At 37.2% G+C, this 270,943-nt stretch overlaps 32 protein-coding genes, 1 long non-coding RNA gene, 1 other non-coding gene and 2 pseudogenes across 40 annotated transcripts; 12 read left to right on the top strand and 24 right to left on the bottom strand.

Moving 5' to 3' along the window:
* Nucleotides 1-6,127: 6,127 nt before the first annotated feature.
* LOC125473193 (protein HYPER-SENSITIVITY-RELATED 4-like) lies at nucleotides 6,128-10,467 on the bottom strand. The gene is made up of 3 exons (XM_048575675.1): nucleotides 9,882-10,467; nucleotides 8,876-9,509; nucleotides 6,128-6,900 (listed from the first exon to the last, which is right to left on the bottom strand). The coding sequence occupies exons 1-3, from the start codon at nucleotides 10,280-10,282 to the stop codon at nucleotides 6,406-6,408; spliced, it is 1,530 nt and encodes a 509-aa protein (XP_048431632.1). The 5' UTR covers nucleotides 10,283-10,467; the 3' UTR covers nucleotides 6,128-6,405.
* Nucleotides 10,468-19,691: 9,224 nt separating this feature from the next.
* Nucleotides 19,692-21,962, bottom strand: LOC103932790 (cytochrome P450 711A1-like). Its single transcript, XM_009342433.3, is given in 6 exon segments — nucleotides 19,692-20,018; nucleotides 20,093-20,188; nucleotides 20,297-20,842; nucleotides 20,844-21,051; nucleotides 21,403-21,555; nucleotides 21,862-21,962. Coding segments are annotated over 5 exon segments (1,323 nt in total). The 5' UTR covers nucleotides 21,549-21,555; nucleotides 21,862-21,962.
* Nucleotides 21,963-27,719: 5,757 nt separating this feature from the next.
* LOC103932828 lies at nucleotides 27,720-31,226 on the bottom strand (annotated as a pseudogene).
* A 1,205-nt stretch (nucleotides 31,227-32,431) lies between these two features.
* Nucleotides 32,432-33,644, bottom strand: LOC103932830 (heavy metal-associated isoprenylated plant protein 12-like). Its single transcript, XM_009342481.2, has 2 exons — nucleotides 33,386-33,644; nucleotides 32,432-33,019 (listed from the first exon to the last, which is right to left on the bottom strand). Exons 1-2 carry the CDS (start codon nucleotides 33,468-33,470, stop codon nucleotides 32,730-32,732), a joined length of 375 nt encoding a protein of 124 aa, XP_009340756.1. The 5' UTR covers nucleotides 33,471-33,644; the 3' UTR covers nucleotides 32,432-32,729.
* A 7,738-nt stretch (nucleotides 33,645-41,382) lies between these two features.
* On the bottom strand, nucleotides 41,383-43,771 carry LOC103932792 (cytochrome P450 711A1-like). Its single transcript, XM_009342434.3, has 5 exons — nucleotides 43,542-43,771; nucleotides 43,083-43,235; nucleotides 41,988-42,780; nucleotides 41,784-41,879; nucleotides 41,383-41,709 (listed from the first exon to the last, which is right to left on the bottom strand). The coding sequence occupies exons 1-5, from the start codon at nucleotides 43,769-43,771 to the stop codon at nucleotides 41,383-41,385; spliced, it is 1,599 nt and encodes a 532-aa protein (XP_009340709.2).
* Nucleotides 43,772-47,321: 3,550 nt separating this feature from the next.
* Nucleotides 47,322-56,721, bottom strand: LOC103932793 (toMV susceptible protein tm-1(GCR26)). Its single transcript, XM_048575437.1, is given in 14 exon segments — nucleotides 47,322-47,595; nucleotides 52,110-52,194; nucleotides 52,515-52,638; nucleotides 52,641-52,739; nucleotides 52,834-52,874; nucleotides 52,877-53,048; nucleotides 53,138-53,169; nucleotides 53,172-53,343; nucleotides 53,809-54,071; nucleotides 54,074-54,187; nucleotides 54,190-54,466; nucleotides 54,539-54,715; nucleotides 55,965-56,233; nucleotides 56,598-56,721. Coding segments are annotated over 14 exon segments (2,004 nt in total). The 5' UTR covers nucleotides 56,683-56,721; the 3' UTR covers nucleotides 47,322-47,501.
* Nucleotides 56,722-58,927: 2,206 nt separating this feature from the next.
* LOC103932794 (probable methyltransferase TCM_000336) lies at nucleotides 58,928-61,389 on the top strand. The gene is made up of 4 exons (XM_009342436.3): nucleotides 58,928-59,131; nucleotides 59,412-59,819; nucleotides 60,064-60,336; nucleotides 60,963-61,389. Exons 1-4 carry the CDS (start codon nucleotides 59,057-59,059, stop codon nucleotides 61,296-61,298), a joined length of 1,092 nt encoding a protein of 363 aa, XP_009340711.2. The 5' UTR covers nucleotides 58,928-59,056; the 3' UTR covers nucleotides 61,299-61,389.
* Nucleotides 61,390-75,373: 13,984 nt separating this feature from the next.
* LOC103932831 lies at nucleotides 75,374-76,573 on the bottom strand. Its single transcript, XM_009342482.3, has one exon. The coding sequence runs from the start codon at nucleotides 76,246-76,248 to the stop codon at nucleotides 75,502-75,504; it is 747 nt and encodes a 248-aa protein (XP_009340757.2). The 5' UTR covers nucleotides 76,249-76,573; the 3' UTR covers nucleotides 75,374-75,501.
* Nucleotides 76,574-80,856: 4,283 nt separating this feature from the next.
* On the top strand, nucleotides 80,857-83,543 carry LOC125473223. Its single transcript, XR_007255088.1, has 2 exons — nucleotides 80,857-81,076; nucleotides 81,183-83,543. It is a non-coding gene; the product is annotated as an uncharacterized LOC125473223 (long non-coding RNA).
* Nucleotides 83,544-90,666: 7,123 nt separating this feature from the next.
* On the top strand, nucleotides 90,667-92,947 carry LOC103932798 (lipid phosphate phosphatase epsilon 2, chloroplastic). Its single transcript, XM_009342440.3, has 4 exons — nucleotides 90,667-91,225; nucleotides 91,605-91,830; nucleotides 92,238-92,311; nucleotides 92,652-92,947. The coding sequence occupies exons 1-4, from the start codon at nucleotides 90,878-90,880 to the stop codon at nucleotides 92,871-92,873; spliced, it is 870 nt and encodes a 289-aa protein (XP_009340715.2). The 5' UTR covers nucleotides 90,667-90,877; the 3' UTR covers nucleotides 92,874-92,947.
* Nucleotides 92,907-95,756, bottom strand: LOC103932797 (putative pentatricopeptide repeat-containing protein At3g47840). Its single transcript, XM_009342439.3, has one exon. It carries the CDS (start codon nucleotides 95,594-95,596, stop codon nucleotides 93,464-93,466), a length of 2,133 nt encoding a protein of 710 aa, XP_009340714.2. The 5' UTR covers nucleotides 95,597-95,756; the 3' UTR covers nucleotides 92,907-93,463.
* A 289-nt stretch (nucleotides 95,757-96,045) lies between these two features.
* LOC103932796 (mannan endo-1,4-beta-mannosidase 7) lies at nucleotides 96,046-98,903 on the bottom strand. The gene is made up of 5 exons (XM_009342438.3): nucleotides 98,440-98,903; nucleotides 97,762-97,956; nucleotides 97,408-97,530; nucleotides 96,888-97,090; nucleotides 96,046-96,823 (listed from the first exon to the last, which is right to left on the bottom strand). Exons 1-5 carry the CDS (start codon nucleotides 98,770-98,772, stop codon nucleotides 96,367-96,369), a joined length of 1,311 nt encoding a protein of 436 aa, XP_009340713.2. The 5' UTR covers nucleotides 98,773-98,903; the 3' UTR covers nucleotides 96,046-96,366.
* Nucleotides 98,904-99,434: 531 nt separating this feature from the next.
* LOC103932832 (GTPase ERA-like, chloroplastic) lies at nucleotides 99,435-102,872 on the bottom strand. The gene is given in 13 exon segments (XM_048575228.1): nucleotides 99,435-100,199; nucleotides 100,376-100,444; nucleotides 100,608-100,709; nucleotides 100,815-100,913; nucleotides 101,284-101,356; nucleotides 101,358-101,398; nucleotides 101,498-101,614; nucleotides 101,688-101,828; nucleotides 102,041-102,195; nucleotides 102,293-102,566; nucleotides 102,568-102,612; nucleotides 102,614-102,756; nucleotides 102,863-102,872. Coding segments are annotated over 13 exon segments (1,356 nt in total). The 3' UTR covers nucleotides 99,435-100,112.
* Nucleotides 102,873-103,412: 540 nt separating this feature from the next.
* LOC103932799 lies at nucleotides 103,413-107,254 on the bottom strand. Its single transcript, XM_009342442.3, has 4 exons — nucleotides 106,911-107,254; nucleotides 105,520-106,376; nucleotides 104,052-104,492; nucleotides 103,413-103,805 (listed from the first exon to the last, which is right to left on the bottom strand). Exons 2-4 carry the CDS (start codon nucleotides 106,370-106,372, stop codon nucleotides 103,630-103,632), a joined length of 1,470 nt encoding a protein of 489 aa, XP_009340717.2. The 5' UTR covers nucleotides 106,373-106,376; nucleotides 106,911-107,254; the 3' UTR covers nucleotides 103,413-103,629.
* A 6,176-nt stretch (nucleotides 107,255-113,430) lies between these two features.
* Nucleotides 113,431-115,531, top strand: LOC103932800 (probable aquaporin SIP2-1). The gene is made up of 3 exons (XM_009342445.3): nucleotides 113,431-113,882; nucleotides 114,847-115,107; nucleotides 115,187-115,531. The coding sequence occupies exons 1-3, from the start codon at nucleotides 113,598-113,600 to the stop codon at nucleotides 115,349-115,351; spliced, it is 711 nt and encodes a 236-aa protein (XP_009340720.2). The 5' UTR covers nucleotides 113,431-113,597; the 3' UTR covers nucleotides 115,352-115,531.
* A 139-nt stretch (nucleotides 115,532-115,670) lies between these two features.
* LOC103932833 (pentatricopeptide repeat-containing protein At5g66500, mitochondrial) lies at nucleotides 115,671-117,088 on the bottom strand (the record flags this gene model as incomplete). Its single annotated transcript, XM_009342485.3, is given in 4 exon segments — nucleotides 115,671-115,840; nucleotides 115,843-115,876; nucleotides 115,879-115,999; nucleotides 116,001-117,088. Coding segments are annotated over 4 exon segments (1,392 nt in total), but the record flags the coding sequence as incomplete, so codon positions are not given.
* Nucleotides 117,089-117,489: 401 nt separating this feature from the next.
* LOC103932801 (gamma carbonic anhydrase 1, mitochondrial) lies at nucleotides 117,490-119,285 on the bottom strand. Its single transcript, XM_009342446.3, has 5 exons — nucleotides 119,148-119,285; nucleotides 118,840-118,983; nucleotides 118,517-118,642; nucleotides 118,276-118,427; nucleotides 117,490-118,050 (listed from the first exon to the last, which is right to left on the bottom strand). Exons 1-5 carry the CDS (start codon nucleotides 119,260-119,262, stop codon nucleotides 117,781-117,783), a joined length of 807 nt encoding a protein of 268 aa, XP_009340721.2. The 5' UTR covers nucleotides 119,263-119,285; the 3' UTR covers nucleotides 117,490-117,780.
* A 2,166-nt stretch (nucleotides 119,286-121,451) lies between these two features.
* On the bottom strand, nucleotides 121,452-124,706 carry LOC103932802 (soluble inorganic pyrophosphatase 4). Its single transcript, XM_009342447.2, has 9 exons — nucleotides 124,559-124,706; nucleotides 123,736-123,884; nucleotides 123,352-123,380; nucleotides 123,008-123,073; nucleotides 122,687-122,794; nucleotides 122,534-122,599; nucleotides 122,123-122,243; nucleotides 121,871-121,952; nucleotides 121,452-121,763 (listed from the first exon to the last, which is right to left on the bottom strand). Exons 2-9 carry the CDS (start codon nucleotides 123,863-123,865, stop codon nucleotides 121,721-121,723), a joined length of 645 nt encoding a protein of 214 aa, XP_009340722.2. The 5' UTR covers nucleotides 123,866-123,884; nucleotides 124,559-124,706; the 3' UTR covers nucleotides 121,452-121,720.
* Nucleotides 124,707-126,073: 1,367 nt separating this feature from the next.
* On the top strand, nucleotides 126,074-128,276 carry LOC103932803 (protein RER1B). Its single transcript, XM_009342449.3, has 4 exons — nucleotides 126,074-126,222; nucleotides 126,498-126,859; nucleotides 127,555-127,735; nucleotides 127,859-128,276. Exons 2-4 carry the CDS (start codon nucleotides 126,510-126,512, stop codon nucleotides 127,877-127,879), a joined length of 552 nt encoding a protein of 183 aa, XP_009340724.1. The 5' UTR covers nucleotides 126,074-126,222; nucleotides 126,498-126,509; the 3' UTR covers nucleotides 127,880-128,276.
* Nucleotides 128,277-128,421: 145 nt separating this feature from the next.
* On the bottom strand, nucleotides 128,422-132,355 carry LOC103932804. Its single transcript, XM_048575393.1, has 10 exons — nucleotides 131,009-132,355; nucleotides 130,802-130,912; nucleotides 130,267-130,444; nucleotides 129,984-130,162; nucleotides 129,462-129,598; nucleotides 129,283-129,378; nucleotides 129,057-129,126; nucleotides 128,893-128,967; nucleotides 128,775-128,820; nucleotides 128,422-128,660 (listed from the first exon to the last, which is right to left on the bottom strand). The coding sequence occupies exons 1-10, from the start codon at nucleotides 132,308-132,310 to the stop codon at nucleotides 128,599-128,601; spliced, it is 2,256 nt and encodes a 751-aa protein (XP_048431350.1). The 5' UTR covers nucleotides 132,311-132,355; the 3' UTR covers nucleotides 128,422-128,598.
* Nucleotides 132,356-133,175: 820 nt separating this feature from the next.
* On the bottom strand, nucleotides 133,176-135,763 carry LOC108865985. The gene is made up of 5 exons (XM_048575392.1): nucleotides 135,632-135,763; nucleotides 135,271-135,372; nucleotides 134,621-134,788; nucleotides 134,198-134,355; nucleotides 133,176-133,333 (listed from the first exon to the last, which is right to left on the bottom strand). Exons 1-5 carry the CDS (start codon nucleotides 135,661-135,663, stop codon nucleotides 133,176-133,178), a joined length of 618 nt encoding a protein of 205 aa, XP_048431349.1. The 5' UTR covers nucleotides 135,664-135,763.
* Nucleotides 135,764-135,919: 156 nt separating this feature from the next.
* LOC103932805 (transmembrane protein 53) lies at nucleotides 135,920-138,172 on the top strand. Its single transcript, XM_009342451.3, has 4 exons — nucleotides 135,920-136,536; nucleotides 136,640-136,742; nucleotides 137,311-137,528; nucleotides 137,687-138,172. The coding sequence occupies exons 1-4, from the start codon at nucleotides 135,920-135,922 to the stop codon at nucleotides 137,949-137,951; spliced, it is 1,203 nt and encodes a 400-aa protein (XP_009340726.2). The 3' UTR covers nucleotides 137,952-138,172.
* A 541-nt stretch (nucleotides 138,173-138,713) lies between these two features.
* LOC103932808 (syntaxin-112) lies at nucleotides 138,714-143,513 on the top strand. Its single transcript, XM_018643874.2, is given in 8 exon segments — nucleotides 138,714-139,030; nucleotides 139,111-139,182; nucleotides 139,380-139,439; nucleotides 139,997-140,091; nucleotides 140,441-140,510; nucleotides 140,633-140,761; nucleotides 140,983-141,019; nucleotides 142,585-143,513. Coding segments are annotated over 8 exon segments (1,497 nt in total). The 5' UTR covers nucleotides 138,714-138,910; the 3' UTR covers nucleotides 143,499-143,513.
* Nucleotides 143,514-143,769: 256 nt separating this feature from the next.
* LOC103932809 (putative glucose-6-phosphate 1-epimerase) lies at nucleotides 143,770-146,961 on the bottom strand. Its single transcript, XM_048575826.1, has 10 exons — nucleotides 146,800-146,961; nucleotides 146,575-146,721; nucleotides 146,340-146,453; nucleotides 145,984-146,035; nucleotides 145,473-145,610; nucleotides 145,104-145,202; nucleotides 144,764-144,861; nucleotides 144,446-144,553; nucleotides 144,274-144,355; nucleotides 143,770-144,006 (listed from the first exon to the last, which is right to left on the bottom strand). The coding sequence occupies exons 1-10, from the start codon at nucleotides 146,871-146,873 to the stop codon at nucleotides 143,941-143,943; spliced, it is 978 nt and encodes a 325-aa protein (XP_048431783.1). The 5' UTR covers nucleotides 146,874-146,961; the 3' UTR covers nucleotides 143,770-143,940.
* Nucleotides 146,962-147,354: 393 nt separating this feature from the next.
* LOC103932810 (laccase-11) lies at nucleotides 147,355-150,133 on the bottom strand. Its single transcript, XM_048575825.1, has 5 exons — nucleotides 149,950-150,133; nucleotides 149,684-149,835; nucleotides 149,158-149,531; nucleotides 147,762-148,685; nucleotides 147,355-147,665 (listed from the first exon to the last, which is right to left on the bottom strand). The coding sequence occupies exons 1-5, from the start codon at nucleotides 150,064-150,066 to the stop codon at nucleotides 147,535-147,537; spliced, it is 1,698 nt and encodes a 565-aa protein (XP_048431782.1). The 5' UTR covers nucleotides 150,067-150,133; the 3' UTR covers nucleotides 147,355-147,534.
* Nucleotides 150,134-167,045: 16,912 nt separating this feature from the next.
* LOC103932811 (tubby-like F-box protein 5) lies at nucleotides 167,046-169,482 on the top strand. The gene is made up of 5 exons (XM_009342458.3): nucleotides 167,046-167,324; nucleotides 167,808-168,164; nucleotides 168,259-168,346; nucleotides 168,462-168,591; nucleotides 168,683-169,482. Exons 2-5 carry the CDS (start codon nucleotides 167,808-167,810, stop codon nucleotides 169,350-169,352), a joined length of 1,245 nt encoding a protein of 414 aa, XP_009340733.2. The 5' UTR covers nucleotides 167,046-167,324; the 3' UTR covers nucleotides 169,353-169,482.
* A 1,484-nt stretch (nucleotides 169,483-170,966) lies between these two features.
* Nucleotides 170,967-172,867, bottom strand: LOC103932812 (anaphase-promoting complex subunit 10). Its single transcript, XM_009342459.3, has 6 exons — nucleotides 172,687-172,867; nucleotides 172,534-172,594; nucleotides 172,345-172,437; nucleotides 172,009-172,079; nucleotides 171,344-171,448; nucleotides 170,967-171,249 (listed from the first exon to the last, which is right to left on the bottom strand). Exons 1-6 carry the CDS (start codon nucleotides 172,863-172,865, stop codon nucleotides 171,180-171,182), a joined length of 579 nt encoding a protein of 192 aa, XP_009340734.1. The 5' UTR covers nucleotides 172,866-172,867; the 3' UTR covers nucleotides 170,967-171,179.
* A 286-nt stretch (nucleotides 172,868-173,153) lies between these two features.
* TRNAN-GUU lies at nucleotides 173,154-173,227 on the bottom strand. The gene has a single exon. It is a non-coding gene; the product is annotated as a tRNA-Asn (tRNA).
* Nucleotides 173,228-174,349: 1,122 nt separating this feature from the next.
* On the bottom strand, nucleotides 174,350-179,893 carry LOC103932813 (U-box domain-containing protein 5). 3 transcript variants are annotated; one of them, XM_009342462.3, is made up of 7 exons: nucleotides 179,739-179,893; nucleotides 179,333-179,589; nucleotides 178,593-178,667; nucleotides 177,633-177,818; nucleotides 177,116-177,223; nucleotides 175,559-176,718; nucleotides 174,350-175,442 (listed from the first exon to the last, which is right to left on the bottom strand). In XM_009342462.3, the coding sequence occupies exons 3-7, from the start codon at nucleotides 178,644-178,646 to the stop codon at nucleotides 174,686-174,688; spliced, it is 2,265 nt and encodes a 754-aa protein (XP_009340737.2). In that variant the 5' UTR covers nucleotides 178,647-178,667; nucleotides 179,333-179,589; nucleotides 179,739-179,893; the 3' UTR covers nucleotides 174,350-174,685. The 3 variants fall into 3 exon arrangements, with proteins under 3 accessions (XP_009340737.2, XP_009340736.2, XP_009340738.2); XM_009342461.3 differs by lacking the exon at nucleotides 179,739-179,893 and having other exon boundaries at nucleotides 179,307-179,718; XM_009342463.3 differs by lacking the exon at nucleotides 179,739-179,893 and having other exon boundaries at nucleotides 179,450-179,718.
* An 11,352-nt stretch (nucleotides 179,894-191,245) lies between these two features.
* On the top strand, nucleotides 191,246-192,926 carry LOC103932815 (protein RADIALIS-like 3). Of its 2 annotated transcripts, none has more exons than XM_048575372.1 (2): nucleotides 191,246-192,027; nucleotides 192,229-192,677. In XM_048575372.1, exon 1 carries the CDS (start codon nucleotides 191,759-191,761, stop codon nucleotides 191,987-191,989), a length of 231 nt encoding a protein of 76 aa, XP_048431329.1. In that variant the 5' UTR covers nucleotides 191,246-191,758; the 3' UTR covers nucleotides 191,990-192,027; nucleotides 192,229-192,677. The 2 variants fall into 2 exon arrangements, with proteins under 2 accessions (XP_048431329.1, XP_009340740.1); XM_009342465.3 differs by lacking the exon at nucleotides 192,229-192,677 and adding an exon at nucleotides 192,774-192,926 and having other exon boundaries at nucleotides 191,264-192,027.
* Nucleotides 192,927-197,006: 4,080 nt separating this feature from the next.
* Nucleotides 197,007-202,050, top strand: LOC103939213 (ATPase family AAA domain-containing protein 3). Its single transcript, XM_048575615.1, has 8 exons — nucleotides 197,007-197,384; nucleotides 197,844-197,939; nucleotides 198,377-198,487; nucleotides 198,731-199,040; nucleotides 199,474-199,564; nucleotides 200,155-200,482; nucleotides 200,989-201,137; nucleotides 201,370-202,050. The coding sequence occupies exons 1-8, from the start codon at nucleotides 197,097-197,099 to the stop codon at nucleotides 201,875-201,877; spliced, it is 1,881 nt and encodes a 626-aa protein (XP_048431572.1). The 5' UTR covers nucleotides 197,007-197,096; the 3' UTR covers nucleotides 201,878-202,050.
* Nucleotides 202,051-212,737: 10,687 nt separating this feature from the next.
* LOC125473098 lies at nucleotides 212,738-215,902 on the top strand. The gene is made up of 2 exons (XM_048575419.1): nucleotides 212,738-213,167; nucleotides 213,989-215,902. Exon 2 carries the CDS (start codon nucleotides 214,196-214,198, stop codon nucleotides 215,897-215,899), a length of 1,704 nt encoding a protein of 567 aa, XP_048431376.1. The 5' UTR covers nucleotides 212,738-213,167; nucleotides 213,989-214,195; the 3' UTR covers nucleotides 215,900-215,902.
* Nucleotides 215,903-222,728: 6,826 nt separating this feature from the next.
* On the top strand, nucleotides 222,729-242,557 carry LOC103939211 (late embryogenesis abundant protein 76). Of its 4 annotated transcripts, none has more exons than XM_048575816.1 (4): nucleotides 222,729-223,464; nucleotides 223,603-223,710; nucleotides 240,774-240,889; nucleotides 241,051-242,557. In XM_048575816.1, exons 3-4 carry the CDS (start codon nucleotides 240,823-240,825, stop codon nucleotides 242,328-242,330), a joined length of 1,347 nt encoding a protein of 448 aa, XP_048431773.1. In that variant the 5' UTR covers nucleotides 222,729-223,464; nucleotides 223,603-223,710; nucleotides 240,774-240,822; the 3' UTR covers nucleotides 242,331-242,557. The 4 variants fall into 4 exon arrangements, with proteins under 4 accessions (XP_048431773.1, XP_048431774.1, XP_048431772.1 ...); XM_048575817.1 differs by having other exon boundaries at nucleotides 222,729-223,490; XM_048575815.1 differs by lacking the exons at nucleotides 222,729-223,464; nucleotides 223,603-223,710 and adding an exon at nucleotides 238,189-238,866 and having other exon boundaries at nucleotides 241,060-242,557.
* Nucleotides 242,558-243,771: 1,214 nt separating this feature from the next.
* On the bottom strand, nucleotides 243,772-245,788 carry LOC103932816 (zinc-finger homeodomain protein 6). The gene has a single exon (XM_009342466.3). It carries the CDS (start codon nucleotides 245,001-245,003, stop codon nucleotides 244,044-244,046), a length of 960 nt encoding a protein of 319 aa, XP_009340741.2. The 5' UTR covers nucleotides 245,004-245,788; the 3' UTR covers nucleotides 243,772-244,043.
* A 16,767-nt stretch (nucleotides 245,789-262,555) lies between these two features.
* On the bottom strand, nucleotides 262,556-263,808 carry LOC103932817 (DNA-3-methyladenine glycosylase 1). Its single transcript, XM_009342468.3, has one exon. The coding sequence runs from the start codon at nucleotides 263,688-263,690 to the stop codon at nucleotides 262,899-262,901; it is 792 nt and encodes a 263-aa protein (XP_009340743.2). The 5' UTR covers nucleotides 263,691-263,808; the 3' UTR covers nucleotides 262,556-262,898.
* Nucleotides 263,809-264,083: 275 nt separating this feature from the next.
* Nucleotides 264,084-269,236, bottom strand: LOC103932838 (annotated as a pseudogene).
* Between the last annotated feature and the right edge of the window lie 1,707 nt (nucleotides 269,237-270,943).

Below are 270,943 nucleotides of genomic sequence, written 5' to 3'. Positions count from 1 at the left end.
CTACTCACCTGGGGTTCGCGCTACAACTCCCCAGCACGAATATCGAGGTATCTCGAACGATCTGCACCTAGAACAATTATCAAATCACAACTCAGAATTCTTATCAACTGAACGTGTAATTTACGTAAAACACATCCCCCAAGACGTTGTAGAATGATTTGAAACCCATTGACTAAAAGTCAACCGTCGGTCAAAGGTCAGCGGTAGAGTCTACAACCTTACGTAATTCGATCCGGAAGATCTGTACCTCGGATTTCCTATCCCTAACTTCCAAAGATCCATATTATACTTCTAGAACAACATCCTAAAGTTTCAAAACGATCCAACGGTCGGATCTCCGTCAATTGCTACAATTAAGTAGCAGCCGACATTTTATTTTACGAACTTACCAATATAATTTGAAAAGATTCATACTTCGGATTCCTGATCCGTAAATTCCTAAGGTCCTCAAATATAATGAACTATAAAGTATTAAGGGTTGGTGACGATCCAACGGTCGGATCGTCAATTCATGCAAAGATCCTGTGGCGGCCAACTAGATGGTCAACCACGAAACTACATTAAAACATTGTAATTTCACTAAACAGATGTCAAATATGGAATCAGAGCTTCAAAATTAGCCTAGGATGACCAAGTGGGATATTGGCCCACGTGCCGCCGCGCATGGTGGCCTGCCACCACGGTTTGTCGGAAAATTCTACTGTTTCTAAAAATTCTCAAATTTCACATAAATGAAGATCTCAATAAGAGGAACAACTTTCTTACCTATGGCCAAGGCCAATTTGGCCAGAAAAAATCCCAAATCACCATGAACCCGCCGGAAACCCTAGAATGGGTATGCTTCGATTTTCCTTCCTCGGTGCTCCAACGCCCCTACAATTAGTTGGGTCTTATTCCTATGTCCAAGAGGAGTTGATTAAGGGTGGTGGTGGGTGGTGCAACTCGCCGAATTGGAGAAATCACCATCGAGCACCTATAGTGCTCTTATGAGATTCTACACGGTTTTGGACCTAAAAACCCTCGAATTTGGGTGGAGATGGTAGATGGGAGGTTGTGGAAGAGATTGCAGGTGTTGGATGATGGTGGTTCAACAGGAAGAATGGCGAAAATCGCCGGAAATGGAGTCAAGTTGGTGCACGAATGCACGGGCGACGGGAAGGCTGGGAGCTTCCCTTTTTTTTTTTTCCTTTTTCTGATTAGTTGCTCCCTCTTCTTCTAACAAATCTAATTGGTCCCTATTTTCTTTCCTTGACACTGATTGGGCTTCTTTCCTACAAGATGGGAGTTTAATTAATTTATAACCAAACTTTAAACAACCAATTTCAAACGTTTGTAATTATACCGTTATAATCCGGACTCGCAAACGACTTTCGCCTATGCGTTCGTACCAACGAGTACTACACAATAACTTAAAAGAATAAGTCATACGTTCCTCTAGACGATGGTCAACGGAAGTCAAAGTTCTTGCCTCTAGGGGCATTTTCGCAAATTCACGCTTTTAAAATTTATAAAAACTTAAAATTATGGACGGGTTGTCACAAACTTTTTCTTCTAAATTATTTTTAATTTTGCTAAATGTACCCATGCTAATTATATGTATTCATTTTATGTTTTAAAATATATCAGTGGTTATTTTTTAAAATATGTTAATAATTATATGGGTACATTATTTTCTTGCTATAATTTTGTGAAGAACAATATTACTCTAATATTTATTTTTAAGTGTTTATTATATTTTAAAATATTATTTGAATTTGTTTAAATTTCATAATTTGTGGGACATTAAATGCATAAATGCATGAGTTAAAATCTTTAAATGATGTTAAGGACCTTGATCAAAATATTTAAACAAACAAAGTTTCAGTCTAACAATTAGGTTGATTAAGGACCAGAACCGAATGGAAAAACCAGTATCCGGTCCCTAGTTCCTAATGTTTATTGACTGAGACCTTATTAGTTTTCAAATTTTGATTAAAGTCCCTAGCATTAATGTGATAATGAATTTACATGATTATTACCAAGGTTCTAAAAACGCTAGGCGCTAGTCGGGTGGCAGGCTAGCACCTAGCGCCTAGGCAGCTAGGCGGCGCTTAGGCGGGCTAGGCGAATTTAGGTAAATTTCTTGTATATCTTGTAAATAAGTGCATATTGACACTTACAAAAAAATATACTTGTATGAAATTCATGAATAACATAATAAAAGAATGATAAAATGCAAAAAGAGTATCTAACAAGTCCAAAATTTAAAAACACATTAAGCATATATGCCATATAACCATAGTGAGGAGTATTGTAGGATGACACATGTGCAACAAGTTCACAATTTAAAACAACATAAAATGGAAAATAGGAGGAAAATAAGGAAATTTAGTAATGTAATATACTTATCTTTAGGATCCCGGAATTTAAGTTGATACACAACACACCTATTCTATAAAATTCTATAAATTAACAAAATTTCAAGGTATAATTAGAACTTAGACTTTAAACAAATTTCAAAAATAAAAAATAAAAAAATAAAAAACCACCCAACTGTCTAGGGTAGCGTAGAGCCACCCCGATATTTCCAGCCATTTTGCACAAAATTGCCTCAGTTCCAAGGCGCCGCCTAGGGTGTTTTTTACAACAGTGTTTATTACATAACTTTTTAATATAAAAATTAGTAATTAATTTAGGGTTTAATACTCACACCTCTATTAAACTCCTAATTAATTTTCAATTCAAACATTTCCAAAATAATAAAAATAAATAAAATTAGATAAAGTTTGTACCTATTAGGTTTATATATATAAAGATTCTCAATTTTTTAATCTTAAATGTACCCATTCATATAATTTTTCAATTTTTTTAATCTTAAATGTACCCATTCTTAAATATATTTGTTATATGTAAAATGTACCATTTTTTAAATATATTCATTTTTTTTAATTCATTTTTAAACTTCTATGGGTACATTCTTTTTTGTTGATTTGAGAATGTATCTATGTCAAGTTTCATCGAAGAAATTTACTAATGTTATTAAGCCTGATATCTTATTTTCTTTGATTTTGAAGAATGTACCCATGTTTTGGTACAATAACTTTTTTTTGTTAATTTTGATGAATGTACCCATATATATATATATATGTATGTATGTATGTATGTATGTATATATACACACAATATAATAGAGAGTATAATTTATATTTTATTATTTTTAATCCCACAAATTATGGGGTTTTATTTAAAATCTCATTAATATAAACAATTACAAATTTCATTTTTTAATTTTTAATTTAAAAAATATAGTAACTTACATTATTACATTAAAATCAGGAACTTCGATAAAAAACTAAAAACTAACAAGGTTTCAGTCAAAGAATATTGATAGCTAGGGACCGCATCCAAAGTGTCCCTTAATTAATCATCTACTTTCTTATTAATATCTTCATCATTATATGCTTTCTTGCCCTTCATCTCACTCTTAGCTTCCTGAGAAACCTTACTTTCCTTTTCCTTAGCCTCTAGTTCTTGTTTCGTCTTAGCCTCAGTAGCTTCCTCATTTTCCCTTTTCTTCGCCTTGAAAAATTCAATTAGGCCTTGCAGTGCAACGCCAGGCTCGTCGCTATTGATCAGCTGCTCAGCCACTTCTGTCGGAGTTACTTGAACGGCTTCAATTTGTTCCTCAATCTCACTAAACAAAATGTGCTCCTTAATTCCAAGGTAATTGGAAGCTAGAAGCCTAAAACCACCTGGGGTACAATAGGACATGTGAACATGAACGTCCATGCAACTAGGGCGCACCAGTGTAGGGTCGAACTTGTTATTGTGATTGGTTGTGAACGCACACGATAATTCTCTCGTCCCCACAACTAGACCAAAGGCCATCGATGAAATTGAGCAATCCTGACAGTGTCACCTAGTGCATACATGACTAAAATTAGCTTGGAAAAGAATATGAATCTATGACAAACATGACAATGTTTTATCACGTTTTTTATAGAGCTGAAAGTTGCTCGCGTTAATTGGCTCTAGCTACTTTGCCAAAGATGTGATCAACAACGTCAATAAAAATGAGACGCAATTATGATGTTTTTGTTTATACTTATTTAGTTTGGTCTTCCTTAACTTATTGCGTCACAAAATATCAACATTGAACTCAACTTTATTGTTTATAGTGCAATATAAATCAATTATGTGGGGATCTTAGAGATCTTCACATCTCAGTCATTTATCATGTATCATGCGGTCATAAATCATTTGACTTTTATTATTTAAAATTAAAAATAAATAGTACCTAACGAAAACTGATCGCACGATACACGATGTGGAAATCCTTAGCATATGGATCCGAATAACCATTTCCCTAGATCTTAACGTAAAATATGAATGGTAAATTCCATTTATGATTAAAGTATTATGTGTGAGATGAGAAATTTTTCATTATGACAGGAACATAAGTAGTATATCACATATTTTTATATAAATGGTGAGAAATTGTATTTTTTAAGTTATTAACTTTAACACACGTATTTTACTATTGATATAATAATACATGGTATATCACTTTATCTTTTAGTGCTATTGAAAAATCTCTTGGATGAGACAATCAGTATATAGTGGACCATCACATCAAATGAAACTCAACTTGGAGGAAACGCAATGGCTTTTAATGCACCGAAAGGAACTTCATTGGAAGCTGCCGTAATGTCTTTGTCTTTGGGTCTTTTAAAGGAACTGTCTCGGAAGCTGCCGAAAAGTCTCTGTCTTTGGATTTTTTTTACATTGGTCTACAAATCCAATCTAATTAGATGCTGTGTGCAAGTATACAGGGCATATGACAAAAAAAAGCCTAATTCTTGTTTTTCATCATTCCATTCATACTTGAGCCATGACAAATATCAAGCTCAAACATTTTCCTCATAATTCATATATATTAGTACTAGTTTTCATGTACGCGCTCACACGCATGCATGTTTTTTTCTGTTTTCTGGTTTGTGTCTGTAAATTTTGGGCTTGTTTTGAGTGTTTTTGGGTCCATGTTTTTTTTAAGGCTCCTTTGTGTATACTGATCAAATTACTTTTTAATATTAAAAAAATAAAAAATGAATGATAACGAATATGTTTTTTTTAGTACATTGATATTTTTATATTAAAAAGAGGGGGAATTCGGCTAAACTACATAATAAGTAATCTAATTTGGTATCAAATTCACCATCCACGAGATTCGAACCTAAGACCTCTTATTTTTAAATGAAAATGAATACCGTTTGACCGTAGTATTGAGTAACAGTAAAAAAAGACTTGTGCCAAAAGAAGGATAACGAATATGTTAGGTTTCTGTTTTCTTTGGTCAAAAGAAGGACTTCTGCCAGTCAAAGAATTTGGCCATTTTGTAATATATATGCACTCTACAGGAGGAAGAGGATCCGCTCCGGACTTTAGTGTTCGGAGTTTCCTCATTAAACAATCTAGGGTCCATCACATACAACCGATAGTCCTGATTTGATTTGCACACTAATCAACAGTCCATATTGCTTAATGAGGAGGTTCCGGACACTAAAATCCAGAGTGGATCATTTTCCTATACATGACACACAGTATCTAATTAAATTGGATTTCTTGTCCGAAGTAGAAAAGATCCAAAGACAGACTTTCCAGCAGCTTCAGCTTAAGTTCCTTTCGATGTAAAAGCCATTGAGCTTCCTCCAAATTGAGTTTCATTTGATGAGATGGTCCACTGTATATACTGAATGACAAAGCATAAATGGAATATATAGAGGTTTATATCACATGATTTGAGCCCAATCCCTTCATAGCAATCGACCAATTTATCGCCTTTCTCGAGTGGGATTGTCGAGTTCTTCCTTGGGGCTCCTGCTAACTTTGGTCCTCTTAGTATTGGAGCTGATTTTCATGCACAAATAAATCTCCGCAGCTTCGTTGATTTGGTTGCAATATACGTGTGTATACCCGATCGTATAATAAAAGCTCGTCAGTTCATGATATATACAAGGTTTTTATTATAAAAAAGTGAGTAATTTATGTATACACTATACAATCTCTATTAATGTTGTCCCTCAATTTTGCTTTTATTTGTTCAGTCCAAAAACTAGATTAAAAAATATAAAAGTAGATATCAACCCAATTCACAAATAAAATTACGAACTCCAACAAAGTTTATGATCACAGATAAAGACAGAACACATATAACATGGTTACCTCATCCAATCATGGTTACATATAATTCTTAATTATTGGCCCCCTATACGACAATACAAACTTAAACTAAAATAAAGCATCACAGGGGCTCATATATAGTTTACAAGAACTCAACAGTGTTTTGGAAGTGACAACCACAAAGAAATTAGTTAAGGGTTTGATTTCCAACTACTACAATTAAATAAATCTAACGTTCATCATTAATTAATTATCTACTTTCTCGTTAATATCTTCATCATTATCTGCTTTCTTGCTCTTCATCTCACTCTTAGCTTCCTGAGAAACCCTGCTTTCCTTTTCCTTAGCCTCTAGTTCTTGTTTCCTGTTAGCCTCATCAGCTTCCTCATTTTCCTTTTTCTTCACCTTGAAAAATTCAATCAGGCCTTGCAGTGCAACATCAGGCTCGTCGCTCTTGATCAGCTGCTCAGCCACTTCCGCCGGAGTTACTTGAACGGCTTCAATTTGTTCTTCAATCTCACTAAACAAAATGTGCTCCTTAATTCCAAGGTAATTAGAAGCTAGAAGCCTAAAACCAGATGGGGTACAATAGGACATGTGAACATGAACGTCCATGCGACCAGGGCGCACCAGTGCAGGGTCGAGCTTGTTCTTGTGATTAGTTGTGAACACGATAATTCTCTCATCGCCACAACTCGACCAAAGGCCATCGATGAAATTGAGCAATCCTGATAGTGTCACCTATTGCTTATATGACTTAAATTAGCTTAAAGAATAATATGAATTTATGACAATGTCGATAATGTTTTATCATGTTTTGTATAGAGCTGATATTTACTCTCGTGTTAATGGGCTCTAGCTACATTGCCAAAGATGTGATCAACATCGTCAATAAAAATGTGACGCAATTATGATATATATTTTTTATACATATTTATTTTAAGCATCTACTCGACAAACTACTTAAACAAAAAAAAAAAAAAAACTATTATTTATAGTGCAATAACAATCCGTCAAAACAAATCAAAATGAGTCTTTAAGTCCGAGCATAAAATTGAATTTTAAGCATCTACTCGTGTAAAACATGAATGGTAAATTCCATTTATGATTAAAGTATCATCTGTCAGACAATCAGTATATGATGGAACACCACGTCAAATGAAACTCAACTTGGAGGAGACGCTGTGGCTTTTATGCATCGAAGGAAACTTTCTTTAAGCTGCAGGAAAGTCTTTGTCTGTGGATGTTGCTTTGGCCTTTATCTAGTGCATATGACAAAAAGGCCTCGTTTTCCACAAGAATATGGTATGTGCTGTCTTTGACTTATCTTCACGTTATTCTAATTAATTAGTTCTGTGAATTTTTTCGGGTTCTCTTAAATTTAATTTTATGCACTCGTGTAAAAACACATTATATATTACATCTTTAGTGTAAGGGCTAGTTTGTTATTACTGTGCTTTGAAAAAAAACTGATTCTGCTGTGCTGTGAGAATAAACAGCTGTGAAATAAAGCAGCAGAGTGTTTCGTAAACTTTTTTGTAAAAGTGATTTTGAAAAGAAAAAAAGCAGTATTATAGTGTTTGGTAAACTTTTATGTAAAACAGATGTGAAAAAAAAACCTATTTTTCAAAGCTGGGTTTTGCAGCTTCTTGTTTTTGGCTTTTTTTCACCCAAAACTGTGAAAAAAGCTGAAGCTGGATGTTTACCAAACACAAAAACAGCTCACAGCTTTTTTTTATACTAGCTTTTTTCAAAATCACCTCAGTACCAAACCAAGCCTAAATTATCCCACAAATACAAATGAAATCAATATTATTAAAATTATCTCACGCATACAAATAAGATCAAATACTATTAAAAAATGGTCAATGAAGTAATCAACAAAAGTTGTACAAATCCCCACCTTCTCTCCTCTTCTCCTTTTTTTTCTTCGCTAACTAATTTTTTTTTTTTTTTAAATCTCATTTTTTTGTAAATCCTAAAATTCAAAATTATGGCATCACAAAACACAAAAGCACCGATTCAATCATTTCTACAGATCAACGAAAGTAAGAATTTTTCTCAAACATTGAACCTGGTCTGGTTTTACAAGGGAAAACAATTTAATTTTTATTATTGAATATTGTTTGACTTTTTCTTATTTAAAGATGGTCAGTAAATTTTTTATTTTCTGAACGACAAGTACCTTTCTAATGCACTTTATTTTTTTAATTTAAAGCGAAGAACATTAGTCTTAGTAAGAGGAGAAAGGGTTAGAGAAATAATATTATTTTTATTCAAATTATGCCATCGCAAAACACAAACTCATTTGTAGTAATTCATCAAAGACATTCTGACACGTATTCATAAACAACTAATAAAAACACACAAAAAATTGATTTTGGCACATGTATAATTGCAAGTGGTATGAGAGGAGGAATAACTATTGGCACAAAAAAAAAAAAAAAAAAATATTCAAATTATGGCATCACAAAACACAAACTCATTTATAGTAATGTCAAATACACTCTGGCACGTATTCAAAAACGGAGCAAAGTATGTTTTTCTATTTTTCCAACTCAAGTCCAATGAAAGACACTTTCCACATTTTAAAATTAAAGCAAATAAAACAATATATCAAGGAGAAAATAGTGAACACCAAATTAAACACCTAGAACCAAAAAAAAAAAAAATTAAGGAAGGCATGCAGTACAAGAAGAAAAGACTTACTACTAACCTGTTTCTCATGGGACCCATATGGGTCTGAAGCTGTATTGAGTCTATCCTCAGCCTTTCGATCTTGCAACTCAATGGTACAATCAATATCCTCCACCACCAATATCGACCTATTAGCCATTGCAATCAGCAACCTCCTAAGCTCCGAGTTGGACCTCAACGCAGTGAGCTCCAAGTCATAGATATCGAAGTTCAAGTAATTAGCCATTGCAGCAATCAAGCTAGATTTCCCGGTCCCCGGTGGACCATACAACAAGTAACCTCTCTTCCAAGCCTTCCCAACTTTTCTGTAATAATCCTTCCTCCTTGTGAACCGTTCAAGATCTTGAAGAATGAAGTTCTTGATCTCTGAGTCCAATGCCAGCGTGTCAAAGGTTGCCGGGTGATCGAGATTTGTGGAAGTCCATGCGTCGCCTAGGTTGTAGCAGTACATGTGCTCAGATTGAAGTGTAAAGATTTTTAGGGTTTTCGTTTCTTGCTTCATGGACTTTGATTCTTTGACAATGTGTGGGAGGTAAGAGTTTAGCACCAAGTCTCTTTGTTTCTTGTGGAAGCTCAGCTCAAAGGATCTCACTTCTGACCTCAAAGTTGAGTTGAGGTCTCTAGGGTTGTGGAAGTTCTGGGATTCAACTTGCCTGTAACACAAGGTATTAAATACCGATGTTTATTTTTCAGGGAAATATCGACAAACATATTAACAGAAAATTATCTACACATTGGAAGAATGGTTTATATGAAAATTTGTCTAACAATATTCTTTTGCCAAACTTATGTTAGTCAGACAAATATATTCAGGCAAAATTAACTTGATCCATCATTGATCTAGATTGGTACAGTCAAACTTAAAATCTTATGTTATAAAACGCATATGTAGTGTTGTCAAACTGTAGATCACGCACATTCACACAAGACTCAATTTGATCAAATTAATATTTCTCAGACAATATAAACAGTCTTATGTCATATTAGAGAAATTATGAGAAGATAATGGGAATTTTAGAACATGCCTGGATACCAATACCCAAGTGAATTTAACTCCGCCAAAGACGTCCACAATATCTTGATTGCTTTCCATGGCGACGGTGAAGTTGTTTTCTTTCTCGGGCTTGCTGACTTTGAGTCTTCTTGTCGACGGGGAGACTTTGCCACCCAAGTAGATTTCTGCTGCCTCATATATCTGGTTGTTGACAAGGCCATCGAACTCTTCTATGACCATGGTGAGTTGTGACGAAAATCGACTAAAGAAGCTTCGGATGCCAGAGAAGAAGTAGTGTTGGATTTCAGGGGGGAGAAAATCTTGAGCGATTGACCTTACTAACATTGCCGTGGCAGCCAGAGAGGCTGCCGTTGATAGAATTGTCTTGGCTGTTGCCAGTTTGGTTTCAGCTGAAGAGGAAGACGAAGCCATTTCTAGAATGTGAACTGAGAGTTTGGTTTTTGGTTAATTATACGTGATTTGTTTAGTATATCAATCTGCAATGCGGCTCTCTCTATATATAGAAATGTTCATGTGAGAAATAGTGTGAATTGACCTAATGAGGTAGGCTGACTTCTTCTCAAAATTATGAAGAGAACCATCGTAGCTTCTTCCTTGAGTGGGAGTGGGTTTTACTTCAAAATTAAGACTTGGAATCTGGATACAAGGTGAAAGGAGTCAAAGCATTGAAATTAATTTTTAATTTTTTTCAATACAATGACGTAATGACGTTAAAGGCACGTCACACAATAAATATGTTATAATAATTTAACACGGATCCCGTCCGGATCCATTATGTGGGGATCTTGAGGATTCTTAGGATCCTCACATCTTAACCGTACATTGTGAATCGTTCAGTTATAAATTATTTTATTTTTATTATTTTAAATTAAACACAAATAGTATCATCATGAAAAATAATCGTACAGTATACGACGAATGGTTAAGATGTGAGGATCCCTAGGATCCTCACATAATAGATCCAGAGGGGATCTGTGTTCATAATAATTTGATATGAAATTTGTCGTATGAGTGAGAGACGAACTTTTCCTTGGTCAAAGTCTACAACAATTTCTTGGTGGGAAAATGGGGTTAAAGTTGTTGAATCCCACATCGTTCATACTTAAAGATAAGTAATAGTTTAAATATCATAACTCCACTCTAACTAACATTAAGACCTTTTGTGATAAAATCTCACATCTGATGGATTGTGCAGGTAGTAATTACCAAGTTGGGGACAATATCGATGTTGTTGGAAGTGGGCCGTATGACCCGTCTCTCTAATATTTCTACATGGTATCAGAGTCAAAGAGTGGACCCGTACTATACTGCCACGTGATGGATGGGTCCCTTTGGCCCCGCGCGATGATGGCGAGTCCCTTGGCCCTGCGTGTAGGGTGAGTCCCCTTGGCTCCACGTGCAACCGCAGAGGCAGTAACAAAGCTAGGGTGGGCTATAGCAACCTAACAAGTAAAAGTTTGACTACTTTTAGAAAAAGTAAGAGTTAATAAATATTAAATAAATGATTTACTTTAATCAATATCAAAATTTATTATTATTATATTTCAAATTGTACACACACTGACACACACGTCCCAATAAGTCTATTTATTTGATTAGTTTATAAGGAGTAGTCTCTAGTGATTAGTTTAGGTTTCCTAGGAGTAGTCATCCGGTTTTAAAAAGTAGATTTAATATTTTATTGTTTTAGGTTTCCTAGGAGTAGTTTATTTTTTTTTTTCTTTGACTTTTGGGGTACAACAGTGACCCTATTTTACTTTTCAGTTCAGAAAGCCTTCGTCCTGTCTCATCCGCAGTTCACAGAAACCAAGCATACAAGTGAGAAAGTTTATTGATTTTTCTCATCAATAGGTAAGTTTTGGACCACTTTATTCTTATATCTTGATGATTTTATTTGTTTATTACTTTAATTTTAAGAGTTCGTATAATCGTACTTTAAAAATTCAATTTCAAGTTTAATATATTTTTTTTCTGATAGTGTGATAGATTTCTTAGAAATATAATTTATTATATAAACTTGTATTATTAAAACAAGACTTCACAACAAGATGGAGAGTGAATTTCCAGCAGATCCAATGGTTGTGTACATTGAAAAAAATTTGCCGAAAAGATTGATTCAGAAGAAATAACAAAGGATTTCAATTCCATTAAGGATCGAATGGTGCAACTTGAATAGGTACTTTTTCTTTTATTTGTTAAGTTGTTAAAACAAGATTGATGATGTATGTTTCTTTTTACTATAAGTTGCAACTTCAAATGTTTTCTTTGTTAAATCTAGTTAAAACTTGCTTTATTCATAGTTAAATTTCTTACTTTAAATTATTACTTTCAAGCTTTTTATTGTGTAACTTTATGTAAGTAACAAAAAAATTTAACCATTTGATCTCCTCGTAATAATTTTAGTTTAGCCCACCCACCAAATAATTCCTGGCTCCGTTATTGTCCACGTGGTTGTCGATATGTGGATCTCCTACGTGTGACCCACTAATTAGGTCCACTGTGAGGGGGCGTGTTGAATCTCACGTCGTCCATACTTAAAGATAAGTAATAGTTTAAATATTACAACTCCACTCTAACTAATACCGATGCCTTTTGTGATAAAACTCCACACTTGACGGATTGTGCAGGTAGTAATTACCAAGTTAGGAACAATATCGGTGTTGTTGGAAGTGGACCGTATGGCCCGTCTCTCTGATATTTCTACAAAAGTTTATAACAGTTGACTTGCTACTTCCAGAGACGACTTAATTCATTGCAAAAGAATGTTTGAGCTTGAGCTCAACCAGAAAGAAATGCCTTGCAAAAGAAATGTATGAGAAGAAAACAGAAGGGTAGCAGATTTACCTTGAGCATTGTCGTTTTCTAAGTTGATTATTGCAACTCCAGCATCTCTTTCCTTCTCCCTCCCCTTGCACTTGCAGGCAGACGACCCATCCCTCTCTCCTTACCTTGTTCACCTTTAATTTGATTAATCGTTAAAGTAAGATCATCCAACACTTGATGTATTTGATACTTGCTCTATAATAAATTGACCATAAAGGATATAGATGATTTTTTTTTTTCTTTCTTTTTTCATACAAGCAATGGTGTAGAAAGGAGATTCGAACGCGAGACTTCGCATGCAAGAACCCTTAACCAACTAAATTACAAACACATTCTAAAATGACGCACCTGAATTAAAATAAAGAAACTTACATTTTTTTTTTTTTGGTAAACTGAATGTTTATTTCCAAGGCAAAGCCAAAATACAAGAAAAGCCCAACAAAGGACAAACAAAGATACAAAAATAGGGATACAACAAAGGAGTGTAAGAAGGATAAACTAGTTGACACTGAAACAACTTCGCAGCGTCACCCTAAACACTCCTACAAACTAAACTTGATGTGGGCAAGGCAGTCCATCTTCTTTCAAAATATACACAATTAAAGATGGAGGTTTATTGACCCAAGTAACTTCGCTCATCTTCGAGTTCTTAAAAGATGTTATCCAATCAGCCACCATGTTTGTTGATCTAGGGACCCAAGACCATCGGCAAGGCCGGAAAGTATCCTTCATCTGCATAATTTTCCATAATACTAGGAAAGCCTCCCATCTACCATTATATATGGTGTAATACCCTGAAAATTTTAAATATATGAATATGTGGAGAAAAATCGAAAATAAATCGATTTATGGTTATGAAGAATTTAATTGAGAAATTTTAAAGTTTTGTTTCCGGAAATTATTATAATTACCTATTTGTATTATTGAGATTTTATATGATTTTTCAAGAATTTATAATAATTTATTTGAGTTTAGTTTTAAATTAAACTAGTTACGAAGTTTGGAAATTAATTATTTAAAATCCATAAACCTTTCGAAGTCACAATTTATATTTCTGAGTAAAGCTTGATCTCACGAACGTGTAGGCGCAAACTGTTCGTGAAACGGAGTTATAACAAAGAAGTTATTAATGTTTAAAGTCAGGGATATTTTGGTAATTTTATTTCATTTTAAAAGGCTCTGGAAAATCTGGATGAGTTGTGCCACGTGTGTGGCTGCGATGAAGGGAAATGAGAGATCGGATTTTCCAGCCAGAATTTCTGTAAAATTTGAAAATTTTTAGAAATAGTGGAATTTTCCAGCGAGTCGGGATGGCCGACTGCCACCCGCGACAGCTCGTGGCCAGTGAGCCGACGCCGTATTTTTAAGCTAATTTTGATGTTCTGAAACCAAATTTGATAAGTTGGTGTGATTCACTTGTTTGAAGCTAGATGGTGATTGTTAGTCACTTGGATGAATTTCGGAATTTAATTGAATTTGAATTGGCAAACTACGAATGGTTTGATCCCTGTTTAGGGTACATAGGTAGTCTAATGAGAAATTAGATGCAGCTATAAAATAATCGAGGTCAATTAATCGAAGTTACATCTCTAGTTGAAATTTTGATCTAAGAGAAGGAATTAATAATAAAACAAAAATATAATAGTATGTGTTGAAAAGTGAATTATGGCTATAGATTATGTGTGGAATTTAGAAATTTAATTAAAGAATTGTGGATGTTGGTAGCGAGCTAAATAAGAGTTTAGTTTGGGTCTATCATCGATAATATTTTCCGAAATGAGGATTTTGGGGGTGGGGTGTTACATATGGAGTTTTTTAAGCACAAAATAGTCTCCATTGAGTCTAATTCTACAATAATTTTATCTAATCCGAATTGTTTAGCCAAAGTACAACCCTCCAATATTGCCAATGATTCAGCCACCTGTAACCTTGAAGCCTTGATGAATGATTTCCTAGCTGCAACAAACTTGCGATCTGAATCTCTGATCACCACTCCAACATTTTCTGATTTAGTGGTTGTGTTCCAACTTGCATCCACATTTATTTTGAAAAAAGAAATCTCAGGTGGAAACCAAGTAGTACCAAGTTGAGGATTACCAATTAGGTTTCCCCTGTTGCGTGAATTTGTCTGCATTTGAGTTGCAACCTTTTGATTTCTTCTAGCAGACTCCGTAAGCGCAATTAATCTTATGAATAACTTGCAAAGGTGACACAATTTTTTGATTGAAAATAGCATTGCATCTTTCTTTCCAAATGTTCCAACAAGTAAATACAACTTGTGACATCAGTACAGTTTTTTCTTGCTTGCTCCCCATATTGGTTTCAACTAAATTATTTAACCAATTACTAAAAGTAGTAATTTCATTTTTATTCACCTTGTAATTGAGTTGACTTCCAAACCAAACTGGTTCAACCCACGGGCATAGCAAGAGCATATGTTCCACAGATTCCTCCTGCTCTTTACAAATAAGGCATATTGGTGAGGCAGCAACATGTCTCTTAAATAAATCCAGCCTCGTGGCAAAAGCTCTGTGAAGTATTCTCCACATGAAAGTCCGAATTTTTGGAGGGGCTTCTAACTTCCAGACACTTTTCCACACTTGATTACTAATTGGTAACAGTAAGGAGGCCCTCTGAAGTCTATTAGGATGCTCTTTGCTATGAATCCAATGGTAGCTTGATTTCACAGTTAAAGTGCCCTTTTTTCCATAGGCCAGATTAGTATATCATTGCAACTAGGGTCCCCTATTTGTACTTATTTTATTTCATTGATCTCCCTCTGCGATACAATAGACCTAATAGGCTGAAGATCCTATTTCTTAGAAGAAAACCGGATTATGGAAGCAACACTTTGATTCCTGTTTATAATAGTAGCTTCACATGGATTAAGATGCCCATCCGGGAGCGATGGAACCCATCTATCAACCCAAAGCCTTACATTATTCCCACTCATTACCTGCCATTGTGCACCTTTCAAAAGAACCTCCCTTCCTTCCTATAAGCTTGCCCATGCCCACGAAGCTCTACTTCCTTTTTTAGCATCTAGAAATGAGGAATTTGGGAAATATCTTGCTTTCATAAATCCGACCCATAACGAATCCGGTTCATTCACCATTCTCCAGCATTATTTAGCCAGCAAAGCAACATTAAATTCTTGAAAATTTCTGAACTCTAATCCTCCATCTTGTTTTGGCAGGCCTAACACTTCCCAGCTGACCCAACGAATCTTTTTTCCTTCATTATTCTGACCCTACCAGAATCCTGCTAAAAGAGAATCAAATTCTTTACAAATACTTGTAGGAAATTTAAAGATATTCATTGGGTAAACTGGTACAACTTGAGCTACAGCTTTGATAAGCACTTCTTTCCTCGCCTATGATAGTAGCTTTTGTTTCCAACCTTGAATTTTCCTCATCAAATGTTCTTTAACATAGCCCAAGGCTTGCCGTTTTGACTTACCCCAGATTGTTGGGAGACCGAGGTAAGTTCCAGGATTCTCCACTACTAGCATTCCCAAAATTTCACCCAATTCCTCCTTTACATTTCTTGGGGTATTATTGTTGAAATAGACACTTGATTTATAGAGGCTAACCTGCTAGCCGGACTCTGCACAATATGCATTTAAAATCTGAACAATATTCTTGCAATTTTGTTCTGTGGCCTGGATGAAAATTAAAGTGTCATCCGCAAAGAACATATGTGAAATGTTTGGGCTATTTGAGCTCATTTTTACTCCTTCAATATAATTCAAATCCACAACTTTTTGAATGAGTAAAGAGAGAACATCACTTACAAACATAAATAGATAGGGTGAGAAAGGATCCCCTTGTTGAAGCCCGTGGGAAGGGAGAAACTTCTGACCTAGCTTGCCATTGATTATGATGGAAAAATTAATCGAGACCACACATTCCATGATTAAATCAATCCACCTCATATCGAATCCCATTTTGATCATGACCTCTTTCAGGAAGGCCCATTCCACTCAATCATAAGCCTTATTCATATCCAATTTTACTCCTAACTCAAACTTCTTTTTCGTATATCTCATGGGCTATCATGATATTATCCTGAATTTGCTGACCAGCAACAAAAGCATTCTGCATTGGAGAAATTAATTTCGGTAAGAGGTGTTTAAGATGATTAACAAGGATTTTAGAAAATACATTATAAGAGAAATTGCACGAGTTTCTACCTCTGAATTGAGCTACGGTCTCCGGATTTGGGCCCTTGGGGATTAGAATAATCTGCGTGGAGTTTAATTTTTACGGCTAGCCTCCACATTCATGAAATCGTTGGCGATTCCTTTCACCTCCTGGGAAATTACATCCCAATAGCATTGATAGAAAATTCCTTTAAATCCATCAGGACCTGGCGCCTTCAAGCCCCCCATTTGAAACACCACTTCTTCAATCTCATCACCTCTTAACGAGCAAGTGAGAGTAAGGTTCATCTCCGCGGTTACCTTCAGCTCAATACATTCCACAATTGTGCCTCAATCTCTTGGCCCGTCAGAAGCAAATAAAGTCTTGTAGTGATCCTCTACAACTCTTCTTATCTGTTTAGGATTTTCAACCCATTGTCCGTTACCATCTTTGAGCTTCATAATCTTGTTTTGCCTTCTCCTTTACACCGTGAATGGATGGAAAAAAGAAGTATTAGCATCTCCGTCTTGCAACCATTTAATTCTTGAGCGCTGCTGCCAATAACTCTTTTCTTGCCCCCATAAACTATCAAGCTGCATAAAAATGGAATGAATTTGATCAACATTTTCTTTCCAATTGTTCTGAAGATTACCCAAATGCTGTATTAATTCTTCAATTTGTATGTTTCTCTGTCTAAACTTTCTTTTGCTCCATTCCTTTAACCTACTTCGACATTGATTGAGTTTCTTTTGCCATTTCACCAACCAGTCACCTTCAAACTCCTCATCCCAGCTTTTTTAATAATCTCTCTGCATTCTTCTTCTTTAGTCCAATAGGCTTCAAACCTACAAGGACATTTACCTTTAACAATCTGGTTCACAATTAACAATAAGCAGACAGTGATCCGAACCCATCACAAAACCATGTGTAACTGTTGTATTCAGCCACCATTCCTGCCACTTCCCATTAATTAGACATCTATCTAATCTTTCCTCCACAAGTTGTCCTCCCCTTGTTCCTCTCCAGGAAAATGTAGATCAGTTGAAACCCAGGTCCAACAATTCAGTCTTGTTCATAAAATTCTGTAGGTATCTTTAAATCTCACTTTTCTTCCACCAGATTTTTCATCATCCCAAAGAATTTCATTAAAGTCTCTTCCACACATATGTCGACAAATGCAACAAAATGTGCTCAGACGGCCGTTCAGTGGAGACTAAACATCAAATTAAAAGTTCAATTGACTAGGGCTGAACATGTGGGTAATAAACCACGTAGTGCTACAATATTTGTTTGCAGGCTCCACATGCATACATGTCACATCAGCATTATAATATAAAATTAATAAAAAAAACTAATAAAAATGACTTCATTTAACAACTTTATTTAATAATAAGAACTAAAGAAAGAAAAGGAAAAAAAAAAAACCAATCAAAAGCACGTTCAAGGTCTACCTTCAGTTTCAGAAATAGTTAGTTTAAAAAATAGCATCATACCCGTATTCAGTTCCATAAATAATTAATTAAAAAAGTAGTCAGTATTCATTTTAAGAAATAGTGATAGCACCAGTGTTCAGTTTAAGGAATAGTGGTAGTACCCGCATTCAGTTTCAAAAATAGCCAATTTAAAATTTAGTCGATGTTCATTTTAAGAAATAGTAAGGGAAGGGGACAGAGTGTGCGAGTCATTTTTTTTAATTAATTTTTTATTATATTAAATTTTATTTTTTATTAAAATTAAAGGGTTTTTTTTTTTTTTTTATGTTACAAAGGGGCCCAAAGCCCAAGCAAAAACGCTAAACAAAGAAGAACATCAGCCCAAAAGGCTTACACAAATAACTCAAGTCCTAGCTACCGTAGAAATATCATCTAGAAGTAAGCCAATGATTGAAGGAGGAGGGTCATCCAACATAACATAGCCCAAGTCCAAAGAAAAACTCAACTTTGTCAACCATCAATCACCATATTAATTTCCCTATAAATATGACTTAAATCACGGGAACTTTAATGAAAAGCTCCCGGTACTGTACACTTTAACGAAAAACCACATTTTTACACTAAAAAGCCAATCATGGTACTATTCACTTTACCCTTTATTTTGTCCTTATCGTTAAAACTCAAAGTTTTCAAGCCATTTTCATTAGTTTTCCATTAAATCACATTGATCAAATTGAGTAATCAAGTCATTATAGATATAACAAATAAGCCAAGGGATGCAACTCATGCCTGGTTACACTAAAACAGTAGAGTCAATTTCCACAAGTATTCTCCTAGTACCCTTATCCAAAGCTATTTTCAAACCTAAAAAGAGACCCCACAGTTCAACTTCAAGGACTTCTCCTACTCCCATATTAGCTGAAAAACTCACAATCCAAGAGACCCCAATCCAAGAGCCTTGATGATCTCTGAATACTCCTCAAAATTTAAGCTATTTTCATTAAATAAAGTTATTAGATAATTTTTCGTACTAAAAAGTTTGAAGATGTCCTTTTTATTAAAACTCCCTAAAATTTAATGGAAGTTGATAGAAGGATGAAGTTGATGTTCAACCATACTCCACCCACTTCCACGTTCATTGACACACTGATACAAATTTTGAAGAATGAAAGACGAAAACGTCGTCTTGCGACATCTAAATAGAGTAATGGCATATCTTCCAAGATTTGCTAGTGACTACGTTTTGAGAAATTTTGGTTTCGCGAAATGTTCGGCAAACCAGAACCGATTCCCAGCACAAACGTTTGGCATGGTCTCGACTCTCAACCGTACACAACTGAACCCGTTCGGCAGCCAGCCAGGGCTAAGTAAAACAAAGGATAAAAGATTGATGAGGCATGTTGATTACTAATCAGTGCATGATCATCGCTTTACGACTCTAACCTTGACACCATTCTTGAAATTAAGAACGATGCCGTACTCAAGCGCCAGAGGCTTTTCCATGTTGGGAGAGTGTCGGAATACATACTTCCGGTATAAATGAATCAGCGAGAGTTTTAATTCTTGTAGTGAAAAATTCTGGCCAATGCATGCTCGAGGCCCGATTCCAAACGGTACAAAAGCATAAGGATGCCTTTGTTTCTCTTCGTTGCAATCTAGATCAAATCTCTCTGGCCTGAACGTGTCTGGTTCCGGAAAGTTGTTTGGATCTTTCGCTAAAACTCCGAGTGCTAGCCACACCCAAGTCCCCTGCTCCTCGAAAAAAATTAGTCCCATAAAGTTTGCACTCATTTCCACTTCACATAGGAAAAGTAGAACAATACCTTTGGTAGAAGATAGCCTCCTATTTCGACTTCTCTAGATGTTTCTCTTGCAACCAATGGTGAAACCAGGTAAAACCTCATTGCCTCTTTAATAAGCTGCATTTGAAAAATCACTAGGAAGGCATGATTATCAAGTAAATAAAGCCCTTGGAATTTCAAAGATTTTACGAAAGTCTAAATTTATATGAAATTCGGAAGACATGCCTGTTCAATGTAAGGAAATTTGTGTTGAAGATCATGAGCAGTTGGCATCTGATCAGGAGGTCCAAATCCATCAATTTCTGCCAGCAACTTCCTTTCGACTTCTGGGTGTCCGGCTACCAAGTAGACAATTGAAGACAATGTGAATGGTGTAGTGGCTGATCCAGCTAGGAGATGCTCATAAGTAACCGCACTAATGTAGTCTTGAGTGAAGACATTCTTTGCAACAGTTTCCGATTCCCTTGCATTCATTATGAGTGACAAGAAGTCCTTTGAACCGCGTCCACTGTCTTTCATTCTTTTCACCACAATCTCATCAAGCCGGCCACTCAACTTCCGGTTTGTACGCTCAACTTTCCAGTCCTTTGTCCCAGGAATTCTTTTCAAGACCTGCCTAAATGGCTCCTGGAGAATAGGGGCAAGTAATCCCAGTATGATTGAGAAGGAACCGGTTAAGTCCATCTTAAGCTGAGTAGTGGAATAGATGTGTTGGTTAATAAAATCTGAGACTTGGTCATCATCGTTGTTGGCTTTGCTGTCAATCTTGTTGATTGACTCCAAATGCAGCCTGTCCTATTACATCAGTGGCCAACCTGAGGGAGAGGTTAGAAAACGTAATATCTTCTGCTTTTTTGGAGGAGTCGAGCTTTTGAGTTGCAGACTCGATGAATGACTGCATTGTGGGCACAAGGCTGGCCAGGTGTGATGGCTGATACAACGATAATATAGTGTTTCGCATCGTTGACCATCTTGCATCCCTGCAGGATATACGCTTGAATTCCATCAGATCATTCAATAAATTTGATGACTACTGTAACTGATAGATATTCTAAACTATATTTCACTTTGCTCCTTTCAATACAATTTTTAAATTCTATGGTCATATCTAATTGCATCATGTATCGCACTTTAGCCCACCTGTCAGTTTTTCTCGTATGTTTTGGGATCATATAACGCAATTTAATTGACCATAGAATCTATGAACTGAATGGAAGGATCAAAGTTAAATAGGAGTATAAGTTTCATAACCACTGTCGTTGAACAAATACCTGAATCTATGAACTGACCATAGAATCTATGAACTGAATGGTAGCCCGTACAACAAATACCTGGTGAAGAAGAGACCCTTCTGATGGAGTGGGGAAGCTGCGATGGGAGACGGAATGCTTCTGTTGTTGATATCTTTGAATTTTTTTATTCCTACTTCTCTACAAAGCTCTGCATCTGCTACAATTATTAGTGGCTGTCTACCCATATGAAACCTGCCAAGATGTGTAGAATCAAAAACTTAATAGCTATGCTATGGCCATACGCATGCGCGACCAGTTTTAACAAATTCAGAACTAAAGTGACATGACTAAAATATACCATTTATTACGAGGTCATATGTTTACCAACCATTATCCAGTCGCCCCATACATTTCTATCATATAACGTATACAATTTTATGAAATTTCTTTGGGAAAAAATTGTAGAAAAGAATACGTAATTTTTTGTCGCAAAGGAGATTACAAATGCAAATCTGCTACATATATATGAAATTTACATACACATGTATACATACTAACCTGAAAATAGGGCCATATTGTTTGGCAAGAACTGAGAATACATCAGGACCATACTTTGCCAGCAAGGGAAGGTGTCCTAGCAAGGGGATAACTGGAGGGCCAGGTACCCTTCTCACCCTCCAGTATGGCCCATACAAGTAACTCAAAACTCCTGCAAACATTGCCAACGCCGTGAAAAGGGTCGATGGTGATACCAGAAAACCATTGGTGAACAATAACTGCAGTTCCATGCTTGTTGCTGCCTATCAGTTTCTAAATCCTGATTACTCAAAGCGCTATGGTTGCTTAGTATTTGCTACTCTTCAAAAGATTCTTTGATGAACTCTTATAGAAGTATATGGTCCTTGTCGCTACAGATTGAAGATGCTATAACATTTAAGAAAATATTCTACTTGGCATAAGTACAAGTTTGGACTTATTCCACATAACCCCAATGTTTAATTTATTGCACAAACATTTGGTCTTTTGTGGTTAATGTTTCCTTCCTCGTTTTGTATTTTATTTCATTAGTCTTTTTGTAGATGTGAATCTCTTAGTTTAGGATGCCACAAGAAATGTTGGAATTCTATCTAAATTTGTCTTCACAAATCAAGTGAAAATTACCAATCATTCGTATATGATATATGTGCATGATAAACATGGGCGTATGTACATAGAGATTAAGGTGGCCCCAGGATCATCTGGAATCCGAAAATATACATGTGAAGGTCTTCTATGGACCTTCCGAATGTTTGGTATGAAGGTCTTTGTGCCCACCAAATGTTTAAAGTAATGTGTGCTAGGCATATCTTAACAGGTTGCGTCCACAACATTCGACAAATTCTCTCAATATCACACATGAAATTGCTTGACATATGTCGATATTTGTTGCATGCGTGCAACATGGTTTGGCTAATGAAAACAAACCCACTAAGTGTTTGACGAAATACCTCAGCAAATAAATTGAAATTATTTTGCACACTTTGCATTATGTTTATGTCTAAAAAAACTTGTACTTTCACACTAAAACTCTCAAGATTCAAATTCTATACCCACCACTGATGATAGATTTATGTACTACAACTTTCTTCAATAAAATATACATAAAAAAATTGAAAGGTTACACCATTTTCAACCTAACTAAATATGCCTTACTTAATATTTATCCATTCATTCATTTTTACGTATGAGTGTTGAACCTAACCATGTATACATTAACTTAATACTGTCTTTTTACTACCAATGTGATCTAAACAAATACTATATAAAAGCCTACAATCATTAGTGGCTGTCTACCCATATGCAACCTGCCAAGATGCGTAGAATCAGTAACTTAATAATGGCCATACGCATGACCAAAACCATGAAAAGGGTCGATGGTGATTACTCAAAGAGCTATGCTTGCTTAATATTTGCTTAATATTTCCACTAGAATTGATATGAATAGCTTTATTTAAAATCTATTCTTATTTAACTATTTAACACAAAATTTAGAAAAGATTTGAAATTGTGAATTTGAGTAATAAAACAAAAAATAAGAGTAACTGACAATGATTGAAATTGGCAGCAAGAAAAGCAAATAGTTTTGGAAATTCAATTGTAAAAAGGCACTAGGGTTTAGCATCACCATAAACAATCCTAAATAGTACTATCAATTACTTATGAGTTGATACACATACATGCTTTGAAGTTAAGTTTTTCTAATGCATATTTTACTTATGATATTCAAGTTATAATATATATCTAACATGGAACTTGTCCATGATATTCAGATAAAAAATATGAACGTGCAAGACTCATTAAGTTTTGTGAAAACTTTTTTAAAAACCATGCAACCTTTAAAAGCATGATATTCATCTTAAGTGAAATTAAATTATCAATCACAAGAAACCCTACTCAATTTCAACGTGATATTCTAACATAAATTGCATTAAATTACTTATCTATATATCCTAATGGTGACCAATCATCAAGACATATAAATAGTTTAAATAGTTATTAACAATTCAAAGAAAGCATGCATAACATCATAAGCAATTGAAAAGAAACTACATATTCACGCTAAGGTTTGTGAACTCAGTCAAACAAACGAAATTATTTATGCATATTCATAATTAATATATATATATATATATTGTTAAAACCAAAGTAAAGAAAAACACCCTCGCAGATTAACTTGCAAATTCGTCCAAAAATAGGGATGGCAACAGATCGGTTTGGGGACAGAAATGTTATATCCATCCCGATAACCACGAAAATTAACCATATCCATAACTGAAAATTAACCATTGGGTATTATCTATAATCATACCCACCGGATAATGGATTTCCCATCGGTTAACGGTTATATCCATCTTCGTTAATACAAAAAATATATTCGCCCAATTGACGCATGATAATTTAGTACATATTAATTTCGTCATTAAATATTTGATGTATAAAATGATTTAATTAATGGATCTTGTGGAACATAAAAATTAAAGCTAAACATTGATAATGTTGGTTGATCTTTGATATCTCGCATAAATACTATTAAATTCTCATAGATTTTGATTCATATCAAAACTTTTGAACTTTGCCACAAAATGCAACTAACACAATGCAATTTTTATTCAAGGTAATGGATTCGATGAATAATGAAGATACATATATATATATACATATAATAATATTATATATTATTTGGTTTGGATTCGAGTATGGATATGGATTGGGGATCCCTATAACCATATTCAAAACCATAACCGAATAATATTCACGGTTTTTCCCCATACCCAAAATATATCCAAATTTTTATACTCAAATTCAATCCATTCGGATAATTATTTATAATTATCAAGTTTAACGGTTAGAATTGTCATCTCCATCCAAAACCGAGCTCCCCACCAAAAGTTGCGTTCTCCAATATATCACGTGAGAACCTAGAAAAGACTCTGCTAAAATATAAATAGTGCAGAAATTAAATTCTTTAACTAATTTAGGTGTCCGAACAAATCTAGAAAACTAATTAATAAATAAAAGTTTCCTAGCCAAACTAACTTGGACCGCAAAGTAAAATCATCCTTTGACCGATCAAACCATTCGTTTTAAACTCTTTTTTTACACGGAATTCTATATCTTTGTTTGGACCCGATTTTCAACCATCGGTCCGTTGCATTGAAGCCGTTGGATGACTCCGAAACTGAGGAGATTTTTCTTGATATTACTTTTAGTTTTAATCGGAGTAATTATCTTGAGAAATATCTTTTGAGTTTAGGGAGATCGCGATGGACTAAATGGGATTAACATGCTGCTAGAGTTGTGAAAGTCTACAAAGTCATTCTAGTTTGCTTGGATAAGGAATTGAACTAATCATATCTGATTTGAGAAGCATGCAGCCCGTGATGATTGGATGGATTTACATTCGAATTGGGTTGGTTTGTGATTTTCCATTTGAATTGATGAAGATTGCATGGAGATAGGTATGCATGCAACATTTGAGGCAGAGACAAGCCCACGTGGCTCCTTGTTATCAACCTAGAGGCCCATTCAAGAAAGGAATACGCCTCACCAAGCACGCGGCCTCGTCATGAAATATTATGTGGCTTCGTGCATGCATAGGATAAAGATGTATGCATTGGTTGAAAAGGAGATGAGCAACCAGATAATAGGTGGAGATGACAACGGTTTAGTTTTGTGACAGAAATATTTTATTCATCTTTATAACCACAAAAAATTAATTATATTTATAACTATAAATTAACCGTCTGGTATTATCCATAACTATACCCACCGAGTAACGAATTCTCTATTGGTTAACGGTTATATCCATCTTCGTCAATACAAAAAATATATTCATTTAGTTGACGCATTATAAGTTAGTAAATATTAATTTCGTTATTAAATATTTGATGTCTAGCAATGAATGGATCTTGTGGATTATATGTTGACTAATCTTTAACGTCTCCTATAAGTACCATTGGATTCTCATTGATTTTGATTTAAAACTTTTGAAGTTCCCGGAAAATGTAACTCACACAATACAACTTGTGTATTTTCAAGATAATGAATTCGGTAAATAATGAATATATATATATATATATATTAATAATATTATATATTATTTAGTTCGAATTCGGAGATGGATACAGATTGGAGACCCCTATAACCATATCCAAAACCATAACCGAATAATATTCACGATTTTTCCCCATATTCAAAATATACCCGAATTTTCATACCCAAATCCAATTCATTCGGGCAGTTATTCACGGTTATCAGGTTTAAGAGTTAGAATTGTTTAGGGATAGGATGGGGGAAGAATTGTAATTGAAATTCAATTCTTTTGCATGGATGCATCTGTGCATACAACTCGGGGAATGGAGTTTTGGTTGGAAAACAGATCGTCATCCAAGGAGTTTACATTTGAAAATAGTCAGTGTGGCTTAACAGGAATACAGCCACTATAAATACAGAGCCGCTGGCAACATTTTAGGTCCTCTCCAAAATCAACACACACTTGTCCTGCGCAAACTCTCACTTTACAATAAATAGAACTGTAAGGGCAACTGGCAACATCTTCAGTTTGGATAAATAGCACTAGCAGTTTGGATAAACAGCACTACTTCGAGACCGACTGGTTATTTATCCAAGTCTCGGTCAACAAGTATTTCTGAGTCCTTGTTGGAAGAGGTCATCTTATTAGCCTACTCGGTGAAATGGGGTGTTATCAGGTTACTACATTTGGCACATTGAAAGCCGAATTTCATATTGAACTTCGCAGAATTAGTAGCCTTGTCTCTAGAACCCGAAGACCGAGACATGTTCCTTCCTCGGCCGCAATTGCGAGATCAAGAAGTCAGCAGCACACCCAACGCCACATCAACATTCATTTTACTCCCTAGCTCGGCTGACGAGTTGGCACACCCTGCATTCAATCGAATGACATAGTTAGCTCATTAATTACTAGGCATGCATGCCACATAGACTAGGTAGTTTTCAGGGTCAACAACCCCTCAAATCTACAGAGAGGGATTTAAACATGGTTGTAACGGGGCAAGATCGCCTTCACCGCCAACTAGCCTAACCCATACCCACGAACACTTCATTCTTCATTACTATCAAGGTATTGACACTGACTGATGCACTACAGATCGTTTGTGTCAGTTTTCTCCGGGAAATGCCAAAGCCATATAGCTATTTACCATTTGGGTCAGGACCAAGGTCATGCTTAGGAATCAATATGGCCCAGGCGACAATCACGATCTGTTTACACCCTGTAGTAATTAGATACAGATGAGTGAGAGTTTGCAGTGCCTATCATTTGATTCTTTTTATCTTGTAAGAGCTATGTTATGGCTAATCATCCACGCGTGTATGTGCAATTTATTGCCGTTTGTTTTGGGACTCACATTTGAGCAAACGTAAAATTTGCCTACGCATTGTGGAGTGTGGGTATCTTATATTGATGAACTCTTTCCCCTGATTGTGTAGCTGGACAATTCATGATTGGGATCCTAGCCTGGAAAAGATGTCACATTCCAAGGTTAAGAAGTGGTTTGCCCATTACCTTGAAGGCCTTGTAAGAGAGTAGAACCTGGTATGCCTGAAAAGTTACGGTTCAATAATCCGGCATCTTGCCAATTGTGTGGATAGTGATTACCCCATGGTTAGCGCCGGCAGCGGAGGCTGCTCCTGTATGCAAGAAAATATTATGCTTATGTCTTAGGGCTAAGATTTCTGTTTTACTGGGGCATTATGTTTGGGTCTCATTTGTGATGGTCCTGTGTTTTGTAGCACCTACTGTTGCTATTTTGTGGGTTTAGTCTCGCACTACTGCGGCTTGTTCCGCTAGTTTCCTCTGTTAATGAAGCATTTCTTTTTCTGTGACAAATAATATAAAAAAAAAAAAGACGTCGGTAAGCATGTCATTTGGCAAAATAAGTACGAAATCTTGCCACATCAATGTTACTATTGATCAGATCATATAATATTACAAATGGTACTAAGAAACGGAATTGGATCATCTCCAAGGCAAACCCTCGGGATCCTGCTGAGCAACAAACACGGGCAGTTGAATTTCGATCCAACGGCTACAATTATTATAACTTTAAAAGGGACTCCCCTGTTTGTAGCCGTTGGATCGAAAGGAACCCCCCTGTTTCTTAGGGACCTGAACTTTAAAAGCTTCATCTTGATTGAAAGCATATGGGGTTGTGAAGAGCCCCATCTTATGTGCTTTTCCAATCATCTCAACCTCCAATCTGATCAGTACATTAAGAAAATTTCATATGCGCAGAATGCATAATGATAATATTAATCATTTAAAAATCTCGGTTTAAAACCTACCGGTATCCCATTCCAGTTTCTTCAAGATTTTGTCTAAAATTATCATCATACAGTCCAACTGTTGGAAAATTTTGGACACCAGAGAATCCAATCGACCCCACCTGCCTTAGGAAGAAATCCATACGGCCAAAAGGATCGGTGCCACATACCCCAGCAAGAACAGTTACCTTCTTCACCACCTATCATCATCATCAGCTCCACATCAGCAAAGAGTGATTTTGAAAGAGACATAGGAATGGCCCGAACGGGTAAGGTATTGCATTACTAAATTGACTTGTCACACCTTCAGTATTACATTTTAGTTTCACTGCCTAACTAAGAATTTGAATACTTGACTATTTCGGATTATACTAAAACGATCTTCCAGCATACGGATTACGAAAGGGTTGAAACTTACTGGCAAAACTTCATTGGCCACGTCAAGTACTACAGCATTTGCATCAGCAAAAGGTAATAAGCCTGCCAATGAACCTCTTCCTGCCATGCAAAAGCGCCCTGAATTGTAAACCACCATCAGATCAACACCACCAGCTTCTTCAAACTTTGCAGACATGCTTGTCCCTGCACCTGCCCCTATAATTGGAATTCCTCTGTTTATTTGATCTTTGAGTTGCTGCAATACCACTCTAGTTCCTTGCAAAGTTTCTGTCACAGAAGTAACAGGTTACTGGTTAGATCCAACTCCAATGATGACATAAAACAAAATCTGCAGCTCTAATCTATTCATCGAGCAAAGTTGCTGTAATTTTCAATCACTACATACTATCATCCCTTCCCTAAACCATCCAACGTAATTGCATTTCTGTTGTGGAATCAACATAATAGGGATTTAGTATGTCTATGTACCTGAAACCATATAATACAACACATACACTCTGGGGGATATCAATACGTTTCTGAATTTACTTAAACATCCCAATGATATGTAATGTCACAAAGAAAATGAATGCAGTTCAAACTATAACCTGGTCTTGCATTGGGAAGTCGCTCAGGTTACGTGGAACAGTCTCAGAGCTTGACAAGTATATCTTGGAAACAGAACTTTCATGAACTTGTTGATTCGATTCAGGAGTAGAAACTTTCGGAGCACACTGAATATAACTCTTTGTACTAATCTTTAAAAACGAGTCCACCAATGCATTTACAAACTCAGGGTCATTTTTATGACGAGGGAACACCATTACCTATTAAAAATGCACTATTTTCAATAGTAATGTTGGTCCGCACATGAAACCAAAGAAACTAAAAAAGGCACCATTCAATGGGAAATAATTGTACCTTCCGATCTTCATTTGTTTGGATCAGCCTCTGTAGTTCGTAGTTAGAGAAGCAGTGGCCTCTGGATCATCAAAAGGCAGCCCTGGTACATCCAAAGCAGAGATACCCTTTTGTGGTAGGCAAACAACAACCTTTGATGATGATTTGTTCAACTTATCTGCTATAAAGCCAGCAAATTTCTTTTTCTCGACTACAGTGGTTCTCATGAGTGAAACCTGAAAAATGATGAGTATTTTTCCGAGTTATCCGCACACAGACAATCCTTTTAGAGTTATATTATGTTTAGAGACTAATCAGAGATTACCTACTTGTTAAGTTCATGAATCTTTCTGTGTTGAAATTGGATGGTATGGTATCCTTAGCTCCAAAGTTTACCATATCCAAAGCTCCAACCCTTAGTACTAAAGGAATCCTTTTCTCTATGATGGCATCAAAGTGGGAAGCATCGCAAGCCATGACACCCCAAACCACATTGTCTCCAACCTCTGTTGTTGTGATATCCAAAACACCCTAAGTAAAACAACAAGGAAACGTTCCGAAGAAACAAAAATTACGCAAAAAGACCAACTCAATACTAAAGTTAAATGAAATGAAATTACATAAGGGTTTGAATTTGGCACACAGCAAACTGCGACGGGAACCAAACAATGCATGTACCTGTCGACAGTTAAATGAAATGAAATTATATATATTAATAAGTAAGAGTGGGCTAGGCTTCGCAATGAGTTCTAAAATACCTACATCTTTTCAAGAATTTACATTAAAACTAAGCGAAACAAGGCATATCTCGAGCTTCAACAATCAAAAAATCAAAACTTCCCTCGTTCTGTAAACTGTTCTCTTTAACAAAAGCTTTACTAAGTTCACATTTTTATATGTCCATTCCAGTAATTCTACTCAAACAAATTTTCAAATTTTCAAATTTAACATACCAAAACATACAAATGAATATATTTCCAACAAAAAGACCTTACCTTTATGAACCCATCTCTAACCAGAGACTCCATGTCTCTCCCTCCAACCCCAGTGGCATGAAAAACCAATGTTCCATACCCTTCTTTCTCCAATCTCTCTTTCACCCCATTCACACACCGAGTCGTCACCCCGAACATGGTCAGCCCCACCGTTGATTTCTCCACCCCGCCACAGCCACCATCCCACAAAACGCAGCAGCAGCATTGCTCAATAGGGCCCTGCTCAGCTATTAATGCCGCACACATCAACTATCGATGGGTAAAACACCAGGTCCGAAGCCCCTACATAGTGATCCGTCCGCCCGCTTGCGACGGTCAATACGATCAGTTTCGGCACTCCGATTGGAGAGATCTTAGGGCGGAGGATATCAGTGCCGTGCCTTCGCTGCCTCCGAGACCAACAGCTCCGCCTAAAACGCCGTCCTTTTGGTCTTTGGTTAGGAAGTTCTCGAGCGCTTTGCTCATTACAGCTACGGCTTCGCCTCTGTCCACCGGAAGCTGATCGGCTGCTGCTTCAGAATAGTGACAGAGAATCTCCTTTATCGAAACGAATTCGAAATCGGTTGGATTTGTATCGGTCTCGGTCCGACTCGCCGATACGTCCACACCGAGACTTTGACCTGTAGTTTCGGTATCGACATTGCGAATCCGAATCGGATTATCAAAAACTAGAAAGAAAGAGAAGGATATACCTTGAGTGAGGAAGCTGCGGAGAAAGAATCGAGATGGGATCGGACCGACTCGGCGAGGAATCGGAGCTCGTCGAGCTTCGTATCGGCGGTTCCGAAACAGAAAACCCGGGGGATTTTATTGGCCGGCATTTCGAAGTGTCCGAGTTATGGAACTGGGTTGAGGATGACCGAGTGGGAACTCAGTCTTACTTGATCGGAGCTCACAGACACGGTTTCTGGAAGAAACGACTGAGCCAAAATGTCGCGCGTTCCGCGGTGGTTGGTACATCTGGAATTTCAGATGAAGTTTGGATTTAGGAGCCACGTCACCAACCTGAAATTATTATGTTTTTTTTACAAATCGGGTAATACCACGGAGATTAAATTTGTTATTATGTTTTTATGAATTGGGTAATGTTAAGAAGACTAAATTTGTAATAAAACTTTTGAAGTTCCTGTTGAGATTGTATAGTATGACTACCTTGTTACGGCTTCATATTCTAATTACTAGTTCTGCTTTCAACAACACTAACAGAAAACATAGAACATATTTATTTAGGATTGTGATTTTCACACACTCTTAACTACTTTTCCCACATCCCTCTCTATTTTCCAATACTTAATTGGTATCCTACTATTTAATCTTCCATATATACCATTCCTACTACTTTTTTATGGTAATTAATGAAAGATTAAATAAGAAGGGGTATATATGAAAGATTAAATAGTAAGATACCAATTAAGCATTAAAAAATATAAAGGGATGTGGGAAAAGTAGTTAAGAATGTGTGAAAATTACAATCCTTTATTTAAAGGAATCATCAAACAAAATAAAAGGCTAGAAGTAAGCAAATTTTATGTAACAAGATTCGTTACATCGGACACAAAGCCAGCATCATGCTTAATTTCCATTCTTACTCTTAGAAATTCCAATCACACCACAGCAAAAACCTCATCGCCACCAAAATCTCTTGCAAACCATCTTCTAAACTCAAGCCTAACCAACACCAACGAAAGTATATGCACTCTTATTTGCTAAACATGCACCTCAAGCTCTCAGTGTCGATTCTTTCATTCCAACATCATCTTCAATCATTTCCATGGCTATTGGCAGCACTCCCAAGAGAAAATCAAAGCAATACGAGCGGTTGAAAGAACAACGAAATTTTAACCTAGGACCCGCATTTTCTTTTAGATGTTTGAGGTCTAGTTCTTGCTTATTTACAAACGTCTATGTGAAGGTATTATGCAACAATCAACAAGTCCATCCAAGCATTCCAACAAAATAGAATCAACGAGAGATAAAAAAAAAAGGTGTGCGTGTGAAGAAGAAAAATGGCATCAACATAATCACTCTAATTTTTACAAGCTTCAATTTTATTCTTGTCTGCGAATTGAAATCACATGACTTTTAGAGTATGATTAGGTCAGTCATCATGAAAAATGATAATGTTTAACATAGATGCATGTAAATCATATTAAAAACCACATGCATCAACAATTAAAAATCTACAGCCAATCAACACTCGAATGAGAGCTTAACAAACCCTAATCCAAACTAACAAATTGATCATACAACCACCACGATACAAAATTATTGAACTTGACAAATTGACCATGGGTTGACTATTTGACTTTTTCACATGATAGAGCAGGAAGGGTTGTGGTCATAACAGGGATCCACCCTCACAATGCCCCACCTTTGACATGGCTCAGGGCAATAATAGGGCATGGGACAGGGCTTCCGGTCTTTCTCTTTAGGTTTCGTCTGTTCGGGCTTCTTTTCTGGAGGTTTAGGAGGAGGCCCGATACTCACTACTTCGGCATATTTGCATGCTTTTCTAGTTCGAACAATTATTTCATAGGGATCACAGTCGCCTGTTACCGTCAAAGTTCCCTTGGCTGCATCAACTTCAAGTTTATCCACACCTGAAATGATCAGAGATGATTAATATGACAAATAGTACTGTACACTTTTGGTTTTGAGGTTTAAATGCTTAATGATCTACTCTAGAGTTCTAGTTCAGTCTAGTCGTCCACACATGCATGAGAGATTTTTAATTATTGATTGATATGAGGATAAGTTGTGGGAAGCCTTTATCAATCAATGATTAGCAGTTGCTTATGCACCCATGGATTGCTGACAATATCATATATCATATACTTACATACGTTCATACTATACATCGTGATTAATCTTCTTTTGAATGACTAACAAGTGATAAACAAGCATAACTAATCTATGCCAAGGAAATTTAAGGAAACAAGTTTCAAGAGGGGACATGATGATGTTACCTTCTAGGACAGACACCGCCTTGAGAAGCTTCCTCTGGCATTTTTGGCAATGTATATCAACCTTGAGGACAGTCCTTTGTACCATTGAAGAGCTAGAGCTCTCTCTCTCTCTCTCTCTCTCTCTGTGAACTAGCTATAAAGACGGTGTCATATATGGAGCTTTGGGTTGTTCACCTCCCTAGCTAGATAAGCTCATCTTAGCTGGTCGATTGCTTGTCCAATTGGCCTTAATTTATATAAAAACCGTACTTAGCCAACATATGCTTTGTATCACCAACTTGATCAAAATTAAGCCCGTTAAATTGTAGGAGATGAAGAATTTGTTTGGATGTGATTTTAAAATAATTGAAAGTGTTTTTAGTGAAAATATTTTTAGAATCAATCTTTAGTAAAGATGCAAGTAAATCTTGAAAAAGTACTTAAAGTGCTTCCTGAAAGAAGCACATAACTTGTATTTCTTGCAGAAAGCACTTTAAGTGCTTTTGGAATCCAAAAATATTTTCTCTAAAAGCGTTTTCAGTTATTGTAAAAGCATATCCAAACGAACCTGCAACCTATATGTTTCATTGACTTGTTTTTATTTGACACAATTAGATTCCCCCATGCTATCAACCAACAACCAACATATATAACTTATATTAGATACACCAATTTGTGTGAGGAAAATTAAAACACAAGCTAAATAGAAAAATATATATGAGAGAACAAAACAAAGTATATGTTGACAAATAAGATATCCAAATCAAAGGACAGGGACTATTTTGATTATATGTTATGATCTATATATAATCCTTGTCCTCACTTTATATGTCCAAAATGGCTTTAAATATAAGAAAAACTAATGAAAATGGTTTGAAAATTTTGAGTTTTAACGATAAGGACAAAATAAAGGGTAAAGTGAATAGTACTATGATTGACTTTTTAGTGTAAAAATATGGGTTTTCGTTAAAATGAACAATACCGAAAGTTTTTTGTTAAAATTCCCTTAAAAATATTATGAAATCACCAAGATGCCTTGTTATTCAATGAAGTAGAGAGACCAAACAATGCGTTTTTATTAAGGTTTGGTTCACTTGTACATACAAGTCAACTAATTCATGTCAAAAGTGTATTGTATTGGCACTCTAAAATAATTATTTTACATTTCAAATTTTCTACGTTTAAAAATGAAAATACACTTAGAGTATCAATAACATCTTCCTAAAATTATACAAATAATTCAAACAAATATAAAACTTTAATTTGTACAAAAGCCAAGTATTTTGCGAAATGATATATAGCTCAAACAAGGAAAATAATTATGCATATTTATATCACCGTTTAATTTTTGTCAATGTTAAGAATTCACAATGGTCAATTCTGAGTCCTAACCCATCACAGTTGACAACTCATAATCGAGTTGTTGCGTTTTTTTTTTTTCCAATTACCGTGCGTGTCATTGTGTAATACTATTCGCTAACGTCCAAATAGAATGACTGTGGCAAGTCGTTGCGTATATCTAAATCTTTCCTGCAGTTGTTCCCTATGGTATCGTTTGGTATGATGACGGGACGGGACGGAACGGAATGGGACGGGACGGGACAGAACGGAACGGAACGGAGCGGGAGCAAAGATGCCCTCGGATGGAAACAAGGAGGAAGAAGAAGGAGACGGAGAGGTTATAATTTTGTGTTCCACGGATGTGGAACGAGTCGTTCCAGGGGGTTGAGGTGGAATGAAAATTCAACCAAAACTCGTCCCGTGGAACAGCTCATTCCACCTGTTTTAAGAACACCAAACGTGGGACGGAACGCCTTGTCCCACTCTGTTCCGTCCCGTCCCACGTACCAAACGGTACCTATCATACAATTTTTATTTTTGTAGTGTTGGGCCTGTTGGCGAATAAATTAATTACCTATGTTTGGGGAGAAGTTGTTGTCCCGATTACTAACTAAATTTGAAGGCTAACGTGAACTTTTACTTATAAGTCATTTTTTATTAACAATTATGTACGATTCAGATGATTCCAAAGAATTATGTATTTATCAAGTGTTCTTTTACGTAACCAAAGAAGAGAAATGAACTCTGTGTTTGTCTGGACATATATTGTCATGGGAGAAATGTTAAGGGGATTATTTCAAAAGTGGGATTTGGACACTCTGCAACCTCATGTTTTAGCACAATTTTTTATAATATTAACACAAAAATTGACGTTAAATTATAAGATAATAGAATCTCCATAGAGAATCACACTTTTAAGAGTTCCCTTAACATTTCTATTATCATGGATACAAAAGTCTCCAAAGTATCAAGCAGCCACCAACGAAAGAAATTGTTTGCGAGTGGTGCTGTATGATTCTTTGATTAATAAATAAATAAATATATATATATATATATAGATAGATAGCTATGCACAAACCAACAAGAACAAACTATTTAATTAGCTGGTGGAGATAGACCACCTAATTATCGTTGTAAACAAAGATATGTCGTTTTAACTGTAATTAATTATTCAAGGGTTCTATGACTTTGTCACTTAGTACTATATTTTTAGTTATATTCTTCTATACTTAAGTAATAGTTTTAAGGTTTGATTCTCATCAAAGGCTAATTCGAACTAAATTATTATGGTTAGCTCATTGTAAGATTTAAAGAGATTTTTCCTTATGCCCGAAACATGGGCACATGTGCCATATGTCATTATATAGAGGAACACTTGAAAAGAAAAACTTCCATCCACTTGTAAAATAACATATGGGGTATCATTCCTTATTCTAGACACATTGAAAAATCTCTTGTTGAACCCACTCCCCCACCCCTAAATAATATCATATGTATTAAAAGATAAGGTAGACATTTTTTTTCTCATAGATAACTAAGGATTATTTGATAACAATTTCATTTTCAGTTTTCAATCCATGCAATTATAATTTATAACACTCAACAATTGGTGTACTTCTGAAACTTCTTGACAAAGTAGGATTGAAATTCATATAGACAATGGTATACTTTAGAGACAATTCATGATGCTATACATCTTTAAGGGTTTCTAATGAAATAATGCAAAATTAATAAAAGTCAGATATGAATAAAAATACTTCCGATCAATACGAGTGAAGCATGACACACGCTGGTGCAAAGTTTCTGACAGAAAAAAAATGAAACAATGACATGTTGTGGATTTGTTTTGTTTAACTCAAGTCAAGATAGAAGAAAACGAGAGTCAAACTCTTGTCGTGAATACAAATTAAGTGTCCTGCCACCCTAAATGTTAAGTCACACGGATACTCTAGTTAACTAAAACTTCTCACATGTAGCATTCTCAGCTTATTGTTACTTTATTTATATGGAAATCGGGAATGATTCCGCGCATTAGAAATGTACTCTCCAGAAGGTATAGGTACTTGAGACCCACGAAGGCAAGAAAAGCTAGCACTGTTTGCTAACACGCATTATATTGGAGAATAAGAGGCCCCAAACAAACGAAGAATCATTGGCCTTTTCTTTCCTCTGTGACTAAGTGGTTCACATGCCAGTAATTATTTTTTTAAACGGACATATAAACACAAAAGCAACGTCAATAAGCACACTTTCACCACTTCACAGGTAATTATGTACCATATATACTAAGATTTTAGTAAACTTGATAGTGTGAGTGTTGTAAGTGGGAAGAAAAAAAAAAGTGATTCAATTTCAGGCATTTTTCTGCCACATTTTCAAGTATAATAATATGGAGTTAATCACACTAGGGGGGAAAAAGGGTTTGCAAATGAGATATTTTTATTGATGGATCGAAGATTTTGTTGTTTTGGTTTATAGCTTTAAACCCTACAGTCATGTTTGGGGTGAGAAATTTCGAAAATTCAGGGGGTTGAATTTACAAATCCTTTTTATGTCTTTGCAAATGATCGTGAAAGACATTTCTTAATCTTTGATATCTAACATTTTGTAGTCTATTTCTTTCTAGCTTGACTTAATTTCTTGGAACTTGAAAATTTCACATCCAAACATAGCCTATAGGGCGATATAAAACTCAATTTATAAGCCTGAAAGTTCTTTTTGGCTGACTTAAACTAAAATAAATCATCACAGGGGCTCATATCTTGCTTTCATAAATCTGACCCATAACGAATCCGGTTCATTCACCATTCTCCAGCACTATTTAGCCAGAAAAGCAACATTAAATTCTTGAAAATTTCTGAACTCTAATCCTCCATCTTGTTTCGGCAAGCCTAACACTTGCCAGCTGACCCAACGGATCTTTTTTCCTTCATTATTCTGACCCTACCAGAATCCTGCTAAAAGAGAATCAAATTCTTTACAAATACTTGCAGGAAATTTAAAGATATTCATTGGGTAAACTGGAACAACTTGAGCTACAGCTTTGATAAGCACTTCTTTCCCCGCCTGTGATAGTAGCTTTTGTTTCCAACCTTGAATTTTCCTCATCAAATATTCTTTAACATAGCCCAAAGCTTGCCGTTTTGACTTACCCCAGATTGTTGGGAGACCGAGGTAAGTTCCAGGATTCTCCACTACTGGCATTCCCAAAATTTCACCCAATTCCTCCTTTACATTTCTTGGGGTATTATTGTTGAAATAGACACTTGATTTATTGAGGCCAACCTGCTAGCCGGACTCTGCACAATATGCGTTTAAAATCTGAACAATATTCTTGCAATTTTGTTCTATGGTCTGGATGAAAATTAAAGTGTCATCCGCAAAGAACATATGTGAAATGTTTGGGCTATTTGAGCTCATTTTTACTCCTTCAATATAATTCAAATCCACAACTTTTTGAATGAGCAAAGAGAGAACATCACTTACAAACATAAATAGATAGGGTGAAAGAGGATCCCCTTGTCGAAGCCCGTGGGAAGGGAGAAACTTCTGACCTGGCTTGCCATTGATTATGATGGAAAAATCAACCGAGACCACACATTCCATGATTAAATCAATCCACCTCATATCGAATCCCATTTTGATCATGACCTCCTTCAGGAAGGTCCATTCCACTCAATCATAAGCCTTATTCATATCCAATTTTATTCCTAACTCAAACTTCTTTTTCGGATATCTCATGGGCTATCATGATATTATCCTGAATTTCCCGACCAGAAACAAAAGCATTCTGCATTGGAGAAATTAATTTCAGTAAGAGGTGTTTAAGACGATTAACAAGAATTTTAGAAAATACATTAGAAGAGAAATTGCACAAGCTTATACGTCTGAATTGAGCTACGGTCTCCGGATTTGGGCCTTTGGGGATTAGAACAATCTGCGTGGAGTTTAATTTTTACGGCTAGCCTCCACATTCATGAAATCGTTGGCAATTCCTTTCACCTCCTGGGAAATTACATCCCAATAGCATTGATAGAAGATTCCTTTAAATCCATCAGGACCTGGCGCCTTCAAGCCCCCCATTTGAAACACCACTTCTTCAATCTCATCACCTCTTAACGAGCAAGTGAGAGTAAGGTTCATCTCCGCGGTTACCTTCGGCTCAGTACATTCCACAATTGTGCCCCAATCTCTTGGCCCGTCAGAAGCAAATAAAGTCTTGTAGTGATCCTCTACAACTCTTCTTATCTGTTTAAAATTTTCAACCCATTGCCCGTTACCATCTTTGAGCTTCATAATCTTGTTTTGCCTTCTCCTTTACACCGTGAATGGATGGAAAAAAGAAGTATTAGCATCTCCGTCTTGCAACCATTTAATTCTTGAGCGCTGCTGCCAATAACTCTTTTCTTGCCCCCATAAACTATCAAGCTGCATAGAAATGGAATGAATTTGATCAACATTTTCCTTCCAATTGAATAGAAGATTACCCAAATGCTGTATTAATTCTTCAATTTGTATGTTTCTCTGTCTAAACCTTCTTTTGCTCCATTCCTTTAACCTACTTCGACATAGATTGAGTTTCTTTTGCCATTTCACCAACCAGTCACCTTCAAACTCCTCATCCCAGCTTTTTTTAATAATCTCTCTGCATTCTTCTTCTTTAGTCCAATAGGCTTCAAACCTGCAAGGACATTTACCTTTAACAATCTCTGGTTCACAATTAACAATAAGCAGACAGTAATCCGGACCCATCACAAAACCATGTGTAACAGTTGTATTCAACCACCATTCCTGCCACTTCCCATTAATTAGACTTCTATCTAATATTTCCTCTCCAAGAAAATTTAGATCAGTTGAAACCCAGGTCCAACAATTCAGTCTTGTTCATAAAATTCTGTAGGTATCTGGGACGATTAAATCTCACTTTTCTTCCACCAGATTTTTCATCATCCCAAAGAATTTCATTAAAGTCTCTTCCACACATATGTCGACATATGCAACAAAATGTCCTCAGACGGCCGTTCAGTGGAGACTAAACTTCAAATTAAAAGTTCAATTGACTAGGGCTGAACATGTGGGTAATAAACCACGTAGTGCTACAATATTTGTTTGTAGGCTCCACATGCATGCATGTCACGCCAGCATTATAATATAAAATTAATAAAAAAAACTAATAAAAATGACTTCATTTAATAACTTTATTTAATAATAAGGACTAAAGAAAGAAAAGGAAAAAAAAAAACCAACCAAAGCACGTTCAAGGTGCATGACTATTTGTCTTTAGTTTCAGAAATAGTTAGTTTAAGAAATAATATCATATCCGTATTCAGTTCTATAAATAATTAATTGAAAAAGTAGTCAGTATTCATTTTAAGAAATAGTGATAGCACCAGTGTTCAGTTTAAGGAATAGTGGTAGTACCCGTGTTCAGTTTCAAAAATAGCCAATTTAAAAATTAGTCGATGTTCATTTTAAGAAATAGTAAGGGAGGGAGAGACAGTGTGCAAGTCATTTTTTTTAATTAATTTTTTATTATATTAAATTTTTTTCTTTTTTATTAAAATTAAAGTTTTTTTTTATGTTACGAAGGGGCCCAAAGCCCAAGCAAAAACGCTAAAGAAGGAAGAACATCAGCCCAAAAGGCTTACACAAATAACCCAAGTCCTAGCAACCCTAGAAATATTATCTAGAAGTAAGCTAATGATTGAAGGAGGAGGGTCATCCAACATAACATAGCCCAAGTCCAAAGAAAAACTCAACTTTGCCAACTATCAACCACCATATCCCTTTCCCCATAAATATGACTTAAATCACGAGAACTTTAACGAAAAGCTTCCAATACTGTACACTTTAACGCAAAACCACATTTTTACACTAAAAAGTCAATCTTAGTACTATTCACTTTATCCTTTATTTTGTCCTTATCGTTAAAACTCAAAGTTTTCAAGCCCTTTTCATTAGTTTTTCATTAAATCACATTAATCAAATTGAGTAATTAAGTGATTATAGCCATATAACAAAGAAGCCAAGGGATGCAACTCATGCCTGGTTACACTAAAACAGCAGAGTCAATTTCCACAAGTATTCTCCTAGTACCCTTGTCCAAAGCCATTTTCAAACCTAAAAAGAGACCCCACAGTTCAGCTTCAAGGACTTCTCCTACTCCATATTAGCTGAAAAACTCACAATCCAAGAGCCCCCAATCCAAGAGCCCTGATGATCTCTGAGTACTCCTCAAAATTTAAGCTATTTTCATTAAATAAAATTATTAGATAATTTTTTGTACTAAAAAGTTTGAAGATGTCCTTTTTATTAAAACTCCCTAAAATTTAATGGAAGTTGATAGAAGGATGAAGTTGATGTTCAACCATACTCCATCCTCTTCCACGTTCATTGACACATTGATACAAATTTTGAAGAATGAAAGACGAAAACGTCGTCTTGGGACATCTAAATAGAGTAATGGCATTTCTTCCAAGATTTGCTAGTGACTACGTTTTGAGAAATTTTGGTTTCGCGAAATGTTCGGCAAACCAGAACCGATTCCCAGCACAAACGTTTGGCATGGTCTCGACTCTCAACCGTACACAACTGAACCCGTTCGGCAGCCAGCCAGGGCTAAGTAAAACAAAGGATAAAAGATTGATGAGGCATGTTGATTACTAATCAGTGCATGTTCATCGCTTTACGACTCTAACCTTGACACCATTCTTGAAATTAAGAACAATGCCGTACTCAAGCGCCAGAGGCTTTTCCATGTTGGGAGAGTGTCGGAATACATACTTCCGGTATAAATGAATCAGCGAGAGTTTTAATTCTTGTAGTGAAAAATTCTGGCCAATGCATGCTCGAGGCCCGATTCCGAACGGTATAAAAGCATAAGGATGCCTTTGTTTCTCTTCGTTGCAATCTGGATCAAATCTCTCTGGCCTGAACGTGTCTGGTTCCGGAAAGTTGTTTGGATCTTTCGCTAAAACTCCGAGTGCTAGCCACACCCAAGTCCCCTGCTCCTCGAAAAAAATTAGTCCCATAAAGTTTGCGCTCATATCCACTTCACATGGGAAAAGTAGAACAATACCTTTGGTAGAAGATAGCCTCCTATTTCGACTTCTCTAGATGTTTCTCTTGCAACCAATGGTGAAACCAGGTAAAACCTCATTGCCTCTTTAATAACCTGCATTCGAAAAATCACTAGGAAGTCATGATTATCAAGTAAATAAAGCCCTTGGAATTTCAAAGATTTTACGAAAGTCTAAATTTATATGAAATTCGGAAGACATGCCTGTTCAATGTAAGGAAATTTGTGTTGAAGATCATGAGCAGTTGGCATCTGATCAGGAGGTCCAAATCCATCAATTTCCGCCAGCAACTTCCTTTCGACTTCTGGGTGTCCGGCTACCAAGTAGACAATTGAAGACAATGTGAATGATGTAGTAGCTGATCCAGCTAGGAGATGCTCATAAGTAACCGCACTAATGTAGTCTTGAGTGAAGACATTCTTTGCAACAGTTTCCGATTCCCTTGCATTCATTATGAGTGACAAGAAGTCCCTTGAACCGCGTCCACTGTCTTTCATTCTTTTCACCACAATCTCATCAAGCCGGCCACTCAACTTCCGGTTTGTACGCTCAACTTTCCAGTCCATTGTCCCAGGAATTCTTTTCAAGACCTGCCTAAATGGCTCCTGGAGAATAGGGGCAAGTAATCCCAGTATGATTGAGAAGGAACCGGATAAGTCCATCTTAAGCTGAGTAGTGGAATAGATGTGTTGGTTAATAAAATCTGAGACTTGGTCATCATCGTTGTTGTCTTTGCTGTCAATCTTGTCAATTGATTCGTTGATGGATTCCGGTTTAGAGAGGCCAAAGTTGACTCCAAATGCAGCTTGTCCTATTACATCAGTGGCCAACCTGAGGGAGAGGTTGGAAAAGGTAATATCTTCTGCTTTTTTGGAGGAGTCGAGCTTTTGAGTTGCAGACTCGATGAATGACTGCATTGTGGGCACAAGGCTGGCCAGGTGTGATGGCTGATACAACGATAATATAGTGTTTCGCATCATTGACCATCTTGCATCCCTGCAGGATATACGCTTGAATTCCATCAGATCATTCAATAAATTTGATGACTACTGTAACTGATAAATATTCTACACTATATTTCACTTTGCTCCTTTCAATACAATTTTTAAATTCTATGGTCATATCTAATTGCATCATGTATCGCACTTTAGCCCACCTGCCAGTTTTTGTCGTATGTTTTGGGACCATATAACGCAATTTAATTGACCATAGAATCTATGAACTGAATGGAAGGATCAAAGTTAAATAGGAGTATAAGTTTCATAACCACTGTCGTATATAGCCCGTACAACAAATACCTGGTGAAGAAGAGACCCTTCTGATGGAGTGGGGAAGCTGCGATGGGAGACGGAATGCTTCTGTTGTTGATATCTTTGAATTTTTTTACTCCTACTTCTCTACAAAGCTCTGCATCTGCTACAATTATTAGTGGCTGTCTACCCATATGAAACCTGCCAAGATGTGTAGAATCAAAAACTTAATAGCTATGCTATGGCCATACGCATGCGCGACCAATTTTAACAAATTCAGAACTAAAGTGACATGACTAAAATATACCATTCATTACGAGGTCATATGTTTACCAACCATTATCCAGTCGCCCCATACATTTCAATCATATAACGTATAAGATTTTATGAAATTTCTTTGGGAAAAAATTGTAGAACAGAATACGTAATTTTTTGTCGCAAAGGAGATTACAAATGCAAATCTGCTACATATATATGAAATTTACATACACATGTATACATACTAACCTGAAAATAGGGCCATATTGTTTGGCAAGAACTGAGAATACATCAGGACCATACTTTGCCAGCAAGGGAAGGTGTCCTAGCAAGGGGATAACTGGAGGGCCAGGTACCCTTCTCACCCTCCAGTACGGCCCATACAAGTAACTCAAAACTCCTGCAAACATTGCCAACGCCGTGAAAAGGGTCGATGTTGATACCAGAAAACCATTGGTGAACAATAACTGCAGTTCCATGCTTGTTGCTGCCTATCAGTTTCTAAATCCTGATTACTCAAAGCGCTATGGTTGCTTAGTATTTGCTACTCTTCAAAAGATTCTTTGATGAACTCTTATAGAAGTATATGGTCCTTGTCGCTACAGATTGAAGATGCTATAACATTTAAGAAAATATTCTACTTGGCATAAGTACAAGTTTGGACTTATTCCGCATAACCCCAATGTTTAATTTATTGCACAAACATTTGGTCTTTTGTGGTTAATGTTTCCTTCCTCGTTTTGTATTTTAATTCATTTGTCTTTTTGTGGATGTGAATCTCTTATTTTAGGATGCCACAATAAATGTTGGAATTCTATCTAAATTTGTCTTCACAAATCAAGTGAAAATTTCCAATCATTCGTATATGATATATGTGCATGATAAACATGGGCGTATGTACATAGAGATTAAGGTGGCCCCAGGATCATTTGGAATCCGAAAATATACATGTGAAGGTCTTCTAAGGACCTTCCGAATGTTTGGTACGAAGGTCTTTGTGCCCACCAAATGTTTAATGTAATGTCTGCTAGGCATATCTCAACAAGTTGCGTCTACAATATTCGACAAATTATCTCAATATCACACATCAAATTGCTTGACATATGTCGATATTTGTTGCATGCACGCAACAAGGTTTGGCTGATGAAAACAAACTCATTAAGTGTTTGACAAAATGCCTCAGTAAATAAATTGAAATTATTTTGCGCACTTCGCATTATGTTTCTGTCTAAAAAAAACTTGTACTTTCACACTAAAACCCTCAAGATTCAAATTCTATACCCACCACTGATGATAGATTTATGTACTAGAACTTTCTTTAATAAAATATACATAAAAAAATTGAAAGGTTACACCATTTTCAACCTAATTAAATATGTCTCAACTTAATACTTATCCATTCATTCATTTTTACTATGAGTGTTGAACCTAACCATGTATACATTAACTTAATACTGTCTTTTTACTACCAATGTGATTCTAAACAAATAATATATAAAAGCCTACAATCATTAGTGGCTGTCTACCCATCCTGCCAAGATGCGTAGAATCGGTAACTTAATAATGACCATACGCATGACCAACACCATGAAAAGAGTCGATGGTGATTACTCAAAGAGCTGTGCTTGCTTAATATTTGCTGCTCTTCAAAAGTATCTTCGATGAACTCTTACATAAGTATATGGTCCTTCTCGCCATAGATTGGAGATGCTATAACATTAAAAAAATATATATTCTACCTAGCATAAGTGGAGGTTAGGAGATGCCCAAGGTTTAATTCTAATTGGTAATTAGCGAGCTACACATGAAGATATTAAAAACATGCCCTACTGCGCGAAGGTTAGCATCACATGCATCCTAGCTAATTTCGATTGTTATATTCGACATAGAAAAGAGATCTCTGATAATGCAACCTTCCACCAATATTAAACTGATAGTGGCGCTTTCTTGCGTACAAACGCGTTGACATTTTTACTGCTCCATTTGTTTTTTTCTCCAGGTTATGAAAGAGACATTGAGGTTGGCAAATGTTATTTTGTGGGTTCCTCGGGTCGCAACCAGTGACTGCTCTACAGAAGGCAATTTATAATGAACATAACTTAAAAAAAAGTTACATATAACCGGCGCATACAAATATTTTATCTATTTATAGATGTCCGAAGCCATGAATTACCACAGCTAGCACTGCAGCGGAAGTGTTTCCCGTCTCATAGAGAAGCTCGGAGAGGATAGATAGATTTTTCTTTCAATATTTCTCTTAATAAAAGCTTGTTTGATCTTAATTTATCACAATGCAATTGCAGGCTTTGAAATAAAGAAAGGGTGGGGGGTGAATGCTGACGTGACTCGCATACACATGAATCCAGATCTGTTTGCACACCCGACGAAGTTCAACCCATGTAGATTTGATGTACGTACCCATCTCTCTATCGGAACACGTTATTTTTCTTTGTGATAGATTTCTACCGCATACGAAAATAGGATTAAAAACATTTATAAAACATTTTTATAAAAACAAAGTAATTGTAGTAGATATATTTCAAGTAAGTTCGCTCTCCACTAGAATTGATATGAATAGCTTTATCTATTCTTATTTAACTATTTAACACAAAATTTAGAAAAGATTTGAAATTGTGAAGTTGAGTAATAAAACAGAAAATAAGAGTAATTGACAATGATTGAAATTGGCAGCAAGAAAAGCAAATAGTTTTGGAAATTCAATTGTAAAAAGGCACTAGGGTTTAGCATCACCATAAACAATCCTAAATAGTTATATCAATTACTTATGAGTTAATACACATACATGCTTTGAAGTTAAGTTTTTCTAATGCATATTCTACTTATGATATTCAAGCTATAATATATATCTAACATGGAACTTGTCCATGATATTCAAATAAAAAAATATGAACGTGCAAAACTCATTAAGTTTTGTGAAAACTTTTTTAAAAACCATGTAACCTTTAAAAGCATGATATTCGTCTTAAGTGAAATTATAATTATCAATCACAAGAAGCCCTACTCAATTTCAATGTGATATTCTAACATAAATTGCATTAAATTACATGTCTATATATCCTAATGGTGGCCAATTATCAAGACATATAGATAGTTTAAATAGTTATTAACAATTCAAAGAAAGCATGCATAACATCATAAGCAATTGAATAGAAACTACATATTCACGCTAAGGTTTGTGATCTCAGTCAAACAAACGAATCGGTTTAGGGACGGAAATGTTATATTCATCCTCATAATCACAAAAATTAACCATATCCATAACCGAAAATTAACCATCGGGTATTATCCATAACCATACCCACCGGATAATAGATTTCTCATCGGTTAATGATTATATCCATCTTCATTAATAGAAAAAATATATTCGCCCAATTGACGCATGATAATTTAGTAATATTAATTTCGTCATTAAATATTTGATGTATAAAATGATTTAATTAATGGATCTTGTGAAACATAAAAATTAAAGCTAAACATTGATAACATTGGTTGATCTTTGATATCTCACATAAATACTATTAAATTCTCGCAGATTTTGATTCATATCAAAACTTTTGAACTTTGCCACAAAATGCAACTCACACAATGCAATTTTTATTCAAGGTAATGGATTCGATAAATAATGAAGATACATATATACATATAATTATATTATATATTATTCGGTTTGGATTCAGGTACAAATATAGATTAGAAATCCCTATAACCATAATCAAAACTATAACCGAATAATATTCACATTTTTTCCCCAAATATACCCAAATTTTCATACTCAAATTCAATCCATTCAGATAATTATCTACAGTTATCGGATTTAACGGTTAGAATTGTCACTCCTATCCAAAACCGAGCTCCCCAGCCAAAAGTTAATCTACATCTACACATTGATTCTTTTTTTTTTTTTTCGTTATTTTTGTTGAACCGTATGCATCAAAAGATGCATGTACGGTTTCTAAGGGCGTTCTCCAATATATCACGTGAGAACCTAGAAAAGAGTCTGCTAAAATATAAATAGTGCAGAAATTAAATTCTTTAACTAATTTAGGTGTCCGAACAAATCTAGAAAACTAATTAATAAATAAAAGTTTCCTAGCCAAACTAACTTGGACCTCAAAGTAAAATCATCCTTTGACCGATCAAACCATTCGTTTTAAACTCTTGTTTTACACGGAATTCTATATCTTTGTTTTAAACTCTTCCTGCCATGCAAAAGCGCCCTGAATTGTAAACCACCATCAGATCAACACCACCAGCTTCTTCAAACTTTGCAGATATGCCTGTCCTTTAGGCCTGGCAAACGGGTCGTGTCTATCGTGTTCGTGTCGTTTTCGTGTAACACCTGTTATCTTAACGGGTCGTGTCGTGTCACACCCGTTATCTTAACGGGTCCTTAACAGGTCGTGTCACTTTACCCAACGGGTAAAGTGACCCGATCCGTTATGACCCATTATGACCCGTTAAGAACAAAATATATTTTTTTTAAATTTGCACATACCACACATTGCCACATAAATATTACTTCAAAACATTAAAACATTTCTCGTTCAAGTACTATATCTACACTCGAAAATAAAAGCCTAATAAAAAAAAAAATACATACACTACTAATATATTACAAATATTCAATGTGCAAAGAGTTTTTGTTTTTAAGATTGTAAGTCTTTCTCAAAAGTTTACACCTCCATTTACAAAATCTTCAATTTACATCGATCATCATGAAATTGTATTCAATTTACACCTACATCTATATAATTATTATAGTTTTTACTTTGTAGGGATATAAAATTATTAAATTAATGTATATAATTATTAATATTATAGTTGATTCATACTTTTATTAAGTATATAAATTATAACATAAGATTTTGTGATATCGACATCCACTAGTGTAAATATTTTAAATTGAAGATCAAATTCATTCTTTGTATTCATATAGGGTCAAGGAGTGTAGCTGTAAAAATTCATCAAAATCAGAGTTAAAATAACCGTTAAATCTTGATTTTTCGTTTATAACCGTCGAAAAGCTTTGTCCCGTTACTTGATCTCTGAATGTTTTTTTTTTTGTGATTTTTTGCTGATGTGATCTCCAAGCATATACAAACAATTTTGACGGTTTGAATCGTTGAAATTAGTTTTCGAGAATTCGTAAAACGATAGATTGACTAACACTTAGAGTTTATTTATACTTTCATTAAGTATAACATAAGATTTGTGGTATCCACTTGTGTAAATATTTTAAATTGAAGATCGAATTCATTCATTGTATTCATATAGGGTCAAGGAGTGTAGTTATAAAAAATCATCAAAATCGGAGTTAAAATAACCGTTAAATCGTGATTTTTCGTTTATAACCGTTGAAAAGCTTTGTCCCGTTACTTGATCTCTGAATGTTTTTTTTTTTTTTGTGATTTTTTGCTGATGTGATCTCCAAGCATATACAAACAATTTTGACGGTTTGGATCGTTGAAATTAGTTTTGGAGAATTCGTAAAACGATAGATTGACTAACACTTAGAGTTTATTTATACTTTTATTAAGTATAACATAAGATTTTGTGATATCCACTTGTGTAAATATTTTAAATTGAAGATCGAATTCATTCATTGTATTCATATAGGGTCAAGGAGTGTAGTTATAAAAAATCATCAAAATCGGAGTTAAAATAACCGTTAAATCGTGATTTTTCGTTTATAACCGTTGAAAAGCTTTGTCCCGTTACTTGATCTCTGAATGTTTTTTTTTTGTGATTTTTTGCTGATGTGATCTCCAAGCATATACAAACAATTTTGACGGTTTGGATCGTTGAAATTAGTGTTGGAGAATTCGTAAAACGATAGATTGACTAACACTTAGAGTTTATTTATACTTTCATTAAGTATAACATAAGATTTGTGGTATCCACTTGTGTAAATATTTTAAATTGAAGATCGAATTCATTCATTGTATTCATATAGGGTCAAGGAGTGTAGTTATAAAAAATCATCAAAATCGGAGTTAAAATAACCGTTAAATCGTGATTTTTCGTTTATAACCGTTGAAAAGCTTTGTCCCGTTACTTGATCTCTGAATGTTTTTTTTTTTGTGATTTTTTGCTGATGTGATCTCCAAGCATATACAAACAATTTTGACGGTTTGGATCGTTGAAATTAGTTTTCGAGAATTCGTAAAACGATAGATTGACTAACACTTAGAGTTTATTTATACTTTCATTAAGTATAACATAAGATTTTGTGGTATCCACTTGTGTAAATATTTTAAATTGAAGATCGAATTCATTCATTGTATTCATATAGGGTCAAGGAGTGTAATTATAAAAAATCATCAAAATCGGAGTTAAAATAACCGTTAAATCGTGATTTTTCGTTTATAACCGTTGAAAAGCTTTGTCCCGTTACTTGATCTCTGAATGTTTTTTTTTTGTGATTTTTTGCTGATGTGATCTCCAAGCATATACAAACAATTTTGACGGTTTGGATCGTTGAAATTAGTTTTCAAGAATTCGTAAAACGATAGATTGACTAATACTTAGAGTTTATTTATTCTTTTATTAAGTATAACATAAGATTTTGTGGTATCCACTTGTGTAAATATTTTAAATTGAAGATCGAATTCATTCATTGTATTCATATAGGGTCAAGGAGTGTAGTTATAAAAAATCATCAAAATCGGAGTTAAAATAACCGTTAAATCGTGATTTATCGTTTATAACCGTTGAAAAGCTTTGTCCCGTTACTTGATCTCTGAATGTTTTTTTTTGTGATTTTTTGCTGATGTGATCTCCAAGCATATACAAACAATTTTGACGGTTTGGATCGTTGAAATTAGTTTTGGAGAATTCGTAAAACGATAGATTGACTAACACTTAGAGTTTATTTATACTTTCATTAAGTATAACATAAGATTTTGTGGTATCCACTTGTGTAAATATTTTAAATTGAAGATCGAATTCATTCATTGTATTCATATAGGGTCAAGGAGTGTAATTATAAAAAATCATCAAAATCGGAGTTAAAATAACCGTTAAATCGTGATTTTTCGTTTATAACCGTTGAAAAGCTTTGTCCCGTTACTTGATCTCTGAATGTTTTTTTTTTTGTGATTTTTTGCTGATGTGATCTCCAAGCATATACAAACAATTTTGACGGTTTGAATCGTTGAAATTAGTTTTCGAGAATTCGTAAAACGATAGATTGACTAATACTTAGAGTTTATTTATTCTTTTATTAAGTATAACATAAGATTTTGTGGTATCCACTTGTGTAAATATTTTAAATTGAAAATCGAATTCATTCATTGTATTCATATAGGGTCAAGGAGTGTAGTTATAAAAAATCATCAAAATCGGAGTTAAAATAACCGTTAAATCGTGATTTTTCGTTTATAACCGTTGAAAAGCTTTGTCCCGTTACTTGATCTCTGAATGTTTTTTTTTGTGATTTTTTGCTGATGTGATCTCCAAGCATATACAAACAATTTTGACGGTTTGGATCGTTGAAATTAGTTTTGGAGAATTCGTAAAACGATAGATTGACTAACACTTAGAGTTTATTTATACTTTTATTAAGTATAACATAAGATTTTGTGGTATCCACTTGTGTAAATATTTTAAATTGAAGATCGAATTCATTCATTGTATTCATATAGGGTCAAGGAGTGTAGTTATAAAAAATCATCAAAATCGGAGTTAAAATAACCGTTAAATCGTGATTTTTCGTTTATAACCGTTGAAAAGTTTTGTCCCGTTACTTGATCTCTGAATGTTTTTTTTTGTGATTTTTTGCTAATGTGATCTCCAAGCATATACAAACAATTTTGACGGTTTGGATCGTTGAAATTAGTTTTGGAGAATTCGTATGCCATCAATCAAGTTCCGTGTGTGTGTGTGTGTGTGTGTATATTTATTAAGTAGATTTAAATCTATTTATTTTGTACGTATAAATTATAATTGACTGGTACACGGAATAGTACATACATCATGTGTCACGTGTGTCATTATAAAAATAGTGAGATATGTCATGACAGTCATGTGTGTGATAAAAAGTTAATAACTTAAAAAAAAAAAAAAAAAAAAAAAAATTCTCACCACTTCTATTAATTTTCATTTTTCCATCTCTTTTTTGTTTCCTTTTCAACTTTTTCTTATCATTTTCACTTTTCCCTCCAACATCTTTCCCTAATTCCCCCACTTTTTTGTTTCATTTTCAACTTTTCTTAACATTTTCATTTTCCCTCCATTTTTTTTTTCAAAAAGGGCGGCAAGTTGGCAACGGCAAGAAATTGATTATTGAAATTTGAATGGAAAGAAATCATATCAAATTTCAATGGATGCAAAATCATGCAATGCATCATGCATATTAAATTATTAATTAATAATTATTATAGTTTTTATAAAATTTAATATATATATATAATTATTATAGATAGACTTAATATTTTGGGGGTATAATTATTATAGTATATATAATTATTATAATTATTATAAATTTTATAGTTAATTTAATATATATATATATATATTTATTATAATTTTTAGGGGTATAAAATTGTAAAATTAATGTATATAATTATTATAGTATTTTTTTAGGGTTATAAAATTATAAAAATAATATTCTGCTTATCGTGTATCGTGTTACCCACGTGTATACCCGAACTAACCCGTTATCTTAACAGGTGCTTATCGGGTTACCCGATAACGACCCGATTCGTTATCGTGTCGACCCAAACACCTGTTAATTTCGTGTCGTGTCGTGTCGTGTCGGGTTATCGGGTCGTGTCAGAAATTGCCAGGCCTACTGTCCCTGCACCTGCCCCTATAATTGGAATTCCTCTGTTTACTTGATCTTTGAGTTGCTGCAATACCACTCTAGTTCCTTGCCAAGTTTCTGTCACAAAAGTAACAGGTTACTGGTTAGATCCGACTCCAATGATGACATAAAACAAAATCTGCAGCTCTAATCTATTCATTGAGCAAAGTTGCTGTAATTTTCAATCATTACATACTATCATCCCTTTCCTAAACCATCCAACGTAATTGCATTTCTGTTGTGGAATCAACATAATAGGGATTTAGTATGTCTATGTACCTGACACAATATAATACAACACATGCACTCTGGGGGATATCAATACGTTTCTGAATTTACTTAAACATCCCAATGATATGTAATGTCACAAAGAAAATGAATACAGTTCAAACTATAACCTGGTCATGCATCTGGGAAGTCACTCAGGTTACGTGGAACAGTCTCAGAGCTTGACAAGTATATCTTGGAAACAGAACTTTCATGAACTTGTTGATTCGATTCAGGAGTAGAAACTTTCGGAGTACACTGAATATAATATAACTCTTTGTACTAATCTCTAAAAACGAGTCCACCAATGCATTTACAAACTCAGGGTCATTTTTATGACGAGGGAACACCATTACCTATTAACAATGCACTATTTTCAATAGTAATGTTGGTCCGCACATGAAACCAAAGAAACTAAAAAAGGCACCATTCAATGGGAAATAATTGTACCTTCCGATCTTCATTTGTTTGGATCAGCCTCTGTAGTTCGTAGTTAGAGAAGCAGTGGCCTCTGGATCATCAAAAGGCTGCCCTGGTACATCCAAAGCAGAGATACCCTTTTGTGGTAGGCAAACAACAACCTTTGATGATGATTTGTTCAACTTATCTGCTATAAAGCCAGCAAATTTCTTGTTCTCGACCACAGTGGTTCTCATGAGTGAAACCTGAAAAATGATGAGTATTTTTCCGAGTTATCCACACACAGACAATCCTTTTAGAGTTATATTATGTTTAGAGACTTATCAGTTATTACCTGCTTATTATGTTCATGAATCTTTCTGTGTTGAAATTGGATGGTATGGTATCCTTAGCTCCAAAGTTTACCATATCCAAAGCTCCAACACTTAGTACTAAAGGAATCCTTTTCTCTATGATGGCATCAAAGTGGGAAGCATCGCAAGCCATGACACCCCAAACCACATTGTCTCCAACCTCTGTTGTTGTGATATCCAAAACACCCTAAGTAAAACAACAAGGAAACCTTCCCAATAAACAAAAATTAAGCAAAAAGACCAACTCAATACTAAAAGTTAAATGAAATGAAATTACATATGGGTTTGAATTTGGCACATAGCAAACTGAGACGGGAACCAAACAATGCATGTACCTGTCGACAGTTAAATGAAATGAAATTATATATACTAATAAGTAAGAGTAGGCTAGGCTTCGCAATGAGTTCTAAAATACCTACATCTTTTCAAGAATTTACATTAAAACTAAGCTAAACAAGGCATATCTCGAGCTTCAACAATCAAACAATCAAAACTTCCCTCGTTCTGTAAACTGTTCTCTTTAACAAAAGCTTTACTAAGTTCACATTTTTATATGTCCATTCCAGTAATTCTACTCAAACAAATTTTCAAATTTTCAAATTTAACATACCAAAACATACAAATGAATATATTTCCAACAAAAAGACCTTACCTTTATGAACCCATCTCTAACCAGAGACTCCATGTCTCTCCCTCCAACCCCAGTGGCATGAAAAACCAATGTTCCATACCCTTCTTTCTCCAATCTCTCTTTCACCCCATTCACACACCGAGTCGTCACCCCGAACATGGTCAGCCCCACCGTTGATTTCTCCACCCCGCCACAGCCACCATCCGAACCTCCGCCCCTCCCAACTCTCCCAACCACCATCCCACAAAACGCAGCAGCAGCATTGCTCAATACGGCCCTGCTCAGCTATTAATGCCGCACACATCAACTATCGATGGGTACAACACCAGGTCCGAAGTCCCTACATAGTGATCCGTCCGCCCGCTTGCGACGGTCAATACGATCAGCTTCGGCACTCCGATTGGAGAGATCTTAGGGCGGAGGATATCAGTGCCGTGCCTTCGCTGCCTCCGAGACCAACGGCTCCGCCTAAAACGCCGTCCTTTTGGTCTTTGGTAAGGAAGTTCTCGAGCGCTTTGCTCATTACAGCTACGGCTTCGCCTCTGTCCACCGGAAGCTGATCGGCTGCTGCTTCAGAATAGTGACAGAGAATCTCCTTTATCGAAACGAATTCGAAATCGGTTGGATTTGTATCGGTCTCGGTCCGACTCGCCGATACGTCCACCACCGTGACTTTGACCTGTAGTTTCGGTATCGACATTGCGAATCCGAATCGGATTATCAAAAACTAGAAAGAAAGAGAAGGATATACCTTGAGCGAGGAAGCTGCGGAGAAAGAATCGAGATGGGATCCGACCGACTCGGCGAGGAATCGGAGCTCGTCGAGCTTCGTATCGGCGGTTCCGAAACAGAAAACCCGGGGGATTTTATTGGCCGGCATTTCGAAGTGTCCGAGTTATGGACCTGGTTGAGGATGACCGAGTGAGAACTCAGTCTGACTTGATCGGAGCTCACAGACACGGCTTCTGGAAGAAACGACTGAGCCAAAATGTCCCGCGTTCCGCGGTGGTTGGTACATCTGCAATTTCAGATGAAGTTTGGATTTAGGAGCCACGTCACCAACCTGAAATTATTATGTTTTTTACAAATCGGGTACCACCACACAGAGATTAAATTTGTTATTATGTTGTTATGAATTAGGTAATGTTAATGTGACTAAATTTGTAAAAAAAAATTTGAAGTTCCTGTCAAGATTGTATAGTATGACTACCTTGTTACAGCTTCATATTCTAATTACTAGTTCTGCTTTCGACAACACTAACAGAAGACATAGAACATATTTATTTAAAGGAATCATCAAAAAAAAGAAAAGGCTAGAAGTAATTAAATTTTATGTAAAATTTAATCGTTACGAGATTCGTTAGATCGGACACAAAGCCAGCATCATGCTTAATTTCCACTCTTACGCTTAGAAATTCCAATCACACCACAGCAAAAACCTCATCCGCCACCAAAATTTCTTGCAAACCATCTTCTAAAACTCAAGCCTAACCAACACCAACGAAAGTACATGCACTCTTATTTGCTAAACATGCACCTCAAGCCCTCAGTGTCGATTCTTTCATTCCAACAACATCTTTAATCATTTCCATGGCTATTGGCAGCACTCCCAAGAGAAAATCAAAGCAATACGAGCAGTTGAAAGAACAACGAAATTTTAACCTAGGACCCGCATTTTCTTTTAGATGTTTGAGGTCTAGTTCTTGCTTATTTACAAACATCAATGTGAAGGCATTATGCAACAATCAACAAGTCCATCCAAGCATTCCAACAAAATAGAATCAACGAGAGATAAATGATAAGGTGTGCGTGTGAAGAAGTTGAATGGCATCAACATAATCACTTTAATTTTTACAACCTTCAATTTTATTCTTGTCTACGAATCGAAATCACATGATTTTTAGAGTATAATTAGGTTAATCATCATGAAAAATGACGATGTTTAACATAGATGCATGTAAATCATATTAAAAAACCACATGCATCAACAATTAAAAATCTATAGCCAATCAGCACTCGAATGAGAGCTTAACAAACCCTAATCCAAACTAACAAATTGATCATACAACCACCGCACAAAATTATTGAACTTGACAAATTGACCATAGGTTGACTATTTGACTTTTTCACATGATAGAGCAGGAAGGGTTGTGGTCATAACAGGGATCCACCCTCACAATGCCCCACCTTTGACATGGCCCAGGGCAATAACAGGGCATGTGACAGGGCTCGACCTTCTGGTCTTTTTCGTCAGTTTTCTTCTGGTCTTTTTCTTCAGTTTTCTTCGGTTCGGGCTTATTTTCTGGAGGTTTAGGAGGAGGCCCAACACTCACTACTTCGGCATATTTGCATGCTTTTCTTGTCCGAACAATTATTTCATAGGGATCACAGTCGCCTGTAACCGTCAAAGTTCCCTTGGCTGCATCAACTTCAAGTTTATCCACGCCTGAAATGATCAGAGATGATTAATATGACAAATAGTACTGTACATTTTTGGTTTTGAAGTTTAAATGCCTAATGATCAACTCTAGAGTTCTAGTTCGGTATAGTTGTCCACACGTGTATGAGAGATTTTTAATTATTGATTGATGTGAGGATAAGTTGTAGGAGGCCTTTATCAATCAATGATTAGCAATTGCTTATGCATCTATGGATTGTTGACAATATCACATATTGTATACTTACGTACGTTCATACTATAAATCTTGATTAATCTTATTTTGAATGACTAACAAGTGATGCAATAATAACTAATCTATGCCAAGGGAAATTATGGAAACAAGTTTCAAGAGGGGGCATGATTCTGTTACCTTCGAGGACAGACACTGCCTTGAGAAGCTTCCTCTGGCGTTTTTGGCAATCTATATCAACCTTGAGGACAGTCCTTTGTACCATTGAAGAGCTAGAGCTTACTCTCTCTTTCTCTCTCTCTCTCTGAACGAGCTATAAAGACGGTGTAATATATGGAGCTTTGGGTTGTTCACCTCCCTAGCTAGATAAGCTCATGTTAGCTGGTCGATTGCTTGTCCAATTGGCCTTAATTTATATAAAAACCGTACTTAGCCAACATGTGCTTTGTATCACCAACTTGATCAAAATTAAGCCTGTTAAATTGTAGGAGACGAAGAGTTCGTTTGGATGTGTTTTTAAAATGATTGAAATCGTTTTTAGTGAAAATATTTTTAGAACCAATCTTTAGTAAAGAAACAAGCAAATCATGGAAAAACACATTAAGTGCTTCCTGAAAGAAGCACATAACTTGTGTTTCTTGCAGAAAACACTTTAAGTGCTTTTGAAATCCAAAAATATTTTCTCTAAAAGCCCTTTCAATCATTGTAAAAGCACATCCAAATGAGCTCACGACCTATATGTTTCATTGCCTTGTTTTTATTTGACACAATTAGATTCCCCCATGCTATCAACCAACAACCAACATATATAACTTATATTAGATACACCAATTTGTGTGAGGAAAATTAAAACACAAGCTAAATAGAAAAATATGTACGAGAGAACAAAACAGAAGTATATGTTGACAAATAAGTTATCCAAATCAAAGGACGGGCTATTTTGATTATATGTTATGCTCTATATATAATCCTTGTCCTCACTTTATGCATCCAAAATGGCTTTAATATAAGGAAAACTAATGAAAATGATTTGAAATTTTTGAATTTTAATGATAAAGATAAAATAAAGAGTAAAATGAATAATACTAGGATTGATTTTTTAATGTAAAAATATGATCAGGAGAGAATCCTTTTCTTATGATTCACTATATGGTTACTGAATCTGCTGCAGCAACTGAAATACCCATTTCATGAGCACCAGTTACTGCCCCCTCAGTCGACAGGTGTCCCGGCAAAGCGTGCTATTTGTGACAAGATATGGACAACAAATATCTCAAAACCATGCATGCTATGCAGTGTAGTGATTTTCTCAGTCTCAAAAAAGTTGCTTCAGCCCAGACAACTTGCGGATGTTTGGGACCAAAGCCAACTATAGCGCAGCACACCAACCACAACCCTATGAGAGAGCCTTATCTTCCTGCACTTACGGTACGAACCATTAATGACTTCATTGTTCACGAAAACAATCAGCCATTGGCCAACAAAACAGCTTTTCATATCAGCAGCTTAACTGAAAAGCGAAAGTGAAAAATATGAGTCAAATCAGAATTATGAGACAAGTACTATCTTAATTAAGCATAGTTAGTGTCTGTTTAGCACGGGTGTCATGCTTAGGCAACTAGGGTAGGAATCTTCTCTAATGTTCAAACTAAGCACTGCAATGATTGTCCATGTTTAAGATGGTTTAGCACTGAAAGATTCTACTCTATCTCCAAGGATATGTTTTTATGTGCATGTCTAACTGACCACGTTTTTCTTTTAACATCAGTCATTGTAAAGTCACAACAGTATCTAAAATCGTAATGATTTAAATCATGATGTGTAGATATATTTTAAACAGGTGGATTCAGATATCATATCCTACTACCAAAGATATATCTTTATGTAAGTGCCTCAGTCATTATACTTCTCGTAGCACTAGCTATTGTCATAATTGTACTCAAAATCATGGCACTTGATATATTTTAAAATGGATTTAGTACGGAAAGTTATTGTAAAGTCACAACAGTATCTAAAATCATGATGATTAAAATCATGACGTGTAGATATATTTCAAACAGGTGGATTCAGATATCATATCCTACTACCAAAGATATATTTCTATGTAAGTGCCTCAGTCATTATACTTCTCATAGCTATTGTCATAATTGTACTCAAAATCATGGCACTTGATATATTTTAAAATGGATTTAGCACGGAAATAATCTATCCTACCACCAAGGATATATATTTCCATGTGAGTGTCTCGATCTTTATAATTTACTTAAGCACGAGCTATTGTCAAACCATAACTGTAACCATAATCATATACATTAAAATGAATTTAGCACCTAAATAATCTACCCCCACTGAGGATAATGCCTCCGTCATCACTTCTCATAAGCACCAGATATTGTCAAACCGTAACTGTAACCATAATCATGACGCTTGAATTATTTGTATGTTTATGCCATATGAACTACCAGGACAAAGAATATATATATATATATATATATATATATATATATATGTGTGTGTGTATACATAGTTGCGCCAAAAGTGGAAAGATGTGATCATGTGAATTTGCCTTTAAAATACCAATAAAGAAGCAAACTCCACCAAATTCGAAGGCAGCGGAGAGCCAACTTCAACAAGCTAGCATGGATGTAGAGAATGTCTTCCACATGACTGGAGGAGTTGGCCTTACTAGCTATGCCAGAAATTCTTCACTCCAGGTTCTCTCTCTCTCTCTCTCTCTCTCTCTCTCTCTATATATATGGATGTCATTCACACATCCTTTTTCACTTTTCATACATCCCTTGTTAATTCTGTCTTTTGATCTTCTTCAATTCATCCGATCCAACGACCAAAAATTAGAAGAATGTATGAAAAGTAAAAAAGGGTGTGTGGATATCACACCCCTATATATATATATATGTGTGTGTGTGTGTGTGTGTGTGTTCACGATGTTTTTTTCCTAATTATATGTTTTTTCTTTCTAATTCTGATCAACAGAAGAAGGCATCTGATATGGTAAAGAACATAACTTTAGAGGCAATACAAGAACTTTACCTCACCACAACTCCAAAGAGCTTAGGCATAGCTGATTTGGGCTGTTCATCTGGACCCAACACCTTATCAATCATCAAAGAAATCATTGAAGCAGTTGAAGGTGTTTGTAGAAGAACATTCCAACCATCACAAGAGTTCAGAGTTTACCTCAATGACCTTCCCTCCAATGACTTCAATTCAATCTTCAAGGCTTTGCCAGACTTCTCCAAAGACCTCAACAAAGAAAGAAACAATGGGAAATCTCCCTCTGTTTATATAGGAGCCTATCCCGGCTCATTTTATGGCAGACTTTTCCCCAACAATTCCTTGCACTTTGTCTACTCATCCTACAGTTTGCACTGGCTATCCAGGGTAAGATCTGTTACTCTTAGATTCATTTCTTATTTCAAAAATTCAAATCTATTTTGCCTTTTTTACTTTAGAACATCGGGAAGTGATTTTCACTCTTTTTTCTCCTCCGGCACTCCCCTCTTTCTTTTATAGCCTATAAAAGAGACAGAAACAAGAGGATGAGTGCAGAAAGAGAAAATGGGAGTGTGAAAATAACTGCTCTAGAACAGATTGGTCAAGTCTGTTTGACCATAACGCCATGCAGGTTCCTCCGGAGCTTTACTGCAAAGAGGGGAAGTCTATAAACAAAGGAAGTGTTTACATTTCTGAATCAAGCCCTGTTGGAGTTTCTCAAGCTTACCTGAAGCAATTTCAAGAGGACTTCACTTTGTTCCTTAAGTCAAGGTCCGAGGAGCTGGCTGCACTAGGAAGAATGGTGCTTATCTTGTTGGGAAGGAGTGGCCCAGATCATGTCGACAGAGGCAACTGTTTCTTCTGGCAGCTTCTTTATCAGTCCATTGCCATTTTGGTTTCCAAGGTACTAATTTATAATGCACACCAAGAAGGAGTTGGCTTCTCAATGCTTCCACTTCTCAAACATTTCTATTTCCTTCTATTTTGTGCAATTACGGTTAAATTATATTAATTTTTTTATAAATATAATAAGATAAAAAATAAAAGTAATATAAAATATTAACGTAATTTAACCGTGATCGCACAAACAAAAAAGAATATAAATGTATTGAAAGTGGAGGGCAGACAAGCCCGCTCCCATCAAGAAACTCCAAAATATAAAGAAATCTGTCTTCATAACCAAGACAGAATCATAGTGCCACCACTATTCACATAGTACATGCCATCTGTCTAAAGATGGAAAAAGTGATAAAAATAAAAATAAACCAATATCAGAATGGCACGAGGCGGTCATTAAAATGAAAATTAAGTTAGGTATTAGAGGTAACTATGGTGTGGTCATGCCACTAGGATGTTGTCTTGGTTGATTTTGTTTAAATTAAGACACTTCATATGATGGAGCTTTAATTTTTTTTTTTTAAATATATAATTGGTATTAGGGGAGGGAGAATCCAACATATATAAGCACATGTTTAGAGTTACATGAATGTGTTTAACCAGTTGAGAATAATTTTGTTTTGTTTTTGTTAGGGAGATGTTGAAGAGGAAAGGCTTGACTCATATGATGTGCATTTCTATGCTCCATCCAGAGAAGAAATAGAAGATGAAGTGAGGAAGGAAGGTTCTTTTGAATTGGAGAGGTTTGAGATGTTTGGGCTGGATCAAAGGCATGGCAAGAACAATGAGAGCTATGGAACAAGAGTTGCGATGACTGTGAGGGCTATTCAAGAATCCATGATAGGGCAGCATTTTGGAGAAGGAATCTTGGACAGTTTGTTTGAAAATTTTGGGAGATTGGTGGATGAGGAAACTGCTAAAGAAGACATTAAGCCCATCACTTTTGGGGTTGTACTTAAGAAATTTTGATTGCCCAAGTAATTAATCTGATCCCACTGAGATTGTGGTTTTTAATTCTGATTTGGAATGATGAAGCAATGCAAATTCTACTTCTTGCATATATGAAAATCATAGTAGGCATAACAGACGAACGAACAGGTGGTTTACAAAATGAATAGATTACTCAGTTAATTAAACGGAAGAGAATACTATTAAAGTATAAATTGACGAGACGGCTACATAACTCAAATAGACTACATTGTGAGTGACTTATTCTAACTAAATAACAAAACACTCTAATTAGACAAACTCCAACTCTTGAACCCAAACCCAAATATTTGGATTTAAACAAAAAAAAATATCGCCAAAGCTTAGACCCAAACCTACAAAATTTGGATTTGGACCCAATCAAAACCCAAATTTGGGTGACCTAATCTTGAGGGGGCCCCACATTTTTTTTTTAACAAATATGGCTGACTATAAGAGTTACTAGTCGACAACTGGGCCCGCATGGTAGGGACCCAATAGTAACTATGGCCCTGGGCGTTCAAGACAATTGGTTATCAATAGTCCAGATCAAACTCTGTTTTTTGGGCTGTTCTTTGAAATCGATCTAACGGTTCATATTTGTTTTTGTCAAATCCAACGGTAAAAAGAAAGATCCAAGATCCAACAGCTGAAAATTGGTTGGTTGGTCTGTGTATTGAAGTTTGGTTGGTATGATTTGTTCGATTTTATAATTTTTGTTGAAATTTAAATTTTTTTAGGTTAAAACATTCATAAAATTAAATTAAGGTAACATAACTCAAGGGTACAAAAAAAATCCTTACCAAAAAAGCACAACTTAGAGTTAAAACCATTATGCAACAATTAATACATTTTGGGTCTTGAAATTTAGATTTGGAGGGTTGGGTGACATTCACTGTTTTTTTTTTTTTTTTTAAACAAACGATAGTATATATATTAAAGGGGTGGGGGAGTGGGCTAAGCTTGCCATAATAATGTGTTTCAACCATGCCTCTGGTGAGAATCGAACCTGAAACCTCTCACTTACAAATGAAAAGGAATATCACTAGACAGTAGTACAAAATGACGGATGACATTCACTATTCACATAGTTAAATTCTATCTTATAATGGAGCTAAATATTTGGGTATAAATCTAATAATTGGAGTTGGTACTATAGAGAAGAAAAAACCTGAATCCCAAATAAACAAACAAAGATATAATAAAGTCACAGAAAACCAAACAATCAAATAAACCTAAAATACTAAAATTTCCCAACAGTTACTGTTTCATAATTTCATTTCAAACTATCAAAGACACAAACTTCACTTGCAACAGATAAAAGCCTAATAATGTTGCACCACTCATTGACCGTACACTCTATTTTATGGTTTTTTTTAAGCTTTATGACTTTAAGTCCGAAATGAATACGCGTGTCGCACTTGTCATTTTTTTATTCATTTTTTTGTTTGAAAAAAAATATATAACCCAAAGAAGCCAAACAATAAATAATATATTTTTAAAAGGACAATTTTGTGGAGAGAATGATATTTTGGAATTATGAAAGCATCACCACTTTTGCCTTCTCTTTTATATATATATATATATATATTTTTTTTTTTTTTTTTTTTTTGGGGTCAATGTCTTAATGAGGAGTGATCGATTTAATGATATCTCCTCTTCTTACATTTAAATGCAAATTTTAAAATGTAGTTTTAGATACATGAACAAATATTCTTAATTATTTAAGCTATGAACTTTTCTGCTACGATATAATAAAAATATATGTTGGGCTTTAGGTTGGGAACCCCAATTCCTTTCTTTGGAGCCGTTTCTTTTCTCCGAAATGTTTCAAAGAAGGGTTATCCTGACATAAGTCTGTTTCTAACACCTTTTCTAGTCGAAATAGATTTCTCTTTGAAAATAAAATACATAAGATTCATTAAGGTAAAACGAAGGAGATGATGGATGGTTGGGAACTCCTACTTTGACTATTTTTGCGATCTCTAAGCGATATTTTGGTTTTCTATCCCTTTCTTTTCTAGTGTAACCGAAGAGCAACAGTCCAGTTCCTCTAGCTTTCTCCCTTCTCACCAATGGAGGGATGCTTGGTTACAATTTAGAACCCGTTATTACATGTTTGTTCTAGTTTTTGTTGTTTGATATTTGAAAGAGCAAGAATATCTGGCTGCAAAAGATGAAGACAATTATTGAAAAAGAGAAGCAAAGAGTCTGGTATAGGTCCTCCATAAAGCACAGACCAGACCACCCTTACAAGTGACAAGTTTTGTCAATTACAGAAGCCACCCAAGCTATGATCCAACCAACTTTTCTTTAGGAAAAGTCCCCTCAACCACCTATATGTTATACTTTTATGCATCAATTATGTCAAAGTATTAAATATTAATGTCGTAGACGAAATTTAAACCAAACAATACAAAATTCATACCAAACAATCTCAAAAGACACACAAGAGATTAATGTAAGCCTACGTACATGGGTGAAGCACGGCGAGAAATTTCACTAAACAAACAGAGATTACAAAAGAGTGTTTAACTGCCCTAATTAAACCAAACGAGTAGAGATCTTGAACAAACGGAGTAGTCTCTCCCAAATTGCTCTCTCTCACAAATTGACTTTCACCAAATTGGCGAAAAAATGAACCATGAATTTGCTACACACTCATGGCTCCAAACGGTGACCCCACCCAAAACCCAATGAGGGAAAACTCTAAACTAATGGTGAGGCACACAAAATAAACTAATCATAAGGTACTATTTATAGCATAGGACTTAGGTTGCAATGAGAATCCTAATCCCAATTGGAAGTACATCCAAATCCTAATCAAATAGGTAATTAGCAAAACACTCTCCACCAAGCAAAGAATTCAACCAAGAAGTCAAACTCAAACCCAAATAGGTATCAAACAAAATAAGTAACACAAATCTAATTTCCGCATCATCCTGGCGAAGCATACATATGTCTCATTGGTATTTTCCCAATAATAAACATGCCCCATTTCTAATAAAAATATCATTATTTCACATCAGACTTGCACCAAATTTGGTTGCTTGGAGTGAAGCTATGCACTGCCATTCCCACTTAATTAGATAACAACTTATATGATATTAGTACATTACAAATATGATGTCTCTGATCAATAATGTAATTTATGTAGACAATAACTTACATTTTCATATCATTGATATAAAATATCGGATTTGGACCCTCAGTAGAGCTAATGGAGAGGATCCTCTTGACCAATCATCGTGGGCCGTTGGATTTTTATCCAACGGTTACAATCATTATAACTTTAAAGGGACCCCCTGTTTGTAGTCGTTGGATAAAAATCTAACGGCCCACGATCATTGGTCAAGAGGATCCTCTTCATTAGCTCAGAAGAGGATCCAAATCCTAAAATATCATGATAACAGACTAACTAACAACGTACGGTATGTGAGCCATTCTCACAAAATCAACTTGCACACTATATATCTATCTATAAATCTAGATTGCCTTCACTTTCTTTTAGTCTCTTGTGTCACAGTTCTTGACATCTTGTCCCTGGGGTCCCCTTATGTTAAATTGAGTGTACACGGATTTGGATCCTCTCCTGAGCAAATGGAGAGGATCCTCCTGACCAACCATTGTAGGCCGTTGGATTTTTATCCAACGGTTACAAACAGAGGATTCCTTTAAAGTTATAATAATTATAGTCGTTGGATGAAAATCCAACGGTCCACGATGATTGATCAGGATGATGCTCTTCATTGGCTCAAAAGAGGATCCCAATCTAGTGTCGATGGTTAAATTGAGTTCCTGCTGGACACGTAGCATTGTAGAATAGCCACCACTTCTTATTGGGTATTTCTCTTTTTAAAAATAAGATCAACTGATTGCTTCGTCATGATAATCCATTATTTTGGAGATCAAAATGACTCACAGAGCATTTCAGTCTCCCATTACTACGTCTTTTTGCGTATTAATTTGTCGAAAGACGGATTTTGACAGTTTAATTTAGCGGTTAATACTGATGCATCTCTTTTTTGGTTCTATATGTTGGGATAAACGCTGATTGAGTACATTTATTGTACGTATCATCAATTATTTATAATTTTGTCTTTATTTTTTTAATTAAGTTAAAAAACAGGCACATAATTGTATGTAAGGATGACACAAAAAAATCTCTCGAATGGTTGATATCTACCTTGTCAACTCATCACAGAGTTGCATTGGGAAATGCGAGGGAGACATGCAAGCTTTCAACAGGAAGATAATCTGCGAGTCTGTGATGGTGCTATGGGATTTTTGGCTCTCACTCACCAAGCTAGTAGGTGGCTGATATTTTCCCATATATAATTGGTGCCTTTGGGTGGCTGGAGTAAGGTGTAAAGTTATAAACGACAAAGCGAAAGGGTGAATTAGTTTGGGGGTGATATTTACTGTGGTGAAAGTTAAACAAATTGAGAATGATTTAAACTTTAGATTTGGGAAAGTGTATGTGGGTATTGTTCTCATTAGGCTATCAATCATGTGGTGGTATTGTTAATATGCTGGAATCTGATTCAATGAAAAATATATTAATATTATGATTAAGCAATGCAGCAGTTTTAATCTAGACCAACAGAAGCCAGTAGTTTCATTAGCAAAATTGAAGATGTATATTGTGCCAGAATAATTAGTGGTGATAGTGTTGTCTCATGACTTAAGGGAATTGATGCCTTCTCTTCATGGTTGGTATTATCATGAAAATTACTGACTAAAATGTAAATCAACTTCTTTTTATGGTTGGTATTGTCATGAAAAACTTACTAAAATGCAAATTAGTATTGTCACGTATAAGAAAATAATAATATGTTTGATAACCACTTCGGTTTTAATTTTTTTGGTTTTGCATTAGAGATAGATGGAGTGAAGAAAGTAGAGATAGGATCAGGGAGTAGGTGAAGAAGATATGTATAAAGAAAGAGGTAGACAAAATGGAAATTAAAAACTAAAAACTAAAATTCTTTTACACTATATTTGGATGAAGTAAATAAACTTAGAATTTGGGTAAAAATCAGAATTTATAAATTGACATACACCAATTCTCTTGTTTGAATTCATAAACATAGAAATCTAGAATTTCCGCATGGGAAAAAAACTTAGAATTTGGGACCTCTAATTCCCAAGTTTAAATTCCATGTAAATAGGTATCATTTCCCAATTTCTATGATTGAAGGTTTAAAATCTAACAAAATCCGTATTCAATTTCATTGTTTTTTAGGTTAACAAAATAAGAAAATTCATAAATTCTAAAAAATAAAATTCCATCATTTCAATTTTTGTAGTTTTAAAATTCCTAAATAATTTTAAATTTCTTCATCCAAACATAGTATTTATGTTTTTCATTTAAAGATTTCATTTTTTTTGTTCCTTGCCTCCTTTCCACCACCTTTCTTTGTCCGTCATTATTCTCTATGTCTTCCTCATATCTTAAGCATAAAAAAATAATTATTAAACCAAGTTTAAGTAAATATTAATTAGATCTTTTCGTAGACAAAGTATTTAAAGTTTACATTTATATAATACCACTTTATATCTAAATAAACATTTTATGAGAGAAGTGGTTTGGAGAATATACGTATGAGGTTAAATTACTTACCCCTAGTGAGTGGGGCTGGGACCTAAATACAGGCAAAGGCATATTAGCAGTAAAGTGGGGGATAACTTGATGAAATACTAATTTGATTCTTAAAGGAGCACCCTAATTATGAATTTATTACATGCCAACAAAGAAATTATTCTAATTGTCATCAGCAACTAATTGATATACCACCTTGATACTAATTACTTAATTTGAAGATAGTGTTAAAGATGCATATGCATCATCAGTAATAAGCACAAAATCATAAGCATTACAGAAGCACGCACCAACATACTTTTAAGGGGGTGTTGTGTATTAAAATTTGGAAAATTCTAGGGAGATCATGTATCTAGATGATATTTTGTAGACTACATGATATGACGGTTGATAGTTGAATTCTTTCATTAAATCATAAATAAAGATCCAATTATTAACTATCACATCATATAGTCTACAAAATATTATTTGAGTAGATGGTCTATCTACCACCATTTGGACTTTTGTTAAGTTTTTAAAGTGATAGACTTTTGTTGGATTTACTAAACTCTATAAAATTCCACAGTACTTTAATGATATACTTTTGTGGGAGAAAAATGAGTTAAAAATGATAGAACTTTGCATAATTATAGAGAGTTACTAGAATTTTATAGAACTCTTTGGATATTTGTCAGACTTTTTATTGACCAATTTATTAATAAGCGTTATTATTTTTAAGTTTTACTGTTGAAATGATGATGATGAAAGTGTCACATGGTGATTGTTAACAAGATGGCGATAGTAAAATTGGTGTCTTTAGTGGCGGCAATTGTTGGAATTTGAATTATTATTATTATTAAAATTAGTTGTCTTGCGGGCCAAGGATAATCACTTGCCCGTTAAGTTTTAAATTACTCTCTTGTTTTAGTCTAGGGTTTGCTTTAGTCTTTCGCTATATAAAGAACTCTTTGTATTTGGTATTTTTATCTATCAAAAAACAATGCTTTACCACTATACTATTCAACTTGGTATCAAGAGCAGGTCAGTTGGACCTGTCACCACTGCTTCGTCAGCCTGACTGCTATTGGTGTGAAATTAGATGGAAATAATTATGTTTATTGGGCGTATGTGATGAAGAATTTTTTGATTGGAAAATGATTGTGGGGCTATGTTTCTAGAATGCCTTCCATTCCGAATAACCCCAAAGATGAAAAACATGTTGAATTGTTTGCTGCATGGGAGATGAATAATTCAAAGATTATTACTTGGATTAATAATTCTGTTGATTTGACTATTGGAATGCAACTTGCTAAGTTCTCAACGTCTAGGGAAGTTTGGGATCACTTAGCAAAGTTGTACACCAAGGCCAATTTTGCTAAGAGGTATCAATTAGAAATGGAGATTCGTGCAATCCAGCAGGGTGATAAGAGTATTCAAGTTTTTTTTATAACGAAATGATCAATCTTTGGGATCAACCTGCATTGACTGAACCTAAAGGACTTGGCACTGTCGAGCTCTATTGTCAATATAGAGAAGAACAACGTCTTGTTCAGTTTCTGATGACTCTTCGAGATGAGTTCGAGACTCTCCGTAGCTCCATCCTACATCGAACTCCTTTTCCATCAATTGATTATGTTCTTAATAAGTTAGAAGCCGAAGAAGTCCGTGTGCAGTCGCATAGGCTCTCTTCATCTTTGTCAAACACTTCAGCATTGGCTGCGGCAATTAGGCCGAGACCTCGTATTAAAACTAGTGTTGCTATGGAGGAGTGTTCTTATTGTAAAGGGAAAGGGCATTGGAAATCTCAATGTCCTGAGTTATCTCAAAAACATGGATTCCCACAGAGACCACCTCTTGCAGCAGCAGTTGTACTTTCTGTTTTGCATATTACAACTGATTCAGAATCTGAATCTAGAAAAGATGATTGGGCATGGTAGCTTGAACTTCCATTGGAAGTTTACACTAGTACTCGCATTGGCATTGGGGCATTGGAATCTTGCATTGGCACTGGCACTAGAATTTGGAGTCTTGCACTTGCATCGATGGAATTGCATATTGGAATTGGCATCGGAAGATAGCATAACGAAGCTTGCATCCACATCTACTTTGACAAACCCATGTCGTGCACCGTCATGAGTTTGACTGAGAGGGGTGTTGGAATTTGGATTATTATTATTAAAATTAGTTGTCTTGCGGGCCAAGGATTAATCACTTGCCCGTTAAGTTTTAAATTACTCTCTTGTTTTAGTCTAGGGTTTGCTGTAGTCTTTCACTATATAAAGAACTCTTTGTATTTGGTATTTTTATCTATCAAAAAACAATGCTTAAGCGGTATACTATTCAACTACAATAACAGTAGGGGTGGTTATTGCGGTGGCCCGGAGTTGGGGTGGTGAAGTAGAATGGTTGGGGCGGTGGTGGTGAAGTAGTATGGTTAGGGTGGTGATGATGGTGGTAAAGGTGGCAGTCATGGATATTGTGGTCATGGTTGGGCTGGTGAGGATGCTCATGGCAGTGGTGATGGCAGTGATGTTGACAGTGATGGATGTGGGGGTGGATGAATGGTTATGATGAGGCGATGGTTGAAACATAGTGGTGGAAGTGGTAATAATAATAGTCATTGCATGATGGTGGGTGGTGGAGTTTATCATTGAAGAATTGAGAAACAATGAAATTCACCAAAATCTTAGGGGAAGAGGTTGGATTTGATATGACAAAAAAACTTACCACAAAAGCACTAAAAGTCCATCAAAGTCCATGACTTTTTTTTTTTTTTTTGAACAAACGATATTATCTACACTAAGGGGTGTAGGAGTAGGCTAAGTCTCACAATAGGCTAGCAATAATGTAGTGTAAATTTGCCTTCGGCAAGAATCAAACCTAAGACCTCTCACTTAGAAGTGAAGAGGAATACTACTAGACCGTTGTACTAACTAGCAAATCCATGACTTTTTAAAAAAAACCTTTAAAATCAATGAAATTTTGAATATACTTGAATTTTTGTAGACTCATAATACCACAATTGACACACCCCGATCCGGAATGTCCACTTGGACTCCGAATCGAGCTGTGTTGGCCAACACCAGGAAGGTGACGAAGCCATAAAGTGTAGTGATGTGGAAATGTGAATAAATTTAAACCTAAAAGTACCTAAATATAAGAGTGCGCTTGTGAGCGGGAATGAACCCGTTTCACATGTGATGTCAAAGTATAAGTAAAGTACAGTGAAGTAGGATGAGAATTATACCATTGCAGGTGAATGGGCCTAAAAATAAAGTTTTATAAAAACCTTTTCAAAAACATAGTAACCCCTCGCTGTAAAACAAGTATAGTTTCCAAAATGTACATACTACGTATAGTATGAAAAATACTTACCGTAGCCTACAATATCTCAAGACTTCAATACGTCACGAACTCGTAAATAAGCATATAACTTCTAGTAATCACAATATCTCGTAGAAATAAATATATTACATCGAGTGCTCATCGACACATGCTGACACACGAGTTCATGTAGAGGTATTCTGACATGAACATGACTGGGTGTAATAATGATTTACGCTCTAGTACTACAATCACGTGAAGATTGGTGCTATGCGCATCACATATGAGTCCTGATTGCCTATAGCAATCTAGGATAGGACTGGCACCTATAATGGATCCAAAATGAGGGTACGATGCAATATGAACATGCACGTGAAAGATTGGCCCTGACCCGGGCGAGTACTAATACTAGTGCAGCAAATGATGAGCAAATAACATAAATATAGTCATGCCACAGTGATTCGATAATTCTAGTCAACATAATATTATCCATAGCCGTAAATCTAATTAAGGCATCCCGTAGGATTTATAATAATTTTCTAATTCTCATCGTTAAGTCATTTCCTATAAATGTTAACTTAATTATGGCAGTCACATAGAAAATTCATGACTAGATGTATATATGGAAACTAAATAAATATATGTATATATCAAAGAAAAGACTCACTCACAGTTACTTACGATGTCACATCCGTTCAAGCTAGGAAGTCAGAGTCTTCGATAGCAATTGCACCTAAGCATAATATTGGAACCCATTAGTAAAAATCAACTAAAACGATTAAATTTGGGAAAACAGAGTGCGAATTTGGAATTAGAGCGTCAAAATACATTAAGTCCTGGGCAATTTTAGTAAAAGGTCAACGAAAAGTCAATGATCAACCCTAAAAAAATCAACTTAGACGCTCCGGCGGTCAACTACATTAAAACCTTGTAATTTCACTAAATGGATGCTAAAAACAGACTCAGGACGTCGAAATTAGCCTAAAAGGGTTTTTGAGAAAATTTTGAAAAAGTCCAACAAAAGTCAACTAACGGTCAACAGTTAACTTTAACGAAATATTCCATTCTCGGATGGAATATTCTGTTAAAATTAACTGAAAGGTTAAACAAAATATTCCAAGGGAATATTCTCTCCAAATCCGAAATGGATTTGGGTCGTATCCGGGTTTGGGTTGGGTCGGATCTGGCCCACAAATCTGGGTTGGCCCTTTTTTTATTTTTTTATTTTTATTATTGACTTGATGGACTTGCGGGTTGCACCCGCCGGACCCAGTGAAGGAGAACATCGGAATTTTGGCCGGGAAATTTCCCCAGCTCTGATTAGCCTGATTTCACAACTATTTTCAACACAAAATTTATGGATTTGAAGCTCAGAGAGGGAATGAGGATTATATACCAAAATCATGTCGAGCCATGGTCGGGATCGCTCGGAAAAAGGCCTGCAAAACTCAAATGGTTTGTCGGAAAGCTGGGGAATATTTCCCAGAGGTATTTCTGCACCAAAACATGTTCAATTTTCACATGGTAATTCATAAATCAAGCCATCTCATCGAGAGGAAGAGAAAGGACGGACCTCGAAGTTTACCTAGCCTGTGAACGGCGGAGATTTCACCGGAAAATCTTTGAGTTCGTTACAGAGTTTGGTGACGAAGCCAGCACAGCTCGATTCGGAGTCCAGATGGACATTCCGAATCAGGGTGTGTCAATAATATTTCCATAAACCTTTAAGAAGTCATAAAAAGTCTTTATTCAATATAGAGTGACTTCAACAAATTAGCAAATTAGCCGGTGCATATAGACTGAAGACTTCAATATAATTCAATTTACGTTATTTTTCGGAAGGTTATTGTTTGGAGTTGTTTCAACAAATTAGCCAGTGCATTTAGACTGAAGACTCTAATATAAAGGTGTTTTCTTGTTCATTGAGCGTTTGAATTATCCTTATTAATTATTAGTTCTTGATTTTTCACATGTATAGGGAATGAAAATATATAATTTTTACACTTCACATGAGTTCTTGAACGTTATTGTTGGACAATAACTTTATATAAAGGTGTTTTCTTGTTCATTGAGCGTTCGAATTATCCTTATTAATTTTTAGTTCTTGATCTTTCACATGTATAGGCAATGAAAATATATAATTTTTATATTTCACAGGAGTTCTTGAAAGTCATTGTTGGACAATAACTTTACACACACACACATACACACACACACACACACACACACACACACATATACATATATATATATATATATATATATCATAACACACACACACACACATATACATATATATATATATATATCATAACACACACACACACATATACATACATACATATATATATATATATATCATAAGTGGTTGTGTGGTGTAGTGGCACAAAATTTTACTCTTCACCATGAGGTTTGGTTCAAAACCCATAGAAGACATTTTTTAGAATAAAGTGACTGGTCGCAAGAAAATGTCATCGGCCGGTAGCTAGGCACGGAAAAATGTCGTCGGTAGGTTACCTTTGTCGAAAAATCTCGTATGTCGGTCATCGCCATCAAAAAATCTAGCCGGCCGTTGGCCCAAAGAAAGTAAGGTTAAGTAGCAATTGTGTAATTATATTAAATTGTAATTTTTTTAAACTAGTTTTGTTGACTTTTCAATTTTACCTAAATTGAAAATGTGTTGGTTTTTCTTAAATTTTCTTTAGAAAAAGTATTTGAACTAAAATGACCATTCGAAATTTCAGTGGATATCAAGTCCTTTCTTCATCAACTTCTGGGAAACTTTTTAAGCTACACTATTCTAATTAATCCCCAAATATATATATAAGAAAAAAATATTGAATTTTCATTCCTAGTTCGCACCTACTACTTACAATTTCCCATTCTACATGATCACTTAAATATTAAACCAAAATAATTGGACATGTCTTCTTTTTGAGAATTCTAATAGAAGCATAAGTTGTGATAATTAAGACATGAAAATCAAGAGATCCAATACTATTTTTAGCAAAAATGCAATGAAACTATTTGTACCATTTTTTTCACCATCTTATAGAAATTACTGTAAATGTGGATTCTACGTCAACAAATAAGATACACATAGTATAAAACAAAATTATATATATATATATATAATTAAAATAAGAGTGGTGCTACCCATACACCTTATTTTACCTTTTCAACACCCCTATCAATTTTCGACTGTCGAATAATCAAATAACAAAACATGAGCGTGTGAAAGATAAAAAGATGTGTATGGATTCCACCCTAAAACAAAGTTTGGTTGAAATAAAAAGATCACTTCACTAAGAATCAAATCTCCTGTTAGAAGAAAAGGTGTAAGTAACTTTCGGTATGAAGATTCAAGGGATTGTTTAGAGTACACTTTAGTTTGGAAGATCATTGCCATATAATTTTATGATGATTGGTGCTGTTTTATCCACTAAAGAATTGTGTTAACTTAACAGTAAAAATATTGTCCCTGCGTTCGGCAATGGTTGATGGAATTATTGTTATTATCGAGAAAGCTTGGTGCAATTGATCATTACATGATCAATAATGAATCATACCTACTAGAAGCAACTGTGGAACTTTTCAGAAAATTGAGCATTTCTTGTCAAGGATCAAGTTTGTTATTTATTGATTGCGGATTGAAAAAGGCCACTTTGGTGGTAATAAAAAGAGGATCTTGTAATTCTGAATAGGTGGGTTTAAGTTTATAGGCACCATAATTTCTAAAAAATTTCAGCTTCCGCCCTATTTAGAGTATTTTCAATAGAATTGTCAAAACTGTCGCATAGACATACAATAATAATAAATGACAACAAATCTCTCTTCAACCCAGTCTTCAATTTCTTAAGTGGAGCTGGGTCAATTAAAGGCAAAGTCGTTTGAGCCTTCGGCGTCAAATTTGACCGTTGTTATCAAATAGATTTGATGATTTTTTAATGTTTAATGCAATTTATAATAAACGTTGTTGTGTGTTCTAAGTATTTGATTGGTTATTTCAATAATTGGACTCCAATAAAGAGAGTTAAAATATTTTAATTTGAACCACATTATTGTTAGCCCATTGTGAGGCTAAGTCCAACCCCTCCCCTTAGTATAAATAATAGGGATGTGATATCCACACACTCCATTTTACTTCTCACACACCTTTTTAATTTTCGACTGTCGGATCGGATAAATTGAAGAAGATCAACGAACTAAAATTATCAAGGGGGTGTGAGAAGTAAAATATGATATGTAGATAGCACATCCCTAAATAATATCGCTTTGTTAAAAAAAAATGTTTTTATTTAACACATCCAGTGCAGCAAAAAATTGTACAAATGTCAAACTGCCGCATAAAGTCCTCAAATATCAATTTTTTATGTTTTACATTTGATATCTCATTCAGAGATGCTCTTATTCAATTAGGAGACCAATAGCCTTAAAATAGTTCCTATCAAATGACGTTTTTAATATGACGTTTATACCTATATATTATTGTTAACTCAAGTGTTATAATATGAGCACGATATGACGCTATATATATATATGAACCTAAGTTATAATACACTTGTCATGACATGTGTGTATTAATATCGCTGCATGGCCTTTTCACCATTAAAATTACTGAATTTTCTCAAAGTGTATGTATAAATCAAGGAGTATGATTCTCTCCCCTTTGTTTTTTTTTTTCCTCCCCTTCCCTTCCCTCCTATTTGAACAATCACGATTAAGCCACGTCAACATCTTATATTAATTTTTTATAGAAAGAGAAAAACGAAATTAAGAATGTGTGAGGATAATATAGAAGATGATGAAAAGATGAGGGGAGAGAATCATATTCCATAAATCAAAGGTAATAAAGCATATTCATATGTATATATCACTCGTTTCATGGAACTTTTGGAATTCGATTCGATTCCTCAATCCTCAGCAAATCCTCCACCATTTTATTAAATAAACCAATAAAATTACCAAATAATGCATGTAGCATATATTCCTTCAAATTCCTGCTCTTTCCTAACTATGTATTTCCAATAATATCCACAAGCAAGAAGCATAATGTTCATATTTTCAACAATATTCCCGCGCTTACGATCAGAATAAAATTCCTTGCACCGTCGGATCCATCTCAATCAAATCCAATCCGACGCTCAGATTAAAATAAAACACAAAAAGGAGATTGTAGTAAATGATTTTTATAATTTCCCCATTTTTTTCTACCAGAAATTACTGTACATAACAGTAGGTAGCCGTGGCTTACATCCAATTAACTCAACTTTAATTTTTTTTATTTTTTTTATTTTATTATTAGCTCTGGTTCTTCAGAACAACGGCCAGAGACTCCTGGTGACGAAACTTCAGCTGCTTCTCTATGAAAGCTTCAATGGCGCGCTGAAACTCCTCGTTGCTCAAATCGTCCTCCTCCTCTGTATCTTCGGCCGCACATTCCTCTCTGGACCTCACCGTTTTCCGGCAAAGCTCCGTCTCCGATCTCCGCAGCTTTGCCGGTGCAGGCTTTTTCTCGAACTTCTCCGATTTCGTCCTCCGAATGATGTTCGTGAACTCCGAGTCAGAGTCCGAGTTCGACTCAGTTTCCGGTTTAGGATCCGCCGAGTTCACCTCCGAAACGATCTGCTTGTCCTGGTACACAACCTCTTCTGCCTCGCGCGGAACGACGTTGTCTTGTAGCTGAGACTTACTATCGGCTCCTCCGGCGCTGCCTTCGACGAATTCCGCGTAGAGTTCGGCCTCCACGCCGTCGTTATTACGATCGGTCGAGCTGACGTGGCGCGACTTGAGGACTAAAGAGGCGATGATGACGTGACAGAGGAGGAAGACGAAGAGAGGGCTCGAAACGACGCCGGAGAGGAGAAGGAAGTAGTCGCGGGAGATGGTGAGGGCGAAGGGGATGCGGGCGAAGGTCCAGGAGAGGAAGAGGATGCCCGCGCCAATTTCAGCGAAACGAAAGAGCTTCGCGGCAGTGCGGAGGCGGTTGTACCTCCGCATGGCGCTGGTTTTCTCTGCCTTCACGGTGTCAAAATCCCACGACCCCATCTTCGGTAAGACACAAACAGGGAAAACCGGTTGGAGGTGGAAATTGATTACAGAAGGTGTGACTACTTGTGAGATGGTTTATTGTGACATTGGAGGGTGATTTTCCGGGAAAGTTTTGATTTCTCGGAAAATGTTTGGAGTTGGAAGTGAAATTGTATGGACAGTACGGTACGTGAGAGGAGCAGAGGGGGCGAGGGTTTGTGAGTTCGTGGGGGTTGGACGAAGTGAGAAGCCCCTTGTGTCAGTTCTCACCATGCTTTTGCGTTTTATAGAGACTCTGCACTCTGCAGGAAATCTTGTTGCTTTACTTATTGGTTTATTTTTATTTAATTAGCTTAAACATAGAAAATCATGATTTAATAAGGAAAGAGTTCCTCCAACAAAACTTTGTGATCTTCTTTTTTGGCTCAACAACAGGAGGAGAGATGGAATTTGCCATAGTGACTAGCAACTTAATATTGATTTCATAATATATTTTACAAGCACACTATAAGTTTTAAATTTTGTGGAGAGAGAAGAAACATAAATTAAAGGATTCTTAACAACTTAATATAAGAAGCATGATGAAAGAATATAGAGCTCCTATGTAGACAAGTAATTTTTCAATGTACTTAGAATATCATTACACCAAAACATGACGATATTAGTTATTATAATTTTACTTAAACTATGGTACTTGTTTATATTTTTTTAATTAATATACCATTTCAGTGGGACATATATAAATCATATCGTCCACTTATATTATAATGACGGTGTTGCAATGCACAAAAAAAAAAAATCTTATAGATATTATGATGTGAAGAGTCCGCTTTGATATATTGTGTTAGAATGCAAGGATCAAATCTAAACAAAGGTGTTATGTTCACCTTTTCAAAATTCTTTTTAACCATGTTTGGCTTACACTAGCTCGAGGTGTTAAAACGGCTGCCTTCTTTTAGGTGAATAATGCCATATCTAGATCTACTCATTAACGATCGTATTTATCGTATATATTGTACTGCATTGAATCCTGTTTGAATTTGTGAATATAATAAACTCGACAGTTGAACCATCTCATACTTTGTATTATGTTTAAGTGGGTGACTAGTGCCAAAAAACATCTTAAGCATAATCAGTTGCTGCATATATAATCATTTGTATACGACCAATAATTAATAAAAAAATTTAGACACATAACTAATATATTTTTCTTAAAATGGGTGATTATGGATGTTAGGAGAGAGCCTGGCCGGAGTTAGATCATAATATATATTTAGGGTTTGGAAGTGAAACACTGTTTTTATTTATTTATTTTTTTTTTTCAGTTAATGTGTTTGAAACTTGTGATAGGTAGGAGTAGGATGACAAGATGTGACTTTTTCACGTGAGGTGCTCTGCAGTTGCCTGTTGAAGTAAGAAAGGATCAATGATCAGTAGAGTACACAGTGGTACTGCTCCAGCGAGCCTCGTGTGTTCTGGCTATTTTGGTTCCAAGTCGAAACGAACATATTCCTCATGTGGTGTGTACCAATTCAACACCCCCTGTACAATAATGCCCCCCTTCCCTTCCTTCCCTATCCCTTCATGATTTGCTTGGTCTATGTCCTTTTTTTTCACTCTCTTTCTTTTTTTCTTTTACTTCCTTCTAGTTTTAGACTCGGTCCAAACATTCCTCAGCTTCTTTTCCTCTTTCTATTTTTATCTCTCCCCACCCTTCGCCCCCTCCTTTTTTTTTGTTGGTTCTTATTTTCCTATTTCCAAATTTTAAGAATACTTGAGAATTGGTCAATGATACAATAGAAGATTAGGGTTATGTGTTGATCAACTCTCCCTCGCATGTCAAAACCCTAGGGTTATATATATATCGATCTGTATTACTATAATTTGAAAGAAGTCTTTTGTCAATTATTTTTGTGCAAATCGTGTCTTTGCTTGCTTTGCATTAATAAAAAAGGATAATGTTAATATATAATAAATAACAAAAACAAATGAATTTTCTCATGTTATTTCCTTCTACTTTCTCTTCTTCTTTTATATATTCTTCAAGAATAATTGCCCCTCAATAGCACATGCATAGAATATGTGAAATTTTTCAGTATAATTGATTATTTGGAAATTGAGACTGACTTTACCACGTACTGTCAAAAACCTTAATGAAGATGATGGGAGATAACAAAAATAAATGTGTTTTGAACGAAGAACGCATTTCAAAATATTTACATATATAATCCACTTCAAAGAGAATGAGCTCTGATGCAAATTACTTAATTAGTATTATTGATGCACAGAACTAGATCGATCTTGGCTCAACTTAGATCTGACCATAAATCGCACAAACACACAAGAACACAAAGATATACCGTGATTCACTCCGAATTGGGGCTACATCTAGGTAATTAGAGGAGTTTTCATTAATAATGCAATGTTTACATAATACAATGCTTTAAGCTTAAGTTTGGATTAGGGGTCCTATCCTAAGATCCAAGAGCCCTTAATTGTGGGAGATGAGTCTCCTTTTATAGGTGAGGAGAGTCTCCCATTCTTGTTTGGGATCGATCTGGAACTCTAGAAACGTTGTTATAGTGTTGTCATGTGTCCTTAAGCAAGTGGGCTCAAAGTTGAAGGAATGGAGAGCTCATTTGTTTAAGATTGGTACGTGTGCTTCGGAAAGGGTGGGTTACCAAGACATCATGATGGCTACTCGATGATTTCGACGTATAATATGGTAGAAACAAGTATATTACTTGCGTCCTTCCTTTCTTTCTTTTTCCTATATGAACAGATCCTTCATAATTCCATAGAATCGATATGAATAACCAAAGTGGGCTATATATATTTAACTCAAACATGGAAATCAAAAACAAAATTAGTTGAAATGATCATTTTCCAATCTTATTTAAAAAAATGATTAGTATATCGTCAATATATTATCACAATATTTATAATTTTGATTATTCTATTGTTAATATTTAATCGATGTATCATTAATATTTGAATAATTGAGATTTGATTTCATTATTCTAACCAATTTTTCAAATTAAAAGTGCACTCTTAATAAAAATATCATTAGCATTTTGAACAATTAATGATCGTCTATCCACGGTTTCCACACAATCACTTTAATGAGGTCTGTACCTAAACCCTAATCTATATGTAGGGATAGGAGACAAATCCATTTATATGCACAAACTACGGTGCATTTACATCAATGAATCACGTCCGTACACAGTGCATGGCAGCACTATGCGTGCATGAAAATGTTATCACCTGAAACTCATAGTACGGCCAGTTAATTTTTGACTAGTGTTAAATACCCATGTTTTTCGGGTAAGTAATCTAAAGAATATATAGAAAATTTTCTTCTTCTTCTTCTTCCCTTTCTTTTACTGTTAATTATTTTATAATTTTTTAAAGAAGCTTTGTCAGGAAACTGACCTTCTTCTGCAGAGTGCAGAGGGTGCTTGACGGACACGCGACCCAACCTTTTTCCCAATACTAATTCAGAAAAATAACCAATGAAATGAGAGGATGGTCGTTGGTCAAGGTGGTAGTCAACGATGTATGATGAATGTCCAGATGAATAATATTGAACACTCCTCACAGGTCACAAGAGGATTTGGTTGTCTCTTCTGTTTAGTCTTCAATTTTTCAAGTGAAATATATATGCAACTAGATTAATTTCGGTGTATAAACAGCAGCAAATTGAGAGCTGGAATACAAGAACTGGTTGTTTGACTGGGTGAAGTTTCTTCTTTCTTGCCTTAATGACTTTCGATTTGCATGTATATCCATCACGTAATACAACCAATTACTACTAATGTTATCGTCAATTTATATTATAACGTGTAAGCTATTACACCATGTACGTAACCTTGTCGCCCGTACACTTCAAAATTTCTTCCGAAATGGGACCCAATCGGTGTTAACTAACGGGTGAATTGATCAATTATTGTAGGGTAGGGAAACCTAGAAAAACCTAGGAGTGTAGGGTTTTTCAGTGAATGAGTCTGTCTGGTGTTCAAGAGTCCAGTCCAGTCGTACAGGTGTCTTCTCTTTCGTATTTGTATTTTCTTAATCCTGCAGATAGCAAAAGAAGCAACGAGTTTATAATTGACAGACTGAGTGATGGATGCCTGGGATGCCCCCAGGCCCTCCACCGTCTCTTTCTCCTGATGCGACACCAGTACCTTTTCTTTTATTTTCTTATCAACTTCCTTACACGCATGGCATTGTTTCAGTGTGTTTTTGAACACAAGTATACATACATACATACATACATACATACATATATATATATATATATATGTCATTATACAAATGAAAACACATAAAATAAAACTCTCCTCCCTAGTACTGGGCTGGAAAAAAATCCCAAAAATCCCAAACCAAACAAAAAAAATCCCGATCCCAAACCAAAATTCCTGAAATTTTCGATACGAGATCCGGTTTTGCATCTCCATATTTTCGGTATTCACATACCGAACCGAAAATAAATATTATATATATTATTTTTTAATTATAAGAAAATTATTTCAATCGTTTATTGTTTTGGATTTAATCTGTGCCGTTCATTTGTTTTTAGGTCAAATCCCATTTCACTTCCGTATTTCCGTTCCATTGATTGATTCCATCCATCGAACTCGAAGCGTAGCCCCTGAGCCTCCCTCACCGAGCCCTCATCTCATATGTCTGTGTCGAATTCCAGCCAGCCACCGGCCCACCACCACACCATACTATCATCTCTGACTCTCCAACCTTCCTTCACCACACAGCCACCGCTCTCTCTCGGGCGATTTTTTCTCACGGATAGAACTCGCGATCTCTCTCAACACCACACCGATTTCGAGTCTCACTCTCACCCCAAATTAGCTAATTAATTTAGTGTTTTGAAACCTAATTTTTGTCTGTCTTTTGAAATTTAATTTAGGGTTTGGAATTCATTTTGTTTACAGAGTTCACTTTTCACAACAATCTTGAATCTTCCCTTACTGGTTTTAGAAGAGCGAAAGGCTATTCAATTTTGGGATCGTCTGCGGAAGACACACTAACTTAAGGTGAGACGCCATATCTCTATCTTCTCCTTCAATTTTTTATTTGTTGTTATTTCTCTGTTTTAGGGTTTCTAGTGTGTGTGTGTGTGTGTGTGTGTGTGTGTGTGTTTTGCGTTCTCAAGGGATGATGAATATATTAATCTAGCTGAAATGATAGGGATGTGAAATAGAAGGAGAAACTTATGTGAGATGAGTGAGTTGTGATGAATTTTGTCATGATATCATGGATTAGTAAACAGATAGTTAGTTGTAGCGTCCTTTTTTTGGTTGTTAGATTCTGCTTTGAAGTTTTCAAATGGTTTTAAGTTTTAACTGCTAACGATATTGTTAGTTCAGTCAAAATGTTTTAGATGATCAGCTTTCTTGATTCCAGTATAGCCTGCTATGTAGAGTAATAGAACCCTGTTTAAACCTTGACACTGAAAGAGAACCAGGATCACATTTAAGAACTCTCGCATATCATTCACTTAACTCAACTATATATAGCAGGTTGCAAGTTCAGCTAAAGACCCATGAATTAACTAATTGCTAATCACATAATTAACTGTTAGTTAGCTAATTGACTAATAAGATGCTTACTCATCAAGATGACTAAACTAATTGACATTGCATCCTATCTTTGAGACATGACATTACAAAGTCTGTAGGTTTGCCAGCCCCTAACTATTTAAGTTTTTATGATTCAATTTCAAATACTGACGCTTTTGGTTCAAACCAGTTGATGACATGAATATTTAGTCTATGATCATGCACATTTAAATGCAAATTAATCCTTTTTCCTGGTTCCACTCCTTAACCAATGCCAAGTATGAGAGCTCCACTATTTACTAATAAGTGAGAAGAATAATTGAATAAATGTGTTGTGGTGCACTTGATTAAGCCGCGGTTTGGGCAAGGAGAGTAGAAGAGAGTAGAAGAGAGTAAGATCATGACTTTTTTCATTCTGTAAACTGAAACAAAAAAATAAATAAAGCTACAAAGGGAGAAGAAAACAAAACCCAAGACAGAACCATGACATTCGATCTTTCACTACTCTTGATTTGTGGTTGTCACATAACCTGCCTATATGTCAAATTTTCAATATAGAAGGTTGAATTTTAGCCCAAAAGCATAATATGTCAAATTTTAGTCCAAAAGCCCAAAACCATTTCGGGATTCCCGATTTGTCCCAAAATCTCGAAACTATTTCGGAATTCCCGAAAATTTGGTTTGGGATCAGTATTGAAATTGGGATTCCCGAAAATTTCGGTTTGAGAATCAGGACAAGGGTTTCAGTATGGGATCCCATACCGAACCACCCCTAATTGTGGGAACTGGGGTACCACACTCCCCAGTACCCCAGTCCCCACAATAATAAATTTATGCTCGATAACTTTTGACACTCGCGAGTTTTGACGCATTCATCCTAATTTTACAAGTCCATTCATATTATAACAATTATTAAGTATAACGACGTTTATATCTCGTCCAACAGTCGAAACTATTCACTCGCGTTTGAGCAACATATATTTGATAAAATCCATTAGTTTTTGTGTAATTGGATGAATTCATGACATCACAAAATGTTTTGTTATACTTGACTTGAAAGTTTATTCCAGTATTCTTTCTTTCTTTCCTTTTTCTTTCTTAACTTATATTTATGATATAGAATTTAATAACATTTCGAAGAAGATGATGAAAGAATCTGCAAATTATTCATCACCCACTTAGCAAACAAGTTGGATTATATATATTGATCTCCAGTACCTCATCAATTTCAAACGAGATATATATTATATGGCTCCATTTGTTCCATAAATTCTGCAGATAATTTGGCTTTATTCTTCGTACTATCATTTTGATTTGAGGCTAAGATACCTCTAGTCCTTGGAGGCATATTATTTCAATTATCAAAGGCATGAGCAGTGAGCCAGCTGATCAATATCTTTATATTATCCACAAAGCATAAGCCATTAGCTAGGGGTTTGATTAAACAAGGACAGATAAAGGAGCTTTAGTGGTGGAAAATTGCTTCTTCGGACTCTGCGCATGCAGTAAGTGAAAGTTCCATTGTTCGCATAGTTCGCAACATAATTTTGATTTTGATTTTTGAAAGTGATTTAGTTGATTCAAGGTAGAAGCTTTTTGTGGAACATAATGGAACTTTCTTGGCTGTAAAGACTCGAAGAATACATGTAAAGGCTGCTGCATATAGCACTTTATCTTTGAGTTAAACACTCATATCTTATATATTCGATTTTAGTATGGTTTTAGTGGTGGGGATTTTGTGGTCTTACTAAGCTCCACACAAACATGACATCAATATGTTTGACCCTTTGTTTCTTCCATCTTTCTTGTTTAAAGATGAGTATTACTAGAACGACTAAAGCATGCAGCATATAACAATCTTCGTCTCATTTCTTTTTCTAATTTTTGCAAAAAGATTTTGCAAGTGTCTTGTTCATGTAAACCCTATTATAAATCAAATGGTTCGTTACAAAAGAGCTCTTAGTCGAGTTGTATTTTTCTATCTTCTGTTATAGGAGACATTCAACGCTCTATGTGAAAAAAGTTGAGATTTCACCATAAAGCAAATTGACTACATAAGCACTATAGTCCCACTTCTTGTAAGGATATGCAAGGTTTTTATTTTGAAATAATAGGGACATGCAAGGTTGGTAAACATTCAATGTGGAGCATTTTTTCACAGGCCTGTGTGAGGTAAAATTTCAAGTTTGACATGTAGACAATACAAATTAAGTGACATGGAATGCGTCTAGTCATTGAGCTTCACACGTTTACACTACAAAAAATATGGGCACTGCACACAATAAATTATATGTGCCCTTTGAGGCCAAAGAGCACGAAGACATGTGCCCATAGACCAATAGCAACAGTGCAGCTACTAAGTTTTTATCTGTGCCCTCTATGGGCGTCACCATTGCTAAAAGGGCACAATACACTGTTTGGTGCTCAAAGATGCAGGCACAAATGGACCATTATTTGTGCCTGTTTCTGACAACTTTATCAGAAGACCTTTTCCAGCCATATTGACACTTATATTATAATTGTGCCAACAAGAATTAAATATTAAAAAAAAAATCAAAATTGAAAAAACTGTAATTATTATTATTTTTTTAAATTTTCATAAAATGTAGAAAGCCTACAACACATTCTCAATCTCAGAAACATATATTGTAATGTTACATATTTCATCTCTAATGCAAAAAGAACTTGAAAGCAGACATTTTTGGACAAATGCATCTTCCCCAGCAAGCCTTGCACCTCATCAGAAGCCAAAACAAATATAGTCGACTTCAAAACAAAATAAGTCCAAAATTACACCTAAAAAGGAGTTGGTTAAAATCAATACGTAAGAGTTCCAGATCTGCCATATCAAAGATTTACCTCTTTTTCCAACTTGGTGGATGGTGCAATCACATCCTCCTGAAATCCAAATGAAAGTGAAAATGAAATTAAAAAAATAAAAAAAGAAAGGACCTATTTCCAGTCATGTTCAAGGACCAAAACTTTCAATCGGCATTAAGAACTCAATAGCAGTGATGCATTGCTACTTTGTTATACCAAATTACAGTGAACAAAATATGCAACTAAATTAAGCAGCAAAACCATCATTACCAGCAAACAAGATGTACAAAACAATAGAAGTTTGGACAATCATTGTTATGACATTAATTTCTAAGAAAGATAGAAACTGCTAAGAACCTTATAGGCTCTACAACGCACAAGCTAATAAATAAGTATTTTCAAATCTAATTTTTAGCTTTACTGAAGTCTTCCATGTTTCCATACGGAAAGATAAGATTCATGGAGCTGTTTAGTTTCTTAAGACTGCACGTTTCCTCACTGTTCAGTCTCTCCTAAGAGCAACCTAAACACTTAACTACAACTAAAAACTTGCAACAAAGCCCTCAAGTGGGTACTTGTAGGCTGTACCAATGTAATATATAGTCCATCCCTCTAAAATCCTTCCCCACTATTAGTTGTGTATAAACAGTTAAGAAGCTACAACATGACAATAGCATATGTTCATTTCTAACAATAAAATCATCCAGTAAGAAACGTACTCCTTATTAGACATCGTAGTGTTTTAGGGAGTGAAAACTCAAATCCGATCTTCACCTTTTATTATCAACATAATGTGATCATCAAGAAGTTAAATGAAGATAACAAATTAAATTTATGTTCATTTGCTAATAATGAAACAAGTAACAAACATACTTCATAAGTGACGTTTAATTGCCCCAATTGTCAAAACCACAGCTCTCCTGCAAGGCATCAAACAAGAAACCTCTTTTCCTTGAAAGTGAAAACAGTTAGGAATAAAAAGGAAAAATTGACGGGCATGGTAACAATACAAGAAATCAATACAATGCAATGAGACAAATCCGACAAAATTCACACCGAATGCCACATGAATTTTAGTTATGGAGATTTTGAGAAAGACTGAAAATTCATCATAATGAAAATCTGCTTATCAATGAGAGTGCACAACATTGTAACATTAGATTCAGAAAATGGTTTTAATTGGTTTTGATAGGAAGCATTGTAAGTTAATCCCAAACATTTAATTCATGCTTCCAAAATTAACAAATTCTACAATTGCAAGAGAAACCCTACTTAAATATCTTAAATGCCAAAACCAAAAAACTGCCCTTATCTGCTGGAAGATAAGATCCTACCATCTTCTCTATATTCTCCACCACAGTTACATTCTCGTATCTGCATTACCAAACACATAAAAACAGGGCAATCAACTCTCCATCCAAGAAAACAATACAACATTGTTATGACATTATCTTTCCATTTGCTCCACAGACGAACTAATCTGGATGATATATGCAGCATTTGGACCTCTCATTGCCAAAGTCAATGACTAGTATTAAAAAATTAAAACCATCGATCTAATTCATTAAATTTAATCAACAAACAGAACACACAAATGTAGAACTACAAAAATTGATAGAACAAGAGAGACAAGGAGGTACATGAAAATTGTGTACGATAGGAGCGAGTCTCCAAGTGAGTAAACTGTGACGTGCATACAGAAAATAAACAATAATAAATAACTCATATCTGAAAATATATAAACTCAAGCCGCCAAAAGAACACTAATTCAGATCTGGTGCGGCTTGAAAAAACCCAGATCTGGTACACATACAATCTCTTCTAACCAATTCCTCCATACAATTGTACCTACTTAAATTCCAGGCAAAAAGTTCAGATTTTCATATATAAAATCACCACCCTTCAAATAATTCACATAAAAACACACAAAAAACAAGCCAATCTCTTAGAAATCGAAAGAAGGCTACGTTTAGGGTTAGGGTTTCTCGGGTTCTTACCTAAATCCAAGAATTTGAACCACTTTCTTATAGTTCAGCTTGAATTCAATCTCCCAAACAAAACCACTAACCAAATCTTCAACATGCCAAGTTAAAACCGAATTAGTCCTAAATCTCAATAATTTTTCACATCTAAAAGTTAAAATTGAAGAAACCCACTTACATAGATAGGAAGCTCACTATGAGAGGATCAGTTTTCTCTATTGGGTCGAGACCCAGTTTTGGTCGAAACTTGGCCGGCGAGTCCGGCTTGGTCGTTTTAGAGAGAACAGAGAGGGAAGAGCCAGAACTAAAAATAAGGAAATATGAAAGAGATAAATATGAAGGATGTGTGTGGGTTAAGGGGAGAGGAAGAGAGAGAGAGAGAGAGAGAGAGAGAGAGAGAGACGGATGGATGTGGGTGGGTTGAGGGGAGTATGATCTACGAAGGGTGTCGTGGGTTAGGGGAAGAGAGAGATAGAGTTGGATGGTTGAGGGCGGGCTAAGGGGGAGTGATAGTGGGTGGGGATAATTAGGAAGGGTGTCAGTGGGTTAAGGGGGGAGAGAGAGAGTTGGATAGAAGTGGGTGAGTTAAGTGGAAAAGAGAGTGTTGGATGGATGTGGACCATAAGTTTTTGAAAAAAAATAATAAAGAACAAAGAATTGTGTCTTTAGAAGTAAACTATGGGCACAAATAATATATTAGAGCCATTTTTTTAAATAAAGCTGTCAGATAATGTATTTGTGCCTATTTTTTTTTACAATAGGCACAATCAATGATGCCTTTTATGAAATGGGAACTGTTTCAGTCTTTTGATGGTCAAACACACACAAAATTCTCAATTGTGTCCTTTATTTTGTACCCATAGCTCATTTTTCTTGTAGTGTTACCAATATGCTATGATACAATGATTCAACGAAGGAAGTTACATGCACGATTTAATAACCTTAAGCAAGTGGGGTCTTTTTTCATTGTGAGATGTTTCTTCACGTCCTCAAACTTAGAACCATGCGGAGACCTTTCCAACATCATGGCTCACCGAATTCATTTTTTACGAGATTCTAAATTCGATTCTCCCATTACTCGTTGATTTAGACGTCAGCCTAAAATAGTTTGTTATGATATGTGGTTGGACCAAAAACAAGGGTTTCTTCCTCGTCAAGTCCTTAAAGGGCTTTTTCCCTTCACACTATTGGATTTGGATTTCAATCATCTGTTCAAGGGCCTCATTGCTCTTGTCCTTCCTCGTTTTTTTATCACTCACACAATCCTCTAAAAACCCAAAACATATCACACACAATCCTCTCACTCACACAATCCTCTAAAAACCCAAAACACCATCCCAAACCACCACCAAAAAAAAAAGAAACCCACCCCCCAATCCAACTTTCTCTAAAAGTCAGCCCACTTCACTTAATTCTCAATTTTTTATAGTATACGTTCCCTTCCGTTGAGGGATCTCTCAAAAAGTTTTATTTGATGGACACTTTGTGATGCTCATTCCGTAATTTTTTTCAACATTTTAAACTGTCTATATTTTAGTGTATCATTTCTAAATCATCAATGCAAAAATTAGATAAATCCAAAATCATTAACGTCCAATTATAGGGTTACAAATGGACGCATACAATTTTCTAAGAAACACTATTATGACTACTATTTAATCTAATAGTTAAATAATTCCAAATTTGGGTGGTTTTTGATAGATATGATATTTAAGAGAATGTATAAAAGATAGACAATTATTGTCGAAATATAGTGTGAAGTGGACACAACAAAAGATCTTTCAATGGAAAGAGACATATATATATATATATATATTACACACACACACATACCCAAATACAACACATTTAGAAATTAAAATAATAAAGTGGTTGCAACCTCTTCATTTCTGAGATTCGAACTTTAAATCACTAGACTGTAATAAACTCTACGTAGCTTAGGAACTCTTGTTTTGGTTTTTGAAGGTTGTCGTATAATTGGTTAATGAACCGACAAGGGACAAAAATACAAATTGATATAATGAATTTTCAGAGACCGACTCAAAAGAATATTGCAAAACCCTAGCTGTCAATTATTCTCTTCCATTTTCTAACAATAGTAGCCAATTCAACAACAAGAAGATCCCAAAATGGGCGCCAACTCAGACTGTCAATTAAGAAACACTTGAGAGTTGAGAGGGACGAGAAAATGTGAATACTACGTTGTGCTAGAGTCCACATACTACCAAGTCGATTACAAGCATTGCATTTTCGGCCTCTGAAAATACCCTTTAAATAAAAGAACCCAAAAACCATGCTACCAAGTCGATTACAAGTATTGCATTTTCGGCCTCTGAAAATACCCTTTAAATGAAAGAACCCAAAAAACCATACTACCAAGTCGATTACAAGCATTGCATTTTCGGCCTCTGCCGTAGACACCGAAAATGATTGACAAATAAGTACGATGTTCATTTAGATGAGAAAAATCATACAAGAGGACAAAGCGCATTTAAGTGGCTTTATAAAACTTTATCAAAACTATCAACTTATTAAAAGAAAAAAGAATGTCTCGCACTAAAAATACATTAACAAAATGAAACGAACCCAGCCAACAATGACATAACTAAAAACAACATCACTATTAGTCTATTACTTTAGCATATACAATTTATCAAAAAAAAAAAAAAAAAACATATGCAAAACAAAATGCTTCCCTCTCTCTCATATGTAATTAACAACAACATGAATTTTGTTGTTTTTCAACAAAAAGAAAAATGGAATTGTTGCTACGTTTTCTTATACTTTAATTGAATGGCGCTCAAGATTATGCACAAATTAGGAAGGCTTTGCCAGAGTTGGAATCTTATGCGACTTTCGTTAGTGTTAATGCTGGAATTTTCTGGTTTGTTTTCAAGCGTGCGTGTCATATGATTCGTTTGTTTATTATGCGTTTTGTAGTGGTGGTTGGGTGTATATTTGTCATTATTTCCGGAAAAAATTAAACAAATTAGAATAAAGGTAAACTTGAAAACGAGATGCATGACTTTGAAATATATCCATTCCCAATTTGAACAAGATATTCAATGAGGGACCATCTGAACGATCGCATAACATTGCAAAAGACAGATCAGGAAGAGACATCAAAAGACCCATCAAGTTTCAAGATTAATTCTTCAACAGTTTGGGAACTGGTGGTTATTAAGTTATGCCTGGAGACTTGTTTTATGCCTTTATTGTAATGTTATGTCTTATTCTCTTCCCTATAACTTTGCTGGAAACAGGAGATGTATTTAGTTTTTGGAGATAAGACAATATAACTCTATGAGTTTATCAATCAAAGAACTCTTTTTGCTTCCAATTGCTTTATTGCTAGCTGCTTCTATTTCCTATTCTCTGCGGGATAACCTGACCTGCATCAATATCATAGCCAAGCAATGATGTTAGCGACCTAAGATAGTAACTCTGGTAGAGGAAGAAGCAAGTTATTACGTGATGCTAGAGATATACGCAAATCTTTATTCAACATGTATTATTACGAAAGTGATGCTCTTATCAACCAAAACTATTAGCCCTTGTTGTTAACACATTATTCTTAGGGGTATCCAATTGGGATTCTTATGGATTTTAGAAGAATTTGGCGGTGTATTTAAAAGCTCCATTAATATCCATTAAACTTCATAACAAAATCCGCATAAAATTTCTTTCAAATTCACATATAGTTTATGTGAATTCGTTAAAATTCACGTGAAATCTATATAAATTCATTAGCAGTTGTACGACTTTATCAGAGTCCATAATTTTATTAAAATTCATCAAAATCTCAAGTAAATACACTTCTCTGAATTTAATGAGAAAAGACTCTCAAAAGTTGGACTTTCATAGACTTTTCATCCCCTCATGTTTGTGCCACAATTTTCGTGCCAATATTATAAAATGGCAGAAAATTAGAGATTTACTTTAAGAGAATCTTCTTCACATTTCTCAATTTAATTCCTAAATAAGAAAATAAAAATAGACGTCGTGTATGATGAATTAGGTCAACTAAAAGTTTATTGCGTGATATTATCTAGAAATAGGGGTAAAATATGTGTGACGAAAGCACTGTGAGTCCTCATGCGGCCACAAACAAAAGTTTGATACTTTCTGAAATTTTCCCGGAAAATAGCAGATTCCTGTTTAGATTTTTCTCATCATGCGCCATTTGTTGCTTCTTCCAAATCCGCCATAAGAACGTTGAAAAATGGCTTTCAGTCTACGCACTCAGTCCCACTTCATCAATAAACCATGCCATCATCAGCAGCCACCAATTTTTTCCACCACCCAAACCTCAGAATCTTCCCCCGCCGTTCTTATCGGCTCAAATCTCTGAAACCCATTTCTTCTTTTCCCAGATTTCCCGCCAAAAAACTGGATTTCTCAGGTGGATTCGTCCCCAAGAAAGCTGTTTCGGGGCGGAGGAGCAGAGTCATGGCTTCGAATTCCATGATTGAGCTGATAAAGATGCTGCCTTCTCGAAACGCCGACGGCGAAGACGGCGGCGGAGAGATTCAACCTGAAGATTACATTGATGGTTCTTCAGAGTTGAGTCCTTTGATTGTGGATAATGGGTTGGAATCGAAACTCAATCGACTGGTAGGTTTCATGTTTTCTTTTCTATTTTTTTTCATAGAAGCCCTTGATAGCATTACACTTCGGAATAAAAAAATAAAAAAACTAATGAAAATGATTTGAAAATTTTGAGGTTTAAAGAAAATAATAAGACGAAGAATAAAGTAAATAGTACAATGATTAATTTTTTAGTGTAAAAATATGATTTTTCGTTAAAATCAACTATACTTACAACTTTTCTTTAAAGTTCAAAAAAACAAAAAAAGGCTTCAAACCCGATACTTTAGAACTAATAATTAATAAAAGCACGACCTCGAAGTGTTTTGTATAAAACTTATAGTTGTCGGGGTTTTTATTTTTTGTTGGAATGATGTTAAGGGATTGGTTTGGGTTGTGGATGCAGAGCAAGTGGATTATATCTGCCCTTTTTGCTGTGGTGATTCTGTGGAGGCATGATGGAGAAGCCCTGTGGGCTGCAATGGGGTCTGTTGCAAATTCAATCCTATCTGTTATACTCAAAAGGATACTGAACCAGGAGAGGCCAATTCAGTCGTTGAGATCGGAGCCTGGAATGCCTTCTTCCCACGCACAATCCATCTTCTACATTGTTACGTTCACGATTTGGTCAAGTAATCTCTCTTGTCCCTGTTGATATTGTGTTTTTTCTGTTAACTGAATGCTCTAGGTTGAGATGCAATGTATGCTTTTCAGCGGTAGAGTGCCCGCCCTCTTGCACCCAAGTTGAATCCCCCTCCCCGTAGATTGAGTATATCGCCTTTGCGGAGAGCTGGGAAATTTTAAACTTTGGTTTGGTAAATCATCTTTTTGTGGGATATCAAATTGGTGTACCATGTTTCATATGAAAGAAAAAGTACTTCTTTAGGGGGTTTTCTGGTGCGACTTTATCTCTGCTCTGATACCATGAAAGATGTCGGAATTCAATGAAAACTAGTTTTCTTGTTCTTGTCAGTCAAATATCAATTTGATACCTCTGTTTTCTCATCCAATAATGGTACCTGTGTGTGTGTTATTGCAGTTGTGGAATGGCTAGGGGTAAATGTAATTACCTTGACCATCGGTGCGTTTGCCTTAGCGTTTGGAACATATTTTGTAAGTATTCAATCTTGTTCTGCATTCAGTTAAATAATGCTTTGAAGCTTGGCTACATATTTGAGAGTGTTCAAGTTCTTAAGTTGATCCCCTACTCAAAACATAACAAATTTGCTAACCACCCTTAATTGGTGTTGAGCATTACGACCATATTATGTGTCACTAGATGAGTTTGATTTAATCTACCGGTACACAAATCTTAGAAATTGAATTCATCCAATGGTGTGTAATGTGGTGGTAAAGCTCTTAAATCTCAATAGACGCTGCAATGCAAAAAATTTAACAACCAACGATATGCTTTTAGATTGCTTATGTATATCTTTACTATTCATTTTTGCAGACATGGTTACGAGTCTCGCAAAAACTTCATACGCTTAGCCAAGTCATTGTGGGTGCTGCATTCGGAACCATTTTCTCCATCTTTTGGTTCTGGTCATGGAATGCTTTTGTGCAGAAAGCGTTTGTTTCCACTTTATGGGTTCAAATAGTTGTAGGTTTGGGGGCTGCTGGATTTTGCCTAGGATTTCTTGTGCATGTAATTCGTAATTGGTTTAGGGCTTAGGGCTTAGGGATGAAAGGTGAAAAACCATGTAAATTGAAAAAACGTATGAATGAGTGACAAAATGATTCGAACAATATCTTCTTGTTTCGACAGTTAACTGTATAGGAGAAAAACTTACATGCAACCCGGACTTCTTGAACCCAGCATGCAGCACCCTTTGAAATATATTGATGCAGCACTTTTCTGGAAAACTTTCTCGAGTGAATATCAAATTGCGAGCAAACATAGTTTCGCAAAAATAAGTGCTAATCATCTGAATATGAAGATCTGGTGTTATCAGTTAGCCCTCTGATGTTGACAAAGCCGAAACCTCTACTGAAGCATGCAATTTCGCAGATGAGATAGTTCGAGAGTTTCCATGCCTCCGATAATGCTTGACCTCTTAACGTGACCCTGGATCCAGATTTTCCCGTGATTTCCAATCCTCGAGCCACGGCTAAAGAAGCAATTTCATCTGGTTCCATATGGTTCTTTACTACATAACTATGCCCTGAGAAACTCTCCACATAATATAAACTGGACTTTTGCAAGGAATCGGACGTACTCCATCAAATCGGAGAGATTAGCTTTAAGTTTTAATGGATTAAATACTAATCTTCAGCGTCGATTAATGAAGAACCAATTTCCTGAATAGTATCTTCTGCCTTCGAAGCTAGTAATTCCAGTACACTGTATATATCATCAGCTTGTGGATGAGATTGATCTCTGGCAACAAATGCAGAAAGTCGATCCCTGACCTTTATCCAAGACCATCCCGGCTCCTTAATTACCCCCTTTGATCTCATCATTTTCCTTACTTCTGCTGCTTCCCTCCATTTTCCTTTATCAGCATAAATGTTAGCTAGGGTTATGTGAGTCACAGCACAATTCGGGTCCAATTTAAGGATCTCATCTGCAGCACGTCTTCCACAGTCGACATCACCATGGAGCCTACAAGCTCTAAGGAGAATAGACCAAACAACATCATCCTGTTGAACTGGCATACATTTGATCATATGCTCTGCCTCACTTAACCGTCCAGCTCGACAGAGGAGATCAATCATGCAGCCGTAGTGTTCTTTTGCAGGATTAATCCCAAAGTCATTTTTCATTGAACTGAAGTAGCGGAAACCAAGATCAACCAATCCAGCATGGCAACAAGCAACAAGAACACCGATGAAGGTCACCGAGTCTGGTTTCAGACCAACCCTAGGAATCTTCTCAAACAGATCAATGGCTTCTCGGTAGTACCCATGTTCAGCATATCCATTAATCATTGCCGTCCATGAAATAATATCATCAAGTTCTGCCACATCGAAGATCCTTGCAGCTTCTTTTATACTTCCACATTTCGAATACATATTCACTAGAGCACTTTGTACCATAGATGTAAACTCTAAACCGACAGACACAACATGAGCGTGCAGCTGCTTCCCTTGCTCAAGCATTGCCATACTTCCACAAACACTCAATACACTAGCAAGAGCAAACTCATTTGGTTTTGGTCCATCCCTTCTCATCCACGACAAATACTGAAAAGCTTCTTCCCCATAACCTCCTTGAGAATACCCAACAATTACAGCGCTCCATGAAACAATATCTTTTCTGCTCATCTCATGAAACACCTTAGAACCTGAAGCCAAACGCCCACATTTGGCATACATGGTCACAACGGAATTTCCCACCGACAACGAAGAGATAAAACCCCTGTGTAAAACGTGGGCATGCAATTGTTCACCCCATTCAACTCTAGCAAGACTGGCAACTCCAGAGATAACGCCTGCAAAAGTGTATTCATTAGGACTTACACCGGCTTCTTGCATTCTTTTAAACGCTTTGATTGCACGGTCCTCTTGACCCCTCCAGAGGTATGTTGTAATGATTGATGTCCATGAAACAACATCCTGTATCCTCATTTTTTCAAACAATTGCAACCCATAGTCTAATTTGCCACATTTGTTGTACATGGTGGCAAGAGAGTTCGTCACAAATGAGCTCTCATCAAACCCCTTCTTCATTGTTTGCGTGTGAATCGCTCTCCCATATTTCAAAGCCCTCAAATCAGCACACGCCTTCAACGAGATAGCAAACACATACGCGTCATACTGCACCTTCGACCTCCACATTTCAGAAAAATACTCCAACCCCTCCACATTGTAACCGGCACGAACAAGCCCGGTTATAACAGTAGTCCAAGACACCACATTTCTTATCGGCATTTCATCAAAAACCCTACATCCCTGCTCAATCTTACCAATCTTCATATACATGTCGAGAAGCGCACTGCCCACGAAGACCGAATTCACAAAACACGATTTTATCGAGTACCCATGTATTACTTCTCCATAAGACAAGTTCAAACCAAGTCCACAAGCCTTTAATGCAACACTAAGAACAAAGGGGTCCATGCAGATTGCAGGCTGAACCCACATGTGCGAAAACAAAACCAATGCCTCAGAGGGATCAGAGACACCAACGTAGCCTGAAATCATATTGGTCCATGAAATCTCATCTCTCTGAGGCATTTTATCGAACATGTTCCGGGCGTCTCCAACTTCACCTGTTTGAACCAGCTGCTTCAATTGAGCGTTGAGTTCAAGCATATCTACGTCATTACCCAATTGGGTTTTCTGCTCTAGATGGTCTGGTTTTGTCTCCGGAAGAAGAGGGTTTCTGCATTCTGTATGGGCGAAGGCTGAAGCTGTAAATATTCTTCGAATATGAGGTCTAATTGATAAAATCATGTTCTGCTTTGTTCACCGACCATGAGAATCGTTGGGCGCCTACAAGACATACGCGCGCAACTTTTTTCTGGCTATTTGTCTAATTGACATGGGCTCAACTCAATCTTAATCACAAATACTACATAAGGCGTAACAAATACGCGTAAGATTATTAATTTATGTGTTATAATAATCATACATAATATGTTTAGTATCAATAAATAAAATAGATGTTGTATTGTCATAATATAGGTGACCACCATATGACGGTTTTATGATCAATCAAAAAAATTTATCATTTTTGAAGAGGTAATGAGTTCACATCCCATGTGTCCCATGGACGACACTAGTTGAATAAAAGAAGAAAAAAAAGCAATGGTTATAGCATAAAGAAACTTTGAAGTATAATAATTCACATGTTATAATATGAGTAGACGATATGATTGATATGACATCAATCTACTATAATATTAATAAATAAATTTGTTATATTATAATATGAGTAGATTAATAATACCCCGAAGCAATATGTTACATGCCTTAAGAGGTTTAAACATGTTTCGCTCCCGAAGCTATCTGGTTTTCTACAAACAGAAAACTTGCTGAAAAACTCACTCCACACTTACAACATAAGTACGAGATGTCGAGTTCGGGACATGTAGGGCAAAGAAAAAGCGCAGTATACTATACGTGTAACACAAGTTTCCTTCGTGGACGAAAAACGTTTCATCCGAATCATCTCTAAGAGAGGAAACCCTAAACAGCAAACCTCAAAAGGGTAATGCATATGATCAATTTCTTATAGGTTTGCCTTTGTGTCTACCCAACCATTCAGCCCTTCTAATGGCCCTTGCCCTCCTCCACATCCGAGCATTTCTTCTCCGCGCAAAAATCTTCCGAATCTGATTGAGCTTGTGAGACTGTTGAGCAATCACATTTTCTGTTGAGGGATTCTGACTCAGAACTATGTCGTATCCATCACGGAAAGAGTCCATGCCTTCGGTGAGAAGCTGCCAGAATAGTCCCCCGGCAGCTGCTCCTCCTCTTTTTGCCGAAAAGTATATCTTGGAGTACACCGTGTTGAAGAGCAGGTCTCTTTGGTAGGTGCTGAAACCAGGATCCTTCCAAGATTTCCCAAATTCTGCGATGAATATTGGCTTTCGGAGAATGTTCTGCGCATCTTGGATGTGGGTGTTGAGCCAGTTGTTCAAGAAAGTGAGCTGAGTTTGATCATTTGAGCTAGACAACCTGCTCAAGCAAAAACCGGTATAAGTACAACAAAGATGTGATCCTGCAAGTTAAACATATTTACCATTGATCAGGATATGAGTGAACTGTTGCAAAATCGATGCCAGGAATCCGATTATTCGCGATAAAGTCTGTTCCGATGTTGAAAGGGGGATTGAGACTCATCCTCTGAGGTATTGCTTGTCCATAAAATCCCTCTAGACCAGCTTCCAGTAAGTGGTTTCTGTCTATTGACTTCACGTGAGAAGCCATTTCCATTATCCATGCCTGTTAATATGAACACCAATTAGTAAAAATCTGACATCAAAAGAAAATCCATCTTTAATTAGCAATGCACAACACATAAAAATGGTAGCTGCAATTGGTAATTCGCAGTTTAGCCATCCATACTTCGCTATTTCTGGCATTTATGCTGATTTACGAGGGGAAAAACTTGCGTAGGGGCACCTGGATCACGTCATCTATATGGTAGTTCTAACAAAAGCGTGGAATTCCTTGTCCTTTATTCTCACCCGACCCCTCGCTGGTCTATCTGATATTGGTATGAAAGATTAAAATGGATAATTAAGATATTGCTTTTTAACCTGAATAGTCCTTCCCGAAGGATCTGATGTGCATCGAGGTTCATTAATAAGTTCCCAGGCCATAATTGTTGGGTCATCTTTGTAGTGAACTCCAGTGTAGCTGTTATATCTGTTAAGAACAGTCTGCGAAAAATTCGATCTAAATTAGAAATGAAGATCCTGCATATTCATAAACAGAAAAGGCTCGTCGCAGACTAAGGCTCGCTTGGTGCCTAGGATCGGCTTTGGATTGGAAAATACACTATACTCAACGTACTTTGAGTAACTCGTATCTTCAACATACGATGGATTTTATGAGTTATCCAATCCAATCCAATCTTAGGCACTAAACGAGCGCTTATTGCTTTCACTTACGGTTACATGGTTCTTGTAGTAACCCTTCACAATGGGGTTCCTGAAGAAATCGTCATCAGATGTGAGGTGCTGCCCTTGACTTCTTGCCCAATTCACATACTGCTTTCTTCCTCCAAAGCTCTCATAGTTGTTCACCAAGCTTAATATCAGCTTAATTCCATATCTTCTGGCCTCAGCTATAACAAAATCCAACCCCTTCAAAACCAAAATCCAAACGAAAACATTTACGAAAGTCCCCATCATTGCATGCTTTTTTAATATTCTGCACTTGTTCCTAGGATTGGATTGGATTTAGATGACTCAACAGATTGAAAGTACGTTGAAGGAAGAAAGTTTGTACGAGTTGAAAGAAGAGACAGATCACTCATGAATGAAACTTATCCCATCAAACCCCCACAAAATGGTAGGACCAACACCTTATAGTTTAATCCAATTCCTTCGTTTGGGACAAACTTTGGCCTTCGTTTCTTACTTCAGGGTACTCTGAGGCCTTGTTTGGTCTGAATTGGAATGAATAACTCACTATATTCATACTAAAATAAAAGCGTGGTATCCAATCCAACTCAATTGTAAAGAACAAACGAGGCCCAATTCAGTGACTTATCCAATCCAATCCAATCCTAGGCAGCGTGACGACAAGAAAAACAAAGAGTAGAGCAGAAGTATGAGAGGAGGAACCTTAAACATTTGCTCATTGTATAAGCCAGGGGAGAACTGAAGAGGCCTGTAACCTCCATCACTGAAAGCCCAAGTTCGAGCCACGGTGAGTCCGTGGCTAGTTGCTTCACGGAAAACAGAAGAGACTTTGTGCCTCTGAGACGGGTCGGAAGCCACATACATTAGCCAGTAGCCGTTGAAGCCGTTTGCATAGTAAGGGCTGCCGTTGAGAAGAAAATGCACTCCCCTCACTCTGATGAAATTATCACCTGCTGCTGAAACATGGATTGGAGTAATAAAACACTGTCCGTGGATTAAAATTGCTAAAAGAAGAGCAAAAGATGGATGCTTCATCTTCTCCAAGTATGGATGAAATGTTTGCAGTCGGATAAAAAGCTTGGAGGTGGAGGTGGAGGTGGATTTGTTTGTTCTGGTACAATTGCAAATAAATAGAGAAAAAGAGATACTAGTGACCGACACAACAGAGGACCTGCTGAAATCAATGACAAATTCTTGAGTAGGAGCTTTTGCGACAAGTCACTTAGTTATTTTAAGATATATACACGGCAAATAATTTATATGTCATGGATACACTGTCATATTAGCGTTTCGTGTCAATGAACTAAATAAATGCGTAAATTTTGCTCTATATATTCTTGTTTTATAAGCACAAGACGCCACTAACATTTACCAATGTCATGTAAATTGTTATCATCCACAAAATAAATTTGGTCATACAGACACTCAGCTACCTGTGTCTTGCACCAACAGTGCAGAAAATATTATGGCCACATTTATTTGATAGAACCCGTGATATGATGCACTATGTCATGAATAATGAGATGCCAAGCTATCACCTTTTATGTCCATGGAAACTGCAATGCCAAACATGTGGGGTTTCCTTGAAAACAAAGTTTGAAAATGTTTCCTTAATATTATATTAAACACAAGGCGTCATTGTAACAATGACTTTTGGACTATAACTCGGATTGCATTTTCGTTCCTGTATTCGAGTATAAGATTTAGTAATCTTCAAACATATTTTGGTAGAAACACCGGTAAAGGTTACAATACAAGAAACAAGTCTCGTAACGCTACATTTGTGGGACCAAGTTCTCCTGCTAGACAAACCCCCTTCACCCAAAAAAACCAAAACCCTACTATTCCGTATTCAATTTTTCTTGAGAAATATACATAAACAGAACGGGTTATATATTCTTAAAATGAAAAATATGTTTGAACCGTCGTTATTCAAGCATAATTGCCATTGTAAGCTTTAACTTTTAATGTGTCCTATCTACCCACCATGCGCATTAACATAGTTGAACTTGACGCTGCACTTCAGCCCATGTGAGGAGAATTATCCCCACTCTGTTTGTGGTTTTAAGGGGTAGGATTTTGACATGATGGTGCCACAAGGCATGCCAAAGCCATATCTGGCCATCATTGAAAGCGACGATGCCCATCATCATTCACCTGCTTCAAACATCCCACGTTACGGGAAACCTACCTACACTTTGATGGGCTTCAACATTTCTGATGGGCTTGTGTGTAGTCAAAAAGGAACGGGAGGCATCTACGTTAATCAACGACATCAAAGCCATCTCAAAGAAAACACTCGTGTAGCCTAAATGATACGGCCATCCTCGCTTGTGTTCTCCAATGGATACGGACAGGTTGTAGAGGCCCCAACATCAAAATGCTTGAATTTGACCCCCATAGCCATAATTCTTCAAAAGAACTTCGTCTTGCCGCCAATTCTCTTTAACCTTCACTTCAACCTGTTTAAAGCATGAATATAGTCCTGTAAGGTGGATATCTTCTATATAAGACGTGACGAACAAAGTAAAAGTGAGGAGATAATGCTGCAGCCCAACTACCCACAGAATGTATTAAGCGCAGGACAATGGCCAATTAAAACAATTTGACATAGTTTGTGCACAGATATCGGTCATACTTTCTTCTGCAAAAAGTTTTCTATGTCGAGTCGAGCAGCAGTTGCAAGTAGTTTCAGAGCTCTCCCTTCCTACAAAATGATTCAGGATATAAACTCAGCGATCGAGCTATCTAGCTTTTTGTGATACATGCCTTTATGCACCATATCAAATTAAATCTTTGATCAAGAAGATAAATAAAGTTCGATATAGTTTGCATGAAGCGGACAAAATATGCAACTGAAGATTACCTACTTTTCCAATAACAATGATCTTCTGTGAGTTTTTTTCAACGACAATTTCCACTTGTATAAAATCTTTTGCCATTGGCCTAGTTTTGTAGCTCACGACATTCACCTGGTGAAAATCAACTAGAAATATTATCTTCTTCTTTTGGCTTCTCTCTAGGGATGGGGTACCATTCCTCACAAGCCAAATCTTTTGAGCTTCTAAACTACTTACCTGACATGAATAAGGAATCTCCTTACGGTATTGCATAAAGATCTTTTCTCGAACAATTTCAGATACAAAGAATCTTTCTGGGTGCTCACTGACAATGTCCTAAGAATTCATAAAGAATAAAGATAAGTTATCCATACATGAAAATAACACTTTTGGATATTCTTGAGAGGTATAAATTTACACTTTGAATAAGAATACGGAAGACAAATTTTTACTACTGCTTAAGGGGAACTTACTTTCAAAAGTTCAACACCAATGCAGTTTTCTCTTTAGGATGGGAATGTGAGGTCTGATTGTAGAAAGTCTTATGACATTTATTACTACCGTGCGATTTCTGCACATGAATCCTAATGGTTGGGATAAGGCGAGAATAGAACATTCACGGCCATGAAACAGGAACACCATTAAGGACTTTAGCTTCAAAGAAAGGGAGGGCAATCATGAGCCTATAACATGAAATTCCAAGTACCTTCGGATAATATGCTGGCCCATAACGAATTTGTGATAAAATCCAATGCTTGACATCTTCCACTCCCTGTCCTCACAGGTATGACCTCGTCAACGTTTGTAAATTTCTCGTACCACTGTAAAAGATGTAATTCTTATTTAGGATAAAAAAAAGTAGCTTAGACAACAAGATCCGGAAACTAAGTGTGTAGTTATACGCGTAAACAAATGCTGACCTCTAGTTTCTTTGCAATTTCACCAGGTTTAATCAAATCCTTCTTATTCATAACCAGCAAAATGGGCGGCAAGCTTTCCGTCTGGTTACCTACACCTTCTTCCAACACTTCATCAATCTAGAAACGAGAAAATGACCTAAGGACAAGAGGACAAAGTTTCATATGCAATCCTACAAATGAAGAAGCATACTTTTTCAGGCACTTTTCATGCATCAACAAGAACAACTACACAGTCTGCATTAACTGTAGCACTCCGGACATTCTTCATCATCATAGAATCCAACTTGTGCATTCTCTTCTCCATAACACCCGGTGTGTCATACAGTATCATCTACACACAAATCCTTATGTCAAACCTATATGCATCACCAGAACTTCAGAAACCATCAATAAAGTATTACTTCTGTGCAAAACAAGATATTAGTCGGCTCTTAATCCCGAACCTTAGAAACTTCACCGTATTAACATTTCCTTTATATTTCCTTGTATATCAAGTAATCGAACTATACCATTATAAACAACTGAATTAAAACCAATAACAACATCAGCTAAGAGATAGTCTGTGCCAGAACAGATACCGAGAATTCGATGCCGGGTAGTCTGAGGTTTGTCAGTAACAAGGGACAACTTCTGACCAACCATTTGATTCGAAAGTGTACTCTTTCCCACATTCGGCTTCCCCAGCACGGCCACATACCCTGCATTTTCACTCAATCAAACCCACAACTCCAAATAACACCCAAAATTCCTCCGCTAAAATTAAACGAACCCAAAAGAGGTTTTATCAAATTTTACCGCTCCGATGATTTGGGTCGGCGACGTACTCGTGCTCCTCCATCTCGTACTCATCGAGCAAAGCCATGTTTCTGTCAGGCTTCTCACTCCGAGACAGCAAAGAAGACTCGTCCTCCGAATAATCGTACTCTTCTTCCTCCTCCTCCTCCTCCTCCCCTGCATCTTCTTCTTCTCCTTCTTCCTCTTCCTCCTGGGATTGTTCTTGTTCGGTGATCCTGAGACGCTGATTTGTAGCGGCTAATACAAGTTTTGGAGTCCAATTTCTTCTATTTTTTTGCCTGGAATTGTGGGTATTTGGAGAAATGGGGGAAGAGACAAGTGGTGGTGGTTTTGGGTTGTGAAGAAGTTGGAATGGCGGTAACGGGTGGGGGAGTTTTCTCTGGGAAGAGTTGCTGACATGTGCAGAGCTAGCTCCGTTGTCGGAGCTCCAGAGTACCTGATTACACTCTCTCCCTCTGTTTTATCTTACCAGTGGATAAACCTCTTAAGACGGCGTCGTTTATTATTTTCCCATTTTTTGGACCTTTTTATTTGGGAGCTATATTCACGTTATCGTTGTATTCAAATTACCTCTCACCATTTGAATTTCTAGCTCAATTTATCTTTTTTGTTTACAAGATGGAATTGTATATCATTTTAATATAGAGAGAGGGAAATTTAAACTCGAGAACAAGAGTACGAGAAAGGACGGATCCAAGTCCAAGGGGTCAACTTGAGTTCCAGAACCCCATTAAAGTTGGAAAACATAGGGAAAAGATCGACGGAGGACTGTTAGATGAAATGCCTCTCAGACAGTATTCAACAGGCTTTGGCACTTTACTCAACAGCCCTCAGGACAAGCTTTAGCGGCCCGCCTTGGTAGGTAAAGCTTCGCATCATACCTTCCAACTTGTCAATATAACTAGGAAGATAACGAAATGCTCTGCAAGTGCTCGGCTAAATTTAAATGAAACCCAAGTGACGAATATCGCAAAAACAGAATCGAATATCGCCAAATCAAACTGCACGTATCCTACCATGCACAAGAACAATTTCTAGTAACTAGGGCACCGGAAAACTGATCCCCGATGAGCGCAAATCAAAAATCACTAAATCAGACGAATACTTAACGGGCATAGAATTGTGTATAAACGCTTCGAGACAAACCGAAGCTCAAACCTTATGACTTCAAACTTTAATTATTTTCTGTAGAACTGTACATCCTCAGATCATAGGAAAATCTAACTGATAAAAGAGCAAGAGAATGTTATCCACAAAGGATGTGGCATAGTATAAGACCTTTTATTTTCTCCTTCTGTTATACGGCATAGGGTCACGGGTGCAACGTAAAGTGATTATCATTTGCCTGCATCGCTACTCTCAGGAACCTCGGAATCGAAGGTTGGCGATCCCCTGCTAGACGGGATATAAGAGTATGCCAAGGCTGCAGTACCAAGTGTTAGGGCAGTCGCAATCGAGCCCCATACCCATCTTTGTCTTCTTTCCCTTCTCTCCCTGTCGCGCCGTGCCATCTCTACACGAAACAAAAAGTAAAACTTAGGTGAGCTAATAATGCGAGGTAGATCAAAGGCCCAAATGATGCACATTAGGAGGGTGCCATATGTTCAAACCTGACACAGGTTACTGGTTAAAAATGGGGAAGAAGACATAGTTCAACTGAGGTAGGCATCGAAAATGCTTTTGATTTAACAAATAATATAATACCTCAAGCCTTAGGAATCAAGAAATAAACAAGAGGCAAAAGGTATACAAGTCTCACCGAGAACGTCCTGATTCCTCTGAACCATTTCTTGATTCATTGCCTCATAGTTACGGAGTTTGTCCATCAACCGAGCAATTTCAAAGTTCTTTGACTCGATCTGAGCTTCCATCTCCAACTCCATCTCAGCCCTTATCAATCCCCTCCCGATAGAATTTGATACAAACCTAGCAAGATAAACTTGTTGGCACAGATCTTCTGCAGGATCAGAACCTAGTTGCTCAGGACCCCTTGCAGCAGCAGGATCTTCAGGGAGTGTCAATCCTACAAGAGATAATTGTTCCCTAATCCTCTGCCACTGCCTTTGCATGTTATTCAAGGATTCTTCTGCTTGCTTGCGCTTCTCAATCTCCATTATAAGGTTCAATCTCATTTCACGCAATTCAACGTCAAGGTCAGAAACAGAAAGCTGTTGCCCATGCCCGCTCTCAGATGAAAGTTCTGCACAGAGTAACAAAAAAAGTAAGTTGCTCAATACCGCCAAAAATTTATAACTGTAGTGATTTTAAATTGAACAAGGTGGATTACAGACATTCAAAGATTAAGCATCCAAATCTTGAAATCCTGTCGTAAATTGAAACCAAACTTCTGAGCTGGAGAAATTAAGTTTTCTTTTATATCTCAAAAAAACACAGAGAAGACATGCATAGAATGTTTTGATTTAATCCCCTCTTCTATGCCATTTCAAAAATTCAGAGACTAGGGTATTTATAGAGAACCGGCATGTTTGTGCCCTTAATCATAATTAGCGACTTAATACCAATCTCATAAATAATGAACCTTTTCTATGTCATAGAAAGACAGGGATGTCAATTTTCAGCAACACTGACACACCGCAAACCCAATATGAAAATGAACAGGAACTTTCAAAATGACATGACACAGTAACACAAGTAGTGCCCAACACGAAAAAACAAATTAGGATTAACTATAGCATAGGGTAGGATGAGTTAGAGTAAACTATTAATTGATATGAATCTTTAAAAAAAAAAACACTTACTAACACGAGTATCGAACACAACAGGTAAGTTCTGCTAGTACTCGGATCAGGTGGTTTTTACTTTATGAAGATCTAAGAAATGAGTTTGGTTCAAAATGAAAACATCCTGTTACTGAGTTTCTAATTCATGAGATATGCATGTCAACCAAGACAAGACACAGTTAACAAATGAGTCAAGTCATCTAACGTGACTAATTAAAAACGTAGAGTTAAAGTCGACATGCTCAACACAAATCCAAATTGACGTAAGAGCTGAAAACATATTTGCACATCCCTTCATGTATAGAAGGGAAAAGAAATATACACCATATTATATGTAAAGATACCCAACTAGGGAAAAACCAGCATATTCCAATCTTCAATCATGGTGCTCAATTAATTCACGGATATATGGGCAAAGCATATTCAAGAACAAAAAATAAGCAAATGAAAGGAAATAAATTTAACCAAAGAAGCAAAGCTACATACCATCCCAAGCATCATAAAATTCCCCCATGGGTGTACTGGTCTGTGCAGAACGCTCAGCCCAAACACTTCCCTCTCCATCCGTGTTGTAACTTGCGACGCTCATGGAGTCTTTCGGATCAAAGAAATCCTCACTTTCACTATCTCTTCCTGGACTCATGGCAGGTTGCTTCAACAACTCATCTTCCCTAGCAGAAACATTACTCAGTTCCACATTACCGCTTCTCTTGTTGGGCACATAGAAGCTATCTTCACGCTCGCTACTACTACCTAGTTCCACATTACTGCCTCTAAGTTGCCCATCACTGGTCCCAAGCTTCCCATTGCTGCTCTCGAAATGATGGACTCCATTCGAATGATGCACTTCAACAGGCTTGGGGAAAGTAAAAGTATCCAACTCATCCACAGGCAAATTTGCCACCTTTGCCTCTGCGTTGTTGACATCCCCATTGAGCTTAACCCCCTTGGCCTCAGCATCGTTGACATCCCCATTGAGCTTCTCCATATCTCCAGCTTTCTGGTGCAATGTCACATCCTGCTCCGAGTAACTCTTCATAAGCCTTGGACCACGGCGCTTGTGATTGATGATGTAAGGCGAGGGAGTAAATGAAGTAGGCGAATCCGGGAGGGGTGTGGCCTCCGGAGTAGCGTAAAGGGCCGGCGTAATCGGAGGTCGATTTGGCCTCTTCTCCGCAACGGAGGCGCTGTTCTTCCTCTCCAGCTTGGAGTCAGGAACTGGCATTGAACTCGAAAAAGGCTTGGAATTGGAATTCGGAAGAGATGACATGTCGGCGGATTTGGAAGAAGCTCCAGGTTCTAACAACCTATCTAAAGCTATGACAGTGAAAGTCGGCATGGTTCTGCATCACCAATTCATCATCATCAAAAATCCAAATCAAAAAACAACAAAATAAAACCCTAGCTGTGCAGTTATAGCCGAATCAATTCAAATTATTCAATAATCCAAAAATTAAACACTTATAATCCGATTCATTTCTTCAAGCCAATAAAACCCCAAGCCGCACAAATTCCAATTTCCACAGCAATAAACAGAATAATAATAACTACATAAGCAAATAAATCGAATCTGGAAGAATCCTAACGCTATGTTCGGTTGCCGAGAAAAAAAAAACTCACAAAAACAGAATAATCATAATTAAATAAGCAAATGAACCGAATCTGGAAGAATCCTAACGCTATGTTTGGTTGCCGAGAAAAAAAAAACTCAGAAAATCCTCCAGGTTTCGTGGAGACGACATTTCTCAGCAGTCAAACACAAACAACAAATTAATAAAATACACATGAAAAACACAATATCAAAAAAAAAAAAAAAAAAAAAAAAAACTAGACGCAGAAACAGAACACGAAGATCGGAGACAGAGTAAGAAGCATACCAGGGAGGGGGGGAGAGAGAGAGAGGGGGGGGGGGGGGGAGGGGACTCGGAAGGGGTTCAGGTGAGAGGAAGAAAAGGAGGGACGAGGAGGAGGAGAGAGGAGAGGGTGCAATTGCAATTGCAACTGCAGAGCTGAAACATTATCGAAATCCTTAGGTTTTATGGGGTTTCACCAGAAATCATCGCCGCCACCGCCCTTCTTCTTCCTGTGGTTGGTTGGGTCTTCGAACCTATCGCAACGACCGCCTCTTTTTCTCAGAGCAGCTCTCGCTCGCTATTTGGTCTCCTCCTCACACGCTGCCCGCAAATATTTCAAACTGCCCTTTTTCTATTCCGAGAATTGTACACCGAGGTTTTGCTTTTTCTCTTTTCTTTACATAAGAAAATTTACACAGTGGGACTTATACTTTTTCATTTTTGTGCAGTTACCACTTATTCTAAAACAATTTACGATTTACGGCCCAAATAATGATACATGAAACAGATATGCATCTCTTTTTAAAGAGAAAATTTGAGGTCTGACGATCGGACCTTAAGATGAACAAAAACCCTAATGCACCTCCTGTATGTAGGGCTTAACCATCTGAAAATATTTGTTTGGGGCCACATAGGACTAGTTGGACACAAGAAACTCTTATGTTCAAGGTTGTTGTCATCGCTTCACTCAACTAGGACATAGATTTAATGAGTTTCAGAAAAACTATAGAAATTGCTATGTTTTTTTTTATCTTTTTAGAAGATAAAAGGTCGAATTAACACATGATTCAGCTGCAATAAGATGGGCGTGGACTAAGATATTTAGCTTCAAGTACTCAAGTTGTGAAAATGACTTGAAAATAACAAGTGACTAAAAATACCTTAAAAATAAAACATTGTGACAGGTTGGGGCGCCAAATTGCGACAAAAAAAAAAATGATATTTTGGGTGTTATTGTAAAATCATTTTGTTCGTATGCTATTTCACAACACTGACAAAGTTCAGGTCCATTTGTGCAATTAACAGTTTGATTTAGTCAGGTACTAATTAAATTGAGTGCTGCGGTGGCCGTAGCCTGTAGGGTTTCCTCAATTGTTAAGTTATCCCTACTCATTAATAAATTACTCAACGAAAATTGTATGAAATTACCAGTTTAATCTTCTAATTAAAACATAATATGAAGAAAAAATATAGGGCAAAAATGTAATTTCACACAACTAAATTTTCCTATTTTTTATCAAAACCTGACCTACATGTAATCCTAACATATTTCTAATTAAAAAAAATATATTTCTCTATCACTCTATTCCTCTCTTTCTCTATTTCAAAAACAAAAATAAAAAAATTTCTCACACAATTTCCGTGTAACCATATGCTAGTTTTACATTCAAGATTCCTAATAAGCCCTCGTGTTTTGGTTGTGTTGATCTCGGTGCGGTGTCGTTTCGTCTGTTGCCATATTTTAAAATTTTAATGGGGAAGACGCTAGAATGAATGAGCTGATTGTTGAGTGGGAAATGGGAATCATGAATCATCTACGGCTTTTTTTCTTCCTCACTTACTCACGTTTTAATTTCTCACACATTTTTTTTTCATTATTTATGGATATTTTTACGTTACATGTGAAGTGCATTAATATTTGAATGATTGGATTTCAACTGTCAAGATCTAGACATGCAATTCAGCTGACGGTGTTATTAGTAAGACTTTAATTATGATTTGAGGCGAACTACTGATCTAATTTAAAACTCATCATGATATTACCTTTTTTCCCCGGCTGGCCTTGTTATGAAGCATCATAAATTAAGGCGCTTTGTTCATCTTTCTTGGTTTGATTGTGGGCGAACCATCAAGTGACTTGGAGTAGCTGGAGTAGAAAATTTAAGATTAAAAAGGCCAAAAAAAAAAAAAAAGAATGTGACGTTCAAAATATCATAGTGCCAAATGAGCGATTTAGAAATAAACAAAAGAACTTTCACTTATTATAAATACATCGAAATAAATGATCTGAAAAAGTAAAACGCACCGAAGTAAAAATAATATAACGAGAAACTAAATCCATTCCAAAAGCCAAAAAAAAAAAAAAAAAAAAAAGCATTAATTTAAGATAAAGGCATTTTAGCCAAAATAGTTACTGAGATTGGTATAACTCCTCAGTTTGATCCTTGAGGTTTGAAATCAATGGAACATATCCCTGAGTTTGCCCACAATCAATCATTTTTGTTGTTTTGTGAAAATCTCTACTTAATAAGAAGTAAAATGACAAGAATATCCTCAATTAATTAACAACGGACCAAAATGATTTGACAAAAATGAGGGTATTTTTGTTATTTTTTCCTTATTTAATTAAAATTTTTCATGAAATGACCAAATAAATGACAGTAAACAAACTCAGAGACCAGTCATTAACTTTAAATCTCAAGAATCAAAGTGATGAATTATACTAATTTCAGAAACTGATTTAGCTAAAATACGTAAGATAAATTAATACAGAACAAGAATGTAAAATTATTCTACCAAGCGAAAGTAGATTACAATAGCAGTAACAAGAAGATACCTGAAACTGCAAGCTGAAGGCAATGTGCAGTGCGTGCTTAAAAAAGTAATAACGTAAAAAGTTTGATTTGAATTGATTGTGTTATTGTCGGCGGTCTTTGTTTATAGCGACGACATCCAACCTCTTACTAACCGATGCTTCAAGTAATCCGAGTCGATTTAATATACTAAACTATTGTCTTCTTGCTCAAGTATTTTTCTTTTTACGTGAAAGATGAAATCGTTAGATTTCCTTGGCTTGCACATAAAGAAATAGCTAGGTGGACCATTTCTTGTTTGAACAAATTGGATTCAAGGATAAGATTTTTTCAAACATATGTTTTACGAACGGAGTTATGCCACCGTAATGATTCAAACTTGAAACTTCTTTCCGTAATAGTGGAAACAATTACCACTCTCAATTGAACATTCTTTTAGTACTTTACGGATTCAAGTTGGATATTCGCCCTGATTAATTGTTTCTCTTAAAAAACACTTATATCCACATGTATTATTGTTGAAAAGATTACTATTAGAAACATGTTGAATATTTTTTTGAACTGGTGGGTATGATTGTTTTTATATTACAATCAATATGATATACTAATCTATACTAAAGAAAAGAAAGAAAGTTTGAAAGTTGAAATCCTAATCACCTGATCAAATCATCACTTACACTTGTAAGTACTAAATGGTTGTTCCGCAATTATGTCACAAAAAAGGGAATATTTTGACGCTCTACTCTTTTATAACTGTTAGATGAGTTAAAATTTTGATATCTGTATAATGGTCAGATATAAATCTTAATATTTAAACTTCTTCAAAATGAGTACTATTATAATTTAAGTGTGGTGAACAAAAATATTTCCTCTTCCAAAGAAGGAAGCTTCCATGCTTTTCTATTGGTTTGGATTTTATAGAGAAAGGGAGACATTAATTTAATTATTTATATAGCAAAGCTTTTGTATAAAATATTGAAATGTGACACGTGACCAGACAAATGGCCGTAGAGAGAGTTAAGAGAAGTGGTCCACAATCAATTATTTTGGCCTTATGCGAAAATTTCTACTTAATAAGGATTAAAATGACAAAAATATCCTCAATTAATTAACAACGGACCAATCCTATTAACTTTAAATCTCAAGAACTAAAGTGACGAATTATGCTAATTTGAAATACTGGTTTAACTAAAATAACTAAGATAAATAATACATAACAAGAATGTAAAATTATTCTACTAAGACCATCTCCAACCCTTGGGTTAAAACCTAAAATTTTTGTAGCTCATAAAATTTAGGTTTAACCTAGAAACAACTTTTTTGCTCCAACCCTTAAATGTATATTCCCATCCCTACCTAGCACGAGGCCTTTTGGGAGCTCACTGGCTTCGGGTTCCGTAGGAACTCCGAAGTTAAGCGAGTAGTGCGCGAGAGCATTCCCAGGATGGGTGACCCATCGGGAAGTTCTCGTGTGAGTTCCCAGAAACAAAACCGTGAGGGCGTGGTCGGTGCCTAAAGCGGACAATATCGTGCTACGGTGGTGGAGCGGGCCCGGGAAGTGGTCCGCCCCGGGCCGGGATGTGACACCAGCTCCACTAACTCAGAGAAAATCCTGAGCTAAATTTGGTGCATAAATGAGTTTTGAGTTTTAACTCATATTTATCTCAAGAATTAAAGCAAGTTAAAATAAATTTAGAACCTAAAATTTAAGTTTTTCTTTAAAAATTGGAGTAGGTGTTATTGAAAGTAAATGCAAGAACAAGAAGATACCTGAAGCCGAAGGCAATGTGCAGTGCTTGCTTAAAAAAGCAATAACATCGAAAGTTTGATTTGATTGTGTTGTAGCCAGATGTCTGTCTTCTTGCTCAAGTATTATTTTTTACGTGAACGATGAAATCGTTAGATTTCTTGGCTTGCGCATAAAGAAATATCTAGGTGGACCATTTCTTGTTTGAACAGACTGGATTAAACGACAATATTTTTTAAAACATATATTTTACAAACGAAGTTGTGCCACCGTAGTGAGTGAAACTTGAAACTTCTTTCATTAATAGTGGAAACAACTACCACTCTTAATTGAACAATCTTTTAGTAATTTGCGGATTCAAATTGGATATTTATCCCAGTTAACCGTTTCTCTAAAAAAACACTTATATGCGCAAGTACTATTGTTCAAAGGATTACTATTAGAAACACGTTGAATTTTTTTTGAATTGCTGACTATTATTGTTTTTATATTACAACCAATATGCTATACTAATCTATAGTAAAGAAAAGAAAGAAAATTTGGACTCGAAATCCTAATCACTCGATCAAATCATCACTTACATTTGTAACACGAACAAGGGAATATTTTGACGCACCACCCTTTTATAATTGTTGGACGAGTTACAATTTTGATATCTGTCTAATGATCAGATATAAATCTTAATATTTAAACTCTTCCAAAATAAGTATTACTACCATTTAAATGCAGTGAGCAAAAATATTCCCTTTTGCAAAGAAGGAAGCTTCCACGCTTTCCAATTGGTTTGGATTTTATAGAGAAAGAACGGAAGGCATTAATTAAATTATTTATATAGTAAAGTTTATGTATAAGATATTGAAACGTGACACGTCACCAGACAAATGGCTGCACAGAGAGCAAAGAGAAGTGGTCCATTACTCAATCACAACCACATTGCGTGAATAACGTGACACCATTGAGCATATAGTTTCTACCACTACCTCCATTTTTCCCACGTCACCAAGATTCTGAATCTAACCAAGTGGAACCACCCCCTGGAGTGGAGGGAGCATAAGATTCCCCATGATATATTTTGCGTAATGGAAGAGTCCGGATCCTTGCTATGAATATCCAGGAATTCATGAATCATATCCGTTCATTGTATAATATACAGTAAAAATTTATCTTAAATATTTTTATTTAAAAATAAATATAAATAGTACTTGACAAAAAATGACCGTACGATATATGATGAACGAATACGATTCACGAATTCTTAGGATCCTCACTAAAAGGATCCTGTTGGATAGAATTATTCGCTTGGTCACTTGATGATCAATCAATGCATGGTTATTCACATTTTAATTTAATATTAGTGCTGAATAGTAAGTTGATGTATTATTAATTTCTCAATTCTTGATATAAAATCCAAGATTGAAGCTTGAGTGATCGTATAAGTACTTAGTTACTAAATTAGTAATGTGATCTCATTCTTCAACGAAAAAATATTCATAAAGATTAATACACTCCAACAAATCAGTGTGCCACAATAACAAGGCCAACTGCAAGTAGATCTGTATTGAACTCACAAAAACTATATATCATTCTCGCAAACACGTGAGTTGAACATTATAAATATCAAGACAACTACCACTAAAACTAGAGACTAGCGGTTTTGCACTTGGGATAAATAAACTGGTAATATAAGATATGAACGCACGGAGTAACTTAGTATTACCGTCTAATAGTATTTCTCTTTACTTGTAAATGATAATTTTTAGGTTTGAATCTCATGAACGAAAAGTTCGATATCAACTTGTTCTCTTAGCTTCTTAGCGTAAATATATTGCTGTATATAAATAAAAAAAATTACAAATGCACGGGCTGAAATCTAAAGCCCAAAATATAAGAAAAACCTAGGTATAGTCCAGATTTCAGCCCAGATCTTATCCCCAAAAAAAGCCCGTTACTGTGTGCTTGCAATTTAAGCAGAAATACAAAAGGATTCCACAATCCGACAAAACAAAAAGACAAGAGAATCTACGGAAACGAAAGATTTTTTTTAGTGTCATCGACAAATAAGATGGTACATCACGTGTTATTATTCAAATATTACGATTTATGTATTAAAAAATTAATAACTTAAACAATAAAATTTTTTACCACTCATATAAAACCAATATTCGTGTCCCGTCAGAGTGAAAATTTTCCCGACAAAAACAGCGAAAGTTCGTCTTGTCCTCTCACCTTGTCTTTCAAATATACACGTCAATTATTGACCAAAAAACAAAAAACACACATCAACGTCGTCCCACGGACATTTTTTACTTTTTTATTTCCGGTCAAAGTAAGCCAATCGTCTTCCTTCAAATTCTCGAAGGGTAGTTTCCGCCGCCATCGTCCTCCCGGCCCCGCTGACCGACCGACTGTCCAGATTGCTGTGCGGCAGACATGGGAAGGATTGGTTTGCTCGCTTCGGATTTGATAATCTCGTTCATGTGGGTATGGTCGGGGGTTTTGATTAAGATCTACGTGTTCAGCATTCTGGGGTTTGGTCACGGACCCGGCGGTGAGATTATCAAGTGCGCCCTTTCGATTGTGAACATGTTCTTCTTCGCGTTGCTGGGAAAGGTTACCAACGGTGGCACCTACAATCCTTTGACCGTGTTGTCCGGCGCAATTACCGGGGATTTCAGCCGCTTCCTTTTCACTGTTGGTGCCAGAATCCCTGCTCAGGTGACCCCCATTCACTTGTTTGGTCGTTTGTTTTGATAGAGAGAGAATTTTGATGAAAATGACGGAAAATTTAATGGAAAGCCGATTGCTTTTTCTTTTTGGTTGATTGGATGTCTAAACTCCAAGCTTTTTATCTAAAATGTCCCGAGATCAGCATAACTATCACTTTAATGAACGATGCACCAAAATAATTTGGGGTAGTTTTCATGAAATAATGATTGATGGTGGCCTACTTAAGGATTAATTTTAAGTAAAAAGTTATGTGAGTACAATTTTGGCTAAAATAAATGTTAAATAAGAACCAAATAACAAAAATACTATCAACCTAATAAATAATAGACCAAAATGACATGCAAAATTTGAGTATATTTTAATCATTTTTTCCTTGTTAGCGGAGTTTTTTCACAACCAAAGTGATTAATGACGGCCAAATTCAAAGACTAATTCTATTGATTTTAAATCTCAGTACTATTTTAGCTAAAAAACCGAAATCTAATATGGGCATTTGTGACATAATGGTTTCATTATTTCTGTGATAAATGAACAGACTATATTGTTTCTTTGAGGTTGTTTGAAATTTGAATTCTAAGCTTCTTGTTCTTTAGTAGTTCTTGTTTGTCTTGTCTTTGACAAATTTAACGTAGAAGCTTGGGTAACCCTGTTTCAATACCCTAGTTCATTCTGCATCACCACCCCTAGCAGGTCGTATTGTGCTACCTAAACCTTCCCCCACCGCCGCCCTATGACGGATTAGTACCCGTTGTCGCGGCGTAGTGGGGGAGATACTTCTTCTTTAAGTCAGATTTATTCGACGACTCGAAGAAGGAACCGAATGTGAATTCTCTAAGCAGATGAAGATGGCATTTTTTGCTAGTTCTTTCGATTTTGGTACTTGTGTATCTTACAGCGATGACCATGTAGTTTCTCCGACATCACTCATTTATCTTCGTTTACCTCTCATCAGGTTATCGGCTCTATTACTGGCGTTAGGCTCATAATCGCGACCTTTCCTGAAGTAGGTCATGGTCCTCGCTTGAACGTTGACCTCCATCGAGGTGCACTCACAGAAGGGTTGCTGACATTTGCGATTGTTACTGTCTCGCTTGGGCTTGCCAGAAAAATCCCGGGGAGTTTCTTCACAAAGACTTGGATCTCGAGTGTTTCCAAGTTAACTCTTCATATTCTCGGCTCTGATCTGACTGGCGGTTGTATGAACCCGGCTTCTGTAAGTACCTACAGGCGTTTCTGAGATTTAATTTACGTAACTTGAATGCACTACACCTGAACCTCATTTACTTTTGCAGGTGATGGGATGGGCTTATGCTCGTGGCGACCATTTTACAAGGGAGCATGTCATGGTTTACTGGCTCGCCCCGATAGAGGCAACTCTGCTGGCGATATGGACATTTAGGGTCGTCGTTCCACCAGTCCAAGAGGACAAGGTAGACATGAAGGCTAAATCAGAATGAAGAAATTCCACTGCATTTCTCGATATGTCCAACCGAGGTTCTAACCTGTTAACATTTAGAGAAGACAGCAAATGGTTGAATTAGGCAAGTTTCTCCTGTGTATGAAATCATTGCTGCCCTTGAATTTGTAATCTATGAAATTGAGGGTATTTCAATACAATGTTCCTGAATTTCAATTCATTAGTTTTTTCTTTTGGCGTTAAATTTCTGGATGAACTGAATACTCGAACTGGCAAGCTCGACGGCCATCTGCAATTTTACCTTAAAGATTACAATGGTGGGTTCGGCCCTTCGCCAGCTTATCCATAACAAAAGATGTTCTCTTACTTGTATTGATTTCTCATACGGAGAGCCTGGTGGCGTGTTCATGGCAGTGCGAATCGGTAACCCAGCTACTTCCGACTTCCTTAACACAAAAGTTCGATATCAGCACATAATTCCCGGGCTTATCTGGCTCTAACTGCAGCAGATGCTTTGCAGCAAGCTCAACCCTTTAACATCCAGGTTAAGGCTACAAGCCTACAAGCATTCAACAGTGCTGACCAAACTGCTGCCGTAGGCCTAATGCCATGCTTAACCGTATCATCAAACGCACACCACACTTCATCTATCTGACTGGCACGGCCTAACATATCCATGAAACACACAGTGCTCTGGACCCAGGTCCAGACCATACTTCTCCGTCGCAGAGTTAAAACACTCCCGGCCTTGCTCGGCCAGCCCCAAGTGCCCACAAGCCGAGAGAACAGCAAGACAAATCACAGAATTCGGCAACACTCCAGTTCTTTCCTCCCCCATCGTGATGAACAGATCAAGAGCTTCGACCCCATCCCCATGACTTTCATATGCATCAATCATGTTTGTCCACGAAACCACATCATTATTACGAATTTTTTCAAACAAAGATCGAGCGTTAGAAATCTTCCCACATTTTGCTTAAGTGTCCAGCAGAACATTGTACATTTGGTTGTCGGATATGAACCCATGATGCCTTGCCACGCAATGTATCTGCTTCCGAATTCAGAAATTTGAATTCTCAGAGCAAGCAGCAAGAGCGCTGGTAGGTGCAACTACATTCGGTTTCATGGTGGACATAATCGACAATGCCTCTTCATACTTCTGGTTTCAAACACACCCGGCAACTAGAGAATTCAACATGACACCATCCTTTCGACAATTCAAGGTCGAGAACACTTTCATTGCTTCACTTATATGCCTAAGGCCGGAGTAGAAATCAATCAAAGCAGTGCCCAAAATCACCGTATCGCGTCCCATCACAACCACCATCCCATGAACCTGCTTGCCTTGTCAAAAGGACTTCGAAAAGGCGCAAGCTTTGAGCAAAGAACACAAAGTAAACTCGCTGAACTCCACTCCTTCCTTCCTCATTGCTTCAAAAACACCAACTGCTTCTCGGGCAAGCCCGCGCCTTAAAAAGCTCGAAAACAACGCGTTCCAAGTCACAACATCCTTGAACTCCATCTCTTCAAATGCTCTGACAGAGTCCTCCAGAAACCCGTACTTGGAGTACAAGTCCAAGATGGCTGTCTTAGCCACAGTTCCTGACTCGGCGCCAGTTTTGGTCATTAAACTGCGGACTTGCCTGCCTCGTTCGGGGAGGGGCAGCGCCCTGCAGGCGCTCAGTACCGGAGTGAAAGTGTAAGCATTGAGGTCGGATTTCGCGCAAAGAACGCGGCAGAAGAGAGCCCATATGGTGGAAAATTGTCCGTTGCGGGTTTAGCTTACATGAAACTCCTTCCATGTGAACTACGAGCGAGAATTGCACTGTTTTCAGGGCAGACCAATTTTAGTCTACATGAAACTTAGAAATGGTAAGTGATGAATTGTCTTGGTGGTCAGGATTTTCCTCTTCAACCCTGACGTCCCGAGGCCAGTTTGAAAGTCACAGGGCTCAAACTAGGTCACAACTAACATCAAAACTCGAGGGGTCGATCCAACAAAAGATTTTAGATACCGAATTTTGAGGCTGAAACTCGATGCATTTTTTCACGACGTAAAATTGATGAACAAAAAAGGAAAGCGCAAAAAACAGAACATGGCTAGTAGACTAACCAAAATGTAGAACCAAAGAAAGATACAAGCAACAAGAAAATGGAGAAACTAAAACCGAGGACCAATTTAGTGTAAATTGTAGCACTTCATTAAGAATATCGAAACGTTCCATTACAGCAGTTTTCTTTTTCTTCTCAAAAACAGAAGAGAAAGTTGCTGATCAATCAGAAAGGACGGGCAGAGCCATATGCTAGAGATATTCTTCATGTTTTGACCTTCACACTTCAGCCGACCCCAAAAATTATTCGAAATGTAAAGCAGCCATTCGCCATAAATCCGCACATAAACAAAACACTCACTTACACTAAATCTCAAGAGGTGGTACCCTTACCAACATCATTAATAGTCGTACTTGCTTAAGCAGACTTAGGTGGCAATACGTTATCAGGAAGAGTAATCTCTGCCGGTGTCTCACGAGTGACACCCAACATAGAGTCATATTCCTCATCATGGCGTCCAAACTTCTTTCGCAGCGCCTTCTCAAACTCTATCTCATCGAGGGGCTTTGCATTCTCAGCTGCATGAACCTGAGCCAAGTTGGAATAGTTTAAGGCTGACTGGGAGATGAAGGCCATCTCATCTTCTGTGAGCTTCCTCAGGAACTTTGCTGGATTCCCTCCCCATACCTGTTATTAAACATTCAGTAAACAACCAGTTTGAAAATTTCAGGTTGGTCGTTAAAAATGATTAACAAAAAGAGCCCCATTCAGTTTAAAAGTTGGCAGCTCACATTGAGTCACTTGATAACTTCCCACATGAACTTTGTACCAAGTGTTTGTGAAATCAAGAAACTAGTTTAACTCGATACGGAATTGTCACATTCCATGCCAATAAAGGGAGTTTTGACATACCTCTCCACAGGGGATCCTTGTGTTCTGCCTTACAAGAGCTCCGGCAGCAACCATGGCGTGTTTCTCGACATAAACCCCATCGAGCAAGGTTGCAGCCATGCCTACAAATGCCTCATCCTCCACAGTACATCCATGCAAGACAGCACTGTGGCCTGCACGGTTGAAATAAAAAACCACAACCCCAGCATCAGATCCTAAAGCAGCAACCACATCACCGGAAACACAATCACATGTAACTCACCTACAGTGACATTGTCTCCGATAATGGTAGGCAAAACCTTGCCACTCAAGTTAGATTTTGCCACATGAACAAGGGAATTGTCTTGAATGTTGGTCCCAGACCCAATGCTGATGCTGTTAACATCGCCTTCACACCCGAAAACAACAATCGGAGTAAATAAATCAAAGTTCGTGATTACACTTGTAATTGCAACAACAAATTGGCCTAATTTTTCACATAACTAGATTCTCAAAACAAAATTATCCTACTTTAGGAGTTAAAATTATCTTAATCAACTTTGCTAACAACCAAAATATAATGATCAAATTCACAGAAATGCTGACCTCTCAAAACGCAACCGTACCAAATGGAGGAACCTCGGCCCACCTGAACTTGGCCTATGATCGATGCACTGGGCGCCACAAACGCCTCCTTATCGACCACCGGAGCTTTGTCGAACACGTTCATCAGCGTTCGATGCCGCGACACTGATCAAAACAATCACAACACAATCAAGCAAAATCCAACCTCTGCAGGTCTCAAAATTCGATTCAATATTCCATAAACAAAGCCACAGAATCAGGAATGAGTAATCTGCGTGACTTAGGGTTTGAAGAAATTGAGAGACAAAGGAGAAGAATTCGGGGCGTACGCTGTTCTTGGAAGTAGTAGTTGCCTTGGAGGCGGGAACCGAGGCGGTCAATGGCTTGGCCGGTCTCGCGGATCCAGAATCCAACGGTGTAGACTGCTCTGCCCAGGGTCCCCATCGTCGTCGGAGATTGGAGGGTTTCGTAAAGCGTGAGTTTTCAGGGGGAAGGTGTATGCAGCGGCGCGTATCGGTGTCAGTCGCGGTCTCAGCTGTGAGTGGCGGAGCAAGGCATTGAGAGTTTGAGAAGTTTGAGGAGGAGAGCGCTGCTGCTGACAAATGGTTTGGAAATGTTAGCGGGCATTGGGGTTGCTGGACTCGCTAACTACCTCGGAACCAATGCGCACCGTTTCGCTGCCTACATGGATCTTGTTTTGTTCGTTATTGTCTACGTCTTCCCTACTGTATCGTATGTGATCTTTCAGTTAAAAGTATAATACGTATCCTTTTGTCCGTTTCCCTTGAACTTGTTTTTTATTTATTTATTTTTTACATAAGAGGTATCCAACGAAAAACCAGTGATAAAATAATTTATAGGAAATTTTATTTGAACTCATGTAACCTCTTTTTACACCCAACATATTCTCTAAACCCATATTACTTTTAATCAAACTATTAATATCACTTTAAACCTAAATTTACTACCTAAATTACCCTCATAAAGGCACTTCAATATCTAAATTTATCTTTACAGCCATTTAGAAAATAAAAACCCGAAATCAATATTCTAGAATCGTTCAAGGTGTAAAGAGAGTAATATCTCTTACCTATTTGTCTCATACTTAATCTTTGCTGCATATTTGCCACTCTAATAGGCCCTAGTGGGTACTAGAAATGGTGCAGTACTCGTCACTCTGATATACAATTAAGTTGAGTTCAAATAATTATGTCATCTCGGTGCTAATATTTGATCCTTGCTCTTGCATTTGTCAAGTTCAAGCTTAATTAATTAGAGCTAGGTATAAATTATATTCAATGGTTAAGTTATATAAAATAGACAACGTGTAGTTTAGAAATCCTAAAAATAGTTTGTTGTGTGTCAATGTTTTAGTCAATTTTCGCATCTTACTTGCCCAGAAGATTAACTGCTTTCACATAAACAAGTAGAAGGCTTTGGATATTACATGTTGTAGTTGTCAGCCAAAAGCCAAGAAAATTACATCTCTAGTGTAGGCTATAAATTGAACATTTATTGTTACGGACCTAAACTTAGATTTAGTTTCTAGGCAAGTGTAATAGAAAAGGCGTTAATTTTGTTTCTAAATCCTAAAAAATTTGAAATCAAATGAAAAGAAACTTGCATAAATCGATTTATACCGTAGTTGGAGGATTCAAAACTTCAAAATCATCATCTATTGGTCAAGAAGAGCATATTTTTCTCTATGAGAGCGTTTTAAGGGTTTAGCTAGAATGAATGTAAGATAAATATCGTGTGATCGTAAGGTTTGATGTGATTGTAGAGTTTGATTATTGAGTGGGTTTATTAATAAAATTTAATTTTATTGTTAATTTCATCTTGTATTTTATGGTAATTATGCAATAGGGTAAAAAATATAATTCACATTTAAAATTTAAGTTGGGTGTATAAATAGGTTATATGGGTTTAAATAAAATTTTCCTAATTCATATTCTCTTACTATCACATGAGACGATAGCGTACTTTTGAACCCTCCCCCAAGATAGCGTACTTTTGAACCCTCCCCCAACACCCCCCCCCCCCCCAACCAAAAAAAAACAAAAGATCAAACGTTATATCAAAACAAAAACCGATGGCCCCAAAGAATATATGTGTAGAAGTTCGAACTTGAATTAGAGGCTCCAACTCTTTGCTCGCTTTCTAAGACCAACGCTTTGGGGTTTTGGACGAAAAATTAAACAGAATGTGAGTAAACATGTAACAGGGGAAAATGAGATCTTTATATTAGTTAATGACGGAACTTTCCAGAAATAAAAGTTTAAAGGACAAAAGACCGTAGTACGGTACATGTTCAAGAGAGAAATCGGAAAAATACTCATGCCTGTGTTGACAACAGTCGGGCCGGGTATTCAAGCATGGATCCCGATCGAGGGTCAAGGCTCGTGACCCAGGTGCTCGGAACCTAGATCGGGATCCATACTCGGATACCCAGGTGCTCGGGACCCAGGTTCACGAGCAATAAATACATGTCCAAGTTACCAATACTTAATAGATTTTCAGCTCTCTTGGTTTTGTACTAGAATACCAAAACGTTTTCTTTTGTTTTCGTCTACTTAAAACACGGTAAAACATTGTAAACACAACTCAAATTTTTAGATGCAATCACTTGGAGATGTTAAACTTTGCATCCGAAGTTGCATGAAATTATTTGAACCCTTCAATATCTTTCTCCTGGGTTAAAACAGCATTCATTCGCGGTTTTCTCACGAATGGAAACCTATCTAACCATCCACAAAACATTATTCAACACGTAGAAGAGACGTACGATCAAAAGTACAACATAAGAACCCACCAATTCAAACCCATTGAAATAGAGTGATAGTTTTCAGGTATTACTAAATCGCTCCAGCCATTTCGCTAATTACAAAGCGTCCAGGTTAGCCTACTGCCTCAAGCTCTCCACGATGTAAGATGCATACAGGTTCCTGCAACACAAGACATCATTTTAAGAAAACAATAGCAATGACATGTTTACGTTCTATTTGCAATAATCATAGGCGACTGAAAAGAGAGGAACTAAAGTTTATCTCACATGGAGTGTCTGATGGCCTCGATGGCAGCCTCAGCCGGTAGAAAGTCTTCAACCTCAACTTCCTTGTTCTCGTTCTTTTTGTCTATCGTGACATAAGAGTTAAGGGCATACAGCAAAAACCAGTTCATATTGCAAAGAGACGAAGTTTTTTAATAGATTAAGTATCTAGTTAAGGTAATTCATAACTGTGGAGTCCCAAAACTCCCAACTGCTTCAATTTAAGGGAGTGCAAGCAATGTGATAATAGGATACAGTCCTCAAAGAACCGACGAATTTCTGCAAGGCGATGTGGAGGAAGCTCCTTGAGGTCAGTGATATGGCGGAACTCAGGGTCATCAGCACATACTGCAATAATCTTGTCATCCTTTTCACCCTGCAATAGAACTCATGTTATCGATAGCTACACTCACTTCTGGATGTACTCGCTATGAGAGGAAACTATACGGAGAATAAATTACAAGATTCTGATTGCCAAATGAAAACAGCAGTAAAATAAACAAAACTTCCTTCGCTTGTTACATTAAAAACTTTAAACACATTGATCTAGATTTAAACCCTGAATTCCCCTCAAGATTGATGTCAAGATCATATCTATTCCCAAAGGTTCAATAATTCATGCTCCACTATTCTAGTCAAACATGAGATAGAAAAAGGCTTTCTTACTTGATCAATCATGGGCATTAATCCAATAGCGCGAGCACGAAGGAAAGAACCAGGTATCACGGGCTCCTAAATGGTCATTAACAAGTTCAGTCATATATACAAAATCAGCTGTTATATCATTGTGGAGAGGATTATGCGTCCAAATGACATTACCTGCATCAGTACTAGGACATCCATTGGATCACTATCCTCACAGATTGTTCGTGGGATGAAACCATAGTTGTGCGGGTAAACAACCGATGAGTAAAGCACACGGTCAACCTACGTTAAAGAGCCTCATGCATTAGTATCCTCCATGAAAGGCATCAGTTTCACACTAGATGCCAATACCCTAGCAAACACTGATACCAATGTAAACGAACCAACAGTAAATATATAGAGCCCTTGTTTAAATTTCTACAACTGTAGTGAATAAGCATGGTTCACTAAATTGGCAACAGATTATCATTTAGGAAAGAAGAGGAAGTGTCTTACTACTATAAGGCCAGTTGTCTTGTCGAGCTCATACTTAACCTTGCTGCCTTTGCTAATTTCAACAACCTGCCCCAGAAATTATCATTTAGATTCGTACGCAAGTGTTGTAACAGAATCTTGAGCTAAATATACAACTTTTTTCATTTACGTTTAAATAAGTGGGGAAGATTATGCAAGTCGTCATCCACTGATAGAAGCATTACACAATCTATTCTAAAAGGTCTCATGCACGGCAATTCACATGCTACACATCCATGGCTTACATGTTGGATTTGTTAAGGGGTCCTTGACTAAAAGATCAGAACAATAAAAAGACTAATAGAAAGTTAGAAACGATGACTCACACAGTTGAAAACTGCTGGTGCACCAGGTCCTGCATAGACCAAAACATCAAGCATTATTAACCAAACATGTAACATATATGTCAAATTTTATATGGAACTCTTGAATAACAGTATCTCATGCACAACACACTGAAGTGCAATACTCACACACAACCGAATCTAAGCTTCTCTTAGCTGCTTACATTCATGCACAATGCACATATCCTCACCTCACTCTCTGCTACTACCACTCCACACACACTAAACACCTAACACATGGCACATCACTTTGTCACGTGGTGTTACACGAGAGTCCAAGTAAATTTGCTGACTTAAGGAAATGCTCAGGCGATCAAAATTAGAGAGAATTTTAAGATTAAATGTCAAAAAGCCAACAAATTTTACCAATCTCTACGTCATGCCAGGGATGAGCAGCAACCGATCTTCTTGACATTGAAGAAAGGATTCTTTCATTGAGTTTAACGTGAGATGGCCCCGAATTCTTTCCACTCCCTTCTCCATCATTGTTAGCCATGTTCACCCTGTCCACTAACCTTGAAAACAGAAAGAAGAAAAGAACAACATAATCATATTTCACCCACTAACCAATTACACAAACACAGTTAATTTCACCAAGTCGAAAACATGGCAAAGGACTAATAAGGGCAGAAATATGATCTGTTAATAACACAAATGGGTTTTCTGTCAACATCAAGGGGGCAACTACACATAATTCAATATAAAAACATGAACAAATATAAAAAAGACTGCTCGCTTTTTACTGGAAAACAAGCCAAAATTGAAGATTTCCTCTATAAATGATGGGATTGAAAATTTTCACTCAAATAATATACTCATCGCATGCAACAGATTACCTCCGATTAAAGTCACATAAACGAAAGAAATCGAATAAAAAACGCACAACAATTACACGATGATCATCACGATTAACCAAAGAACCAAGAAATTGAAGTGTTCATGCAAATTGCACGCTCAAAACAGACCCAGAGAAAGAAACCCACATGTCAACAATTACAGTTTCAAATCCAAAACCCATCAAAATAAATCAAGCAGGTAATCAAGAATCTTCATCTAATTTTCTTCAGTTTAACACCAAATATAGCATACAATCCATAAACTAAACCGTTAATCGAAGACAGAGAGAGAGAGAGAGGAGACGAAGTCAGCCATCGCAGAGGCCATTGAAGAAGGGAGGAGAAGAACTTACAGTTGAAGAGCAGCTGAAAAAATGGATTCTAAAATTTGTGTGAGAAAAATGGAAAAGGACTGTGAGAGCCGTGAGCTTAATTTATAGGGAGGAGGGACGAAGACGCTTTTTGTCAACTTCTTGCAGCGGTCAGTCAGAATGTCAATGGGAGCCGTTGGATTGTATTGGAGTCAATCAGACGGCTGATATTTCGGTTACGCGTCAGGAAATTAGTTCCCAAGTCAGCAACTTTGCCGCAAAGTATTAGCATTTTCTCATACCGGTGATTAGGACGAGAAGTGAGGAGCCAATTATAGAGTGACACGTATACCAAGCGAATAATAGAGTGATACGTATACTATTCTTTCGATAAAGTTTGCAACTTTTGGGGACTTTGCCTGTCCATGTTCAAATTGTTAATCCACGTGCGTGTAAATTGTAAGCTAGAATCATTAGTTAAAGTAGTGCGTTTTTCTTTTTGTATTTGAAGTTTGAATTTGTATCTTCATATAGTATGTATGCATGAAAGTTAGTTAACAGTAAGGTAGTGTGGTCTTTCTTTAGCAGTCAAGTTTGAATATCATTTCCGTCGTTTATTATAATTTAAATTGAATTAATAAAAGTAACGCACAAATTTAACAAAAATTGAAATGTTTTAATATATTCCCGTCTTCCACTTTCAATCAATTTTTGATTATTTGCTCTTGTCCTTCGTCTATGAGTGTCTGAACATGTATCGCACGAAACATAATATTTTATATTTTTGTTACTCTCAACTTTACGCTGATCTCACTAAATAAAACATTCTTACTAAAAGTTTGCTCTAATTCATAAACTGGGAATATTCTCAGTTTTATAATTTCATATTTTCAACCCTCCAATTTGCATCGGTATATTCCTCTTCTACCCCTTTCGAGCGGCTGCCATGCTACGAAGATTGGTGACATCAAATCAGTCAAATTATTATTGTAATGACACTGGTTCAAAAGCATGTGGTTGAAACCCATAAAACAAATTGTTTTTGGCATGACCATAAAAATGTTAAAAAAGGAATTAGGTTAGTTGCGTTGACGGATCTACATAAGAGCGAGTGAATAATACTATATTTACTTGTGCATTTTCGCTCTTGATGATGAGCTTTTATGGCTGTTATAGGGCCAACTTGTTTATCAAAAGTCCTAAGAAGATTACAGTAGAGTATGGAGGATAAAATGGTGTGAACTTGGGCTACATCTTGCCTCCCAACACAAACATTTCCTAGATCCGCCACTATTGGAAGAGCATTTATTTACGACACTCGTTTGTATTCTTATCCTTAATTACTATGACGCTAAATGTTTAGTGTAAATGAATTCAATATTTTCGTAAAGTGTTTGTAGCTCAAACTTTTAGAGCGTTTACTCCTTTACTCAAATTCTAGTGTTCAAATTCGCCTTGCAAAATACGTTTGAAAGAAAGGTAAAAAAGATGAATTTTCATTATTTTGAAAGCCCTATTACGTGAGCCTGGGCCTCATTGGGTTAAATTGGGCTTGTTTGACCCGGCCCGTTATTAGGTAAGATCGACCTCCCAGATCTTTATGAACTAAAAGAGACCACGAGAGCCAATCGCGGAGTGGCAGCAGTCGTAAATTCATCGTCTTTCTCGTTTCGTCCGCTTCATCGAAACCCTAACTCAATTGCCTGGTAATTTCCTCTCTCGAAGATCCTACATTCATTTGTGCTCGATTTATCTTAGTCCGCAGTTAATTAATTTAATTTGTTCGCTCATTTATGCACAAGAATAATCAGTATCCCCCTGTTTGTTTCCTGAGAAAATGGCATAGAAAATTTTCGATTCATACATTTTTTTTCTCAGTTATGCTATTCTATGTTGAGCAAACAAAGTAGGTAGCTTGATTAGTTAGGTTAGTTTCCAAAAAATGAAAAAGAGAGTAATTTTTGTTGCAATTTTTTGGTAGAATCCGAATTTGATGGAGGGAATTGGAAGTGAGGGCGGAGCAGCGGCGGCGCCACTGGCCCAATGGCGGAGCAATTTTGCGAGAGCATTCCAGTACTATTTGGATCGGTCAACGCCTCACACTGTGAATAGATGGCTAGGAACCCTAGTTTTGGCTATGATTTACATTCTGCGTGTGTACTATGTTCAGGGGTTCTATGTTGTCTCCTATGGTCTGGGGATCTACGTTTTGAATCTCTTGATTGGCTTCTTCTCGCCCAAGGTTGACCCGGAGCTTGAGGCCTTGGATGGGGCTTCATTGCCAACAAGTGGTTCTGATGAGTTTAAGCCTTTTGTTCGCCGCCTTCCCGAGTTTAAGTTCTGGTAAGTTTCATTTATTCTTTTGCTTCATATATGCAGTGATGGTATCTAAACAATAGTATTGTGTGGTCCGGTGTGATTTCTTATGTTCGGGGTTTTCTTCATTTTGATGGAAACCCCCCTTTCCATTTGTTGGGAATGTTAAAGGATGTGTGAATGTATCTTGTAGTAGTAATAAATGCTTCAAGTGTCTTCTAATTATGCCATATCTGTGTGCTATTTTTCCTGTGTATTTGGTTCAACTTACATAGAAATGTATGAAAACAATATATTTCCCTCTTTACAGAAGGGTTTTCATGGGTTTTACTGTAATGGTAGAAAACTGTTTTTGAATAGTGTCGGGAGTAATTCTTAACTACTGAAGGATGGTTTTGCAGTCGAAGCGTCGGTACGGCTTATAGAGTTATAGGCATCAGGTTATATGTGTTATTAAATTCCTTGAGTGACTGAGTCAACAGGATGTTTATCCCATGGAGTGTCAGTTAGCATAAATCAATACGTGAATTACCAGCCGACTGGTTGAATACCTAGTTTCATTATTAAACTGGCTCACCTCACAAAATGAAAAGCAGCAATGAAGTTGAATAGTCTCTAATTCTTAATATCACACTTGCTGTAAAATCTCGGGGAGTTCTACAAGGATGTTGTTTACGACGTTTTTATTATCATGGAAAATGAACGTGTTCAATGTTTTTTAGGTATTCCATCACAAAGGCATTCGTTATTGCATTTATCATGACCTTTATTTCTCTGCTGGACGTACCTGTTTTCTGGCCAATACTGCTATGCTACTGGATTGTTCTGTTTGTCCTCACAATGAAAAGGCAGATCCTACACATGATCAAATACAAATATGTTCCATTTGATATCGGAAAGAGGGTGAGTAAATATATTCTCATTCCTTCACCCCATCTTTTTGGTTGGCCCTCATATGTACGCAGTGAGTCATTCCTTACCATGATCGGAAACTAATTATTATGCTGTCCCCATTTGTTCTTGCAGCGATACACTGGAAAGAAGTAGTCTGAATGGGAGCGGCTTTTCTACAAATCTGAAATGAAATGCTGACGATTTGTAGAACCTTGAGTGAAAGCAAAACAATAAATTTGGGATCTTAAGTTTGTTTTGAAGGTAATGTTCCCTCAGTACATTTGAACATGTGCTAGCCTCTCTAGTTTAGAAGCGGATGACAGGTATTGTCAGGATGCCCAAATGGTTAATCTTCCATAGCCTAATCAGAGTTCAAGTTGCATTCGTTTTTCATTAAACATTGCCTAGCAGATTAAAATATACATTGTTGAAGACACAGCTAACAGCAGTCTATGTTATATTGTCTGTATGTTGCATGAACATGTCATGTCGGGGGCATGAACCCAGTGTATTCGTTGCATGTAAAGCATGAGAAGATGTTCCATGTTCAGATGTGTGTGTTTACATTCTTTCATACTAAAATATTGTTCACATGTTTTTCGTGTTCATGTTAAAAGAAATACGTAAAGACTGAACCAAGAATGTGTAAAGCTTGTTTTATTTTATTTTTCGTCTAAACAAAGAGAATCATGCCTTTGTGCTATATCTAAATCTTTGTGATCATCTTGACCCTAGGAAAAAAGCTTCAGCTGTCTGTCTCTGTCTCGTTCTCTTTTTCCGAGTATTAGACTGCCGTGACACAATCTTTATAAAACCCTATACATAGACGGAAAGAAACGATCAACTCTCAACTCTCAACGAGAGTATATAAACTACACATACTGCCGGTTGTTGGAACTCTTCCGGCATATGCTCATGAACTTGGCCACAAATTCTGCATAAAAAGTGCTTGATTAACACATGAACTTACTACAAAACTGGACTCGTGCTCAAATTATTGATTCCTTATATAATTGGATGAAGGATTTTGGTGGCTTGCATATGTTACCTTCTAGTTTCAGTAACGCACTCGCTCCTGCTGGGAGTCTTTTCTCCTGCAAGGAGAAACATTTGAGTCAGTTCATCTTCTCCGAGAGCCGAAAGAGGGGATGAGGTAGAGAACTTACATAATAAGCATGCCAGTAATAGAGTTCCCTCTTTGAACTAGCGTCTACTCCCTTTAGGAACTGTTCCACAAGCTTCTGCATTTCGGAAAATGAAAACTCTCACAAAATTATACTTTGGTGACTATGTATATACGAACAAGAAGTTTGAGGGATCGATACAGTACCAGTAGAATCAGTTTCGGATGTACAAAATCTATAAGAAGTTTTTGAAACTTTCCCCGGATGAAAAATAGTCTGACACAAGATTAATACGGAAAATCAATTCAAACATTGCGGGATGCTGTTAGATGTACGGTGTAACTGAGTTAGATGTGAAATCCCTCGTGGGTTTCGCATCCGTCAATGATTGTGAGATTCACATCATTCAACGGATGCCAGTGAAATGATTACCTCTTAGGAGACGGATCAGCTAGGATTTCGGAAGCAAGTTCTTGCACCACCTCTTCCCATCCAAGTGGAATTGGTTGTTCTTCTCCAAAAGGATAGCTGCATTGGCAAAGCTCCATGTAAGTTGACTTTACAACAACAAAGTCAAAATTTCCAACAATTTATTTGCAATATGTTCTCACTTATGTGCTTTGCATGCTTCAAGACCCATGATTGCTTTTCTCAAATTCTGCTTTGATTTATTTGCAATCTTATTGGCAAAGCTCATAGGTAGGTCAAATTCCTCCTTCATGGCTATCTGAATAAGAACTTCCATGATCTGGCAAAGAGAAAAGTAAACTATAAGCGAACGTGGGCGTAGCCACATTGGCCAGAAAGATCCCACCCCCCCCCCCCCCCCCCCCTTCTCTTCTCGGATTAGTAATGGGACACATATATCAAAAGCTCAATGCGAAATTTGAATGAGATAGATTATTTCAAATTAGTAAAATTTGAAATTGAGGTTACACAAAATAGGGTCCGAAAGGGATATACTTTTATTTTAATCCCCACTAACTCGCACCTAACCCGAGTTCTAATCCCCCCTCCGCAATTTAGATTAGTTAAGGTATAATATCGCTTGTATTAAAAAGGAGAAAAACTTAATGCATAATCAAAGGTCAAAAGAGCATTTTGGGAACCCTAAAACCCAATGTAATACTTACTTCGTGAGTCACAGGAGCATCAACCTTGATGACTTTGCACCGGTTTTTCACCGATTCAATGACGCCGGAGTCATTTTCACAGCAAAGTATGAGCTTACATGCATCCGAGTAACAGTCCATGATCCATTTGATCAAGTGCTGAATGTGCTCTGCTTTGTCAACACCATAAAGAACCATCACTGGTATATAAAAAGGAAGGAGAAGACAACCATGTTAGGGTTTTGAGAGAAATAGGTCAAAAGTGTGCAGATGGGATTTCTGGGTGTGTTGAGAGAATTTTGACCTTTATGATTTGCCTTTAAATTTATAGAGCTGACTTCAGGAGCAAGTTCATTGTCATTGTTTATTTCTCTGACCAAACCCATTAGGGCATATCTGGCATTTGGTTCCAACTGTACATTGAGCTCCACATGGTGAGGGCTGGATGTCAATGGAACCACCAGTTGCGTTGTCCCTTGTTCCTGTTAGTATTGGGTCATGAAAGAGAAATTTGAAAACGCTCGTCCAGTACAGATAAATCACAGTTTGACATGTGCACATAAACTTTATTGAGTTTGATAAGTTATTTACGCATATGTGTTAGCGTGTGATTTTAAGGTAAGGAGGAACGACTCTGTTACTGTAAGAACATTATTTCACAATATGTGAGGCATTATTTCTATCTCAAATGTCTATTTCACAAGAGAATACCTGAACCTGGAAGCACCTCAAATCATGAGATATCTGCAGGGAGGAAACAAAAGGGAAAGATGATCAGTTCAGTCAATTTACATGGAAAAAGATTTGAACTTTGTTGACTCTGATGAAAACAAACGTACTTCCCAACTCGCATCACCGTAAATTTCTCGTAGATACGCCATTGTTAGAGCTTTCTTCCCAGAACCAGTTGGTCCGGTAAACAAAATATGTGGACTGACGTTATCAATCACCTACATATTCAACGGAGCATGAGCAAACGGAAGAAATACGCACAAATGGAACTGGTTCCCAGATAACGATTTACAATGTATGAGAAAATTACTCACAAGTTGCTTGAGAACTTGAGCTTCTTGTTTGTGGCAAGTGAATCCATTCAACGAAGTAGGTCTATGCTTATCAGCCCACAACTGCCTGAGACTCTCTACCACGAACGCCTTCTCAATGAATGCAGCTTCATTGAACGTGCTACGCTCAGGTGATAATTTTTTGTTCTTGCAAGAACTCTTTCTCATACACGAAAACCATGCCTGACTTTCGCTCTTCCTCCTATTATCCGTGAACTTCCTCATGCTGGCGGTTGTTGTACTGCTTGCATCACTCCTCTTGCTGCTAGCCATGCTCAGCCTCCTGCTGCTCTGCCTGCTCACCGCAGAGCTGGAAGTGGTGGTGGTTGTCTGCGACAAACCATACAGAGATGAAAGTCCGTGGGCATTGACATCGTGACCGAGGTTACCATTTGATCGATTAGTACTTCTCTGTTGTGAGGCGGCAGAGGAAACCATTTTCGGTTTTTGTAAGTGATTTTGAGGTAATGCCACGACATTGCATTCTCCAGAGAAAAAGATGTCACCTGGTGCAATAGAAACTGAGGTTTCGTAAATCGGAGCAGCTTCGTTATTCAAGATGGGATCTGGAGAAGTTCTACCAAGCTTTGCATGAGCAAGCAGTTCATTGATTTCGCTGACGAATGGCGTGCTCACTTGCCTTTGCTTCTGATGAGCCATGCTTTTGGACAATGGTGAGGGTGTTCTCTCCCCTTTCGTAGGTGTGATTGAACGATTGCTTTGCTGGTCAGTTTCTCTCGGTGATCTATGCCGCAGAGCAGCTGCTGATCTTCTGCTGTTCATTCTTTGATGATGTTGGTTTCTGTTTGAGTCTACAATCTGATCACCATTGTTGTTCAAATCGGGCTCTTCTTGGCCTGCTTGAAAAGGTGAAACATGTCTCCTGCGCTCGGATTTTCCCAAGGGGCTGATGTTCCTACGAATATCAGAACCCGCCATTGGCAAAGTTCGAGCATTGCTGTCACCTCTTCCAGGCTTGTAGGGCGACTTGCTGCTGGTTCTTCTTCGAACTGGGCTTACCACGGAGGTAGTTCTTGGAGTAGGGCCGTCGTATTCAATCCAGGAAGAGTTTCTCCTGCTCTGCCTCAAAGGGCTGATCTTTCTTCCCAAATCCAACTCTGGTTTTGCCCCTTCAGATTCATATCCTCCATTAGGCCATTTGTTTCCGTCATGCCACGGGCTATCTAGGATGTCTGTCTCGGCATCAGATGGCTCATATCCACTCCTCCTTTGCTTCACCGGCGTCAGAGAATTCCTCCTGTGTCTTGACCAATTATTCTCCATTTTTAACTAACCAAATTGAGGCAACAATTAGAAAGTGACTCAAATCCTTGTAAGCCTTGCAAGGTTTCTCAACTTGCCAATGAAGTGGTCAGGCTTGGCAAGTGCGGCATCAATGACAGGGAAAACAACTCTGATCACCAGCTAAGCCCCCCAAATGACCGCCAAATTGAGCACCGAGAGCTTACAACAAAACCCAATTGAACACAAGGCCGGAGTCAAAGGGTTGATTCAGAAGCACAAGAAATTCGAGAAGCGAAAAACATAAACTTAATAACGAAAGGAGACAATGGGAAGAACAAACAAAAGGGTATCTTAGGAATCTGAGGAGGGAATGCTTAAAACCTGTGGATCCGATGCTTACAAAGAAGTTGAACAGAAGTCATTGATGATGTTAACTATGTCGATGTTTATGCTGTGAGTGTCCAAGTTTACAGTTGTAATAAAAAAAAAAAAAGTACACCTAGTGTTTCTGAAATTTCTAAGCTCATGTTTTTGTCTTTGTCTTGTTTGTTTTTATGGGAATATAAGGTTGCAGCCTACCGGCAACGGGCCGTTTGAAGTCTTAGGAATCTCATCTGCGTAACAAGTTGTCGCTTTGTCTCCTACTAAATGAACGATAAGTCGATAACACTGTCATGGACGGGTTATAGAATGAATGGACGAAAAGTTTATACTTTCAAGATATAAAGTTAATCAATATACATTTGTTACGTCAATGTATTTTCTTGAGCTACAAGTCAATGTATTTTCTGGTTTCTCGTACTCTAGGTTGAAGCAGATAAAAAGCTTCTTACTTGTAGCTCAAGAAATGCACAAAACTCACCCATCACTCTCTCCCTGTTTAACTCTTCCACCAAAAGAAGCTTTAAAACTCTTTTCTGCAACGAAGAAACTCTTCCGCGAACATAAAAAGCTCAGAAATGGAGACATATACACAGAGGAAAGCTAACCTCAAGAAGTAATTGATAATCAAATTTACAATTTTACATTCGCAAAGTAAAATCCTTGAATCAAACATGAAGGGTGGTGCTACATACTTCTATCCGTTCGGACTGTTTGGAGAGAAGTTTTGAGTGGCGAAGTTGATAACCAATCTAATAAAGCCGATTTGACAAGCTCTGGAACTTCATCGTGTGGGCAGTGCCCGTCCTGCAGACTTACCAAAGTTGTATTTGGATAAAATGCTCTGATGGTGTTAGCCTCGGCAGGACCTACCCACGGATCCAGGTCCCCCCAGACCAACAACAGCGGACAAAACATCTTGCTTAAGACACTGTCAAGAGTATACTTGGTCTGGTTTGTCATAAACCCGGTCATCAATCTGTGCAAAACAATCAAGAAAACATCATACATGCACAATCAGACATCAATTTTCATGACCAAATCTTCAAGATATCACTAGTCTTGTCATCCGCATTCAGGGGACCTTTATTTCAGAACAGATCTACACATACCTGTAATAGACTTCTCCAGCGTTCGGGTCAGCTGCTGGCATTATTATGGACTCCACCAGATAGTCATCCGCATTGGCAGTGTTTTTATACACCTGTGTTGGCAAAAATAAGTATTTAAAACACATCGTAATAAAACTTTGTTACGAATTTGGGAGGCTTTGTATAGTGATTGGAACATCATGGGGCATTGGGCGTTGGGCGTTGGGCGTTGGGATGAAGGTGGCGTCCTATCTGCGAGATAAGTTTCAATAAGGGTAAAATTTCCTATCCGTTTATTGTTTATACTAAGGTTGACATTACGCTCAGACTTCATGGAAAAGCTTAGAAACTAGAAAGTGACTTGCACTCTTTAAGACGGATTCAACATGTGCTGGTTGCTTTGCTTGCCAGAAAAAAAATCCAAGCACCACCCGCTGGAAAACTTCCTTCAGGGGCTTTAGGATGAACTTCTGCAGGGCTGTTTCCTCCCAAGACTCCTCGGCCTCACTGTTAGGATTTCCAAACTGTCCTGCAGAATTCAGGAGTGCAACTCCAACTACTTGCTCGGGCAACCCAGCAGCTGCAACCAAAGTAGTAAAACCTCCAAGGCTGAAAATTTACGGTGAGCCATATAATCATCATCTCAAAAGTCATCTCAAAAGAAAACATGAGATACACACACTTTCCCTTTGCAATAATGAACTCAAGGCAAATTACCCTTCTTAATCAGAAAAGTTAGGAAAACCTCGATCAAGTTTTATGCCCGTAAATTTAGAAAACATTACTTGATGGTTCAAAAACACAATCATCCGCATTCACGAGTACAGATGAATTATTGAAGATGCAGTATGTAACCAATCAAAGTTCAGATTAAGTGTTTCCGACTAAAACTGTCGGTTCTTTCACAATCTCCTTCAAGAAATCCACCACCTGATCTCTCCAAACCAATGCATCATAGTCAACAAGTGCTTTCTCACTCCATCCGAACCCCAGCAAGTCTATCGCACAAACCTTATATTTTTTGGCCAACTCTGGAATATTGTACCTGTAACATGGGAAGAAAACAAAAACTTATCGGCTTTAAAGTATGCACGTAAAATCACACGGTTAAAAGAAATCCAAACCTCCTGCAACTTAAGACATGTTGACAACAACTGGGTTCTAATCACAAAAGCAAAGAAACAAAAAGGAAAGCTCCCTCGGTTTCTTGAAATTTTGTATTTGATCTGATTCTTAATCTTAAAGCTCTCACTCTCCGTTTATAGGCTGAACACCAACTCCCCACACGGTGGATGGAGCTTAGAGGAATTTGCAAACGACCACAAGTAAATGTAAACATATGAAACTGAAGGGAAAAACAGAAGGTGGTGGGCACAAAGCAGCAAACCGGAGGCCCTCCATGTCCAAAAATTGTGCCCCTCCGGGTTAAATTCCAGTCTTTCAACACCTAATCCAAAACCCTTTTGCCTAAAAGCGGGAAATATTGCAAGGAAAACATGAACTAAGATGGTAAGTAAAGAGATTAACCTTGAACTGGCTGAGCGGCCAAAGAAGAACCCATGACTGGGATTCCTGCAGCTGCAACTCCTGCAAAAGCAATACCCCTCCTGCTCATTCCACATTTGCTTCCTTCCAAGTGCAAACAACATTCAGTGGTCAGTACAGTACCCAGAAAAAGAAATTTCGAACTTCTTATTTTCGAGAACTCAAAATTCTAAACTTCTCTAATTTACGACCAGAACCCCCTAAAACTCGGGTGCACGAGGCTGACTTACCGAACAACTATTTTAACCCACGTCTGCAAAATCGAAACTTGTTTGAATTAAATGCAAAGGTAGAGTGATTGAAATTATTGTGGCAATTATACGGTCTTGTGGGGCCAAAGAACCTGCTTTCATGAATTAGTACGGACGACGACATTTCAGTGGCTGTGAAAACCTCTCAAATTTGAGCTGTAATTTGTAAAGTTTTGAGCTTTTGCATCGCTCTGGTTGGTGTACGTTTTGCGTTGTGGAGCACTGGAGGACGCCAGCTCGCGTGATTAAACGGTCGATCGTTTTTCTTCCTGGGTCAACGACGTCGTTCTTTTCAATAATCTCCAGGCGATCACCGACAGTCGTGCTTCTTCTTCGTCTGCAACTCAACCAACTCCCAACCGAAATTTTTCATTTGCGCCATGGAAACTCCGGCGAGAATTCTCAGCCTCAACCTCCAGCTCTTCCCAAGAACGACACCGTCCGCCCTCGCTTTCTCTCCCAAACTCCACAGACCCGCGAAGCCCTCGCCTACATTTCACACTCTCGCTCGAAACGGCGTCGTCAAAAGAACCCCCTTTTCTCTTTCGCTCGCTCAGCCGCACTCCTCGTTCTCCTTCAATCCGAACCCCTTCAAATCCCTCCCCCTTTCTCTCTCCTCCCCGTCGCCGTTCAGCAACTTCAACCACTCTCTCTCACCCTCAAACGACGGCGTTCCCATCTGGAACCGGGCGTTCCACGGCGGCATTAACGGAAATGTGGGTTCTTTCGGGACCCACAACCGTGAAGTGACGGTGGTGTTGCTAGGCTGGCTCGGGGCCAAGACGAAGCACCTAAAGAGGTACGTGGAGTGGTACAACTCCAGAGGCATTCACGCCGTGACCTTCGTCGTTGATCCGAGGGAGGTTCTCTGGTTTGATTTGAGCCGCCGGGTCGAAAATCGGGTTTCGGACTTGGCCCGGGATCTCGCTTCGTGGGTGGAGGAGGGCGGAGAAAGATGCTTGCTTTTCCACACCTTCAGCAACACGGGTTGGTTTGTGTAGGTACTCTTTGTTTGAATGTGATTGATTTGTGTTACTGCTTTCATGGATTGTCAATTCCCGGGTTTTCGGAGTTTGCTTATGGCGGTTAGTTTGTTGCAGGTATGGCGCCATTCTTGAAATTATGCAGGGGAGGCAAGATCTGATGGAAAAGATTAAAGGGTGTGTTGTTGATTCAGGAGCAGCTGAACCGTTTAATCCCAAGGTTTTGTTGATCATGGTTGATCGGATTTTTAAGTATCGATTGATTGATGTCGAATAACAAAAGAACGTGTCATAAGAATTGGATGAATTTGTTTGCTTAGATTGAATATATGATGTGCTTTTGATTGGATTCCCTAGTTAGTGGATTCTGAATTGACTTGCTGCTCATTAGACTGCTGCAACTTATCACCTTGCAATGCAGATTTTCCTTCGCTTCTCAATTGTTTGTTGCGTTTTGATCGAATCTTCAATGCAATTACTTGAAGCCAAGGAATGTTTATGAATCTAGTTGGCCAAATATTTTGCTTTTTATCGCTTTATGTTTAGTTTTATGGTTTTACATCAATGTGAGTTCAACTTGAGCTATATGTTTCGAATTCATAACATCTCACATTTCTCTATTTGGTAAAATGTCAGCGTCAAGATCCACTCCAGATTTTCGAATCCAAAATTGATAACGTGCTTATTACTACTAAATTAGTAGTTCGCGTCTGTCATCTAATTGGTGTCGTTTTGCTTTGCATTTATGGTACCGTGTGCAAATGATTACCTTCTTTTAACCTTGACAGGTGTGGGCAGCAGGATTTTCTGCAGCAATTTTGAAGAAACGCAGCTCTTTAACAAGCTCTGCAGTTGAGGGCCTTGAGGCTAGAGATTTAAATGAGTCAGAAGATGCGGCAAGCTTGTCAAAGCTGCAAGAAGACAAGCCTCCGCTAGTTGAATCCGTGGTTCTGCTGGTATTAGAGAAGCTGTTTTCGGTTCTTCTAAAGTTTCCTGATGTGGATAAGTAAGTAGTGCTCTGAGTTCTAACATTTGTTTCCCTTAACTTGTTTTTGACTTAAACACTTGTAAATCTTAGATGATATATGACTGGATGCTCAAGAAAATGGGCAGAACATTTCAGTTGAAAGGTATACGATTGACTTTTGTTTTGTTTTCTTTCAGGAGGTTAACGAAGGTAGTTTCTATTCTTTCGGAAAACACTCCTTATTGCCCGCAACTTTACCTATATAGCACTGCTGATAAAGTCATTCCACACCAGTCAGTCGAGTTGTTCATGGCTGAGCAAAAGCGGAATGGTAGAATTGTAAGGTCCTTCAATTTCGGCACAACACCTCATGTGGATCACTTCAGGAATTTCCCCGACATATACTGTTCGGAGCTTGACAGTTTCTTGAAAGATTGTTTGACTACGGTTAAGACGACGTGAACTCTGCAAATGCAGATTGTTGTGTAGAAGTCATTCGATTTAAAGAGCGGCTGGTGTGTTCTCAATAGGAACACGTCCGAGGTTATAAATGTGTCGATGAGTTTAGTTCTCACGCAGCAAATGCCAATAATTTTGTAGTCTATTAGTTCACAGCGAAAATCCATGTTATCTAATGCTTCTTTTGAACTTTTCATATCCTACTGCTTCATAGCCTTCATTCATGCTTGCATTGTTAGAGTTTCAATAGATTTATTTTTTGACTAAACGATATTCTAATCTACTCAATTTACAAGTTAGATGATTGGATTGGGCGCAAGGAGGCGTGCACATGCACTGGCAGTATGATCAGTTGACTTAACTCACGTTTGCATAGCAAAAGTAGATTTGGAATGACAATTCAACCTTTTACTACTGGTTTGTTGATGTAAGGTCGGGGCATGTAACTGAGGTTATGCATTCAACTCTCTCTTCCCATAGCTCAATCTTCCCGTAGCCCAAGTAGTTAAGAGAACTTAGAGCTACTAACCAAAATTTGAAAACCCGACCCGGCCCATTTATAAGCAAAATGTCCAGGTTCATTTGACTTTATAGGTAAGTGGGTATACTAGTTTCAGCCGACGACCAACCACCCCAACGTTGTCAGCAGTTGGAAAGTGACGCTTCCGGATCTCTTCCACCTAATTTTTTTCATCAAATAATCTGAACTTTTAAAATTTGATTTAACAGCCGTAAATAAAGGTTCATTTTAAAAGTTATAATAATTTTAATCGTTTAATCAAAATTTAAGGATCCGAATTGTTTGATGAGATGAATTAAGTTGAAAGGGATCCAGATCCCTTTCCTCAGCCGTTTTCTGAGAAGTGATCCTAAAAAAAGAAATGTTTGTCGTTTAATAATAAACTAGAAAGAATAACGACTCTTTCGATCTTGCTTCTGCAGTTCGGAGTCGCGCGTTAAAGATGGCGGCTTTGGAGGATTCGCTGGTGAATTCCAAGCTCTCTCCCCCCAATACATACGGAGCCGTCGTTCTCGGCGGCACCTTCGACCGATTACACGACGGCCATCGCCTGTTTCTCAAGGTCTGTTTCTTCATCTCTGTCTTTCTTTTTTCTCTTACATGTGAATTTTAAGATTAATGGTTTGATGGAAATGGAAGCAGGGGGCGGCGGAGCTGGCAAGGGATCGGATTGTGGTCGGAATTTGCGACGGACCCATGTTGACTAACAAGCAGGTTCTTTTTTTTTTTTCATTCATCATTCGGATTTTACGAATTTTGTGGATTTAAATCGAACTGGTTTAGTTGTTATTAGCATTGATTTTCCAGAAAGGCTGTAAATTTAATGGAATTATTGTCTGAAAGCCTACATAGTTTTAGTTGATAACTTGATAAGGTAGATTTCGATGGTTAATGTTGCGGTTATATGGCAGTTTGCTGATCTGATACAACCCCTTGAAGAAAGGAAGCGTAGTGTTGAGAATTTCATCAAGGTATTATGCTCCATGAATTTGTTTATATTGCGATTCGATTAGTTTGTATTGAAAAAAAAAGAGATTTGCATTTGCATTTTTAGTAGAAATGGTTTGATGAACTTTCGGATGTATAAAATTTAAAAAGTATGGTGGATTTCAGATACTTGAAGGACAAACGGTGCTATAGTTCACTTGGAAAAATTATCTTCTCCATCCATAAGAAAAAAGTATCGCAGTTTTTGACTGAGTTGCAATGCAGCTCATTCTGTTGTAGCTGTGGTTGTGGGTTCGAACAGGTTCATTTGTTCCGCCACCATATGTCCATACCGCTTTCATCTTTTTACATCTCAATTTCAGGGTGACCTTTGCTAGTATTCCAGTTTTGGTAAAGGTTAGGGAAAGTGGATTAGGTGGCAGTACATATGGACCTTCAACCTTGCAATCTCAGGGGGATATTGCGTTCAACAATTTCTGTATCGTTTCCTGCAGCATTGTTGTGTCATAAAAAATGTGTTCTTTCTTATGTATTAATAACGGTATTTTCAGTCCTCAATTTCCTGCATGTATTTTCACAGTCTATCAAGCCTGGGCTGGTAGTGCAAGCTGAACCTATTATGGACCCGTATGGCCCCTCAATAGTTGATGAGAATCTGGAGGCAATTGTTGTCAGGTTTGTTACAGATTTACATCTTTTTCTTTGGTCTTTGCTAGCATCTCAATTTCGTTATAATGTTGCTGAGTCGATCTTTATCAACATGAACTTGTAAAGCTGTCAATCTCTTCTTCGCTTCACTCTTGAAGTCCATGTGTCACTTTTGAGTTTTGACGTTGATCATCACTTGATTTAATGTTTAAAGCTAATCGGTCTGGATTTAGATTAGGCTGAGTTGATTTCCCTTTGAAGGACGGAATAAGTTGAGTTAGCTTGGCCTGCATAAGGCGTAGCACTCATCATCAGGTTTTGCTTTTGCTGCTGTTACAGTTATTTCTTCACTAATTTTAGATTTGGTTTCTGGCAGCAAGGAGACTTTACCAGGTGGACTGTCTGTCAATAAGAAGAGAGTTGACCGAGGCCTGTCACAACTTAAGGTTTGAGTTGGTTGCCGCAAATTCAATATTTTTCAGATTTTAACATATCTAAACTAGACCCCTTTCTATTTATTTGAAAATCATTGTGACGGTTATCCTTAATTTTGTGGGTCTCTGTGCAGATTGAAGTTGTAGATTTAGTTTCTGAAGAATCTAGTGGAGATAAGCTAAGTTCAACAACATTAAGGAAGCTTGAGGCGGAGAAGGCCAAGAACCAACAGCCAACATAAACCAAGTTTATTTCCAAAAATGTACTTGAAACCATGCAAGTGTAATGCGTCACATTTGAAGGCTTGAGGGTGAAAAATTGTATGAAAAATAAGATGTGGGAGAGTGTATCTGTGCCAAAAGTCAATCGAGTTGTTTGTTGCAGAGCAAAAGAAGATTGGTAGAATGGTAATATCCTTCAATTTCGGGTCATCATCGCATGTGGATCACTTCAGATTCTGCAAATGCAGATTGTGTTGTGTAGTAGAAGCCATTCGTTTTACTGCTAGTGTTTTGTCAACAGGAACAACCTGAGGTTAACCGAGTTTATGAGTACGGTTCTCAGTGCAGCAAATGTCAACAAAATACCTGCTTTTTTTCGATCTGTGTACAAGTTTCAGAACTCAGTAAGTCAATTTTCATGTCAAAAAATGCTTCCCATGATATGGGTAGATCATACCCAATCCTTAGCCCCCCTTTTCCAGGTCGGGATGGGAATAGCTCTCCTATCCTGGCTGCAGTTTTTTTGGAAGCCACTTCGGCTTGGTAGCTGAGTTTTTTACCTCCTGGAACTGTTTCAGTTCCAGCCTTTGTGAAAGCTCAGGTTATCATCTCCCTTTTAAGAGTTTGCTTGTTCTTTGTTTTGTCTTGCCTTTGGCTGTAAAACTCGTATTATCGACCAAAAAAAGATGGCACTTTGCGGTGTTACTAATTTACGTGTTATAATATGAACTCACAGACATAAATGATTATGGAACTAAGTTATAGTATTGCTATAAAATACGCTCATTATAACATTAGTGAATTGTAACGTCATGTGACGGTATGACAGTCGCACTGAAAAACTTCTCATGACAACGAGGATAACAACTTTCAAAAAACTATTCCCACACTAGTGGCATACCAAGTCGCATTACCAGTAATAACATCAATACATGACAATGTGTGACCAACTTAAACAAACGTCCTGAAGTCTCTCTCGTCAAGAAATCTTGTTCTTGGTTTGGCAATGCGAGCCTTAGAGTCAGTTAAATACAATCCAAGTCCCTATCAAAATTAAATCAAACAAGGATAGATATGTTTTAGAAGTAAATCAAATCATTAAGCTGTTTTCGCCAAATCCCATAAAATCATAAAAAAAACCTTTTAACTAACCACATCCATAACCGCCTCGCCATCCACCGCCTTTCCAATTGTAAAAGAACTTAACGGCTACATATATCATCAACGGCAATTTGAAATTTAAGCGGTTACACAAAGAAACCCAACCCACAAGATTGCGATCCCTCTCTCTCTCTCTCTCTCTCTCTCTCTCTCTCGTTCATCGGAGACTTCCTTCTTCTCTGTTCTCCTCTCGCTCATCCCCCCACCAAAAATAAAAAACCAGAAACCCCCACTGTCAAAATCGCAGTGACAGTGATAAGAAAGATAGTCGGCGACTCGGCGGCGCTAGAAACAGAAACAGAGTACTCATATTTCTTCAAGGTTTTTCCCGAAATCCCACTTTCTGTAATTTTTTCGTTCCTTTTTCTCAATTCTTGTTTCTGGGTAGGCATCAATTATTTTTTCGTTCATTTTTTCAAAGTTTATCAGACGGGTTTTGTGTGTTTTCGTGATCTCTTCATGGGTTTTGGTTCTTAACTTTTTGATGATGAAGTTCGTTAATTTTCTGTGAAATTTAGATCTCTTGGAGCAACACAGAAGAAGAAGCGCTGCAATCTTGAGAAGAAGATTCTGTTCTTGAATTTGAGAGGGTAAAATTAAAATTCAGGAAATCTTTCTTTGATTTCTTCGACTGGGCTTTCATTTTAAGTATTCCTTTGAGAAAGTTGAATTTTCTGGAATTTCTGCAGGTGGGTTTTGCGATTCTTTGCAAAGATGAATGATTTGATGACCAAATCTTTCTTAAGTTATGTGGAACTGAAGAAACAGGCGCAGAAGGACCTTGAAGCGGATCTTGATGTCGAAGCAGGCGCAGGCAAACTCAACCCGTCCGACCAAGAAAACCTCTCTCAGTTCTTCCAAGAAGTCGGAGCAATCAAGGCCGACATGGAAGAGATCACCAATCTCTTGCACGATCTCCAGAGCCTGAACACTGAGGCAAAGTCCACTCACAGTGCCAAGATTCTCCGCGGGCTTAGAGACCGGATGGAATCTGACATGGTCGCGGTGCTTCGAAAAGCGAGGATTGTCAAGGCGAGGCTTGAAGCGCTTGATCAGTCAAATGCGACCAACAGAAAAATGTCCGATGCGTACAAGGAGGGAAGCACTGTGGACCGGACTAGAATGTCCATCACTGGTGGCTTGAGAGTCAAGCTAAGGGACCTGATGGACAATTTTCAATCTCTGAGAGAGAAGATTGTTTCGGATCATAAGGAAGATCTGAAGAGGAGGTACTACAGCGCAACGGGCGACTTGCCATCCGATGAGATGATCGAAAAGATAATTTCCGGAAGCTTGAAAGTTGAATTGTTCGAAGGGAAGACGGAACTGGATATTGGGAACAAAGTCCGACACGAGGCAGTGATGGATATCCAGAGAAGTCTGACAAAGCTTCATCAGGTGTTTCTCGACATGGCTGTTCTGGTTGAGGCACAAGGCGAAGACATTGAAAATATCGAAGACAATGTGGCGAATGCCGGTTATTTCATCAGTGGTGGCACAAACAGTCTTCACTATGCCAGCCAGATGAAGAAGAAGAACAAGAAGTGGGTTTACTGGGTGTGGGCTGTGGGACTGATTATACTTCTGGTTTGCATTATTTCGATGTTCGCTTTGTGATTAGAACAGAGTCGGAATAATTTAGGGTTTAGGTCTGTCTTGATGCATGTCTTTAGTGAGCTTTCTGAGCTCATAGAGTACTTCTCTTGATGCGTTTTGAGGTTCTGTTAATCGACAGAAATGCTAATGAGAACTAGATTTGATTTATCGATTTGAGCATTTGAAACTGCGCTCTGGTGTTTTCCTCTGAAATGAATTCAGTTTTTAATCTCACAATTTTTGTAGAGAGAGAGAGAGAGAGAGAGAGAGAGAGAGAGAGAGTACAACAGGATCACCAAAGGAAACATAATATTCAGAACGGAAACATATACAGGACCATCCATTATTGATAAACTTTGCTTGTTTTGTAGCTTAAAAGCTTTGTATAACAACAAATAAAAGACTCGAAAACAAAGAAGATACATTATGTTTACAAAATTGAATAACGGGGTTCAGCCACTCTTCAATTAATGCTAAGATGTTGCGTAGCAATCCACGTATTACCAGGCTCTAGCTGTACGTTTCCAATCTGATATGGACATGAAGAGAAAGACGGATTATGTTTGAATTAGAATCGGTATACATTTCATAACACACGAGGAAGAATATCTAAAAGTTGTTCAATATAAATAGCATCTCATTGCTGACTAATGATGGAAACGCATATCGAATGATGGGCATCTTAAGCTTAACAGAAAATAGAACCACTCAGTAGTTACTAGTTAGTCGAGTTCCCTGTCCGGATACATCAGCATTTTTAGCATCCAATAGACAATTCCAATTTCGAGTTCCATACCTTTGCATTTTCGACACAAACAAAATCTTTGTAGCATGCTTCCATTGTCAGATATGGGTTCCACAAAACAGCATCTGTCCAACTACATAGACAAAAAGGATAGAGGAGTCGAGCAAGTGAAACAGATGGAAAAGAATTTTACCAAACAAAATAAACTAAGATTTAGACTTACTTTGTGTTCTTGATAGATATTACATCACCTAAGCCATTATCAAGATGTAACTCATCAGGGGCATCCAGGTATACGCAATCCACGAATCCAGGAAAAGTGATCCCATCCCTGTGTCATTAAGATATCAATCAGAAATGCCTAGCAACATGTCCCGCAAGATTTCAAAAAATAGTGCTGAAAAGCGAATAATCTATGACAAAAGCATTTTATACTGCCCCATCAAACCTTATTTACCCAGCCAATAAACTGAAAAAGAAAGCATTGAACTCATGTCACTTTTTTCATGTGATAAAAGCATGTAACGAAAATGATACAGGCCTTTCTTCCTTGCCCTCCAGTGGATTCTTGGGATCAGGATCTTTATTTAGTGTTTTGCAGCCTTTCAAACCTTTAACTGATGCCCCTTGTACAGCAGCCTTCGTGATAAAGGTTAAATGTTAATGATACAATCATTTATCAAAGTCCATTTTACGTTATCAAATTCAAAATCTTTGCTGAGGATGTGATTCCTAGTATTTTCAGACTTTTGAAGTCATTAGAAAGAATATATGAATAGCTCAATCATTTCCACCTCAAATTATCCCTCCACTCCACACTGATAATAGGAGTTATGCCAGAATGATAACCGAACCCCTAAGCATAAAATAATCATACTTACCCGGAAGTATGTATGCAATGCGGTGCTGAATGAAAATGGCTTGCTGTCTGTATTTTTAATTACAAGTTCTGTGGAAAGGCTCTTTGTTTGCAAAGTGACCTGCAACCATTGAAACACGTTAGAAGTTTTGTCCACTCCAGGTTATGGAAAATGCAATATCATATGGGGGAGTCAATAAAATTACGACTACAAAATTACCATATATGCATGTGGCCTAACATAGTATTGTTGTGTAGCAGCTGTGCACGCCAAGGGGGCAGTGAGTTACAAGTGTGCACTAGACAATTATCATTTTCATAGAGGGTTATGTGCAACTGACCTTGTACACTAGACAATTATCATTTTCATAGAGGGTTATGTGCAACTGACCTTGTACAAAACTTGAAAGCTGAAATCCCACATTGAGCGACTGTATTCACCATCCTTTAGTTCTAAAGTTATGGTAGGATCTCCTTGCACATTTTCAGAATCAATGACGGACCAGTCCAGATTTCTTGCAAATCCGTGCTGTTAATTGAAGAAACATCTCCAAGCCTCAGAACAATAGCAAAAACCCGAATAATGCAGTCATGTATCATGCAGCCAGAACAAAAATCTGGATCTCCATACGAGAATCTTTGATGGAAGCAACAATGTCAATGGACTTACTACTACCATAGCACATTAGGCAATGTGGTTATGTGGTTATGTAACATTTATCAAGAAATCAATCAACCTACCATTAAAATACAAACATCCATCAACTGCCATTCTCAGGTTTTAAGTGTTTAGGTTTCTAATTCAGGCACTCATCAAATTGAAGTATCTGATATCAATTTAACTCATAACATTAAAGACAGAAAGAAGACGATGGTATAGAAACAAAATTAGAGGGTTGTACCTGCTGCATAGGGCCTGGTCCAAACTGTGGAAAACAATGTGGAACGCCTCCACTATCCCAAGAGAGAATAGTCAGTATCTTGACGAAAATCCCAGCTTTCAGGCAAAATGATTATTCAAAGTAACATGCTTAACAAACAAATCAAAGGAATTTCAGACCCTTTTGAAACATACAGAACACAACGAAAAGAAACCAAATTTGATATTTCCAAAATAAAGCAAGTAATTTTTTAATGATCATTTCAATTCTTCTCATTTTGGCAAGCATAACAAAGTTATTGACTGAAACTTAATCCCAAACGGAAGCCAACTTATTTCCGAAAACCCAAAAAAGGAACCCACGAAATCGAAAACAACCTGATTGGTTTCTTCTTGTTGAACACCGCATCAGGTCGAACAAAAAGCAGGTCCCTCCCATTTGGGACTTTCCAAGAAGTAATAACACCGCCATATAAATATACATCCGCCTCACTGCAAGCATCAAAATTCATCGACCCATTTCAAATTTCCAATAAAAAATTCAAAAAAAAAAGTCAAAGTTCCGTTTCCAAATGCGAATTCAGCCGCAACCCACAAAACCAACACAATGTACCTGCCGCCGGCGCTGGTCAAAACGACCTTGGGCAATTTCTCTTCTCCCTCTGCAAATTTCACCCCTGCAGTAGCGCTCACTTTGCTTCCGGCGCCGCTTGCAATAACCATCACGGATGACGACGTTTTTGGCGTTGTTTGCCAAAACCTGCGTGTTTGTGTGATGTGAAATTTACAGGAAACCGAGCTGATGAAAGACCGACTTGAGAGAGAGAAATGAACTCACCGGTTGACTCGGCGGGAGTTGGGAGGAGTGAGGGTGGGGAGCGAAACGAGCATAGAAACCATCGCCATCGCCATCTTCTTCGTCGAGTCGAGTGGGTTGGTTTGTGTGGTTCCACTCCATATACTCAAATCTTCTTCTGTCCGTCGGGTACCACGCCACCACCCGCCAAGCCCAGGGATCAAATATAGAAATTCGGATATTCTTTTACTGGGTTTGGACCGATTCGATCCACTTATTATTCAGGCCCAACATGAAGTATCATTTAACTCGTTTCGTTTCATGTAAGGAGTCATTCATTTTTACACGTCATTGATTTACGTAAAATTAGCAATAATGTGTTTTCAAAATAGTTAAAAGTGCTTTTAATAAACGCATTTTAAAATTAATCTTTAATACAAATGTAAGTGAGATAATTTTTCTAAAAGCATTTTCAAAAGACCGTATCAAATTACACCTGTATGGCTTCAGCTCAGATCCGTTGAATCGAGAAAACAAGATAAAATGTTGTTACTTGTTTCTGCATCTCCAAATTTCTTGATTCTACAGACCATGATATGGTTAAATAAAATGTTTCCAGTCTAATTTGTTAAAACAATTATTACATGGTATGGTGTAATTTGTTACATTTTTGGTCTCACACAAATTGATTTGTGTTGATTGGTAATTGTTTGTGAACCCTCAAGAAACCTTCTGCAACTTTTGCAAGAGATTGATATGAACCGGGTCCGTGCATTGTCAGCAAGGCGGAAGATCCTTAGGCGGAGGCAGAACAGATTGATCCGATCCTGGTCCATCTTCTACAACGAATGCTGTTTTCAGTCCCCAGCCAGTATGAAGCTCCAAGTGACAGTGCATGAACCAAACGCCTAGACGTTCAATGAGAAGCAAAGGTTATAGTAAGTAAATAACTAATACGTGGTCAGTAAATGCGGTACATGTTAAAAGTTATGTGATCATCGTACCTGGATTATCAGCTGTAAACCGAAAGGCGGTCCAACCACCTGTGGGAACTCCAATTGTATTTCTCTCAACAGGATCAACCAAGTTGTACTTAGCAGGGTCCTTGGCAGGATCAAAATTCCCAATCCCAGTTCCAACAACAAAGAAGTTGTATCCGTGGAGATGGAACGGATGCGACTCCACGGTTAGGAGATTCGTGTCTTGTAAAACCAGCTCAACTGTCGAATTGAAAGCAATCTTGCTCAGCCTAGTTCCAGTTGATGTCCCAAGATTGGCTGTGAGTGGTGCACCAGTGTAGTTGAATGCAGTTGAAGGCCTATCGGGGAAGTCGGTTTTGAACACCCCTTTGAGGTTGAAGTAATGTGCTTGCAGAAGCCCGACCCGAGGCATCTCGAAAGAGATGTTGTTCAAGGAAGCAACAAATCTTGTTCCGTTGATGCAACTAGGGCACGATTCTTTCCCGAAACCAATGGTGTAGAAGAGTTTCCGGTCGACTTTGAGAGGCACATTGGCCGGAAAGTTTGGACTGTTTAGGCTTCTGAGCTTCTTATTGTAGCTTAAAGCGAAGGATGTGTCATTAGGGTTAGGCAGTTGAGGAAGGCTTGGCAGGACGGTGTTCGGAACTCCTCTGTATTGGAAGATGGCTGTGGCTGTCTTGTTGTCAACGGGAACCGGAGCATCCATGAAAGGTCTGGCAGCCATGAAGTATCTGCCTGAAGCTTGATTGGCTTTGACCAAAACGTTTGTGGTCTGGCCTGGTGCGATTAGTATGGCTTGAGTAGTGAAGGGTTTGGTGTAAACTGCATCAACCTCCACCACCGTCAGATTGTGTCCAGCAATGGCGAAGAAAAGTTCGTCGTTGAGAGCGGCATTGATGATTCTGAGGAGATAGGTCTTCCCTTGCTCAACCTCCATTGCAAAAGTATCTAAACGGAAGAGAGTACAAGAAAATTGGAATTATAAATTTTGCAGCTGTGATCATATTGAAGCTGAAACTGTTGCTTGTGTTTAAAGCAATTCGTTAATTTTGGGGTTTGGAGTTCAAATATTTTATCATTTCTTTTTGCAGTCCTACTGTTTACGCAAAGGATGATTGGTCTTTCTTAAAGACATGACGCGCTCAGAAAACTTGACGTTTTAGGATGAAAAATCATATAGAACTTTGACTTTAGGTTTTTATCTCGGGTCTATACATGACGTTCAATTTTTCTCACAGACATGACGTGTTGAGGAAGCCTTACCTCTAGTCAATGTTCTTACGCTTCGATCCTACGTATTGACATAGTTAACGTTTTTAGGGTGAAACCATCACTAAGAGCTTAGAATTAAGGTTTCTAGCCTCGATTTTTGGCGTAGTTTTTGAAAGTAAGAACAACACTGATGAAGGGGTTTGCTTACGTTTCTCAGAGCAAGGAAACAATGGCCCTGGCTTGCCGTTGATGGTGTGAGCATCTGACGAGTTTGGTGGCAACCCCAAGCTGTTTGCTTTGTTGACAAAGGTTTCGACATCGACATTCCACCATTCGCCGAGAATAATCTCAGTCTCCCTGTACGGCTGTGCGAACGGGAATGGAGTTCCTTGTTTAGGCATGATCACAATTGCTCCATAGACAGTAGCCCTTAGCCAAAGAATGTGTGCATGCCACCACAGAGTTCCTCTTTGACCTGTCACGTTGAAGTCGTAAGTGTAGCTACTTCCGGTCTGGATCGGACATTGCGTCACATAAGCCGGTCCGTCTGCCCAACCGTTTCGATACTGCTTCAATCCATGCCTGTAAGAACATGTATAATTCAGTGAGATACAGTATATAATTTAGGGAAACCGGTAAATACTTCTGCTACGAGAAAAAGGTTGTGATAAGAAATGCGCAATTTTTTTGTGCTCACTAGCTAGTTTGTTTGGTTAGTTTAGTTTAATTCTCACCAGTGAATGGACATGTTGTATTGAGCATGGTTTGTAACATTGATTTGAAGTCTGTCACCTTCTCGGACATAGATCGTAGGTCCCGGAAACCTTCCATTTACAGTAACAATCGGTTTTGCATGGCACAATCTGCTCACGTTCTTCACTTGGACCTGCAAAATCCCACAGAGAATGTTATCGATTCGAAAACCATGAACGGAGTACTAGTTCTTCATTTTCTTCTTTCTTTCTTGTATGTTAATGCATGGGAACAACTCACAACTCACATCAAACTGGTATTTCTTGATGGCAGCTTCCGCAGGAGAAGTGATTAAGCCAAGAAACCCGAAGAAAATAAACACGAACGCGCACAGAAACCTGTTCCGGAGGCAGATGCTAGCCATTTCGATTCTCTCTTTTGATCCACAACTTCTTGATTGTTTACGTGAAGAGGTAATGAGGCATGAACACGAAGATGCCAAATATTTATATGCACGCGTTGAGGCAAAGACGTGCATTTTTTAAAGTATGTTAAGGAGCTTCTGGGTCAATTAATAATTAGGTAGGAACTGTGCTGGACATGAAACCTTGCAAGCAAAACTTTGAAAGGGACTCGGGCCGTCTTCGACTGACTTCAGAAACCTCTGATTTGTAAAATGGATAATGTGCACCAACCAAAACCCTAAATGCAGTGGCAAGCTTTACCGTTGAGGGAAAGGTATAGCTTAAAGAATATGGTATCAAAAAAGGGTATCTTGTTGAGGAAAGGGATATCACGATTTCCGAACACATTGTTGTATGTGGTTTTTATCACTTACGTGATAGTTCATGATTGACTTGAGTTACTTGCTGCATGAGATACAATGGGCATGAGAAGTTGAGAAGTTTTTCATGAGTCTGACTATCATATCGCCATGTAGTATTAACAATCTGCACATATAATAACGTGATGATCTACTTATTAATACTATGTTCTATGTTCATGACATATGACATATCAACCATGTCATTTACTTGTATTATAATACGTGAATTAGTAACACCATTTGATCGTGCGCACTAAAATCTCCCGATGCCTCTTCTCTTTGTCATCCATGTGAAAGCTTTTTGCAAGGTGCCATCTCGGCAATGCAAATGCTTCACTTCTGCTATGCAATTGGGTCAGATGTCATTCTCCGGGAGTTGCTTATAGCTATGAGTTATGGTTGTGTATTTGCGAACTTTGGGGCTCTTTTCGTTAAGGGTACTTCAGATAGAGGCTTCCTCGTGCCTTTAATTTTTACCTACTCCATAAGGGAAAGACAAATGAAATATAAATACAGAGGGACGTAACCAGGATTTGACGATCGAGTGGGCGGTAAGTTAATTATACTTCTCATGTAGGCACCTTATATAAAAGTATCAAATATCATGTAATTTGGTTCCACTTAAATTTACAATGGTTTTATTTAATGTGAGAATTGTTTTAATCAGACAGTCCTACCGAAATTTCTCTCCTATAAGAGGACATTGTAAGTTTAAATATGATCTTTGTCAAATAGAATAAGTCCATGTGGACCCCACAATGGTAAGAATGACAGTATATTCATCTGCAGCCGTTTAGGTTTAGCACGCCCCCCATCGAAGGATGAGTACAAAACACAGGGCAAGCAACACCTACACCCTTCAAATAACGAGTCTGAGATGAGGTTCGGTGGTTCGTCAAACCAGTTACAATTTGAACCAGCAAGAAGAGCAAGAAGAGCGTAGCGCGCTAGACGATGGGCTATGCCGTTGACACAGGTATGATGGTCTTTTCTACAAATGAAGCAAACAATGAGGAGCAAGTAGCCAACTTGAAAATTATGCGAGTCCGACGATATAATATGATAAGATAATACGATTAGTCACACGTGATAGATTGACGATTGTTGACGTATGTGATTTTGCGCCCTACGGTCAGAAATATTCACTTGGGAATGAATTTTAGAGTGCTTGATCATCATATGGAATTTGAACCAAACTTAACTCTTCAATACATGCTAATGAGTGCCTAACGAGAAAACATGAGTGCAAAAAAATCACTATAAAAAGTTAAAAAAATAAGGAAAGGGATCATCTCTTGATTCATTCCACCTAATCATCCTCATAAAACAATTTGGATTTTTAAAATTTGATCAAACGGCTACAAACAGGGGACCACTCTAAAAGTTATAATAATTTTAACTATTGAATTAAATTTCAAGAACTCAAATTGCTTGATGAGGAGAATTAGGTGGAAGGGATCCGGATAGGATCCCTTTCCAAAAAAAAAAAAAGTTAAACCATCAACAACAAAATGTGACAAATTGAAAAATTATGCGGCTTGTCTTTTTTTATTTAGATTTCAACCAACCTGAATAAACTCATATTTATAAAACATGACGCGTTTGATTTTGATTGTTGATATTGAATCCGGATCTTTGACGGATTCTCTTTTTGAGGATCCCAGAGATTCGTGAATCATATTCGTTCATTTTACATCATGCGGTTAGAAATCATTTTAAATATTTTTATTTAAAATTAAATACAAACAGTATCCGATAAAAACTAACCGCACAATGTAAGTTGAACGGACATGATTTATAGATATTCAAGATCCTTATTAAAAGAATCCGAAGAGTATCCTATTGGGTTGATATTCATGACATATGAAGTATAAATGGTCATGATGAGTTCACGTGGGTGCCCAGCTAAAATTATAGAAGAATCCTGTTTATGTTTGGTTGGTAATGTAGTTTATGGTCATCAGCTGGCAGACGGCAGATAAGCAAGAATAGAACGATGAACAATGCATGCTGCCCAACAGCCCATGTCTCGAGTCACAAGCCTTATCAAATGTTGGTGACGAGTCAATCAATACTTACTCGTGGGCCGTTTCATGCATGCCTAACATATCATCGTCATCTTCATGTGAAAATATGAAGATAACTTTATATCAGTAAAAGTAAAAAATTTAACAAGGGTTTATAAAAAGTTGAGCTACTTTTAGTATTGTCAATTAGTTTTTATAATGAAACTCTCAACTTTTTTTCATGGTATTAGACTAGGTGTAGCCTATGTGTGAGCCCAACGGTCACACGTGCTCCATATCATTCAATTTGTGTTGTCTACTTGTTTAGCTTGAAAATCCGTCATCCGTGAGAGGGCGTGTAAGGATATGAAGGTAAAAACAGTTTCATTCGATGAAATGAGAAATCTAGCAAGAGCTTATAACTTTATAAGGAGTTACTCTCTATATTGATAATTAATTTCATGGTAGAACCCCGACTTTTTCACGCGAAACATCTGTTCATGTAGTCCCTATTCTCTCTACCGATATAAATATATAGAGATATACACGCCCCTTAAGGGCAGAGATTCTCATTTTTTTTTTTTTTTTGCTTCCAGAAAATGAGGATTAGTTGTAGAACCACTTTATATGGAATTTTAACGATCCGAACTATTTACTTTGTAAGTCTCGATTCGTAGATTATCCTTGCAAAAATTCAATTCAGTTCGAAACTATTTGCCTAATTAATTATCACAATGAAATTTCAGTGTTTCTTATAAAATAAAATGTTTATCAGTTTCTTTGAACTCAATTAATATTTTTGATTTGCCTACTATTTCACAAAAATAAATTTAAGAGGTGCAACTTGAAAAATAAACAATTTAAATCGTTAAAATTCAATGTTATATGGATCCCAAAGCTAATCCGTATTTAAATTGTGACATCCCGTCCCGGGATTATTAAACGCACGTGTGAATTTACCTTTTTGCCCTTAGTCGTTTTTTTTGTCACGTTGTGGGTTGTTTTGGTGTGGGGTGGCATGTGTTGGACCACACACACACTCCCACAGACAGACACTGTCTCTCTCTCTCTCCTTCTGTCTTCTCTCTGTCTCTCCCGTGCTCTCTTCCTCCCTTCTCCTTAGAAACAGTACGGACAACACACAAAGGCACCCAAATCTTAGTAGATCGAGGAAACCAAAGACACTATTCAACTCGTAAGGTCGAGGCGAGCTCAACCATACCATTTTTCAGGTGAGGAATATTTCGTTATCACGTCGATTCAACAATGGCCGAATTGAGTACTGTTCATGCAAGTTTTATACATTGTGTTTTTGGACTTTTTAAGCTTGTAGTTGTGTTAGGGAGACCTCAAGGAGCTTGGGAATACTTCGTTGGGTGGATTTGGACGTCGGGAAAGCTTAGTTTCAAAGTTGGCCGAACTTGGATCGTTGTTGCAGGTGAGATTCTTTGATTTTTAGGCCTTAAGAGTAGTCTAACGTGATTCTACTAGTCCTAAGCTTCATTTTGGTATAAAGAACGTGAAAAATGGTTGAAAAACGAGTGAGAAAACAAAGTTTGAAAAATTTCCAGTTTTCCGGCGACGGCGCCGGCGACGGCGCCGGCGCAGACGGCGGCGGCTCGCCGGAGAAGACAGGGGAATATTCCGTTAAGGCTAACGGAATATTCCTAACAGAAGCTAACGGCGTCAGTCAAGGTTAACGGAATATTCCAGGGAATATTCCTGACGGCGTCACCTGACGCCGTCAGTGTGCAGGTCACGTGGCCGCGCGTGGGGGCGCGTGGACCCGTGCCTGTGCTGGCGCGTGGGGGCGCGTGAGGTGTCCAAAAATTATTTTAAAAATATGGTTGTGATCGTGAGGTTGTGTAGATCACGTTGGTATATTCATTTGTCCATTTTGAGCAATGTATGAAAAGTTATTACGAGAAACGGGTTATGTGCTTTAAAGTTAACGTTTTTATAGTTGTTTCGCATCTAGGTGACACGTACCCAGAGGACGAGCGTGCACAGGCGAGACAGGGGGGCTACGACCCTTCTACATACCAGTGAGTGGGCTTTTGTTTTCCGTATCTACCTATATACATTTATATTCCCAGAAATTGATTTAAAAAGGGTTAATTGCCTTATGCCATGTACTTTATTATTTATCGTGTATGCATCGTTACATGCATCATTCGTGGCATACATATACATATGCATATGTCATATATATTTATGTGTGGGTGCTGTGGAGGCATAGGTAAGTGCCAGGTAAGCGTTAATTAACGATTGCATTACATAGTGTTTAGAGATGCTTAGAGAGCTCATAACCTGCACCCCCGGTGTTAGTGCTCCCGCCCAGAGTAGGGCACAGTCCTTCACGTGTTGTTCACCTCCCGCACCATACGCTCAGCTTGGATCCAAGTTAGGTGCATAGGCCTGTCGTACAGACCACAGTAGGTGGTTCCGACTCGTAGGTGACCCGCGATTATTCGCACAGCCTTCACGTGATCGTAGCACTAGAGCGGTTATATGTATTACACCCAGACCTGTCGTACAGACCACTATAGGTGGTTCCGACTCGTGGGTAGGTTTAGTGATTGAGATTGAGATTTGGGCTCTAGTTTTAGCCGTACAGGTCACTTAGGGGACTCCGGCTGCCAGTGATACGTGATTGATGTGATTTATGCCTGAGCACTTGCATATCATTATGAAGCTTTAAGATTGGCATACCCTTGAGCATGATTGGCATATTTATACTTACGTACATATGTTATTTATCTGGGAAGTATACAGGTTTTACGGCGAGGGGTTAGTTTGTGTTTTGCTAAATGGTTTTCAAAGAGCTTTGTTTTTGCCCACTCACGCTTTTGTTTTGCGCCCCTCCAGGTTCTAGTTGCTTAGCCGTTGCGGTGGTTTCCCTTGCGAGCTTTTCGGCGTTCTGACAGACACTCCACATTGTAGGGTCGCCTTCGGGCGTACTACTGTTGTTGTTTTATTTGGACTGCTGTAGACCTGCTCTGAATTTGTATCGCACTAACTAGCACTTATTCTAGTACTAGTATTCCAGTTTTTAATTATTCGTACTTTTATTTTACTACTCCATTAGCTTCCGCACGTGCACATGGCTACGTCGCCTTTGTGTGACGGCCAGCACGCCCCTATCTCGGTCGGGGTGTGTCAGTTTGGTATCAGAGCTTAGGTTTGGCAGTCCTGTGTCCTTGTGAGTATTCTAATAATTTTGGTGTCTTCTGTCAGAACTATGCCGCCTCGTCGGGAACCCCGTCGCTCTTCTGAGCCTACGTTCCCCGATATTACTCAATTGGGGGAAGCTTTTGCTACAGCCCTTCAGGCAGTGATGCGCCCTCCCCAGAGGACTCCTCTGGAAACTATGTACAATCTGAAGTTGGATAAGTTTAAGGGCAGTGAGGGACCCGAGAACGCAGAGCGCTGGCTAGAACACATAGAGAAGACTTTTCGGGTACTACATAATCAAGGGAACTTGCCTATGGAGAGATGGGTTGAGACGACTGCTTGGTTTCTTGATACGGAGTCGGCAGCTTGGTGGGAGCAGGAGCTTCGTAGGTTGACTCCGGATCAGAGGGTCGAGTGGAATGTTTTTACGAGGTTGTTTAGGAGAAGGTATGTGCCCCCTGAGTATATTGACCGTAAGAAACAGGAGTTTTCCGAACTGAAACAGCGGAAGATGTCAGCGAATGAGTACTACCGTAAGTTTACGGACTTGTCCCGTTACCACCCTGATGTCGCTGGTAATCCGGCGGAGATGCTCCGTCTTTTCCGTTTGGGCACTAGGAAGAAGTGGCGTTCTATGGCGTCTACAGTCCACAGCGAGACTTATCGGGACTTCTATGAGATACTGCTGAGGATCGAGGATTCGGAGAATATGTCGAGCGATACTGATGAAGAGAAGGACGGCAACCAGAAGAAAGATGACAAAGGTAAAGGTCAAGCATCGCTTGGGCCCCGTCAGACTCAGAACTTCAAGAGAGGTGGAGCTAGTTCTAGTTCTTCGAGTGGTGGCTTCAGTGCCACTGGGCAGGGTCGTGGAGGTAGATTTTCTGGTGGCGCTAGAGGCCAGAGGCAGGGCGATGGTGGGCGAGGCAGAGCCCCAGTTTGTCGTAGGTGTAACAACCGGCATTTCGGTGAGTGTAGACGTGGTAGCAACGGTTGCTTCACATGTGGACAGGTGGGACATAGAGCAGCACATTGTCCCCAGGGCCAGCAGCAGCAGAAACCACAGCAGACCTTTATGCCACCACCTGCACCACTCCAGCAGATCCAGGGTCCTAGTGGTTACGGACAGGCAGGTCGAGGTGGTGCCTACCACTACCAGGGTGATGCTGTACCCTATGCCTCGGGACAGTATCAGTATCCCCAGGATCCCTACTCCCAGGGTAGTTACCCTCAGTATTCGGGCGGCTATATGCCGTATCCTCCAGCTTCAGCCGGCGGTTCTCAATGGTATCAAGGAGGACAGTTTCAGACAGGAGAGATTGCTACCAGTAGTGCAGGGTCTTCGAGACAGACCGGTCAGCCCAGTCAGGGGCGTGGTACGCAGAGTCGTGGTGCTCAGGCGAGCAGAGGTCGTGGCGGACGGCAGCAGGGCCAGGGGCGTATACACAACATTTCTTTGCAGGATGCTCAGAACAACCCGGATTTGATTATGGGTACGTTAAATATTCTTGGTTATTTTGCTAGAGTCTTGATTGATTGTGGAGCTACACATTCTGTGATTTCTCATACATTTGCTCAAGTGACGCAACCTCGCCCCACACCCCTAGGGTATGATTTAGAGTTCGCTATGCCTAGAGGGGAGAGATGTATTGTGGATCGTGTGTACCCAGGTTGTCCGGTGATAGTTGAGGGCGTGGTTATGCCCGCTGATCTTATCCCGTTAGATATTGTGGATTTTGATGTGATTTTGGGCGCGGATTGGTTGCACCCCAATCGTGCCAATATTGATTGTTACGGGAAGATAGTTACATTTCGTCGTCCTGGACTACCCGTGGTTACCTTTGTTGGTGAGCAGAGTGGGGTGAGGCATGGTGTTATTTCGGCGCTACGAGCGAAAAAGTTGTTGACTAAGGGTTGTCAGGGGTACTTAGCCCATGTAGTGTTGGATGAGGCTCCTCCTTGTAATGTTGAGGACGTGAGGGTCGTCCGACATTTTCCAGATATTTTCCCCGAGGATTTGCCTGGGTTACCACCAGATCGAGATTTGGAGTTCACTATCGAGTTGCTTCCAGGTACTAATCCTATTTCGTTGACTCCTTACCGTATGGCACCTGCTGAATTAAGGGAATTGAAAGTGCAACTGCAAGAATTAGTGGATAAAGGATTCATTCAGCCTAGTACTTCACCTTGGGGCGCTCCAGTGTTATTCGTAAGGAAGAAGGATGGAACTTTGAGGCTGTGCATCGACTACAGGCAACTCAATCGGGTGACGATTAAAAACCGTTATCCCTTGCCTCGTATCGATGATTTGTTTGATCAGCTGAGAGGTGCTTGCGTGTTCTCTAAGATAGACTTGAGGTCTGGTTACTATCAGCTGAAGATCAGTAGGGATGATGTCCCTAAGACGGCGTTCAGGACTCGTTACGGTCATTACGAGTTTCTGGTTATGCCATTTGGGTTGACAAATGCACCAGCCGCCTTCATGGATTTAATGAACCGGGTTTTCCAGCCTTACTTGGATAGGTTCGTGATTGTTTTTATCGATGATATTCTGGTGTATTCTAAGTCGAAGGCGGAGCATGTTCGACATCTTACTTTGGTGTTAAAGAGGTTGAGGGAACACCAACTATATGCTAAGTTTAGCAAGTGCCAGTTCTGGTTAGACCAAGTTGCGTTCTTGGGGCACGTCATTTCTGCTCAGGGTATTTTGGTTGACCCTCAGAAAGTTGCAGCGGTAGAGAGTTGGGAGCAACCGCGAACCGTCACCGAGGTGAGAAGTTTCCTTGGATTGGCGGGGTATTATCGGAGATTCGTTAAGGATTTTTCGATGATTGCCTTACCACTGACAAGGTTAACAAGGAAGGATGTTAAATTTGAGTGGGATGATAGGTGTGAACAGAGTTTCCAACAGTTGAAGCATTGTCTCACTCATGCACCTGTTTTGGCACTCCCAGACGATAGCGGTGATTTCGAGGTTTATAGCGATGCTTCCTTGAATGGTTTGGGATGTGTGTTGATGCAGCAGGGTAGGGTGATTGCTTATGCTTCGCGGCAGTTGAAACCTCATGAGATGAATTACCCTACACATGATTTGGAGTTGGCTGCTATCATTTTTGCGTTGAAGTTGTGGAGACACTATCTTTACGGAGAAAAGTGCAGGATCTTTACAGATCACAAGAGTCTCCAGTATCTCTTTACTCAGAAGGAACTTAATCTTCGTCAGCGGAGGTGGTTGGAGTTGCTCAGCGATTACGATTGCACGATTGATTATCATCCTGGTCGTGCGAACGTAGTGGCTGATGCGCTTAGTAGGAAGTCACAGGGCCGCATGAATGCGTTGTACGCTAGTCGTGTCTCCCTTTTGGCTGACTTACGTGCCACGGGAGTGAGGTTAGAAGCTGAAGATCGAGAAGTGGCGTTACTTGCTAATTTCCAAGTTAGGCCAATTCTTATTGATCGGGTACTTGAAGTTCAGGTAGCTGATCAAGAGACTCAAGAACTAATTCAAGCTCGAGAACAAGGAAGGAGGCGAGACCTCAGAGTTCGAGATTCGGATGGCATGTTGATGCTAGATGGTAGAATGTTCGTGCCTAAGAGCGTGGAGTTGAAGAAAGAAATTCTCGATGAAGCACATATCTCGGCTTACGCCATGCATCCAGGAGCTACGAAAATGTATCATACCATTCGACCATTTTATTATTGGCCGGGTATGAAGAGGGAGATAGCCGAGTATGTAAGCAGTTGTGCTGTTTGTCAGCAAGTTAAAGCAGAAAGGAAGAAGCCGTTTGGGTTGTTGCAGCCGCTTCCAGTTCCCGAGTGGAAATGGGAAAATATCACCATGGATTTTGTGTACAAGTTGCCGCGTACACATAATGGCTTTGACGGCATTTGGGTGATCGTTGATCGACTCACTAAGTCGGCTCATTTTATTCCAGTGAGAGAGAAGTATTCTCTGAGCCGTTTAGCGGAGTTGTTCATTTCGAAGGTTGTGAAGTACCACGGTGTCCCAGTGAGTATTGTCTCGGATCGTGATCCACGATTCACATCGAAGTTTTGGGTAGCTTTCCAGGAAGCCTTAGGCACGAGATTACTTTATAGTACGGCATATCATCCACAGACCGACGGGCAGTCAGAGAGAACTATTCAGACCTTAGAGGATATGCTGCGAGCTTCGGTGTTGCAGTTTGGTGACGCTTGGCACCAGCGGTTAGATTTGATGGAATTTGCCTATAATAATAGTTTTCATTCAAGTATTGGCATGGCACCATTTGAGGCCTTGTATGGTAGAGCTTGTCGCACACCGTTGTGTTGGTCAGAAGTCGGAGAAAGGGTCTTAGTAGGTCCGGAGATTGTTGAGGAGACTACCCAGAATGTCCAGGTAATCAAGACTAATTTGAAAGCGGCACAGGACAGACAAAAGAGTTTAGCGGATCGGCATGCTACAGACAGGGTGTACGAAGTCGGAGATTGGGTATTTTTGAAGCTTTCGCCGTGGAGAGGTGTAGTGAGATTTGGGAAGAAAGGCAAATTAAGTCCACGGTACATCGGACCATACATGGTCGTGGAGCGAGTTGGTGAGGTAGCTTACAGGTTGGAGTTACCTCCAGAGCTAGCCAGAGTGCATAACGTTTTCCACGTGTCTATGCTCCGACATTATGTTGCTGATCCATCCCATGTGATACCTCCTCAACCGTTAGAAATTAACCCAGACTTGACGTATGACGAGGAACCGGTGACGATCATCGATTGGAAGGAGAAGGTTCTGCGGAACAAGACAGTGAAATTAGTGAAGGTTTTGTGGAGGAACCATTCCGTTGAGGAAGCTACGTGGGAGACAGAAGATCGAATGAGGGATTTGTACCCTCGTTTGTTCTTTGGCCAGTAGGGGCTGCTGTTTGGTTGTTTTGAATTTCGGGACGAAATTCTTTTAAGGTGGGAAGGTTGTGACATCCCGTCCCGGGATTATTAAACGCACGTGTGAATTTACCTTTTTGCCCTTAGTCGTTTTTTTTGTCACGTTGTGGGTTGTTTTGGTGTGGGGTGGCATGTGTTGGACCACACACACACTCCCACAGACAGACACTGTCTCTCTCTCTCTCCTTCTGTCTTCTCTCTGTCTCTCCCGTGCTCTCTTCCTCCCTTCTCCTTAGAAACAGTACGGACAACACACAAAGGCACCCAAATCTTAGTAGATCGAGGAAACCAAAGACACTATTCAACTCGTAAGGTCGAGGCGAGCTCAACCATACCATTTTTCAGGTGAGGAATATTTCGTTATCACGTCGATTCAACAATGGCCGAATTGAGTACTGTTCATGCAAGTTTTATACATTGTGTTTTTGGACTTTTTAAGCTTGTAGTTGTGTTAGGGAGACCTCAAGGAGCTTGGGAATACTTCGTTGGGTGGATTTGGACGTCGGGAAAGCTTAGTTTCAAAGTTGGCCGAACTTGGATCGTTGTTGCAGGTGAGATTCTTTGATTTTTAGGCCTTAAGAGTAGTCTAACGTGATTCTACTAGTCCTAAGCTTCATTTTGGTATAAAGAACGTGAAAAATGGTTGAAAAACGAGTGAGAAAACAAAGTTTGAAAAATTTCCAGTTTTCCGGCGACGGCGCCGGCGCAGACGGCGGCGGCTCGCCGGAGAAGACAGGGGAATATTCCGTTAAGGCTAACGGAATATTCCTAACAGAAGCTAACGGCGTCAGTCAAGGTTAACGGAATATTCCAGGGAATATTCCTGACGGCGTCACCTGACGCCGTCAGTGTGCAGGTCACGTGGCCGCGCGTGGGGGCGCGTGGACCCGTGCCTGTGCTGGCGCGTGGGGGCGCGTGAGGTGTCCAAAAATTATTTTAAAAATATGGTTGTGATCGTGAGGTTGTGTAGATCACGTTGGTATATTCATTTGTCCATTTTGAGCAATGTATGAAAAGTTATTACGAGAAACGGGTTATGTGCTTTAAAGTTAACGTTTTTATAGTTGTTTCGCATCTAGGTGACACGTACCCAGAGGACGAGCGTGCACAGGCGAGACAGGGGGGCTACGACCCTTCTACATACCAGTGAGTGGGCTTTTGTTTTCCGTATCTACCTATATACATTTATATTCCCAGAAATTGATTTAAAAAGGGTTAATTGCCTTATGCCATGTACTTTATTATTTATCGTGTATGCATCGTTACATGCATCATTCGTGGCATACATATACATATGCATATGTCATATATATTTATGTGTGGGTGCTGTGGAGGCATAGGTAAGTGCCAGGTAAGCGTTAATTAACGATTGCATTACATAGTGTTTAGAGATGCTTAGAGAGCTCATAACCTGCACCCCCGGTGTTAGTGCTCCCGCCCAGAGTAGGGCACAGTCCTTCACGTGTTGTTCACCTCCCGCACCATACGCTCAGCTTGGATCCAAGTTAGGTGCATAGGCCTGTCGTACAGACCACAGTAGGTGGTTCCGACTCGTAGGTGACCCGCGATTATTCGCACAGCCTTCACGTGATCGTAGCACTAGAGCGGTTATATGTATTACACCCAGGCCTGTCGTACAGACCACTATAGGTGGTTCCGACTCGTGGGTAGGTTTAGTGATTGAGATTGAGATTTGGGCTCTAGTTTTAGCCGTACAGGTCACTTAGGGGACTCCGGCTGCCAGTGATACGTGATTGATGTGATTTATGCCTGAGCACTTGCATATCATTATGAAGCTTTAAGATTGGCATACCCTTGAGCATGATTGGCATATTTATACTTACGTACATATGTTATTTATCTGGGAAGTATACAGGTTTTACGGCGAGGGGTTAGTTTGTGTTTTGCTAAATGGTTTTCAAAGAGCTTTGTTTTTGCCCACTCACGCTTTTGTTTTGCGCCCCTCCAGGTTCTAGTTGCTTAGCCGTTGCGGTGGTTTCCCTTGCGAGCTTTTCGGCGTTCTGACAGACACTCCACATTGTAGGGTCGCCTTCGGGCGTACTACTGTTGTTGTTTTATTTGGACTGCTGTAGACCTGCTCTGAATTTGTATCGCACTAACTAGCACTTATTCTAGTACTAGTATTCCAGTTTTTAATTATTCGTACTTTTATTTTACTACTCCATTAGCTTCCGCACGTGCACATGGCTACGTCGCCTTTGTGTGACGGCCAGCACGCCCCTATCTCGGTCGGGGTGTGTCATAAATAAAATAAAATTCTCTTCCATCAAAGATCTCCCTCCCAGAAACATATATGCATAGATCCAACTAGAAAACCAGACTCGAAATAATTCAGGCAAACAACTTGTCAAGAACATGGGTTTCTGTAGTGGGTGAACGTGCCATTCTTGGGCTCCACTTCCATCAACCCAGCGCTACCCAATTCATCAGTTTGTTGTAACAGTCGGCAGCCCTTCATTCAAAGGCATCTCTATTTTTTGATAAAAATTAAGAATAATTGTGAGAAATGTTCTACATCAAATTTTAACGATTTAAACTGTTTATTTTTTAAGTTGTACTTTATATATAATCTTTGCAAAATATTAATCAGAAATATTTTGAGACATCTAATTGAATAACAAGCATTATATCCTAAGTAACATTAAAATTTCATCATGACAATCAAATGAGTAAATAGTTTCTTAATTATTTTTTTACAAAAATGATCTATAAATGAAGATGTTCGAGTATAAGGGGCCCCGCAACTTGTCCCCATTTTACAAAAAAATGAGAATCCCTTTAGATGTTTGTGTAAACTATGAATGTTCTTGGTGTTCGTCACTTCAAAATCGATAATAAATATTTTTAGTTTGCATCCGATTCAATGTAGACTAAGATTGCATAATTTTCAATTTATTTGGCCCGACGTTGAATTAGATTGAATTGAATGTTGGTTTTTAAAACGGAAAAATAAAATATTGAAACATAAAAGCTGTTATCAAATTTACAACAAAACTAAGCTTATAACACAATTTTTTTTTTAACAAAATAACACAGTTTTATTAGTGCGTAATAATTCATTGATGATGTATGCAAAGTAAAAAAATAAAAAAATAACACATAAAAAATCAAAAATCAAAATCAAATGCTAAATAAAAGTGTTTTAATTAATTATACTAGCATTTGCTTATAGACTTTGGGTGTATGAACACATTTTTTTAGAAAATGAGGGGAGAGAGAGAGAGAGAGAACGTGGGGGAGTGCTTGGCTTTTTTTTTTTTTAATTTTATATTGAAGGTATTTTAACATCACATGTAGGTGAGGCTTCAATAAAAAACAGTAAAATTTAGACCTGTGAAATTACATTATTGCCCATCATTTTTTTTTGTGTGATAAAAGACTAATTTGTCCTTTCACCCTCTTTTGGTTGACAAAGAGGGTTTCATTAATTAGTGGAAATAATGTTTTTTTTAGCCAAACATAATGATATAATGTATTTAATGACTTAAATTTCTTTTCTTTTTTTCAATTTTAGAGGACTAATACGATCAAAAGAGCTTAAAATTAACTTGAATCGGAAGTTACTGGATTCTCACAATCAAAATGGTCATTTGAACCAACCACATTGGTTTTTCGATTTAAGAATCTAATTTAATCCGGCAAATCATCAAAACCGATCAAAATTAAATTAAATCAATCAGTATGAATGAATTGGATCGGATCAAAGATAAGTGCTAAGAAAATTCTTTCAAAAGTAAGACTCTCCATGAATATCTGTCACTTCCTATTTTTTACACAATATTTTACAATGTTGTCACATAAATTGCCATTAAACTGTTGGGTTACTTGAGAATCACTTTAACATTTCTTAGATAAAATCTTGAAACGCCCTATGAATTTGTATATTATTAAAAGAAATGATATTAAGATGAATTAATTCAAGTGTTTGGCCAAATTGGGGTGAATATGATGAGTAATAAATTAAAAAATAATATCAAAGGATTTATTCAACTTGTGCGATATTTCCAGCCACATAGAGTCATCGTCCCTTCCAATACGAAGGGTTGGAAGAAGTCGCATGAAAGTGATTTTATCAAGAAGTCCAAGTCCAAAAGTCCAAACGAGTGAATCTTTTGTCCCAAAAAAAAAGTCCAAGTCCAAGTCTTTCTTAGAAATTAATTTCCAAGGTTATCAAGTCAATCCCATCTTTGACCATGAGTGTTTCGATAAGAGAAATGTTAAGGAAATTTTTTTAAAAGTGAGATTTTCCGCCACTTTATGTTTTTGGGACAATTTTTATGTTAATATTGTGCAAAAAAACAAATAAATAAATAAAGTAGCAGAGAGTTCATGAAGAATCGTATTTTGAGAGAATCTCTTTAGACCATCTTCAAAGAATGTCAAATTATAAGAGTCAAATTACAATTAAAAGATGATGTGGCAATTTGAAGTCTTATGTCAAATTTTGTACTTCTCACCGAATTGTCAAATGTTATTTTAATATTTAAATAGATCTTTAAATGATTGTAATTATTAAAAAAATGTGAAACAAAATTTTTATTGGTTGAAATGTTAATGGAATAAGAGACCCACCATTAAAATGAATTAAAAATAAATTTGACATTAATGTCAAATTTGACTCCAAATCACAAAGCATTCAAATCCATTCACCAAATAACACTTCGGTTGGAAAGACTTTTGATGTCAAATATGCACAGTAACATTCCACTTAAATTTTTGACATCTCATTTGGAGATGCTCTTCGCATTTCTCTTTCGTAATGGGATTTTCAAATCCAATATTATTTCACATTCATCACGAAAGTGTGTTGAATTAAATGTTTGCGTGTATGTAACTAATTAATAAAAGGCTTTTTCAATTTTATTTTTGGTATAAGAAAATCCAGTATTATACTATTATACTTAGACCCTGCTTACTTGGACTTTCTTGTTTTATTTTCTCGATTCTTTTTTTGTTTTGCAATATTGAAATTAACTAAATTAGAAATCGTTTAATAGTTTGATTAACGTTGTCAAAATTTTCTGTGTTAGAGTGTGCAATATTGAAATCAATTAAATTAGAAATCGTTTAATAGTTTGATTAACGTTGTCAAAATTTTATGTGTTAGAGTGAGAAACATTCTTCGTATATTATATAATCGATATATATGATTAAATAATTTAAAATTTAGTTAATTTTTTTTAAAGATGATCCTAAAAAGTGACTAAAAATAAACAATTCGAATCTCCATGCTTCATTATATGATAAGAAAGAGCTGAAAAAGTAAAATGAGAAGTTTGGTAACAACATCCCACTAGATAATATCAGGAAAAAGATCCTGGCTGGATTTTTTTTAGGGATTATAGAAATTCCATGATTGTGATCGTTAATCGTACATCGTGTGGTCAGTTTTCGTTAGGTACTATTTATATTAATTTTAAATTTTATAATGATTCTGACCGCACAATATATTATAAACGGTTACGATCACATGATCTGGCAAGGATCCTTTTCCATAACAACAAACATTGATTAACTTGAACTTGACAACAATGACAAGATTGCACCCTTTTTATAGGATAAACATGAAGCATTAGATAAAGTTAAGAATATTAAAGTTTCTTATTAGGGTTTCTTCCAGTTAGATTATGACAAAAGCTTGTTGGATCAGTGGCTATGCATAGCATAACAGGGTTATGCACTTTTTATTTTTTGGTTGGACATTTTCTTTCCTTGCTGTAAAAGTTCCTAATTTCCTACTAAATCCTAACATTACAGAACAAATTTCATAAAATCAAATCTTTTTTTATTATTTTCTGTTGGATCCATAAAATCAATCAATCAAAAGTTAGTTAGAACAAATTCCATAAAATCAAATCTTTTATTAATATTTTCTGTTGGATCCATAAAATCAAATCAATCAAAAGTTAGTTAGTTGTCCCTGCGAAATTCGAAAGAAAAAATTTTAAATCCAACATAACGAGGAAAATTAGTTATTTATAAAATTTTAATTTGATAATTGGTCAAAGTTTTAGTTCAAGAAAAATTAGCTAATTACAAAAGTTTAAGCGTAATCAGCTAAAGTTAAAGACTTAAAGTTCAGGGTAAATCCACTAATTACAAAAATTTAAGGAATAATCGATTAAAATTAAAATTGAAAAGGAAAATTAGTAACTCTATATAAGTTAGGAAGCAAACTGATAAATACCTCTTCCATAAAATCATTATCTTTTTTTTATTATTTTTTGTTGGATCCATAAAATCAAATCAATAAAAAAAAAAGTAGACAACTATTGCCACGTGTACGAAAACGAGTCACGACACACCGGATTCCCTCCATCAAAATTTACAGCACACAATTTCAATGTTATCATTTTAACGGACTATTAAACCACCCCCGAAATGCGTAAAGCGCAAAAAAAGCGCATCGGATCCGTTTCGAGCGAGCGAAATACCGAAACTCTTTTGCTCTGCTCTGCTGGGCCGGCGCCGATCGGAGCTCTGTGGTGGCGGTGCTGACATGGGAAAGGAGAATGCGGTGGCGACGATGAGAAGGCGATCTAGGAGGGCCTCGAAGTAGAGACCCCAAGTCGGAGAATATCATGGTCGGGTGCTGCTGCTGAGAGTTTGGCCGTGGTTCTCCGATTTGCGATCCCGGGAAGTTCTGAAAGCTTCTCCTCCGCCTGCCGCCTGCCTTCGGTTTCTGGAGTCTTCGTCGCCATCGTGAAGTATCTGCTGTGAGTTTTGGGGCTGGTTTAACAGGTTGGTTGGCTCTCTGTTTTTCCCCATTTTTTGGTTGGCTCTGGTTTAACTGGTTGGTTGGTTGGTTGGCAAAGATTTAAGAAGTAATTATCTTTTTCAATTTTTATTGATAAAATTAATGGGTTTTAGTTTGTTCTAAAAATTACAGATTTTTATGTATATATATTGTTTATGGGGGTTGAAGAGGTTATGAAATGGAGGAGAGAAATGTAATTGGAAGAAAAAAGATTTGAAGTTTTTGGAGTGGAGGAATTATGTTGTTTATCCTAAGATTTCTCTCGAACGTAGCCAATGTTAATGTCAAAACTATGGCCGATTTGTTTCACAATTTGAATTTGAATCAAGGATAATGGGTTTAAATTCATTACGACTCGATGGTAACTTTAGAATTTGCCTGCTTGCTAAGGTTTTGGTCTCGAAATCCTTGTAAAAGTTTTTACTCTTTGATTTGGCGTCATGTTCTGATTGATATGCTATGTGTAGATGTCGTTCAAAGGCATTGTTCGCGAGCTGCGGGAGATGAAAGATGGAATTGGGAGCATGTCAAGGCGAGTTGGTGAGCGGAAGCTTTGGCGTAGAAGGACGTTGTCACATATTGCTCCTGATATGGCTCCAACCCCTCCAACTGATGTGATTCAGCAGGGTCAGTGGGCGAACTTGCCTCCGGAATTGCTTTTGGACATAATTCAGAGGGTAGAAGAAAGTGAAACCTCGTGGCCTGCTCGAGCTGTTGTTGTTTTTTGTGGTTCAGTTTGTAAGTCGTGGAGGGACATTACAAGGGAGATAGTCAAAACTCCTGAGCAATGTGGAAGGCTCACATTTCCAATCTCATTGAAGCAGGTGTTGCTTTATTCTAATGCCTCTAAAGTTTGTGCTTACTTGTACTGATTGCCTCCTCTGAAATAGTGTTTGTTTTGTGGTGTGCTTTGTGTAGCCGGGGCCTCGCCAGTCTCCAATACAGTGCTTCATTAGAAGGAATAGAGAAACTTCCACATTTTATCTGTACTGTGGTCTGGCACCATGTAAGTAGCGTTCTTATTAACATTCTCGTTTTAGATTATTTGCCACGGAGAAGTGTGACGAAAAGAAATCTTATAAGTTGCTACATGATGTTCACTTATGCTATTAAATTGACAGCCGAGGGCGAGAAAGATAAATTACTGCTAGCAGCCAAAAGGATCAGAAGGGCAACAAGCACAGAGTTCGTTATATCTTTGGTTTCAGATGATTTTTCTCGAGCCAGCAGTACATATGTTGGTAAATTGAGGTAAGTGTGCTCTACTATAATTTGCAAATATCTCAGTCAAGTTATTATTAGTTTATGTTCTCGACAACTCATTCAACAATTGTTTTACCAGGTCCAACTTTCTGGGTACCAAGTTCACCGTATATGACAGCCAGCCTCCATGTGATGCGGTACCCAAACCAAATAATCGATCATCTCGAAGGTTCCATTCTAAGCAGGTATCTCCAAGAGTACCAGCGTGTAACTACAGAGTTGGCAACATCTCTTACGAGCTCAATATTTTTTGCACGAGAGGTCCAAGGAGAATGCATTGTGCTATGCACTCCATTCCTGTCTCGTCCATTCAGGAGGGGGGCACCGCCCCAACACCAACATCGTTGCCACAAGCCTATGACGAACAATTTGCTGTCTCACCAAGTTCAAAAGAAAAGGATCTGATCACAGAGTTCAGCTCTACAACCCTCTCGGAGCCAAACGTGTCTGCCCTGGGTGCAGAGCCACTGGTTTTGAAAAACAAGTCTCCTAGGTGGCATGAGCAGCTACAATGCTGGTGCCTTAACTTTAGAGGGCGCGTTACAGTGGCTTCTGTGAAAAACTTCCAGCTTGTGGCAGCTGTTGATCCGTCCCACAACGTTTCGGCTGAAGAGCAAGAGAGGGTAATCCTACAGTTTGGAAAGATCGGAAAAGATATCTTCACCTTGGATTATCGCTACCCGCTGTCCTGTTTCCAAGCGTTTGCGATCTGCTTAAGCAGCTTCGACACCAAGCCAGCATGTGAATGAAAAACTTGGTTGTAGAACATGATCGTCATTTGCTGAATTCTGTTCTGTAATTTCGAACCATATCCATGTTCTATGTAAAAGTTCTTCGTGCTTGATCGTTTAATTCTGAAAATCGCAGCTATTTCAATCAGTTCATTTTTCTCATGGCTGCCACTCCGGAATTTGTCTCGTAAGCTGTTTTTTGCGGTGCAACTGAATCTAAAACTAGAAGTTGAATGAATGTCATCTGTATATAGGGTTACGAGGGCCAAGCATCCATAGATATGTACGCATCACTTGACGCATCATGTTGGTATTAAATGTATTCAATTAGTGTAAGATGCCGAAGAATCGTTCTTGAACTTTCTTTGTTCTGGTCCTTGTGGAACAGTAACGACATGAGTACTCATTACGTTGTATGGTGAGAGCTGTATACAAAATGATGTTTCTCTTTTTCTTTTTATTATTATTATTTTTTTAAATTATTAATAGGAGAAATTGTAGCAATGGTTCCTCAACTGTAATTTGTAATGATCTCTAAACTAAAAATGTATGACTATTGGCCCCTTAACTCCTCAAAACTTGTAGCTATAGTCATTTTCTTCAACTCAAATGAGTTACGTGCCACGCACATGAGGCTAAATCGAAGGGCAAATATGAAAAACTAAATGAAAAAAATTGTAGCAGTGGTCCTTCAACTTTAACTTAACTGGGGAAATAGTGCCTCAACTTTAACCCAATTAGAGCAATTTGATTAAAGTTGAGGGACCATTGCTACAATTTTCTCTTATTAATATTATTATTAAGAAAATTTAGGGAAGGGGGAGTTTCTAACACAGCGTACTGGTAGAAACCTAACACTCTATTCACTAGTATCTCTAATTGTATAAGTATCTCCGATTCTCCACGCTTATATGACAGATTTTCAACGTAATGAGCGACAGATTTTCAGCTAATGATGAGAGAAATCTAGCAAAATGATATGCTTAAAAAGTTCTAGATCTAAAGTAAATTCGCACTCGAAAAGGATGATTAAAGAGATTCGTATGAGTCATGCGCGGCACTTTAGGTGACACATGCTTCATTTTGTAAACGACATGGATTCTTGGATTCTTGCTTTATTGCATGGTTTTGGCATCTCATAAGTAGTTTTAGCTAAAAGCTAATTACTTCTTGATCAAGTCAAAGCTTAATGGTCAAGCATGCTGATTACTCTACTACTGTCGGACAACGACGTTTCAAGTTAATAATGTTGCCGGCAGACGACAGACCTCAGCGTAGCAAGTTGTGTAAGTTGGCTATAAAGTAGACTCAAAATTCAAAGAAGCTTTAGGTATCGTTTGGTATGCAGACGGGACGGGACGGAACGGAATGGGACGGGACGGGACGGAACGGAGCGGAGCTAGAGTAAAGATGCCCTTGGATGGAAACAAGGAGGAAGAAGGAGACGGAGAGGTTATAATTTTGTGTTCCACGGATGTGGAACGAGTCGTTCCAGGAGGTGTGGTGGAACGAAAATTCACCCAAAACTCGTCCCGTGGAACAGCTCGTTCCATCCGTTTTAGGTGCACCAAACGTGAGACGGAACGTCTTGTCCCACTCTGTTCCGTTCCGTCCCACATACCAAACGGTACCTTAGAGAACTCGGTTGAAAATTCAAATTATGTAATGAATGTATCAAACATCAGTTCATTGCCGGTGAACATTACATCGGAGATTCAAAATGTTACAAATATTACAAAGAGAAACTTCCTCGCGGCGCTTAGAATGTGGTTTAGGGATTCCGTCCAGTTTCAGTTCAAGGTCCGGCATTTCCCGTCTCTTTGTTTCTTCGTCGGATCACATTTCTCATCTCACAGTAGAATAGGTAATGAACTCCCTTGAAGTAAACTGAAACGGCTGATGCGGAATAGGGTTCCTGCGGTGCACATTGTAATGAAATAAATTTAAAAGAAATTCACACTATTTCTCATATCAGTAATCAGTGAGCAAGACAAGATAAGGAGACGCACGGTCGAGGGCCGTAAACTTTGATCTGGCGCACGTGAGTGTCTCTCCCATTCAGGTGATTCGATAACACAGAGATTTGCAGCATAAAAGTGTTGACAAAAGTTTCCCTGCCAAACATATTTGCACAGAAGATTTCAAAACTCGAACAATAGTCTAATAAATTGAACATGACCACCATATGATCTATTTTTGCAAATGTTTCTTTAAGCATATCATCATCATTCATCAAGCAAATCGGATGCAAGCTTATCTTACCGTCATGTCTTTGAACTACATTGAAGGGAAATGGAACAATCACTTGTTCGATTTGTTTGTCTTAGATTCATATCACGACTTTTGTGCTATCGCAAAATGAAATAAGATGTCATTTAACCCAATTTATTTCCCAACTTCTTTCTCATCTCTCTAGTAATTAGGGAGAACAGATACATTCTAAATATTTTTCAATGAAGTATTAGATATCAGATCAAGAAGACGAATTGGACAACTAACTTTTGAATTGTTAACAACAATATCCTACCCATCAAGCCACTACTCACCAAGATTTAAATTTGAGCACAGATGGAATGACACAACAATGCATTGTAATCAAAACAATACAGAAACGACATGTAGAAATATGCATGACTACAAATGCTCGAAAACAAACAACGGTTTCACTGCATACCTTGGATCATTTCCAGACAGTGATATATGAACCCAACCCGTTGGCTTATCAAGCTCCACAGTTTTTATGTCCTACAATCATTTGCAGCAAGATAGCCAAAAGTTAACCTAATTGGGTCTATGCCAGCATCACAATGCAGTATATTACAAAAGATAATATATAAACAATTAACTGTTTTTCTTTTTGGTACAAGCGATATTCTAAACTACTCTAATCTAGTATTTCAACTCGGGGTACACTGACTTGGCCGACTTGCCTAATTCACAATTGCGAATAATTCACTGTTCAAACCAACTAACCAAGCATAAAACCACCCAGAAGAGATAAACATACTACCTTCAAGTTGTGAAAGCCGTCGCCAGCTCGGATTGAGATCTTACACGGCGTATAGCTCTCATCAAGCTTGAAATCCACATAGAGAACAACAAGCTGAAATTTATTTTTGGTGGGAAAAATAAAAACCCATCAGTCAAAATTAAATTTTGGATTTTTAAACAACTGAAAAATTGAAACCTTCAGACGTACTTGGAGCTTCACTTTCCTCTGGAATTGAACGTTCACCAAATGAGGCTGCGCACCGTCGGATCTGCAAACCAAGAACAAACAAACAAAATTAAAGTTCAAAGATTTCAAATTTTTTAGGGACTAAAAAAGGGAAAGGGGAATTGAAGCAGAGACTGCCAGTAGGTGTCGAGATTGTCGTCACGGAGAGACGAAACGCCATTGCCGGCCTTGCAGGAGCTGACACTCCAAGCAGCCTTCTTGCCCATTTCTCTGAGATCGTCGTCGACTACCAGCAGCTGGTTCCCTCCCGTCAGCTTCGCATCCTCTTCTCCCTCCGATGACTCCGTCGCCATTGCCTCCTCTTCTATGATTGATTCTTTGAACAGGTATTAGAAGAAAAAGAACCGTAATTTGATCGAGTTCCTAAAACCCAAAAAAGCCTAGCTGGATAGCAGAAACCAATCAAATCAAAACCCTAAATCCAAAATCTGCAAAAGTGAAGCGATTGCCTCGGTGAGGAATTTGAATTGTGTCTTCCGTGGCCTTTCAGGGGTATGAATGAAAAAAAAATGAGAAGTTTTAGTGGCGCTGGTTAAATTGGCCGTTTTGATGGGAGGAAAATTGAATACAGCAAAATTTTGCGCTAGAGGAAGGGCTTGAACCTTCGACCTTGTGGTTAACAGCCACACGCTCTAACCAACTGAGCTACTCCAGCTTTTATTATTTTATATTATCCCTACATATTTTTCAACAAACAGTATTTCATAGAGGTTAACACCCATTTACTTTCTAACAAAAGTCCACCGAAACAATTGTTCTCTTCAACTGAAGTCAATAAGTTACATATCATTTGCATGTCATTGACACTCCAGAAATGTTTTTATGCACTTGTTCTTTACTATATGAGGGACATAGAAAGTGCGTCGGAGCATGTTGAAATGTCACTAACAGTCCTCTATCATATAATAGTTGGAGACTTGCCACTAATAGAGGGTGAATGAGATTAGAGTTAACGATTTAATGAGTTAAATTGTGTGGGAATACATGATCCAAAGGTTACTAGAAAATGAAATCGTATCTTGTTTGATTTGGGAGAATGTGTTGATAAAAAAAATTAACTAGCGCGCGTGAGAATGAGAAAGGAGAATCTAATCCAATGCTGCTTGTGAAATAAAATTTTATCTTGTTGGATTTTTTTTTTTTTTTTGTGTTCGAAACAGTTGATAAATGATTGGGCGTGGAATAGTTCATGTCAGAGAGCTGGGCAAACCGTTGGAGTTTTAACATCTTCCTTCTCAAAACCGCCAACAGGATCCTCTCTGGATCCCTTTGGTGAGGATTTTGGGAATCCATGAATAGGATCCGTGAATAGTATTTATTCATCGTACATCGTGCAGTTAGTTTTTATCAGGTACTATTTATGTTTAATTTTAAATAAAAATATTTAAAATGATTTTTAACAGCACAATGTACGATGAACGGACACGATTCACGGATTCCGGGATCCTCACAAAGAGGATCGAGGATCCGGATTCTCAAAACCGTACCTTTTCCCATTGAACTTCACCAACGCTTGCCATTTTAGAGCACTTAACCCAGGCAACCACCTGACTAATGCATCTCCAAGTTTCCACTTACCATCAACTGCGTGACAACATACAAGGAAGATAAAAATCTGATCCAGCACCAGCGCCTGCACACTGAAGCTCCGGCTTCTGAGCTTCTGAAGCCGTCCTGATACCGCTGAAAGAGCGTAGCAGGATTGTCTTTCCCGGCTCATTGTTCATTGGTTTAACTGAAACAAACGTGAAACCTTACAAAACCAGGCAAATTACAATGACAAAAGGAAAGCGCATCAAATAACATCATATTGTATACACCTTATTTAGTATGTATATATACAGCAGCAAAAGGGAAGAGGATACATTATGAATGAAGGAAAAAGCCCACGACTTTGCTGAAATCTAGAAACCCGATAAAAAATAAACTAAGTGAAAATTAGTATATGATTACAGAGACCTGCCAACTCCTTTCCGTATTTACCTACAACGTGAGGATACTTTTCCTCACTTCTTAAGAACCACAAAGCGCTCCAGCCTAGAAGCAATTAGTCTTACCGGGCAGAAGAGATTTGGAGACGCTGTGGCATAAGAAGCAAGCCAACAGAGAGGCTTCATTTCTTCTTTTTCGGTGCAAGGGAACAGGGTTTTGAGAGCATGGACATTAATCCTGAAATCTTTGATGATTTCTTTTCAGTAGAGCAATTTCCGTCGTCTCTGGATGCATCAAGGTCAGTAGATCCAGAGCATTCGTGCTCATTGGCATATTTGAAGTCTCTTAAGAGCCGTCGCACTTCCAACGCACTTGTCTTTGCTCTCTCTGTCCCCTTGTTAGATAAATCGACAAGCGATGGGATAACACCCTCGTGCATGACCAACTGACAATATTCATCACGCTGAGAGCATAAAGAAACGAGGATATCAACAGCATGCTCTTGGTCCTCACTGCTGCCTGTCTCGAGGAGTTCAGCAATAGAAGCAATGCATCCATGTGTTTCAGCAATCGAAATCCTGGCCTCTTCTGTATCGCACAAATTTTTAAATATAGAAATGCAGACTCCTGAAAGAACGTCATCTTTAAAGAAAGAAACCAATTTTGGTATGCACTCCAAAGATACAATTTTTGAGCAAATGTCCTTAGATAAGGACAAGTTACGCAAAATCTTAATGGCTTGTCCTTGTAAATCTTTGTTCTGGGAGTCGAGGAGTTTTAGAATGGATGTAAGTGCACCAGATTCTGAGATCTTAGACCTGCAATACTGGTGGCCAGACACAACTTCCAGTATGGCAAGAACTTCTTCGGTTACCTTTGAATCAAGATAATATGCCAGCAGATTATATGCCTCTTCACGTAGATATGGTATCCCATTTCTACAGTAGGCAGCAAAAACGAAATTAAAAGAATCTAAAAAACAACTGCAGTATGGATTTGATGCATAAAGGCATGCAAGAGTAATGAATTCCCAGCTACAAAATAAAAAAATTACCTGCTTTTGCTCACAAAGGTCAGTAATAATTCCAATCCATCCCTCTGAGCTTTTACATCGTCCAGGTAATGGGCCTCCCTCAAAAATTTGATGAGAGTTTCAACAAAATTCTTAGATGACATAGCATGGGAAGCTTCAGGATTGCATTTCAAATGGTTTTTGACGTCTTCGACAGCCTTGCACTGGGATTCCCATTGGAGTTCACCGAGTTCAGATGGAAATTGCACACCAGTCTCGCGTTTTTTAGCAGTCTGGTAGTTCAGAGAATCATTGTCGTTCTGCACCAAACTCGAGCCATTTTCAATCTTATTGCGTGATGAGTCCGAATTGTAACTGGTATCTAAGGACCCAAACGATATATTGCTGAAGTCCATCTGTAGGTGAAGATCATTCATAGAGCTGCCTAAACTAGCAATGGAAGTGGACGATGTTTCCCATGAGAGGGCTTCTGGTTGCACACTTGGGTCCGGAAGGGCAACTCCGTTCTGTGTACACCACCTTGAAATTAACTCCTTCATGGTAATGTTCGGAATCAATGACAGGTTGTTTAGTTTCACATTAGTATTTGGGCATGTATCGTGACCCTCATCAAACCACTTCTGTATCCACATCCTTTCATATGTTTGTCCAGAATCAATGACAACAGGATCGTACATCATTCCGGAAGATATTCTACACATAAATGCTTCAGGAGGTACAGCTCCACGAAACAAGTTTCTTTGTGCCTTGGACTCGCCATAACCAATGGGAGATTCAATTTCAGCGTGTTGATTAGATTCAAAACCATTTCCAGAATTCTCAGGAACAAATGATCCTTGTTGCTGCTCTGAGGCACTCTCTGTTTGCTTTCCCGTTATCAACTTTCCATGCTTATTCAATAGATACATGAAATAAGTCAAAATCTGTTTTTTTCGAGTTTCATTGTCACCAACTTTATCTAGCAGCTTCTTAATAGATCTTTTCTCCATTAAGATTGCCTTCGATGATGTAATATGGAGCCTAAGGGATGCAATTTGAAGAGCCTTGATTTCATAATGCTCCCTTTGGTTTGATCGAGAAGAATCATTATGAAGCAATTCTCGAACAACCCTCCCTGCTTCTTCTTCAGATGGGTCCAGTATAAATGTTGCACCTTTAAGATCATCAGCTACTTGAGAGATCTGCAAATGACATTTCATCATCATCTCAACCAAATAACTGAGACTTAATTGGTATGAACCAACATAAAAAATTATAAATTATATGACACAGATTATGGTGATATCGAGCCCAGCTGACATTACTTTTAAACAAAAAGCCCCAAATCATTAACAAAATATGCTTCCGGAAAAGAAAAAAAAAAGGCTAGGACGTCAAACCTTCAACATTGTTTTGATTGATGGATAATATCTATAAAGGTTTGACTTGAGCAATGATCAATCAAAAAATGATTGTTGTACTGTTGCATGCAGGTCTATGCCCAGCACCCCAATCTAAAGGGATTTGGATTGTGGGAAAAGGAATGACAAAAAGATCACGCAAATTTTAGTAGGAAAAAGGGAATGTAAGTTGACAAACCTGCATCACCAACATCATTGGAACCCAGTTCTGAATTTCCCGTAAGCTTTGCTCCAACAAGTTCCTTGATTTTTGACATCTTAAAACTATCACATCCCCAGTAACTGCCTGCAAGTCAACCATAAAATGACAGGTAGGTACACAGTTCATATTGGACAAACCGTAATGACAAAACTAAAGAAATTCCTTGATTATGCATTTCAACACAGCTAACGCGTAGGCGTTGGAGAAAGCTTCATAAAGAGAGTTTCTCAAACGTAAGTTTCATTGGGAAACGTGACTACCTAATGCAGAAACAATTGTAGAGGTTTCCTAGAAGAATAAACATCCTAAAAAGGGATGCAGTAGGGAGCAATTGCAGCTGCTGTTCCAGCAACTAATTTCAGAAATATTTTTTTTAAATATTTGAATAGCGATTTACAATATTGACACATTTAGAGAGAGAGAGAGAGAGAGAGAAACAGAATTCATCTCACTCCATGTAATTTCTTATACTAAATCATCCAAAGGTACAAACCAGGTAGAGTTTACTAGACTCGCTGCAATGCTGAAGAATTAGCTTGGCTTTCTCAATTCCACTATTTAACAAGCATAGAGCCTGTATTCCTGTTAAGCAGCGAGGTCGAGCTGCTTCTATCTCTGGAAATATCCTGGAGATTTTATCTACCAACCTCAGAAGTTCCGAGCACATTAAACGATGAACCTGTTACCACGAATAACAATTATGTAAAAATTTCTAACTAATATGACTAAACAATTAAATAAAAACACTTAAAAAGTTTAAGGACACATAAATCTCAAGTCTGAGGTTCCTCAGAATATCCATTAGAATTACAAGGAAACATGATCATTGTCACTTTCCTGAAATTAGGTCTCAGTTAAATACATCCTAACATCTCTTCTTTTTTTCTTTTCTTTTTTTTCCCACACAATTGCAGAAATAGCATAAGGGTAATATTCTGTTATCTTGAAGAAAGATCAGTAATTACGTGGTTTTTCTCGTCCCATGTATTATATTTGCAAACAGCACCATATTATCTCCTTCCAAAAATCAGCTATTGGTTGTAAAAATAGTCATGCCTTTAGCAACGGCGACAGATACCAAAAAAACGACAAGTTGTGTATAAATTTGGACTTCATTTCATAAGGAAAACTAATGAAAATGGCTTGAAAACTTTGAGTTTTAATCAAAAGGACAAAAAGGTGTTGTAAGTGAATAGTACCAGGAGTGACTTTTTAGAGTAAAAAAATGTTCTTGTCGTTAAAAGTGAACATTACCAGGAGTGTTTCATTAAAACTCCCTATTTCATAAATCAAATACAGGCTAGACAATTCACAATTTCATTAGTTTGGTTTAAGAAGAGTTGTCCCTTGTTGTAAGTGACAAAAGTTGATCAGACATCGATGCAATGAATGCATCTTCAAAATTAAACATCGAATATGCAACAAAATAAGAGACTTATTTAGCATATTATACCTTAAAGGAATGATGTTTTCTCGCTGCCTCCACCACTTCAGCACCGTTACCCATTCGAGAGAAATTATCTCATATCTGGGCATTCAATAAGAAAAAGATGGTTACTTTCATGTGTTTGTAACATATTATGAAAACAATCTGATATTCCATAAACGTCAATCCATATGCAAAACGATGTGATTCAGGCACAAGTTCGGAGCAAACCCAAATTTGAAACTTTATAGTTTCACATTAAAGCATTAGTCAGAAATGGTAAACAAGAAAAGTCAAGAATTCATCAAAAAGTAACACTCGCCATAAAATTAGGTTACAAAGTTTATAACATTTCCATATCAAGAACCATATGCAGAGTCTAGCAGAGCTCTTGACACAAAAGCAATTTCATTTCTATGCAGCATAAACGAATTGTTTACCAATAACGGAATTCGGGTACATAAAAATCATCACAGAAGACCAAATTTGATAACTTCAACCGGGAAACGTTCATGTTTGGATTCATGTACGCCGCATAGATTCATAATTTCACATACTAACTTGCTAAAGTTCTTACAAATTATTAAATAATACTCGAGTTCTTGCACAAGTTTGATCGACTTTGAGAATAAAGTTGAAGACTGCAAAAACTTATGCAGGAGGACCCCTTTCAATCTGTGTTTTCTTTTATTTACATCAATACATGACAATGAGAATATATAAATACACAAAAAATATGACCTTCCAAACTGAAAAGAGGGACTCACCCAGTGAAGAAGAATCAGAAGTATGCTCACAAGCTTCCTCCTCAGTCTTTAGCCCGACAGAAAGACTAAATTTTGAAAATAACCACAACCCAATTCCTAAACCACACAAAATATTACCTTCAAAACATTCACCTCTCAGAAACACCTTGAAATCCCCACAAAGTTGTCCAATTTCCAGCAGAATTCAGCTTCTTTCAGTGTTGAGAAGCTATCCCAGAAAACAGAAAGCAGAAGAACAAACACTTGGTCTGCACAAACTATTCAGATTAACAAAACCCAGAATTAGATTCCTTCTGGGTAAACCACACAAACGAAAGAAACACCTATCAAATGAAGTAGCTTTCATATCCAAAAAGCAAAAAATAAAAGAACCCAGAAAAAATAATAACAAAAAAAATAAAATTACAATTTTCAGAAAGTAAGGCGTTGCCGCTGCATGCGCCCACACGAAGGGCAACCAAGTCTTTGCACTACAAAACCAAAAAAAATGCTAGTTTTGGACTTTAGGACTGATGCAAATACCAGTCAACGTGGACTTGGCCAAAAAAAAAAAAGTAAATAAATAAACAGTCATCGTGCACGAGGCCTTCTGGTCTTCCACGACCCCAGAGAGCAAAAGCAAAAGCAACCATCACCACTTTCGCTCCGTCACCTTTCTGTGACGGCTGTGATGTTCAACATTTGACTTTGGGGAAGGAAAATTTAACTACGTAGCTTAAGCTTGATTAAAACGACTTCATATGAAATAATTCAATAGGTTTTTCTATTAGCATCCAACATATTATTGAATGACTTCACATAAAATATTACTTATATACTCTAATACAAAAAAACTATTTAGTCCTCGTAAGATTATGAATACACCTCCAGATCATTTTTACAGTATATTATTTTCTTCAAGCTCTCGAAGCCACTCTCACCCGCTGTTGAACTCAACAACACAATTTAATGCAATGTCATTTATTACATATCAGTTTGTATTTATAATATTTCATTCGATTGGTTGAAATCTCTTCGGAGAAAATTGAACGGGTTTGTTTTTGATATGATTGAGTTTGTTGTTACCTGTTGGGCGTATACAAAAGACAAATATTGAACACCTCATGAAGCACTTAGGACAACTTGTCATTATCCTTACATTATTGTCCTTACTCAAGCCAATAGAAGTAATAGTCTTCAATGTGATGGGTTGATGATGATGGGCACTTCCGAAATTCTCTTGAACAATATTTTGAATTCACTTGCTAAGGTTGCAAAGGCTCTAATCTATTTTTTGCAAAACTTGGTTTGCACTCTATGCTTTTGATCCAATTTCTTCAAATTCAAAATTTAAAATCCCCTTGACCGCTATTCGTTCGATGCTTTTGCAAAACTTGGACCGCTGTTCATTTGTTTTTTCTTATTTAATAGAGATTTTTCATGAAATGATCAAAATAATTGACAATAAACTAACTCAAGAACTAATTTTATCAATTTTAATTATCAAAAACTAAAGTAATAAATTATACTAATTATAAATGTTATTTTGACTAAAAAACTTTATTCGCAAAAACCTTGGGAGGGAGGGACCTCTGTCAAATTGATCAGTTTGGCTTTTCCAAGATTTATTTTGATTTTGTTTTCTTCCGGCCTTGGCATTTGGTTTGCGGGTGACTTGACTAAAAGCACAAGAGCAACTCCACCCCAATCCACTTTGCGCCAGCACCCAGCCCATTTATCCACTTAATTGAACAGTAACAGACTCAATGAACAGTAATAGGCCAAAACATCTCCACCCCAAAAAAAAATGTGCTGGCACCTAGTCTAAAAATGCGCTGGCACAAACGATCTCCACCCCTACAAAATGCGCTGGCACCCAGTCCATTTAAAATATTAAATAATTTTTTTATAAAATAATAAAAAAAAAATTTTTAATTTCGGATAGGATTTTTATTCAAATGTAGAAAGTGTAGAAAGTGTAGAAAATATTGAAATATGGTGTAAGGTGGAAGATGAGGGTTATGTATTTATAGAAAAAAAAATTAATTTTTTACAATTTTTCTGTATTTGTAAAAAAAATTTTGACATTTTTTAATTAATTTTTAATAATTTTTAATGTTGTAATTAATCTGGACCGTTGATCTTTGATCGGACGGTCCAATTTAAATTTTTTTTACCGTTGGAAATCCAACGGCCTACAAAAACTCGCCGTTGGAAATCCAACGGCTCTGAGGAGGGCCACGTAGCCCTTTGACAGACTCAGTCCACTTGCCCTGCACCGCGGGCCCCACTGCCTGCAGTCTCTGTCGGCTACTCGCCATCTCCACCGCGTGTTGTGCACGCGCCAAGAAACGGACCGGCCTCTGGGTCTGTCCATTTTGGGCTGGCCTGCTGCCTGGCGTGGGCTGGGTGCCAGGTTGTTTCACAGGCTGGAGGGTGTGGACTGGGTGCTGGGCTGCTAATTTGACAGGGTGCTGGGCAAAAAAGTGTGGGGTGGATCTGCTCTAAGGAACCTCTAAAAGTGAAGTGTGAACTCAAATATGGCCCATCACATTTTGAAGAGTCAGTGGAAGACTGTTAGTGACGGTCAGTTGTCAATCCTAGTTCTTATTAAGAAATATCTATGCGCATCACAACTCAAAGAAAAGAACTAAAGAAGTACTCACCCAAATGAATAATAATAGATCTTAATAAACAGTAATTGATAAAATGTATCTTCATTTTTAAAAAATGAGCTGACCTAAAATCTAGTTAGTTCGTATTAAAATATTATTATTATTTTTTTATAAAATAATAAATACAAAATTAATTTTTAATTTCAGATATAATTTTTAACAAATCTTGTCATGCCACTATCATTTTCCGAAGGTATTATTTTGAAATAAAATAGTACTTAAGATATGAAAATGAAATGTTTTGAATATGTTGTAAATAATTGAAATAGACTCTAAACCTGAGGTATGAAAATGTAATTTACCCAAGTTTTAATCAATGAAGTAAGAAAAGGAGGAGTGAAAATCTAGGATTTGGATCCTCTCCGGATCCCCTTCCTGGGATCCGGGGTTCAAGACACAAAGATCATTCATCAAAGATCGGCCACAATTAAATGTTTTTTTACCCAAAACGAGATTGCTTTACTTTTAAAAATATAAAAAGTATTTAATTGTGGCCGCACGATCTTTGATGAGCGATCATTGTGTCTTGATCCCAGGATCCCCAGGGATCCGGAGAGGATCCAAATCCGAAAATCTAATTTCTCTTTTTAAAAAGCTCCTGTACCTGCTATATGGTTGTCTTGTCGACCGACTCGACAGACAATCTTGTAGTAAATATTTCATGGCTCCACAAATCAACACATGCATGCAAGCAGGCCACCCGACGAAAGCAAATTTCAGTTCACCACAGAACCAAAATCAACAACTCCGAAAGCGAAGATATGCATGGTTCAACAATAGTACCATTGCAGAAGCAGTTCTGAAACTATGGAGTCACTAAAAGTGCTTTTGGCTTAGTTTTCAGTATGAGTTGCATCATGATGATCAATCAAGTCAGGCCTCTCAACATATACCCACACAATAATCATATCGTATCTTGGCCAATTTAGACAAACCATAAACTTCTTTGATCGCCTCTACTGGATATATATAGCATTCCCAGACTTAGATACATGTATATATATTGTATGGTATCGTGTATGCAGCATAACAATACACATTATTACAGTCATGCATACACAGTAGTATCAGTTGGTATATTGAACATGTGATCATCAAGCGAAACTTGCGGATGCTGAACCATGGCATGCTCATTGTAGATTTACCAAACAAATGTACGGTAGAGGCCTCTACGATACATATGTTTAGCAGTTTAGGTACGATGCATGTTACACTCATGAGTAGAATTTACAATTAAAATTTAGTTTACGGAAAAATAGTGTGGCTCACGTCACAAAGAGGAAATGATGGGACATTATATGCTAAGCAGCTAACACATACTTCATCGAATCTTCTGATATGATTAGGAAACCAATGCTAAACTAAAATCACAGGAAAAATTCTTAGCGGATTATTTTTATGTAATTTGATCCCCTTAAAAGTTGTTTATTCTCATGCTTACGCTAGCTTAGCATAAGATGCCTAATCAGGAGCAACCTGCAGAGCTTAAAGCAAAAAAAGAAATCAAATTGACTAATTTAGGGTTTATGAAAATCCGCCACATGTGCGGGAGCGTGTTGAGAGTTATCCCACATCGGTGAGGGACAAGGTTTGCTATGTGCTTATATGATTTTGGGCTACTCCCCATATTGCCAATTGGTTTTATGGTGGAACCCCAATTTCATCGAGTTATATGGCATTTTAGCTAAAATTTTCTCTATGATGGTCAATTGAAAGATTTGGTTTGTAGCACATGTTTCATATTCATAAAGAATAGGAGTTATATGGCATTTTAGCTAAAATTTTCTCTATGATGGTCAATTGAAAGATTTGGTTTGTAGCACATGTTTCATAGTCAGAAAGAATAGGAGTTATATGGCATTTTAGCTAAAATTTTCATTTGAGATTCCCATAATTCTTCATTTTGGGTCATGAGATTTGAAATTGTTAAACATGGTCCTGAGTTTATCCATCGTCAATCATTTGGTAATTCAATTAAAAATCTCTGTTAGGTAAGGACCAATACAACAAAAATATTCTCAACCAAATAAACAATGGGTCAAAATAACTTAAAAATTAAGGTATTTTTCTCATTTGTTTTTTCGTATTTAACGAAAAATTTTCACGAAATGACTAAAATGATTGATAATAAACTAACTTAAGAACTAATTTTATAAATTTTAATTATCAAGAACTAAGGTAATAAATTATATTAATTATAAATGCTATTTTAACTGAAAAGCTTTATTTGCAAAAACCTTGGGAGGGAGGGACCTCTGTCTAATTGATCAGTTCGGCTTTTCCAAGATTTATTTTGATTTTGTTTTCTTCCGGCCTTAGCTTTTGGTTTGTGTGTGGCTTGACTAAAAGCATAAGCAACCTCTAAAAGTGAAGTGAGTGGTGACATGTAGGGTCGAATTAAAAACTCAAAAGTACAAGAAACATATATGGCCCATCACATTTTGAAGAGTCAGTGGAAGACTGTTAGTTACAGTCAGTTGTCAATCCTAGTTCTTATTAAGAAATATCTATGCGCATCACAACTCAAAGAAAAGAACCAAAGAAGTTCTCATCCAAATGAATAGTAATAGACCACAATAAAATGTAATTGGTAAAATGTATCCTCATTTCTAAAAAATGAGCTGGTCCAAAATCTAGTCAGTTCGTATTAAAATATTATTAATTTTTTTTATAAAATAATAAATAAAAAATTAATTCTTGATTTCAGATATAATTTTTAACAAATTTTGTCACGCCACGTATCATTTTCTGAAAGTACAATTTTTGTAGAAGATGGTTAGGTATTTTTATATATATATATATATTGGTCAAACTTTTATGTATTTTTAAACATTTTTTTTTGTAAATTTTTATAATTTTTTTATTAAGTTAATTAATCTGGATCATTAGATTTCAAAAAGGTTGAAATCCAACAGCCCAAAAGTGAACACGTGGCCCATGGTGAGATTCTGACATTTTTTTTAAAGTCTGGAACGCACGCCCACGCGCTCGTGTATCCCAAGCGCCAGTCGCAAAAAAGAATCAGTTGTGGCTGACGTCATGCTGACGTTAGATAGGTCGGTTCCTCACTCAGTCCATTTTGGGCCGGCCTAGAGACTGTGGTGGACTTTAGGTCGGTCTATTTTGTGGGGTGAAGTGGGGTTTTAGAGTGTTCGTCTATTTTTTTAAGCTTTAGGTCAGGCTCTTAGAGAGGGCTGGAGTTGCTCTAATCACTCAGTCTCATTTGAGCCTGGCTTGTATGAAAAGTCTTCTAATAATATTCTCATCTAGATATTTATCATAGGTAAATATTTCCAATCTTCTTAATCTGGTGGGTCACCACTAAATAGTGATTGACATTAGTGTTTGTTTTATATGAGAAACAATATGGAAGAACTTGCATGTAACATCGTGAACACGACTATCCTCGTCATTTTTATGTACCTCTCGTTACTACATCGGATGCATAGAGATAGAATAATTAGGAATAAATGTTTTGCGTTTACATCACTTGCTCGTCATGTAATTTGTAGACACAAGAAGATATATTCATTAACACATACGATTTTCTCACAAATAGCGTGACACGTAAAACCTTTGCCTCATAAATGAATATCCGATCATAAATGAGTTTCCAATCATATACTCATGCTAGCCATAATTGACATTTTCTCATAATCACTTGTTTCATATATATTTCTACCGAGAAATGCAAATGAGACTCTCTCAAAAGTGAAACTCTCCATAAACTCTTTGTCACCTTATGTTTTTTGTGTAATATTTTATAATATTAGCATAGACATTAACGTTAAACTATAAAGTGCAAAAAAATTCCACTTTGAGAGAGTGTCCTTAACATTCACCTTTTCTTTCTTTGTTACAATGACTTTGATGTTCTATTCTGGCTAGAGCAATAATTGTCCAGAGGCAAACCTCATGTCATTGTTCTACTCCAGTGAAGTGAATACCATCTTTTAAGTTTTAACCCAACTGCTTCGTTGAAAAGCTTATAAATCTTCTTCATCTTAGTGGCCTTTTCACTTTCTTTTGTTTATGTTTGTAGCCAACCTCATTAATTTATTTACAATTTACAGTAACGTTACAGGCTACACAAATGTTTTAAAAGTCGACAAATTTCAAAAATGTTTTAAAAGTCGACAAATTTAAAAAATGTTTACTTGTAACAAAAGTTACCGCGTAGTTTAGTTTTTCTTGAGAGATTACAAAAGTCTAACAGCTTAAAGCTTAAGCAACATCTGCTACAATTATCTTTAGGACAGAGGTCAACCTTACCTTTCAAGATTTTAGTTTAAAATAAAATACGCTCTCATTAGTCATTAGCATAATGTTTGAACAAGAACTCGAATACTTGTTTAAAACAATGAAGCATGCATAGTTTTGGGCCTTCGTGAGGCCTAGAAATGACGTTATCATTTTGGGTTCATGTTTTAAAGTTTTATGAAGATTTATATCAGGAAAAATAAAATTTGTGGAGAAAAATATACGAGCCCATCTTAGGCGTAAAGGGCCGGCATGCATTGCTTGCAAATAAAAACCCTAAACGGACTATCCCTAACATGCGGTTGAGATTTAATAAAGGATCATTTTGGTTTAAGTTCTTAATCAATCTAATTGTTAGACTGAAATTTTATTTGTTTAAATATTTTAATCGAGATCCTTAACATTATTTAAGAGATTTAATTCATACATTTATGTATTTGATGTCCCACAATAAACAATTCAAATAATATTTTTAAAATATAATAAATACTTAAAAATAAATATTAGAGTAATATTGTTCTTCACAAAATTATAGCAAGAAAATAATGTACCCATATAATTATTAACATATTTTAAAAAATAACCACTAATATATCTTGAAACATAAAATAAATACATATAATTAGCATGGGTACATTTAGCAAAATTAAAAATGGGTACAAATAAATAAAAAAATATGGGTACAACTACAAATAAAACTTTAAAAAATATGGGCACAAAAAGAAATTAATATATGGGTACAAATAAAAAATATGGGTACAAATACAAATAAAACTTTAAAAAATATGGGTACAAAAAGAAAATTGGTACTGTCACATCCCGTCCCGGGGTCCACAACATCCTGAGCCCGCTCCACCACCGTAGCACGATATTGTCCGCTTTGGGCCCTGACCACGCCCTCACGGTTTTGTTTCTGGGAACTCACACGAGAACTTCCTAGTGGGTCACCCATCGTGGGATTGCTCTCGTGCGCTACTCGCTTAACTTCGGAGTTCTCATCGAACCCGAAGCCAGTGAGCTCCCAAAAAGCCTCGTGCTAGGTAGGGATGAGAATATACATGTAAGGCTTACAAGATCCACTCCCCTGGGCGATGTGGGATGTTACAATTCACCCCTCTTAGGGGCCCGACGTACTCGTCGGCACACACGCGGCCAGGCTTAGGCTCTTATACCAAATTGTCACATCCCGGCTCGGGGTCCACCACATCCCGAGCCCACTCCACCACCGTAACACGATATTGTCCGCTTTGGGCCCCGACCACGCCCTCACGGTTTTGTTTCTGGGAACTCACACGAGAACTTCCCAGTGGATCACCCATCATAGGACCGCTCACCGCGCACTTGTGTACTTAAGCACTTTTAGGTTTTTATTTATTCATATTTTATACACTATCACACTTTATGGCTTCGTTACCTTTCATGTGTTGGCCAGCAGAGCTCGATTTGGAGTCATAGTGGACATTCCGAGTTGGGGTATGTCATATACAACTTAAAAAAGGGTTGCAAATTAAAATTTGGTACAAACTAAAAATAAAAATATATGATAAAAAATTTAGCTATAAATATAAATATACCAATTGTAACATTTTTAACACTAAATGAATATATTTAGAAATAAAAAATATTTTATTGTTGAAATAATTAATGTTGTTATTAATACTCAATAAATTTGATAAAAAATTAAAAAAAAAAAAATTTTAATCAATGAAATAAGAAAAGGAGAAAGAAAATCTAATTTCTCTTTTTAAAAAGCTCTGTACCTGCACCTGCTATATGGTTGTCTTGTCGACCGACTCGACAGACAATCTTGTAGTAAATATTTCATGGCTCCACAAATCAACACATGCATGCAAGCAGGCCACCCGACGAAAGCAAATTTCAGTTCACCACAGAACCAAAATCAACAACTCCAAAAGCTAAGATATGCATGGTTCAACAATAGTACCATTGCAGAAGCAGTTATGATACTATGGAGTCACTTAAAAGTGCTTTTGGCTTAGTTTTCAGTATGAGCTGCATCATGATGATCAATCAAGTCAGGCCTCTCAACATATACCCACACAATAATCATATCGTATCTTGGCCAATTTAGACAAACCATAAACTTCTTTGATCGCCTCTACTGGATATATATAGCATTCCCAGACTTAGATACATGTATATATATTGTATGGTATCGTGTATGCAGCATAACAATACACATTATTACAGTCATGCATACACAGTTGTATCAGTTGGTATATTGAACATGTGATCATCAAGCGAAACTTGCGGATGCTGAACCATGGCATGCTCATTGTAGATGTACCAAACAAATGTACTGTAGAGGCCTCTACGATACATATGTTTAGCAGTTTAGGTACGATGCACGTTAAACTCATGAGTAGAATTTACAATTAAAATTTAGTTTACGGAAAAATAGTGTGGCTCACGTCACAAAGAGGAAATGATGGGACATTATATGCTAAGCAGCTAACACATACTTCATTGAATCTTCTGATATGATTAGGAAACCAATGCTAAACTAAAATCACAGGAAAAATTCTTAGCGGATTATTTTTATGTAATTTGATCCCCTTAAAAGTTGTTTATTCTCATGCTTACGCTAGCTTAGCATAAGATGCCTAATCAGGAGCAACCTGCAGAGCTTAAAGCAAAAAAAGAAATCAAATTGACTACTTTAGGGTTTATGGAGATATATACATACATATATATATATATATATTCTACTCACTAAACATATTTAGTTAACCACCATGAAAATTCATAGAGCACTCATAAGAAACTGATGGAGATGCAACAATCTAAGGGTAAAAGAAAAAGGAATACCTAGGCATGCATATTGCTTTTTGATGGACGTAGACTTGAGATGAGGTGATAAAGATTCCAAATCTGCAAATGAAGATTAATTATGTATGTATTTGAATTCTGAATGCAAGGACAAGTGGCAGTATATGAGCACAGATTCCCTCGCCACTTTCCAAAAGTCTCTCTCAATCAATCATATACATATACATATATATCAACCGACCTCAAGAATATCAAGTGGAACAACAAAATATCTAGATCTTTGTGGCAATTTTGTGAGGTTAATTTTAATTTGAGGGACTTGATCAACTAATTATTCAAATCTCCCTATGCTTCCCAGATCGCTGCTAATTATGTTATCAAACTATGAATTTGAATTATTGATTATATAAATTTTTGTACGGTCTAAATTCACAGTAACACAAACATTTCTCTAGCAACCTATGTAAATATAACAAGCTTCTGTTTGATGAATATTTCATAGTTGTTGGTTGTTGCTTACATGGTCAAAATGCCAAAATGTACAATGTGCAGCAATACATCAATGATTCGTTGAGAGAGTTGAAATCTAAGATTCTTAATCCTAGCCTCAGCTTTGTAAGCCAAAATTAAACAATCACAGATTCTAAGTTTTAAGCAATGGACCTAAAATAAATGCCACTTGCATGCAAAAGGGGGCAATAACCAATTGGCAATTTATATCAAGAATATCCCAAACATTCCAAGCGGCCATAGATTTATTTGGTCCAAGAATATGAGTCCATATAAATCTTGTTTGGAATAATATATAGCAAGTGGAATGGGAAGAATCAAGATCATCACCAAAGATATGTTTACTAGAGAAAAGAAAAATAAGATAATAAGCACAAAAATACATCTTGAAAAAGAAAGGAAAAAGATTTTTGCACACATTTTTCTCCTTGTGCCTCATGTTTATTTTCGTTAGTTTTTTTCTTTACTTTATTTGATTCAAAGGCTAGATATAAACAAGGAATGCATGAGGATAAAAAAAGATGTGTGGATTCATTTTCGAAAAGGAAATATCATCATCTAAGATTCGAATGTGGTCCAAATGAACGCACATTGACCTAAAATATTGAGTTGCTGTCAGCATGCATTGGATCTTTATACGTACCAAGTATAGCAGCTGTTTACTACCATTTTGTACATGAATTTTCGAAGTTTTGGATTCTTAAACCCCAAAGGGGAAGATATGGACCCTGTATATTGACACAATCTCAAATATCCAGCCTTGCCCATTTTCAGAGATAGGATGATGATGGAGAACATAAGGTAAAAACACAGAAAGGCAGTTCGCCCTGGCTTACTGAAGCCTTAGATCACGCAGAAAAGACTCGTCACATAAGGAAAACAGTTGCTTAAAAGTGAAAATTAAGCCTAAACTACAACATAAAACATGATGTATATGACATTTTTTTCAATTTCCCAAATGTCAGTACGTCACAAGGTGTCCCTCCGAAGCTAGAAAAAGAGTAAAACACAAAAACGATGGACTTGAAATTCGATCAAACATTATTTCTGAAGTTATTAAGATCACCAGAAACAAATCTTTACTTTGTTGATCGACCCTGTCGGATCAATAAAACTAGCAATTCAACCAACATTTTACCTTTGTGATTCTGTAAAGTTGACATTTTTTTTTTCTGCACAAGCTTCCATGTTTAGGGACAGTACCTAACAGCATATTAGTCAGTAATTAACATTTAATTGTGGCAAACAAATTGATGTCCAAATCAACAGTGTAGCAATGAAAAGCACCTTGTCCCAAAAGGGTCATTCCTTGTATCCTAATTTGGAAGCAATGCTGGAATATATACATCGTACATATAGCTTTAATTTGGCACCACTAGTTAGTGATGCTTAAGCTACCAGCAACTTCATTAAGAAGAAGAACCCATTTCCCTGATAATGCTGAAGTACTATATGGAACAAACAAAAAAAATCCTCCTTAACATATACCGACTTTTGATTTGAGGCTAAAAAAAACCGATAAAAATTTATAAAAAAAATTGAAAAAGAAACATGTATTTGCACGGAAGAAAAACTTACATATCGCATGTTGTATACCCATATACATACATATATATATATGTATATATCTGTTTTGTGACGAAAATTTGATAAGAGAGAGAGACAAAGAGGAATATACAACAGATTAAATGGAAGTTTCTCCCGTTTATGCCAGCCAACCAAGTACTGATAAATTATGTGTTTTCAGTTGCTCCAAAATTACCAGTACCGCAAAACGTGTTTTCCGTTGCTGCAAATTTACCAGTACTGCATAATTGAGACGAGTAATTGCAACAAGAAAGGAGGTCCAACTTGGTGGTAATTGATCAAGGAATATAGTTGGGGTAAATGAAAATAAAAAAACTAAATAAATAAATAAAGGGCCATCCCTTTCATACTGGATTCTCTTCTACCATTTGCATGTTCATCTTGTGGCTCTTAAGGGAACGTATCACTTCAAATTTTGCCCTTTCTGAAGATATATTCGGCCAACTGGCTTAACCCCACCAGTCCTTTTTAGTGCTTATCCTCCTGCTTATAAGGAGCTCACTTGCTTATCTTTCTTCTCAAGCCACTCCTTGACCTCAGTCTTCCTTGACTGAGAAAAATACAGCCCTTCCTTTCCTTTCTTAAGAAGTGCTTTTAGGTTTTTTTTTTTTTTGGAGAAGTGCTTATGATGGCTTCCAACTCACTCAGCTCCTCGTGGACTCCTAAGCAAAACAAACAGTTTGAAAAGGCCCTGGCTTTGTACGACAAGGACACCCCCGACCGCTGGCAGAAGGTTGCCAGAGCGGTCGGTGGGAAGTCTGCTGAGGAGGTGAAGCGGCACTATGAGCTCCTCATTGAGGATGTCAAGCACATTGAGTCTGGCAGAGTTCCGTTTCCTGATTATAGAGGGGAATAATACTAAGTCTTTCTCTCTTTGGACTTTGAATGGCAAAGGTACTTCACTAGTTCCCTTTCTTTTGTTTATATTTTTGTTTAAAGCATTTTGCTTACTAGTAATCCTTAACCAAATCATCTTCATTGGTAATTTGGTATGCCGTACTGAAATGAATTTAGATGCTGTTATACTATTGCATGCGTTATTCAGCTAATTAAAACACGTCACTATGCTCTCTTTCTATCTGTCTCCTCATGCAGTATGTTATATAAGACACAAAGAGAGGATCACGTAAGGAGAGAGATAGGAAGAGCGGAACTGACACAGGGACGTGGAAGTTTCTCTCCCTATTCAGAGATGTTACACCATGATTCTTGAATCTAATGAGAGAATAGTGCTGGTAGTTTCCAGTTAGCATGAGCAAGATGGGCATCACCATTTTGAGATGGGTGGTTGTGTGTATCTACTACTGCCTCCATTTCATTTCATGGTCCCCCAAAAACTTTTTTTGTGGGGACAATAGAAAAGTCGAGGAAACCGAACTCAATATTTTACCAAACCTTTCGGTCTCGAGTTGTGCACTTGCCCTCACATCTTATTCACGTGCTAGGCTTAACAGCCACACATGCTCTCACATCTTAAGCTCAAGAGATCACACAACGAGCACGATGAGAGTACCCCACATTAGATGTGAAATTCTTGCATCAAGTGTTTCAACGATTTTGCGTTCTTCACAATGTTCGCAGACTGTTTAGTTTTTTCTGCATACTAATACTTTTTGTTTCTCTTCTCTTCCACCTGGCAGGCTCTTGAAGTTTATGATTTCTAGCGTTTCCATGAAGTTCATCAAGAAACAAAGTTGTGAAAATTAGCAGATGCATGCAGATATGTATATGTAATTAAAGAAAACCAGTTGGTTTTATGTAGCTAAATTAACCATTGTCGTGGCTTTCGATCAGTGTATGAAGTACCGTATATTTGGTTTATGAATATTACGTTTGCAAAAAAGCCTATTCCTTTTATTTTCTGGTAAATCTATAAATGGAAGGGACATATGGAATAATCTTATCTCTTTCCCAATCTCATCCCTCTCCCTTACTACTATTGTCCAGCTTGAATTCCCCATCCTTAGGAAAAAAACTTGTATGGGACTTTGTTTGTCATTGGACTTTGCTGAGTGACACTACAATTCACTTAAAGCTCTACACGTGGCAAGTCTTACATATAATCTTTTATCATTCTTTTATATGTAAAATTCTCATAATTATTTTTTCTACCAATTAATGTACACCATACGATCAATCTAATGATTCATTTTTTTTCCTTCTTTTTCCCTTTTTTTTTCTTCCCAATTTTTTTTTTAAGAAAGTTATGCTGCCCAAAAAAGTTCTGCACCCCAAATATAGCAGGATCAATCTAAAGAGTTTATGTTTTGCCGTGAGTCTTCACTTTCTTCTCTCTCTCCCACTTCTCTCCCTCCAGTTTAATCCTTGTTTGGCCTGCCTTTATCCACGTTCCAAAATCTGGTGTGAGCATCGGTTCCCTACTCTCATCCCTCTTTTGATTTATCTCATGTAAATTTTTGTTTCAAGTTGCACTAATTATGTGGAATTTGAATCTGACTGCAGTTCTCTGCAATTTTTTTTCCCTTGAGTTTTCACTTTTATAATGGAAAGCAAATAAAGTATTCAAGTTCTTTAAAATTGACTACATGAGTTGCTTGACATTAAGGTTAAGAGAAGTTAGTAATGAAGGAGTTACTATCTATAAGCAACCAAAGAAGGTCAAAAAAGAGGAAACACAGTTGAGTTTATCTCTCATACTTCAATCCATATCATTTCCTGCTATTGTAAAATGTTTGAAGCTAAGGGCATATTTTGTCATCATGCTTTGAAGGTATTTGATTTGAGTCTACAATTTGTATTTAGAGAGAGAAGAAACAGTGAGGGAAGAAGATGACGGGGAAATTTTGGGAAGAAAAATGACAGAGAGGAGAAGAAGAAAAAAAAAATGAACAATTAGATTGATCTTATGATGTATATTAATTAGTAAGAAAAATAATTATGAGAATTATTATAAAGAATGATAAAAGATTATATTTAATAGTTGGAGAAAAACTTGTGTGGGGCTTAGCTTGCCACTGGATTTCGTTAAGTGACACTACAATCCACTCAAAACTCGCCACGTGGCAAGTCTTAAATATATTCTTTTATCATTCTTTTATATAAAATATCATTCTTTTATATTTAAAAATTTTATAATAATTTTTTTAACTAATTAATATATTATATATATTAATGTTATGTTTCCTTTTTTATTTCTTTCCCCCTATAATTTTTCTTCCCAAATCCACCCCACACCACACCCCCCCTTCCCCCCCCGGCCAACTTTGTTTTGCCGTAGATCTTAGGTTTTAGTACTCTCTCCCCTTTCTTTCTTTCCCAGTTTCGTTTCTTTCTTTCTTTTAAAAAAAAAAAGTTCTACACCCACTCAATTTTATCATGGAAAGCAACTAAGAATCTGTAAGTTTCTTTTCTTTCTTTATACAATAGTTACTTTGATCATGTGACATGAATAACCCACATATATAGATGTATTAGGGTTATTTTCTTTTCTTTTAATTGGGGGTTTTTGGGTTCGGGTGAGGTTTTTTGGATTTTTTATATTTATAATATGAATTAGGGTATCTGCTATGTTTGTTACCTTCTTTATTATGAGTCTTTAATTAATATATTAGTCTAATCTTTGATTTTTTTTTTTCAATTGATAGGTTGCTGCTGAGGCAATGGAGTTTCAAGAAGATCTGAAAATCAGAATGGTGGTGCATTCAGACGCTAAAGCTTACAAATTATTGGTTGCTTTCCATGATAAACTTGGAGTGGGTGCATAACTTTTTTTTTTTTTTTTAAAGAAAGAAAGAAATGAAACTGGGAAAGAAAGAAAGGGGAGGGAGTCCTAAGACCTACGGCAAAACAAAGTCGGGGGGGGGGGATTTGGGAAGAAAAAAAATAGGGGGAAAGAAATAAAAAGGAAACATAACATTAATATATATAATATATTAATTAGTTAAAAACATAATTATAAAAATTTTAAATATAAAAGAATGATGAAAGAATATATTTAAGACTTGCTACGTGGCGAGTTTTAAGTAGATTGTAGTGCCATTCAACGAAGTCTAGTGGCAAGCCAAGTCCCATACAAGTTTTTCTCTAATAGTTGCTATGTGGCGAGTTTTAATTGGATTGTAGTGCCACTCAGCAAAGTACAATGGTAAACCAAGCCCCACACAAGTTTTTCTCCATCATTAGACCATCTCCAACCATTGGGTTAAAACCTAAAATTTTTAACCCAGAGACAATTTTTCTGCTAACCTTTATGGGTTAAATTTTTAGCCCGAAATTAGTAAATAATGAATTTAGGATAATTTTTTTTCTTAAATAACTTAAAAAAAAAATATGTAGACTATCCTAATATAGTTTTATGAATATTTTTTCAACCTAAAAATATTTAGATTTCGATAAATATTGAAAAATTACTAAACTGACACCATGAAATTCGTGGAACACTATGAAAGAATATGAAACACAAGAATTTGTTTTAATTACCTTAGCCGTTGGATTTAAATTTGAACCGTTAGATTTTTTTTTTACTGTTAGATTTGATTATATTAGATCTTAACCCGTTAGATTTAATGAATTTATAAATATAAAACTAAAAAAAATTACCCATATATGGTGGGTCAACCCACGAACCTCAGGGATTCTGGCCTAAATTTGCCTCATGAATGAGTTTCAGATTAAAACTCATATTTATCTCAAAAGTTGGAGCAAATTTGGCGATATTTAGAACCTAAAATTTGAGTTTTACTCTAAAAGTTGAAGTAGCTCTTAGGAGGAGAGAATCTACGCGGTTGTATGTCCCTTTGCTTCTACAGTTGCAGTTGCAGTTGCAGTAAATATTTGTAGACACGTAAAGATTATACACTAAACTACAAGATAGATTATCGTGGTTTTTAATATGAAAATGAGATATGCACTACAAACAGTGTTTATACCGCATGGTACAAAAACTTGAGCTATACGGCAATCGAACCATGCAAACTGATGTGACTTTGAAGAGGAACAAAGATACGAATATTGGCTTAATTACATCAGCGTTAACAAAATCATGATAATTAAAAATAGTGATCCCTATTTAATTTGGTGGAATAAAAAAAGTTGACCTGATCGATTCTGGACTAAAGTATCCAACCAAAGAAAGATGGCCGTGACGGGCACGCAGTTGAATCCATGGCCATTGATGCATATTGGGCTTCATTGTTACGGTTGACAATCTACAACATTTCAACATGTGACTGATTACATTGGTATATTTTTACAATATAATCCCTGTTACCGACGTACGTTTATATGTGATTGAAAATCTACTGTGTGTCTATAGAGTGAGTATTCAGTATAATTGTTGCACCATAATTGAAAATATACTACATGTTTATGAAGTGAGTATTTAGTATGATTGTTGCACCATGATAGCAGACACATAAAGTGACAGCTTCTTGTCAATAACCGTAACATTTATCTTTTTTGGAACAATGAAAGAGATGGATCATGATCATGAGATACATGATAAACGTTCCCAACCACTCAATCACACGTTTCAGACACACAAAATTTTCTATCTTACATTCCTGTCATGTTAATGAGTTGTATTTAACAAACACTGATTTAACCAAATTGGCTACAATAGTGTGGTCCATCCTTTGTACTAAATTTCAAATTCTCTTCTTTGGAGTTTAGAGTTTAGATAAATTTAATGTAGTTATCTTATATATTTTTTTATTTAAATTTTACCCACAGTGCCTTAATTGAGAAAAATTGGGCCTAGAAGTCTCTAACATTGTTTCCCACGTCATATTTTCCCAAATTGGGCCCTCTTTTGCAGATCGCTTGATTGGTCAGGGCTTAAGCTCCTGGAAGCGACGAGCTTCCCTTCCCTTCCAATCTTCCCGTTTAAACCCTAGATTGCTCAGGGTTTAAGCTCCCACAGAAAATCTGAGAATTTTCAGTTTATAAGCGCCCATGAATTCTCGACCTTGAAGAAAAACCGATCAAATCTCCAACCTTTAGCCATGGTTGCTGCCTCGAAGCTATCTTCATGCATAGCAATGGCAGTCGCGGCTGTCTCCATGCCCGCGCTCTCCAGCCGCGCCTACGCCGACTCTCCCTTCCGATTTAATCCGTTCTCGTACTCTTCTCCTTCTCCTCCTCCGCCTTCTGCCGCTCCTGCGGACCAGAGCCCCAATGCGAAATCGGAACCGCAAGCTGAAGAGCCCAGAGGGTCGGGGTTCGATCCCGAGGCTCTCGAACGAGGTGCCAAAGCTCTCCGCGAAATCAATTCGTCTAAATTATCCAAGCAGGTCGTTTTTGTGTTCTTAATTTGTTATTTCTTTCTTTGTTAGTGGTTTTTTTTCCGTAGAAAAAATTGGAAAATTGTAGAAAACTTCAAATTTTTGTTTCTTTTTAGTCTTAGAGATTGATTGCATCTTTAAGGTTGGAAATGAGGCACGAGAATCGGAGTTCTTTAGTCCCGATTATTCCTTTAATTTTGTTCCGATACTTTCATTTCGAATGTTTTGAGGATGCGTTTGAATAGAAATTTAAAAGGACTGAATTTTATTTCTATGTGCTTCGATATTACTATGCCTGCGGTTTTGCTGCCTGCCCCGGTTTAAACTTAAGTACCGACCTTTGTTATTGTGGGAACCGAAGTGGCTTGAAGCATATTAATTGAAATGTGTTTTCTTCTTTTATTATGCTGAGGTTTCAATGCAACTGAATTAAAGGTGTTAATTTGGTCAACTGGTATTGTTTTCCAGGTTTTTAGTCTGATGAGGAGCCAGGAAAAAAGTCGCCTCACTGAGTTGGAAGCGGAGAAGGCTCATTTTGAAGCAATACAGGCTCAAAATGATCTTGTAAGTTACAAATTTACAATCCATGTTAAAACAGCAGTCATTTGTAAAATGTGGTTTTCTACAGTCCACTCGTCAAACAAATGAAGCGACTCATCTCAATCGTTTGGCACCTACAATTTTCTTTTCCAAACTGCCTTATCACAATTTTTTTTTCTTTCTAATAAAGTTTATTTGGTATTCTCACTGTGCAGAGTTTCACGGAAAATGCTTTGCATACATGAGGCATTTTCTTCGAATGTGCTTTAATGACGTTTAATTTTGTTTCCTGGTCATTTACTTTTTTATGGCATGGGTTAGGTTCTTTTTTTTGTCAGTAGCGAAACAGATAATGGTCTAGGTTTGTGGCATCTAGGTTTAGCAAATTGCAGATTTGTTTTGTTCTCTTTTATCTGCCTTAATACATTTTAACTTATACTGTGTAAATCTTTTGATGACAGGAAAGGAGTAAGAACATGGCTGAGGAACAACTAAATATACTGCAACAAGAAGCACAGGCAAAGGCTCAAATGCTTCGTATGGAAGATGAACATGCGAGGAATAGAATGAAGGTGCAAGCAGTAGAATAAATTATGTGTTCTTTTTCTAAAAAAGTTATGGGCCTGTTTGATTTTCTTCTTGGATCCAATTTCTTGTCTTGAAAAACAAAAAGTTGGATCCAAGAAGGATACCAAACAACCTCTATGTTAAATAGGACTTAGAGTTTGTATGTGCCTCAAGTTTTAATGCACTCTAAATCCTGGATTAGTGAAACCTTGGTCAAGTCTAACATTTTATTGTTTATTTGACTGCAGATGGATCATGAAAAGCAGAGGCAGAATAATGCTGAAATGCTTAGGATGCAAGAGGAGTCAAATATCCGAAAAGAGAGAGCAAGACTTGCTACTGAGGCACAGAAGCAAGAGCAGCAGCGCCAAACTGAAAGAGAGAAACATGAATTAGAACTAAAAAACATAGAAGCAGAAGCCATTGCAAACGCTAAAGGTCGGGCCCATGAAGCAAAACTGAATGCAGAACTTAACAGGAATATGCTTCTAGATCAGATGAATGGTGAAAAAGAAAAATGGCTTGCTGCAATCAATACAACTTTTAGTCACATTGAAGGTATCCAGAACTGAGTAGATGCTTTTAAGTTATAAGAAGAAATATTGATACTCATAGTACATACATGAATAAGCAACTATTGTATAAGACAGATGCTCCTGGGTTCTTTCTGTCCAATCAGATTCCTTTTATTATTTCTTTATGTTTTTTGGCATAACTGTCCGTGAATGGTGCGATTGTCACTGGCCAAAGTTGTTCCCAATATCCCCTTTGCTGGGTTACTGCCCCTGGTTATGTAGGGTTAGGGTTACTGGATTTTAAAATGTGGGTGGTTAAGGGGTGAGTAAAATCTTGTCTCTTTTAATTTCTCTGGTGGATGGCAATAGTGCCAATTTTAGCTTGAGGTCAATGGAACAGAATATTTGTTTGATCTCTTTATTTTTATTTTTGTGAAATGCTGATGATATAACTGTTTCTCATCTGCTATCTGCAGGGGGCATTAGAACTTTGCTGACTGATAGGAATAAGTTGGTTATGACCGTTGGGGGTGCTACAGCAGTGGCTGCAGGTGTTTATACAACTAGGTTTGTATGCTCTTCTTTTCGTTGCAATTTCACCTATTTCGAGTTTCTTAAACAAGGATGCTTCAGGTTACAATTCCTTATGTACACGATCTTATTTTGTTGCCCTATTATTCTTCTTGGCATATTTCAACTTTATTAGGATGCAAATGGGTTTAATATTGAAGGGAGGACAGAGTGTATAAGTCAGTACGCTACTTCCATAACCTCCCCCACTTAAACTGAAAATGTAAAAAAGTGGATAGCATGGAAAGTGCTACCCTTTTTATTTGGTGTATTGAAGACCTAGTGTATAAGTCAGTACGCTACTTCCATAACCTCCCCTCTTGTTGTACACTACCAAACTAAACAGTTGGCACCTTCCGAACATGCTACTGTATTTCTACTTATGTGATATTCATTACATAGGTTGATAGATAATAAGTTTTAGTCTCTCTTTATTATGATGTCAAGTTGGTCATAATGCCTTTTACTTTATTGATCTGATGAGCTTTTAGTGGAATTGTGATATTAAGTTCTTTCATCCATTTTAGTGATGATTGTATTGCTTAATGATGTGCCAACTAATTGCTTTTTAACTTAATTTTTTACAGAGAAGGTTCTAGAGTTATATGGGGATATGTCAACCGCCTGCTAGGGCAGCCATCTCTGATTCGAGAATCATCCATTGCAAGATTTCCAGGTTCAGAGATGCTTTCTCTAGCAAAGAATAAAGTTTTAAATTACAGTACTGGATCTTCGCAAGGTAAGAATGGTCTTGCAAATATCATTCTCCATCCTTCGTTGCAGAGCAGAATAGAGCACCTTGCTCGAGCTACAGCAAACACTAAGGCTCACCAGGCCCCCTTTCGCAACATGATGTTTTATGGCCCCCCTGGCACTGGTAAAACCATGGTTGCAAGAGAAATAGCTCGAAAATCGGTATTACACTGATCCATAGACTTCTCTTTACCATCGTGCTCATTTCTGTCTTACTCAAACCTTTTATATGGTCTACTACCTAGCGGGGACTCCACCTGTGTCTTAGTGACAACTTATCGGGACCATTAGTTTTTTGGTGGGGAGATCTTTGTAGGTCAAATGAATGGAACTTGTTGAACAATTAGGAGGTTCAGTTTATTATCTGTTAAAATGGGATGTTTATTCTCATCAATTTTTGTTTTTGTTTTAGAAGTTGAATTTCTTGATACTAGGATCTAGGATCCAAGTTCTTGCCAATTACTAGCACTCCAAAAATCTCATTCTACACTCCTCATAAGTATATTTTTTCTTCCAAATATAGAAAGTTTGGAGTGTAGAATGAGATTTTTGGAGTGCCAATAACAATTCCCCATATATATATATATATATATATATATATATATAGGAGTTATTCTGAAAAAATTGGAAGTTCTCAAGATGACAGTTTTTGATCCTTTTGAATGCAGGGTTTGGATTATGCTATGATGACTGGAGGAGATGTTGCACCCTTGGGTGCACAGGCTGTTACTAAGATTCATCAGATATTTGATTGGGCTAAAAATTCAAAAAAAGGTCTACTGCTTTTTATTGACGAGGCAGATGCTTTCCTATGCGAGTAAGTTCAGTTTTTCCTTCGTTGGTTAATGGTTATATTTATGTTCTACATTTTATTGTTACAGAGACTGTTCTCGTCTAAAACTTTTCTTTGACAAAACTTGGGAGTTAACTTCCATTAGTTTATATTTTTGGAGGTTACTGTCATCTTCACTCATATGTGTGTGTGTATACGTATACATATATATTATATACAAGCTCAGCCTCTTGTGAATTGTTTGATCCCATGCCAGGAGAAACAGTACACACATGAGCGAAGCTCAACGTAGTGCTCTAAATGCATTGCTCTTCCGAACTGGAGACCAATCAAGAGACATCGTTCTAGTACTTGCCACAAACAGGCCAGGAGATCTTGACAGCGCTATCACTGACAGGATGGATGAAGTGATTGAGTTCCCACTTCCTGGAGAGGAGGAACGATTCAAACTTTTGAAGCTATACTTGAACAAATATCTTGCTGATGAAGGCAAAAGCTCCAAGTCAGGCATTTTCCTCAAGAAGAAACCTCAAAAGATTGTGATAAAGGATGTGTCTGATGATCTGATCCGAGAGGCTGCACGTAAGACAGAAGGGTTCTCTGGCCGTGAGATAGCTAAACTCATGGCCAGTGTCCAAGCAGCCGTGTATGGACGCGAAGACTGTGTACTGGATTCGCAATTGTTTGAGGAAATTGTAGATTATAAAGTTACAGAGCACCACCAAAGAATGAAACTAGCAGCTGAAGGTGGTCATCCGGCTTAGCTATGGAATTTTATTCCCCGGCTCAGTTGATAGAGAAGTAGGAATCCGGCATCTATCAAAACCCCAGATGGTAGAAATTCGTAGTGTGAATTTATATTTCGCATTCGATGTATTGAAATAAGTTATTCATTCAGTCTTTTGTTAAATTAGTTGATGAAGCATGTTTCCTAACAGAGTTAGTGCTCGTTTAAAAGTGTTTTTAAAATTACTGAAAGCGGTTGAAAATATTTTTGAAACTAATTCTTACTAAAAATCCATGTGCATTCACCAAAAGTGCATTCAGTCATTTTAAAAAACACTTGTAAATGAGCCCTTAATTTCCGTAGTTTCCATAGTTCACTTTCTCATTTTTGTTCTAATCGATATGATTCATCCTTCAATAAGAAAAAAAAATAAGAAGAATGAGTATAATGTCATACTATGTCTCTTCTTTCTCAATTTCTTATGATATGCCTGGTCTTAATGATGCGAGAATTATACGCACACAAGTTAACCCTCTTTTTGACAATTGTAGTATAGATATAAGTAGGGATCGTTCTTAACCGGGGATTAGGAGGGATTGCTAAACACTTGGAAACTGACTTAAAAACTCAAAAACAAAGTTTAAAACACTAAACTTGACTCAAAGAATGCAAAACAAAAAGTTAAAACACTTAAACAAACCTAAAACCCAAAACAGCAACTAGAAGACTCAAAACTGCCTAAAAACCACTTTCTGGGCAGTTTTGAGCACCTACACTAATTTGGACGAAATTGGATGAAAACTTGAATCAAAATACTTAGAAACACAAATCAAAACACTTTCTAACTAATTTGGACAATACAAAGACTCAAAGGACTCAAAACAAGTTCAAAAGACTCAAAACTGCCTAAAAACACTAACTAGGCAGTTTCTGACCTTAAACACAAATTTGGACGAATTTGAGATTATAGGTGGATTCAAAACACTTTAAAACACAAATTAAACAGATTCTAAACACTATAGAACAAGAAAGTAAAGGGGGGTTTTGTTTTGACGAAAATTGAAATAACAAAACAAAGTAACAAACTAGACAGAATGTCAATATGAAATTGATGAAATGGAATGAATGGATGCTAGCCAAGGGATTCATCTCCACACATGTTACACTTGCATAAATAAAAGATTTCCAATTGCATTTCAATAAATTATGAAACTCATCACCCCGGGTTAATTAGGTCCGCTTAAATTAACCTTCAAATCTTCCTAACGTTATTGAATTGGATGATTGCATACGACAACCCAAAACATTTCCCACAAGTCCCCTACATGATTGCATAATAGAGATACAAGCAAGAATCATTACGCTCTATGAAAATTATAAATGTTGACGAGGCATTCGTTACTATGATTGCATGAAACTTATGCCAAGAATTCGTTTAACGCGATTGTTTATAAGCAACCTCCACTACTTGTGAATATAAGTTCGTAACTATTAGGTGAAACTCACTTATATTCTAGCGTCATATTCATGCATGAAAATTAAGCGTGCACTCTCAATAAACATACATAAATAAGTTATCAATCAAACAGTTAAACAAATTGAATCCACGACTTATGAAATGCAATTAGAAGTAATCAAATCAAAACGCAAGCATAAACATATATTTTGAATCCCCCCCTAGCCAAGGGGGGGTTTAGTTCCTCATGATACAAAACAAAGAGAATCAAAGAAACACCTAAACATTCCAACAACTCAAACTTGAATTGTATGAACGTTTAGGCCCTCTTCTCTTCCATTCCTCATTCGTACAAAACAAAGAGTATTGAAATTAAACATTGAAATCAAAGAAACACCTAAACATTCCAACAACTCAAACTTGAATTGTATGAACGTTTAGGCCCTCTTATCTTCCTCTTCGTTGTAGCACAAGGTCTAATGGATAGTTTGATGGTGTGAATGGTTTGGGGAGTGGTGAAAATGGAAGGAGGAGGCCACGGCAATGGGATGATTTCTGGTGTGGTGTTTGGATTATTAGGGAGAGAGCATGGCACAAGGGAATGGTTGGTGTTTGTGACTGAAATGTGTATGGAAGAATGAGATGTGGAGTGAATGCTTATTTATAGGCGAAATGGGGGGGGGGAACATGACAGCTAGGAGGGAATGTGGCTGCATGTTTGAATGATTAAATGATGCATGTGGGTTGGAAATGCATGTGCAAGCATGTGTTGGCTGATTTAAAGAATGTGAATGCAATCTGAAATGCATGTGAATAAAGGGAGTGCATGTTTGAATGATTAAAGGGACATGTGAGGGTGCAATGATGAAGGAATAATCTGAAATGGGAGAGCATGTGGGTGGAAATGCATGTGGGTTAAAGTGGAATGATGATGGGAGATGCATGTGGCTGATTTATGCATGTGATTAAAGGGAGTGCATGTTTGAATGATTAAAGGGACATGTGAGGGTGCAATGATGAAGGAATAATCTGAAAATACAAGGTGAAATGAAGTGGAATGACAATGGCATGTGGAATGGTTATAGGAAAGGTTTAAATGTCCTAGAACTAAAGGGAACAAGGTTCCAACACTTTGGTCTTCAATTAGGTCTTCAGTTTCGTCCAACACTTTGGCTCCAAGCATAAGCTATCCATCCTTAGCCCAAAAGTGCTCCAAAAGTCTCCAAAATGCATCTTTTTGCTCCTTTAGCCCTTTGGACCTACAAACACACGAAAATAGCTTAAAGTACTAAAATAACTAAAGAAACATAACGTAAATGCACGAGAACAAGCCATTTAAGTCGCATGAATATGCTCCTATCAAATACCCCCACACTTATCTTTTGCTAGTCCTCGAGCAAAACAAAACAAAAACAAATAAACAAAACGACACTAAACACGTAAAACACAACCTAAACCTTCCAACAACCGTCTTAGGGATTTCCAATGCACATGACATGTTAAAAATCATCATTCTCACAGATTTTAGTCATCTTCACACTTAAGTACATTCTTAATCATAGTCACCACATACTATTTCACAATTAAGCATTTAAAACCATGTTTTGAATGTAGTAACATGCCTTAGAGAATTTGCTCAATTCCTTACAAGATATGCACTCGATTTTCACTCAGATTTTCTAAGTACACACCCTAATCTAGTCATATGTGAGAAGATTAATGAAAACGAACACTCACATATATATATCACAAAGAGAACAATTTCCGGAGTTAATAAGCATGTTTAGATATGATCTCATGAATGGAATGCTACTACTTAGATGCGAGAATCAGTGACACCATATGCTCATACCAAATTCAAACTCCACAAATTGAAACACATAACACTCAAGATAGAAGTTAAGGGTTGTAATGGGGCTTGGGGTGTTGGTTAACATGGAAAGGATAGGGAAAACAAACGTTCTTCAAGCAATAGTAAGCAAAGCAATGAAATTGAGACATAGAATTCACTTAGATTGCAGAAATTAACTTTAAAACACAAGGGAAAGATTTAGACAACTCCTTAGGGCCGAATTCATTGTTTTGGACCCTTACTTCAACAAACAATACTTTGGAACTCTTTTTCTCAACTTTTCAACTTTTTCTTCATTCATTTTTTTTTTCTTTTTCCATGAATTTTTTTTTTTTTTTTTTTTTTTTTCGTGCCTATAGCACATAATTCCTCATGAAAAACACTTCCCCCACACTTGTTTTCTGCCAACATAAATCAAAAGGACTTCAATTTGAATCATGCTTTGCTATGCTTCAAGAACAAGGGTATGGATAGTCCTAATCTAGGCTAGGTGAGGAAAACATGAGTTAACAAATAATGACGGCTAACAAGGCTCAATGGGGTTAAAAACCTACAAAACATAATGACACAGGGCACACGGCTTTTTGGCTAAGGTGGTGGTCACTACACAACTTCATCTTGAATGTGTGTTATGCAAATCAATAACATGCTTTGAATGAAATGGATATAAGTTCTAGCATTTAGTTCTATCATGATACAATTGCATTCTAAGTAGCAACCAAGCAAGGAATAATGAGATCATGCAACAACTTTAGAAAACAAAGAATCACAGAAAATAACTCTCCAAAGAACATTTAGGCTCAAGTCTCACAAGGTTGTAGCGTTTGTTTGAGTTCCTTCCTTCAAGCATGTTACAAAAACAATTTTTTTTTCTTTTATGATTGCATGTGAAGTCATACATTATAACCATAACCAAGCATATACCAAGAGTAAATCAAACTTTTCTCTATGTTCATAACTCTTTTTAACAGTCATGCAATTACAAACCAAATCCTTATCATTGTGTTGGAAGGTACCCTAAGACACAAACACACAAAAACGACTCAAAACACTCTTTTTAGGCTTTTCAAAACATGTTTTTCAAATTTTTATGTGATTTTCGGAGTTATAAAAACAAAACATATTAAAACACTCTAAAACATCTTAAAAACACCTTAAAACAGCAAGGAACAACATTTGAAGTTATGGGTGATAAAATCCCACGAATTTGCATCAAATATACTTAGTTACCCCCCCCCCACACTTAAATCAAACATTGTCCTCAATGTTTTAAGCATACATTCACACAAAACATAAGTAAACGCACAAAAAGCAACTAAACATACTAAACATGGCAGAATGTAGTTAACAAAGAGAAGAGTTTAGAGACGCAAATCTGGTTATAGAGTGTAAATTCCATCTTCTCCTTGGTAATTGCATTGAGGCTTGGATTTTTGTGATTCCACAGGCTTACTCTTGAACTGCGCTGCTCCCATCGTTGATTTTCCTTTGTGCTACTCTTGAACTGGGCAGCAGGCTTCCTTTGGTCTCCCCCGAAGGTCTGAGCTTCCTCCTTTTATCTGTTTCTTTGTTCAATCTCTCCAATACGTATTGAAGAGGGTTAGAGGATAGCTCAACATATGCAGTTGTTGCTTGTCTCCACATGCTTCAATGTGTCATTTTCCCTTGCCTTACTTGCTCCCCTTTGCAGAAGTGGTCCCTTCTCTGGAAGTGTATCAACCGTTGAAGATGACTACTCGAGAGCAACGCTAGGTAAGCAATCAGGAAAGGGATTCCCGGCCGTCGGAAGACTGACTCCAAGTGCCGGCTGATTGCTTCTTTTACTTTGCTATGCGAGTAATAACAAAGACAAAGGAAAAGACAGGGAAAGAGCATGATATGAGATACTTTTGCTTTTGACCTTGATGATATGAGATACCTTTGCTTTTGAAGAAGCGGTGAATGAATCAGCACATGTATTTGTTGTGCTGTTTCCTCCTGGGTCATCTGTACTCCAGGCATCTGGTATCATCTTTGGGGAAGAAGAAAGAATTGAGTATTTCGAAAGGCTTTGCTGGGAGTGCGCCCTCAAAAGTGAGGAAGAGTTGGGCATTTTCTTCAGGTTTGCCTTGCCATAAAAGATGAAGGTCGACATATATAGGGATTTCCCAATAGCAAGTGGTGGTGTTGTTCTTTTACCCTTGTCGACAAACGTTTTGATCCCGCAAATCTGGCTTTTTGAAATAGTGACGCCTCTTCGATTTCTGAACGACGCCTCTTCGATTTCTGAGCAGGCGCCCCTTCGATTTCTGAGCGACGCCCCTTCGCTTTCTGAACGACACGTAGTAGTGCGGGTGCGGCTCTTTTGACAAAGCTGCATGCGTTTTCTGAAAAGTAGAGAAAGCGTCGCCGAACTTTGCGCTTGTTGGCTAAAGATGTGTAGTTGCGATGATGGCCTCCACGTGTTGACAAAGTTGAACGCGTTTTCTGAAAAGCCGAGAGAACGTCGCCGAACTTTACGCAGGAAATTCCGGCTTTTTGAATCAGTGGACGCGTCGCCTTGGCTTTTTATAGAGCTATCGATCACCACCAACATACACACTCCGAAGACTGCCCATTTTTGAAAATTGTCTCCGGCCCTTTGAAATTTAACTCCATCCACCCCTTCTCTTTGAACACCTTTGAAAAAATGGCAAACCCATCGAACCTTAGCTTAGAATTGAGTCTCAGCAGAAGCAGTGATACGGGCGCGCCGCGTCAAGGTAACGTATGGCGCCCTTCTTTTTTATCTTCTAACGGTCCTCTTACAGGTGAAGACTCCGTGATGCAGGACGCCACAACAGCTACAATAGTAGCAAGGAACCTCCTCACTCCAAAAGATAGTCAGTTGCTTTCAGGACGGTCCGATGAGTTGGCCGTTCAAGAGTCCTTGGCTCTTAGCGTTCAGTGTGCTGGCTCTGTGTCCAACATGGGCCAACGCCTACTTGCTCGCTCCCGTCAGGTTGAATCCTTGATGGCGGAGGTGGAGAGTCTTAAGCAGGAGATCAAACAGCTTAAGTACGAGAATAGAAGTTTGCATGTGCTTGCAAATAACTATTCGTCAGGCATGAAGAGGAAGCTTGATGAGATGCAAGAATCTCAAGGTCGAATGCAAAGTGACCGTCAAAGACTTGCGTCTTTCTTCCAGAGGCACCTTTTTCCTGGGTCATCCAGCATTCCGCCAAGTATTGAGGCCTGGAACGCTCTATCTCCGATGCCTCCTGCTCTGATGCCTTCCGCTCCGATACCTTCTGCTCCGATGCCTTCCGCTCCGATGCCTTCCGCTCCGATGCCTCCTGCTCTGATGCCTTCTGCTCCGATGCCTTCCGCTCCGATGCCTCGTAGTGGGGCTTCACGTAAACATCCTTTGTAAAGGCTCCATCATTCTGCCATGTTCTTTTATTTTATTTAATATATGAAATTTTTTTTTTTTTTTTTTTTTTTTTTTTTTTTTTTTTTTCTATTTGAGTCAAACGGCATGAAATTGATCTTTGAATGGAAGGTGATACTTGAAATGATCCGGTAATGGTTTAAATTCAAGATTGGATGCCTGAATCATTAACAACATGTTAGTATAAAAGAAAATTGAAATTGGAGGAGGTGGCTTACTTATGTGATCCAATAAGAACTCAAGAATAAACACCCCTTCTTTGAACGTTTCAGGGACTTTGCACTTGGTTAGATTTGATGTGAGGATTGGTCCTTGTCTTGTGTCATAAAATTCAACTTCTTTGGGGTTGTTTATCTCAAGAACGTCCTCTTTGATGAATTCATGATATTCCCTACTTTTCACCTTTGGAAGGGCTTCCAAGGTGTCTTTTTCACTTTCTTCTTCCTTGGAATTCATGAACCTGCAAGGAATAGGGATATTAGGTGGAATGGGGTTAGAACTAATTAAATTTGGAACAACCTTACTTGAAGTAGATGGCGTAGGAGCAATAGGTGCCTCCGGCAAAGGTGTTTCCACTCTTGCCGTGGGTTGGGTGTATTCCTCTTCCTTGTGATTTGGTTTTGATGGTTGAGGGTCCGTTCCAACCTCCTTGCTACTTCTCAAGGCAGTTTCAAATCCTTCCTTCGGATTTGCAATGGTTGAAATAAGGAGTTTGCCTTGGTCTTGAAATTGTCCTACGAACTCCGCGATCTGCCCAATTTGCTTTTCCAAGTAGTCCAACCTTTTGTCTTGATTTTGCCTTGCTTTGTTTAGATCTTCTTGCCCCTGAGACAAATTGGTGAGTAACTTACTAACCGTATCATTATACAAAGACTCACTTGAATTTGTTTGGACAGGTTGTGGTGGCTGCATAGGTGTTGTATAGAACTCCTCATATGGTTGCCAATATCCTTCTTGTTGAATATGTTGAGGTTCCCACCACATAGAGTTTGAATGATCACTCCAATCCGAATTGTAAGTATTGGAAAACACGTCGTTCCTTGATTGATTATGATCAAATGTACCAACTCTTTGCGTTTGGTACTCTTCCATAAGCTGTGACAAAAGAGAAACACTATCAAGTGCCATGTCTTGCTTCTAAAATCAACAAAATAAAACTAAAAATATATACACACAAACGAAAATAAAACAATCCAAGAGATTAGCAAAGTTGCTAATCCCCGGCAACGGCGCCAAAATTTGATGCGAGAATTATACGCACACAAGTTAACCCTCTTTTTGACAATTGTAGTATAGATATAAGTAGGGATCGTTCTTAACCGGGGATTAGGAGGGATTGCTAAACACTTGGAAACTGACTTAAAAACTCAAAAACAAAGTTTAAAACACTAAACTTGACTCAAAGAATGCAAAACAAAAAGTTAAAACACTTAAACAAACCTAAAACCCAAAACAGCAACTAGAAGACTCAAAACTGCCTAAAAACCACTTTCTGGGCAGTTTTGAGCACCTACACTAATTTGGACGAAATTGGATGAAAACTTGAATCAAAATACTTAGAAACACAAATCAAAACACTTTCTAACTAATTTGGACAATACAAAGACTCAAAGGACTCAAAACAAGTTCAAAAGACTCAAAACTGCCTAAAAACACTAACTAGGCAGTTTCTGACCTTAAACACAAATTTGGACGAATTTGAGATTATAGGTGGATTCAAAACACTTTAAAACACAAATTAAACAGATTCTAAACACTATAGAACAAGAAAGTAAAGGGGGGTTTTGTTTTGACGAAAATTGAAATAACAAAACAAAGTAACAAACTAGACAGAATGTCAATATGAAATTGATGAAATGGAATGAATGGATGCTAGCCAAGGGATTCATCTCCACACATGTTACACTTGCATAAATAAAAGATTTCCAATTGCATTTCAATAAATTATGAAACTCATCACCCCGGGTTAATTAGGTCCGCTTAAATTAACCTTCAAATCTTCCTAACGTTATTGAATTGGATGATTGCATACGACAACCCAAAACATTTCCCACAAGTCCCCTACATGATTGCATAATAGAGATACAAGCAAGAATCATTACGCTCTATGAAAATTATAAATGTTGACGAGGCATTCGTTACTATGATTGCATGAAACTTATGCCAAGAATTCGTTTAACGCGATTGTTTATAAGCAACCTCCACTACTTGTGAATATAAGTTCGTAACTATTAGGTGAAACTCACTTATATTCTAGCGTCATATTCATGCATGAAAATTAAGCGTGCACTCTCAATAAACATACATAAATAAGTTATCAATCAAACAGTTAAACAAATTGAATCCACGACTTATGAAATGCAATTAGAAGTAATCAAATCAAAACGCAAGCATAAACATATATTTTGAATCCCCCCCTAGCCAAGGGGGGGTTTAGTTCCTCATGATACAAAACAAAGAGAATCAAAGAAACACCTAAACATTCCAACAACTCAAACTTGAATTGTATGAACGTTTAGGCCCTCTTCTCTTCCATTCCTCATTCGTACAAAACAAAGAGTATTGAAATTAAACATTGAAATCAAAGAAACACCTAAACATTCCAACAACTCAAACTTGAATTGTATGAACGTTTAGGCCCTCTTATCTTCCTCTTCGTTGTAGCACAAGGTCTAATGGATAGTTTGATGGTGTGAATGGTTTGGGGAGTGGTGAAAATGGAAGGAGGAGGCCACGGCAATGGGATGATTTCTGGTGTGGTGTTTGGATTATTAGGGAGAGAGCATGGCACAAGGGAATGGTTGGTGTTTGTGACTGAAATGTGTATGGAAGAATGAGATGTGGAGTGAATGCTTATTTATAGGCGAAATGGGGGGGGAACATGACAGCTAGGAGGGAATGTGGCTGCATGTTTGAATGATTAAAGGATGCATGTGGGTTGGAAATGCATGTGCAAGCATGTGTTGGCTGATTTAAAGAATGTGAATGCAATCTGAAATGCATGTGAATAAAGGGAGTGCATGTTTGAATGATTAAAGGGACATGTGAGGGTGCAATGATGAAGGAATAATCTGAAATGGGAGAGCATGTGGGTGGAAATGCATGTGGGTTAAAGTGGAATGATGATGGGAGATGCATGTGGCTGATTTATGCATGTGATTAAAGGGAGTGCATGTTTGAATGATTAAAGGGACATGTGAGGGTGCAATGATGAAGGAATAATCTGAAAATACAAGGTGAAATGAAGTGGAATGACAATGGCATGTGGAATGGTTATAGGAAAGGTTTAAATGTCCTAGAACTAAAGGGAACAAGGTTCCAACACTTTGGTCTTCAATTAGGTCTTCAGTTTCGTCCAACACTTTGGCTCCAAGCATAAGCTATCCATCCTTAGCCCAAAAGTGCTCCAAAAGTCTCCAAAATGCATCTTTTTGCTCCTTTAGCCCTTTGGACCTACAAACACACGAAAATAGCTTAAAGTACTAAAATAACTAAAGAAACATAACGTAAATGCACGAGAACAAGCCATTTAAGTCGCATGAATATGCTCCTATCACTTAAGAAACTACTTTTATATTGTTCAGACAATCAAAATGTCGAAGGCTTATACTTAAGTAATTAAGAGTTTATTGTAAATTATCATTCATACTTTATTGGCAATGCTGTTTGCACATTCAAAAGTGAAATAATGGTTGACACTCTAATACGAATGGGTCACACATACAATCGTAAGATCGATTTTTATTAAAGAGTATAAGAGTGTCAGTATTATGTGTCACGCGAATTACTTTCCTTACAAACATGTGACGTGACATTGTGACAACTTGTTTTCGAATGATCTCACAAACCTTACCACCTGGTGCCCCTACAAAGGAAAATTTCTTATGTGGGCCCATGGTTGTAGTGTAATAGGGTTGAGATCCAAAATGAGAAGTAGGATTCTCTCCGCTTCTATTCTCATTCTCTTTCTCTTTCATCTCCTGTTCTCACATTTTGCTTTTTGTTTTATTGTTTTTATAAAAAAATCAATATAAAATGTTAACGTAATGTAATCGTAACCATTCAAGTAGAAGAAAAGGAAAAAGAAAGGAATGAGAGAGAGATTAAAAGGGAAGAGAATCTATGTCAACAAAATGGGGCCGAATGGACCTGACAAAATTAGGGATGGGTTCGAGAAATATTTTTGTGTCTAAGTCCGCACGAACACGTAACTTGGTGTCGGACTCTAGATAATTTTTAACCCTTTCTAGCACTTCGGCTTTGTATTCGCACGAGGACACCTTTCTCCTTCGCAGACTGCAAATAAGGACAATGCAAGGAGGATGCGGCGTATGACAAAAGCAACAGGTGGAGGGAAGGCAGCGAATTCCAATACCTTCGCGCCCTATTCTACCGGTATGAATAACTGCCACTGTGACCCGATACCTATATACATTCACGCAGGGTGGAAGACATTTCATCGAACACATCATGTGCGCCACAAAAAAGCAAATTTTCCAGACAGAAAGAGGCCAAAAGAGAAACTGAGAGATGGGGAAGGGAGCGGCGTTGCTTCTGGTGCTATGGCTGGCTATGTCGGTGAGGACTTTCGGGCAAGAGAAACAGGAAGGGTAAGTTTCATACTTTTTTTTTTCAAAAAAGTTCTTCCTTTTCTGAATCGCCTGCTACTTTAATTTCCTGAAATATTAATCCGTCATGCTTTTTCGTTTATGTGAAATATTGTTCGGTAACGAAGAACACTCAGTATACAGAATTTGATACATTGTCTATGCTATGTTCAATGCTGTGATGATGGGTACATAAGTTTCGTAGAGTGGTACATAAGGAATCACTTGTGTTTGTTTCTAGGAAATCTTAATCGAAAACCAATATACAGAATCCGGTGCAATGTTGATGTTAAATATGTTAATTCTGTGTTTTTGTGGTAGCATCAACCAAATATCGACAATGCAATAGTATTGTAGATTGGTACGTAAGGAATCACTTTTGTTTGTTTCTAGGAAATCTTAATTGAAAACAACGAAACCAATAAACAGAATCTGGTGCAGTGTTAATGTTAAATGTGTCGATTCTGTGTTCGTGTGGTATCATCAACCAAATATCGACAATGTACGAGTATTGTAGATTGGTACACGTCTCTGCCTATAACTGTTGCGTATTTATCTGTGTATATTAGCGTCCTCTATGTGTTTGATTTCTTTCGTTGTTTATACGTACTTGTTACCATTACACATCCCATGGCACTAATAGTATAATAGTTGAAGATATGCTATTTTTAACCACTTATCTTTGCTTTTCAACTCACTACATCTTAGAATTTATAGCTTACAAAAATATTGGTTGTTTCATTTTGTTCTTTTGTATTGTGTTTGTGTGTATTAGTGCATTTGCAAATTTGAATAATTATAGATCATGTACGTTGTGCATGTAGGGGACATGAACTCAAAGATGGGGATGCAGCCTCTAAGCCTACGGAGAGAGCAAAAACAGTAGCCTTAGTTCAAAAGTTTGTGGACGGGGCTTATACTCTCTTGCAAAACATCAAACGGACAAAGCTGAAGAGCTGTTGAAAGGAGCTATCGAGTACCTTTATCATGATAACACAATAAAAGACAAAGCAGCCAAACTTGAAGAGTTCATGAAAGAAGCTATCAAGTTTCTTGAACAAGGTATGATAGAAAAATCTGAAGAGATGATGAAAGGAGCTATTGTATATCTTGAAAGCAACGATGAAGTCAGAGATGAACAGAGTGGCAAAAGAGTGAAGTATCTTGAAAATAATAAAGTGCAAGCAAGAGTAAATATAGTGCTCCTGGTCGATGACTTTCTTAATGAAGCTTTGACGTATCTTGGTGCAGAAGAAATAGCCAAAGCTAAGAATGTGATTGAAGGAATGAAACTGTTTGTTTCTCAATGTGACGAAATAAAAGATAAAGCAGCCGCATTCGAGGAGATGATCCAACGAGCTTTGACATTTATTGAACAAGACAGTTTAGAGAAAGCTAAAGAGGTGATCAATGAAGTAATGATGTATCTTGGCAACGATGATGCTGTCAAAGAATTACGGAAAGCAGGAGCGGGTCATGCGAAAGGAGTGAAGTATCTTGAGCAAGATAAAGCAGAAAGAGGAATACAAAAGGCAATTTTTGTTACTGAGGTTTTGAAAGTAGCTCTGACTTTTATTGACAAGAAACAAGTTGAGCAAGCAAAAGAGGTTGTTGAAGGAGTCGTAATGTACGTTGCTCTAGATGACTCAGTGAAAGACAAAGTGGGCTCAACTAAGGAGATTCTGGATGGAATAATGACGCTTTTTCAACTAGACCGTGTGGAGAAAGCTAAAGAGGCGATCCAAGGTGCTATGACGTATCTTTTAGGGGATGAAGATGTCCAAGAAGCAGATAAGCTACTCAGAAGCATGGGTGTCGAAGAACAAAATAAGCTAGTCAAAGATGTGAAAGATAAGACTGCAGCGAAACTGAAAAGAATGAAATTTCTTGAAAATAATAAAGCTCAAGCAAGAGTAAATATAGTGCTCCTGGTCGATGACTTTCTTAACGAAGCTTTGACGTATCTTGGTGCAGAAGAAATAGCCAAAGCTAAGAATGTGATTGAAGGAATGAAACTGTTTGTTTCTCAATGTGACGAAATAAAAGATAAAGCAGCCGCATTGGAGGAGATGATCCAACGAGCTTTGACATTTATTGAACAAGACAGTTTAGAGAAAGCTAAAGTGGTGATCAATGAAGCAATGACGTATCTTGGCAACGATGATGATGTCAAAGAATTACAGAAAGCAGGAGCGGGTCATGCGAAAGGAGTGAAGTATCTTGAGCAAGATAAAGCAGAAAGAGGAATACAAAAAGCAATTTTTGTTACTGAGGTTTTGAAAGTAGCTCTGACTTATATTGACAAGAAACAAGTCGAGCAAGCAAAAGAGGTTGTTGAAGGAGTCGTATTGTACGTTGCTCTAGATGACACAGTGAAAGAAAAAGTGGGCTCAACAAAGGAGATTCTGGATGGAATTATGACGCTTTTTCAACTAGACCGTGTGGAGAAAGCTAAAGAGGCGATCCAAGGCGCTGTGACGTATCTTTTAGGGGATGAAGATGTCCAAGAAGCAGATAAGCTACTCAAAAGCATGGGTGTCGAAGAACAAAATGAGCTAGTCAAAGACGTGAAAGATAAGACTGCAGTGAAACTGAAAAGAATGAAATTTCTTGAAAATAATAAAGTGCTCCTGGTTGATGACTTTCTTAACGAAGCTTTGACGTATCTTGGTGCAGAAGAAATAGCCAAAGCTAAGAATGTGATTGAAGGAATGAAGCTGTTTGTTTCTCAATGAGACGAAATAAAAGATAAAGCAGCCGCATTGGAGGAGATGATCCAACGAGCTTTGACATTTATTGAACAAGACAGTTTAGAGAAAGCTAAAGAGGTGATCAATGAAGCAATGACGTATCTTGGCAACGATGATGATGTCAAAGAATTACAGAAAGCAGACGCGGGTCATGCGAAAGGAGTGAAGTATCTTGAGCAAGATAAAGCAGAAAGAGGAATACAAAAAGCAATTTTTGTTACTGAGGTTTTGAAAGTAGCTCTGACTTATATTGACAAGAAACAAGTAGAGCAAGCAAAAGAGGTTGTTGAAGGAGTCGTATTGTATGTTGCTCTAGATTACACAGTGAAAGACAAAGTGGGCTCAACTAAGGAGATTCTGGATGGAATTATGGCGCTTTTTCAACTAGACCGTGTGGAGAAAGCTAAAGAAGCGATCCAAGGCGCTATGACGTATCTTTTAGGGGATGAAGATGTCCAAGAAGCAGATAAGCTACTCAAAAGCATGGGTGTCGAAGAACAAAATAAGCTAGTCAAAGATGTGAAAGATAAGACTGCAGCGAAACTGAAAAGAGTGAAATTTCTTGAAAATGGTGGCGATGGAGTTGGCAAACTAGAGTTAGTCCACGATTTTGTTCAAGGAGCTCTCATTTTTCTAGAGAAATCTAAAACAGAAAAGGCTAAAGAGATGATTGATGGAGCTGTAATGTGTTTTCACCAAGATGACACGGGTAAAGATAAAGAAGCAAAATTTGAAGAGTTCATGAAAGATGCTTTGACGTATCTTGAACAGGAAAACAAAGCCCAAGCTGAAGAGACGTTGAAAAGAGCCCGTGACCATCTGGTAACTGAGGATGCAGCTAATGACAAGGGTTCAGAGCTCTAAGTTATTTGCAGCTTGTGGATTATACGTTCCATCTGCTATCAACTTTTGTTTACCTTTTGTTTTCTCACTTATACCATATGCCCTCGAAGGCATTACTTTCCACAATTTTGGATCTTGTATTTCTTGGATGACAAGTTTTTGAGCTTCGTTATGTGTTCTTTTACTAGCCCGGGCCCCATCACATCCTGGGTCCGACTCCACCGTAGCACGATATTGTCCGTTTTGAACCCCCACCACATCCTCACGGTTTTGTTTCTGGGAACTCACACAAGAACTTCCTAGTGGGTCACCCATCCTGGCCGGAACTCGAAGCCAGTGAGCTCCCAAAAGGCCTCGTGCTAGGTAGAGATGGTAATATATATGAGGCTTACAGGATCCACTCTCCTGGACGATGTGGGATGTTACATGAAGGGTGTGCGATGTTGATCTAGATATGAAATGAAAATACTTTAGAATTGGGGAAACAAGATTGTACAAGCTTACTAGTCTGTAAAAGATTTGATTGAGAAGGAATTTTATTAAAGATGAAACATTATTCAAAATCTCGTTAAAGTTGTTTACTAAAAGTATTTGAAATAGAAGAAAGAATGACATCGATTCATTTAAGCTGTTTATAATTCATCTAAATCAGAATTGAAACGTGTTTTATTGCCATATATTGTTCTAAATAAATTGTTTTGGGCTAATTACATATTACTCCATCCATATTTAGTGTACATTTCAAAATGGGTCATGTTTATGAGTATTTGAAGTCGTTCAATTTATTTGTTTTGTCTGTTTGGCCATTTGATAATTCTTTAAAGGGTGACGTAATGGACTTGGAGATCCATTTTCCAGTTGCGTATAAACCATACTTGCACTATTATGACTAAATTGTGCATCTAATTGTCGTTTTTGGATATCTGACATCGATTAAGGAGAGGCTCCATTGATACTATTTTTAGTCTATGTGGTGCAATTTTGTTTCACGTTAACCTAACAATGGATCCTATGGGGTCAAAAGATTGTCACCCGAAATTGTTTCTCATTTGGCAAATGAAAACATCCAGTATCATTGGCAGAGGCATCAAAGGACCATTGTGGTTCTAGGCCTATCCTGACCTTGAAAAAATATATTTTAAAAAAAAAGCCCCTCCTATTGCTAAACACTTCAAATAAATTCAATCATTATCTCTTGTTATGGTCCTTTATCACAAATCAAACCTTTAAAACTAATGACAATCTCCAACCTTGATATCCCCACATACTGGGGTAGGCACGTGTTGGGCGACACCTGAGGGTGACGAAGCCATTTTTGACATGTATGCAATTAAAAATAGAGGGAGGAGGGGAGTGTCCCGGGAGAAAAAGGAGAATGAGAGGGTTCTAGAGAGAGAAATGGAGAGAAAATTCTAGAGAAAGAAGGAGAACTCGGGGGGAAAAAAGGGCTCCCCAGAAATGGGGAGGAGACCTGCCATGTGTCAGCACCAAAGTGGTTCATGATGGAGAAATATCTCCAATTGTAAAATTACCAAAATACCCTTTTTGTTCCAAGTCCCATAAAATCATTGTTTTTACTCCAATTTCAATTCTGCTCGCGCCCACACGTTCGTAGCGACGAGTACTATGAGAATATACTAAGGAAATGAGTCTTAAATGACAAGACACGACGGTCAACAAAAGTCAACATTTTGCCTCGAATGGGCATTTTCGTAAATTCACTTATTAAAATTATAAAAATCGTAAAATTGGGAATGGGTCGTTACAATCTACCCCCCTTAAGAAAAATTTCGTCCCCGAAATTTGAAATAGCTTGCTATGTGCAAAATACTCGAAAATAAGGAGAAAATATGTATATAAATATATATACAAGGAGAAAATCGAGTTAGAGCGGCTGCATAAAAGAGAATGTCATTCCGTCATAATCGGATTGCAATTATTCCTCTTTAATGCCTCTAAGCTCATACCTTCTTCCTGCCTCGATAATATAGTCGTATAATACTCGTATAAAATATAATTTCGGAAATATAATTTATTATATAATAACAGAAGATTAAAAATATATGCGTATAATATAAGATGACGTCCAAAAATGGATATATAAAGACATACAATCCAAAGACTTGTATTGAGTTTAAAACCAAAGTGAAAATAACTCACCCAAAATTTGTAATGGCAAAAAAAAAAAAAATATATATATATATATATATATATATAATAATGTAGTTCAAAAATATTTGCACGGAAAAATCAAAACCAAGATGAAAATGGGCATTGCCAAGCATTCGTGGTGTCACATACTTTGAGAATGAGTGTTTGTGTCATGAGTCGTGTCCAAACCATAACTAACTAGTAATTGCTATCGTAGACAAGCCGACTTGCCCACTTGCTTAGTGAACTTAACAAATAAGCCATTGATATTACAGTCTGTAGCCTGTAATGTCGATAACTCATTGTTGTCTCAGTAAGCAAGTGAGAAGTTTCCGAGGATGCCAAATTACCATTTTGTTCCTCATGTGAGAATATGCCTAGATCGTTTGATTCGCGCCTCGATCGCTCACCAATTCGATGGTATAAGATTTGGAAACCTAAATTAGAGAAACCATATCTCTGACCACATCCATCAAATGACAGTTGTAGTCTCGAGCCCCACATAAAAATTTACGCCACAATCGCCAAGCTCAAAACCTACGTTTATACTATCACCAATACCATTCTGAAATATTGCTCAATACTCAAGATCACATAAAACTTTTTTTGGTAAGTTTGGTAGGCTCATGATAAGATTATGCTCTAAATGTTCTTGCTAGCCTCGATATGAAGTTGGGCGCACGCACCCGCCGAATCAATCGATCATGAATTCTTCATTGATTGAGTGAGAAACCATGTCGAGAAGGCTAAAATAATACTTAAGAGTTTAAGGGTCTAAACAAGTCCATGAAATCTAGAGTACAAGACATCTGAATTGAATATACAACTCCGATGCTTGAATACGTATAAATACTTAACTTGATTATTTGAAAGTAATTAAAATGGTCGAACGCTCACTCAACTTGAACAATAGCCTAATGAAAACTGACGAACGGAAATTAGATTTTCCCCGAACCAAAAATTTACTGAAATTTGTTACAACGGTAACTGTGGGAATATTAAATCACCAATGGTGAAAATTGGCTTGATAAGGTACTGATTGGTTGATTCAAGGACTGACGATTTCAACTAAGATGTTTGACATCAGAGTGGTCCTCCCAGATAGTCTGTCTACTTCAGCAATGATATGGAGAATAATAGAGTAACCCAGAATTAACTAAAATATCTTTTAGGACCAGAAAGTGAAATTGAGATTACGAACAGAGCTGATGTGAACCAAAATGCCAGAGAGTCTTAAAGATTCGAAAATGAAGAATTCGACCAGATGATTCAAAGTATAGTTCTTACGGACTAATAGATAATACATCGAATGTGTTGGTCAACAAACTTCGAATCATCATGATTGCCTTCACGGAAGGGTATCATTAAGTTTTCTAATTAAGTATAGTAGCCGATGACTTAAGGTCGTAGATAGGACAATTCACTTCATGCAATATTAATGTCAAAAGGCATAAGCGTTTCTCGATCATGCTGCATCAATGCATAGCTACACGTTCAGTATAACATCACCGTAAGATTCGAAATTTATTGGTGTCGTCACAGATGTAAAGACAATGGTATGGTGAGACAACATCTCGAACCAAAACTAACTTGTTTTCCTAACCAAGGGAAATGGAAGTAGGAGTATGGTCAAAGAATAGTTGACAACTGTCGATAGAAATCGACAAGACCAAGGGTATGTTGTAATTCTTGACAAGACCAAGGGTATTTTGTAATTCTACAATTGTAACCTTTTTAGAAATGGGTAAGAACATCGTCTGCTACGCTTACGACTCCCAAGAAGATATGAAATCTAAGCAAGGTCAATAATTGAAGAATTTGGTGTAAAGCTAGATATTGATGTTTACTAAACTGACCTCGTGGTGGAAGTAGACAAGAATGTTATTGGTGAAACAAGTGGTGAGAAATTTCTTGAGGATCCATATGACTTTCCTCGGTGGAAACTATAAGCTCAAGGAAGCACATTCGGTCTACCCCACTTATACATGCTAACTTTACCTATAACTGGTGCTTTCTTAATTTTCTCCCACACGAACCTCCGTTGTTGTGCATAATCTCCTACTAGGTATGCCTCTGCCTGCCATTCCCAAGGAACGCATGTTGCAGACTTGAGGCACAATCCCAACACGAATTTCTTATGTTTCTAATAGGATGTGATTATTCATGCTGAATAAGGGTTTTACAACTGTACCGAATGACATCAATAAACGGAATTCATGACATCCAAATGATATCAAGGTCGACACATTACTAGAGTAGGAGAAGATCCTAAGTATGCTATGAACAAACCATTGCTATGATACCAAACTGACATGCCCCCAACCTCGATATCCCTACATACCAGGGTAGGCACGTGCTGGCCGACACCCGAGAGTGATGAAGCCATTTTTGACATGTATGCAATTAAAAGATATGTAATTTGAACGATTATGCCAAAGCAAGAACGTGTTCAAAGCATACAACTAACTAAGAATCATATGAAAGAATTACTAGGTAAATATATGATTAAAGGAATGATATGTACACTGAGAAGACTTGAGGATACATAAGCCGAAGTGCCCTGACGCCAAGATCATGTGCCTCGATCCTAACTCAAATTTTCCATTGCCCGGGAACCGCTCAAACTAGTAAGGATGGAGTCACTTCCCACCGATGCACCTATCTGGTGGCTTGACATGGCCGGAATTTACCGATAAATGCCCGGCAAGTCTCGGGTTCTCTCGTTGGAATCTGGGCACGACATCTCTGCATTATAACTTCGCCGGAGACGGCGAGAACTCGCCGAGAAACTCAGTGTACTATGTAATACCACCATGCAATGGGAGAGAAGGAAAATGAGAAGTCTCAGTCGATGTGGGGTCTGGAAGGTGGTGAGGTCATCGGAGGGTGAGATACAATGGTGAGGTCATTATTGTTATATATGTGTGCATGCCAATATGTGTGTGTGATGCATAGGTGTGTGTGTGTGAAGGCTCGGGAAGGAGAAGAGAGAGTTGGTTGAGAGAGAAGAGATGGGAGCTGAGGGAGGAGGGTGTGTCCCAGGAGAAAAATGAGAGGGAGAAGGTTTTAGAAAGAGAAATGGAGAGAAAATTCTAGAGAGAGAATGAGAACTCGGAGAAAGAAGGGCTCCCCAGAATTAGGGAGGAGACTTGCCACGTGTCAGCACCACAGTGGTTCATGATGGAGAAATATCTTCAATTGTAAAATTACCAAAATACCTTTATTATTTCGAGTCCCGTAAAATCTTCGTTTTAACTCCAATTTCAATTTTGCTCACGCCCACACGTTCGTAGCAACGAGTACTACGAGGATATGCCAAGGAAATGAGTCTTACATGACACGACACGACATGACGGTCAACAAAAATCAACACTTTGCCTCGAGGGGCATTTTCGTAAATTCACTTATTAAAATTATAAAAACTATAAAATTGGGAATGGGTTGTTACAACTAAACCTATCATTCATCGTTTATTTATAAAAATAAAAAAATCTTGCCCCACACTCTAATCTAATCTTTCTCATGGTATAACCTAGAGATTTGAAAGCTATTCCTTATCTCATTCTCGAAATTTCATATTTTTTGTCATTCCAAATTCTAAATCCATTCAACTTATCGAAAAAAAAATTACAAATTCATTCAATGAGTAACAATAAGATTTGTAAATCTTCATTATTGTCTATAATTTTTATTTGTTTCTACTCTATTCTACTTCTTACATTATTTTATCAACAACGAAATTTATTAAAGATGAAAACCACTAGTACACAATCAAATCTGAAAGCCTCCATAGCCGAACTAGGGAGGCAACAGTCCCAGAAGCAAGGATTAACTAAAGAAAGCCCCACATAAGCTAAAGTATCAGCAATAAAATTCGCCTCCATGAAAATCAGAGGCCAATCCTTTGATATCATTGCCAATCTAGCTAAGGTGCCAAGGTGGAGTCCACTCACCTCGAGACATTTGGATAACTAACTTTGAGTCCCCTTCAACCATTAATTTTTGGATAACCTTTCTCCTGGCAAGCAGCAATCCATCCCTCAAGGCAGTAGCTTCCACAATAGTGATAGTGGCATTGTAAGGCCCAAAATGCCACCTTCCCTGAGTGATAGCAATATACATCCACTTCACAGGGGTTAGACCCAGAGTGAATGTAAGGCCAAGCTCTCCCCCACGAGGGAAGGATCTAATCAGGTGGTTCTCGGATCGATCGCATTAACTAATCCTGTATCTGTAGTCGAAGCACTCCGGGTGGATTCGGTTCACTCCTGGAGTACGGATTGGGCCAGGTATACCTGCTCAAGCGCTAGCCTATCCTGCCTAGACTGCGCGGTACCTCCTCGCCTATGTGAAATGTCAGACTGCGCCTACTAGCGCGGCTGCGCGTGCGCCTTCAAGCCACGATGTGGAAGAGGCAAATGGTCCTTCCCTGATATGGCGTACGTACGTCAGAATGGTCCCTTTGATGCCCACATCTCCGATGACTCTGGGGAATGTCTGATGACATGGACCGACACTGCAACACTTACAAATACGACTAATGGCTCCTCAAAAAGGTTAGACATTCAGAACCCCTAAAAAGGTACCACACCAGCATCTTCCTCTACCTTGCTGACTTAAGCATCGGAGCCTCCATGCCGGAATCATCCTGACGCTTGGACTCAAAATTTGTGCTTGGTTTTTTACCTATGCAGGTTCCTTACTTGGAAGTCACCAAAAAATGACTACAACAGACACCATCAAAATTTAACGCCCCTGCACCAATAGGTCTCCCCTACTGATCCTACCTCTTGACTGTTAAGGTTTGTAATTATTCATTGGTTCTCCCTATTGAGTCTAATAATTCTTTCAATAGTATAGATGACGAGGTTATCGTGCTATTGTTTCAAAATATGACAACTCGTTGAGGATAAATATTATTATTTTGGATACATATTATGATTTTTTTGGTTAGTGATTTTATAAATACTACTTTTTTTTTTCTTTTACATTGTGAGAGGCCCCTCCTCACAAGAAATCATGGTTCCGCCACTGTCCAGTATGCTATTATACTCCTCAAAATGAGTACTCAAATATCAAAAGCTTATTAAGTGTCATTTGTACACATTTTTTTTTTTTTTGTTGTGGAGTTTTTTTGCATTTATGGTCCAAATGATCTTCACATGAAATTATTTCTCATTTTGACAAATAAGCACACCAATATGCTACTAGATCTCTAAAAATATGTACTCAAAAGATTAAATGCTTATTAGGTGTTATTTATACACATTTATTTATTTATTTATTTTTGGAATGTTTTTGCATTTATAGAGTCAAAAGATCGTCACCCAAACATATCCAATACGGCTACCAGACCCTTAAAAATGAGTACCGAAATTCTTATTGGTGTAGAAAGTTGGTTAAAGTAAATTTATCCACATTACTTGCAAATTTTCATTAAGAACAAATTATTTTACAAAGTTTCAATATTACATCGATGCATTATTGTAAAAATTTCAAACGTAAGCATTTGGACTGATATCGATATTTCTCTAATTTGGTCCACCAATATACCTACCAAAATACAATATATACCAAGAAAAGAAGGAAAATCAAACGAACTCAAATAAAGTAACGCAAGAAAAAAATTTCAATGAAAAAAAAAGATAAAAGTAAAAAACAAAATTGGATTAGGGGACTATAAATACCACGATATCGATATTTCTCTATTTATTTTAGATATTTTTGTTTTATATTAAAATATATTTTGAAAAATCATGAATTCACTAACCAGCTTACATGTTTTTGTAGTCTTTTTTTTATTTTGAAATTCTAATGAGAGAAGGGCAATTTGGATATTATGAAAGCTTCACCCTTTTTGCCTTCACCCTTTACACACTAGCATATGGACTCACAAAGTGAGTTTGAAAATTTTTTATTTTTGTTTTTGAAGTAGAAGGAGAGAAGAAGAGAGTGATAGAGAATGTAGGAATGGGGAGAGGCTTTATTTTTTATTTTTTATTATTTTTTAGTTTTTAATTAGAGATATGTTAGAATTACATGTAGGTGAGACTTTGGAAAAAAAAAAAGAAGCAAATTTTGGTTGTGTGAAATTACATTTCTGCCCATATTTCTTATTCATGTTCTGTTTTTTTTAGAGGGTTAAACTGATAATTTCATAGAATTTTGGTTAACAATGAATGTTTTATTAATATGTAGTTTAGATATAGATAAATTATATATATCTGTACATTAGACTCAATCTGAGAATTTTGGTAAAGTTTTGATATAATATGTGATCAATTTGAGAGATTTTAGATATATTTCGATTAAAATTTTGGTGCAATTACGATCATAAAATTGCTTATAATTGCTAGTCAATACATCAATAGCATAATTTGAAATTGAAATTGTCTTAACATCTAAAGTGTCTATTAATAGAATTCTGTTTGTCAATCAAAGTTCTATAAAATTACTATTTTAACCCCCTCATCAAAACTAGACCCGGCAGTTTCTGACACGACACGATGACACGACACGAAAACGACACGAAAATAACGGGTTTCGGGTCAACACGATAACTTATCGGGTCATTATCGGGTGACCCGTTAAGAACCCGTTAATAACGGGTTGTTAACAGGTATACACGCGGGTAACACGTGGGTAACCTGTTTCGACCCGTTAAGAAAAAAATGATTTTGATAATTTTAAAATTTAATTACTAAAAGATTTATTATAAAATACAATAGCCCTATTAATATATTATATGTACAATATTTCTATATTAAATATATAGTTTTGTATTATTATTCTATATAAGTTAAAAAAAAACAAAAATTTTGTCATTATTTATTTTTATTATGAGAGTTCCTTATTAATTATTATCAATACTAGGATATCATATGGGAGCTCTCCTTCCTTGAAGGAGGAAATTCTGACCCATAGCCCATAGGTTGTCAAGCAAAGGCCAAAGGGTTAGGACTTAGGAGTCATGCTGCTTCATTTGATTTTATAAAACCATGCACATTTGATTTTAGGGAGAGAGAGAGAGAGAGAGTCCAACTTATAAAATCAAATATGCTTCCCTAAAACTAAAAGGCTTAAAGCCTTAAACCATGCTACCAAAAGGTCCGTGAGCCAGGCCCACCTCAATAGTCAATACCCTTGAAAAGTTTAGGATAATAAATTTTATTTAATATGTTGTTGTCCAAAATTAAAATAAACTAAGAAGACATACATTCAAGTATGAAAAATGTCAAAGAATATATAAACACTTATGATTCATCATTATTCCTCTACCAGTATATAATGGTTACACTTACATTATCGTTTAGATTTTTAAAATCCTCCAAATCCTCATAAATAATGTTTTTTATTTGAGGGAAAAATTAATAAAGTTCATAATAATTATTGTAGAAGTGTAAAAAATGTAAAAAAAATATACAATCACTCATAATGACAAGCTTTACAACTTTCATGAAGGGGTCAGCTTCGAAATCCAACACTATAATCCATAAACCTTAAATTTATATTTAACCGTTGATTGTCATTTACACCTTATTCTTGTTACTAAATTTCATTTTTTTAATTTTCTTTTTTGAAAACATGATCATCTGGCGGATGTAAGAAGATGAGCGGTTTAGATCTTTAATATCATGTTTCGATATTTACGATTAATTGAAATATGAGTCGATGTCATATGGTTTGTAGAAACTTTATAAACATCAAGCAATATTTTCACTAACCATAAAACTCTGAACATAATATCAACGATCCAAACCGTTCATCTTTTGGCATCCTCTAATAGATCATGTTTTAAAAAAAAAAATTCTGAAAAAACAAAATTTGATGAGAAAAATGAAGCGTAAATGTAAACAACAATCAACGGTTAAATTTTAATCTATGATTTATATGATTATAGTGGCGAATTTCAAAGTTAAGCTCTTCACGAAAGTTGTAAAGCTTGTTATTACGAGCGTTTATATATTTTTTCTATATTTTTTATACTTCTACATTAATTAAAAAACTATTAAAGACTTCAAACAAAAAATAAATAAATAAATAAAAGCCACTAACAAAGCCAGCCCACTGACTTTGAGAGCCCAGGGCCCAGGCTGCCAGCCCACTGCCCAAATGCAAATGCCCAGCAGCCCTAAATAATAAATCCAATCCCTTTCTCTAGTGACCCAAATCCTCATAAATAATGTTTTTTATTTGAGGGAAAAATTAATAAAGTTAATAATAATTATTGTAGAAGTGTAAAAAATGTAAAAAAAATATACAATCACTCATAATGACAAGCTTTACAACTTTCATGAAGAGGTCAGCTTCGAAATCCAACACTATAATCCATAAACCTTAAATTTATATTTAACCGTTGATTGTCATTTACGCCTTATTCTTGTTACTGAATTTCATTTTTTTAATTTTCTTTTTTGAAAACATGATCATCTGGCGGATGTAAGAAGATGAGCGGTTTAGATCTTTAATATCATATTTCGATATTTACGGTTAATTGAAATATGAGTCGATGTCATATAGTTTGTAGAAACTTTATAAACATCAAGCAATATTTTCACTAACCATAAAACTCTGAACATAATATCAACGATCCAAACCGTTCATTTTTTGGCATCCTCTAATAGATCATGTTTTCAAAAAAAAAAAATCTGAAAAAACAAAATTTGATGAGAAAAATGAAGCGTAAATGTAAACAACAATCAACGGTTAAATTTTAATCTATGATTTATATGATTATAGTGGCGAATTTCAAAGTTAAGCTCTTCACGAAAGTTGTAAAGCTTGTTATTACGAGCGTTTATATATTTTTTCTATATTTTTTATACTTCTACATTAATTAAAAAACTATTAAAGACTTCAAACAAAATAAATAAATAAATAAATAAAAGCCACTAACAAAGCCAGCCCACTGACTTTGAGAGCCCAGGGCCCAGGCTGCCAGCCCACTGCCCAAATGCAAATGCCCAGCAGCCCTAAATAATAAATCTAATCCCTTTCTTTCTCTAGTCTCTCTCTCTCTCTCTCGCTCTGTACTGTACTTTTTTGTTCAATTATATGGCCCAATTTTGGAATGGGGTCCAACGACCGTTTATGTAACAACCCGTTTCAAATTTTACGTTTTTATTTTATTTTAAAAGCGTGAATCTACGAAATTGCCCTAGAGGCAAGGACTTTGACTTCTGTTGACCATCGACTTGAAAGATGTGGGACTTATTCTTTTAGCATATCCTCGTAGTACTCATTGGTACGAGCGTATAGGCGAAAACCGTTTGCGAGTTCGCATTATAACGGTATACTTATGGACGTTTGAAATTGGTTATTTAAATATTTGAATTCCCACCTTGTGGGATTAGTGAACCAATTAAATTAAAGGGACAAGGAACCAATTAGAAAATTTAAAGTGAAGCTTGCAGCCAATCAGAAAGGAAGAAGAAAAGAAAAGAAAAAAAAAAAAAAAAAACGGAAAAAGGCTTCCCGTGCACCCATACCCGCACCACCGCGAGTCCATCTTCCAAGGCCGATTCCGGCCAACTCCGGTGGAATTTTTCGATGCCACCACCACCATTTTGAAGCTCTCATTCCCCTCTACAAAACCCACCCAAGAACCACCTTGATTGACCATGGGATGTGGAGGTTTGAGGCCACGAAAGTTGACGAAAATCAATGGTGCTCCGGCCACCCTTTTCGATTTTCCGGCAAATCGGCAAAGCAATGGCCGATGCCACCACTTGGGCTTTGTAGCCCATCATCCCAGGAGCAAAACCCAACCAACCTTGACCCCGTTGGACCACCGTAGACGACGAATCGACGTCGGGAAGTTTTAGGCACCCGCCGGCTTCGTGGGCAAAATTGACCATCTTCCGTCCACTTTTGGACTTCGTGGCAGGTATGAAAGTTGCTCCACTCACTGAGATCTTCATTTCTGTGAAGTTTGAGAATTTTTCGAAATAGTTGGATTTTCCGGCGAGTCGAGGCGGCCGACGGCCACCCGCGGCGGCGCGTGCGGCGGCACGTGGCCAGTGAGCCGCCAATGCTATTTTTAGGCTATGTCGAATGTTTTGAATTCAGTTTTGTCATTTGAATGACGTAGGTTGATCGTTGGAACCTAAATTCGTTATGATACGTTACTTGATAAAAATGTGAATCGATGATCCGACCGTTGGATCGTCACCAAAATTGGATATATTATAATACGTAATATTTAAAGATCATAGGAATTTACGGATCGGGAATCCGACTAACGGATCTTCCTGAATTGGATTTGTAAGTTAGTAAAATAAATGTTCACGGCCACTTGTTTTAGGCAATTGGCGGAGATCTGACCGTTGGATCGTAATGAAATTTTAATATGTTATTCTAGAAACATATTGTGGATCGTTGGAAGTTGCGGATTGGAAATCTGATATGCGGATCTTCCGGGTCATGTTATACAGGGTTGTAAACCCTACCGTCGATCTTTGATCGACGGTTGACTTGTGGTCAATGGGTCTCAAACTATTTTAGAATGTCGTTGAGGTTGTGTTTTATGTGAATTACATATTCTACGGATAAGAGTTCTGAGATGTGATTTGATAATTGGTCACAGGGACCAATCATTCAGGACGCCTCGATGCGTGCGCTAGAGAATCATAGCGTGGACTTCAGGTGAGTGCATCTTTTCCTTTTTATCGTACATATTATTGAGAGTTCTATCGACACCTTTAAATTGATTAGGCATATTACTTTCATATATAATTATTGTGAATGCTTGAAGTACTATGTGAACTACGAATGGCTTGATCCCTGTTTAGGGTACGTAGGCAGTCTAACGAGACGTTAGATGCAGCCATAAAATATTTGAGACAAAAGCCTTGCTTGGGAAATTGAGTAATGCGAAGGAAATTGGTTAAGGCAAGTTTTAGTTTTATGAATTAGTTAGTTAAATTAGTGTTAATTGGGTTGTCATGAATAATTATCCTTGAAAATAAGTAGTTTGGGAGTAGGGCGTTATTGATTGTACACTTCACACTATATTGTTTATAATTGAAAATGCTACGACATGGTTGAGTAGTAGATTGCATCATGATATATCCATATGTATATTACTTGCATATAATTATTGGGAATGCTTTCAAGTGCAAAGGTGAACTCAGGACACCCAGGTAAGTTCAGGTGAGTTTATGGTAGTACTTGGATCGCTTGCGTTATAGCATGACTACAGTTATGAGTTAGGCAACTTCGATACGGTCGTACTGGTTGCCATGAGTCGCACATGTTATATTGAGTTGCATTGGGAGCTCATAAACCTGCACCTCGGTGTTAGTGCTCCCGCCCGTGGCCAGGGCACAGTCCTTCACGTGATGTTCACCTCCCGCACCTTACGTTCACCTTGGATCCAAAGTAGGTGCACAGTCCTGTCGTACAGACCACTTTAGGTGGTTCCGACTCGTAGGTGACCCGCGATTATTCGCACAGCCTTCACGTGATCGTAGCACTAGAGCGTTTATATGTATTACACCCAGGCCTGTCGTACAGACCACTTTAGGTGGTTCCGACTCGTGTGCAGGTATACTTATTGAGATATTGGCTAGCCAGGATTGACGAGATATAGATAAGTCGTACAGGTCAATATAGGTGACTCCGACTTATATGCTAGCCAGGATTGACGAGATATGGATAAGTCGTACAGGTCACTATAGGTGACTCCGACTTATATGCTAGCCAGGATTGACGAGATATGGATAAGTCGTACAAGTCACTATAGGTGACTCCGACTTATATGCTAGCCAGGATTGACGAGATATGGATAAGTCGTACAGGTCACTATAGGTGACTCCGACTTATATGCTAGCCATGATTGATGAGATACGGATAAGTTGTACATGTCATTTTAGCTGACTCTGACTAATATATCACTTTGTATTGATTTAGTTCATTTGGCCTACTTATTAATGTATGGTGGATGTGATGGCAAACCGTGGTTTTGGTCATTTCCGAGTATGGTTTTGATATATGTATATATGTCGTATTGTCTTATGGAAAACGATACGGGTTTTACATTTAGGGGCATTACTTTTTGAGAGGTGGTAACTTTGGGAAGCTTGGTTTTATTGCTTACTCACACCTTCTGTTTGGTGCCCTCCAGGTTTTAGCTGCTGAGTTTGTATCGACAAGAATCTATGGCGAATCTTAGTATTGATGGATATTTTTGAGGGTATGATTCTTACCCACATTACTGCACCTTACTTATGCTCTGACGTCGCGTGTGAAATGGGTTCGCTCCCACTCGTAGCGCACTCTGGTACTTAGACACTTTTAGATTCAAATTTATTCACTTTTTATGCACTATCACATTTTATGGCTTCGTCACCTTCCAGGTGTCGGCCAGCACAGCTCGATTCAGGGTCCAAGTGGACTTTCTGGGTCGGGGTGTGTCAGTTTGGTATCAGAGCATATGTTGGGCAGTATTGTGTTCATCACACGCGTGATGTGAGCACTCTTGGTTTTTGTTTTGACGTTCGAATGATGCCACCTCGTCGAATATGGAAAAATATGTTAACTTTTCTTCAGTTTTGGACAATTTTGTGGTTTTGACGACATTTTATAAAATCATTTTGGCGGTTGTCCTTAGAATTAAAACGAAGATTTCCCTTGAGGGGGGGAAGTGTAGATTTGAGGCAAGTTGATGGCCTAAGTAAATGTTTTGATAATCATGTATCGCCAGAGATATTACCAAATAATTCTATCATTGTCCTACCGCCGTTAGTATTGATTCTTTAAAGATTGGAAATCTTAGTTAGTCTTGATTTCTTAGTAACATTTCGCGGAAGATCATCTGAGGGATAATTATTATTCGGTCCCTATTAGCACTAATATCTTCAAGCATACTTGTGTTAATGTTGAATCTTTAGGAGGAAGATCGACTGTCGATGAAGTCTTTTTGAAAGTAGATCTTAAGCAAGGTCTTTTTCTAGCATTGGGATTTTTCAATCAACGCTATTCCCAGATTTTTTTTTTTTTTTGCTTTCGTAGTTGTACTTATTAAATGGGTGAGATTAGGCTTGCGAATGTAAGTTGTCATATCCTGGGAGTTGTAGGAATCCAAAAAGCAATCATCAAATCCTCCTAGGATCAATGAACTACTTCGCTTGAGCTGAATAAATTAGGATCGTGGAAGCTTAGGAATAAGCTTTGCAATAGGACGGTAAACTTATGATTGTTTTTACCCTATCACTTATCTAGGTAAACGAAAACCCTTTGACTAACCACCTCTCGATCACTTCCATAGGTAGACATTAGAATCGAAATGCGGGATGATATCTCACTGTTAGATTGTTATGAGTGTCGAGGAAACTGTGAAGACCTTTTAGTTCGTGTCGTAGAGTTGGTTAGTAGTACTGTAAATTCGAGGACATATACTTTTGGCATCATATCCCAAAAATCTTACCGCGGATACCACCACATTGTTAAGTTGCTATGGCAACATGACGGAGTATTGCTTTTATTTTTCACGATTAGAATCGTTTGAAACGAACCATCTTATTCATTGACCTAAAGTCAACAGTCATCACCTTATTTCGAAGGCTAGATGACACTTCTCGATGGAGATTTTGATGATGCATAGTGATTGTCGATTGATGTGACAAGTCAATTCGGATTCAGACTTTCTTAGTATGTTAACGCTTATGTTTCTCGGTGGTAGAACCGCTAAAGATGAACCATCATACTTATGACCTAGAATTAACAATTTCTAATTTCATTGGAATATTGATTGGGACTCTTATGTAGAAAAGTGTGTCCAAATCTTCATTGATCTTCAAACTTTTTATTACATTTACTTTTTGGAACAAGCTAAGTTTTGTCCGAGGCAATAGTAGAATTAAATTGGCATCTATGAGTGCACTATGGTGTATCTACTCTCGCACACTTCCAGCCTGTCCTTTTCTATTTAATTGGGAAGTATGAGTATCGATATAGAGTTACCTTTAATCTACCCAGAAATGGTTCAAATGATTTTAATCATTTTGTATAAATGGAGTTAGGAAGTATCTTTTTATATGCTCAGTTCGAGATATGTTGTATATGTAAAGAATGTGAAATTCATTAATCGTGATGCTAAACCAATGATACGCTTATGTGATGTTCCAATTGGTGGTTGTTTACTTAAGTAGAAAACAATATTCTTCTTGCTCTAAAAATTGAAGTATTGGCAATAGTTATTTCCTTAAAATGGGTGTTGAAATTTCAACAACAAGACACTTGTGAAGACAACTAAGATAGAAGTGGGATGTAGTCAACCTCTTCGGGTGATGTGATTTAGAAGTTCTCTTTGTGACGTGATCAAAAGTGGAAGTAGGGAAGAGATAAAATCGAGGCTTCCTTTGATGTGTTTTAAATGAATCCTCACTCTAGATGGACCTTGCTTTTGATTAATGTTGTGAGGATATTGAGGATATAGAGTTCAAATTTTCTGGACAACTACAGTTTTCTAATTGCGTCCAGAGGACGATGACTTTTTGAGAAAACTACTCCTAGACTTTTATACAAATTCAGCAAACAGAAACCTGACAAGATTATCATCTTGGTGTATTTATATTTCATCGTGTTACATGTTTCACTTCCAAGCCTTTGGAAGTCGTTATGAAGGTTTTGAGTATTAGAAGTTGTTCAGTATCGCATTTCTAACCCTAGATTAACGATTAGTTTGAAATGAGTTACTCAGACCTTTGTGGACGAGTTGCATCTTGTTTGTCCCACCAGTAGCATGGTTGCAGTATATCCTTATCTCCATTCTAGTCACTTGTAACCACGGTTACAATTTCGGGTTAACTATGGTATCATTGGAGTTGATGTATGAAGATTTTACGCACAGCGCATATTTAATAGACGCATACTTTTGTTAGAATTATGGGTAACTACGGTTACATTCCTGTTTAGGAGTATGATATCCTTCAAAATATAATACAAATATTGTATGTGCAGCTTGTGATTTACAGCAGCTTATTGCGAACAAATATTTGATTGAGATTGTGATGTAGAAAATTTATGTTATTGACGATGTTGCCTCAGAAGGTAGTGAATGAGTACGATCGAGGCCGGTATATGTATTTCCCATTGAGGGGCAAGATGGTAATATTGCACCCTCGGGAATTGTTACTTGCTTATCGAGACAACAGTGAATTGTTGGTTTTGTGGGGTGCATACCGTAATATTAATAACTTATTCGTTGGGTTGTTAAGCAAATAAACAAGTAGATTATTCTACGTTAATATTTGTATTTACTTATTTAATTCGTTAATTGTTGTTTAGGCTTGACCCAAAAATACTACATGCTAAATTGCGAAGTGCGTTACGCTTTGAACACGTTTATGTAAAAGAGAAGGAAAGTAGGAATTTGGAGGCATGAAAGAAGAGTCATAACACTCCGATAATGACGAAATGTCATCTTCTTTTATGTAGTCGCTATAACTTGATGTCTTCCTCGTGTATGTATTTACATGCACATATCTCTTTAATTTTGAGTATTCCACATTCGACTGATGATTTTAAATTTCGAGGACGAAATTTTCTTAAGGTGGGTAGATTGTAACAACCCGTTTCAAATTTTACGTTTTTATTTTATTTTAAAAGCGTGAATCTACGAAATTGCCCTAGAGGCAAGGACTTTGACTTCTGTTGACCATCGACTTGAAAGATGTGGGACTTATTCTTTTAGCATATCCTCGTAGTACTCATTGGTACGAGCGTATAGGCGAAAACCGTTTGCGAGTCCGCATTATAACGGTATACTTATGGACGTTTGAAATTGGTTATTTAAATATTTGAATTCCCACCTTGTGGGATTAGTGAACCAATTAAATTAAAGGGACAAGGAACCAATTAGAAAATTTAAAGTGAAGCTTGCAGCCAATCAGAAAGGAAGAAGAAAAAAAAAAAAAAAAAAAAAAAAAAAAAAAACGGAAAAAGGCTTCCCGTGCACCCATACCCGCACCACCGCGAGTCCATCTTCCAAGGCCGATTCCGGCCAACTCCGGTGGAATTTTTCGATGCCACCACCACCATTTTGAAGCTCTCATTCCCCTCTACAAAACCCACCCAAGAACCACCTTGATTGACCATGGGATGTGGAGGTTTGAGGCCACGAAAGTTGACGAAAATCAATGGTGCTCCGGCCACCCTTTTCGATTTTCCGGCAAATCGGCAAAGCAATGGCCGATGCCACCACTTGGGCTTTGTAGCCCATCATCCCAGGAGCAAAACCCAACCAACCTTGACCCCGTTGGACCACCGTAGACGACGAATCGATGTCGGGAAGTTTTAGGCACCCGCCGGCTTCGTGGGCAAAATTGACCATCTTCCGTCCACTTTTGGACTTCGTGGCAGGTATGAAAGTTGCTCCACTCACTGAGATCTTTATTTCTGTGAAGTTTGAGAATTTTTCGAAATAGTTGGATTTTCCGGCGAGTCGAGGCGGCCGACGGCCACCCGCGGCGGCGCGTGCGGCGGCACGTGGCCAGTGAGCCGCCAATGCTATTTTTAGGCTATGTCGAATGTTTTGAATTCAGTTTTGTCATTTGAATGACGTAGGTTGATCGTTGGAACCTAAATTCGTTATGATACGTTACTTGATAAAAATGTGAATCGATGATCCGACCGTTGGATCGTCACCAAAATTGGATATATTATAATACGTAATATTTAAAGATCATAGGAATTTACGGATCGGGAATCCGACTAACGGATCTTCCTGAATTGGATTTGTAAGTTAGTAAAATAAATGTTCACGGCCACTTGTTTTAGGCAATTGGCGGAGATCTGACCGTTGGATCGTAATGAAATTTTAATATGTTATTCTAGAAACATATTGTGGATCGTTGGAAGTTGCGGATTGGAAATCTGATATGCGGATCTTCCGGGTCATGTTATACAGGGTTGTAAACCCTACCGTCGATCTTTGATCGACGGTTGACTTGTGGTCAATGGGTCTCAAACTATTTTAGAATGTCGTTGAGGTTGTGTTTTATGTGAATTACATATTCTACGGATAAGAGTTCTGAGATGTGATTTGATAATTGGTCACAGGGACCAATCATTCAGGACGCCTCGATGCGTGCGCTAGAGAATCATAGCGTGGACTTCAGGTGAGTGCATCTTTTCCTTTTTATCGTACATATTATTGAGAATTCTATCGACACCTTTAAATTGATTAGGCATATTACTTTCATATATAATTATTGTGAATGCTTGAAGTACTATGTGAACTACGAATGGCTTGATCCCTGTTTAGGGTACGTAGGCAGTCTAACGAGACGTTAGATGCAGCCATAAAATATTTGAGACAAAAGCCTTGCTTGGGAAATTGAGTAATGCGAAGGAAATTGGTTAAGGCAAGTTTTAGTTTTATGAATTAGTTAGTTAAATTAGTGTTAATTGGGTTGTCATGAATAATTATCCTTGAAAATAAGTAGTTTGGGAGTAGGGCGTTATTGATTGTACACTTCACACTATATTGTTTATAATTGAAAATGCTACGACATGGTTGAGTAGTAGATTGCATCATGATATATCCATATGTATATTACTTGCATATAATTATTGGGAATGCTTTCAAGTGCAAAGGTGAACTCAGGACACCCAGGTAAGTTCAGGTGAGTTTATGGTAGTACTTGGATCGCTTGCGTTATAGCATGACTACAGTTATGAGTTAGGCAACTTCGATACGGTCGTACTGGTTGCCATGAGTCGCACATGTTATATTGAGTTGCATTGGGAGCTCATAAACCTGCACCTCGGTGTTAGTGCTCCCGCCCGTGGCCAGGGCACAGTCCTTCACGTGATGTTCACCTCCCGCACCTTACGTTCACCTTGGATCCAAAGTAGGTGCACAGTCCTGTCGTACAGACCACTTTAGGTGGTTCCGACTCGTAGGTGACCCGCGATTATTCGTACAACCTTCACGTGATCGTAGCACTAGAGCGTTTATATGTATTACACCTAGGCCTGTCGTACAGACCACTTTAGGTGGTTCCGACTCGTGTGCAGGTATACTTATTGAGATATTGGCTAGCCAGGATTGACGAGATATAGATAAGTCGTACAGGTCAATATAGGTGACTCCGACTTATATGCTAGCCAGGATTGACGAGATATGGATAAGTCGTACAGGTCACTATAGGTGACTCCGACTTATATGCTAGCCATGATTGATGAGATACGGATAAGTTGTACATGTCATTTTAGCTGACTCTGACTGATATATCACTTTGTATTGATTTAGTTCATTTGGCCTACTTATTAATGTATGGTGGATGTGATGGCAAACCGTGGTTTTGGTCATTTCCGAGTATGGTTTGGATATATGTATATATGTTGTATTGTCTTATGGAAAACGATACGGGTTTTACATTTAGGGGCATTACTTTTTGAGAGGTGGTAACTTTGGGAAGCTTGGTTTTATTGCTTACTCACACCTTCTGTTTGGTGCCCTCCAGGTTTTAGCTGCTGAGTTTGTATCGACAAGAATCTATGGCGAATCTTAGTATTGATGGATATTTTTGAGGGTATGATTCTTACCCACATTACTGCACCTTACTTATGCTCTGACGTCGCGTGTGAAATGGGTTCGCTCCCACTCGTAGCGCACTCTGGTACTTAGACACTTTTAGATTCAAATTTATTCACTTTTTATGCACTATCACATTTTATGGCTTCGTCACCTTCCAGGTGTCGGCCAGCACAGCTCGATTCAGGGTCCAAGTGGACTTTCTGTGTCGGGGTGTGTCAGTTTAGGGTTATTAGTTTGGGCGTGCAACTGCAACCTTTTTTTCACGCAAAAAAGTATTATGTTTTTTTATTTAATTATTTATTAGTTTAAAATATATTTTCCTTAACAGGTAACGGGTCGGGTCATATTACCCGTTAATATTATCGGGTCGATTTCGGGTCGGGTCATTTTACCCGTTTATTTTAACGGGTGTTACACGACACGACCCGTTAAGATATCGGGTATGACACGAACACGGGCAACACGACACGAATGCCAGGTCTAATCAAAACTGACAAAAATAAAAAGCATTGGCAACTTAGAATTGCATGCAACATAAATTTTATTGCTTTTTACACCAACCACACACCCATGTAAACATAACATGTCCTATTGAAAAATAAAAAATAAAAATTATGTCCACGTTAAAAGAAACTGCTCCATCATTGTCACATTTTTCATACTGATTTTTTTAACTTTAAAAACTAATCAAGCTTCTCAATTAAACAAATGAAATAAAATAAAATTATTCGCACACATACTAAGTATCTGCTAGTATCAATGGTATAATTGAAATTGAATATTTTTGTATAGAAATAAAATTAAACAAATAAATGAATAACTCGATTAAAAATGTGGTCAACTGGTCATAATATTTTCCTAAATTGAGCGCGTGAAATGCGGCCAACACAGGCTTGACAAAGCAACACGTGTAGGGAAGGCAGCGGCACGACCTCCTTCCACCTTTCATAACGGTCTGAATAACTGCCACGTTGATCCGAAACGCGTCACGTTGAAAACCTGTCTGATCGATGGACGCCCAAACTTCTCTCTCCGACTTAATTTCTCCAACAGTCGAAGAATAAGCAGCAATTCTCAGACGCATATTTACATGCACCTCGTCTGTATGCAATTGCAATGAGCTCGCTCTTCAAAACTCTCATGCGTCCAGCAACATTTCGAAATATTCTTACCAACCCGACATATATCCAGTGCTCAGGAGTGAAAATCCGGTAAAAAAGAAAGAAAAAAGATTGATCATGGGGAAGAAGACGGTGTTTTTAATGGCGGCGGTACTGTGGCTGAGTATGGCGGCCGGAAGTTGGAGCGAGGATTCTGCTGTGGACAATGCCAGGGAAAACTTGAACTTGGCAGCTGGGAATGCTAAGGAAACCACCGAATCGTGGTTTGATCGGGCCTTCAACAAAATCGCAGAGTAATCATTTTCTTTTTTTGTTTTCAACTTTTAATTCCCTTCCTCATGCCATTTATTTAGCCAGACATACACAAATGAAAATGGTCACAAACTATTAAGAAGAAATGAAACTCGTCACAAACTATTAAGAAGAAATGAAACTCGAAGGATATTAACACGTTAAGAAGACTTTTCAAAGAAATCATTACTTTCTGTCACGATGTCGCATCATTTTAATGTTCAAAAGATATGATAATAACTGTTCATGCTCTTTAGTATTATCAAAATTTTAGCAATTTATTTGATTTACAGACTGTTTAGTCATAATTTCTATGGATGCAACAAAGTGAGAATGTTAATTGTTGGTATTATTCGTTCCATCCCTACCAATGAGAGTAAACAGTCTTCAAATCAAGATGATTTTCAGATGATAAGGAGAATGAATCATTTTTGTTACTACGTTTGTACGGTAAAATGTAGTTATTATTTTATGAGGAATTACTCAACTCACAAGTGTCATCCTTAAAGGAATACCAAAGTGATGTATGTTTAGTGTTGTTCTACTTTTTTTTTTATTGAAAGTTTGCAAAGATTTGCATTGGGTATAACCCTTTTATTTATGCACCATTCCCTTTGTGTTTGCACGTTTTACTTTTGAACGCCCTTTTACATTAATTAATCTGCTTATTTTTCTATGCTAATACTGTCTCACTAATTACAGAAAATTGGATTATATTCCTTAAATAAGGCCAATTTTTCATTAAAGTTGGGTGTGAGATTGGATATTGATTTTGTTCTTTGACTTTATATCCATCTCATCATTTTTCTACATTCCACTTAAATCTAGCTAATAGTTATTGACTTTTGTTTTGTTTTGTTTTTGAGCATTTTTAGGGTATTGGGTTTCCACCCATGCGTCCCACGTTCGAAACCTCACCCTTCCCTTTAATGATAATAAAATTTTAAGAAAAACTTTAATACCCGTAAATATTTAAAATGTGCTATTAGATTTTATGCTTCTATAAAAACAAACCTCAAACAAAGTTGAGAGACACCCTCCAAACATAAGTAGGAGAAACAATCCTATACATATGAATCTATACATGAACATATATATTTTATGTACCGATACAAATGCACCTATGTATAGGGGTATTTCGACTTACCTAAGTAAGATATATAGGTGCATATATATAGGTTCATATGTATAGGTACACAAATATACAGATATAGGTGCATATGTATACACACTTCGACAATGTTAAGTTTTATACAAAACTACCTCAAGGGCTCAATTGATTTGTGAAATTCTTATGTTGCCTTTCCCCCATACAAAACCAGTTTTTATATTTTTTTTCCCTGTGGTGTAGATCATCAGTTTGAAGGGTTTTCAAAATGTGATGTTTCAAAAGCCCTTGTTTTTATATTGCTGTTCAGATATGGTGACATATGTATCCGAGAATTTACTTCCCCAAATGCATGAGGTTGGTCTATCAGTCCGTTTTGATGGTTCTTAGGATAAGTGTTTAGTATATATGTAAGACTAAAAAGGGCGACCCCAAGCCAACAAGGCTCCCCGCTTTGTGAGGGTCCTGGAGGAGGCCCGGGGAGTTGGAGAACTTTTGTCGTATGCGGCCTGACTCTTGCTTTGTAAAGAGACTGTTTTCACGACTCGAATTCGTTACCTTTCAGTCACAAAAAAGCAACCTTTTCATTGCACTAAGGCTCGCCCTCTAGTATGTGTATATATAAGACTATGTCTTAAATTTATGCCAAGTGTGTATAATATAACAGGTATATTGATCCATTAGGCCTCTTTGCTAACAGCTTAAGCTCTGAGATTTTGGGTTCGATGCTCTATAGTATGCTGTGTAAACGTGTTAATGGTTGTTGATCATTGATAAGTTGTGTGGTATGGTGCTGTCCAGGGGTCTTGGATTTAGCCAGGATAATGCAAAAGATGCTGCTAACAATGCGATGGAGAAAGCTGGAGATGCAGCGTCTACGGCCACAGATAGATTAAAAACAAGCACATTTGGAACACGTAATTATCAATTTACCTTAATTCTTTTTCAGATGAAGTGCTTAATAAGTAAATAATTAGGTCTTCAAAAAAGTATAATTGATTTCATGCTTCTGGGTTTTATTTTGTGTTCTCCCTAAACGGATCATCATACTGTTTTGTTCCTGATTCCCAAATGGCAGCGGATGCAGGCAAGTTTGGTCATGACAGCTTTGATTCATCTATAAGAATGCCTACCGATAAGGTTGACAATGCCAAAGAGACGGTGAGAGGGACAATGGATTGTGGAATGGAGAGAGCAGCAAATGCCTATGGTGAAGCAAAGGATACAGTGAATAATGTTGTGGGTGCGGCTTCTGATAAGGCTCGTGATGCAGTGGAGTATGGAAAAGAAACAGCTGCCAATGCATATAATACCGACAAAGTTGACAATGCGAAAGAGACAGTAAAAGGGGCCGTGGGTTCCGGAATGGACAGAGCAGAGAATGCCTATGGTGATGCAAAAAATACAATGAATAGCGCTATGGGTGCGGTTTCTGATAAGGCTAATGATGCAATGGAGTATGGAAAAGAAAGTGCCTCCGATGCTTATAACACTGATAGAGTTGAGAAAGCCAAAGAGACAGTGAGAGGGGTGGTAGGTTCGGGAATGGACAAAGCCACGAATGCCTATGGCGAAGCAAAGAATACAATGAATAGGGCTATGGACACGGCTTCTGATAAGGCTAATGATGCGGTGGAGTATGGAAAAGAAACAGCTTCCAATGCATATAATAGCGACAGACTTGACAATGCCAAAGAGATTGTGAAAGGGGCAATGGGTTCCGGAGTGGAAAAAGCAGCGAATGCCTATGGTGAAGCAAAGAATACAGTGAATCGGGCAGTGGATATGACGTCTAACATGGCTAATGATGCAATGGAATATGGTAAAGAAAAAACTGCCAATGCATATGATGGAGCCAAAGAGACAATGAACAGGGCCTCGGATAAGGCCTACGATGCCAAGGAAAAGGTGGCGGGAGGAGTTGATTATGGAAGGGAAAGAGCAAAGAATTCATATGACGAAGCGAAACAAAAGGTTGGGGAGTCATACGCGTCTGCTAAGGCCTACGATGCCAAAGAAAAGGTGGCAGGAGGAATTGATTATGGAAGGGAAAGAGCAGCGAATTCATATGATGAAGCTAAACAAAAGGTTGGGGAGTCGTACGTGTCTGCTAAGGATGGTATGACTTCGCATGCCAAAGATAACTATGAGGCTGCCAAGGGAGGAATTGATTACGGAAGGGAAAGAGCAGCGGATGCATATGATGAAGCCAAACAAAAGGTTGGGGATTCGTACGTGTCGGCTAAGGATAGTATGACTTCAAGTGCAAGGCATAACTATGAGGCCGCCAAGGAGTCCGCCTCACAAGCTGCTGGTGATCTCGGGGCTACAATGAGCAATGCAGGTTCGGGCCAGTAATTAAGGAATTAATTCATTTTCCGCTGGCTGAGTGCATGTTAGGTCCATAATCTGTGATCAATATATATGTTTTTTCTCAGTAGCTAGGAAAATGCTGGGAGTTTTGTGGTGTGTTATATATATGTTTCTTGTTTTCCCATACTCTGCCTTGTCGAGTACGTGTAAACTTCTAAAATCAATTTTGAATCCTGTATGTATACAAGGAACTTGAGTTTTGTGTTTTTATATATCATGTAGATTTTCCTTATAAACATGCAATGTTGACTCTCTCTTGAATGTAGGAATATTCATACTCTCAACATAGATTATTCTAAGTCCAGGATGTGACGCAATTGGTTAGATCAGTGTGTGTTTCCATCTGTTCACTCAAGTTTAAGTTTGAATATTGCTCCCTGTAGTTACTGACTTGGAATGAATAGTTTATAGTACACATGCATGTACGTATTTTTGCGTAACAGCAATATTGAATAAGGTTCTTTTTCTTATACAAATGATGCGAAGAGGGAAGTTTCGAGCGCATGATTTCAGATGTTAAAATAAATACTTTAATCAGATGAGCGTCTGATAGGTCTTTTATACTCTGAGGATGGTTTGAGTCTTTCTAGGGAAGGTTTTTGAGTATATAAATTTTGTATTACTAAGTGATGTATTGTAATTCGAATGGACAACGGGTTAGCGTATATCTTTGGTTGCGTCGAAGTATAAGAAAGATACTAGGAGATGTGCGACGATATGATAAGAACCTGATGTGGCAGCCCATGTGGACATGTCACCTAGTTTAATATGAATTTAAGTTTCTAAAAAAACTTAATCTAAAATAAAGTTTGCTATATAAATACAATTTATGTTGAATAATAATCTTTGCCTAGCAGTAGATGTAATCGTTGCAAAAAAAAAAAAAAAAAAAAACCCTTTCCTCCTCGCCATGTCACTTAATCTTCACCATGTTTGATAAAAACATAAGAGATTTAAGAGCTTGTTTGATAATCGTTTATAGATGGAGAAGTACATGGAAAATAAAAGTGACTGATACACAGAAGTTCATGAAAAGAAAAAGATTATTGAAACACAGAAGTAGATGACGGATGTCCGGATAGATGTAGAAGAAACTTGTAGGGAAAAACGAACAAAAATGAAAGCTACGACAAAAATAACTATTTGAAATTGTTTTCACTTTAGAGATTTTGTTTTGATTCGTTCTTTATTTTTTCTTCTCTTTAGCATCATCCTTTTTTTCCACATATCTCCAGCACAAAAGTGAAAACTAAAAATAAAAAACGAAATAATTATCAAATAGGTGCCCAAGTATTAGCACCACGACAAAAAACTGGTTTCTCATTCCCCATTTCCTTTCCTTTTTTTTCTTCCTTTTACAACTTACCCTAGTGAAAAGCTCAAGCTATTGATGAAAATAAAAAAAGAAAAGTTGCATGCGAGAGCATTTCTGAGCACAAGAAAATTTGTTGGTATTATTTACGATGTTTCTGAAAGCAACCAAACAGCACATCCAACAAGATAAATGAAGAAAAAAAAATAGCTAGATGGAAGTGAGATTATTATCTACCTCCTCCATATCTCTAGTATATATATGCAAATATTCCTGATCTAAGTAGTCACTAAAATTATCTATTAATTCCCAGTTACAAACCAATTAATTATATCTCAAGGACTTCTTTCCAATTAAACATCAATTATTGTGAAGTTTTAATTGACTTACATTTGCTTCTTCTTCATGACTTTTTTGTTATTGTGCATCCATACCTTGAACACCTGCCTCTTTATACCCACTTCAGAACACAACTTCTGCACTTCTTGCTCATCATGCTTCTGGATCCTCCACCCCAACTTCTCCGCCACATCCGTCATCTTCTCCTTCTGCTCTTGACTGAACTTCGTCCTAAACCGCTTCTTCGAACCTTGTGCCTCCTCCGCATAATTTGCACCGCGAAACAATTTATTGTACATGTTGAGATCCTCACTCGATGACTCCGCAACCACCCCACCACCGCCGCCGAAGGTCATCATCATCGGCTGACTGGGCCCTCCAGCCGTAGAATGATAAACAGGAAGCGCCCGTGGTGGGGAGGCTAGCACCGGCAATCTTGTAAGCGCCGAGTCTCTACGGCTGTTTTGTTGTTGGTGGTTTAGGACATAGTAATTATTTGACACATATTCGCCATCGATCTCTTTTCTGTGAAAATTTCTATGACACTCGCAAGCTGCGCATTTTAGTGCTCCCGCAGTGTCTTCATCTCCGCTCGGCATGAACTCTCCGCACCCATCGAGCACGTGGCCGCCGCTGTTGGCAGCGTGGTTTTTCAAACACTCCCTATACCTAATTCTTGATGCTGCTGCACTTGGCGGCGGTGGCGGTGGAGCTGGTGGTGCTTTGAAATTTGATCCACTAGCAATTGTTGCTGTTGCACTTGGGGTGACAACAACTGGAGATGGAACTAGATCTGGGTTTGGGTCAGGATCTCTTCTTGATCTGTCTAGGGTTTGATGAGGTGGGTGGGTGAAGAGTATGGTGTTACTACCATGATGTCCCGCTGAGGAGAAAGCCGGAGAAGAAGAAAGCTTGGAGGAAGAAGAATCCCTATGGGGAGGAGGAGTATAGGTCAGAGTGCTTGGCATCCTCCCTATGACCTTATGATCTCGCCCTCTCAGTTCCATTAAAATCTGATATCTTATAGATATTATGTACTTGGCCGTAATCTCAGCCTCCGTTTTTTTAAAGGGTACTGTAGATTTTCCCAAAAAATAAATGAAAAGTGCGTTTACATTACCTATCTTCGTGTTCTAATTTATGGTTGTCCCTAATTATATGGATCTTTTTGTAATTTTCTCAGCCCTAATTCACTTTACAGTGCCTAGCTAATCCAAGAGCAAAGCTTAATAAAAATATAATCACTAACTTAATATTAATATATTCTTTATTTTTATATTTTTTGTATGATTTTGATATATTTGGGTGCTTAACACACCAACCCATCTCACTAAATTCAACCTTATTACCAAGGTAAGAAGGTGAGTGATGAGAGAAGAAGGTAAAAAAAAAAAAAAAAAAAAAACAAGATCTTGGAACTGAAACAAGAAAAGACTCAAACAGGAAAAGAAAATAGAGGTGGCCCTACTAAATTAGAGCTTAAATTAACCTTACATCTTACAAATTAGACTGTAAAAAGTGGAGAAAGATTGTTGAACTTGCACCAACATCGAAAGCAAGTATTAAGAAGGTGGTTCTGGAATTTTGGTTAAATAGAATATAAACCTCGCTAAGCTAAAGCTAATTAGTCTAAGATTAATATCAGAAAGTATAGAGAGATAGTGAGGGGACTCTTTCTCCTTGGAAGTGAGAAAGTGGTTTCTGTTTCCTACTACCCATCCAAACCCCTGAAATCTATTTGAGAAACAGGAACAGGTGGTTTGGTTTGTACTCAAAATATGAGTGATGAATACACTCGGAGAGAGAGAGAGAGAGAGAGAGAGAGAGAGAGAGAGTACTGCTTTTTGCAGAAGAGCCGACAGGCACACGTTAGTCCTCTCCACAGCCTGCACACCCTGGTCCAGTTCCTAATTATTGCTCTCTGAAACCCTAAACCTCCACCAAATTAATGTGTTTTATGTGTAAGACAGAGAGAGGGAGAGAGAAAAGAAATGTTAGACTTGACGGTACACTGTCTGCCTGGAATCTTCCTGCAACCTCAAGTTCTCAGCTTAAATCCCCAAAAACAGTTCGAGATTTGATTAGCCGACTCAAAGACCCGATTAGACAGGCTCTAAAACAAGGGTTTAGCTAAAGGGTAATCAGAGTTTAAAAGGGTTTTGCTAAAGATAATTAAAAGAAAGAAAAGATAAAAAAAGCTTGTATGTCAAGCGGTTAAGATTTTGTGTTTGTTGTACTATGTTTGATTTTCTTCTCTTTTGGTATTGATTCTATAAAAACAAAACGAGAAGAAATAAAAATATGAATACTTTGAAACAAGGTTGGTTAAGAACATTTACTCGTTCACTTTTACACCGAGGTTCTAAGATTTATTCTCTTCTGTCAATATAATAGTTGTGTTTATAATTTCAAAGGATAAACAGCCGTTTGACCCTCTAAACTACTTTTTTGCTAAATTAACTCTTTGAACTATTTGAAATTCGTTAATTAACCTCTCACCGTCAAATTTGATGAAATTTATCCACTTTGCCGTCAATTGCTGGCACAACTTTACCCTTAAGAATATATCACGTATTGGTCACATACCAGTATGTGAAGGCAAATTAAGTAGATGAAATTTCATTGTATCTAACGGTGAGGAGTTAATTGGCTAATTTCAAATAATTTAAAAAGTTAATTAACCTAAAAAATAATTTATGGATCAATTTCGACTAGAATAATAGTTCGAAGCGTCAAACAACAGTTTACTCTTACTCAAATATGTGTCATTAGTTTTCACCGAATACGTTCTACAATACATAATATATTACTTGAATTACACAAGGCTATACATAATATATTTTTCGTTTCTTTTGCTCTTCTTCTTTCTTGTGGGTGGGTGTGTGTGAGCCACGAGAACTAAAGTGCGAGAGAATGGTATGCTGGTCCACTTAACAGCATTTATTTTGTTTTGTTAGTGAGTGTGCGTGTCAGAGGTTGTAGTGTTGGTGCGCCTGATACAGTCTCTCGAAAGCCCTTTGTAATTTGATGCTGTATCTGCTGCCATTGCATGTGTTTGCGCTATTCCTGCTTGTTTTGTGCTACTGTACGTGTCTACGACTCTACAGCAATGTCGGGGGCCAAACACTGATGGCTATTCGACATCCTTATTTATGACCTGCCTACTACATGAGCAAACTTTGCATAGGATGCCCGACCATGTCATTTTAACGAAAGAATGATACCCTCTTGTATTTTGATTGTACCGAATCATTACACATGATATTTACTTAGCGAGAGCGTTATTCTAATTCTGTTGTCCTACTGAATCTCCTCTCTTAGTCGATGCAATAATTCACTAGTTATTCTAGACTAACCTTTAGAAAAAGGTGAAAAGGATCGTAACATTTTCTAACCACATTAGCCTATTACATGACATTGTTATCTATGTGTATTATCCTATGTTTGATATATATTGCTTCGTACATTTGTTGACGACGTAAATTTTGAGGTTGATAGTTGTCTAATATGGTTTGGTCATAACTTTCGCTTTCGGTTACATGGAGGAAAAGGCCAATAAATTAAGCAACATTTATTCCGTAAAACTGAAAGAATATCAGGAGGAAAGTTGAAAGCTAAAAACAGCTTCCTAATTAACATAATGTTGTTAGAAGATATGACCCCCTTAACATTTTTTTTTTTTAACAAACGATATTATATATTTACACTGGGGGTAGAAGGCGTGAGCTAGCAATAATATGGTTCAAATTAGTCTTTGGCGAGAATTGAATCTAAGATCTCTCATTTACAGCTGAAGAAGAATATCACTATACTGTAGTACTAAATGACCTCTTTAGCATATTCTTAAGCATAAGACAAAAAAATTCCGCACCTAAACAGTACGCCTTAATTAGGAAACCATCACTACAACTAATCCAACGGTTTCTTAAATTGTACAACTACCATGTTAATTAATTTAATCTATTGATTATTATTTATAATTATCTATATCTATCTCACAAACTTGTTAGGTTTCCACACTTAAGAGATCTTGGGATGCAGTTAACTCAACTAATAAAAAAAATCCTGTTGAATTTCCAATTCGGAATTATTTTTGTCAAATTTATGTGGCACTTAGCACGTACACTTCATTAAAAATGATAATATTATGGTCATGAGATTGTTGTCCTCATTTTAGTATCTCTTTTATGTTTTCTCTGTAATTACTTGACGTGTGTCTATTTACTTAACTCAATAATTAACACAGGTTAACTTTTAATATATAATAAAAAATAAAAAAATCAACATTTTAACACAACAGAACAAACCCAGCACCACTCGTGAGGCGTGACCTTCTCCATCCCCCACACCATTCCATGATCTCCTTCCTTAGCCACGATCCACAACATCAGCCGCAACAACCACCCCACTCGCCATCACCAAGCATTATTTCCTCCTGCACCAGATCAAGTCGCTGACAAGAATACACATTGATTCCTTTTTTTTTAGTAATTAATGGTCACTTAATCGAATTGATCCGGAGGAGAAGAATCTAATCAAACTAAATTGGAATCGACAAATTGAACCAGTCATACTAAATCGGAGTCAGCAAATCGAATCAATCGTAATAAATCGAATTCGACGAATCGAATTGTCTCCAATTTAAATAGTCCACGATTGGAAATTTGGAATCCAATTGAATAATAGCTATTTATTTTTTTCATTGACAAGGTTGGATAGACAGAGGAGACTTGTCAATGGCAGCGACGAGTAGTGTCGTTATTGCGGCTGAGTTGGTGGTGTGGAGCTTTGACATGTTCAATTTATTTTTTTCAGACTTATATATTTGTTGCAATGGCTCTTGAAAGTCAAACTTCAATCTCACTCAGTCAACGTAGCTTATGTCAATTTTTGAGCCACTTTACTATTTTTCGTCAATACGGTCAAAAAAGTTGTCTCTGACTTGGTATAAATGGGACAAACCTAATATTGATAGGTCATTTTCAGGTATTTAATATTTAAATAAATTACTGTCAATCTATTATGAGATTAAATCCGTCTTCTTCTTTAGTGTAGATGATATTATTTGTTTAAAAAATATTATATTAAATACATTACTAATCAATTTCAAGAAATTTAAAACAAAAAATAAGCCTTAAAAATCCAAACTCCTCCTCCTGGCTTCTTCCCCTACAGTAACCCCACCCATCGCACCTCACCTCCCTTCTTCCTCAAACCAATAATCCACCCAAATCCTGTCACCAAACTCAAACCAAATTTCCATGAAAGCTTCAAAATTCCCAATTCGGTCAGTCAAGTTTTGTGTGGTTTCGATCCTCTAATTCAGGTCAGAAACGACCCGGGAGAGGAAATTATGGGTGGCCGGAGTGCAATGTGATCAAGGATGAAGGTGATTACAGAGGATTGGGCGGATGGGCCAAGGGGGTGGTGGTTTGGATTAGAGCAGTGGGGTCGCTGGGGTAGGTAGGGCGGGGTTACGGTGACGGAAGGTCAAAGATGTGAACAAATTGTAATTCTTTTAAAAAAAAAATTTCTAATTTTCGTTGGAAATGTTTTATTTTGCTTTAAAGTGAATTTTAATAATTTACTGCTTATTACTAAGATATAGTGCAATGTGATATTCCCCTTACTGCTTAAGTTTGATTCTTGCTAAAAATGAATTTTAATCATATTATTGTTAGGCATATTGTGAAGTTAAACTATACTCCCCTTTTTCTTAATGCAGATAATATTGTTTATTCAAAAAAAAAAAAACTTTAAAATAGTTTGCACGTAAATGATGCTTTATCACAATGGTGAAAAGTAATAATATCTATGCATCTTAGTACAGATTTGACCAAAGACATAACGGATTGTTTGACGAAGCTGCTGGAAAATGAAAAAGTAACCAGTCAAAGACTTAACAGATCATTGTACGGAATTGCCGAAAATGAGAAAGTGACTCAGGGGGTAACGTGATAAAATTTAACAGTGTTTAGTTGAAGACAATAGTTGAAAAAATATCAAGGAAACACATAGTTGGAACCAATAGATTCGTGACCATAATTATATTGCTAAAGCTATACTTTTGAGAACAGTATTCATCGAAGTCTCTAACAGCTGCCTCATTTCCAACATCTGTGACTTAAAATAATTAAAAAAAAACTTCTGGATCTAGTATATCATAGGATTAATTATCATCCAAGCATCTAATCATCAAATCAAGTGCTTTGTTTTTTATTTGATTAAGTATACAATTTAGGAAACAAGATAGCCTCTCTGCAATCTGCATTACCATATTTGGACAACTAAAGGGTTTAGGGTTTTGTTTTATATTAGAAGAAGAGTATGTCTTGATCTATCTAAGTCATTATTTTAAGCAACCATCTTTGGTGTGCTTGAGGGAGCAATTTCCAAGTTGGTAAGCATCGTGAATTTAAGGGAATATGATCTATGATTAAAATAATCAGATCAGCTTTTCTTTCCTAATCAGTGCATGCACGTGTAAACTGCTAGGGTTTACGAGACGTGGCAGAAGCTAGACCAGGTGACAAATAATGTTATTTTATTTGTTCCTTTCCCGTCTCCCTCTCACTTTTTTCTTTTTTGTTTAGGAGATATTTTTTCTTTCCGTCAAGTGATGGTGATATTTACCATCTTATTTATTATTATTAGATAAATTTGAATTTTAAAATATGTATAATAGATAGATATAAATTTCAAAATTTAAGTTCATTTAATAGTAATAACTAATAAGTAGAGTTTTAAGTATTATCACCACTTAATGACGGTGATGAGCAAAAATATGCTATTTTGTTTAATCAATCTGGTATCTCATATAGGTGAGAGGCCAAGGTTGAGCGAAGTCTTGAAATTCATAATAAATTCATTTGTCTATGTGAGCCTGAGTATAAATTTGGTATGAATTTCGCGTGGCACGAACGATAATAGTTATTCACGTTTACGTAAATGATCGTTAGCGTTCCTCTATTTTAAGTGGCCAAAGAGATTTCGATGGTTTCTGTTTTGAGGTTATATTGTTGTTTGTGAGGTCAAACATTTTTCTAAGGTACAGTCTGTTACGTTGCTGATTAACTTCATCCCTAATCAACCAATTTCTCAGCTGGGTTTGTCTAAAATGTTGACATTAACCAAAATTAGATTCTGAAGTAACATTACATATAGAAAATAATAGAGCCAGGAAAAAGAATAGGTTCTTCTTCAGCTTTTGTACAGCAGATTCAGTCACATACGCATGTAATTATACATAGCAATGTCAGTCATGTATGCGTGCATACGTTGATTTCGATCGTTGAATCAACGATCAATTCTAACTTAAGCATGAATGACTGACTATATCATCTCCTGATTGTATGAAGTTCAAATGATTACATCATTTTGCTTTATGATTATTGGTCGATTCTTGTAATTGCTTTAGAGCAGTTCCACCATGGGCAATGGCTCGATAGACTGGCTCTCAAACAGGGTCAGAAAGCCCGAGAAACTTGGTCCAGCGTGTGCTGGCCATTGAGCCCAAGCAGGCCTGAGGGAGAGGCCCGGCAGGAGTTGCCAGCCCGAGAGCCCGAAGGCCACGTGACGCAAGGGTGACGTCGCCCACGTTTTTTATATTTTTTGCATCAGGCGTGTGCGCTTCAAGTGCGCATGGGAGCACATCGTCTAACACAAATTCAAAGTTGGGGCCCGGTTGCTTTTCTCAGATGTTACCGTTGGGGAGGCCACGTGGCTTCCCCACATCCGTTGGATTTCAACGGCTATATTTTATGGACCATTCGATTTCCAACGGTAAAAAAAATTTAAAAACCTTATTTAATTTCAGCCGTTGGATCTAAGATCAATGATCCACATTATTCGGCTTTATAAATTTAAAAAAAAAAAAAGTTTAAAATTCTGAAATGTTACCGTTGTGTCACTTGGCACAATGGAGTGTTGGAATTAAATTTTTTTAAATCCAATGGCATAGATTAATTATGTGAATAAAAATTAAAAAAAATGTAATAAATTAATTAATCAGAAGAAAAAATTTGAAAATTAAAAAAAATAATTGATTTTATTTTTCTATAAATACCTTCTCATTATCTTCTTCCTTACACCACAATTTCATATTTTCTCAACTACTTTTCTATGACACGTGGCACAACGAGAACGATTAAAAATCTTATCCGAAATTACAAAATAAATTGTTTTGTATTATTTTATAAATAAAAATATATATACTAATATTTTATTGCCTATTGCCAGTGTATGAGTGGAGATACAAAAAATGATTACTATTCATTTAAGGTAGTTACTGTTCATTAAATGGATTACATAGTGAATATCCCTTGGAGGCCTTAGCAACGATGGAATTGCTCTTATGGTTTTGGAAGGAGAGCTCGGGGAGGGTCCCATGCAATTTGGATGGACACGGGACTCCAATGTTGCCAAGAATAAAGATAGCAAATTGTACGGAAGGGGAATTTTTTTGTGGAGGCAGATTGTTTGTACTCCTGTTTGGATGCCCTTCTCATCTCCTTCTATTTTGTGCGGTCACGGTTAAGCCACGTTAACATTTTATATTGATTTTTTTTTTATAAAGATAATAAGACAAAAAACAATAGGAATATAAAATATTAACGTGATTTAACATGACTGCATAAATAGAAGGGGATGGGAAGAACACCCAAACAGGAGGGCAGACAATCTGCCTCCTTTTTTTGCAAGCTTAATAAATTAGTAGAATTTAAAGTGGTCGAGACAAGCAAATCTGTTATAATAATAATAATGATAATATTGGATTTACGAATTTCAACCAGTCTCGTCAGTTTTGCGCATGCACGTTTAATTGTGTGAATGTTGTATTGAACAAGAACTCAGGTGCAACACGACTTAACCACCATTGTGACATACAGAATTATTGATATATATCAATGACCTTGTGTTGTGATTGTAATAGCGGCTTAAGATGCTGGTATGTTGAGAGCTACTATAGAAGTGCTTTTAGATTAGATGAAACTTTTTTGGTGAAATTTTTTTTGAAGTTAATCTCTTAGTAAAAATGCAAGTAAATTTTGAAAAAAAAACACTTAAAGTACTTTCTGGTACAAGCACATAACTGATGTTTTTTGTAGAAAACACTTCAAGTACTTTTGAAATGCTTTTAGTCATTTTAAAAGTAATCACAAACGAGCTCAAACAAGTTTCATGAATTTGTAGTTTCAAAAAATATTGTAATATAATGATCACACTGTCATGTGATATTATTAATATAAAGAAATCAGTTGTAAGTTGAATGGATTGACAACTCCACTAATAAAACCTTACACTTTGTTTGGATGATGAACTTTAAAATTACTATAATTTTAGAACAACGGAATATTTTGAAGAATTTGTGAATTTTTTTGTTTAGTTAAATTAAAAGAATCATTGAATTTGAATACAAAATTTGTTATTTTGTAACTCTTACTCATAGAAATTTGGAAATGATATATATTTACATAAAATTTAAAGAGTTAATCTCAGTTTAGTACTTTAAAGTTTATTGGTTTTCAATATTTGGTACATGAAGTTTTTTTCATCCCAAAGTACCTGAAGTGTTAATTTTGAGACAGTCTCATACATCCGTTAATGTTGCTGTTAAGTCAGTTGTTAACTAGTGACGTGGTGCTTACGTGAACAATAACTATGCACCACGTGTCAATATGGGTCCATGTAAATATTAAAAAATAATCAATTTTTAAAATTTCAAAAATTCAAAAATTAATAAGTTAGAAACCCTTTTTACCCAGACCCCAATAACACAAACCCAGAATTCCTTTGAAATCCTTGCAGAGCCCCGTCGGTCGCAAGCCATCGGTCGCCGATTTGAGCGGCAACATTTTCACCGGCGCGATCCCAGAAGATCTCAGCAATGCCGAAGAACTCAGTTACTTGAACATTCGTTGAACCCATTTCACTCGGTCCTTTCGTCGAACATCTGGCGCGCAACAAATCTGCATATCTTTTCCGCTAGATCCAGCGACCTCACCGGAAAAATCCCCGACTTTGTCCGCTGCAAAAGCGACCTCTATCATCGACCTCACCCAGAACTTTCTCTCCGGCATGATTTCGTCCAACTTCAAGAACTGCAACACATTGGAGAGCTTCAACGTTTCGTTTAATTTGTTGACCGGTTGGATTTTCCCGAATCTCCATCTGACGTCGATAGAGGGAATAACCCAGGTTCTGATTTTTGGGGTTGTGAGGTGATGAGGAGTTGAAATTGGTTTCTAGAGAAGAGGTGAAGGTATAAATTGAAGAGAGTGAGGGGTTTGGGTGAATTAGGGTTCTTGAAATGCCCCTTCAACGCCTCCACCTTCATTTTTAATTTTTAATTTTTTTAATTTTTTAATATTTATGTGGACCCTATGACATGTGGCGTTTAATCATTGTTTACGGGAGCATCACGTCACTAGTTAGCCGTTGACTTATCATCTTAACGGATGCATGAAAATGTTCCAAAATTATAACTTTATATACCTATCTGGCATTAAAAAAAAACTTCATGTATTAAATGTTGAAAATTAAGAAACTTCAAGTCGTAAACTGAAATTAATCCAAATTTAAATTTAAGATTGAAGGTTTTAATTTCTTAATTTTTTTTTTACGCAAAAATTTTAAATTTTTATATTTATTAATCCAAAAAAGAAAATTAATACCAACTTTTATCAAAATTTTAAATTTAATTCCTTTCTCCAAATATAGTGATACAGTTTTGGTCTCCGGTGGTGGCTACGCAGCTGGGAATCTAACTACAAAAGGTGTTGACGGGTTCGTGCGAAGGCCACCGATCACCTCCAATCTAATTGTAACATGATATATAGTCGTTGGAATACTTCTTTATAAGAACGTCTAACTCAGATACATAATAACTTACCTGCAACAGGTTTCATTTCTACCATATTTTTACATAAAACAAGCAAATAAAAATGACATCTTCTTGTAAGAATTGGGGGAAGGTTATACTATTTTCTATGGAACAAAAAGAAAAGGTAAAAGTATTCATCAATTACACTGGAAGGTTACAATTATTTTAATGGAACTTACCAAAGTGATCATGTGGATGTACTATTCTCTTGTCATGTCATGTGTCCCTCCGTGGGACATAAATGTTAACTTGTAGGTGAACATTGACTTGTGTGCTTAAACATGTTTACAAATTTTCGCAATCACTGTTGAAATATCATATCCACCGTATTTTTTAGAAAATAAGAGTTTAAATCTACATAAAATTTGGTATTACCTTTTCGAGATTCTTCTCCCTACTTAAGAGCACCAGCGGAATCGGCCATCGTACAAAAAAATAAAACAAGAATTGGACTATAAGGGCTTTGGGGAAGAAGAAAACGAGGAGAACTTGACGGCTTTGGGGAAAATTGTGTGAGAAAAAAGGAGAGTGAATCTGTGATCTAGCTAGAAAAATCTATATCAGCTACCCCATTTTCAACATCTGTGACTCAAAAATAAAATAAAATTCTTTTGGATCAAGTATGATCATATGATTAATTATCATGGGATGTGATATCCACACACCCTATTTTACTTCTCACACACCTTTTTAATTTTCGGACGTCGGATCGAATGAATAGAAGAAGATCAACGGACATAAATTATCAAGGGATGTGTGAGAAGTAAAATGGGGTGTGTGGATAGCACACCCCATTATCATCCAAGCATCATCTAACCAAGTGTTTGTTTTTTATTTGAAAAGTATATTGTTTAGGAAACGAGATACCCTCTCTACAATCTGAATTTGCTACATTGAAAGGGTTTAGGGATTTTTCTTTTAGAAGGTGTATGATATTCATCAATAACGAATAGAATACATATATCAATGAGGATGGGGTGAATATAATGAGTCTCGATAAAACTTTGCCGCGTATTTTAACCCGGTTGAAGGAAAAAAAGGAGTTTCACACCATACAAAATTAAGAATTACTATCCTCAATGAAAATATTTAGGATTACATTAGGAGGTTCCTCCATCCATATTACAAAATTATCTCAACTCAAATTTATCCATGCTAATTTGTGCACCACCTTGTATGTTTCCGGTCTACGAATACAATCTTCCACTTATGCATTGAATGAATCTTCGGACGAGTGTCATTTAGAATGTCTCTTGATCTATCTAAGTCAAAATTTTAAGCAACCATCTTTTCTTTTCCTTTTTTTTTCTTTTTTTTTTTTTTTTTGCAATAGATCATAATATAACCAAGGCCAAAAGCCAGAGGATACACAAAAAGTCGACGAACGGCAAGCAAAGGTACACAACCATGAGGATAGAGAAAACAAACGACACTGCCACAGAAAGCAAAAGTGTCACCCTATCCGCACACAAAATAAACTATGACAGGGGGCATGGTAAATCGTCTTTGTTTAGAATTCTACCAAATGAAGATTGGGGCCTACTTGCCCAAACATAGTTGTACATCTCCGGAACCTGGTGCGACGCAACAAAATCCACCACTTCATTTCCCGATCTTGGGATCCAAGACCATCTGCAAGTATGCAATGAGGCACTGATGTCCAACACACGGGTCAGCACGGGGAAAGCCTCCCAAGTCGCTTTGTTAATAAACTCCTTTAACGAAGTGATGACAGGCAAAGAATCAGACTCCACAATGACCTAGGTCAAGTTCTCTTGCTGGGCAAGAAGACACCCTTCAAGCACAGCAAGAGCCTCAGCAACTTTCACACAGCTACCTCCTTCATCTTAACCACAAGACATCGTCCAGATGAGTCCTAAATCACCACTCCAACTGCACACCCCTTGACTCCCCCTGCCTTTAGCTTGCATCAACATTGATTAAGCAACCATCTTTGGTGTGCTTGAGGGAACAATTTCCAAAGTTGGTAAGCCTCGTGAATTAAAGGGAATAAGATCTATGATTAAATTAAGGGAAAAACAAAAAGCTCTCGGTACTGTTCACTTTAACGAAAAACCACATTTTTACACTAAAAAGTCAATCATGGTATTATTCACTTTACCCTTTATTTTGTCCTTATCGTTAAAACTCAAAGTTTTCAAACCATTTTCATTAGTTTTTCCTTAAATTAATCAGACCAGCTTTTCTTTCCTAAACCGTGCATGCACGTGTAAATTGCTAGGGTTTACGAGAGATGGTAGAAGCTAGGCCAGGTGTCCAATAATGTTATTTTATTTGCGCGTAAAGATCCTCGCCGGATCCTTGTGTGAGGATTCCGGAGATCCTCAAATCACATCCGTTCATCGTAAATCGTGCGGTCAGAAATCATTGTAAATTTTTTTTATTTAAAATTGAATATAAACAGTACCTGACAAAAAACTGGCCACACAATGCACAATAAATGGATGTGATTGGAGGATCCTCTCTCTTTATTTGCTCCTTTCATGTCTCTCTTGCACTTCTTTTTTTTCTCTATTTGTTTGCATAAATTTTTACTCACCTCCATATTTATTATCGTTGAATGAGTTTAAATTTTGAGATATGTATAGTGGATAAACACAAATTTTAAAATTTAAACTCATTGAATGATAATAAGTAAAGTGGCGAGCATTATCACCACCTGAAAGTTGTGGGTAATTAGGCAAACATGTTATTTATTCAATCTGATATCTCACACGTGACGGACCAAGGTTTAGCGAGGTTTTGAAATTCATAAACTCAATTATTTATGTGCGCGTGAGTATAAATTTGGTATAAACTCTACTTGCATCAACGATAAAAAGTTATTCACGTTCGCGTAGAATAATGAATGTCAGCACTCCTCTATTCTAATTAGCCTAGGAGATTTCAATGGTTTCCTTTTGAGGTCATTGTTGTTTGTTGATCAAACATTTTTCAAAGGTACAGTTTGTTAGGATGGTCATTAACTTCATCCCTAATCAACCAACTTCTCAGTTTGGTTTGTCTAAAATATTTTACATTCGCCAAAATTGGATTCTTAAGAGACATTACAGATAATAAATAATAGCGCCAGGAAAAAGAATAGGTGCTTTTTCAACTTGCATATGATCAGATTCAATCATGTACGCGTGTAAATATACATAGTAATATCAGTCACGTATGCATGCGCACGTTGGTTTCAGTCGTTTATGCTTATGAAGTTCTTGATATGGATCAACTATCATACTAACTTTGGACAACCGACTGTATTATCTCCTCATTATATGAAGTTCAAATGATTATATCATTTTGCTTTTATGGTTATTGGTCGATACTTGGCATCTTCGCTTTATGGTTTTGGGCAGGTGAGGTCGGGGAGGGTCCTATGCAATTTGGACGGACATGGGACACCGAAGATAGCAAATTGTACGGTTGGGGGCCTTTTTTCAAGCTTTAGAAATTAGTAGAATCTAACGTGGTCGAGACAAGCAAATCCATAACAATAATAATATTGGACTTACGGATTTCAATCAGTCCCATCAACTTTGCGCATGTGGAACACGGCTTTCACTGTTATTGTGACATTCAGTTATTTATAAATGACTTTGTATTGTGATTGTAGTAGCGGCTCAAGATGTTCGTATGGTGGTGATAAATATGTTTCATAAAAGTTTATATTTGTGATTTTACAAATATCTTGTAATATGATGATTATACCGTTGCATGATATGATATTTTAAAAAAATCTCATGATAATATGAGATGACTGAATTGACAACTCCACTAATAAAACCTTGTGGTTTGGTCTGTGGTGGTTACGAGGTTGGGAATCTAATTACACAAGGTGTTGACTGTTGCGTGCAACGCCCATCAGTCATCTCCAATGCCCCCCAACTTTTCTCCTTCATTCATGCGAACAAGGCATTTATATTGGTCAAGTATATACTCATTAGCCTTCCCTAATTTGCAGCAGTGGTGCTGTTCCAGTATTTCTGCACTCTATCAATAGTCAATACCCTAATTCACACCTAACCCAATAACCCCACTTTGTCAATATTCACACCTAAATCAATAACCCCACATTTCTTTAAAAGATAGAATCCAAGTCAACAAGGTTTTCTGTTTTGCAAGGATCAGGAGAAATGTTTATAGTGCACAACTTTACCTTTACTCTGTAAAGAAACTATTTTCACGACTCAAACTCGTAACCTTTTAATTACAAAAAAAAAAACAATTTTTCCGTTGCGTCAAAGCTCGCACTCTTAATTTTATTGTATTTTTAACACGATTGTCGTTGTAATACTTTCCTGTAAGACACTTAAATCAGCTACATAATAACTTACTTGTAATGGGTTTCATTTGTGCTATATTTTTACAAGAAGAGATCCTCTCTTGGTCTCTTCCACCAAGGCTACCAGATCAAGTGATCCGAGTATTTGAAATTTCATTCAACAGTAAAAAATTATTATAGCTTTTAAGGGATCAAAACATGTGGGCCGTTGAATGAAATTTCAAAGGCTCGAATTACTTCATCCGGTGGCCTTGGTGGAAGAGATCCAGAGAGGATCTCTTTTATATTTTTACATGAAACAAGCAAGCAAAAGATGGCACATTCTTGTAAGAATTGAGTGAGGATCCTCGCTGGATCCTCATTGTGAGAATTTCAGAAATCCTCAAATCACATCCGTTCATCATACATCGTGAGGTCAGAAATCATTGTTAATTTTTTTTTTTATTTAAAATTGAATACAAACAGCATCTGACGAAAACTGACCATACGATATACAATAAACAGATATGATTGGAAGATTTTCGAGATTCTCACGAAGAGAATCCAACGAGGATCCTTCCTCGTAAGAATTGGGGAAGGTTTTATTTTATTTTCAATGGAACCACAAAAGGTAAAGTATTTCATCAAATACACTGTTACGTAACAATTATTTGAATGGAACTTACCAAAGTGATGATTACTATTCTCTTGTCTTGTCATGTCATGTGTCCTTGTGTGTGTCTAATATATTAATTTATAGTTGAATATTGACTTGTGCTTAAACAAGCATCATAATCACATCTAGTGTGGAGCAATCACAATTATAATTATAAATAAATATATATATATATATATATATATATATATATAGGAAACTGTTTTAGCATTTGAACATTGACTTGTGCTTATTCATGTCCATAAGCATCATAATCACATCTTCTATGGAGCAATCACATTTATAATTATATATATAGGAGACTGTATTAGCATTTGAACATTGACTTGTGCTTATTCATGTCCATAAGCATCATAATCATCTTCTATGGAGTAATCACAATTATATATATATATATAGGAGACTGTATTAGCATTTGAACATTGACTTGTGCTTATACCGGTCTATAAGCAAGGAATTGTATTAGCACTTTAAAATTTTCATTTTGCATTTTTTACAAATATATTTTTCTTTTTATTTGTTGATTTTCTTCAATACATTTGATTCGACAATTGAAAATTGAAAAGGGTGTGTAAAAAGTAAAAGATGATGTGTAGATAATACCATCATTTCTAATAATTAATGTGTGCGTATAAATTTTATCACTGTATGATGTTTCTTCTCTCAAAAGTTGCCCCCTAACTCAAAAGTTGTCATCTTATAAATCTCTATTATGAATTGTTTGATGTTAATGCATACGGGAGGTGAATTTGATTATAAATGTTTATTATGCGTTAACATTCAGTAGTCAAAAGATATTAAGTTTAAAAGAAGAAATTTAAGGATTGGAATATTTTTGGGTTGTTGTGCTTAATTTGCAGAGATCTAAGAAAAACCAAAAAAGACATTGATTAACCAGGTGCATCAAAATCAAACCCACAAATGAAATTTTCCATGGATAGAAAATCAATCGTAGAAACAGGGTGAGAGGGAAAGGCTTGGTTGACAGTGAGGAAGAGAGGAGAGAGTTCTCGTTGGCAAAGTGGTCAATAGTGGTAGTATAAACAACGCCAAGAAGTACTTCTCCTTCTTTTGGGTTTTGGTTCACCGTTTACCTTGTCCTTATTTTTACATATGCATTTTTTAAACCACGTCAGCATATTTGATGACTTTTGAACGGAATTAACAGAATTAAAGTAATGTGGAGCAAATTTGAAGTTTCATGGTGTACAATGACGACTTTTGAATTTCAGGGGACAAAGTAGGATACAAATAGAGCGTATTTGACAGAAGAAACAAAAACATGGTAAAGTAGAGCAAATTTTGAGTTTCAAAGAGTAAAGTGATAACTTTTAAGTTACAAAAGGTAAAGTGGAATCAAAATCGAGTTTTACGGACATAACTAAAAATAAACCCTATTATATATATATATATATATATATATGTTTTGTCGAAGTTTTATCTTTATATTTGGCTTTGTACACCTTCTATTTTCCTTTTTCCTATACTAAAAAAAAGAATTACAATTTTTGCACAAGTTTATTCATATGCATGCACGGTTCCTGAATACAAGTTTGTGAAGAAAAACAAGCATCATCATTGTGTAAATGCTCAAGAGGTACTTAAACACAAACACATACATATAAGTTTTACAAGAATAACTAAGTTGTTAATTTATGTTGTGATAAAGTACTTAAAGAATAACTAAGTTGTTAATTTATGTTGTGATAGAGTACCCAAAGGCACTCCGTGCGAGCACATATTTGCCCGTTCGATTTATTCCAACGGCTAAAACTAAGTGACTGCGGACTGTTGGATCATATCCACTTGTGTGTTAGCATTGAGTGCCTGTAGGTATTCAAGAAAACAGGCCATACCAAACCAGTCTGAGTGATTCGATTCGGCTTTCACACTGAAAATATTCGGTTAACTGTCTATGTAGTGGCACTAAAAGATAAAACTTAAATCGGTAGAAAATATAATAATAAGGATTGAACAGCAACATTGAAGTTTCTATGGGAAATGGACAGTGCTAGAACCAACTTCAAACAGAGCTTAATGTACCAATTGAATACAAAAGATCTACAGAGTCCCTTATTCACCTTAAACCGAGCATATGCTACTGCGGAAAAGGGATAATGCTAACATACAGCGACTACGTATCTTAACTGAATAAGTTCATACCTGTATAGACTGGGTCACTAACGCTTCAAGTACTAGCAATTTTTCTCTTTTTTCAGTACAAAGTACTAATAAATCTTTATATTCTGTATCATTCAAAAAGCAAGCACATGGGAAAACATAAAACATGAACATGGTAAGGAGTAACTTTTATTTGTAGAACGCCATCTCCGAGTATAACTAGGGGTCATTTCACCTTCCACGACCATTTACTCTTACGACCTAAATGTGCTAGCTAACTAGCAACTCTTATACTAAAATCTCGGTTAGAAGCTAAGATACCAGCAGGTACATAGCTCAAATCTTGAAGAACATCCAAGGTTTCAGTCAGGAACTCAAACCCGAAAAAAGCTTAGTTATACAATAAATACCTGTAAACAACTCAGAATCTAGCTAGAAAAATAACTGAGGTTTAGGTCAAGACTCTAGACACAAGAGCACAAGTCCAGAAAAGAAAAAAAAAACATTCAAATTAACATAACAAATGAAGGAACTGAAGATCACCATTGTTGGCCATATGATTAAGATGGTAGCATAACTTAACATCGGCACGGCAGCATAAACAGAGACATAATCCACAAGTGGTGTTTCATTTATGATGCTTATAAATCCCAATCATATCATCAGTCGTCAATCGTCATACAATTATCAAATGTGGCATCACACCTCCAAGTGATGCTACATTTAGACAACTTTCAAATAGAACAGAATCATCCGGCTCAATCTTTCACAAGCAAATACTAAAACGGTAAAACCTCATCTTCTATTACAGAACCAATAGATTACAGAAACATAATTTCAAGTTTCATTATTCAATAACAATGCAACAGATCACGAAATTCAGAGCAAAATGGCGATTACCCGGGAATTTCATAAAGCTCGAAACCATATGAGCTGAGCCTCCTCAATTTCTGCTACAAGACCCCCTTGGCCTCCATGTACCTCCACATGTACCAAGAACCAACAGACCTATAAGGCCTCCATTTCTCACACAGCTCGTCCATCTCCAACGGCTTCGGCAACTCCTTCAACCCATACAACAACTTCACTCCTTTCCTCACGCCGAGATCGCCAACCGGAAGCACGTCCGGCCGGCGAAGCGAGAAAATCATGAACATGTGGACCGACCAAACCCCAATTCCCTTCACCAGAGTCAGCATTCTGAGCAGAGCCTCATCGTCCATTTCGAGAATCGATGAATCGGACAAAGTTCCATCGCTGTACTTCTCGGCCAGGTCGTGAAGATACGAAGCTTTTCGGCCCGAGATTCCGATTGTCCTGAGCTGCTGGGCCGAGAGCGACAAAACGACGTCGGCAACCACCGAGGCCTCGCCGCCGCAGAGCGAAATGAACCGGGTGTAGATCGATTGGGCGGCTTTGGTGGCGAGTTGCTGGTAAAGAATGCTTCTTGCAAGGGATATGAAAGGTGGACGGCTGGAATCGAAGGACGGCGGGGTGTAGGAGTCGATCAGGGCCCTTAAATTCGGGTCGGAGCTCCGCAAGTGTTGGAGGGCGAGGTTGATTTCGGTTTGGGAGGTTAGTGGGATTAGGGCTTTGGGGAGCGCGGGGGAGGAGGGAGAGGGCTTGGCGGAGGCGGGGGTGTTGGATACTTTTAAGATTTTGCGGGGTCGGAATGGGATTTTGGAGGAGATGGAAGGGTTTTCGGAAATTTGGTTTTGTATTTGCGGTTTCGCTCGCTTGGCCATTACGGTAGCGATGATGGTGGTACCGGTGAATCAGTAACAATCTGCGCAGCTGTTCCAGGAATCGACTTTATGTAAACTCTCCAAGGAATTTAACCTTGAGCTTGGACCCAGGTTGGGGAATGGTTGTAAGCCTGTTAGAACAGTCAAGGACTGCTTAAGCCCAATCGATAATTTGGTATAATCACCTATATGAGTCGAATCTGATACATTTAACTTATAAATGAAGAGTAACATTAGTAGATCATAATGCCGTCGGAGACCCTATCGGTAAATACTTAAAATGAATCATTTAGTTTTTCGCATATATCTTTCTTTCGTTTGGTTAAAAACTAAATAATCATCAAACAGAAACATGGCTGACGAAGTTCTCAAATGAAAATTCCCTTGCACAGATATACATTTCACCTTAAATTTATTCAAATTGCATGATTAATTTTAAGCAGATAGAAGGATTCAACAATACGATTGTCTTCTACATTACTTGCAACAAAAAGGCAGGGAATTAATACATGCAGAAAATAGTACATACATACATACATACATATATAGTAGGAGTGAGGTATCACTGTCACTTTTTTTGGGCTCCGTCCTCTTCTTGCTGCAGGGAAGCAAGAAATCGCTTGAGACGCCTGTTGTAGACACAAGGTCGTTCCAAATGAACCAAGTGGCCTGCCTTCTTTATGCCTTCAAACGTTGCATTTGCTCCTAGTTGCCTGCACATAAATAAACAATCTATCATAATTATAATCGATAGTAAATACGGTTTACGTCAAACAAATAATTTCATGCAGAAGTTTACGTACGTCAATAAAATTCATTATCCCCAAACAAATTAATCTTAATTAATTAGTGCCTTATGTCATTAAACCTACTCTTTCATGTTGTGGGCAAGCTCCTGGTTGAATATCTGATCATTTTCACCCCATAACAGATGTATTCTCTGCAAAAATATGAAAGAAACATGAAAAGTTAATGGTATCAATTTTGGAGGAGAAATTAAAATATTAAAATTGTAGGTTTGATTAATTTACCTGTGGGAATTTAGGTATGGTTGTGTCCTTTGCATCATTGACTACAGCTTCAAGGAGTTCTGACCTCTCCTTCCTGTGGGCGAACATCACCTGTAAATTGTGTTGGAAAATTTAATAATAATATTATTATATTAAATTTATTAATTGAATGGAAATTAGAAGTAGATCTTTTGGTAGAACGATATGTCTACTTAAATAAAGTGTTACAATTTTTTACTCTTCATGAATAATCACATGTTTTCTAAACAGATATCTCACATTCTATAAATAGGGAATGCCCGTATAAACACAAAATAACTTTTCATTGTTTTACATAATCATACTTATAGTGCACTAAATATTAGGGTCTCATTGAGTCCATATGAGAGAGTTTTCAACACAATCGTGGTTCATGGAGCCTTGTGATTTGGAGTGCTACTATTACAAGGACATGGTCGTTGTATCTTGGAAGATATGTGACGATCAACCATAAGTACCGTAGTGGGGCGTAAACTTGTCTTAAGGACAAAGTGTCCAACATTTGCCTCGACCGTATTTTCTAGGTTTTTCTAATCCATTATATCAAGTTCATTTAACATTGGTTACTCATGTGCATGCATTATTGTGATATATAATTGCATAAATTATTTCTTGATTTTCTATGTGATTTATTATAGCAATTAGACCCAAGTTTTCCAACAATATTAAGACAAGTTTACGGTTTGATTGCTATGTTTATTTGAGAATTAAATGATGCGTGATATAATAATGCTTGGTCCTAGAGGCATAATTTCTTCTTGTTTAATTTTGTGAGAGAATGGTATGCTATCTAATCTTTTGCATAAAACTATGATTTTGTTTCCATATAGTCATGTCAAATTTATTTTGTTTGGTTGCTACATTAATTGGTGCATGATTCGGCTGTAGACAAAATATTTTCCGATCACATATTATTTCGAAGAACATGACAGTTATGTGTTAATTCTTGTGTTTGATATATTTGTTCTTTTCTCACTTGGTGCCTGTTTCCTTCCATTTTCAGTATATCCAAATATGAGTTACAAAATGCAAACTTTAAAAACAAAATGATCATTTTATTGTGATTAAATTCGTGTTCTGTATGAGAATTTATGAACTAGAAATCTGGGTATTAAAATCCAGTGCATTCTTCTATACGAGTCGCACCATTTGATAATGGGACCTCTTGATTAGAAGTGAATGGATGAACCATTTTGACATGGCAGAATTGGTCTGCAGAATCTGGAAGTATCGTACTTCCAGATAAAAGAGTTTGGCATTTGAATCAAAGACCAAAGATTGTCTGAGGGGATGCAAGCATACGCCAAAGTCTGAGTAACTCTTAGTGAAGAGTTGTGACTCAAAACACAAGTGGTGGTTAGCAAAAGGATGCAACCGTTTGACAATTCCATATACATGTTCCCATAGGAATTTTGGAAAAATTATGTGTGCGTTAGTGCGAAGTTTTGGAATAAGAGCATATTTACAGGACTGTGGTGTCTCGACATGCTGATGCAAATTCATGTACTATAAGAATTGCTAGGTTTGGTATGCTATCAAACTTCACTTATTCATTCTTCTAACGTAGTGCAAATGGTGAAATAATACAAAACGTTGAAGAATTGCATCAAGCTTTTCTCCATGATAGTGTGGTGGTTTAATCTTGTATATTTTCATATATTTTAAACGGTTATATGGACATGATTCATTCATTTGTACAGTTGTCCAAATTTAAAAGAAATGAGCTATATTGTGGACACTAAAAGTATTTGAGTAAGTGTAGAAAGGCATTTGTCATTTTTATGACTATTTGTATTAAATACATTACAAATGTATTTGAAATGTGTTTACAAGGCATTATCCATGAGAACTTGGAGAGTTCAAAGTGCAAGGAAATATGAAGGTGCCTCTAAAATAAAGTGTCAAGTTCTCCTAATTAGAAGGGCTGGTGAGGTTAAAAGGCTTGGCAAGTGAAGATATATAGACAGAGAACTTATCTTTCACATATTCTTACTTCTTAAAGTATGAAAGTGAATTATTAATAGCATTAAAGCAACCGCAATGTGTGTGAATTGTGGGGGAGTGGCTTAGCTAATTTTGAGAATGAAAGATACTTGAAAAGAATGTAAAAGTAATTTGCTTCTAGAAAGAGATCACGATTACACTTATAATTGAATTTTTAAGGTATTGAAAGGTTGGAGATCTTCTAGCAAATACCTTAAATGTGGGGGAATGTACCCGAGTATTAGCAAATTACTTTGAAAGTCCTAATGTATGTTTTGAAGACTTAACATTGGAAAACAACTACTCTCGAAGGAAATAATTTCCATGCATGGATATAGGGTTTGTGATAGCCATATAATATGAGTAGTCAACCTAGTGGTACCAATTTTTAAAGGTTTGACTAGAGAGTAAGTTGTATTATCGAGGGGAATGGGTTAAATAAAGCCTACGTCTTAAGAATCGCCATAATGGCAACCCAACCTAGCTAACTGGAGATCCCAAGATTTAGGTTCAAAGGGACATCCGAATTGTGGATGATTCAATGGGAGCACTACAGAGATAATCTCCTACCCATGTCCTATGATGAAACAGTGTTATCTGCAACGTATTTAGGATAAGCTTTGTTTTTAATGATTCCTATACTTGGAAATAACAAGTAGGTTATTGCATGATAATTTTAATAGGAAGTCACCTACCTTGAGTGAGGAATGAGGTCATTCCTGTGATAATTTTTTTAAGAGCTTAGTTCTCTAAAAGCAATCATGAGAAACCAAGAATTGTTCAGGGCCAAAATGAACACAACCGAGCAACCACGGGATGTCTAGAAGGGTATTGTGTGATTACTATTGACTTGGTTTACACAATGGCTGAACAGTTCAAAACATCGCGTTCACTGATTAACCAAGTAAATCCAATAGTAATTCACTACGGAAGGTTCAAAGCCAAAAGCCACATATCCCGATGTGGTACTTTTCCTATTGAATTCTCTCTCTAGTATCTGCATTGTCATTTGCATGGTATTGAGTCAATTTCCATTCATGTGGGGGATTGTTGGAAAATTTAATAATAATATTATCATATTAAATTTATTAGTTGAATGGAAATTAGAAGTAGAGCCTTTTGGCAGAAAGATAAGTCTACTTAAATGAAGTGTTGCAACTTTTGACTTCATTAATATTCACATGCTTTCCAAAGAGGTATCTCACATTCTATAAATAGGGAAGCCCCCTATAAACATAAAATAACTTTTCATTGTTTTACATAATTATACTTATAGTGCACTAAATATTAGAGAGTTTCATTGAGTCCATATGAGAGAGTTTTCAACACAATCGTGGTTCATGGAGCCTTGTGATTTGGAGTGCTACTATTACAAGGACGTGATCGTTATATCTTGGGAGATATGCGCCGATCAACCATGAGCACCGTAGTGGGCGTAAACTTATCTTAAGAACAAAGTGTCCAACACTTACCTCGACCGTATTTTCTAGGTTTTTCTAATTCATTATATCACTTTCATTTAATATTGGTTACTCATGTGCATACATTATTATGATATATAATTGTATGAATTATTTATTGATTTTCTATGTGATTTATTATGGCAATTAGACCCAAATTTTCTGACAAATTGTCCCTTCCATGCATTATCAGTTCTAATCTTTAAGTTGAGTGTGACAGTCACAGTGCCACTTAATGTAAAAATATCGAATTAACTGCTTGTTTAAACGCAAAGATAAGTAAAATATCAATACCTCAAGGAAGTCCTTGTGAAGCCGATCAGGAAAATACAGCTTCTTGTGAGTAGCAACAGACAGCAGAGCCTTGAGCCCTTTCACCGAGCTCGGCAGCAGAAGCTCCGACGACGACGAGAACCCGAGCCTCTCCATGAGAGCGTCGCGGTACGAGCGAGTCATGCCCAGGATCGAACCGGACGCTACCATGGACCCCACCAGGTCCGGGTACAGCTCGGCCAGCTTAAACGCCACCATCCCGCCGTAACTAAACCCAACCACCACGCACCTCTCCACCCGAGCTTCTTCAACCCCGCAGCCACACACTCCGCTTGGAACGTCTGCGAGCGGTCGGGTTTGTCGGTAGAAGAGCCGCCGAAGAAGAGGAGGTCGGGGACGTAGACGGAGTATTTTTTTGTCAAAGCGCCAACCTGGAACTGCCACGTCACTATTCCCTCGGCCGCGAACCCGTGGATGAGAACCACCACGGGCTTTGTTGGGCCCGACACCATAGCAGGCTTTTCGCCCTTCTTGGGTTTGTTGAGGGTCTTGTTCGGGACCCAGAAGTTCATGACCGTGCCCGGTTCGATTTCGACCTCGTAGGGTCGGACCCCCGCCATTTTCATAAGGCCACGCAGCAAGGGCTGCTGAAGTGCCACTAAGTTCACCATCTGTTTGCTGCTTTAGTCCTCGGTGAAAAAACTGACTTGTCTGATTCTCAGAAACTCCCAAAAGCATATGGGTTTGAAAGGGTCGCATGGAGGGGTTTAAAAACTAGGTAGGAATTGAGGGTTGGTGTTGGGTTGTTATAACTTGTCACTTGTGGAAACGTAAAATTTGAGCACTAGAAATATTTGAGTGATGGAAGTTTCGGAAATTCCTCTCTTTAGTAATGGTGAAAAATTTGTAGTTTTGTAGGTGAATGAATGAGGGACAGCTCAAGGGTTAAACCCCACTGACTTTGGATGAACCTAATGACCTAGATATACCGGTACCAAGGCTTCTTGTACGAAATCTCATTTTTCTTTCGTGAATACAAACTTGTTTAATCAAAACTTGTATGTCTGTGTTATACTACTTGTACTCACGAGTAAGTAAATATTTTAAGGACAATACTTGCACTGACTTCGGAAGTGCACTTTCTTGTTTACTTGTGGTTAACGTATTTCAAATGCAATCGTTGTGTACATGTGTTATGCAACTGTTGATCTTAGAAATTATATACAAAGTTTACGTGGCTCGCAGACCGGGTAGGCACTGAACTAACGACATCCTTTTATCACCGAGCTATGTTGGGTGAATGAGGTGAATGTGGTGATGTGGTGATGAAACATGTTACTTGTGGAGCAAAAATAATCAAGAAAATTATAGAGACGACACGTGGACTTTTGGGTGAAAAAGACAAAATTACCCTTGAGGCACACTGGGATTCCCATGCACGTGCAAGTTGCAACAGACAATAACGGCTCAATTAAGGTCAAGGTGATCAAAATGGTATTTATTCAAACCCTCTCATCACTTCTCACCAAATCATCACCCATAAGGTAACTCCCAATTATTCTTTTCAAATTGGGATTAATCACCAAATTAATTGTTAATTACCAAATTAATTGCAAGATATTATTTGACATAATATCTTGCAATTATATTCAAAATACCACCATAAGTGGCTGGTCCCTATTTCTCCAAATAGGGCCGGCTACACCCTTATATATAGCCCCATCTTCACACCAAAATGCAAGTCCATTCTCTCCCTAAAATTATCTAGACACTTTCTCTCTCAAATTCTAATACTTTAACTCGATAACGATCTGATTAGTTATCGTTTTAATCTAAAATTCATTATTTTTCATATCGTTTACTTGTCGTGTTAACAAATCGTCTAAAAAATTACCAGGTCTACTTTTTAGTCAATGATTTTAGTGAGATATGGATTTACATTTTCCTATTTAAGGTACATGGTTGTTTGGCTTTTGAATCAACTGCTCCGCCAACTACTGTCGTCGGCATGTTATATGGTGGACCTTCAACCGTTTTTAATGGTTTGGGAAAGGTATTAAAGAACGTTAAACATGACTTTACCTTGTCACTTTGAAATGAAGATCGGATTTTTATATGGACTTAATCTTTAATCACATTGCATAAATTAAAATAATGTCTTTTCTTTGGTATCATAATATTATCATTCAATACAATATATTTGCTTGTCTGTGTCAGCATCAATCTTTGTCATTGCTATGTTTAGGAAGTGAATAAATGCGTAGATTGAAAGATCTGAAGCACATTTCGACTTCAGTGAGTTCAGTATACTTCTCTTTGTGCATATCTCATATCAAGTAATATACTATTAACAAACGTAATTCTGTGATGCCTGAGAAATTGATGCACACAATGAAAGATATTAAACTGGTTGTAAGTAAGTTATGTTTTTCTCATATGGAATTTTTAGAGAACACTAGACTTAAAAGACTAATACACTAGCCAAGAA

Source organism: the organism of the source record quoted next, unplaced genomic scaffold (genome assembly GCF_019419815.1).
Source record: "Pyrus x bretschneideri cultivar Hongxiangsu unplaced genomic scaffold, Pyrus_bretschneideri_v1 Contig8, whole genome shotgun sequence".
NCBI classification, from domain to species: Eukaryota; Viridiplantae; Streptophyta; class Magnoliopsida; order Rosales; family Rosaceae; genus Pyrus; species Pyrus x bretschneideri.
The sequence above is the reverse complement of the archived record's forward strand: the minus strand, read 5'-3'. Positions and strand labels throughout refer to the sequence as shown.

Excerpts from the sequence above, each read along its gene's own strand:
- LOC103932816 (XM_009342466.3), bottom strand. The coding sequence starts at position 245,003 with ATGGAACTGAGAGGGCGAGATCATAAGGTCATAGGGAGGATGCCAAGC.
- LOC103932815 (XM_009342465.3), top strand. The coding sequence starts at position 191,759 with ATGATGGCTTCCAACTCACTCAGCTCCTCGTGGACTCCTAAGCAAAAC.
- LOC103932792 (XM_009342434.3), bottom strand. The coding sequence starts at position 43,771 with ATGGAACTGCAGTTATTGTTCACCAATGGTTTTCTGGTATCAACATCG. Across the intron at positions 42,781-43,082 it reads AAGGGTCTCTTCTTCACCAG|GGATGCAAGATGGTCAATGA; the intron begins GTATTTGTTGTA and ends TATATCCTGCAG. Across the intron at positions 41,880-41,987 it reads AATTTCCTTACATTGAACAG|GTTATTAAAGAGGCAATGAG; the intron begins GCATGTCTTCCG and ends TTTCGAATGCAG.
- LOC103939211 (XM_048575814.1), top strand. The coding sequence starts at position 238,691 with ATGGGGAAGAAGACGGTGTTTTTAATGGCGGCGGTACTGTGGCTGAGT. Across the intron at positions 238,867-240,773 it reads GCCTTCAACAAAATCGCAGA|GGGTCTTGGATTTAGCCAGG; the intron begins GTAATCATTTTC and ends GGTGCTGTCCAG. Across the intron at positions 240,890-241,050 it reads AACAAGCACATTTGGAACAC|CGGATGCAGGCAAGTTTGGT; the intron begins GTAATTATCAAT and ends CCCAAATGGCAG.
- LOC103932801 (XM_009342446.3), bottom strand. The coding sequence starts at position 119,262 with ATGGGGACCCTGGGCAGAGCAGTCTACACCGTTGGATTCTGGATCCGC. Across the intron at positions 118,984-119,147 it reads CTACTACTTCCAAGAACAGC|TGTCGCGGCATCGAACGCTG; the intron begins GTACGCCCCGAA and ends TGTTTTGATCAG. Across the intron at positions 118,643-118,839 it reads GTACGGTTGCGTTTTGAGAG|GCGATGTTAACAGCATCAGC; the intron begins GTCAGCATTTCT and ends TCGGGTGTGAAG.
- LOC103932812 (XM_009342459.3), bottom strand. The coding sequence starts at position 172,865 with ATGGCGACGGAGTCATCGGAGGGAGAAGAGGATGCGAAGCTGACGGGA. Across the intron at positions 171,449-172,008 it reads CTGTCTGGAAATGATCCAAG|GGAAACTTTTGTCAACACTT; the intron begins GTATGCAGTGAA and ends TATGTTTGGCAG. Across the intron at positions 171,250-171,343 it reads AAAGTTTACGGCCCTCGACC|GAACCCTATTCCGCATCAGC; the intron begins GTGCGTCTCCTT and ends TGTGCACCGCAG.
- LOC103932800 (XM_009342445.3), top strand. The coding sequence starts at position 113,598 with ATGGGAAGGATTGGTTTGCTCGCTTCGGATTTGATAATCTCGTTCATG. Across the intron at positions 113,883-114,846 it reads GTGCCAGAATCCCTGCTCAG|GTTATCGGCTCTATTACTGG; the intron begins GTGACCCCCATT and ends ACCTCTCATCAG. Across the intron at positions 115,108-115,186 it reads GTTGTATGAACCCGGCTTCT|GTGATGGGATGGGCTTATGC; the intron begins GTAAGTACCTAC and ends TTACTTTTGCAG.
- LOC103939213 (XM_048575615.1), top strand. The coding sequence starts at position 197,097 with ATGGTTGCTGCCTCGAAGCTATCTTCATGCATAGCAATGGCAGTCGCG. Across the intron at positions 197,940-198,376 it reads TACAGGCTCAAAATGATCTT|GAAAGGAGTAAGAACATGGC; the intron begins GTAAGTTACAAA and ends TTTTGATGACAG. Across the intron at positions 198,488-198,730 it reads ATGCGAGGAATAGAATGAAG|ATGGATCATGAAAAGCAGAG; the intron begins GTGCAAGCAGTA and ends ATTTGACTGCAG.
- LOC103932794 (XM_009342436.3), top strand. The coding sequence starts at position 59,057 with ATGGATGTAGAGAATGTCTTCCACATGACTGGAGGAGTTGGCCTTACT. Across the intron at positions 59,820-60,063 it reads GTTTGCACTGGCTATCCAGG|GTTCCTCCGGAGCTTTACTG; the intron begins GTAAGATCTGTT and ends AACGCCATGCAG. Across the intron at positions 60,337-60,962 it reads TTGCCATTTTGGTTTCCAAG|GGAGATGTTGAAGAGGAAAG; the intron begins GTACTAATTTAT and ends TGTTTTTGTTAG.
- LOC125473193 (XM_048575675.1), bottom strand. The coding sequence starts at position 10,282 with ATGGCTTCGTCTTCCTCTTCAGCTGAAACCAAACTGGCAACAGCCAAG. Across the intron at positions 9,510-9,881 it reads ACTTGGGTATTGGTATCCAG|GCAAGTTGAATCCCAGAACT; the intron begins GCATGTTCTAAA and ends CTTGTGTTACAG. Across the intron at positions 6,901-8,875 it reads ATGGGTCCCATGAGAAACAG|GTGACACTATCAGGATTGCT; the intron begins GTTAGTAGTAAG and ends TATAAGCAATAG.
- LOC103932796 (XM_009342438.3), bottom strand. The coding sequence starts at position 98,772 with ATGAAGCATCCATCTTTTGCTCTTCTTTTAGCAATTTTAATCCACGGA. Across the intron at positions 97,957-98,439 it reads ACAATGAGCAAATGTTTAAG|GGGTTGGATTTTGTTATAGC; the intron begins GTTCCTCCTCTC and ends TTGGTTTTGAAG. Across the intron at positions 97,091-97,407 it reads CTTCGGGAAGGACTATTCAG|GCATGGATAATGGAAATGGC; the intron begins GTTAAAAAGCAA and ends TCATATTAACAG.
- LOC103932830 (XM_009342481.2), bottom strand. The coding sequence starts at position 33,470 with ATGGTACAAAGGACTGTCCTCAAGGTTGATATACATTGCCAAAAATGC. Across the intron at positions 33,020-33,385 it reads GGCGGTGTCTGTCCTAGAAG|GTGTGGATAAACTTGAAGTT; the intron begins GTAACATCATCA and ends TGATCATTTCAG.
- LOC103932811 (XM_009342458.3), top strand. The coding sequence starts at position 167,808 with ATGTCGTTCAAAGGCATTGTTCGCGAGCTGCGGGAGATGAAAGATGGA. Across the intron at positions 168,165-168,258 it reads TTCCAATCTCATTGAAGCAG|CCGGGGCCTCGCCAGTCTCC; the intron begins GTGTTGCTTTAT and ends TGCTTTGTGTAG. Across the intron at positions 168,592-168,682 it reads ACATATGTTGGTAAATTGAG|GTCCAACTTTCTGGGTACCA; the intron begins GTAAGTGTGCTC and ends TTGTTTTACCAG.
- LOC103932817 (XM_009342468.3), bottom strand. The coding sequence starts at position 263,690 with ATGGCCAAGCGAGCGAAACCGCAAATACAAAACCAAATTTCCGAAAAC.
- LOC103932813 (XM_009342462.3), bottom strand. The coding sequence starts at position 178,646 with ATGGGTAACGGTGCTGAAGTGGTGGAGGCAGCGAGAAAACATCATTCC. Across the intron at positions 176,719-177,115 it reads CAATGATGTTGGTGATGCAG|ATCTCTCAAGTAGCTGATGA; the intron begins GTTTGTCAACTT and ends TGTCATTTGCAG. Across the intron at positions 175,443-175,558 it reads ACCTTTGTGAGCAAAAGCAG|AAATGGGATACCATATCTAC; the intron begins GTAATTTTTTTA and ends TGCCTACTGTAG.
- LOC108865985 (XM_048575392.1), bottom strand. The coding sequence starts at position 135,663 with ATGTCGTCGTCCGTACTAATTCATGAAAGCAG. Across the intron at positions 134,789-135,270 it reads GGCCGCTCAGCCAGTTCAAG|GTACAATATTCCAGAGTTGG; the intron begins GTTAATCTCTTT and ends CCCATGTTACAG. Across the intron at positions 133,334-134,197 it reads GCAGAAGTTCATCCTAAAGC|CCTTCATGTTTGATTCAAGG; the intron begins CCCTGAAGGAAG and ends ATGTAGCACCAC.
- LOC103932797 (XM_009342439.3), bottom strand. The coding sequence starts at position 95,596 with ATGATTTTATCAATTAGACCTCATATTCGAAGAATATTTACAGCTTCA.
- LOC103932809 (XM_048575826.1), bottom strand. The coding sequence starts at position 146,873 with ATGGCGATGGCGATGGTTTCTATGCTCGTTTCGCTCCCCACCCTCACT. Across the intron at positions 146,722-146,799 it reads AACTCCCGCCGAGTCAACCG|GTTTTGGCAAACAACGCCAA; the intron begins GTGAGTTCATTT and ends ACAAACACGCAG. Across the intron at positions 144,554-144,763 it reads CTGGAGGGCAAGGAAGAAAG|GGATGGGATCACTTTTCCTG; the intron begins GCCTGTATCATT and ends TTAATGACACAG.
- LOC103932804 (XM_048575393.1), bottom strand. The coding sequence starts at position 132,310 with ATGGAGAATAATTGGTCAAGACACAGGAGGAATTCTCTGACGCCGGTG. Across the intron at positions 130,445-130,801 it reads ACGGTGATGCGAGTTGGGAA|GAACAAGGGACAACGCAACT; the intron begins GTACGTTTGTTT and ends CAATACTAACAG. Across the intron at positions 128,661-128,774 it reads TGCGTTACTGAAACTAGAAG|AATTTGTGGCCAAGTTCATG; the intron begins GTAACATATGCA and ends CTTTTTATGCAG.
- LOC103932798 (XM_009342440.3), top strand. The coding sequence starts at position 90,878 with ATGCCATCATCAGCAGCCACCAATTTTTTCCACCACCCAAACCTCAGA. Across the intron at positions 91,226-91,604 it reads AATCGAAACTCAATCGACTG|AGCAAGTGGATTATATCTGC; the intron begins GTAGGTTTCATG and ends TTGTGGATGCAG. Across the intron at positions 92,312-92,651 it reads TAGCGTTTGGAACATATTTT|ACATGGTTACGAGTCTCGCA; the intron begins GTAAGTATTCAA and ends TCATTTTTGCAG.
- LOC103932802 (XM_009342447.2), bottom strand. The coding sequence starts at position 123,865 with ATGGCTAACAATGATGGAGAAGGGAGTGGAAAGAATTCGGGGCCATCT. Across the intron at positions 122,795-123,007 it reads AGACAACTGGCCTTATAGTA|GTTGACCGTGTGCTTTACTC; the intron begins GTAAGACACTTC and ends TCTTTAACGTAG. Across the intron at positions 121,953-122,122 it reads TCGTCGGTTCTTTGAGGACT|ACAAAAAGAACGAGAACAAG; the intron begins GTATCCTATTAT and ends ATGTCACGATAG.
- LOC125473098 (XM_048575419.1), top strand. The coding sequence starts at position 214,196 with ATGAAAGAAGCTATCAAGTTTCTTGAACAAGGTATGATAGAAAAATCT.
- LOC103932810 (XM_048575825.1), bottom strand. The coding sequence starts at position 150,066 with ATGGCTAGCATCTGCCTCCGGAACAGGTTTCTGTGCGCGTTCGTGTTT. Across the intron at positions 149,836-149,949 it reads TCAAGAAATACCAGTTTGAT|GTCCAAGTGAAGAACGTGAG; the intron begins GTGAGTTGTGAG and ends GGGATTTTGCAG. Across the intron at positions 149,532-149,683 it reads TACAACATGTCCATTCACTG|GCATGGATTGAAGCAGTATC; the intron begins GTGAGAATTAAA and ends ATGTTCTTACAG.
- LOC103932805 (XM_009342451.3), top strand. The coding sequence starts at position 135,920 with ATGGAAACTCCGGCGAGAATTCTCAGCCTCAACCTCCAGCTCTTCCCA. Across the intron at positions 136,743-137,310 it reads CTGAACCGTTTAATCCCAAG|GTGTGGGCAGCAGGATTTTC; the intron begins GTTTTGTTGATC and ends TAACCTTGACAG. Across the intron at positions 137,529-137,686 it reads AAGTTTCCTGATGTGGATAA|GAGGTTAACGAAGGTAGTTT; the intron begins GTAAGTAGTGCT and ends GTTTTCTTTCAG.
- LOC103932803 (XM_009342449.3), top strand. The coding sequence starts at position 126,510 with ATGGAGGGAATTGGAAGTGAGGGCGGAGCAGCGGCGGCGCCACTGGCC. Across the intron at positions 126,860-127,554 it reads CTTCCCGAGTTTAAGTTCTG|GTATTCCATCACAAAGGCAT; the intron begins GTAAGTTTCATT and ends AATGTTTTTTAG. Across the intron at positions 127,736-127,858 it reads CATTTGATATCGGAAAGAGG|CGATACACTGGAAAGAAGTA; the intron begins GTGAGTAAATAT and ends TTGTTCTTGCAG.
- LOC103932799 (XM_009342442.3), bottom strand. The coding sequence starts at position 106,372 with ATGCCGACTTTCACTGTCATAGCTTTAGATAGGTTGTTAGAACCTGGA. Across the intron at positions 104,493-105,519 it reads ATTTTATGATGCTTGGGATG|AACTTTCATCTGAGAGCGGG; the intron begins GTATGTAGCTTT and ends TACTCTGTGCAG. Across the intron at positions 103,806-104,051 it reads GAGGAATCAGGACGTTCTCG|AGATGGCACGGCGCGACAGG; the intron begins GTGAGACTTGTA and ends TGTTTCGTGTAG.
- LOC103932831 (XM_009342482.3), bottom strand. The coding sequence starts at position 76,248 with ATGGGGTCGTGGGATTTTGACACCGTGAAGGCAGAGAAAACCAGCGCC.